The sequence below is a fragment of the Balaenoptera borealis genome (assembly GCF_965194805.1).
Source record: "Balaenoptera borealis genome assembly, chromosome: 5".
In the NCBI taxonomy this organism is placed as follows: Eukaryota; Metazoa; Chordata; class Mammalia; order Artiodactyla; family Balaenopteridae; genus Balaenoptera; species Balaenoptera borealis.
The window spans coordinates 81,701,010-81,989,367 of NC_138862.1; the positions used below are offsets into that span (position 1 = coordinate 81,701,010).

The following is a 288,358-nucleotide window of genomic DNA, read 5'->3' on the forward strand; positions in this document are numbered from 1 at the left end:
TAATGAAAACTACAAGACCTTGTTAAAAGAAACTGAAGAAGACACAAACAAGTGGAAAGATACTTGTGTTCATGGATTAGAAGAATTAATATTGTTAAAATGTCCATACTACCCAAAGCCAATTATATATTCAACACAATCTCTATCAAAATTCCAAAGGTATTTTTAACAGAAATAGAAGAAAATGATCCTAAGATTTTTATGGAATCATGAAAGACCCTGAATATAGTCAAAGCAATCATGAAAAAGAAGAACAAAGCCAGAGGCACCACAGTTCCTGATTTTAAACTACAGACCTTCCTCAACTTATGATGGGGTTACATCCTAATAAACCCACTGTAAGTTGAAAATATCAGAAGTTAAAAAGCATTTAATACATCTAACTTACTGAACATCACAGCTTAGCCTAGCCTACTTTAAACATGCTCAAAACACTAACACTAGCCTACAGTTCGGCAAAGTCATCAAACACGGGCTTCCCTGGTAGTGCAGTGGCTAAGAATCTGCCTGCCAATGCAGGGGACATGGGTTTGAACCCTGGTCTGGGAAGATCCCACATGCTGCAGAACAACTAAGCCCGTGCACCACAACTACTGAGCCTGAGCTCCAGAGCCCGCGAGCCACAACTATTGAGCCCACGTGCTGCAACTACTGAAGTCCGCATGCCTAGAGCCCGTGCTCTGCAACAAGAGAAGCCACTGCAATGAGAAGTCTGCACATCGCAACGAAGAATAGCCCCTGCCCGCTGCAACTAGAGAAAGCCCATGCACAGCAACGAAGACCCAATGCAGACATAAATAAATAAATAAATAGATAGATAAATAAATAAATTTATTTAAAAAATCATCAAACACAAAGTTTATTTTGTAATAAAGTGTTAAATATCTCATGTAATTTATTGAATACTATATTGAAAGTGAAAAAGAAAATGGTTGTATGGGTACAGAATGGTTGTAAGTGTATCATTTGTTTACCCTCATGATTGCATGGCTGACTGGGAGCTGTGGCTTACTGCTGATGCCCAGCACCATGAGAAAGTACTGAACTGCATATTGCTAGCCCCGGAAAAGATAAAAATTCAACATGTGAAGTACAGTTTGTACTGAATGAGTATCGATTTTGTACTATCATAAAGTAGAAAAATTGTAAGGCAGAGACCGTCTGTATAGTCCAAAGTTATAGTAATTAAAACAGTATGATACTGGCATAAGAATAGAAACATAGACCAATGACAGAATAGACAAACCCCTGCATACATGAACAATTAATATTTGACAAAGGAGCCAAGAATACTCAATGCGGAAAGAATAGCCTCTTCAACAAATGGTGCTGAGTAAGCTGGATTACCATATGCAGAAAAATTGGACCCCTATCTTACAACACTCACAAAAATTAACTGAAAATGAAGTAAAGACTTAAACATAAGACCTGATACCATAAAACTCCTAGAAGAAAACATAGGGAAGAAGCTCCTTGATATTGGTCTTGGCAGTGATCCTTTTGGATTTAACAACAAAAGCATAGGTAACAAAAGCAAAAGTCAACAAGTAGGACTACATCCAAGCAAAAAGCTTCTGCACAGCAAAAGAAACAATAAAAAAATGAAAAGGCAACCTACAGAATGGGAGAAAATATTTGCAAGCCATATATTCCATAGGGGTTAATATCCAAAATATATAAGGAATTCATACAAATTAATAGCAGAAAGACAAATAACCTGATTTTAAAATGGGCAAAGGACTTGAATAGACATTTCTCCAAAGAAGACCACAAATGGCAAACAGGTACATGAAAAAGTGCTCAACATCTCTAGACATCAGGAAAATGCAAATCAAAACCACAATAAGATATAATATCACATCTGTTAGGATGGCTGTTATCAAAAAATCAAGAAATAACAAGTGTTGGTGAGGATGTGGAGAACAGGGAACCCTTATGCACCGTTGGTAGTAATGTAAATTGGTGCAGCCACTATGGAAAACAGTGTAGAGGTTCCTCAAAAAAATTAAAAATAGGACTTCCCTAGTGGCGCAGTGGGTAAGAATCCGGCTGCCAATGCAGGGGACGTGGGTTTGAGCCCTGGTCCGGGAAGATCCCACATGCCATGGAGCAACTAAGCCTGTGCGCCACAACTACTGAGCCTGTGCTCTAGAGCCCATGAGCCACAACTACTGAAGCCTGCATGCCTAGAGCCCATGCTTCGCAACAAGAGAAGCCACTGCAATGAGAAGCCCGTGCACCGCAATGAAGAGTAGCCCCCACTCGCCACAGCCAGAGAAAGCCCGCGTGCAGCAACGAAGACCCAACGCAGCCAAAATTAAATAAATAAATAAATAAATTTATTTTAAAAAATTAAAAATAGAACTGCCCATATGATCCAGCAATCCTACTCCCGGGTATTTATCCAAAGGACATAAAATCACCATCTCAAAGAGATAACTTCACACCCATGTTAACTGCAGCATTATTCATAGCAGCCAAGATATGGAAACAGTCTAAGTGTCCATCAACAGAGGAATGGGTAAAGAAAATGTGGCATATATAATGGAATATTATCCAGCCATAAAAAAGAAGGAAATCCTGCCATTTGTGGCAACATTGATAAGCCCAGAGGACACTATGCTAAGAGAAATAAACTAGACATAGACAAATACTGCATGGCATCACTTACACATGAAATCTTCAAGTGTTCAACTTAGAGTAACATAGTAATAGAGAATAAAATTGTGATTATCAGTGGGTGGAGGATGGGGAGAAAGGGGGATGTTGGTCGAAGGGCACAAACTTTCAAACATAAGATGAATAAGTTCTGAAGACCTAATGAACAGCATGGTAACTATAGTTAAAGATGTACTATATACTTGAAATTTGCTAAGAGAGTAGATCTCAAGTGCTCTCACCAAAAATAAATAAATAAATAAATAAAGGTAACTGTATGAGATGATGTGTATGTTAACTAGCTTGACTGTGGTAATCATTTCAAAATGAATATGTATATCGAATCATCATGTTGTACACTTTAAATATATACAATATTTATTTGTCAATCATACCTCAGGCTGGAAAAAATCAGGACAATGAATAAACTCATTCATAATATATTATAGCACTTGGCTCAGAAGTGAACAATACTGGCATAGTAATAGTAAGACAAACACTGCATATTAATACACTGAAAATTGTGATATACCTATACTGAGAGGATGGGGAGGAGGAAAAGGGCGTGTGTATAAGAAAAGGGTGCTAAGATCTCAACTTCCATACCAAGAAATGGATAATGTCTAAAACTGAGAAAGTAAGAAATAAAAATATAAGCATAATATTTAGAATAGAGGTAGATACTAGAAGAAATACTTGAACAAAAGGCAGAAGGGGTGTTGGTGGTTGTCTCTGGGGAAAAGAACTGAGAGAGGAAGAAAGGGAGAGACTCCTGTGTTTTTAGTTATAAGTTTTTTAGTTTCATGTGATTTTTTTAAAGTTTTTTTTTTTCCCTTTCTTTTTATTTATTTAATTATTTATTTATGGCTGTGTTGGGTCTTCGTTTCTGTACAAGGGCTTTCTCTAGTTGTGGCAAGTGGGGGCCACTCTTCATCGCGGTGCGCGGGCCTCTCACTATCGCGGCCTCTCTTGTTGCGGAGCACAGGCTCCAGACGCGCAGGCTCAGTAATTGTGGCTCACGGGCCTAATTGCTCTGCAGCATGTGGGATCTTCCCAGACCAGGGCTCGAACCCATGTCCCCTGCATTGGCAGGCAGATTCTCAACCACTGTGCCACCAGGGAAGCCCCCATGTGATTTTTAAATGATTTTGACAAAAATATCTTTTATAAAATAAATTATAAACAAATTAATTCTGTTCTCCCCTTATTTACTTATTAATGGGAATTCCATACATTCCAACTGAAGGAACTGATTTCACTGAATGATACAGAAATTTATTATGCCCGGCTTGAAGTAAAAAGAAAAATAAATGTGCTAAAAAGTGTGTGTGTGTTTGGTTGTGTGCTAATGTAGACATGCTTTTCATTACTTTTTCTGATTAAATTTTTCCTTCACCTTTAAAGAAGTTAGTTAATGCTTCTGAATTTCATGTCGTCTGGGAACTTTGAAAACAGGCTCTTCTGTTTGATGCCCCTTTTGTTTCTGTTTAGAACTTCTGGCTCAGCTGTGTGGCATTTCAGGAAATTTAATCACTCTGCTAGTGATCAAAACTGACCTGTTGGGAAATCAAGAAATGGACAGAGGAGGGGCTTGTTATAGCTCAAAAGAACAATGAAAAAGAAAATGAAACTCTACTTAATAAGCAAAGGTTATGAGAAAATAAAACTCATTCTGGAGACTCCAGCTATGTTTATGAGCTGTGGTCTTGCTAGTGATTACAGGAATTGGCTTGTTCTTGGGAATTTACTTGAACCAAAAGTGTGGAATTACAGATTAAACTAGAGAATACAAATGTTATGTTGTGTACAGAGTCGTTCCATGAGCATTGTATTTCTGTTGTTTTAATGGTGTGATAAAATGAAACAAAAAATTAATTTCTCTTAAAGTCATTTATTCAATAAACAGTTGTGTTAAATATTTCACTAGGCACTGAGAGTGAAAGAGGAGAGGCAAATGGATGGATATAAAGAGAAATTGGCATATGCATGTCTCTGACTTTCATAGAGGAAACAAGACAGGTACTGAAATAAACATACCACATGTAGAAAACAATAAAAGAGGCACGGATAAATGCTGAAAGAAGCAGCCATCATTTTGAATTGGGGGAATCAGGCCTGGTATGAGGAAAGAGATGCCACTTGAGCCTGTGCCTTGGAGGATGGTTACAGTATGTGGGCTGAACCTCATAAAACGGAGTCACATAGGGAAGGAATTACAGATATTTCTGACCCTTATTAAGGAATTAATAATATTCACAGAGTTAATGGTCCAGCCTGGATCTGAGCACTAGAATCAATTTTCTTGAGACACTCATTTCCGTCCAGGAGAAAGCAGGGGGGTGTCCAGCAGCCACTCTCTAACTGGAAACTGCTAACACCAGGCACCAGTAGGCCTGCTGACTCAGGGCAATGGGAGCAGCCAAACCCTCATTACCCCTCAACATATGAGTCTTTACTACAGCTGTTGGAACAAGGCCAGCCTTACAAATTGCCTTTCATGGCACTTGCCAAGAGTGAGTGTTCACTAATTTTTTTTCCCCTGGGCAGAGGAATAAATGACAGTCATTTTCTTGGTTTTCTCTCCTGAGGGAAGGTTAGTTCAAAATGCAGAGTCTGGTAAACTTTGTGCATTTCTGTACAGGCCCAAGACTAGATGTTATATAAATATAATTATGTTTGTGGGTTTGCCTATTTATTATCACATCATTTAAAAACAGCTAGATGGATGAAATTTAGTCAAGTTGAAAAGCAGTGAAAACAATAACATATTTGCTAAGATACAAAGTTAAATATATATTTAACTTTGTATCTTTGTGTGTTTATATATATACATATATGTATATGAAGCAAAATTATAAAAACAAGCATTAGGATAATAAACACAATGTTCAAGATAGTGGTTAACTCTGCAGGGGAGAAAAGGATACACAGGGAGTTTCCGGTTATATTTGTATTGTCTTATTTCGTAATCTGAATGATAACCATAAGGGCATTCTGTATATTATTCTCTATACTTATTTTTGTGTGCCTGAAATATTTAATAATATAATTTTGGCTCAAAAGTCTCTATTTTGTCTTTTTATGAGTTTTATTGAGGTATAATTTACATACAATAAAATTTACCAATTTTTGGTACACAAATCATGACAAAACATTTCCATTACCTCTCAAAATTAAAATATAAAATCAGCTGAGAGGCAAAGACTAATGTTTCTATTTATTACATTTATTATATTTCAAGGATTTATGACAGAAACTGATATTCAACCAGTCCCCCCACTCTAAACAACTAAAAAACTGAACGAAACACATGAAATAACTGTTTTCAGATATTGCATAACAGGCAATACAGGACTGTGATATTCCTTGAGAGAAGGGAAAAAAATAAGGTGAGCCCCATATGGTCTCCCTTTCTATCTGGAGTTAAATTCTGGACTGTGGTGTAAGGAAGAGTAGTCTAAATAGAGCACAGCAGTCTCCCTGACTTAACAAGACAGAAATCAGAGTTCAGGAGCACTTAGTTATCCGGTATGTGTGGGGAAAAGTACCAAAGGTAAAGGAGTGATGCCAAAAGCTGCTCCAGAAATCCACATAGGACCCTCTTGAGTCTTTGGCCAAATACTAAACTGTACATGCGCAGGACAAGACTCCAAGAGGACAGGCAAAGAACAATTACCAGGGAAAGAACAGCTATCAGATACCTGTAAGCTAAATAATTACTGAACTGATACAGGGCTAGGAGATATTCAAATTTAAACCAGCCAGAGTTAAAACACTTTACAAAAAATGATGCTTCAATAGAGGCTTCAGAAAGATCCCATCTTAGGAAAAGGACTAATCTAGCCCTCGAGTAAAGGTTTCTCTAGACCCACCCTACCTAACAAAGCTTAAAAACAAGTCTCAAAAGGGTTAAGCTAATTCCCAAGCAAATTAACTCCATGACAAAAGAAAATCCCAAACTCTATTACAGAAGTTTAAAAAAAAACCTAGGCACTCAACAATGCATTCATAATGTCCAGCATATAATAAAAAATTACTAGATATGTGAAGGAGCAGGAAAGTATGATCTGTAACCCCAAGAAAAATTAGTCAATAGAAATACACCTCCAAATGATGGAAATGATGTTATTATCAACAAAGACTTAAAACAGTATTATAAACTGTTGTATTATATTTATTAAACTATTATAACATGTCAACTATTTTAAGAAACAGATTAACACAACAAAGGAACAATTAGGAAATCTCCAAAGTGTAAAAAAGAACCAAATAAAAATCCTGGAATCCAAAAATAAAATATATGAATTGAAAATTTCATTGGATAGGTTTAACAGCAGTGACACAGAGAAGAAGGAGCAATGAACTTGAAGATATGGCAATAGAAAGTATATAAACTGAAGCATACAGAGGGAAAAAGCCTAGAAAATTGTTAACAAATTCTCACTGATCTATTGGAGAATATCAGGCCATCTACTACATGTGAAATTCAAGCACTAGAAGGAGAGGTAAGAAATTGAGGCAAAAATATTTGAATAATGGTTGCAATATGACACTTGAATAATGATCAAAATTTTTTCAAATTTTCCAAAATATAAACTCACAGACCCAAGAAGCTCAAAGAACTCCAAGGAGTATAAAAAAGAAAAACACACAGAAGAACATCATAATAAAATTTCTGAAAACCAATGAAAAAAAATCTTAAAAGTAGCCAGAGGGAAAATATATGTGTTATACAGGGGAATAATGATAAGTATAACTTCTGGCTTTTCATCAGAAATAAGGTAAGCCAGAAAAATCATTTAATGTATTGTAAGAAAAATACACTCTGTCAAACCAGAATCTACATTAAGCAAAAATACTGTTTAAAAATGAAGGTGAAGTAAAGGCAAACAAAGCTCAGAGAATTCATTGCCAGTAGACATGCTCTTTAAGAAATTTTAGAGTCCAGGCTGAAAGAAAATGTTGCCAAGTGGAAGCATAAATGAGTAAATGAAGGAATAAAAACTGAAAAGTACTAGAAATGTAAATATGGAACTAAAATTAAAAGACTGTTTCCTTCATTTCTTAATTTCTTTAAAAGATAGTTTGAAGAAACAAAATAACAATGTATTGCAGGGTTTACGATGCATGTAGAAGTTAAATGTATGTAAACAACAGCAGAAAGGATAGAGGGGAATGAAAATATACTATTATAATTTTCTTAAATTATATGTGAATTTGTATTATTTGAAAGTAGATTATGATGAGTCAAAGATTAACACTGTAAATCCTAGAGGAACCATTAACAATATAAGACAAAGAATATGTATATAGCTAATAAGCAAATAATAAAGTTGAATACTGGAAAACACTCAAATAATCCAAAAGAAGGCAGGGAAGAAGGAGGAGAAAAACAAAGAACATAAAAAAGAAACAGAAAAAAATTAGCAAGATGGTGGAGTTAGAACTAGCCATACCTAAACTTACATTAAATGTAAATTGATTAAATATTCTAATTAAATGACAGAGGTTGTCAAACTAGATTTTTTTAAAAAGCAAGAACCAAATATACGCTGTCTAAGAGATTCACATTAAATAAATGACCCAAAGAGATTAAAAGTATAGATAGAAAGGATAGAAGAATATATACCATGCAAAGACTAATCTTATTAAAATTTATGCAAATACTAATAGTCTTATGCAAACACATATTCTTATGAAAGCTGGAATGGCTATGTTAATATCAAACAACACATTTCAGGACAGGGAGCTTACCAGAGATAAAAAGGTAAATTTTATAATGATAAAAGGATCACTTCATCAAGAAGACATATAATCATAATGTGTGTGTAATTAATAACAGCTTCAACAAATGCACAGAAAAAAACCAAAAGAAAAATAAAACCAAAAGAACCAAAAGAAAAAATAAAAATTCATAATTATATTTGGAGATTTCAACACTCCTCTCTCAAAAACAGAACAAATACATAGAAAATCAGTAAGAGTAAGAAGATTTGAACAATACTATCAACCAACTCAATCTTTTGACATTTATAGAACACTGCATTGAACAACTGCAGAATATATTCTTTCCATGTGCACGTGGAACATTCATCACGAATGAGCCATAGAATAAGGCACAATAAATTCAAAAAGTAGAAATGATATATAGACTATGTTCTCTGACTACAATTTAACTAAAATAGAATTAAACAAAAAGAAGATCTCCAAGTATTTGGAAATTAAACAACATGCTTAATTAACCATGGATCAAATAAAAAATTACAAGGAAAACTTAGAAAATGTCAAACTTAATGATGATACATTATATCAAAATTTGTGGGATTCAACTAAAGCAGTGATTAGGAGGAAATTTTAAAATTAAATGATTTTTAGTGAAAAAGAACATTTAAAATCAATAACTTAAGGGGACTTCCCTGGTGGTCCAGTGCCTAAGACTACGTGCTCCCAATGCAGGGGGCCTGGGTTCAATCCCTGGTCAGGAAACTAGATCCCACATGCCGCACTAAGAGTTCGCATGCTGCAACTAAAGATCCCACATGCAGCAACGAAGATCCCGCGTGCTGCAACTAAGACTCGATGCAGCCAAATAAATATTTTTTTAAAAAATCAGTAACTTAAGCTTCCATGGTAAGAAGTTAGAAAAAAGTGATCAAACTTAACCCAAAATAAGTAGAAGGAAGGAAAAAATAAAGAGCTAAAATAAATATAACAAAAATTAGATGATAAATAGAGAAAGTGAACTAAAAGTTTAGTATTTGTATAGAGTAATAAAATTGCTAAACCCTAGCTATACTGACCAAGAGAAAAAAAGAGAGAATAGATATTATTAATATCAGAAATGAATGAGGAAACATCACTACATAGCCCAGGTTAATGAAAGAATGTTTTCAACAATTTTATGCCAAGAAATTTAACTACCTGGATCACTAACTCTTTAAAAGACACTACTTTTTAAAATGAAATTTTAATTTAAAATTGTTCCATTAAAAAAAACTTCTCCAGACCTTGTTAGTGTTAGCATCACTAGTGAATTCTGTCAAACATTTGGGAAGACATTGTACCAATTTTATACAAACATTTTTTTTGAAAATACAGAAGGGAACACTTTTCAAATCATATTATGATAACAATACTCTGATATCAAAACCAGAAAAAGACATTACAAGAAAACTGCAGAGTAAATATTCCTCATGAACATAAGTATAAGTTCTATACCAAAATAGTAACAGATTTAATTCACCAATATATAAAAAGTATGCTGCACCACAACTAAACGAAGTTTTCAGAGCCATGCAAGTTTGGATTAACATAAAAAAATCAGTTGATGTTATTCACTACGTGAGCAGGGGAAAAAAGGAGAAAAACTTAATGATCATCTTGATAGATGCAGAAAAGCCATATGACAAAATTCAATACCCATCCATGATAAAAGTTCTCAGCAAATTAGAAATAAAGAAAAAAACATCTGCAACCAGATAAAAGACAACTATAACCATACTCAATGGTAAAAGACTAAATGCTTTTCCCCTAATATCAAGATCAAGGCAAGGTTCTCCATTCACATCATTTCTATTCAACATTTTATTGGAGGTTCTAGCCAATGCAATGAGGTGGAAAAAAGAAATGAAAACATATATACTGGGGACTTCCCTAGTGGCCCAGTGGTTAAGAGTCCACCTGTCAACACAGGGGACACAGGTTCGAGTCCTGGTCCGGGAAGATCCCACATGCTGCGGAGCAACGAAGTCCATGCACCATAACTACTGAAGCCCGTGCACCACAACTACTGAAACCTGCACACCTAGAGCCTGTGCTTTGCAGCAAGAGAAGCCACCGCAATGAGAAGCCCGCGCACCGCAACGAAGAGTAACCCCTGCTCGCGGCAACTAGAGAAAGCCCCGCGCAGCAACGAAGACCCAATGCAGCCAAAGATAAATAAATAAATAAATAATAAATTTATTTAAAAAAACAAAAACAAAAACAAACATATATACTGCAAAGAAAGAAGTAAAACTGTCTTTATTCACAGGTCACATGATTGTATTAATAAAAAATCTTAGGAATCTACAAAAAAAATCATATTTAATATGTGAATTTAGCAAGTTTTAGGAAACAAGGTCAGTATATGAAAATCAGTTGTATTTCTACATAACAGCAATGAAAAATCAGAAATTTAAAAAATACCATTTACAACAGCATCCAAGCCATAAAAAATATTTATGAATAAGTTTAACAAAATATGTGCAAGACTTTTACACTAATATCTACAAAACACTGCTGAGAGAAGTCAAAGAGGGCCTTAAATAAATGTAGATAGGCCATGTTTGTGGATTGGAAGAAAAAATGTTGCTAAGATGTCAACCCCTAAGAAACAGGTTTTTTTTTTGGTAGTAATTGAACACTTGATTCTAAAATTTATATGGAAATATAAACGACCTAGAATAGCCAATGTAATCTTGATAAAGAACAAAGCTGGAGGACTGACACTTTCCAGTTTCAAGATATACTATAAGACTGTGGTAATCATTGATTATGTGATATTGGCATTAAAAAAAAAGGTCAGTAGGAAAGGACACAATCTAGAAATAGACCCACTCTTACATGGTCAATTGACCTTTTACTAAGGCATCAAAGGAATTTAATGGGGAAACAAAGTCTTTTCAACTAATAGTGCTGGCACAACTGGTTACCTACATGGAAAAAGTGAACTTTAACTTCTATCTTATTCAGTACAAAAAATGATTCAAGATGAATCATAGACAAATGTAAAAGGTAAAGTTATAAAGCTTTCAGAATAAACCATAAAATTATGGGTTCTTGTTAAGATAGAGTAAGCACACTCTCCCACTGAATACACCTCAATCCTCACAGAGAATGCATGGAGTAACTGTCTGAGGGCTCTGAAAACTGAATGATAGCAGACAAATTGGGGAAGGAAACCAGGACTCAAAGTATTGTGAATCTAGCAATAAGTTTCCTGGCTTTTCTCCCCCTGTATCTACCAACCTGAATTCAAAGGCAGCCCAAATCCCTGATCTGTGTACCAGGTGTAGACAAAGAGCTCCAAGAGAACCTCTCTCTTTCACAGCCTCTACAGGTCAGAGAGAGTGGAGGAAATATTCTTCTTTTTCTTTTCTTTCACTCCTGTCCAAGCCCTCAGGAAAGCCCCCGTTCTGAGTTGCAATCTTCTGATGGTGGTAGTAAAGGCAGTTGAAGGCAGGTGGACACCTAAAATCTGAGACAAGGGAATACCTCTCTCTGATTGGAGGAACTGGGGTCTGAAGAGACAGAGTGTGCAGGAATCCCTGTTGCTTTTTTCTCTATATATCCTACCTACCATTCCTTAGCCCCAGAGGCAAACCCAGTCATGAGAAGTGCGTGGCAGACAAGGAGAACAAAGTATCAACTTTATAGCCAGGGTAACAGAAAGAGGGGTCTCTGAGAGTGGGAGAATATAAAGAGATTGTGAGAGGAGGGAGCTCAGCAAAAGTTCTTCATAAACTCCTTGGCTTATACCCAAGCTGTGGATCAATGGATCTGAACTTAAATAGAATAGGAATACTAATTATTAGAGAAATGCAAATCAAAACTAAAATGAGGTATCACCTCACACCAGTCAGAATGGCCATCATTAAAAAGTCTACAAGTAACAAATGCTGGAGAGGGTGTGGAGAAAAGGGAACCCTCCTACACTGCTGTTGGGAATGTAAATTGGTGTAGCTACTATAGAAACCAGAATGGAGGTTCCTTAAAAAACTAAAAATAGAGATGCCATATGATCCAGCCATCTCACTCCTGGGCATATATCTGGAGAAAACACTAATTCAAAAAGATACATGCCCCCCAATGTTCACAGCAGCACTATTGATGATAGCCAGGACATAGAAGCAACCTAAATGTTCATCAACAGATGAATGGATAAAGAAAATGTGGTACATATATACAATGGAATACTATTCAGCCATAAAAAAAGAATGAAATAATGCCATTTGTAGCAACATGGATGAACCTAGAAATTAACATACTAAGTGAAGTAGTCAGATGGAGAAAGACAAATACCATATGATATCACTTATATGTGGAATCTAAAATATGATACAAATGAACTTATTTACAAAACAGAAACAGATTCACAGACATAGAAAACAAACTTATGTTTACCATAGCGGAAACATGGTAGGGGAGGGATAAATTAAGAGTTTGGGATTAGCAGATACAAACTACTATGTATAAAATACATAAACAACAAGGTCCTACTGCATAGCACAGGGAACTATATTCAGTATCATGTAATAAACCATAATAAAAAAGAATAACGGAATCACTTTGCTGTACACCATAAACTAAAACAACATTGTAAATCAACTATACTTCAATTAAAAAAAATAGAATAGCAATGCTTTCAGAAGTGAACCATGAGGCAGAGCGCTGCTTAGGAATAAAAGTGGTCCCTGGTGGTGCATTTGAGGGATTGTTCCAAACAGTACTGCAAAAACTCTGAAATATAAACTTACATTGCACCATAGAAGGTAGGTTCAAACTTGTAGCCTGAAATAACCAGGTTGATTGTCTGCTAAAAAAAATAGTAATAAAACAATAAAAATATAAATAAAAAATAAAATTCTCCAGGGACTTCCCTGGCAGTCCAGTGGTTAAGACTCCGTGCTTCCACTGCAGGGGTTTGCGGGTTCCATCCCTGGTCAGGGAACTAAGATCCCGCATGCCATGTGGCGCAGCCAAAAAAATTAAAAATAAAAATAAAATAAAATAAAATTTGCCATAGGTTTTAAGTAAGTCACAGAGTCTCATAATACAGAAAATGTCTAGGATACAATCCAAGATTATTCAACATAGAAAAATCTCAACAGTTCACCTGGGCAAAGACAACCAATGGAAGCCAACTCTGACAGGACACAGATGTTACAGGTATCAGACAAACGGTTTTAAGCAACTATTTTAACCATGCTCCAAGAAGTAGGATGAACATCATTGAAAAAAAAAAAAAGAAAGGAAAGTCTCAGTAGAGAAATAGATTAAAAATGAACCCAATGGAAATTTTAGAACTGAAAAATACAATAACCAAAATTTTAAAAATTCATTAGATGGATTCAATCACAAAATGGAAATGACAGAGGAAAGAGTCAATGAACTTGAAAACTGATCAATAGTAGCTGTGCAATCTGAACCACAGAGAAACAAAACATTGCGGGGGGTTAGGGGGGAGTGTGTGGAAAGGAATAGAGCCACAGGGAACCTATGGGAAAATACAAAAACATCTAACATTTGCCTCAATGGAATCTCAGAAGGATATTTGTGTCGCAAAAGTAAATTTGAGGAAAAAATGGCTAAAAACGTCCCAAATTTGGTGAAAAGCATAAATGTACAGATCAAGAAACTCTATCAACCTCAAAGGGTAAACTCAAAGAAACCCATGCCCAGACATATTATAATCAAACTACTGAAAACGAAACACAAATTAAAAATCTTAAAAGCTATTAGAGAAAAACAATGCATTACATACAGGAGAATAATGATTGGAATAACTTCAGATTTCTTATCAGAAACCATGGAGGGGGAACTTCCCTGGTGGTGCAGTGCCTGCCAATGCAGGGGACATGGGTTCAATCCCTGGTCCGGGAAGATCCCACATGCCGCGGAGCAACTAGGCCTGTGCGCCACAACTACTAAGCCTGTGCTCTAGAGCCTGCAAGCCACAACTACTGAGCCCATGTGCCACAACTACTGAAGCCCGCGTGCCCAGAGCCTGTGCTCCACAACAAGAGAAGCCACTGCAATGAGAAGCCGGCACACTGCAACAAAGAGTAGCCCCCACTGGCTGCAACTAGAGAAATCCTGCGTGCAGCAATGAAGACCCAACGCAGCAAAAAATAAATAAATAAAATAAATTAAAAAAAAAAAAGAAACCATGGAGGTCAGAAGTCACTGAAACAAAGACTTTACTGTGCTGAAAGAAAAGAACTATCAACCTAAATTTCTATATCCAGTGGAAATACCCTTCAGGAATAAAGGTGAAATTCATTGGTGAAAGAAAAATAAAATCTGTTGCCATCAGATTTTCTCTAAAAGAAATGCTAGAGGAAGTTCTTCAGGTGTAAGGAAGATAATACTAGATGGAAATTTGAAATTTCAGGAGTGGAGAAAGAATGACAGAAATGGTAAGTCTGGATAAATATGGTAGACTATTTTCTCCCCTTAACTTTGTTAAAGTATGTATGATAGGAAGAAAAAATTATAATACTGTTGTATGGGTACATATGTACATATTAAGCAAAAAAATACAAACTAATAAAGATCACTACATATTATTACCCCTGTTTACAGTGAGGAAACTGAGATTCAAGGACACATATGCAAAACTCATAAAAGTAGATATCTGAACTGAGCTCTATCTGATACCATTATCTTTGCTCTTAAAAATCAGCTGGAGGGCTTCCCTGGTGGCGCAGTGGTTGAGAGTCTGCCTGCCAATGCAGGGGACACGGGTTCGAGCCCTGGTCTGGGAAGATCCCACATGCTGTGGAGCAACTGGGCCCGTGAGCCACAACTACTGAGCCTGCGCGTCTGGAGCCTGTGCTCTGCAACAAGAGAGGCCGCAACAGTGAGAGGCCCGCGCACCGTGATGAGGAGTGGCCCCCGCTTGCCGCAACTAGAGAAGGCCCTCGCACAGAAACGAAGACCCAACACAGCCAAAAATAAATAAATAAATAAATAAATTTATTAAAAAAAAAAAAAATCAGCTGGAAATAAGCAGGGCTTAGCAGGCTTACCTGAGGGAGAACCTGGCTTGTGCATGACTAGTCATCTGTACAAACCACTATATCCAGGAGGGTGAGCTAACTGGAACTGTAGGTCCATCAGACACAAGGGTCCTATGTTGTGTTGGGGTGTAGAAGCAGGAGTCTTGGCAATGGGACTGATGCTCAGAGTAGGGGCTAGCAGCACCATGGTTATGGGAAGTTCACTGAGTTGGAACCAAACTCAAGACAGTAGTTAGAGGTGTGAAGAACAGAGTCAGACCTGTGGGCAGGAGCTAGTAAGAACAATGAAGAGGGCAATGGCCCAGCCATGCCCACTGGACTCCAGCCCAAGGCTTCTGCCCCAATAGGAGCACAAATAAGGACAACAATGCCCAGGATACAATTTAAGATCTGTCCCAGAGGGTAAATTGCACTTCATATTTTGATAAGCAATCTATACTAAGACATTTAAAATGCTCACACCCTTTATGTGATCATTTCCATCTTAGGAATCAATCTCCAAAACAAACTGATCTGCCTTTACCAAAACAGAAGGTTTTTATTACAAATTTATAATAGCAAAAAGTAACAACAAGGTCCTACTGTATAGCACAGGGAACTATATTCAATATCCTGTGATAAACCATAACGGAAAAGAATACAAAAAAAATGTATATATATGTATAACTGAGTCACTTTGCTGTACAGCAGTAATTAACACAACATTGTAATTCAACTATACTTCAATAAAAAATAAATTTAAAAAAACAATAGTGAAAAGTTGGAAACAATGGAAATATCCAATAACAGAGGAATGAGTTAAACAAATTCTAGGACATTCATGATGGATGATTATGCAGCCATTCAAAAGGAATTTTTTGAAGAATGTTGGAAATGTTTATAATATAATGTTAAGTGAAAAATTCAGGATATCAAGTCATAAATAGAATATGCCCGAGGTTTCTGCAGCTGACTGTGGTTTTGCCAAAATTTTACAGTCCTGACCACCTAGAACCAACTTCCAAGAGGAGAGATATCGGGACTTCCCTGGCAGTCCAGTGGTTAGGACTCCACGCTCCCACTGCAGGGGCAAGGGTTCAATCCTTGGTCTGGGAACTAAAATCCCACATGCCGTGTGGTGCAGCCAAAAAATAAAAATAAAAAATAAAAAAATAAACAAGAGGAAAGATATCTAAGATTCATTACAGTGTTTTAGGAACTAAAACAAACAAACAAAATCAATTCACTTCCACCTGGATCTTTGCCCACGGAAGCCCAAACAAGCTTCCTTAAGAGAAACTGATACTTTCAACACTGATGTTTATCCTGAATAAAAGGTCCCAACCTGGGCACCTCACTCATGTGTTTCTTCTCAGGTTTAGCTGAAGTCAACTTGCCCCAAGAGGACTTACTATCCAGGCAGCCTCACAGATGTGGAAAGACAATATTAGGGAGCCCCATACTGTCCGGCCTGGAGAGTGGATATTGTTGCCCAGAGCAGATGGGATAAACTTGGAGGTTTCGGCTTGACAGCCTAAGTGGGCCCTCTTTTTTAAGAAGTTTGCTTCCACACCCTCCACACATCAGTCAGCAAATATCATTAGTACTGCCATCCTCAGAGATCTATATATGTTAGGGTGCTGGGCAGCAAATCCTGCTCAGGAATTTTATAGCCATCCTTCTTCAGCTGTGGCCTTCAGGACAACCAAGAAAGTGCAACCAGCAGACATGTAGATGGAGGTGCATCTGCTGAAGTCCAGAGCTGCCTGGTGCCTGCTCCTAAGGTGCCAAAAGCAGGTAGCCTGTTCCAGTGGAACAGTTGGCTGTGGTCTTCTCAGGTAAGCTCACCCTTGTGCTGAGTTCTGCAATGGCATTACTCAAGTAGACACTTCAGACCATCCAAACCCTGATTGTGGACATGGTGACATACGTTGGACACACATTCAACACAACACTTTCTAAAAAAACAAGAATCGCAGCACTCGTCAGCACCTGAAAGTTCACTCACTCTACCTGCTCCAACACCACACAACTTCCTAATACAAAATCATGACAGACTCCATCAGTTCTGTCTTCTTCCCATTGTCACAGCTCAACTTAGTCTAGAATGGCAGTTCTAATAGTATTTGCTGCCTAGAATGTTTTACTGATAAAGATTTCTTTAAATTTTTTTTAAATTGGGGTATAAAATACTACCTACAGTAGTGTACAAGTACACTTATCTTCAGTGTGTACACTTCAGTGAATTTGTGCCTATCTATACACTCATGTGACTCCCACCCAGATCAATGTAGAACATTTATAGCACTCCAGAAGACTCTTCTATACTTTCTAGTCAACACAGATGTTGCCGGTCCTCTGACTCTCATCACTATAGTCTTCCTGTTTTGTATGCCAGATTTGGCTTCTTCTGCTCAATTTATTGGTGAGATTCAGCTATGTTGCTGCATGTACAGTAGTTCATTCTTTTTGTTACTGTATAGTATTCCATCTTGTGTATATACTACAATTTACTTGCCCATTCATCTTTTGATGAATATGTGGGCTGTTACCAGTTTGAAGCTACTATGAATGAGAATGCTATGAAGATTCTTGAATACGAATATACTGCTTGGTGAACATTTGTGCTTATTTCACTTGGAGCAAAATTACTCGGTTATAAGATATACATGTATTTAGCTTTAGTAGATCTTGCAAAACAGTTTTCCAAAGTAGTTGAATCAATGTAAACTCTTATTAGCAATATATAAGAGTTCCAGTTGCTCCATAGTTTCACCAATATTTGGTATTATGATGGGTGTATGGTGGTACACCATTGTGGTTTTCGTTTGTATTTTCCCTAATGCTGATTGGCCATTTGGATATCTTATGAGAGTGCTTATTTCAGTGTTTCATTCATTTTTAAACTGTGTTGTATTGCAGTTTTCTTATTGATTTTTTTGGAGTCCTTTATATATTCAGACTATGAATCTATGTTAGATTGTGATATTGTCAAATTGATTAAACTAGGAACTATGATTCTTAGAATCCTCTTCCCTGTATGGTTCCAAGTTAGAACTGTCCCAAAGAAGAAACTGCACAATAGTTGGAAGATGGAGATGAATCAGCAGCCACTTATCAGTGATGAGACACAGGGATTAGGGACAGTGAAGGACATATGCAGGGGTCCTTGAAGGTGCCTGTTTGTCCTCACTCTTCTTCGTTCCATGAACAACTCATCTTCCCAGATGCTGCCCTGCTGACCAACAATGGCCCCAGACCTATCACTGGATACTTAGCTGCAGATCCACAGATGTAGTAGCAACAATAGCTATTCACAGAACTCTCCCCTCCACAGTCCCATTTCCATGGCTGGACATGCTTGGCTTCTTGGATTTCCTGACAAGCTCCAACTTGTCCACTTGAGCAAGTGTTTCAGGAAGATCAATCAGTGACTATTTCTCTGATCTTCCAACAGAGTTAGACCTCTTCCTACAAAGGAATTCTTGTTTCAGCTACAAAGAAGATAAGTTTATCTCCACAGCATTATATTTTTTTTCCAAAACTGCATATATCTGTTAAAGAAAAAAATTTAAATTTAGAGAAGCAAAGGGAGAAAATAAAGAATCATTCTTAATCCCACCACTCAGAGTCGCCCATAGTCAATATTTTGGTATATTTTCTCCTAGTCGCTTTACTGTGTATTTTGCATGCATTTACATATACTGTGCATATTTTTTCCCTTTAAAAAATAAAACATGGGATCTACATACTTTGTAAACTCAAAGATACATTGAGTATTGATATTGCTAATTCTTTGTGCACATATATTCCCTTAGAATAAGTTTTTTGACTCAGAATTCCAGAACTAAAAGATAAGTATATTGTTAAGGCTTTTAATACTGACCTCCAAAAAAGACTATATCAATATACATGTCCACCAGTGTCTGCTTTCCTTAATCCTCACCAAAGACTTTTAAAATCTTTGCTAATTGGTTAGGGGACAAATGATAGCTCTTTTGTATTTTAAATTGCATTTTTTATTACTAGTGCTGTTAAACAGTTTTCATCTATACTTGTTAGCCACAGGACCAGCAAGTTTTGATAGGAAGAGTACAAGACAATATCCCAGCTCTAAAAAGGAGGACAGGTTTGATTGGAGGCCATGGCTACTTGACCTTGGGCATGTCATTTAAACTCTCTGAGTCTGTTAAAACACCTAAGTGTTGGGATTAAATGAGACAATGTATGTAAAGAACATGGCCTCATGCCCAGCAGATGGTAAGCCACCAAGAAGTGGGAGGATTACCTCACAGTTATATAGTGGTTGGGTCAGGATTCAAACTGAGGACTGTCCTACTTCAAAGTATGGAGTATGGGAAGTGGGACGGGTCTGAGCATGCAAGTAGGGGCTGAGTTGTTGAAAGCTGTGAGGTAGGTAAGATGGAGATGGGGAACTAGAGTAACTGTGTCCTTTATAGGAGAAAGGAAACTCTAAAAGAGGCCACAGGCTATGGGCCAAGGTCAGAAGTTGGGCAGGAAAAGATCTGTTACCAAAGCCAGGATTATGGAGTAACACAGGCAGGCAGGACTGGCAAGAACAATTTAACACTCAGCAATTCTATTCTTAGGTATATATCCAAAAGAATTAAAAATATGCATCATCATAAAATCTTATACACGAAAGTTCATAACAGCGTTATTCTTAATAGCTCCCAAAATCGAAACAATCCTGTCCATCAACTGAGGAATGGATAAATAAAATGTGATATATCCATACGATGGAATATTGTTCATCAATAAAAAGGAATGAAGTACTGACAGGTTATAATACATGGATGAGCCTTGAGAACATTATTCTAGGTGAAAGAAGTTGGACAAAAAACACCATACATTATATGGTTCCAAATGTACAAAATAGCCAAATCTGTAAAGACAGAAAGTAGATTTGCGGTTGCTTAGGGATGGAGGAGAATGGAAGACTTAGGAGTTATGGATAAAAGGTGTGGGATTCGGACTTTCCTGGTGGCACAGTGGTTAAGAATCCACCTGCCAATGCAGGGGACACGGGTTCGAGCCCTGGTCCAGGAAGATCCCACATGCCGCGGAGCAACTAAGCCTGTGGACCACAACTACTGAGCCTGCGCTCTAAAGCTTGTGAGCCACAACTACTGAGCCCATGTGCCACAACTACTGAAGCCCACGCACCTAGAGCCCGTGCTCCACAACAAGAGAAGCCCCTGCAATGAGAAGCCCGCGCACCATGTGCAGCAACGAAGCCCCAGTGCAGCCAAAAATAAATAAATTAATTTTAAAAAAATCCACTATATTAAAAAAAAAAAAAGGTGTGGGATTTCTTTCTGGGATGATGGAAATATTCTCAAATTGACTGTGATTGGTTAAGACTCTAGTTGCAACTAACCAAAACCCAACTCCAGTTAGCTTAACCAAGTGTATGGGAATTTATTATAACTCTATAGAAACATCTCACATAACCCAGGGACATTTAGAAATAAGCCACAGTTTTGATCATTTATGGAAGTCTTATTCTGAATTTTCTCTTAAATTATTCTCAAAGAGGTTATTTTTTACCTTTTTAAAGAATTTTTATTGGAGTATAGCTGATTTACAATGTTGTGTTAGTTTCAGGTGTTATTTTTCATCTTTTGAGTTAGATTTGAACTTTGGAAATGACCAAAACTTCTCAGAGTCCAGTCTGAGCCAAGGTGAATGAATGGTGTAGGAGTTAACTTTCTGTTTAAAACAAGATAAAGGAATGACACTGGAGTTGATTTCTGGAGAGGCATGAAGAAGAGAATCCTCTCAGCCATGATGTCCTGGGAGTGAAGGTGTTGTCCTAACTTGGGTCTGGCCCATTTACAGTGGAACAGGAAAGACTAGAAAAGACAGGGCACACTTGATTGCCTAAAGGATTTCTTTTCTTTCTCTTTCTTTCAGTTATATATATTCAAAGCAATATAACATGATAGTCTCTACTTCTTTAAAAGGCAAAATGGATCATCTTGTAACACCAATCCTTCACACACTTTTCCAAAAAAATTGAACTGGGGGGAACACTTCCAAACTTATCAGGCCAGAATTATCCTGATACCAAAGCCAGAGAAAGACCCTGCAAGAAAAAAAATACAGACCAAAGACCCTACGAGAAAAGAACTACAGACCTTACGAGCATTGATGCAAAAATCCTCAACAAAGTACTACCAAACTGAATCCAGCAGCATATTAAAAGGATTATACTTCACAACCAAGTGGTATTTATTCTTGGAATACAAGGATGGTTCAACATGTGAAATGGACCAATGTAATATACCACATTAACAGAGTGAAGGGAAAAACCCATATAATCATCTTAATTGATGCAGAAAAAGCATTTGAGAAAATTCAACACAATGAATACTCAATGATAAAAACACTCAATGAGCTATGACTAGAAGGAAATTACCTCAACATAATAAAAGCCATATATGAAAAATACAAAGCAGATGTCATACTCAATGGTGAAAAGCTGAAAACAAAATTATTGTTGTTGTTTTACACGACTAAGTTTTCGGTGATTTGTTATATAATAATATATAACCAAAACAGAGTGAATAAATTGAAGATTCACCCCAGGGCTTATTACAGCACATGACATGAGGTAGAAATCCAAGCTACTTGTTTCCCACAGTGACTCCAATGTCTCAATCCTTGTAAATTTCTTAAGACAGATGATGTTGTCTCATTTATATTTTGTTTCAGCATCAAATATAATGATTAATACATAAGAGGTATTAAAAATGCTTGTTGAATTGAATCTATATATTCACTTTGAAAATGTGCCACCTTCACTATATTGACCCTTCTCAAGCAAGATTTATCTCTTTCTATATTCATGCCTACCTTCATTTATCCCATTAGGGTTTTGTTGTTTTACTTGAATAAATCTCTTTGATTCCAAGTCAATAAAAATTGTATCACTAATGTAAAAAGAAGATATTTATACTGTGCTTCTAGTATATGAAAATAGACCAGAGAAATATAATGAATTTTAATCTAATACTGTAAAATTTTCCTTCAATTTAAAATTTAAATACCTCTAGTAATTTAGGTTGACTTCCATAGTATTAAAAGATATCATTAAGAAAATTAAAAAAAAACAAGCTATGGAATGGGAGAAAATATTTACACTTACCTGATAAATGACTTGTATCCAGAATATATAAAGAGCTCTTACATTTCAGTATAAAAAGACACTCAATTTGAAAAATGGGCAGAAGACTTGAATAAACATTTCAAAAAAGGCAACTAAATTCCTAATAGGCAAATGAAAATATGTTCAACACAATTAGTTATTAGGGAAATGCAAATTAAAACCACAATGAGATACCACTTCACACCCACTAGAATGGCTATAATTATGAAGACAGACAGTAACAAGTGTTAGTGAGGAAGTGGAAAAACTAGAACCCTCATACATTGCTGTCAGGAATGTAAAATGGTTACAGTCACTTTGGAAAACAGTTGAACAGTTTCTTAAAAACATAAATTTGCCATACAACTCAGCCACTCCACTCCTATGAATCTACCCAAAAGAAATGAAAACAGGGAATTCCCTGGCGGTCCAGTGGTTAGGACTTGGCGCTTTCACTGCCGTGGCCCTGGGTTCAATCCCTGGTCAGGGAACTAAGATCCCGCAAGCTGTGCAGCACGGCCAAAAAAAAAAAAAAGAAAAAAGAAAAAAGAAATTACACAGAGACAGTGTTTAAAAAAAAAGAGAGAAAGAGAAATGAAAACATACGTCCACACACAAAAAAACATGTACGCAAATGATCATAGCAGCATTCTTCATACTAGCCAATAGCTGGAAACCACCTAAATGTTCATCACCTGATGACTGAATAAGCAAAATAATATATATCCATACAATCAAATACTATTTGGTAAAAAAGGAATGTAATTCTAATACATGCTTCAACATGGATGAACCTCAAAAACATTACGCTAAGCCGGATACAAACACTATATATAATATAACCCCATTTAATGAAATGTCCAGAAAATGCACATTTATAGAAACAGATGGAAAACCAGTGGTAGCCTGAGGCTAGGGGTGGGAGGAGAGATTAACTGTAAATGAGCATGAGGTTATTTTTTGGTGTAATGAAAATATTCTAAAACTGGAGTGTGGTGATAGTTGTACAACTCTATAAATTTATTAAAAGTCATTGAATTACCCTTATAATGGTTGAAGTCTACGGTTGTAAATTGTACTTCCACAAAGCTGTTTTTTTTAAAAAAAAACAAAAACAAAACACAGATACTTAATTATATTAGGGTTTTAATCAAGAAAGGACGCTGAATTGTAATCAGTGCTAGCTAGCATGGCAGAAATCCCCATTTAGTCAGAGGATATGGCTTTTTAGAGAGAGAAGCAATTGTCCCCAGAGTAATCTATTCAGGAAATTCTGAGCCACCTTGTTAAAAAGGAATGTTCGACTATATATCTTATTGATGCCAACTGTGTCTTTGGAAGCAATTCTGGCTGTTAACTCCATTTATCCATTCAGCAAAAGTCATAGAATGCTTACTTATTTGCCAAGTATTATTTGTCAAGCTGGAGGGGGATAATAAAAAATGAAAAGGCATGGCTTGGCCTTTAACCTGCCAGCATTTCAAAACTTGCGGCTCCGTTAGGAGTTTGGCCCTTCTTCCTTTTCTAGCTACTATCCTCTCTCTGACTTCAGAGCCAAGATCCTTACTGTTTCCACTTTCTCATCTCCCTAATTCATTATTTTTTCTTTTTAGCAAAATTTCAAGCATAGAGAAAAGTATAGAGAAAAATATAATAAATATTCGTGTGCCTGGTTAGCTCTTGATCTTTCAGATTTTTAGGTTTTAATCTTAGGTTTTTAAACAAAATAAAATATTACAGATGCATTTGAAGCCCCTTGTGTTCACTTCTTTTTTCACAGAGGTAACTTGTATCCTGAAATTGGTATCCATCATTTCCACACATATCTATATACTCTTATTTGATGTGAATATGTATTCATAAACAATGCAATTTATAAACTTTAAATAAATGATGTGATACTTTATATTTTCCTTACAATTTGTGTTCTTCATGCAACATGTTTTCTGAGGTTGATTCATATTTTAACTTCAATTTAGTGTTCCATTGTATGAATAAAGCACAATTTATTTACCTATTCTCCTACTGTTGGACATTTAGGTTGTTCCCATTTTTTTTTTTTCTCTATTGCAAACAGTGTTACAAAAACACTCTTATAGGGCTTCCCTGGTGGCGCAGTGGTTAGGAATCCGCCTGCCAATGCAGGGGACACGGGTTCGTGCCCCGGTCTGGGAAGATCCCACATGCCACGGAGCAGCTACGCCCGTGAGCCACAACTACTGAGCCTGCGTGTCTGGAGCCTGTGCTCCGCAACAAGAGAGGCCGCGACAGTGAGAGGCCCGCGCGCCGCGATGAAGAGTGGCCCCCGCTCGCCGCAACTGGAGAAAGCCCTTGCACAGAAACGAAGACCCAACACAGCCAAAAATAAATAAATAAATAAATAAATAAATAAATAAATAAAAAGAAACTAAGATCCAATTTGCTTGTTAAAAAAAAAAAAAAAACCACTCTTATACATGTTTCCTTATGCAAATATCCAAGGTTTTATGGGCTCTACACCTAGAAGGGGAATTGCTAGACCTTGGGGTATGTACTCATTTTCAGCTTTGGTAGACATTTCCAAATTTCTCTTCAACAACTGTTCAATTTACATTCTCACTAGAGGTACCTAAGAATTCTCATTAGTCTACATCTTTGCCAACATATGGTTTTATCACATTCAATTTTGTCTATATGAAAGATATAGAATGGTATCTCACTGTGGTCTTAATTTGCTTGTTCTGATTACCAGGGAGGTGAACATGTTTTCATATGTTTGATGGTACTTTAAATTTCCTCCTCTGTAAGTTATCTGTTATTCTTTGACCATTTTCCTATTGGATTGTTTGCCTTTTTCTTTTTGATTAGGGGTGTGTGTGTGTGTGTTTTGTTTTTTGTTTTTGTTTTTTTGGCAGTGCCATGCAGCATGCAGGATCCTGGTTCCCCAACCAGGGATCGAACCCGTGTCCCCTGCATTGGGAGCACAGAGTCTAACCATTGGACCACCAGGGAAGTTCCACAAGTTGTGGCCCTTTAATCTTTGTCTATTACATGTGTTTATCTTTTTTCAGTCTATTTTTTCCCTTCCTTGTGATGATCTTTGTTAAGCAGAATTTTTAAATCTTAAATGTTAAGAAACATAAAAACTTGCTCTTTGTGATTTGTGCTTTTTTATATGTTGTTAAGAAATCCTTCCTTAAATTATTTTTAATTTTGTTAGGTGTGCTAATGGTTTTATGTTAATTAGAAAAAGGTCCTTACCAAGTAGAAATGAATACTGGATTATTTACAAGTGAAATTAAATTATATCTAGAATTTCCTTTAAATTGGTTCATCAAAAAATGGTGGAGAATTGCAGATGAAACAACATTGGCAAAATGTTGACAATTATTTAAGTTGTAATAGGTACATGGAGGTTCATTATTCTACCCTCACTTTACTTTATTCTTGGTTTGTAATTTTCCATAATGGTAAATGTAGAAAGAGAGAGGGAGTGAAAAATTCCCTGCTAATTCCAAGGCATAAGCGTATTCTAAACCATTCGCTTTTTAACCTGCGGCAAACTGTCTTCTGTCCTCACTATTCCATTGAAACTGTTCTGAAAAAGCCACCAATGACACCAATGACCACAATGAATGGAATCTTCTTAGTTTACATCTTGAGTTCTCTGTGGAATTTTAGAATGTTGCAATTCCTTTTTTTCTTTTAGCTTTTTATTTATGGGAAATTTTTAAAACTATATAAATGGAGACACAATAGTATGATGAACTCCCGAGAGTTCATTATTGTCTTTAACAATAATTAACTCATAGCCATGCTTATGTCATCTGTTCTTCCAGCTACTTGCTCCTTTCCCATATTATTTTAAAGAAAATCCAAAATATTTTATTTATAACTATTTAGTATGCATTACTAAATTTTGAGGACTTAAAAAATTTTTAAACAATGCTATGTTTTTTCAAGTAAAAAGCAAAATGGTTAGGAATATGAAAAATAATTCCTTAATTCTATCAAATATTCAATCAGTGTTCAGTTTGCAATCATCTCAAATGTGGTGTGTATGTGTATGCTTTACAATTTGCTTGAATCATGATCAAAAAAAGACCTCTACCTTGTGATTTGTTGATGTACTCAATTCTCTTTTACCCTAGGAGTTCTTCCTCTATCTCTCATTTCTCCATGAAATTTATTTATTTAAGAAAATGGCTGGGGAATTCCTTGGTGGTCCAGTGGTTAGGATCCCATGCTTCCACTGCAAGGGGCACAGGTTCGATCTCTGGTCGGGGAACTAAGACCCTGCATGCTGCGTGGTGCGGCCAAAAAACAAAAGGGCTCATTTGTCCACAATATGTATTTTGCTGACGATATTCCCATGGTGTCATTTAACATGTTTCTCTAACCTCTGATTTTTTTTTTTCCCCCTGTAAATTAGTAATTGGATATAGAGGCCTGATCATGTTCAAGTTAAATTTTTTTGGCAGGACAACTTCATGGGTGGTATTGTGATCTTCCATTAGGAAGCACAAGATGTCTGGGTGTCTCCATTTGTGATGTTAGCAGCTTTTGAATATCAATAACTAGATCCATTAATTCATTAGGATTTCCAATTGGTGACATTCAAAGTCTATCATGCCTTTTTCATTCATTAGCTGGACTACTTTTATAAAGAAACCCTCTTCTATATTATTTGGCTACCCAAGTATAGTTCATAAAGGAAAAACAATAATAAATAATGTCTTTCCCTTTATTTAGCAGTTCTCAAAATAATAAATTGTGCACTTAAATCTTCCTGTAGTGACCAATCAGTTTTTAGTATTATCATGAACTGGGGTTGACAAACATATTGATGTGATGTACAAATTGCCCCACCTTTGGCCAGTGGGAGGCCTGTTAAGTTGACTTCTAAGCCCTTCTGACAAGAACTTAACGGTCTTTTTTATTTTTATTTTTTAATTTTATTGGAGCATAGTTGCTTTACAATGTTGTGTTAGTTTCTACTGTACAGCAAAGTGAATCAGCTATACATATACACATATCCCCTCTTTTTTGGATTTCCTTCCCATTTAGGTCACCACAGAACATTGCGTAGAGTTCCCTGTGCTATACAGTAGGTCTTAGCAGTCTTTGCTAACTCTTTTTCTATTTGGAAATAGTATTTTAAGATCACAATCTGGGTATCAGTGTGCTCACTTTTACTTCTTGGTCATTGTTTTTAGGCCTTTAAAATGAAAAGAACTAGAAAATACTTTTTTTTTTTCGGCCGCACCCCGAGGCTTGCTGCATCCTAGTTCTGCCACAGGGATCAAACCCGCACCCTCAGCAGTGAAAGCATGGAGTCCTAACCACTGGACCACTAGGGAATTCCCCAGAAAATAGTTTTTTTCTAAGATAAATTCATCATGAGTTTATGATGATATTTCCAATTCAGATTCAGGGTTTATATCTAACTTCTATCTTAATCTGTATTTTCTTTTTCCCATGCTAAACATCCTGGTTCTCAGTAACACTGGGAATGATACTAGACTATCACATAATTACTCGTTTTCTTCACCCCATAATACACATCTAACAGTCTCAGAATAACAATACCAACACTACTACCAACAATATGACCGCCATAAACAGTTTAAAACTCTTGAAGCAGTTCTTTTTGTCCTAAGGGTATAACCCACTGGGATAAGCAGTCAAATTACTATGTTTTAAACTCACTTGAAATAGGTCCCCTGTGTGTGTCTTCCCTACTATTTGATTTACAGTTAAGTTCATTTGTTTTATTTTTCTTTCAGTTTTTAAGAGATTTTTTAAAATCTTAATTTTGTTTTATAATTATGTAAGATATTTACATAGTTGCTAAGTCAAATCTACAAACATTACCTTTCACTCCTCTCCTCTCCACTCTATTGCCCCCTCCTTCTACAGATAACCTTTCAAAACATGTTATGGCTTACCCTTCCATATTTTAAAAATATAAGCAGTTCTTTTACATAAATAGTTTTCACTCTGAGATCCATTTTATTTGCTCTCTCCCGTATTTCTCTCTCAGTATTTTTTTGGTATTCAGGAAAACCACACCCACAACCCACCTTGGATCCCCTTGCAAAGAATGAGGATCTAACTGGGAGAAAAATCAGGTGAAATTCTTGGGACCAATCAGGACCTCCTGCCAGAAAGGATGGGTTTGGGGTCAGCTGTCAGCACCTTGTGTATGGCTGGTGGAAGTGGAAAGGTAGCTAGAGATACTCTTCTTACAAATGGTCCATCTACCCTTGACAGACAATTAACCGGAGGTTCCTCTAGATGGGTTTTGTGTTTTGTTTTGTTTTCCTCTGAAGATTTGCCTATTTGTAGAAACATAAGATCAGATTTCTGGAGAAATGCAAGAAATCACGTTTTTGGTTTCTTGGCGGGTGGGCGATAAGGGACACTGGGTGTTCCCCGAACCCAACCCACTACTGCCCAGGAACTACTTTGGCTCCTACCTGTTTAATGGTTCCACCTGCCAAGTGGCAGTCTTGGGCGACCCCTGCAGCCTCCATGTGTGTGCGGGTGAGCCATGGCCCGCTACACCCTGTGTTTTTGCTTCTTGCTGGGAGCTGGAATGGAAAGAAACTTAACTGTGTGGTCTCAGTTCTTGGAGGACCTCAAGGACTACACTATAAATAGACCAGATACTCTAGACTGCCTGCAGGATTATGACCCTGGTTTCTAGCCCTTCACCCCATGATACAAAATCACATCAACTTTCAGATTCCTACTGACTCCTCCAGGCATGTCTGTTCCTACCTTGTTCCAGTTCCTGCTCTACCCGGCCCTTGAAGACAACACCTCCTCTCTATACCCAGAAACCAACTCCACTGACCCTAAACAATGGATCTAAGTATTATGTGAGTTAGACACTAGATTCCTGGTGATGCCATTTCCAGCACCTGTGTGCTTGTGAGGGGCACAGGCTGGCAGACAGCCATGGGAACTGGACTACTGCCCCAAGCCCTTTGTTATCTCTAGGAACTGGCTAACCCTGGAAGGAGCAGTCTCTCCAGGGTCAACAAGGCCCTAGATGTCAAAGCACCAGAAATGCAGCAAATAAAAAGGCATGATCAGTACACCCCACAGGCCAAGAACCAGATAGTTGGGATGCAAAGTAACAGATGGTAAAAAGAGAGAGCAATGGTGGATGCTCTATCAGGATTCCCCTTCTGCTCCCTTGTAAATGGGAGGCCCCTCAGGGTTCTATCCCAGGCCACTTTTCCCTTTTCACTGTACACTCTTTCCTGACACAAGCTTGTGTGTGACCATAGCTCCCTTTGTCATAATAAGCAGATAACTCCCTTCTCTGAATCCTTAACTCCAGGTCCATGTACCCAGGTGGCCACAGGACTTATATTCCTGGATGTCTCCCTGGCATTTAAAACTCAGTGTGCTCAAACTGAATACCAATACCAATTTCTTCCCCAAACTGGCTCCTCCTCCCACATTCTATTTCAGTTTGTGTCACCCTCATCCTCTCACATGTTTTACCTGGAAACCTGGAGGGCATCCTTCATTCCTGCTCTCCCTCACCTCCCTTTTCCTATCAATCATTTAGCTCTATGATTCCATCTTCTAAATATCCAGCGAATGGGTCTGTTTTACCATCTCCACTGCCAATCCCCTGTACAAACTGCCATCCCCTCTCACTTGGATACAAAGTAACAACCTCCTAATTGGTCTCACTGCCTTCAGCCTTCTTTGCAATACAGACATACTTTCATTTGGGTCATGGAATCTGGGCTTATTTCAACCCAGATCAATCTTTAGATTTAAAAATATTAAAAATTTTAGTAGTTTTAGAATCCTAAATTAGCTCTAAATACAGAAAAGGATATAGTTGGCTTTTTTGTTGTACACTTCCCTGTTTATTGACTTGTTTCAGTGAGCATATATTCTTATGGTAATTTGAACGGAAGCTCCAATAAGGTATATTAAATGGGGGGCACATTTGTATTTAAGCAGCATGAAAAGAAGACTGAGAAAGAATTGCCAGAGAAAAGGAGAATGTTATTATGGAAGCCAAGAGAGAGGCTCAAAGAAGAGGGGTGGTTAACAATGCCAGGAGGTGGCCAAGATGCTGGAGTGGGAAGACCCTCCTCCCATGGGCACAGCAAAATTACAACTATTTACAGAGCAGCTATTGATGAGAAAAACCAGAACACTAGCAGAAAAGGTCTACAGCTAAAGATATAAAGAAGGAACAACAATGAGATGGGTAGGAGGGGTGGAAAATTGCAAAAGGAAAACATGAAAATTGCAAAAGGAAAAATCTCATTGGTTAAGGCAAATATACAGTAAAGGAGGTAAATGAGCTAGGTATAAAGCTAGTAGGAAGGCTAAAAGACAAAAGTAGTAAAATCGGGGGGAGGGATAAATTAGGAATTTGGGAGTAATATATACACACTACTATATATAAAATAGATATAACAACAAGGACCTACTGTACAGAACAGGGAATTATACTCAATATTTTGTAATAAGCTGTATGAAAAAGAATTTGAAAAAGAATATATATATATATATATATATATGAATCACTTTGCTGGACACCTGAAACTAACAAAACATTGTAAATCAGCTATACTTCAATTTTTAAAAAAAGGTGAATAATAATCCAACAAGTAGATTGGAGGAATGGTATGAATAAAAGCATGTATCTTAAAAAAAAAAGTAGTACAATCATTTATGTCTGCAATAAGTAGTTAAGGGATACACAAAACAAAAAGATGTAAAATATGATGTCAAAAACAGTAAATGGGGCTTCCCTGGTGGCGTAGTGGTTGAGGGTCTGCCTGCCGGTGCAGGGGACGCGGGTTCGAGCCCTGGTCTGGGGGGATCCCGCATGCCGCGGAGCAAATGGGCCCATGAGCCACAACTACTGAGCCTGCATGTCTGGAGCCTGTGCTCCGCAACAGGAGAGGCCGCGATAGTGAGAGGCCTGCGCACCGTGATGAAGAGTGGCCCCCACTTGCCGCAACTAGAGAAAGCCCTCGCACAGAAACAAAGACCCAACACAGCCAAAAATAAATAAATAAATTAAATTTAAAAAAAAAACAAAAAAACAGTAAATGTGGGCAGGGAGTAATAATGCAGGGTTGTTAAAATTTGAACTTAAGAGATCAGCACCTTAAAAAAAAAAAAAAAGGAGATCAGCATCTTAAAATAATCATCCATACATATATAGCTATATATAGTATGGGGAATATAATCAATAACTATGTAATATCTTTGTATGGTGACATATCATAACTAGACTTACCAAGGTGATCATTTTGAAATGTATAGAAATACCAAATCACTGTGTTGTGTAACAGGAACTAACATAGTGGTGTAGGTCCACTATACTTCAAAAACAAACAAACTCAGAAAAAGAGATCAGATTTGTGGTTACCACAGGTGGTGAGTAGGGGAGGGGGAATTCGATGAAGGCGGTCAAAAGGTACAAACTTCCAATTATAAGTTAAATAAGTACTAGGGATGTAACGTACAGCATGAAAAATATAATTAACGCTGCTGTATGTTACGTATGAAAACTGTTAACAGAGTAAATCCTAAGTGTTCTCATTATAAGGAAAAAAAAATTTCTTTTCTTTTTCTGTGGTTTGGCTGGGAGTTGGCTGATCTAGTCTGGACTCACTTGGGTTTGGTTCCTACTTCAGGTTGAGTCCAGGTCTGCTCTACATGTCTCTCATCCTCCTTGTACCAGCAGGTAGGACCTGGAGCATGTTGTCTGAAGCAAAAAGTACTGGAGTAACACCTCTCTGTGTATTTTTAAATTTTTGTTTCTATATGAGATGATGGATGTTCACTAAACTTATTGTGATAATCATTTCTGTGATGTATGTAAGTCAAATCATTATGCTGTATTCCTTAAACAGTGCTGTATGTAAATTATATCTCAGTAAAACTGGGAGAAAAATTTTTTTAAAGATTTTAGGTAAAAATAAATAAATAAAAATTGAAAACTTAAAAATAAACAATGCCATGGACTTCCCTGGTGGCACAGTTGTTAAGAATCTGCCTGCCAATGCAGGGGACACGGGTTCAAGCCCTGGTCCAGGAAGATCCCACATGCCGCGTTGCAACTAAGCCCATGTGCCACAACTACTGAGCCTGTGCTCTAGAGCCTGCGAGCCACAACTACTGAACCCATGTGCCACAACTACTGAAGCCTGCACGCCTAGAGCCCATGCTCCACAACAAAAGAAGCCACCACAATGAGAAGCCTGCGCACTGCAACAGAGTAGCCCCTGCTCATCACAACTAGAGAAAGCCCGCATGCAGCAACAAAAACACAACGCAGCCAAAAATAAAATAAATAAAATAAAATTAAAACCCAAACCCTTTCTTTAAAAAAGTAAAAAATAATAAAAATAAAAATAAACAATGCCAAATGTTGCAGAGAGCATTCAAGTTGGATGACAACTGGAAAGCACCGTAGAATTTGCCAGCTATGAAGTCTTTGGTGACCATGGCAAGTGTTCATTCAGGTGTAACGGTAGAAGCAGAAGAAACTGCAGTGGGCTGTCAAATGCATGGGGTGTGAAGAGGTGGAGATAATAACATTTGGCCATGAAGGGCAAGAAAAAGATTCGGTGATAGCTAGTGGAGAATGTCTTTGACAGAGAACATTTTTAAGGGTAGGCCAGGTGAATGGTTTAATAAAGTGTTGTAACCAGAAACAAAGGGGTGAGACTGTGGGGTCTTACCATCCCTTCAAAAGATTTTAAACCTTGTGGGACAGGGCCTTCCTCTACTTCATCAGCTACAGAGGTGACAAGATGACATGGATGACAAGAGTAGTGATGTCAAGAGGATGCAACAGCCAGGCTGTCAGAGCCCAAGGTAGGGAGAAGTGCATGAGACTGGGAGGGCTGACATCAGCCCACCCAGCCTGGAGGCAAAGCAGAGGACAAGATCTCTTGCAGTGTGAAGGCTGGCGTCTCTAGCTTCAGAAAAGCTGGGGCTGAGGAATTTTTGAAAAACCCTCAATTATCAATACTAATGGATAATCCATCCTCTTTTGATTACGTGCCTTTTTTGCCTGTGATTCAGTAAGAAACAGTTTTACACTGATCTAATACAAATGTATATAAGAAACAAAAATTGCATATATTCGTGCTATGAATAATAAAGAAAGAGTATCAATATAACAAAGTTTATATTAATTATTATTAATATTTAAATATAATATGGAGAAGTGCCAAATAAATATAAAAACAAAAATTGGGAAAGACTGGGACTTAAAAATGTAAATCTTGTTTCTAGGTTCATACAACATGCTTAGTACTTTCCCTGATGACAACCAACAAACTTGGGTATGGGTAGTTCAAATATTTAAACAAAATACTTTTTAAGGTCAGTCATTTAATTATTTATAATAACAAAAAACTAGAAATAACCCAGATATCCATTAAGAGGGAACTGGTGGAATTAATTAGAATATATACATACAATGGAACACCATGCAAATGTAAAAAGAGATGAGGACTACATTTACATACTGCTATGCAGTAACACCCAGGACATATTAATAAACAAAAAAGCAACCAAAAAAAGTGTGCGTGGTATTCTAGAGGGAAGGAAAGGATAGAGGAAGCAGGGATAGAAGCTAAACCTTTCTGACTATATCTTGTTTGATAAATTTGACTATGAGATCATGTAAACATTTTACATAATTAGAAAATACATAATTTAAAAAAGCAAATCCTAAAAACAAAAGCAAAATGAAATAAACCTAACTGTATATTGAGTTGGTGGTACAACCACACAAATATGAATTGTTTCAAATGAGTTTAAGACGTTGTAATCTGAGTGTATATTCTTAGTGGGATATACTCTTAGGACAAAAAAGAAGAAGAAAAAAAACCCCTTAAACTGTTTTCAGTAATCATAATATTTGTGTTAGTGTCAGTACTGTTATTCTAAGACGGTTGTATGTGTGTTGTGGGATAAAGCAAAAGAGTGATTATGTTGGTTTTTCAGTGTGAGAAAAAGGAGAAATAGATTAAGGTAGACAAGGTTATATAAAAATCCTGTAGTCCTGAATCTGAATTGGAAGTATCACTATAAACTCACGATGTATTTTATCATTAAAAAAAGTATCTCCGGGACTTCCCTGGTGGTGCAGTGGTTAAGAATCTGCCTGTCCGGCTTCCCTGGTGGCGCAGTGGTTGAGAATCTGCCTGCCAATGCAGGGGACATGGGTTCGAACCCTGGTCTGGGAAGATCCCACATGCTGCAGAGCAACTGGGCCCGTGAGCCACAATTACTGAGCCTGCGCGTCTGGAGCCTGTGCTCCGCAACAAGAGAGGCCGCGATAGTGAGAGGCCCGCGCACCGCGATGAAGAGTGGCCCCCACTTGCCACAACTAGAGAAAGCCCTTGTACAGAAACGAAGACCCAACACAGCCATAAATAAATAAATAAATAAATAAAATTAAAAAAAAAAAAATCTGCCTGTCAATGCAGGGGACACAGGTTCAAGCCCTGGTCTGGGAAGATCCCACATGCCGCGGAGCAACTAAGCTCGTGCGCCACAACTACTGAGCCTGCACTCTAGAGCCCGCGAGCCACAACTACTGAAGCCCGCCCATCTAGAACCCGTGCTCCACAACAAGAAAAGCCACTGCAATGAGAAGCCCGCACACCACAACCAAGAGTAGCCCCTGCTCACCACAACTAGAGAAACCCCGCGAGCAGCAACGAAGACCCACGCAGACAAAAAAAAAAAAAAAAATTATCTCCTTGGGAATTCCCTGGCAGTGGTTAGGACTCCACGCTTTCACTGCCGAGGCCCAGGTTCAATCCCTGGTTGGGGAACGAAGATCCTGCAAACCTCGCAGCAAGGCCAAAAAAAAAAAAAAAAGTGTCTCCTAGGTATATCCATTGGAAAGGCCTACCTAAAAACAGGCCCAATCAAGCATCAGTGAACACCCTACCCAGACTGTGGTATCCAAAATCCATTTCACACTTAAAGAAACCAGAGCTCTTTGGAGAAATGATTGATTCCATATCTGGGGCAGGAAATATGTGAACTGAGCCTGAAACATGTCAGGAAATCAGAAAGCCATCAAAGGCACCACTGTCCCAAAATGGGACAGTTTCCCAATTGCCCAAATTGTCTATGAGAATAGTAAATGCGATTATTTGAAATACCCCAAATATGTTCACGAGTTCATAATAATCCTTAAAAAAACAAAACAAAACTCGTTGGTCACCTTTGGAAGATGCTAGGGAACCAATTCATTATTTTTAAATCTCGTAATTAAAAAGGGAAAAAAGAGAAAGCATTTATCCCTGCTTTTCCTACACAGATTGTACCTCAGTGTAAATAAACAGTCGATAAGTTTCTTTATAGATGTACTCCAGCTAATAAATAAAGAAGAATGATATAATATTGCCATTTTGCAAACAACGATATAATGGATCTTGGTATTGATCACCAATGACTGCTAACATCACATGAAGAAAGAAAACCAGCTATTATATACCTCCTGATAGAAATATACAACTGCTATTTACATCTTGCTCCTCCCCTTAAAAAAACTGAACCTTAACCTGATCAAGCCTCCAGATCTACCAATTTACGGGAAATAAAGGGGACAGAGAAACATGGTAAACAACACTACAGGGGGCACAATCAACAAAACCCAAAATCCAGACGGAGGAAAATTCTGCAGAATAACTGAATTGCTAGGGAAAAAAAAGAAAAGAAACAGGGGAGGGATATCTGTTAGGGTTCAATCAGGAAATCAAAACTACTTTGTGTGATATAAGGGATTTATTATAGGACTTAGACTTGACATAATTGGAAGGGCTGGTTAAGCCCTCTGTGTTAAGTCAGTTGCCCCTTCATCTGGTGCTGGGCCTGACATCAGGGAGGCTGACGGTTAGGAAGAGCAAAAACAAGCTGGAACCTTTGTCTATGTCTCCAGGGAACCCGTGTTGGTCTCTCACCCACTCCAAGCCTCCAACTTTGATGATGTGGATGATCTACAGAAAAACTAGAGCAATTCTTAAGAGAGCTGCACATAATCCTGATCCACTGACCATTATGTCCATCAGTTAAACTTGAATTTGCCTCTATATTTTTCATTTCATCATTTTTTACTATTAATCAATTTTAAAGCATTTTATACAAGTTCAGTTAAAATGTTACAATTGTCACAAACTTGAAATATGTTGCATTGATAATGATGCCTTTTTCTGAAAGACACACAAAATTGCCTAGTTCACTAAAATTCACTAAAAAGTATCAACAATTTTGCCAACAGCAAATAAAATTATACTAAACTTTGCTTCAACCATACCTGCAACTATATGTTAATCCTCCCATTATGATGATCGTCAAATTGGCCATTGTATACCATGGAACAAAAGAGCAAATGACCTGGTCCTAACCGGTTCATATATTCGTCACACCCCTCTCTCTATGCCCACTCATTGCAACTGGGCAGAAGACTGGTGCAATATGCACAGTTTTTGCTAAGCGCCCATATGACGAACTCCAATGTTTTCTATTCCATTATATTCTAGTATATTCTATTTCATTTAAAAATAAAAAGCTGGTTGAGAGCCACTAACTTGATTTCATAACCTACTAATGGACTGTGGCCGGCAATTTGAAAAACACTGCCCTAGGCTGGGTTATATTTACATTATTAAAGTCCCCTCACCCTGCTTCTTAATGTTTAAATTCAGTTAACTCCTGAGTCTCTGTATCTTTGTCTTTAGTCTCCATGTCTGTGGTTTTTGATTGCCACTGCCTTACAGTGATTTTTCAGTTCAGGGATAGGATGGAAATTCTGAGTGTGGGTGATTTTGTAGATCATGACACGGTTTTCTTCTTCCTTCAAAGAGAAAAGTCAACATGACTAGGCAATAACTCAGTTCGGTTAGATTTCCTCTTATTCAGCATCTCAGGGACAGGTTTTTTTTTTTTAAAGAATCAATTTTATTTATTTATTTTTGGCTGTGTTTGGTCTTCGTTACTCCGTGCAGGCTTTCCCTAGTTGCGTTGAGTGGGGGCTACTCTTCACTGAGCTGCACGGGCTTCTCATTGCAGTAGCTTCTCTTGTTGAGGAGCATAGGCTCTAGGCATGTGAGCTTCAGTAGTTGTGGCATGCGGGCTCAGTAGTTGTTGAGCACAGGCTCTAGAGAGCAGGCTCAGTAGTTGTGATGTACAGGCTTAGTTACTCCGCGGCATGTGGGATCTTCCTGGACCAGGGATTGAACCCGTGTCCCCTGCATTGGCAGGCGGATTCTTAACCACTGCGCCACCAGGGAAGTCCTCAGGGACAGGTCTTAAAGTCATTCTTATCATTTGGTTTCTAAAAGTTATTTCTCCTTTTCTGCTTGCAACTCATAAAACCCTACCTTTTTTTTTCTTTAAACACCTGACAAAGAGATATCTTGAAAAGGTGTGGATGGATATTGTTCTGATTATTCAATTGCTGCATGAAACTGCAATCATTTTACTATGCTTATGGATTCTGTGGGTCAGTTTCAGAGAGGGCCCAGCAGAGATGGCTTGTCTGCTTCACAATGTCTGGGGCCTCAGTGAGAGGAGACTCACATGGCTGGAAGATGGATCACCTGTGGGTTTCTGCACTCGTATGTCTGGTGCCTGGCTGGGATGACTTGGGGCTGGGCTCAATGGGATCTGTCAGCTGGAGTGATTACATGTGGCCTCTCCATGTAACATGGGTTCCTCACAGCATGATGACTGGGCTCTGAGAGGGAGCACTCAGAGAGTGAGCATTCTAGGATAACCTCTGTCAGTGTCATGACCTGGCCTTAGAAGTTACACAGTGTCACTTCTGTCAGACTCTGTGACTGAAGAACTTACAAACCCTCCCCGGATTCAAGAGCATAAATGCTACCTCTTGGGGCAATATTTCAGAACCACCACAGGTGGCTGTCTCTGATGATTTTTGAATGGGATTTTTTTTTTTTTAAAGAGATTAGAGTTTATTTATTTATTTATTTTTGGCTGTGTTCGGTCTTCGTTTCTGTGCGAGGGCTTTCTCTAGTTGTGGCAAGTGGGGGCCACTCTTCATCGCGGTGCGCGGGCCTCTCACTATCGCGGCCTCTCTTGTTGTGGAGCACAGGCTCCAGATGCGCAGGCTCAGTAATTGTGGCTCACGGGCCTAGCTGCTCCGCGGAACGTGGGATCCTCCCAGACCAGGGCTCGAACCCGTGTCCCTTGCATTAGCAGGCAGATTCCCAACCACTGCGCCACCAGGGAAGCCCTTGAATGGGATTTTATGTCTTCTTATTATTCATGCTCAGCTTTCTTTTATTCATTCAACAAACTACTGACTGAGCACCAACCTTACATCAAGCACTGTTTTAAGCACTGAAGATATGAGAAACAAGAGAGATACGATTCCTACCCTCATGGAGCTGATTAAAAGGGGAGAGAGAGAGTAAACAAATAATCACGCAAAGAATGCCACAATATTCGTCTATTCAGCTACATTTTCTTACTTATTCCCTGATGACGATTTCCACATTGTTAGCCTTCTCTATTTCCTATAGACTCCATATTGTTTTTACTTAAACCTTTCTAATCTATGTTCTAGGTCTTTTAGTTTTTCTTGCATTGTTTTTTGTGTTGTTTCCTTTTTTGTTTATTTTTTTGTGTGTGTAAACACCCTGAGATAGAGGTTTCTGGGTTGGTCTTCTTTTTTTTAAATAATTAATTAATTAATTAATTAATTAATTTTTGGCTGCATTGGGTCTTCGTTGCAGCGTGTGGGCTTTCTCTAGTTGTGGCAAGTGGGGGCTACTCTTCGTTGCAGTGCATGGGCTTCTCATTGCGGAGGCTTCTCTTGTTGCAGAGCACAGGCCCTAGGCATGCGGGCTTCAGTAGTTGTGGCATGCGGGCTTCAGTAGTTGTGGCATGTGGGCTCAGTAGTTGTGGCTAGCAGGCTTAGTTGCTCCATGGCATGTGGGATCTTCCCAGACCAGGGATCGAACCTGTGTCCCCTGCATTGGCAGGCAGATTGTTTAAAAAATTAATTAATTAATTAATTTTTGGCTGCCTTGGGTCTTCGTTGCAGCACATGGGCTTTCTCTAGTAGTGGCGAGCAGGGGCTACTCTTGGTTGCAGTGCGTGAGCTTCTCATTGCGGTGGCTTGTCTTGTTGCAGAGCACAGGCTCTAGGCACGTGGGCTTCAGTAGTCGTGGCACACGGGGGCTCAGTAGTGGTGGCACGTGGGCTTAGTTGCTCTGCAGCATGTGGGATCTTCCAGGACCAGGTCTCAAACCCATGTCCCCTGCATTGGCAGGTGGATTCTTAACCACTGCACCACCAGGGAAGTCCTGGTCTTCTTTCTTGATCACTTATTTGCTCAGTGACATTCCCATTTGCATTTTTATTACTTTTCTTGATGTCTTTGGCTCATTTGTTCACCCCCTCCCCCCGCAAATATTATAGGCCTACTGGTTTCAGGCACTGTTCTGAGCACATGGACACAGAACTCAGACACAGCTTTGCCTCAGACAGGAAATGCACTTTACTGAAGGAGCACAGGCTCTGCTGTCAGGCACATCACACCTAGAATTGTAGCTTTATCACTTACTAGTTGGAACCTTACTTGATAAATTATATAGCCCCTTGTCCTCTTTTTTCCTCCTAAGGATGATAATACTACTCACATAACTAAGACAGTGCCTGGAACTTGGTAGAGCCTCAATACGTATTTACTGCCTTTAAATACAGGACTCAGTGGAAAACTAACAGTTAAATCAACACTTTCAATATAGTGTGAAAGGGTTAATACAAAGGGGGTATATATCAGATACTTTGTGAACAGAGAGGTGCCACCTAGCCTAGGCTGGCATCTTGAAAAATTTCCCATAGAATAGTAATTCCCATCTTGGGGTGGGTAGGAGGAAGGAGTACAGAAGCTGCTGAGGGGAATTTCTGAATTGAAGAGCAAAGTCTGAAAAAATACATTCAATATTATAAGGCTATTTTATATTTAGAAAAGTGAAAAAACCTATTGTTTTCATAATTCAAACTACAAGAAGTAAATATAAAATCACCACAGATGGTAGAGATATTCAGAAGATAGATTATATATTCTGCATATCAGCAACTCTCAAAGGGGAATCACCAGAGTGTCAGGGAAGGCTGGTATGGGATGTTTATAGGATGTTTATATATATCACATAGGGGTTTTTTTTTTTTTTTTTTTTTGGCTGCACTGGGTCTTTGTTGCTGAGTGCAGGCTTTCTCTGGTTACAGCAAGCAGGGGCTACTCTTTGTTGCAGTGCATGGGCTTCTCATTGCAGTGGCTTCTCTTGTTGTGGAGCATGGGCTCTAAGTGCACAGGCGTAGTTGCAGCACGCAGGCCCCTGAGCATGTGGGCTTCAGTAGTTGTGGCATGTGGGCTCAGTAGTTGTGGTGCACAGGCTCAGTAGTTATGGTGCACGGACTTAGTTGACCCACGACACGTGGGATCTTACCAGACCAGGGATTGAACCCATGTGCCCTACATAGGTAGGTGGATTCTTAACCAATGGACCACCAGGGAAGTCCAGGGTTATGTTTTTTTAAAAGACTGAGAAACTTTACTATAAGAGCTAGTGACTGAGCCTTGAATAATGAATAGGAATTAGCCAGGTGGAAAAGAGAATTCTGGGCTGTAGGAACAGCCCTCATAAATGGTCAGGGGTGTGACAGAGCTAGGCTAGTTTGAGGACTACAAGTGGTTTTACATGGCTGTGAGTGAGCGGTAGAAGTGAGCACGGAGAAGTTGGCAGGGCCAAATCTTAAAGCACTTGTATGCTCTACAAAAAAAAATAACACTGGAGAGTTTCCTGGTGGTTCAGTGGTTAGGACTCCATGCTCTTACTGCCGAGGCATGCGTGGGAGACCTAGATCCCACAAGCTGCACAGTGAGTCCAGAAAAAAAAAAAAAAGAATAATACTGAAGGCAACTGGGAATCACTGAAGGATTCTGAGGGAGGGAGTGACAAAAGCAGATTTGCTTTTCTAATAGCATCTATAAATTTCCTTCTATAGTCATGATCTTCTTTAATCTCTCAGAAAGTAGCATGTGCAGGCTTATTGACAGTGGCCTGAGTCTTAGCTAGTAACAGTGCTCCTACCATCGTAGATGCCCTCTGTCCCATGCTGACTTTCTCTTTCTCTTAGACATTTCAGTACTTACTGATTGCAGAACTGGATCCAGATATTTGTGCTGTTTTGAAGCTGATCTTAGTGAATTGTTACCTTTGAAGTGTCACTATTTTACATTTTCGGTGAGTTTATCTAGGAAGTTTCCAGTGCTGAGTTTACTAGGAGGTAGCGAGAGGATGTGAACAAAATCTTAGGCTTAGAGGTCCAGTACTTGATTCTGTACCTTGCCCTGTATGACTTTAAGCCACAACCTCTCTGAGCTTCAGTTTCTTCACCTGAAACATGGAACTAATAATAATCCCCGTGTAAAATTGTTCTGTGGATCAGAGAAAATGTTCTCTAAGTGCCTGAATCATAGTAGGTACTCAATGATAGTCAACTTTGTAAATGTTGTCGTGCCCTACCCGTGTGTCTTCAGCACTCATTGTTCCCATGCAACCAACAGCTTCTCACTGCAAGCACCTGTGACTCTCTACTTGAGGGCTTTCTCTTGCCAACTCTTGCTTGGGGCAGGCTGGAAATGCCAAGAAGTTCATGCCCCCAGAAGCAGGCCTTTCAACCAACGATCAATGGGAGTTGATATATTAAAACTTCTTTCTTGTTCCCTAGGACAAACTGAAGCCTATTTTATATATTCTCCTAGAGGTCCCCCGTGGATTGTGACTCAGTTGTTCTCAGTGGTACCTTCTTATTAAAGCACTCTGTATTGGCTTCTTTCCCTTCTCAGTCTCACTTCTCTATGCCCCTCCCAGTGATCACCTCCCATATAAACTACTTGGCACTCAAATCCTTGTCTCATGATCTGCTACTGGGGAACCAAAGTGAAGGCAATGGTAGCTATTATTCATTCATTCATTAGTTATTGAGTGCAATGTGTCAGGCACTGTTTCTTATTACTGCTCTATCTTCCTATAAACTGCTACACCTAGGATTCCTGGTTTTTTGAATTTTTAACAATTATATTATTAAAAAATTAAAGGAAAAATTTAAGGGAAATTATTTCCCATAAACTCACCAGCAGAGCACAAAAGCTCTTTTTATTTCTTCCTATTTGCTTCCATTTTTAATACATGTGTGCACATTTATTATAGTCGCAATTGTAGGTGCAATCTAGTATTCTGTGTTTTACTTTTCCATTTAGCTTCCTACCATATTCATTTTCTCTAGGCTTCAAAATTTACACTTTAATTGCTGCATTATATTCCACTACCCTATTGTAGGACATTGTGATGGTTAATTTTATGTGTCAACTTCACGGGGCCATAGAGTGCCCAGATATTTGCTCAAATATTATTTTGAGTGTTAATGTGCTTGGATGAGATTAACATTTCAATTGGTCAATGGACTAAAACAGACTGCCCTCTCTAATGTACGTGGGCCTCATCCAATCTGTTGAAGGCCTGAATAGAACAAAAACGCTGACCCTACCCTAAGTAAGAGAGTATTCCATCTGCCTGACTGCCTTCAAACTAGGACTTTGCCTTTTTCCTGCCTTCAGACTCAAACTGAAACTTCAGCTCTTCCTGGGTCTACAGCTTGCCAACTCGCTCTGCAGATTTTGGGACGTGTCAGCTTCCATAACTGCATGAGCCAATTCCTTATAATAAATCTCTTTACACACACACACACACACACACACACACACACACACACATTCTCTCTCTCTGTCTCTCCTTCTCCCTCCCCTCCCCCTTTCTCTCTCAGTTCTATTTCTCTGGAGAATTCCAATAGAGGCATGGAGATTCTTTTTTATTTTTTCCAAATGTGGCTAGTACTACACATCAAGTCTTTATGCCATAATCTATTTTTTGTTTTTGATTTTATGAGCAATACATGAACATTGTACAAACTGAAAAGATTTTCCTTCCTGCACAATGAAACTCACTGTTACAGACTTCTTGTACATCCTTTCAAGAAGTACACTATGCCTATATGACACAAATGACAGCATACTCCCCACACTGTTCTGTGCTTTTTCCATTCAATAATACACCTTGGTCTTCTTTCATGCCAGCAAACACTGCTTCAGTGCTTCTGACAGGCTTGTTCCCTCAGCTCCCCTTGCTGCAATTTTTTTGTGATAGCATCTCCCCAGCGTAGGAACTCTCTCCCTCTCAGTATCTGCCTTCTCTGCTCATTCATTTAGTCACTCTTTTAGCCACTTGTCAAATGTTTACTAAGCATTTACTCTGTGCTGGCACTGAGCCAGGCCATGGATAGAATGGTGAGCAAAACAGGCCATGTCCCTGCCCTCATGGAGCTGAGTCTAGGGAAACAGAAGTAATGGACCAAAAATTTCAGAGAAGTTAGGTGAGTGAATTAATGAAGGATGTTTGGGGTGCAAGGGACCACTACACAGGAGGGAGAACCTGGCCCAGAAAGGCTTTCTTCAGGTCTTGCTGAGACCTGAAGAATGAGAAGGAGTTAGCCTAGTGAAGGACTGTGGGAAAGGTATCCCTGGCAGATGACAAGAGAGGGAGACGGCAGGAGAGGGAGCAAGAAGGGAAGAGGAGAAAGCTAAATATAGAGAATGCTAGTGGGCTGGAGAAATAAGTCTAGCAAATTTGGCAGGTCCAGGCCACGGAGGTCTCATGGATTTTGTGCTGGGGCAAAGGGAAACCAAGGAAGGGTCTACTTTTTGTTAATTCCTGCAGTGTGATGTTTCTCTGTTCCTCCTTTTCTTTTAGATATTTGAATACTTTTAACCTATTGACTTTTTCACTATATTTTCTGCATTATTTATTAGTGCTTGTCCTGGGGATTACTGAAGGCATCCTTAAGTATTGAAGAAGACATAAATAAATGGAAAGATATTCCATTCTCATGAATTAGAGGAATTAATATTGTTAAAATGTTCACACTACCCAAAGTAATCTACAGATTTAATGCAATCCCTATCAAAATTCCTATGGCATTTTTTACAGAAATAGAAGAAATAATCCTAATATTTGTATGGAACCACAAAAGACTCTGAACAGCCAAAGCAATCTTGAGAAAGAAGATCAAAGCTGGAGGCATCACATTCCAGATTTCAAATTATATTACAAAGCTATAGTAATCAAAACAGTATGACGTTGGCATAAAAACAGATCCCACTGATCAATGGAACAGAATAGAGAGCACAGAAATACATGGTAAATTAATTTACAACAAAAGAAGTAAAAATACACATTGGAGACAGGGTAGTTCCTCAACAAATGGTGTTGGGAAAACTAGATAGTCACATGCCAAAGGATAAAACTGAACCCCTATCTTACACCACACCCAAAAATCAACTCAAAATGGATTTAAAAGGTTCTGTACAGTGAAGGAAACCATTAACAAAATGAAAAGGCAACCTATGGAATGGGAGAAAATTTTTGAAAATCATATATCTGATAAAGGGTTAATATCCAAAATACATAAAGAATTCATACAGCTCAATAGCAAAAAGAAATCTGATTTTAAGATGGGCAGAGGAGCTCAATAGACATTTTTCCAAAGAAGATATACAAATAGCCAACAGGTACATGAAAAGGTGCTCAACATCACTAATCATCAGGGAAATGCAAATCAAAACCACATAAGAGGGCTTCCCTGGTGGTGCAGTGGTTGAGAATCTGCCTGCCAATGCAGGGGACACAGGTTCGAGCCCTGGTCTGGGAAGATCCCACATGCCACAGAGCAGCTGGGCCCGTGAGCCACAATTACCGAGCCTGCGTGTCTGGAGCCTGTTCTCCGCAACAAGAGAGGCCGCGATAGTGTAAGGCCCGTGCACCGCGATGAAGAGTGGCCCCCGCTTGCCGCAACTGGAGAAAGCCCTCGCACAGAAACAAAGACCCAACATAGACAAAAATAAATAAAGTAAATAAAATTAAAAAACATAAAAGATAGCATCATGTAATGGCAATTCTAAAAAAAAAAAAAAAACCACATAAGATATCATCTCATACCTATTTAGTATAGCTATTATCAAAAAGACAAGAAATAACAAGTGTTGGCAAGGATGTGAATAAAAGGGAACCCTTGTGCACTGTTGATAAGAATGTAAATTGGTGTAGCCACTATGTAAAACAGTATGCAGGATCCTCAAAATGTTAAAAATAGAACTACCATATGATCCAATGAACTACCATATGATCCAATTCTACTTCTGGGTATTTATCCAAAGGAAACTAAATCACTATCTTGAAAAGATACCTGCACCCCATTTTCCTTGCAGCATTATTTATAATAGCCAAGACATGGAAACAACCTAAATATCCATTGATGGATGAATGGATAAAGAAAAAGTGGTGTGCATGTATATACACATACACACACACACACTCACTCACACAAAGAGGAATATTATTCAGCCATAAAAAGAATGCAATCTTGCCATTTGCAACAACATGGATAGACTTTGAGGGCATTATGCTAAATGAAATAGGTCAGACATATTTCTGTCTTTTAAAGATAAAATTTCCCCTTTATCTTTTTTCAGCAGTTTGACTACAGTGCTTCTAAGCATGGTTTTCTTTATATCTACACTATTTCATTTCACTGACTTTCTTTCATCTGTAAATGTATATCTTTCACCAAATATAGGAATATATTAATACATTAAAAGGATTATATGCAAAGACTAATATAGGAATACACTAATACATTAAAAGGATCATACACCATGATCAAGTGGGATTTATCCCAGGGATGCAAGGATTTTTCAATATCTGCAAATCAATCAATGTGATACACCAGATAAACAAATTAAAGCATAAAAACCGGGGCTTCCCTGGTGGTGCAGTGGTTGAGAATCTGCCTGCCAATGCAGGGGGACACGGGTTCGAGCCCTAGTCTGGGAAGATCCCACATGCCGCAGAGCAACGAAGCCCGTGCGCCACAACTACTGAGCCTGTGTGTCTGGAGCCTGTGTTCCGCAGCAAGAGAGGCCGCGAGAGTGAGAGGCCCGCGCACCGCGATGAAGAGTGGCCCCCACTTGCCGCAACTAGAGAAAGCCCTTGCACAGAAACGAAGACCCAACACAGCCAAAAATAAATAAATAAATAAATAAAAGAATAAAAACCGTATGATCATCTCAATAGATGCAGAAAGAGCTTCTGATAAAATTCAACATTCACTTATGATAAAAACTCTCCAGAAAGCAGGCATAGAGGGAACATACTTCAACATAAAAAAAGGCCATATATGACAAACCCACAGCTAACATCAGACTCAATGGTGAAAATCTGAAAGCATTTCTTCTAAGATCAGGTACAAGACAAGGATGCCCGCTGTCGCCACTTTTATTCAACATAGTTTTGGAAGTCCTAGCCACAGCAATCAGTGAGGAAAAAAGAAATAAAACGGATCCAAATTAGAAGGGAAGAAGTAAAACTGTCACTGATTGCAGATGACACGATACTATACATAGAAAAATTTTAAAATGCCACCAGAAAACTACTAAAGCTCATCAATGAATGTGGTAAAGTTTCAGGATACAAAATTAATATACAGAAACCTGTTGCATTTCTATACACTAACAACGAAGTATCAGAAAGAGAAATTAAGGAAACAATCCCATTTACCAACACATCAAAAAGAATAAAATACCTAGGAGTAAACTTACCTAAGGAGGCAAAAGACCTGTACTCCAAAAACTATAAGACACTGGTGAAAGAAACTGAAGATGACACAAACAGATGTAAAGATATACCATGTTCTTGGATTGGAAGAATGAATATTGTTAAGATGACCATACTACCCAAGACAATCTACAAATTCAATGTAATCCCTATCAAATTACCAATGGCATTTTTCACAGAACTAAAACAAAAAATTTTTAAATTTGTCTGGAAACACAAAAGACCCTGAATAGCCAAAACAATCTTGTACTTTTTTTTTTTTTTTGGCCACGCTGCATGGCTTGTGGGATCTTAGTTCCCTAACCAGGGATTGAACCTGGGCCCACGGCAGTGAAAGTGTCATGTCCTAACCACTGAACTACCAGGGAATTCCCAACAAAACAATCTTGAGAAAGAAGAACAGAGCTCGAGGAATCATGCTCCCTGATTTCAGACTATACTACAATGCTACAATAATCAAAAGAGTATGGCACTGGCACAAAAACAGACACATAGATCAATGGAACTGGATAAGGAGCCCAGAATTAAACTGATACATTTATGCTCAATTAATCTATGACAACGGAAGAAAGAATATACAATGGAGAAAAAACAGTCTCTTCAATAAGTGGTACTGGGAAAATCAGACAGCTACATGTAAAAGACTAAAATTAGAACATTCTCTAACACCATATACAAAAATAAACTCAAAATGGATTAAAGGCCTAAATGTGAGGCTGGATACTATAAAACTCCTGGAGAAAAACATAGGTAGAACACTCTGACATAAATCAAAGCAATTTTTTTTGGATCCATCTCCTAAAGCAAGAGAAATAAAAACAAAAAGAAACAAATGGGACCTAATTAAACTTAAAAGCTTTTGCACAGCAAAGGAAACCATCAACAAAACAAAAAGTCAACCTATTGAGTGGGAGAAAATATTTGCAAATGATATGACCAATAAGGGGTTAAAATCCAACACATATAAACAGCTCATACAACTCAAATCTAAAAAACCAAACAACCCAATTAACAAATGGGCAGAAGAACTGAATAGACATTTTTCCAAAGAGGAAATACAGATGGCCAACAGGCACATGAAAAGATGCTCAACATGGCTAATCATCAGAAAAATGCAAATCAAGACCACAATGAGGGAGGGGCAATATTGCAGTAGCAGATTAAGAGGTACAAACTATTATATATAAAATAAGCTAAAAAAAAAAAAAAGATCACAATCAGGTATCACTTCACACCTGTCAGAATGGCTATCATCAAAAAGAACACAAGTAACAAATGTTGGCAAGGATGTGGAGAAAAGGGAACCCTCATACACTGTTGGTAGGAATGTGAGTTAGTGCAGCCACTGTGGAAAACAGTATGGTGGTCTCGCAAAAAACTAAAAATAGAACTACCATATGACCCAGCAATTCCACTTCTGGGTATATATCCGAAAAAAACCAAAAACACTAATTTGAAAAGATACATGCGCCCCAATGTTAATGGCAGCATTATTCCAAGTATATTATTGCCACTATATGTAAGCAACCTGGGCCCATCCACAGATGAATGGACATAGAAGACATGATATAGGACTTCCCTGGTGGTCCAGTGGTTAAGACTCCGTGCTTCCAATGCAGGGGGCATGGGTTCAATCCCTGGTTGGGGAAGTTCTGCATGCCGCATGGCATGGCCAAAAAAATTAAAAAATTAAAAGATAAGAAGATGTTATATATATATATACACACACACACACACACACACACACACACAATGTAATACTACTCAGCCATTAAAAAAGAATGAAATTTTGCCATTTGCAGCAACATGGATGGATTTGGAGGGCATTATGCTAAGTGAAATAAGTCAGACAGAGAAAGACAAACATTGTATGATATCACTTATATGTGGAATCCAAAAAATACAACAAAGTAGTGAATAAAACAAAAAAGAAACAGACTCATACATAGACAACAAATTAGTGGTTAACAGTGGGGAGAGGGAAGGGGGAGGAGCAACATAAGCATAGGGGAGAAAAAAAGGGTTATTATGGGAATATATAAAATCATGTGTGTGAAACTTTTGAAAATGGTAAAGCACTACAGAATTTAAAGAATCTTTCATTCAATAAAAAAATTACTTTCACTGGATATGGAAAAAATACGTTGTTTACTCATTCTCTCTTCCCTCTGATAACACACACATTGGACTTTTTATATTGTCCCATAAGTCCTTGGAGCTCTTAATTATTTATTTTTCAGTATTTTTTTCTCTTTGTTCTTCAGATTGGATATTCAAGCTCACTGGGTCTTTCCTCTGTTATCCAAAATTTACTGTCAAATCCACCCAGTGAATTTTTTATTTCAGATATTGTATGTTTCAGTTCTAGAATTTCCATTTAGTTCTTTTTTATAGTCCTTATCTTTTTACTCATTGTGAGCATATTTTCTTTACTTCCTTGAACATGATTATAATAGTTTTGAATCCCTGTATGCTAATTTCAACATTTGTGTCTTCTCACCATTGGTCTCTGTTGATTGTCTTTTCCCTTGAGAATGGATCTTCAAACTGTATCCTGGACCTTGTAAATGCTATGTTGTAGAGATTCTGGATTTTGTTATATTTTGAGTGTGTGTGTTTTAACCAGCAACTAATTTGATTGAACTTGAACTGTAAACGCTATCTCTTGAATGGTTGCTCAAATGTCAATTCAATTCTTTTGTTCTTAGCTCAAGTCTGTCTGATGCATATGTATGTGGTTCAGGAGTCAACCTGAGATTTGGCCAGAGTTTATACACAGAATTAAGAGTACTCCCTCTGTGACTCTCTCCTTCCTGAGATTCCACTCTCCCCTCTACAGCACCTGGGGTTTCCTTCAACATTATCCTGTGGTGCTTTACACAAGAAAGACAGCAAACATTCTCTCTGTTTTAGTTACTCCATGCAGTGCTGACTGAGGCTTCTCTTAATTCAAAAAGCTTTGAAAATGAATAACTTACCCTGATGTCCCTTTTTTTCTTGAGTGTTGACTCCTCTCCAAAATCTCTGTGCTTTTGTATTTTGTCCAGTTTATAGTAATCTGTGGGAAGATTGAGTCTGTTAGGAGTTACTCAACCAAACACTTATGGACTATTCTTATTTTGAATCATATGCTTAGGATAATTATCAGGATTGTGACTTATGAAAAAAAAGTGTAAAATTTTCATGTTTCATATTTTTCATTTCTTATTAAATATTAATGAATATTTAGAGAGACTCCTTTAAATTTGTTTCTTTTTTCATTGCTTTGGCTGAAATAGTTGATCTAATATTTTATTTTCTTTGATTTTTCTCTCCTACAATTAATTTACTTTCTGGAAGTTTCATTTAGCATATGCTTGCTTTAAATAAAGATTCATATTTAAAAAAAGACATAGTGTTAACATTTATTTTAAATTGTGGAGGACAGAACATAGGAGAAGATATTTCTATCTGTCTGAATTCTCATCCTAGGTAAGCAGATGCCCTAGGATGCTGGGCCATAGAAAAGAACATTCTATACTTATTAAAAACTAAATTATAGAAGAATATTTAGTGATTTGTAAAACAGTTCATGGTATACTGCAAAATACAGCTGATTAAAAGAAGTATGATCTCATTTGTTAAAAAAAAAAAAAAAAAAGGTGGGGAGGGTATAAATGTGGGATCAGTGGTTGGACTCCACAGGTACAGTCCACAGACTAAGTCATAGTTCTCTAAAGCTCACACAAGGTGCCCATGGTGACTTGGTCTCAGAGCCTTCCAGCTCCATCCTCAAAGGTTGTTGAGCCTAGAACCCTCTACCCTTTACATCCACACACTTGCTGTGGCCTCATGATGGGCAGAATGTGTTTCCATGTCGCAAAAGAAAAGAACTTCCTTCTAAATTCTGGAGACCAGAATTTCTTCTCTTTTCCTCCTTGTTCATCCCTACTCTGGGGCCCACATCAATTGTTTTTCCCAACCCTAGACTTGAGAGATTTTGGGTTTGTGTTCCTTTTTTCCTCAGAATGCCATGCATTTCTATGTGAACTTCTCCCTCCCCATTTGAGACTAGCTCTCATACCAAGTGATGAGGCAGTTTGCATTAAATAAAAGGCCTTTTTATACCCTTTAACCAGGTGGTGAGAACCTGTAGACCCTACATTTGCATTACCAAATTTGGACTTACACTGACATATCAAGAGATTCAGTTTTGTTACTTAATACAAACATCTTTATGTTTCATATCAATCAGCCATAATAATTCTACATAAAATGTAACAATCCACAATCCAATAACCTAAAACCATAATCATTTATTTTTCACTATGTATTTTCAGATTGGCTGAAATTTAAGCTTTAATCAGAAGGTTGGGTCTATGTTCGTCTACTATTTCTCATTCTCCTTGGACCAGAGCTTACTCAAAATATACTATTCACATGGCAAGAGGTAGTAGTACAAACAGAAAAGGCCCAATTTTACCAGCCCATTTTAAGCCTTCCCTTTCATTATTTTCACCCTCAACCCACTGGCCAAAGCAAGTCATATGCCTAAGCCCAAAATCAAGGTGCTCGGAATACATTCTATCCATCATAAGGCCATAGCAAGGGGTGAATGTAAAATACTCCTACAGGACAGTGAATAATTGGGACCAATAATTCAATCTATCACACTTAGAGTACCATATTTGTGGGTTTTTTACACATGGTTTTCCAATTTAAGTAGGAGTCACTAGCTATTAGAGCAGACTTTATGAGCAAATAGCCTTGGGTTTGGATCTTTACTCCAACACTTTGCTGGCTATGAGAACCTGAGAAAATTACCTCATCTCTCTGAATCATGGTTCCCCATAAATCATCCACAATTCCATCACCCAGATTTAAACCCTGTAAATATTTTGGTGTGTTAATTTTTTCTAAGCATATATTAATTTTCCCCACAAATTTGGAATAATATAATGTTTAAAAAAATTCTACTTCAAAATAGTGTTTTGCCAGATCATAAAAAATTTTTGAAAGAACAAATTTTTTCTACTCCCCTCCTCAGTTCCTGTCAGAGTTCAGGTCCTGGTGGTGGTAGAGGAGGGGATGTCTCAGACTGTGCTCATGCCAGAACCACATGGAAACCTTGGTAAAAATATGGATTATAAAGTCCCCCAGGCTTGCAAAGACAGAAACCGTGGAGCTGGGCCTCTGGGGTAAGACCCTTCCCCATTCTGGGCTTATTTTCATAGGCAATGGATGGGGTTAAATTCCTAAAGGGACCCAAGCCATTCTGGCTTTCCATCTTGGAAGTCATGGACACTCAGAATGATTATCCAAATGTTTTAAACTGACTGCCAGTTCAGGAAAAAGCATACTTTTTTAAATGCTGCATAATTTTTATCATATGGATGTCACAATTTATTTTCCTTTTGCTGGGCATTCAGGTTGTTTTCAATCTGTCACTATCTCAAATAAATAATGTTGTAATAAACATGCATAAATCTTTGACCACGTTTATGATTATTTCCAGTGGAAAGATTCCTAGAAATGTGATCCCTGAAGCAAAGGGTAGAAACATTTTGAAGGCTCCTGACAAGTACTATATTGCCAAATTTCTTGACAGAAAGGTTATACTAATTTATTCTCAAACTAGCATAATCTTTAGAAGGAGTTAATGCTTTTAGATGAAACTCCAAAGTGATTGTTTTCACTTAGAGTGAGAATGTGAAACTGTCACAGAATAGAACAAATGTGGAACACTTAAATATAAATTTCTTTTAAAAAGTAAAGTTGGAGGAAGCAATAAAATTTTTGGATATGAAAGATGATCTAATTTTCTTTAAATATGCTAAAAAATGGTGTCCTATAGAATAGCGCTCACAGAAAGCAAACCGCAAGGCTAAGGAAACCTTGCAAATAATCTTCAGAGATTTCCAGGTAAAGAAAAATCTGAATGATAGATGGAAGAGAAAACAGGAAATAAACCAAAATTTCTGCCAATTCACTTCTAAGAGAGGAAAAGAAACAAAAAGACAAAATGAGTTCAAGCTAGAAAATAACATAAGAACAATATAGAGGGGTTTAAGAGACATATTGAAGGGAGAAATATTAGGGGGAAATGCCTGTGTTCTAATCAAAATACTGGAGACACACAGAGGTGATCCTACAAGACTTTGAAATCACTCCTTAAACTGACACTGATGTAGAGGGTGAAAACACTGAAGATGAAGCTAGCAGTGGTGCTCAGGGGGCAGCCTATAGACCCCCCCCAGCCCCCCCCAATCAGCTAACCCAAATGTCATCTGGGCTCTGCTAGCCCTGTCATCTCTAGATCAGATGGGCTTAAGCTCCACTGTGCCCAGCCAAGGTCCATAGCTCTACCAAGCCTTCTGCTGATTTATGAGGGTATATTGTTTGGAGGGCCTTTCTGCCTCCCAGCTCTGGCTGGCTTTCCTAAGACCATCTCTGTTGCCCAATGTGGCCATATGGTTCCTTACTCCTCTTCCAACAAACCTCCACTCACGGAGACCATTAGTGTGTTCAAGTTCTCTAAGACATGTGGGTCTTGGGGAAGGGTCACATTGCCCATTAAGCCACAAAGCACTTAAAATTACATTTTAGGCTTCCTGGTTCATAAATGTCCTTTTGATCGTTCCTTACTGGAGGTTTCTCACTGGCTTTTACCCCATGCGGGGCCTTTACTCTGGCAATCTCTTAGCCACTCCCCTCCTCTTCTCACTCCTCCACCCTATAAAGAGCACCTTCTCCCCAACCCAGCCCCCAAGAAAAATTAATTTCCTGCTTCTGCAAGTGCAGCCTTTTGGTTCTTTTTGGTTGCCTGAGCCCTAGCCAGCCCTTATGCCCTAGGGGCTTATGATGGTATTTCCTGAAACAAAGACAGCTACTTTCCCAAGAATAATTCTGCTAATAGATCCGACCACTGAAAGACACCCTTACAAGGTGATTAGAACCAGCATTCTGCCTTCAGCAGGTAATTGAGAGTCAGAGATTAAGTGAATTGCCCCAAATTCATTAAAGTGAAGTAGTAAGGAGGACTAGACTCCAGGTTTTCTATTTCTAAAGCTGTGCCTTTTCCACATCAAATTTACGTTAACCCCGTGATGGTGGCCATTCTTTTGTTTCTGATACGAGTTAATAACTTACTTCAGAAAGCCTGCTTTGGTTTCTTATCAAAAGCAGCATCTTTGTCACCGTTCTTTGTGCCTTTTGTTTTGGGCAACAGTTTTTAGGAGTAACTGAGTTGGACAATTCAAAATTCTTTACTGCTGGATTAAGAAAGTCAGAGAACCGTTAGAGTGAATAGTATCATTAACCTGTAGATACAGTAACTACCCCCTCAACCTTACCTCCTTCCTTTCTCTCAGAAAAGACAGACCAGATGAAAAATCTTAAATAGAACTGGGTATAATGCTAGTTTTAAAATTGAATCATATTTCCCACTGACTTCCATTATTAATTTGATCATGTCTTATCACAGAAAAAAGTTTTGCCTGTAAGACAAATAACATTTAAGACAGCAATAAGATTTCATAAACTAGTCTTTTAAAAAATAATTCAAGGGACTTCTCTGGTGGCACAGTGGTTAAGGATCTGCCTGCCAATGCAGGGGATACGGGTTCAAGCCCTGGTCCGGGAAGATCCCACATGCCTCAGAGCAACTAAGCCCTTGTGCCACAACTACTGAGCCTGCGCTCTAGAGCCCATGAGCCACAACTACTGAGCCCGTGTGCTGCAACTACTGAAGCCCGCGTGCCTAGAACCTGTGCTCGGCAACAAGAGAAGCCACCGCAATGAGAAGCCCACGCACCGCAACGAAGAGTAGCCCCCGCTCACTGCAACTAGAGAAAGCCTGTGTGCAGCAACGAAGACCCAACGCAGCCAAAAATAAATAAATAAATAAATTTTAAAAATAATAATTCAAACTAAGCCACAAAGTACAGTTACTTTACTGAACCAAAACCAAATTGGTACTTTATGAAGCTTCACAAACTCTCCCTCTCCAGACGGAAGCACAGTAAAAAAGATGCTACCTGTCATCCTGCCTGTTCCATTCAGTCATCTGAGTCCAGCATGAGTCCAGGATAAATTCCCTTGGAGACTGCGGCAGGAGTTAGCTATTTATTTCATTGACCTGGTGGAGGCTGCTAATAGCTGTTGTTTGTTCTTTTTAAAACAGCAACAAAGATAAAAAAATTTTTATAAGCAGCTGCATGTGTGTTATTTAAAACTGTCCATCTGAATAATGGCAAACTTCTGACAAAAACCACAAATTTTGTTTTGGCATGGTACTTATAGAGCTGTTCTTTTTGACAGTAATCAGATAATCAGATCAGCTGCTTCTGAAGACCACTTCTGGTCTTGTGAAAAATGTCTTTCATGTAAAGGAGGGTGATTTTTTTTTTAAAAAAGATGATCCAGGAGGGTATATATCCAATTTGTCTAAAACAGGGAAAAGATTACATAGGTAAATGAAAAAATTAGAGGTGCCTGGGATATAAAAATAGATATCTCCCATTAAAATCAGAATTGAATGTACCCATTATAATATCAGTGGTCACTGGTTTTTTAAGATTTAGAAAAGAAAATCTCAAAAACCAATTACCAGATGTGGTAATGATCCTAAAACAAATTACTGCGGCAAATGGCATCTTGTTCAATATGGTGGTGACTATAGGAATTTCATAAAAACATATAACTTCTCTGAGGATTATTCAGTTGCAAAATACAGTAATATTTTCAGCCATGCCTCCTTCCTCTTCTCAGAAATGTTGTAAGAACCAGAGGTAATTTCTCTGGCTTTGAACAAAAGGACTCACCAGTTTTATTTTACCTTGTACTAGGCAGTTATTTATTGTGCCTTCTCTATCAACATTACCAGAAAATACCAACAATGCTGGACTTCTAGAAATTCTGCTTAGGTTTATTTTAAAGTCATGTAATAAGTTTAATACTTTATTTGGGCAAAACTGCTAATTAACAACTCTGGTTTGGTGATAATAGGTCTATTTCTTCCTTTGACACTCTCCCCTATCTCCACTTCCCCCCTTGCTTTTTGTGTATTTGGTAGAGAAAAGGTTAAAACTAAATTTATATTGGTACAACCACTATGGAGAACAGTATGGAGGTTCCTTAAAAAACTAAAAATGAACTACCATATGATTCAGCAATCCAACTCCGGGGCATATATCCAGAGAAAACCATAATTCGAAAAGATTCATGCATCCCAATGTTCATTGCAGCACTATTTACAATAGCCAAGACATGGAAGCAACCGAAATGTCCACCAACAGAGGAATGGATAAAGAAGATGTGGTACATATATACAATGGGATACTACTCAGCCATAAAAAACACCAAAATAATGCCATTTGCAGCAACATGGATGGACCTAGAGATTATCATACTAAGTGAAGTAAGTCAAAGACAAATATCATATGATATCACTCATATGTAGAACCTAATTTTAAAATGATATAAATGAACTTATTTACAAAATAGAAACAGACTCACAGATTTCAAAAACAAACTTATGGTTACCAAAGGGGAAACGTGGTGGCGAGGGATAAATTAGGAGCTCGGGATTAACATACACACACTACTATATATAAAATAGATAACCAACAAGGACCTACTGTATAGCACAGGGAACTCTACTCAATATTCTGTAATAATCTATATGGGATAAGAATCTGAAAAAAATGAATATATGTGTATGTATAACTGAATCACTTTGCTGTACATCTGAAACACAACATTGTAAATCAACTATACTCCAATAAAATAAAAAAAAGAATATGAACTTATGTTCTTTGATATAGAAAGATGTCTACAAAATATTAAGAAAAAGGATGTTAACAAAAGAAAAAGGATGTTATAAAATAACAGGCATGTATGTTGTACAAAATTGGCTTGTATAAAATTACGTGTGTGTGTTTCCGATACATTTATGACTTAGGTATTGGGTTGGCCAAAAAGTGCCTTTGGCTTTTAAGTAAAAATAAAAGACATTTTTCATTTTCACCAAGAACTTTATTGAACGACGTATTCATCCTTTTGTTCCTTCTGCCATTTTTCAGGCAACTTCATAATTCAGTCTTCCCGAAAAATCTTATCTTTTTGAGCAAAGAACTGTTCCAGGTGCCTTTTACAGTCTTCCAGGGAATTGAAATTTTTTCCATTAAGAGAATTTTGTAAAGACCTAAATAAATGGAAATCCGAAGGTGCAACATCTGGTGAATACGGCGGATGAATCAGAACTTCCCAGCCAAGCTGTAACAGTTTTTGCCTGGTCATCAAAGAAACATGCAGTCTTGCATTATCCTGATGGAAGATTATGTGTTTTCTGTTGACTAATTCCGGATGCTTTTTGTCAAGTGCTGCTTTCAGTTGGTCTAACTGGGGGCAGTACTTGTTGGAATTAATCATTTGGTTTTCTGGAAGGAGCTCATAATAGAGGACTCCCTTCCAATCCTACCACATACACAACAACACCTTCTTTGGATAAAGACCAGCCCTTGGTGTGGTTGGTGGTCGTTAACTTCGCTTGCCCCACGATCTCTTCCATCCCACATTATTGTACAGTATCCACTTTTCATTGTCCATCACAATTTGTTTTAAACACAGAATGTTTTCGTTACATTTAAGTAGAGAATCGCATGCAGAAATATGGTCAAGAAGGTTTTTTTCACTTAATTTATGTGGAACCCAAACATCAAAGCAATGAACATAACCAAGCTAGTGCAAATGATTTTCAGCGCTTGATTTGGATATTTTGAGTATGTCAGCTATCTCTGCGTGGTATAATGTTGATTGTTCTCAGTTAATGTCTTGATTTGATCGCTATCAACTTCAACTGGTCTATCTGACTGTGGAGCATCGTCCAGCGAGGAATCTCCAGCGTGAAACTTCGCAAACCACTTTTGACATGTTCAATCAGTCACAGCACCTTCTCCATATACTGCACAAATCTTTTTTTGTGTGTTTCAGTTGCATTTTTACCTTTCTTGAAATAATAAAGCATAATATGCCAAAAATGTTGCATTTTTCTTCCACCTTCAATATTAAAATGGCTACACAAAAATTCACCCATTTTGATAATTCTTTTTTTAAATGCATGCTGATAGGACAGTTGTCACAAAGACTCTAACAAAATTGTTTCGAATGAAGTTAAAGACAACTAAGTGCTACTAGAGCCATCTCATGGAAAAAACAGAGTGAACCTTTTGGCCAACCCAATATATGTGTGTGTATGGATAAAGAGATGCCTAGAAGAATGTTAATCAAAATATTTTTCCTCTATCATAATGTTAAATAATAAAGTCATTCTCCTTTTGATAAAATAATAAATAAATAAATCTATATTAATATTCCTAAGCACCTTCTTTGGAGCTGGCACAGATGTTTCAGAAGCACACAGGCAAATTTTAAGTGTCCAGTGAAGGGGGCCTAATAGAACTGAGCAACCACAACCAACTTCATTTCTCTAAATGACCTGCTGGTTTTTTCTAAGTCAAGTTCTTGGCCTTTCTAGGTCTAATGGCCATCCCTTGCCCGGGATCTCAGATAGTCTCATTTCACTCTGCTAGGACCAGATCACACTAAGAATCAGATTTAGTTCTGGGCATCACACACTTGCATATGCAATGGTGAGTGATCAGAGCGGTAAAGGGTGGGGGCATGTTGAATGATTGGGGGAGAGCTCTGAAAGAACTGGGAGGCCTGCTGGTTGATAACACTGAAGGGCAGGGGAGGAGACGGTTCTGTGTAGCTCCACAAAGCATTACCATGAAGAATAGCGTTGCCTTGCTTCCCTGAGCCTCAGATTCTTCATTCATAATATAAGTTGGTGCGCTTGAAGATCTTGAAGATTTCTTTTAGCTCTAGATTGTTTTGAGTCTTTAGTTAGTGGGGAAAGTGATTTCAGCTCAATTCAAGGAAAAGCTTTCTTCTAATCAACCAATCTTCTGATAAAAGGCAGCTTCAGAACTCAGTGGTGTTGAGCTCTCTGTTAATGTGGGTAGAGTCAGGGTGGTCATCCACCCTGAAGCCTGTGGCAGAATCTCCTGCATTTGCTGGCAAGATGGACCAGATTACTACTAAGGTCCTTTCCAACTCTGTGCAGAAACTTGTTCCAAGTAGCTGCCAGGAGAGCAACTCCCACTGGAGTGACTCTAAAGGGCTCAAAGTCAAGAAACTAGTGGGAAAAGGGAGAACCTACAGTCTGCAGTAACATCCTAACCTGCTATCTACTGAGTGACAGGCCTCATGCCAGGTACTTGATATATAGCATCTTTAACTCTCACAGCAATTCCATGAGGTAGGTATTATTCTCGTAGGTATTATTCTTCTTTTGCAAAGTGGAATTGAGGCTCAGAGATGCTAAGTAACTTTATTAAGGTCACACAGCTAGTAAGTGAAAGTTAGGAAATTCAATTCTAGGTCTACTGACTTCAATATAGCACTTCCCACAATGCTTTCCTGTCTCAGAGGAGCAGGGTGCAATTCAAGGAGGCAAAGAGCATGGAGAAGGGGTATAACATCAAGGAAGCCAAATGCAGTATAAATTAGAAACCATGAACTAAAGACTTCCATTGCCTCTGGGCAGGAAGGGAGTGTTCACTTACAGGATGAGTTTGAGAGGCCACTGTACCAATAGTGGATATTCAACTGTAAAACAAGAGGCTCGTGGAGTTTCTGCTGACATGACTGTTTTGAACTGAATGTTTATGTCCCCCTCTAGAGAATCTTCCAGGATTTTTTTTTTTTTTAATTTTATTTATTTTTGGCTGCATTGGGTCTTTGTTGCTGTGTGCGGGCTTTCTCTAGTTGTGGTGAGCTGGGGCTACTCTTCATTGCGGTGCGTGGGCTTCTCATTGTGGTGGCTTCTCTTGTGGCGGATTACAGGCTCTAGGCGTACAGTACACAGGCTCAGTAGTTGTGGCACGCAGGCTCTAGGGCGCACAGGCTTCAGTAGCTGTGGCGCGTGGGCTCAGTAGTTATGGCTCACAGGCTCTAGAGCGCAAGCTCAGTAGTTGTGGTGCATGGGCTTAGTTGCTCTGCAGCATGTGGGATCTTCCCAGACCAGGGATCAAACCCGGGTCCCCTGCATTGGCAGGCAGATTCTTAACCACTGCACCACCAGGGAAGTTCCCTTCCAGGCTTCCCTTACTGGGAATATTCTTGATCCCTCTTCAGGCATTTATCACTTTTCAACCTTTATTATAATTATTTGAATCACGTTCCCTTAGACCATAGATTCATTGACTAAAGTTGTTTTTTATTATTATTTTATTGTTTATTATATGCCTTTGCCCTCTGCCTTCTGCTTTGGTTCAGCTATTAGAGGGCACTGGGAAGAGTGGGAGAAGAGTAAGATGATAATTATTCCCTCCCTGTCATGCTCTCAACCTGTCGTGCTGCAGTAAGCAGTAACTGTGTTCAACCCAAGTCCAAGGTTTCTATTGCGCTGTCCTCTCCTACAGTTCTCTCGGTTCCTTTAAATTGTCCCTTCCTCCTGTCACTCTTTAGGCCAAGCAGTGGTAATGGCTCCCTGTTGCTGCTAGTGGCAGGGTGCTGCACCAGGCCTTGTTTATGTCCTTTTACCCCACCCACACCTCTAAATAGCACTTTTACTAATATTCACAATCACTCTGATTGAGTGTGCCATCTGTTTCCTACCAGGACCCTGACTAATATATGTACTAAAAGCCTCCTTAAAAAAAAAAAAAAATCCTCTCACTCTTGTAGCTCTTTCCCTTGGCATTTATCTATGTATTTTTAACTAATCTGCCTGTACCATTCCTTGCCTTACCAATTTTAGCCATTATCTATTTTTTTTTTTAAGGGACTTTCTAATTAGTCTTTTTTTTTTTTTAAGATGGGATTTTATTTTTATTTATTTATTTATTTATTTATGGCTGTGTTGGGTCCCCGTTTCTGCGCGAGGGCTCTCTCCAGTTGCGACAAGTGGGGGCCACTCTTCATTGCGGTGCACGGCCCTCTCACTACGCGGCCTCTCCTGTTGCGCAGCACAGGCTCCAGACGCGCAGGCTCAGCAACTGTGGCTCATGGGCCTAGTCGCTCCACGGCATGTGGGATCTTCCCAGACCAGGGCCCGAACCCGTGTCCCCCGCATTGGCAGGCAGATTCTCAACCACTGTGCCACCAGGGAAGCCCTAGCCATTATCTATTGACTTCCCATTGAGGTCAATGACCTTTGGCTCTTCCCCATCTCCTCTCTCCAACATAGTTAGAACCCAGTGGGTTTTTTTTTTTTTTTTAAGAATTTCACTTTATTTATTTATTTATTGGCTGTGTTGGGTCTTCATTTCTGTGCGAGGGCTTTCTCTAGTTGCGGTGAGCGGGGGCCACTCTTCATCGCGATGCGCAGGCCTCTCACTATCACGGTTTCTCTTGTTGTGGAGCACAGGCTCCAGATGTGCAGACTCAGTAATTGTGGCTCACGGGCCCAGTTGCCCCGCGGCATGTGGGATCTTCCCAGACCAGGGCTCGAACCCGTGTCCCCTGCATTGGCAGGCAGATTCTCAACCACTGCGCCACCAGGGAAGCCCCCCAGTGGGTTTTTTAATTAAATTAGATTGGTGAGTGGAAAGATAGCCTTTGTTCTTAGATAGGATGATTTAACATCATAAAGATGCCTGTTATCTCTAAGTTAATTTATAATGTAATGTGATCTGAATAAAATACCAACAACTTTTTATGGAGCTTGACAAGCTGATACCAAACTTCACTTGGAAAAACAAACAAGAATAGACAGGAAAACAGAAAAATTTAAAAAAACTAAAAAAAGAAAGGAAGAAAAATGCTACAAGGGGGACTAGGCATACCGGACATGAAACATACTATAAAGCCTTTATAATTAAACAGTGGGGTATGGACACATGAATAGATAGACCAGTAAAAAAGAAAGTCCAGAAATAGAACCAAATACATATGAAACTTTAGTGTGTGATAAAGGTGGCATATCAAAATACCTGGGCTGAAGGACTTTTAAATAAATACTACTGGAAAAACTAGTTAGCTCTTTAGGGGGAAAAAAGGTAAAATTAGACCCATACCTCATACCACACACAAGAATAAATTCCAAATGGATCAGGGATCTAAATTAAAAAATGAAACCACACAAGTCCTATTTAAAAAACAAAAAAATGAGTGAATTCCTCTTTAACCTGGGTGTAGAGAAAAGCTTTCTAACTATAACTCAAAATCAAATGGAATGAAAGAAAATATTGATAAACCCGATTGCATAAAACTTTGCATGGGAGAAGTAACATCATAAACAAAGTCAAAAGACAATTAAAACCTGGGAGAAAATATTTATAACATGTATCACAGATAAAGGGCTTATATCCTTAATATTTAAGTAACTCATAAAAATTAGACAAAAAATAGATCAAAATCCAATAGAAGAATGGACAAAAGACATGAGCAGAAAATGTACCAAAAAAGGAAATAAAGATGATCCTTAAACATATGAAAAGAAGTTTCTTCTCATTCATAATAAGAGAAATACAAATTAAAACTACACTGATATATCATCTCTCACCAATCAGGTTGGAAAAAATTAAGAATATAATCACACACCTTGTTGGCAGGCTGTATACATTGCACTCTTATACACTGCTAGTGGGAATGCAAATTGGTATAATCTTTATGGAGGAGAATTTCACAAAATATATTTAAAACATACATGTGTATGCACGCATACTCTTTTAACCTAGCAATCCCATTCCTAAGAATTTACCCTGAAGATAAACCTCCAACAGTACAAAAACACACACATAAAAGTTATTCACAGCATCATCGTTTACAAAACTAAAAAATATTGGAGGCCACTGACATGCATATATATGAGATATGAGTAATATGGTGCTGTTAAAAGAAGAAAAAAAAGAATAAGATCTCTATGAACTGATATGATTTCCACGATATATTGTTAAGATATCAAAGTGTAAAAGAGTATCTGCAGTATGCTATTTTTTTTGTATGAAAAAGGGGGAATAAGAAAACATATATGTATATGTTCATTTGTGCAAAAGGAAACAAAGGAAAGATAAACTAGAGACTAAAAAGATTGGTTACCCTCAGGGGATGTGTGGGGATGGGTTGGATAGAATACAAGGAAGGGGGAGGGATGGAAATCATTTGACTATACCTTGTGTTTTGGAACCATGTTAATGTTTTATATATTCAACAACAACAAAAAGAAAAATAAAATCAACAAAGATGGAGGGAAAAACAAAAATGTACAAAAACAAACTAACCAAATTTCAAATGAATAAGAGAACCAACACTGAAGTGGGAAATAAAACTCAAGTGACTTTTTTTTTTTTTTTCAAGTGACTTTTGAACACTGTATTTGGACTGGATACTCTCAGGCTAAACAGAAAAGAACTCTAAACTAATAATAGTTAGAAGCCTAGTTAATAGCCTTCTTTTTCTCAGAAATGTGGGTTAGCAATTCTGTGTATTCTATGACTGATCAAATAAGTAAGTACATTGTGGATAATGAGAGCCAGGTTTCTCACAGTTAAAGGAGAGCTACAAATAAGAAAAGTGGGAAGGAGAAGAAAATGAACCCTGCAGTGTTTCACTGGAATCAGAGGTATCAGTGTGAACTTGTGATTTTTTAATACACATAGTAATAGATAGGTAAAGATAGACAGGTAAATATAGACTGGTATAGATCAGCTTGTGTGTGTATTTACATACATAATCTATTTCCTAGCTCTTTTGGCTGTCAGGGTCTAGAATCAACAATATTCGTGTAGCAATGAGCATATCTGGCATGTAGATCTTGGTTTCTAAATACTATTCTTTGCTAAGGGAGTACCAGGGCTCCTTGGTAAGTGGCTGATTATAGGACTGAGCAGAGAGAGTACAAACATGGAACAATGTCAGAAGTTTCCATGAGCCAGCTTGAAGAGGCTCTCACTGGTCAAATCTGGGACAGTCTGAGCATCAAAAATACTTAATGACAGTAACAGTTTATAACACTTTGAATAAAACAGGAACCCATTAGTCTACACTGATATAATATATTCGGGGGGAGAGGAAAGGAAAGCTCTTCCTTACGGAAGAAAGCCAACTAATAAATATAAAAGGAATGATGAAATTAGAATCACCATTTGGCAACCATAATAATAATCATTAATCTAGTCAAGAAACAATGATACCAAATTTTAAGTAACAGAGTATTTATATAGTTTCAAGGTATTGTCCCAAGAGATATTAGTAACTTTGCAACAGAGAAACCTGGGTGCACATACACCACCTTCAGCAAATGATCAAAGTTAACATCACCAAAATTAGTAATGGGACAAATCAGCATCGTGCGCACCTTGATACAATATACAATATCACTCCTGCTGTATTCCTGCAAGAAAACCTATAACTTGAACCTAATCAAGAGGAAACATCAGAAAAACTCAAATTGAGGGGCACCGCACAAAATAAGTAGCCTCTTTCTCTACTCTCAATGACCCTCATTGTCATTGACATGACAATGTCAATGTCATGAAAAACAAGGAACGACTGAGGAACTGTTCAGATTAAAGGAGAGTAAAGAGACAAAACAGCCAAATGCAACAAATGATTTGGATTTTCTTTTGCTATAACAAACATCATTGACACAACTGGTGAAATCGGAATCAGGTTTGTAGATAACAGTATTGTTTATTTTTGATCATTACACTGGGGTTATAAACAGACTTTTTTTTTTTTTTTTTTAAAGTAGATATAAGCTGAAGTTATTTAGACACAAAGGGACATCCCGTCTGCAGTTTACTCTCAAATGGTTCAGAGAAACAGAGAAAAAGATAAAAGAAATATGGTAGAACATCAACATTTGAGGAATCTGCATAAATGCTATATAGAACTACTTTGTACTATTCTTGCAAACTTCCTATCAGTCCAACATTTTATATATATATTATATATGTATCTATATATATTTGTATATATACAGATACATATAAGTATGTATATGTATAAACCAGAAAAACTTTTAGTTTTAAAAAATGTAGATCCCTGGGCCCCAGCTTTGAAATTTTCATTCAGGAGTTCGAGGGATGGGTCTTGGGAATCTGTATTTTAAAAGTTCTTCTGGTGATTACCATGCTTAATTTAGTTTGAGAATCATTCTGGGCCAGACACAGTGACAAAAATTTTGTTACTGAAGAGGTAGAAAAAGATACCAAACATCCATTTACCTAGCTTTAAAAACAAAAACCAGTTACAATGAAAATTCCACGTGTGCCCCTCAATCTCCTAGTCCCTTTTCTATCCTCCAAGAGGTAACTATTATTCCAAGTTTGGAGCTTCCCCAGAGATCATCATTATGCCAAATTTGAAGTCTGTCATTCCCATGCCTATTTTTATACATTTATACTATACAAATATATCCATATCAGCAATAGAATTGGTTTTGCACGTTTTCAAACTTTAGGAATGGTATCATAAGTATTCAATACTTCCTTCTGCAATACAACTTTTTATTCAGCATGATATGGTTTGGTTTTTAACTGAAACATGTAGCCTATTTCATTTATTTCATCCAGAAGAGAGGGAAAAACCAATGATTCCAGAGAAAACAAATAACATGCATACCCTCTGACCTGATGTGTAATATTCAATTTATGACTATACCGATTTATTTTTAAATCCATTTCCTTACTGGTGGACATTTGGGTTCCAGTTTTTCACTATCCCAGTGCTACTGTGAACCTTGTATGTTTCCTTGTGCACATGTAGCTCTTCAGAGGAGAAACTGCTAGGTCAGAGGATGTGCACGTTTGTTCATTTTCTCTGGAGTCATCAGTTTTTCCCTCTTCTGGATCCTGCATAGTCAGTCATCCATAGTAACAGGAGAGGAGGCAGAATCTATGGGCACAGGTGCAGGTATGTGGGCAGACAAAGTGGGGATTTGTTGGAGTGCTCTTCTGATTGCTTCTATTTTTTCAGTGAAATAGAAAGCAAGGTTACCTGCTGAGACTGAGACCTAGAGTGGATGAAGAGCAACTGGAGAGTGTGAAGAAAGATGATATAAGAGAAGGCCATCTAGGAGAATGATTGCCAGGGAGTGCTAAGAGCCTGTATTTTCAGTTTTACTAGACATTGACATATTGTTCTTCAGAGCAATTGTATCAACGTATACTCTTGCCAGCAGTGGATGGTTGTTTCTGATACTCCTAACCTTCGCCAATACCTTGCCTCATCATAATTTTACAACTTTTGTCAATTTGATATTTGTGAATAGTTCTAATTTCCCATTACTCATGAGTTGAGCTTACTGTCCATTTGAGCTTCTTCTGTGAATTAGCCCATTCATATTCTCTCCCATTTTCTTAATGGTTGTCTTTTTCTGATTGATTTGTAAGTTCTCTTTTGCAGTTTGGATAATACATCTGTGTTTAAATTATGACTGTACAAATATTTTCACTGTTGAGCCTATGACCATTGCTCCTTTCTAGTATGACCATGTGTTTTTCCTAGAGTTAATGATTTCTTTGTTTTTCCATTTGCCTATTTTCCATATACCTGTGATTTTTTCCAAATGCTCCAACATGCCTGCCATTCTATCAGAAATAATTACTATGCACTCATACATGAGTTCCATTCTTTTGTTCCTTGAAGTCCTCACTTTCCAAGCCACATATATTCTCTTGTTCCAGCCTGTGCTGATTGCTCTCTGAAAGGCTGCATTGCTGGCATTCTGAATCTTCTATTCAGTCTCTTGGGCTGGATTCATTTCCCTAATCCCATGTCTTCTTCTTTCATGGTGTTGCTGGCACTTGTCCTCCAGTAGCTTCCCCCCAAATGGAGGCATGTCTGAATCCTTGCAAGTATTTTTAAATTGATGGTCTAACTAGGTTTAGAATTCTAGACTGGAAATCATTTCCATTTGGTTGTGAAGGCATTGCTCTACTGCCTCCTAGAGTCCTTTGTTTTAGAAATACATTTCCATTCTCTTTCCAAATCCTTTTTATGTGACCTCTTTTCTCCCAGCTGCTGGGTTTGTTTGGGTTCTAAGTTTTACAGTGTGTTTTTGCTCTGGATCTTTTGTGTTGAGCCTTCAGTAAACCCCTTCAATCTGGAGATCCATGTCTTTAATTCCGGAAGGTTCTTGTTTTTGTTGTTGTTTTTCTGGCATTATTTTCTCTGTTCTCTTTTTCTCAAACTTATTCTAAATCAATATTTGGATTTAATTTTAGGTGTGGAACAGATGCTTTTTTGTGTCTCTGTGACTTTGCATATGCGATTCCTTCTACCTAGGATGCATTTCCTCTCCCATTCCTTCTCCTATCTTAGAAAATCCCTACTTATCTTTCAAAGTACATTTCCAACTTCAGTTCTTCTATGGTGATCCCCTCTGTGATCTTAGGCTGAATAAGACATCCTCTCCTCCTGTATGCTCACAAAGTCTTTTCTGGCGCCTCTAATGCCAAACTATAATCTGTTTATACATCTGCCTCCTCCATGATCATAAACTCCTTGAGCAGGATGATGTTTATCCACTTCTGGATCCTCAGTGCCTAACACTGTGTAATGCCATGAATGAATGAACAAATTCAACAAGAGGTGAAAAATGAACATTTCTTCCTGCTGTATGTCAAGCGCCATGCAAGGTAGGTACCATCTCATACATTTTCATTTAATCTTTAGAGCAAACCTCAGATAATAACTGTTTATGCAACAAATATTACCTGGGCTCCTAGTATGTGCCAGGTTTGATATTGGTGAAAGGATGAAAAACCCAAGACCTCAAAAAGACTTTTTTTCTCATACAGTTTTTAAAAATTGACATGTAATTCACATATCATAAAATCCATCTGTTCAAAATGTACACCTCAGGGGTATCACCACTAGACAACATATTTTTTTATCTGTATAAAGGAAATGCTGTGTGTATCCTGGGGTCAAGTCAGAAGAGAAAACAGTTTACCAGGGGAAGAAATGCATTCCAGGGAAAGGGAGCAGTATGTGTAAGGGAGTACAGCTCTGAGATGGCCCAGTATTTGGAAAATATGAAAAGTGGAGGGGAGCTGGAGTTTATAGTGAGGAAGTAGGTTGGGCTATTTTACAAATGAGGAATCTGAAGTTCTGAGAGGTGAATTAACTCAACTAAGGTCAATTTCTCTTCTGCCAATTTGGGAACTGTATCTAAACAGTTACCCCACCACCAATCATTCCCAACAAGCAGGCAGGTGCTGACACCACCAAATACTGTATTATCAAATACTGAATTGCCTCCAAATCCCTCAGCCTTCCAGGAAATAGGCTTCATTTTCTCTCCCAACTCCTTGTATTACCTAGAACCATTGGCCACAATGACCACCATAATTAGTTGAACAAAAACATTTCCACTGTGGTTTTTTTAGACTCCAAAGGTTAAGGCCACCACAGTGATACTATCAGATGGTGCTCCGTCCATGGACAAAATATTGGTCATGAAAGTCAAGATGAAGCCTTAATACTTCATGAGCTCTTTGTTAGGCTAACATGTGTTTGCCAATCATATTTCAAGCCCTCTGTATGACCATGAAAGAAGTCTACTTTTCTGGGCTTGTTTTCCTACCTGCAAAGTGACATTAAGAAATCTTGTCCCAGTCACCTTACCACCATCCTGCCCAAAAGAACCATTGGAAAACCATGAGGATCTGTACTGTTTTGAAATTCTTGAGGAAAAGGTCAATATATGCTTTTAAAAGTAATATGCCTAATATAAGAATTTTCCCAAATTTCTGACCTCAGTGCAACATTCATAAAATTTTTGCTTATTAACCTTAAATTCAGCCCGGATCAATCTCTATTTCATCTCTCTGGGAAGGGAGGAGTCAGGGGATCTCAGGAGAAAACACGTAGAAAATAAAGTTTTGTCAAGCAGTGGCAAAGACTTCTGGATTTCTGTTTTGCATTCGGAGGCTGTTCCATTCTCTATCATGTGAAAAAGCAACTCTGCCTTCTAAGATAATGATCTGTGGGTGCTACAAGATCAGAGGTGTGGTGGAAACACATCCCCCTTAAGTTACCTATCAAGCTCTTCTCCAGCACTATATTTACAAACCACCAGCAGGACAGAAGACACAAATTACAGCAAAGACCAGTTATTTTTCAGAAAAAAATATGAAAGTGACCTGGTGAAGCAGGGTAGAAGAGTTCACCAGAAGCCAACTCTGCCAAGAATCTTTAGATGCTTGCTACCCACTAGAGAATCCATGCTAAAGTGTTTGCAGGTTTGCAGTAGGACCAAGGAATTGACATGTCTGAAAATATTATACACAAAAGTTTTACTAACCTTTCAGAGACCAATTATCCCTGCCACTCTTGTTTCTCTTTTAGAATGTGCAGTTTTGAAATACTGGAAGTAAAATAAAGCAAATAGTATGAAGGTGATCATACCAATTATCTCTTTCCCCCCAAGGAAATATTTTAAAGCTCATGAGTTCCTGGGGGAAAGAAAAGAAACAAGCATTAAGTGTGTATCCACTGTCTCAACACACTACTCAGTTATCCTTTGTGTAGCCTTCACAACAGCCAAGAGTTGGTCACTTTATCCTCTCTTTATGGATGAAGAAACTTAGGCTCAGAGATGCTGGAACACTACATGCCACAACGCTGAGGTCTGAATCCTAATCCGAAAGACCTTCCACCGGCCAGTGTTTCCTAGACAAGAATCACCTGGGAGTACTTACAGAAAATACAAAATCCAGGCTCACAGTCAGTCTTCAAAGGAAGGGGCCAGGGAACGCGTATTTTTTTTTTTTTTTTAGGAAGCCGTGCTCCCTCCACCCACTTGGTCGACAGGAGAGCTTGAGAAAGAGAGTACTTCACGACCCAGCCAGGAGACCATCCCTACATTTGTGGCTTCTCCAGCAAGAGACCCTCAACGTCCTCAAAATACATAAATAAATAAATAAATAAATAACCAACCCACGTTCCTCCCGTCAAACTATCACCTCTCCTAAGGCCCCCAGAAGTGCAGATCTTGGAATCTTCTTCTGCCCCTTCGCCTCTGAATCCTGCCCATTTTTTTCCTTCCTGTAGAACTTCATTTCCTGGCTGGGACCAGGCTCTAACCACCAGACTTCCAGCCGAGCCCCGGAACTCGCAACCGGTCTCCAGCCTGTCTGGCTCCTTCCCTAGCCCCTCGGCTCGGGCTGCTCTCATCCCAACCCTGCCTCTTCCGTCGGTCACGTTGTTTCCTCCGCTTGGAAGGACCTCTTTCCTCTCCGGGCCCTTCCCAATGCTCGGGGAACTCCTACACCGCCTGAGCGCCTCCACTTCCAGTCACCCTCGCCTCCCACCACCCCGGCGGGGGTACTGAACCCGGCCTCGAAGCCTAGCAGCAAGCGTTGGTCCTCCCGGCCGCAGTCCTTGCCCCCTCCTCGCTCGCCTCCCCACCCGCCACCTGGCTTCGCAGCGGTGGCTCGGGAAGCCCTAGGCACTTCCCAGAATAGAGAGCAGCTGCCAACGTCAGGCTGCCGCCGGCCGCGAGGTTCCGGGCGCACGGGGTGCGGGCGGAGGGGACGTTGCTCCGCTCTGGCCTTCCTTCTCCCCTCGCGGGCCGGGAAACTGAGGCCCAGGGCCGGAGCAACTTCCCCAGGGTGCAAGGTCCGTGAGGGCCCGGCCGGTCCTGGGCCCCAAGCGTCCCGACCCCCGTCCGCGCTCCCTCGACCACACGCGCCGCCCGGTTACCCGGGAGAGTGGGGCGGGGAGCGGGTCTCCGAGCGAGCGCTCCGCCCGGGAACGCGCAGGGAGCCGGACTCGGCCAACTCGCCGCGAAAAGTTGTGGTCTCCCAGCCTGCCCTCGCTTCTCACCTCCGAGACACACCTTCCCGCCGGCCCTGCAGCCGCGCCCTCACATCCGGTCCACCTTGCGCACACCCCTTTCCACGCTCTCCCACAGCCCCTCGCCCTCCTACGCCTGCGGCTCCCAGCCGCTCCCCCTCGCGCATTCCCACCCGCGCCCGGGGCGCGCCTTCCCCTCCCCGCCGCTCGCCCGGCCTCCGCGCCGCGCCTGCCCGGGGTTCTGGCTCCCGGGAGCCCCAGCCCCAGGCCGCGACCCGCTTCCGCCCGCCCGGCGCGGGGCAGAAGTCCCGGTAGCCGCGCGGAGCGCTCGGAGCGCGGGGGGCGCGAGGCGAGGGGCGCAGCGGCGCGGGGCGGGGAGGGGGCGCTCGCTCGCTCACTCTCGGCTGCGCACACGCCCGTACAAACTCTCACACAGACACACGCGGGGTGCGCTGCCGCCGCCCGCCGCTGCTCCTCCTCCCGCCACCGCCTTGAGAGGGAGAGAGGGAGGCAGAGAGAGCGCTTTGTCCGCGCGCCGCCGCCCGGCCCGGGACTCTGCCCCGAGGAGGCAGCCGCGCCGAGTCCCCGCCTCCGCCTCTGCCCCCGGGCGGGCCGGGCCGGCCGCGGTGGGGGGAGCCAGGCTGAGGGTGGGGGTGGGTGGCGGGCGGGCGGAGGGCGGGGAGGGGGGGCGGAGGAGGAGGAGGGGAGACGAGGGCAGCGGAGGAGGCGAGGAGCGCCGGGTACCGGGCCGGGGGAGCCGCGGGCTCTCGGGGAAGAGACGGATGATGAACAAGCTTTACATCGGGAACCTGAGCCCCGCCGTCACTGCCGACGACCTCCGGCAGCTCTTCGGGGACAGGAAGCTGCCCCTGGCGGGACAGGTCCTGCTCAAGTCCGGCTACGCCTTCGTGGACTACCCCGACCAGAACTGGGCCATCCGCGCCATCGAGACCCTCTCGGGTGAGCAGTCGGCGCTGTCCCCCTCCCCCCGCCTCGCCCAGCTCAGGCCGGGACGGCGCCCGGAGGGAGGCCGAGCCCAGCGGGCGGCGCCCGGCGGGGTCTTTAGCGCCCGCACGTTCACTTCCACGCACCAGACCTTCAACTCTCACCGCCGGCCCGCTCTTGGGACGGCCCGCTCCCCTCCCCCCACGGCTCCGGACTCACCCCTTGCCCTCCCAGCCGCAGCCCTGGGGCGACCCCCGAGCCTCCCCTAGGGTTCCCGAGGCTCTCTCGCTCTCCCGGGGCACCCCTTGTTCCTCCGGCTCCCCGAGTTGCTTTCCAGAGTTCCCCACCCCCATCCTTAGAGAGCCCCCGTCTCCCCTTCTTCCCTGACCTTCCCGTCACCCCTTTTGTCAGGGACCCCCCCCAAACCCTGCATGTCCTTCTCCCTTGACCGGACCTTACCCCTTCCCGTGCCTCGTGCCCAGGACCTCTCGCCCTCTGGCGTCCCCTGAGCCGCACTCTCCTTTCGAGCCCCCTCCCCAGGTCGCCCCGCGGTCCCCCACTTTTGGCACCCCCTCGGCGCCACCCTGACGATCCCCTCCGAGGTTTCGGGGCTCCCCCCACCCCGCCTTTGCACGACGGCACATCTCTCTCGGTCCTCTCCCGAACCTCAGTCCCTTCTCGCTTGTCTCTCAAGCGCTCCTATTTTTCTCTGAATTTTTTGTCCGATTTTATTGAGAAGAACTCGGGGCTGGGGGCTTTCCGCCGCCTGTCCCCCCGCCTCCCGCTCGGCCAGAAGCATCTTTTTACGAGGTGCCCTGTCTCAACTCGGTGGGGGCCCGGACTGAGAACCGAGAAAGAGGCGACCGGGGGGCCCGCGAGAGCGCTGGAGCCCAGACGGGAGACGGAGAGCGACACACACACACAGACTCGCGCGCGCGCGCACTCACCAACTCTCCCTCCCGCACACGCACCGCTCGGAGCCGCGCTCGCCCCCAGGCCACGAGCCTGCGCCCCCCGAACCTCGGCCCGGCCGGAGCCCCTTCCCCACCGGCGCGCGGGGTGGGGGCGGGGCGGCGGCGAGGCCAAGGTGACCAGAAGCAGGCGGGGACCCGGCTCTCGCGGAAGCGGCCCCTGGGGGGCTTCGGCGTGTCTCACCAGGGCCACCGGGAGGAGAGGGCAGGGAGGGGAGCGCAGCGGAGCCTTCGGAGCCCGGATTAGCGCAATGGAGAGGTGGGGGCCCGGAGAGGAGCGGGGCCGCGCCAGCCCTGCAGCTTGAGTTTCAAATGAGCTCATCCTTTCAAATTGGCGCCGCTCTTTATTAAATTTGTTTTTCCGGTAATGCCACCCACAGCTATACCTGGGGTCGGGATCCGGGCTCGCACCCTTGCCACCTCGTCCCGGGGAACGAGGCGACTTGGGGCGCCCACCTTTTTTCCCCACTGGGAACCAAGTTTGCCCAGCTCGAGCGGGGTAGGAGACCCCTTGAGGGCGCCCGAAGGCGGAGCCGGAGCGTGGAGTTCTGTGCGTGCCCCTCCTAGCCCCCCGCCGGTTTGATCGCAGGAAGGTTCTGAGTGCTTTAATTTCTGTTTTAAAGGTAAAGTGGAATTGCATGGGAAAATCATGGAAGTTGATTACTCAGTCTCCAAAAAGCTCAGGTAAATATATTTTGCTTAGTTTTTTTGTGTGATTGGTCTTACGTCTAAATAAAAAAAAATACACTCAGTTTTTTAAAATGTGCTTGTATAGTTTTTTAAAAGGCGTTTGTTTGTTTTTGTAGTGGAGTTAAAATAGTTTAGAAAGCTACATTTTTTACTTTCATTATATAAGGTGTTTACTGTACTTGGAAAATATCTGGTGCCTTATTGGGGGTGGGTGGCGAACACTAGCTGTGTTAAATTCGCTGGGACCGTTTAACTTGTTTATGAAAACTTGCCTCCCACCCACCACTCCCACCCCTGCCCCCCAGCACAATGGCAACAAATGCTTGTCAAGACTTCCTGTGAGATGTTAAGAGTAAATATTTACTGTGTCAGCTAAATTGCTTAACTAAACTTCGCGATTATTGCGATTAATTAGTTTTCTTTTTTAGATACCTTAGTGTTGAATAATAAAATAATTCAGCAAGGGGTCGATATTTTTGCATAGTGCTTTAAACAAGTAGGTTGTTTGGATTAGGTGGCAGTTAAAAGCCAGACTTTTTTAGTCACTGAGACTACTGAATATTGCTTCTGAGCGTTTTCTTGTTGTTGCTGCTTTTAAGATATGTTTGAGGCTAAACAAATATCACTGTGAAATCTATAATTATATTTAAGTGCACTGTTGTTAATGAAGGACTAAAAAGTTTTGTGGAGGTTGGATTTCTCCACAGTGATTTGCTTATATGAGAATGTCTGTGAGTAGAGAATGAGGGAGAACATCTTTGTTTAAAGTTTATTGTGGACTTTAAATTTGGGCCCTTTATTACTCATTCTAGATTTTTTTTCTATGTGTCGTAACTTAGTTTATATCCCATTCACATACATTTCTTCACCATTAGTCATTAAGTAGCTGAATTGGAGACTCTAAGTGAAGTCTTTGACTTACCACCTTTACAGTTTGTGATTCTCAATAGTGTAACCATTTACTTGATTTTTGCCAGGATTGAATAGATTTTAAAACAAACTATCCCAATTGTTAAATACATAGATGTTTTGCTTAAAGGGTTTCTAAAAATGTGTGCACATTTCCAGATATGTTTTAACTAAGCAACAGATTATCTTTTGTTTGCCAATGATTCCAGTGGCATATCAGAAAACTACTTAATAACTTAAAAAAAAAGAGGTAAAAGTTATGATTTGCAGTTTCATGTGTAGTATTAAGCTAGTTCTTCTCTCTAGGAAGAGATGTAATGTGCAGCTGATTAATTTTTCAATTAAGTATTTTAAGTTTGTATGCTTTTCTTAAATTTTTTTTTGCTTGAAAAATCGAAGTTGAAGCTTTTTGATACATTAACTATTTACTGTAAGTTAAAATTACTCATCTTATAACACTTGAATATTGGATGAATATATTGAACAGGGTTTGAAAGAACCACCCAAAATATTTGATGGGTTATGTTTCTATAAATATCTAATTCTGTTGGCTGTATAATTGTTTTGAGGTTTTTTTTTTGGTTATAATTAGTAAAAATCGGTAGAATTTTATCTTTGGTTAGTTGGTGTCTCATTTCATGTTGCAAAGTATATTATTTAATGTTGCAATGTAAGTGAAATACTAGTTTATCCAAAGTTATTAACATCTCTTGAAACTTCTCACAAATATATTACTTTTTAACTTTTTTCTTTCAAAATACAGAGGTTATTTGCTGTTAGCTGGAGGGTCATTTAGATGATTTTGCTGTGTTTATATAAGAGTTCAGAATTAAAAGCTTGTCCCAAATTTTTAGTATTAATTAAATAAAGAGCAGTCTAGGACTTATACAGCTCTATTGGTACATGATTTCTTTGAACACTGTGGGTAATATGAAATACCTAGGAGGTAGATTGAAATGCGCTGTGTATGATTCACTACTCTGAAGATGTCTGACATGCCAAATGTATGCATAAGCTGCTGCTGTAGAGGGCTGCTTCATTTCTGATTGGATAGCTTTGATCTTTCTTCCTTTCCTTTATTAGTTTAAAATGCAGAAATTAGTTACTGGTACTGCAGGCTAAGGGAGAGAGAGCTGATGCCTGGTGTTGTGTACTGAGCTCAGACTCCTGGGAGGAGGCAGCTGTGTGTTCTCATGTACAGGGCTCCACCACGGAGGGGACTCTCAAAAACAGGGTACTGTGACATTTGAAACCAAAGCTTTTATGTTATATGGTGACTATTTTGGTGTTCTTTTATTGCACTTGCATGAAAATTAACAAGTTAAAAGTACATTTGTTGGCCTTCAGTCAGTTCTATATGTGGTTTTTGTGTTAGTAGAAGTGAAAATGTGAAGAAAACAATTCATCCTCATTGCTTGCTTACTTAAAAAACCATTCCACAAGTGAGTGCTCATTTTCTTTATATTGTTCTGATTTCTTTCTGTTCTCAAGAATCAGTTTTAATATCTATATTCCAAATAGATTTTTTTTTAACCTAATGATACTTGGGAGGAGATGTTTTTTATCTTAAGTTATGAAAATATTGGCATGCCATTTGCTTACCAATTGGATCTTTTGTTAAATATCATTCTAGCATTATTTTATATGTGCTGTTTTTGTAGACAGACTAGATAGTATTATTTTCTCAGGGTCACTTAGAAGTAGAAAACTCTTTTTTCTTTTGCCACATGTGCTTCATTCTTATTAAATGCAAATTATTGTAATGTAAACCATGTACAAACCATCTATTTTTCTTACTTTCTAAGTTGGCTTCAGGCTCTGTTGAATAAAAATCTTTGATTCTTTTTTCTCTATTCTCATTTCTTGGTAGCATATATGAATCAAAGATTTCTTAAGGAAGAAAAAACAGACAAAGGGCTGTAAAAGTTGTGGAAACTTCCTTGATAGAAATTTCATTTTTGATGTTGATGAGAGTTTAGTTTAAAAAAAATTTATATACTATATGTATCTACACACATGCACACACACACACATTGCATAAATTGTTTTGAGCTAAGACATACGCTAACCTGAATATGCTTTGTAACTAAAGTTGAATGATTCTGTGAGAAACAAAACTTTGAAAAATGCAATTTCTGCCCACTTCTAGGAAGTAACTAAGTGGTGCTAGACATGCTTTCACTAAGATGGTGAGAGTACTATGAGGTAGTGTAGGAAAAAGCTATGAATTTGTCTTTCATGAGTTAAAAATCAGTAATTGTGTTCTCTCCAATGCAAATGAATTTGGTCTCCTATAGGAATGTTAAAGAAAACAGTATCTCAATTGTGTTTTGCTTGTATGTACTACATTGTGTATAGTTGAATTAAATACCAAAAAGAAAAAAAAAAACCCAACCACCCAACCTCAAGCCCTCCCTGCAACAAAGGCTTTTGATGGATCAATTTTTAATTTTGTAGCAACAGAAAAGACTTTATTAGGTTAAAATCATATGGTACCCTATTTCAAGAATTTGTTGAATTAGAAATTAAGGCCTGGATTTAATTGTATAGATTCCATGTGTGGATATTTTATATATATATATATATGTACACACACATACACACACATATATATATTACTCTAAGGTTAGTTTTGATTTGTCTTTGAGTTGGACATTTAGTTTCCCATTTTAAAAAAAGGCTAGTAATTTTTTTATGCAGTTCTAGGGAATGCCATAGAAAATTACACATTTTGATGACCTTTAAGAGATAAGTGTTGGAATTAAAATAGAAGCAATAAAGAAAAAAATTACTTGGTAATTCAGGTTTAAAATTCTAGTTTGTGTTTTTAAAAGACTGGCCATTTGATGTTTTTTACGTTATTTGGTTAAATATTAAAAGCCATTGAAATCTACAAATCAAAATAGATGTTATATGGGGCTTGATTTTCCAATTTGCCAAATTCATATCAATTTTAAATTATATTGTAGTGATTTATAGAAGTACTAGATGGCTAAACACATAAACGTTAATTCTAAAAGGTGATTTGGTGACATGTAATACATTTGTCAAATTGTGTTTTTTTAAATAATAATGTTTCTTTGTAATTATGGCTGGGTATAAGATGACCAGTAAGGGATGGTCTCAGAGTTTGTTTTTTATTATGTTAGCCTGAGATTATCATTTATATAGAGAAGATGAGAGAAGATTAATAATATTTGTAGAACACCTTTTATACATAATGATCTAAAGTACAATATATTTTCTTTAAGAAGAAAAATTTTAAAGGACGTTAGAAGATTTAGAACTAATACATATCAAAATCAACATTTCACTATTATTTTGAGTAAATGTTTTTTATTTTACAGAGGTTGTTCCAGTTTTTTAAATGGGGGGGAATGTAAATAACATTGAAATGTGCATAAAAGGGTAGTAATTTGGGCACATTTATTAAAAGTCAAAAAGTTATGAAAATCAGATTTCTATAAGAACTATTTATACATATTTGATACTTTCAACTTTCTAAATATTTGCTGTCTCCTGCTGAATCACTCTTCCAAGTCTGCTCATGAAATCCTCAAAAATAGATGAGCAATTGGTCAGTTGTTAGAGGACATAATTTGGGCTTAAGTGTATCATCTCTGTGGTTCAGCAGGGTGTGTGCACATGGGTGTGTGTGTGTGTGCGCACACGTGCGTGTGTGTTTTATGGGAGACAGTAGTTTCAGACAGATGGTATCAAGAGGGAAGAGGAGGATATCTTTAAATTAAACAACAAATGTTCTGGATTTTAGTCCTGACAAGGCAAATGAAAATTGCTAGGTGTTTGAACCTTGTGGTAATTAAAGGGAGTCAAGTGCAGTAATATGTGCCTTGAGTGATGCATAACTCTTGCAGGTGGTTAACCTTGTGGGAGCCAGGGCACAGACACCTGTAGTGGCTTCTTCAGTGAGCATGCTCCTGGAAGGACCATTCTGTGGGAAATTTACTCTCCTTCACTTTTGCTTGGATGTCTCCTCTCACTAAGAATTGGCAAGTGATTCTGTGTAGGCTTTGATTTTCTATAGAAGATTTAAGATTTGAATATGCATTTTCATTTAGAAATTCTATACTGTGGAAGACAGTGTATTATTTTGCATAACAAAAGTACTCTGAGAGAATCAATTTCATTAGAAGAAGCATAGTATTGAGCTGGTTTCTTTGGAGGCTGTTAAAAAAGTTGAATAATAAATTTCAAAAATATATTTAAAAAAATTATATTTAAATGCCACCAAAATGTCTTCAGTGTTCTTATTGGTGTTGAAGAAGAAAGTGGTGGGGTTTGGCTAAACCAATTTTTTAAACCAGCTTTCTAAAAATTTTAGTCAAAAGCATAATTTCCAAAAGTTATGATTAACTTCTTAATTTGAAGAATGGGAGAGTTCTGTTTAACAAAACTTGCCCAAGTAATTTGTTAGTCAAGATTTGTCCTTTTTACACTCAAATTAAAGTTCAAATTAGTTTGGGTGGTCATTCAAAACACTATCACTGAAGAAAACATAATAGCAAATAAACAACGAACACCTACCAGTAAAGATAACAGTCTTTCCTTTCATTTATCACCATTAAAATATTTTTAAAAATCTTTTACTTTATAATTTGACTTCATGCTTACAAACTTGTAATTTTCATTTGGTGGCATGGACTGTATGGGTTCTATTTTGGGCAGCAAAATTGCAGAGTGCTCAGAGCATTATTTTTAAGGTTTTTCTTTTCCTGTTTTGATCATGTACTTTAGTCTGGTCTTTCCATAAAATAGTGAAGAAAAATTATTTTCTTTTACAGAAAAATTCAGATTTTGTTACTTTGGCTTCCAAAGAGGAGGGAGAATATAATTACTGTTTCTTTAATTTGGTTTAGTGTTTGATGGCATGTTGAGGTGTTGAATAAGTAGACCAGAGAAAATGGATACTTTTGCATTAATAGCAGGCAATCGAGTCCAAAATGATGTCCATCATTTAATAGATATGTTTTTTCCCCAAGCCTCTGGTTCTCACTAAATAATAAGCTTACATTTTGGAGACATGTTTTGTTTATTCTTGGATTTCCTATTTATTTATCTGTTCTATACTTTATTTCTTAAAATGTGAAGATTTAGTTAGAATTTTCCCATTCTGTTTATTATCAAGAATATTTCATAAAATAGGTATTTCAGTAAGTCCAATAAATGAAAATTAAGAGTTCTGATGCATGTTTTGGACTTTCTTCTATCTATCTATATCATAAGAAAATGTTGTACCTAATGACCAGGATAATCTGTATGGGATGATTGCAATGAGAATGATATTTTCAGTTTTTCTTATTATCATACAATTAATGTGTACCAACATGTGAGGATTTGCCTTATGGGGGAAGCTTGGACTTTTAATTTTTGTTTTAAATGTGATCAGAAAGGTAATTTCATGATTCCATGTGTTGACATGTAAATAATACTAGATAAATGTATGTTTCTGTGCCTGCATCTCATATTCACATAGTACTGATAATATCTCAGCCTCTTCAACACATTATTTCATTTATTCTAGATAATAATTATGTGAAGAAGAAAGGACATTTAATATTATTCCTTTTTTTAGATGAGAAAACTCAGTCTCAGAGAAATTTAATAATTTACCTAAGGTCACATTACTATTAAATAGTAAAGCTAGGGTTAGAACTTCTGATTCTCAGTCCAGCGTACTTCACCTACATTTACTTTGTTTAATTAAAGAAGTTATCTGAAAGTGTTGTAAGGTTCAAAGGTTGCCATTCAAGAGTGATGGAAAGATATAAATATAGATTTGTTTGTGAATCACCCTTTGCAATGATCTTATTCTTAATCAATCCAAATGATCTGTACTTTGTTATAGTTTTTAGGAAAAAAATTAGAAACAGAGGTCATTTTTAAATTACTGGCAGTATCACTATGCTTGCCCATAGACAGAAGTGGGGTATGCCTAACCAAGCAGGTTGGATCTTGATGTTGTTGTTACATTGCTTTTTTCAGTGGTTGCATTCCTCGTGTTATGACATAGGACATTGCCGAGAAAGATGTTTCAACAGCTTAGCCACACAGATTACACAGGTAGCCCTGGTCAAGACCATGTGCCACATGGTAAAGGAAAGTCAAGCTCAAGGAATCACTTGGGTGGGTTCGTCCCAGGTTTCAGCCAATCCATTGCTAGAGGGCAGGACTGTTTTGGTTTAAGTGTTTTCCTGGTAGCTGCCAAGTCTTTCCTGAGATTTGGTGTCTCTCTCTCTGATTCACTTTCTGTACAGAACATGGCCTTTGGCCTCTCCTGTGGGAGTGAAATGAATGTTAATAGGATAGCATCCCTAAAGTTCTCTGAGTTCCTCATTAATGATATAGTCACTCAAAAGCATATACTAAATAACTAAGCATGTGAAGAACAGTCCATTTCCCCTTAATTGTGAACTTTTTCTGCATTTATCCTCGTTTCCTTTAACTTTTGTGTAGTATCATATTTATGGTTGTGGTGGAAGGGAGGAAGGAATTATCAAGAAAAAGGTAAGTGAAAGAAGATTATTTCCAACTCCCTGGGCATTTCATTTCTTTAACTTAGTAGAGCCCAGAGTGGGGTATTGCATGTTCTGTGGAATTCTGACTCAGAAGATGGGGAAAAGGAAGAAAGGTAACTAATACTTGCTGAGTAGTTAATGTGCTAGGCATTGGACTAGGCCTTCTCCATATTTTTTTGTATACAGCTGAGAGAGATCTGAATTTCATCCGTTTCACAGATAGGGCTGTAAAGCTTTGGACTCCAAAGCAACTCCTTCTTCTACCCGACCAAACCTGCTTCAAAGAAGCAGTGGGCGTCTTACCCTTGCTTACCATCTAATTTGTATACAATAACAGCACCCTAGCAATAAAGTAGAAAGTTGTGATAATGTGTACATAGGTAATAGAGTAACTTTGTATGTTTTTCCTAACTCAGAATTAGAGCTAAAGTTTACATGTATACAACAGATATGCTGAGGAAAATAAAGGACTGAAGTTTAGTATATTTTTAATTTAGTGTAACTGAAAACTGAAAGTGTTAGTCATAATTTGAAGAAACTTTCTTGAAGTAGACCTATAGTAGAGGCATTAGTAATAACTTAAAGATAAAAGATTTTAAAAAAATCATTGTGGTTGAAAGTTAAGTGTAAAAAACATATGTATGCAGTGGGGTGGGGCGGGGGGTAGGGAGGGTCTGTATTTATGCCTTTGGCCCAGATACTTTTTTTAAATCCTGGAAAAAAGCACCTCAGACTTTTTTGTGTAGGACCTAGAGTGTTGCACAAAGTGTGGCATGCTTTCATTTTTATCTGTATATTTTTAAAAGTGTCTATGATTTGGAGATGGAAATACGGGATTCTTGCAAATTATCTTCTATAGAGTGGTTCATCTTACTAACATTAGAAAATTTTAAACCTTTTAATTAATTAGTTAATTAATTAATTAATGGCCGCGTTGGGTCTTCGTTGCTGTGCGTGGGCTTCTCATTGTGGTGGCTTCTCTTGTTGTGGAGCACGGGCTCTAGGCGCGTGGGCTTCAGTAGCTGTGGCTCGAAGGCTCTAGAGAACAGGCTCAGTAGTTGTGGCACACGGGCTTAGTTGCTCCGTGGCATGTGGGATCTTCCCGGACCAGGGATCGAACCCGTGTCCTCTGCACTGGCAGGAAGATTCTTAACCACTGCGCCACCAGGGAAGCCCTTAAACTTTTTTGACAATGAAAGATTCTGAAAGCACAGGGAGTAGAAAGGTTTGTATCTTCTTTTTGATACACTACTTAAGCATATTATGCATTCATGACTTTTTTTTTTTTTTTTTTAGTAAATAAGACTTGAGATACAATTATACTACCAATGCAATGAGATATACAAGAATATTGCTTCGTAGATATAGAGGTGGTGCTTTTTTGATAAGAATGTAATTTTATGAAAAAAATTTTATTATGAGATGAAAAAATAATGGCTTTTCTCAGTCAAGAATATTATCAGAAAAGATTTTTATTACCACATTTATATCTTCTCTTTTACGCTTTCTCTTTGAAAATAAAGCAAAAAAATATTTCATTGAATGGTGGTTCTGTGGACAGGTTAACCTCAAACCAACTCATGAAATAGAGGCTATTTCAAAAAAGCTCACGTGAGGACAGGCTATATAGTTTTTGTTATGTGGAGACATTTTACTTTAGTCCCTCTTGATCTTTGTGATTTTAACAATGCATATTTGAAAAATGGATGTTTTGTCTCTTCATTGTGTAGATAAGGTTTTGGAGTAAAAGTGTCTGTGCATCTTTACATGAGAGAGTCGGAGGTAGATGATGAAAGAGTTTAACACTGAAAATCTGGAGTTTAACCTCTTCAATTATTAAGAAGGAAGGGAAGGAGGAGGGAAGCAAGGAAGGAGGAAGAAAGGAGGAAAGGAAGGAAGGAGAGAAAGAGGGATGGAGGAAGGGAGAAAGGATACAGATAGCTGTAGAAGCATAGGTGACTGAACTTTGTCGTGCAGCTTGTACAGTCTGTAATTCCAGAGCATGTGGGAAAGACTGGTACTCACTGGTGGTGGGTAGGAGAAAGTAAGGGATTCCATTGGTGGTAGCAGGACCAGGAGTCTCACACAAGTTGTCCTTTGACTTTTAAAAACCCTTAGAGTATGTGGTTGGCCTGCCCCACAAACAGTCTTATATTTCTTTTTTTGAGGCCCTGCACTGGCCAGTTCCTCTCTCTTATTCTCCTTCCCCTTTGTACTTCCGCAGGGATGGCTGGGCAGGACTGGAAGGTGCCTGGTGTGTGGGGCCTGCCTCCAGCCTGGTGCCCCCTCGCTGGCGGAGTCTGGGGAAGTGGGGAGGCGTGTGTGTGCTTGCTCAGTGTGCTGGAATGTATGGGCTCTGTGGCTCACGCTTCCTCGGAATGTGCCACAGACACGCTTCTCCATGGTCTTCCACGGTCCTGGGGGTCAACCCTCATAAGCTTTTGTGAGTAGTTGAAAACTTGGGATGGAATTTCCCAGTGCTGAAAGTTTAGGCTACTCTTTTTCCCCCCTGAAGTGGATTGGTGTTTATTCTTTGTAAAGGAAAAAAAATCTACTAACAACAACAACCATTGAAGAACAGAAAAAAATTTGTGGGTGTGTAAATAACCTGGCCTTTCTCCTGGATCCAGCGGTACTCTTTTTTTCCCCTTCTCTTCAGACTGATAGTGATGTCTTCAAATCATGGACACTGAATTTGTAAACTAAGCTCTTTAAAACCCCCCGAGTTGTGTCGTAGCTAAAGATGATGAAATCAAGGATCTTTAGAAACTAGGTTTTTGTGTTTTTTTTTAAAATAAACTTTATTTATTTATTTATTTATTTATGGCTGCATTGGTTCTTCCTTGCTGCGTGCGGGCTTTCTCTAGTTGCAGTGAGCGGGGGACTACTCTTCACTGCGGTGCGTCGGCCTCTCACTGCGGTGGCTTCTCTTGTTCTCTTCTCTTCTCTTGTTGCAGTGGCTTCTCTTGGGCTCTAGGTGCGCGGGCTTCAGTAGTTGTGGTGCACGGGCTTAGTTGCTCCGCGACATGTGGGATCTTCCCGGACCAGGGCTTGAACCCGTGTCCCCTGCATTAGCAGGCGTATTCTTAACCGCTGCGCCACCAGGGAAGCCCGAGAAACTAGGTTTTAAGCTCAGATTTTTTAAAATATAGGATTTAATCTCCTTTCTAAGGAATAAAAAACAAATTGCTGGTTGGTTAATATTCTTTAAATTTTTTAGTTGCTTAATATTTTTAAAAAATTTAGATTTTATTTATTTTTTTCTTCACAAAAGATTTGAAATGACAAAGGCACTGGTGGCTCCATTATTTGAAATAAAGACAGGGATTTAGGTTTATGAAGTAGATAAGTTAAAAAAGAATTTTGTTGTAAAGGTTATAAAAGACTGAGAACAGGTGGCTGGTTCTAATGTAATTCTTTATACATCTTAAGAGGTTTGCCAGGGAAGAATTAGCTCTTTGGTTCATTGATTTTTGTATTAATGGTTTGCCATATGTGTCTATTTCGATAGTGATTTCAAAACAATAATTCTGATATTGAAAATGATTTGTGGCTTTAGTTCACCTATAAAAATCATGGTCAAGGTGTTAATACCTGCCTTAAAAATTTCCAGGCCAGAGTCACATGTTTTATTCCCCACAGCAGTGCTTTTAACAGAGTGTTCCACGGAGCCTTAGGATTCTGAGGAGATGCCAAATTTATGGGAAGAGGGAGTGGACATATGTACCTGTGGGATCCTGTCTTCTTACCAACCTTTCATTTGGAAGACAGCTGCATTCGTTGTTGTTTTATATATTGGAGTTTGGTCTAGAATTTGGATTAGAAGAGGGGTTTGCTGCTTTGAAAAAACAGTTTGGAAGTATCCATCCTATAGTATGTAATTCTGGGCCTTGAGTCCATTCCTTCCTTGATCAGGTATTCTAGCAGATGCAAAGCTCTTTCCTGAGGAAAGTTTAGACCCTGCCTCCCTTACTTCTGAATCCTGTGGAATGGCCTTCCATCTTCTGTCACTTTCGCTTTAGTAACAACTGTTTGCTTTGCCAACTGCATGCCAGACTACTAAATCTATGGATTTTTCTACAATCAACAGCACAGATTGTTTGCCCTTCAGGAACTTTCCAGGGAGCTCCTTGGGCAATAATTGTACTCTATCTCTTGGCAGAGCCATTAGAGTCCACTGACTTTGTACAGTGATGGGTCTGGTGACATGGGACCCACCCATTCATCAAGAACAAGTTTTTGCTTTAGGAGGTGCAAGCAGGATGGCCTTCCTACCCCTTGTTCAAGCAGAGCAGCCCTACTTTCATCTGTTGTGTATGTTGGGGTTCCATGAACACAGAGGTGATCTTCAAAATATTTTCACCTGGGTAGAGTGGATGCCCAACAAATCAGAAGGGACATGAGCCATTATACTCTAACATGCACTTCTTCAGTATCAGTCCTGCATGTATGATTCTTGTTTAAAAACAGGATATTACTTCAAAAAATATGTATTATTTTTTTGATGATTTCTTAACTTATGGCCAAAGACTCTTGGGGGGAGTCCTTATAGTCCTGAGGGAGAGGGAGACTGGGACACTGCCCTTTGAGCTCTCCTCCATGCCCCTATGCTTCACCACTCTAACTTCCTGCAGATTGGTCTTCAAAGATTGATGATTTCATAATATGCACTCAAGTTTTATAGTAATACTGTTCTAATAGACCACCATATATTTACAGGGGTCCACACTTAGATTCCTGCAGATGACATAAGTGGTGGCAAAGGGGGGGTGTTCTATGGAGTGTAGGAGGGGTAGCTATTAGCTCCAACCAGAAGTCAGAGTTCTTATTTTAAATATTTAAAATTTTCAACCATTGAAAAATTTTTGGAGACACTGTGAGAGTCAAAGAAGACAGCAGGTTAACCTGGCTCATGGGTTGCCAGTTTGCAGTCTCTGCCACATGAAAGTCAGCATCCTCTGCAAAATATTGTTGAAAACACTCTGTTACGTTTAGTATCTCTTACCTTTAAGGCTGTCTGTGAGTGAGAGGGGAAAGTCCTTCTCTTGATAAACTGGATAAACTAGTATGTCTCTTATCCAATGATGATAGCTGTTTGGGAGCTCAAAACTAAAATTAGGTCTCAGAGCAACCATCCTTCGTCTAGTTTTCTGGAATAATTATTTTCTCCATTAAAGAGTACCCTATTTTTAGCTTTATGATAGAGATCTTATTTTGCTTCTGTTGTATTTAACCATCTAAAATCCTTTCGTAAATATAGAATGTACATATGCTGAATATGTGACACTCTTATAAGTTTATATAGTATTTCAGAATACATGTTCATGAGAAAAAAATAAGCCTCTATTTTCATATAATTGGAGGAACATGTTTCCATATCAGTCTAAATTCTTCTCCAGTTAAACACTAGGCCAACTATAGATAATGTTTTAAACCATTTCCTAAGAAAATATGATTCTCGTATGTCCAGCAAACATTTTTAAAAATAAGAACTTGAGTTCTGCCTATAAATCAACATCTGATATAAGGCAGGTAGTTTTGAAAGCATAGAGTGTACTTGGTAGAAAAATTTGGTGGTGAAAAAAATATGCTTTTAAATATGTTTGAAAAATGTTTTGGTTACTGTTGCACTTTCTTGTATTTAAGTTGAGGAAATTGAAGGCCATATGGATTCTGCTTCTGGGCCCTGGGTAAATACTCATTAAGGCCAAACTAAATGAGAACTGCCAATTGCCTAAGGGACCTTTTTAAAAAAAAAGAAAAAAGAAAAACAAAAAACTTCTCTGACAGTTGGAATTAGCATTTTTTAAATGTATCTTTTTGTTCTATAATTTACATACATAATGAAATAGCCCATTAGTGATCACCATAATGGTGAGGTAAAGCCCTTGTCTTGGAGAAGTTAAGTTAGCAAGTCATCTATGGTAAGGCATAATAGAGTGGACAACTTGGTGATAGGTAAGTAGATTGAATTGTGAGGTGAGAGTGATGCCATGGTAAAAAGAGAATCTTGGGGAGAGAGTAGCTTTTAAGAAGGAAATCACATTTTGGGTATGTTGAGTTTGATGTCATGTGAGATATCCAAGTGGAGCTCTTCTGAAAGTGGCTACTTGATGTAAGACTGAAAGTTAAATTAGAAGTAATTATTAGAATTAAAGTGTAGTTTTAATAGAATATTTTTTTTCTGAAAGGCAATTTTGTAGAAGCTCTTGATCTTAGAATTTTAGAATAGAATATACACCATGATTTACTGGAGCTTTGAACAGAACTCATCAAGGGGTGGAAAGAACATGGACTTTGGAATCAAAATCAACTGAATTTAAACCCCAACCATGTTGCTTACTAGTGTTTCATCTTAGAGCCTAAATTTCACCTGTCAAATTGTATTCTAATACTAAATAATTAATGTTACTATGTAGTTTATACAACAATGTATTAACATGCATGACACATAGAAAAAACTTATAAATATTGATTCTCTCTCCATTTATTCACCTTAAGCTTGTACTAGAAGTAAATGCCTCACTCAAAAAAAAAAAAAAAGTTAGCAAGTCATTTATGGTAAGGCATAATAAAGTAGCATACAGGATCTGGGAATTCAGGATTTTATATGTCTCCCCTCATTTGTGATGGATCTAAATGGTCATAGGTTCCACAAAAATAGCTAACTCTATTTTGGGGGCTGGTTTTTTGAATTTTAAAAAATTTGAAGTCCCATGAGATCTGTGTCTTATTTTTTATTTCCACTGTTGCATCTTGAATGCCTGGAAATAGCTGCTCATTAAATATTTTTGAATGAATTAATTAAAATTAAAATCATAATAAGATATCATTAATAATTTACTTTTATTTCTTTCCCTCTTTTTCTCTTTCCTTCTTTATTTTCAAACAGGGCAGGGGGGATAGCAGTTCAAAGATTTTGCTTTTTTGTGAGTGGTTTTTTCAAGCTTTTGACTTAATCTTTTGGCTTAAGTAGAATGAAACCTTCACGGACATTTTAGGTATGAAGTCTCTTTAAAATATGAGGTGAGCTGCAAAAGATCAATTGCACAGGGCTGCAAAACGAGTATTAGAAAGCAAAGATTTAGATTTGTTGGAACCAGAATAGGTTTTACAAATCAGTCTTCTAAAAAAAAATAAATAAAGATAGGTTAATCTTAGTACTATTAAATTCAGTATGATTACATGAAAATACAATTTTCCCTGTAGATATTTTTCTCTGTATAACCCAAATTGCATTAAACATCTGCTGAGAATCACAGAAGAAAAACCTGTTGGAAAAAAATGAAAGCAGCTGTCCTTCTATTGCAAGATAATAGGTGGATACAAGAATCAAACTTAAGGTGTGTTTTTATATAGTAAATCAAACATGATCAGTTTAAGCGGACAGCCTCGAAAGTTATTACGGAAAAAACCGACAAGTACAAAAATGACAGTATTTACCAGTGGTTAAGATAATTCATAAGCAAGGAAGAGACTGATCTTAAATTAAATGTTAATTGCAAAGCAAGATGCTGTCAAGTGCTGTGTATTAGTAATCTGTTGCTGCATACAAATTACCCCAAAATTTAGCAATTTAAAACAACCAACATTTATTATGGCACACATTTTCTGAGGGTCAGGAACATGTAGCAGTTTAGCTGGGTTGTTCTAGCTCAGCGTCTTTCATGAAATTGCAGTCAAGTTGCCACCCGGGTCTGAAGTCATCCAAAGACTCCCCTGGGCTGGAAGATCTGCTGCGAGGCTCACTCCTGGGGTTGTTGGCAGGCCTCCGTCTCTCTCTGCCTGTGGGCTGGAGGTCTCCGTTCCCCACAGTGTGGGCTTCTCCGTGGGTCTGTGCACAGCATGACAGCAGACTTCCCTGAGTGAGTAATCCAAGAAAGAGTGACACCACACAGCCTTTTATGGCCTAGTCACTGAGTTGCACATTGTCACTTCTGCCTTATTTTGTTTGTTAGATACAAGACTCTAGTTCTGTCCACACTCGAAGGGAAGGGACTACTCAAAAGGTGAATACCAAGAGGGTAGGGATCATTGGGGACCATCTAGGGTTGAATTAAGTCAATCAGGAAAAGTCAGCAAGTCAAAGAGAGATTTGGTTGATTTGTCACTTATACTGAAAAGAATAATCCCCTTGTATTAATATTTATGATTAGCTCCTTTTGGAGTGAAACTGGAATTCCTTATAAAACAACAGTAACAACAGTTACAGTTTACTGAATCTTTTTATAATTCTTATTTAATTTTCACAGCACCTTGTAAGGTGAGGAAGACAGATACTACTATCCTCATTTCATAGATTAGAGAACTGAGGCCCAGATTGTTCAAAGTACTTAGACAGGGTCATATATTCAGTATTTAACCTGAGTTGTTTATCTTTTCTTTTTCTTTTTTGCCTCTTTCTGTTCCTTCCCCTGTAGAATGATTTCAGTTACTTCCATTTTATAAAACACAATTTAATTTTCCCCTTTCAGCCTTATCTAAAAGAGCTGATTTTTTAAAAAAATGCCTAATTGAGAAGTTTAAAACACTGTTCTTGCAGTATCGATAAAGATGTCACTTTTCTGCCAGCAGCAAGAATCCTTTTTGCTATTTTTGTAACTGGGTGAGGTCTGATTTCTCCAAAATTGTGCCACACTGTGGTTAGCCGTGGTCTACGAGAGGAAAATATATTTACCCTTCTTTAAAATCATTGGTTTTCTAAGAAATATGCTATTTACTATACCAAATCTGAGTAAATCTTTCTCAGGCAAAAAGCAGTGGTCACTTTGATATCAGACAAGCCAGTTCTCTTCCCCACTAAAAATACAAACATCAGGCCCTCAGATCTTTGGTACCTACCTTTGTTATACATTTATTTCTTGAAGATATTTGCTAGTGTTTTTGCATTGTTGTTAAAGCGAGATATATCCCTGTCAGTGTTGAATGATTCATTCTGTGTGAGGATTGTGCAAAACTCATGTAGACCTATCAACTTTGCCTATAGAATGTCCTAAATTACTTTGACTTCAGTAAAATATACTATTTTAATAGTGATATCTTTAAATTTTTATTGAATCCCAGTGCTTACTTTACTTCCATATGCTTACTTTACTTGCATATACTTCCCATTACACAGGCAATCTTTTCTCTTAAAGGTCCTGATAACATGATAGTTAATGTGAAATGAAACTTTATTTTAAGGATTTACTATATACAGGGAAAAATATTCAATATCTTATAATAACCTATAATGGAAAATAATCTGAAAAAATATATATATATATAACTGAATCACTTTGCTGTACACCTGAAACCAATACAATATTTTAAATCAACTATACTTGAATAAAAAAAATTTTTTAATTCTATTTTTAAAAAGCAAAAAAATTTATATTTAAATAACAGTGTCAAATCTCAAAACACCCAAAACTTTTTTTTCCCCCCAAATTTTAATAAAATAAATTTGGAATAAAAAAAAGTAATGTTGGTTGTTTCCTTTTGAACTTGTATAGACTGAGGCTCATAGAATGTTGGAGTCCTTTAGGAGTGTCTGCTCTTTAGAAAAGATAGGTGCTTTCTGTATTGTTTAAAAAAACCAATAGTGGTAAATATAATATTAAATTTTCTACACAGTTTATATATTCTAGTCCATCGAAGTTTTATCTTTATCCTTTGCTTACCTTGCTCCCTTTTTTATGCTCTGAGTGAATTGTTGACCTCTTCATAGTTAAGAATCTTGATGCATTTTTCTTCATAAAACAATCAAATGATTATAGTATTAAACTTTTTTTTTTCTTTAGAGAGAACATCCCAACTACCCTCAGTGGAGAGACTGAGTTTAAGATTTATTTCAGATTTTTATCACTTTCAAGTGTTAGGAGGTTAAAGGTGAGCATGAACAAGGAATTCTGTGAGCTCAGAGGACCAACTGTGATATGTAACTACACTGTTTCTTATTATTGTTGGTTTTCCTAATATTTTGACTGCCTGTGGATATGCACCTAAAGAAATGTATTTTTTCTCATTCTTCCTCAGTGACTTTTCTTCTTGTTGTAATCCCAGCGTGGGGGAGAGGGAGCAGGGAAAATCAGAAGCCATCAGCAGGCTGAACACCCTCAGGTGACTTACTCAGGTCTCAGATAATCTCGGCTTTTCCTCCTTAACTTGCCCCACCAGTTGATTTGTTTTTCAAGTCAAGAAAAGCACCATCTGGGGAAGACGAGAACGTTTCCTGTTTGGTGATCTGACAGAGCCCCTTTCCCAGGCCACCTCACAGAGCCACACAGGTGTCCCTGCCTACAGATGGCTCACCACAGGAGCTATCCACAGAGTCCAGTTAGGACGCCACTCCTCTGAGTGGCCCTGGGTGTGTGGAGAGGCTCTCGAGTATAGCTCTACGGCCTTTGGAAACACACGTTTCCTGGATTTTCAGAAATGCTCATGGACCAGTGCAATTGGTGTTTGAACCTCAGACATTCATGGTTGTGTCTAACAGCCTGGAGCCACGCAATGCAGAATGAGTGTGGTTGGGTGTTTTTCATCAACAAATGCATCAGATCCTCTTGTCTGAAAACAAAAGCAGTATCAGTTTTTCTGAATTTGGTTGATGCTGTTCAATTCTTGACCTGAGGTTATGGTTAGAATTAAATACATTGAGGCCTCATTGATTCAGACTAGTTGAGGTAAGGGAAAGATGAATGATAATTTGTAGAATGTCTGAATAGGCAGATTTTAAAAAATTATATTACTTTCAATTAAAAATTGTAACCTGAGTAAACTAACAAAATGTTGCTAAAGAACAGTCCTGCTAGACTTTCTTATTGAATAGAGAAAATGATTTATATTCATGATATCAGTTATATATAAATACTTCTGAAATGTGTTTAAACAGCTTATTCTCTTGAGTAGTTTAAATTTACCTCTTATGATTTTGTTTATAGTGATTTCTTTGTTAAGTAAGCACTCCTTCCCTCTTTTTTAAAGAAAAGGTAAATTCTGGTTCTGTCCTATTACAATTAAAATTAATGGTAGTTCACTATTCAATGAGCTGTAGTCTTGATTCATTTTACGTTTTCAATGCCCTTGAGATGCAGATAGTTAATATACAGTTACCATCCTATTCTGGAAGAATTTAGGATGATGCCTTCATAACTTTCACATAACAGAAAGTGGTTAAAAATCCATCCATTCAAAAGAAAATGTTCAATTTAAATCATGGCAAGCCAGTATTACTTAACTGATAGAAAATGAAGGCAATTTTGATCAGAATAATCACAGCTTAATAAAATGGAAGTACCTCTTTTTTTCAGTACTTTTATTTGGGAAATATTCACTGACAAGAATTTAATAACCAATAGCACTTAACTGGGGGCTATTTTAACGTTTGATCATTTGCCATTTGACTCTGTACTACCCCTTAAAGGTAAAATGTAAATATATTTTAGTTTAAAAAAAAAAAAAATATATATATATATATATATATATATATATGGTGGGTAACTTCTCAGATTGAGCCTAGCAAACTGCATTTGTCAGAAATAGAATGATAACCTCCAATACCCGGCTGTTAAGTAGAAGAGGCTGCCTGGGAGCTGTGTTCTAGTGGGAGAGACAGAGCCTAGGTCTGCTAACCCCTACTACATTGGCACTCCAAAGGGTGCTTTAAGCATTTAACTTCTACATTTATTTCAGTTCTTGTAACAACAAAACGGTATTTGTGGGTGTTTTTATCTTGAGAAAAGCTTTTATTTCTGGAGATTTTCTCCATGGGGTCTTTAGTGACCTACACGTCATTGATAGTGCTTGTGTAGTTGGTGGGTTAATAGGAGGGATTCTGTGCCTAGTTGGTGATGTTGCATTAGGGTTTTGAAATTAACTGCCTGTCAGCTCTCAATTACTTCAGCTGAATCAACTGCTGAACATCAAATAATGTCTGAATAATTTTAAAAATGTTTCTGAGACTCACTAGGAATTCAACAAGTTTTTTCATCTCGGAAGAGCTTCACTTGAACTAAATAAACTATGTGTTTAGCCAGAGTGCAGGGGATAGAGCATAGGATACAGAAGAAGCCAGCCCTCAGTCCCTGCATTAATGAGCTAGGCTCTGAGGAGTCTTCTTTTATTGTTTCCAAATCTACGGAAACAACCATGCTACTACCAGCTTAATGTGCTACCATATTTTTGGTTAGTCAGGAACACTTCTTAAATGCCTATGGTGTGTTAAGTCTGGAATGAGGGTGCTAATTAGAGGGCAAAAGACTGGTGGTCTGAACCTGACCTCCCCTCTGACCTGTATGCACCCCTGGGGGGGCATTAGGTTTACTTTCCAGATTACATTTTTTCGTCACTTACTCCCAGGTATTCAGCAACGCCTATATGTGAGGTGCTGGGCTAATTGTAAAAAAGTACAAAAAGGGAACACTCTTGCACTGTTGGTGGGAATGTAAACTGATACAGCCACTATGGAGAACAGTATGGAGGTTCCTTAAAAAACTGAAAATAGAACTACCATACGACCCAGCAATCCCACTACTGGGCATATACCCTGAGAAAACCATAATTCAAAAAGAGTCATGTACCAAAATGTTCATTGCAGCTCTATTTACAATAGCCAGGACATGGAAGCAACCTAAGTGTCCATCATCGGATGAATGGATAAAGAAGATGTGGCACATATATACAATGGAATATTACTCAGCCATAAAAAGAAACGAAATTGAGTTATTTGTAGTGAGGTGGATGGAGTTAGAGTCTGTCATACAGAGTGAAGTAAGTCAGAAAGAGAAAAACAAATACAGTATGCTAACACATATATATGGAATCTAAGGAAAAAAAAAAAAAGTCATGAAGAACCTAGTGGCAAGACGGGAATAAAGACACAGACCTGCTAGAGAATGGCCTTGAGGATATGGGGAGGGGGAAGGGTAAGCTGGGACAAAGTGAGAGAGTGGCATGGACATATATACACTACCAAATGTAAAATAGATAGCTAGTGGGAAGCAGCCGCATAGCACAGGGAGATCAGCTTGGTGCTTTGTGACCACCTAGAGGCGTGGGATAGGGAGGGTGGGAGGGCGGGAGATGCAAGAGGGAAGAGAGATGGGAACATATGTATATGTATAACTGATTCACTTTGTTATAAAGCAGAAACTAACACACCATTGTAAAGCAATTATACTCCAATAGAGATGTTAAAAAAAAAAAAGTACAAAGGTAGATAAACCACAGAACTTGCCTTCAGATTGGAAGTAAAAGTAGCCTGCAGTTCCTGATCACTCCTATAATGCCTGGGGACAAAGTCCAGATGCTTCCTCGTGGGGCAGGGAGTTCACTGCCCAGGTAATGTAAAATGTGTTGTGGGCAGTGGAAAACTGTCAGCTGGGTCGTCCCCTTGAAGATCCAGCTAAAAGGACCCTACCTGGGTAAAGCTCCCCCAAGTCCTTCTGTAACGCTCCCTGTCAGGGTCTCACTATCACCTCAGCTGTTACTGTGTGACTGTGTAGCTGTGTGCACAGCAGTCCTGTTTGATAGTTTGTTCACTGCTCTAGGAAGGACGGAATGATTTACTCATGGTGTGTGCCCAATCACCACATGGGAGGTGCTTACTCATGGTTGAATGGGATTGGGTCTGATTTTATCCTGGTTTAACTTCAGTAACTGAAATTCTCAGGGAACAGTGCATTCTGATAACCTCAGTTACCTGTTTTTGGTGGGGGGGGCGGTTTGGCCGTGCCACGTGGCATATAGGATCTTAGTTCCCCGACCAGGGATCAAACCTGCGCCCCCTGCATTGGCAGTGCAGAGTCTTAACCACTGGACTGCCAGGGAAGTCCCAGTTACCTGTTTTATTTGATGGTTAAGCAGAAAATCTTTTTCTTTATCTTACACTGTTGAAAATCTTTCTAAAGTTTTAGACCATTTCTTACTAAGGAGTGGTCTGATATCTTTATAATAAAATTAATTTAGAATAACTTAATATTGTTCAACTAGAGAAAGCATAGGGCAGTGATTCTTAGTGTGGCCCTTGGACCATCGTGTGGGGACTTGTTAGAAATGCAGATTTTCCATCCCACCCCAGACCTAGTGAATCAGAAATTCCCAGGTGGGGCCCAACAATCTGTGTTTTAATAAGGCCATTAGGTGATTCTGATGCCCTTTCAAGTTTGAGAGCCACTGGTATAGGGCAACTGTTCTGAACCCTGGATACACATAACGTTTTAAAAAATACAGTACCCTGAGCCCACCCCCAGAAATTAATTCTTTCCTCCTTCCTCCCTTCCTTCCTTCCTTCCTTTCTTTCTTTCAACATCTTTATTGGAGTATAATTGCTTTACAATGGTGTGTTAGTTTCTGCTTATAACAAAGTGAATCAGCTATACATATGCATATATCCCCATATCTCTTCCCACCCTCCCTATCCCACCCCTCTAGGTGGTCACAAAGCACCGAGCTGATCTCCCTGTGCTATGCGGCTGCTTCCCACTAGCTATCAGTTTTACATTTGGTAGTGTATATATGTCCATGCCACTCTCTCACTTCATCTCAGCTTACCCTTCCCCCTCCCCATGTCCTCAAGTCCATTCTCTATGTCTGCGTCTTTATGCCTGTCCTGCCCCTAGGTTCTTCAGAACATTTTTTAAGATTCCATATATATGTGTTAGCATATGGTATTTGTTTTTCTCTTTCTGACTTACTTCACTCTGTATGACAGACTCTAGGTCCATCCACCTCACTACAAATAACTCAATTTCATTTCTTTTTATGGCTGAGTAATATTCCATTATATATATGTGCCGTATCTTCTTTATCCATTCATCTGTCGATGGACACTTAGGTTGCTTCCATGTCCTGGCTATTGTAAATAGAGCTGCAATGAACATTGTGGTACATGACTCTTTTTGAATTATGGTTTTCTCAGGGTATATGCCCAGTAGTGGGATCGCTGGGTCGTATGGTAGTTCTATTTTTAGTTTTTTAAGGCACCTCCATATTAGTCTCCATAGTGGCTGTACCAATTTACATTCCCACCAACAGTGCAAGGGCACCCCCAGAAATTCTGATTCAGTGGGTCTGGTGTGAGGGCTAGCATAGTTATTTTTTAAGTGCCCCCATGTGATACTGATGTGCAGCCAGAATTGAGAACCATTGATGTAGGGGGTAGAACAGAAATTTGGAATTTACTCTGTATTAGCCTCTGCAGCTTGCTTAAAAAATAAAACCAAAGTAATGCTTCTTTCTCCTAAAAGTTGGACAAAGGAAAATTTACAGTTATATTTTGCTTAATCAGGGTTTTATTGAGTAGGCAGTCCCCGCTTTTCATGGCATGGCATTAATAAAAACTCTCTCATAAAAGCAGGTGTTCTAAAGCCAGTGGTGTTTTCCCATAGGAACAATGTCATATCTGGGTGTTAACTTCCTGATCAAAGCCCTGGCATAAATAAATCATAGATGGGACCAATAACGTGTCATAAAATCAATGATACAATAATTATAAACTTCTGTGGTCATTTAAAATAATAAAATTATGCTCCAAGTCCAGTAAAATCAGCATAAATGTAGTACACAAGCTAGCATCACCCCCAGAGGTCTTGGTGCTATAGAAAAATGCATGTGGTCATAAACAGTTTCCTGGATCTGTTATGTAATAAATATTATCACTATTTGTATTCACACTTAGAGTTTGGAGAGGAAGGATTTAGATAACCTGCCTCTAAAAATGTCCAAGGAAGCCTTGATGGATGCCTTTTCCCTCAGCAGCCTTACCTGGAGTCAGCAGTGTGTGCTGCTGGTGGAGGTGGTGAGAATGTGGGTGTTTCTATCCCTGAAAAGCATTTTTTCATAAAAGGACTGGTCCAAGATTTCTCCTCTTGACCTTAGTTCCCTCAAAGTTCTGCCTATTAGCAGAAATACAGGGAAAAGAATAAGTGATGTGATCAGTACACTTCACATTTGACTTAAAAGCTGCAAATTAATTGTTAAATCATTAGGGCCTGCTTTTTAAGAGAGGCACTTCAGATGTTCTCTTTGGATTGGCCGGTTGGCACAGGCTTGTGAGAATCTGGGCAAACGGTTGGTGGAAAAAAGTACTAAATTTGGTGCCAGAAGACCCAGTCCAACCTGGCTGGTTCCTTACTGCCCGTGGCTCTCAACAGGATACTTCTCTGAGCTTCCATCTCCTTTCCTGCGGTGTGAGCATGAACACACCTAACTCACAGGATTGGAAGGACTGAATAGATTATTATAGATAATTGTACCCAGCATAAGAAGCTTTCCATGAAAGTTATTTTAAGTAGCTGAAATATTGATTGGTGAAACAGACATGAGGAGTCCTATCTGTATTTTGTCTTCTTGCCCCTGGAGTAGAAAGCCTGCTTCATGGTGAATACCCAAGCAGATAGTTCTGGGAAGCTGGGGGAGGTGATGGGGAAGTATGTTTCTCACCCTGCAAATCCTTCCTGGGGAAAGAGAGAAATGTTCGCAGTCTGGGTCGTTAGGAAAGGCCCAAGAATGGATGGGGTTTGAAGTGTGTTGTTGGTGTCCTACCTGTAGCCAGGTGTGCATTTTGACTCAGAATGCATTGTCAGTTAGGGATCTCGGTAACAATAGGTTGCTCAGTAACTGAAGTGTTGTTTGGACCAAACTATTGTAGCAAACATTTCTTGGCAGGTATGCCCTGTTGATACTGAACTCCGTGTGCGTTGATAGTTTTATATCAACTACTATAAAATAACCACAGGTTCACAGTGACTCAAATTAAGCCACAGTGATGCAGGTTATACAGGTACTATATTCTAGGAATTCTAAGGCAATTATCAAATAAATGTACTACTAGAGAAAATTATTGCCTATTATATTAAATTAGTCACAATTTTTTTACTAGCTCAGGATTCTTCTTCTTACTGCCCCTGGAAGTCTTGTCTCAAGAATACACTAAGTTCTTTAACTAGAAACAGTTCTTTAAGCTCTAATATGCTTAGGAATTCAAAGCGAACTGAAGGAAAATAGAAAATGATTAAGGAACATAGTAATCCTCTAAGTAAGTTTTTCCATGGATTCATAGAACCCACAGAATCCATAGACCTTAGGGATTATCTAGACCACTCTCTCCTCCCTGTGGAAATTCATGCTCAGAGAGGTCAAAAATGTTACATTGGACTTTTATTCTCCTCACTATCATTACTGTGCTTTTTCTTCTACCTCACATAACCTCTAAAAGTTTTCTCATAAAATTTGTTTTTAAGTAAAGCTAAGTTCAGGAACAAAACATTCAGTAATTTTTCATTTTCTTAAAGAAATCCACCAACCAAGATGATTTAAACTCTTCTTGGTCTCCTTTGAGACACATTTCAAAATAGCACTGATGTACGGTATGATCCAGCATTTCACTACTGGGTATATACCTCAAATAATTGAAATCAGGGACTCGAACAGATATTTGTACACTGATGCTCATAGCAGCATTATTCACAGATGTCAAAAGCTGGAAGCAACTCAGGTGTCCATTGACAGATGAGTAGATAAAATGTGCATCTATATACACAGTGTATATCTATACAATGGAATATCATTCAGCCTTACAAAGGAAGGAAATTCTGACACACGTTGCAAAGTGGAGGAACCTGGAAGACATACAAAGTGAGGCACCTAGAGTAGTCAGATTCATAGAGACAGAAAGTAGAATGGTAGTTGCCAAAGGCTGAGGAATTATTGTTTAATAGGTATAGAGTTTCAGTTTGGGAAAATGAAAAGCTCTGGAGATGGATGGTGGTGATGGATGTACAACAGTGTGACTGTACTTAATATTACTGAACTGTATACTTAAAAATGGTTAAAATGGTAAATTTTATGTTATGTATATTTTATCACAATAAAAAAATGTGTTGGATAAAAAAGGAGGTGACTTCCAAATAAAGTCAAGCCTTTGAAAAGCTTTTTTTTAAAAAAACAAAAAACAAAAAACACTGATAAGAAGGGAACTCTGGCTGTTCACTGATACCTGAATGAGATGAGTCTGGTGGAAGGAATGCTGACCTGGGCTCTGTCTAATTCTCTGTCTGTCGTTAACCAGCTCTGTGACCTACCCATCTGGCCATTAGTTTTCTCATCAGTAAAGTGAGGCTGTAGGCTGGTCCATCCCCAGCCTTCCTGCCTGCTCTGGAATTCTGTGAGTGTTCAGGTCCTTAGCAAAGAAATACTTGTTTAGGAACAACTGCCTGTGAAGATAAGGAGCCTGGCACACCTGTGATATGAGGGCAGACCAGTTCTCTAGAACTTGTTCTGGCCAACGCTTGTCTCAGGCATGTTTGAAAATACAGTAAGCATTTTATCAGTCCATCGTGCCTCCCTGCTCTTTAGGCAGGACCAGAACTCCACAGAGTTGTCAGATTCCAGAGCTGTATCTTGGGGTCCTGTACCTGCTTTGACACCAGCCCAGAGTTTGGGGCTGTTTCTCTCAGTGCTTTTGACTGAGCCCTTTTGGCATCAAAAATCTATTTCTTTATCACTGCCTCAAAGATGGGGGCTGTTCCTCCCAATTTGTCTTTATTTTCAGTAATCCATGGGAAAGGTTCTCTCTAACCTGAGTGTTCATCAACATATGAATGGATGAACAAAATGTGGTATATCCATACAATGAAATATTATTTAGCCTTAAGAAGGAAGGAGATTGTGAAACATGCTACAACATGGATGAACCTTAAAGACATTATATGAGTGAAATAAGCCAGTCACAAAAGGACAAATACTGTATGATTCCACTTATATGAGGCACCTAGAGTAGTCAGATTGATAGATATACAAAGTAGAATGGTAGTTGCTAGAGGCTGAGTTGTTTCTTTTAGGCTTTGGAGCATATAGTTTGGTACCAAGTTAATCCTTCCCCTTAGGTTTCCCAAAGACTGGAGCTTTGCTTTTACTAAGCACACAGAGATTGATTGACAGGCTGAAACTCACCTTTAACACACTCTGAGTGCCATGTGTGCACAGCTTGTGGGTGTGTTAGCTGAGAGGAGGTATAGACAGCCTAGCATAAAAAATAGAAGCCATTGACTGGGCTAGTTGCTTATGTGGATTATTGTCCATCTCTTCACAACGCTGTGGGGCGAGTGGTGGCAACTTCATTCCTCAGAAGAGGAGACTGGGCTTCGGGAAGATTGCCACTCTCCCAAGGCCACCAGCAAGAAACTTTAGATCTGAACTTACATCTATCTGACTGCAAAGCCTGTAGTCTTTCTGCTGTACCACGCTTCTTAATATAGGAGGGCATATAACCGTGCTATTCAATAATTTAGAACTGAAAGATTATCTCCAATTCAAGAAGGCAGTAGTAGAATCACTAGCTGGCCCTTTTTGTAATTTTCCTTGCTGTAATGCTGAGATCTGAACAATTTTGTTGACTGTTGAGCCATGTTTGTGATAACCATAACAAAGAGTAGAACAATTCCTCAGTGCCTTTATGTGTTAGGACAGTAGAGTATTCTCGCTTGGGTAGAGGAGGAAGAGTGGTGGACTGCTTATGAGAGGGTCTCAGGTGGTTCAGAAACTATTGTGAGAGTCTAATGGTAGCCTAGTTCTGCTGATTTATGGTTTTTCAGGAATGCTTACGGTGTGACCAGATACTCTTCTCATTTTGTTTGCACCTGTGTGTTTTTAAATAATTGTGGCTCTTAATCTATTTTTAACTTCTACTCTAACTTATTATGGGATATGACTTGGAGTTAAGCTTCCCCTTCCCATTCCACTTATTAGTCATTCATTTAGACTTTACAAGTCAATATAAGAAATAGAAAGAATACCACTTGATATTACTAGTTGAGGGTGTGTCGCCTTTGTGTGTCCCTCCCTTCTGCCCTGGCCCCATATTTTTTCCTAAGGCTGATATGGTAAATGACACGTAATTGGTGTTCCATGGGTGAATGGATGGACAGATGGAAAGAGCTTGCAGTTTTTAGAGAATCATTGTTTATAACTTTGATAACATCTATGCTAAATGAATACAATGCAATCTTTTTTTACTTTTGGTATTGGGGAGAAAAGCAGATACTCAATTGCAAAATTAGCCAGATATTCTGTATATCTGCTGTTTTGAGGGGTGTCATAGTTTGATGGTATCTGAAAGCAATAAAGTGAGGATTGCTTTTTATCAGGATTTGTTATAATTTGATGAGTGATTTGTCTATGTGATCATGCGTTCAAGCAGAGGGCAATAACAGTAATGACTTTAGTAGGTGGAATTCAGTATGAGAAAGTACACCTGGGTGTGGTGAGGTTCAAAATTAAAGGTGCAGCCACTCCCATCTCCAGACACGAGAATGATCCATATCATATATCAATATATGTATATAGGAATATCACACCCTGCCCTATCTTTCCTTCTCATATTTTCCCATTCTAGAAGAACCCGCATTGTCAAACCTGCCCTTTATTCTTTCTCTTTCCCGGCACCTCTGCCTGAGCAATGCTCTAGTGGGAGGAGAGAAGAGGAATTAGGAATGTGGAGGCTTGTTCCTGGAACTATAGCATTCCTGTTAAAACGTATTTTTCTGTAGAAACAATGTTAGGGAATAGGTTGTATGATACTGTAAGCTTTTAGTGGCTTACATTGTAATGGCTAGTTAGGATACTTAAGTGCATTTAAAAATCTCAATGAGTTTCCCATGGTAGTCTCTCCCTTCCCACCTTGACAGTCCTACTAAAGGTGAACCTACTGATAGACTGATAGGTCCTATGAAAGTTGGGCCTCTAGGTAATGTCAGCTCACTCTGATGTGCACTGGCTCAGTCACCTTTATCTGTGTGTCAGCAGCTGCTAGTCCCGTGCCTGGTACATAGGACATGCCCCCCAGGACTTGATGAATTAGGTTGAATTTAAGAGAGAAACTTTTACACTCTCTATTTTCATCCTTGTCAGTTTCTCAAGAACTTTCTTTTTTTTTTTTAATTTATTTTAATTTGTTTATTTTTGGCTGCGTTGGGTCTTCATTGCTGCACACGGGCTTTCTCTAGTTGAAGTGAGCTGGGGCTACTCTCTGTTGTGGTGCGCGGGCTTCCCGTTGCGGTGGCTTCTCTTGTTGCAGAGCACGGGCTGTAGGCACGCGGGCTCAGTAGTTGTGGCACGCGGGCTCTAGAGCGCAGGCTCAGTAGTTGTGGCGCACGGGCTTAGTTGCTCCGTGGCATGTGGGATCTTCCCGGACCAGGGTTCGAACCCGTGTCCCCTGTATTGGCAGGTGGATTCTTAACCACTGTGCCACCAGGGAAGCCCTCAAGAACTTTCTTAGTTGAGCTCTTTATTAGTGCTGGAATTAGGATTTATTTATTGATCTCTTTATTTACTTACTCACCAAATGTTTGTTGATCACCTGCTATGTGCCAGGTGCTACCAGGCACTTAAAGCAGCGCAGTGGACCAGTGCAATTCCATGGCCTGCTCTCTTGGAGCTTATAATCTGACCATTGTCAGGAGGGCATTCACTGGGTCTGGGGTGGAACGGTTTTCTGTTAACTGCTGCTATTTTAGAAATACATAAACTGACTTTGAAATACCCTATGTGTCTGGCGGTAAAATCTCTTTTCTTACCTTGAATATCAGTGATGAAAAAGTGACTTTTACAGTTATTCAAAAGTGTCCTTAAAAATAAACTAATGAAAAACAAGATGTGGGCAGTTTGCTTTTACACAGTCTTTGATTAGAGAGTAATTCTTATTTACCTTCTTTTAAAATAAAGTCTTAAAATAGTAATCTGGGGTATTAAAAAAACCTTTCCCAAATATTCTGCTAATAAATTATTAATTTCTGAGTTTTCTGTTCAGGCACACTTTTCCTTGTGCCTGGGACTAATTTAGTTGCATATTGTTTCTATTCATAGCTCCCCAGTCTTAGGTAAATCTGAGAGTATTTACTGGTGAATAGTTTCATCTAGTTTCATATGGGAAAAAAATACAATTAAAATCATGAGAAGGAAAGGTAAGAAAATGACAATACAACAAAATCAGCAAAATAAAGGGTGATGGGGCTGGTGGCTGGGTTGGAAGAAAATGAAAAATTTTCTTGATATTCTTTGTGGTGCAAGATTTCTTTCCATAGATTATATAATTTACATGAGCTATTTGAAGGGATTACGTTCTTAACAGTTCCCTTAAAGCTCTTTATTATGTATAGCCCGAAGCCTTTCTTCACACTTGTTTGTGGATGCTCTATAAAATGTAAAGGGGCTTTCAAGATAAAAATAATTCTATTTGAGTATTTTGGGGTTATTCATCTCTGTCTAAAAACAAAAATGCTTAAACAGTACATTATGTCAGATCTGCCTGTTTAAGAGATTTGAGCACACCTGGTAGCAAAGAGGTTTAACCTAGTTTCTAAGATGAAAACTCGAGGTGGAGGAAGGATGAGGAACAGTCCAGGGTGAGTTGCAGAGCTGGTTACCTTTAGCCTACTTTCTCTGGGATGACGCACTTTATCCTTCCAGGTCAGGCAGACTCCTCGGCCCATGCATTAAGATTCCTGGTTGCAGGTAACAGAAACTCAGTTCATCCAGCTTAAGCAAAAGGGGGCTGCTGTTTTGCCTACTTAACCACACTGCAAGATAAGCTGGATGAAGTGGGTTTTAAGGACGTTGAGAACCAGGGACTTGAACACAGCTGAGTATCTCTGGCTCCTCCATGCTTTCTCTCCACTTTTTGTCTCTTTTAGTGCTGGCTTCATTTTTCTCTTACTGCAGGTGGGCTGCCTCTACCTGGAAGGTAGTACCATGGATCTGGGAGGAAACAGGATCCCTTTCCCCCAGGGAAGAATTCTGATTGGCCTGGCCTAGGTCACATGCCCAGGACAGTTCATACAGCCAAGGGGATGAGGTAGGCTTGTGTCACTTGTCCAGGGAGGTCACACAGACATTGCCTTGAGAGAATTGTTATAAACAGACAGCCACAGCAATTTTTTGCTTTTTTAGTCCATATGGGATCCTGTTCCAACAACTGGTTAAGATTCTTTCCCTAATTCATGGAACATGTTTTAAAGTTTTTCTTCTGTTGTTTTTGTCCAGTTCTGGACTTTATGCCCAACTGAACTTTAGGTTCCTCTTTCATTTTATTCTGCGTTTTCACAAGAACACAGGCTTGCACCCTGTGCTGTAGTGTGTTCTTGAGAATTATGGTTGACTGACTGAATACCACTGGAATATGTATATTGAGGCATAGAATCATAAAACGTGAGCAGTGAAAGAGATCCTTGATCCCATCTGCCTTCAGTTGTTTCACATATATCATGGGGTCTCCCAAACACAAAGGACTCAGAGGTAAAGAAGGGTGAGCATTTCTTCGAATTTCTAAATATGGGCCCTGTTCTAGGAACTGAGGATGGTGGGGTGAAACAGAGAGAAGGAAAGTCCCCTCATGGACCTTACATTTACAATCTAAGGGAAAATCTTGACAGGCTAACTAGGATGCCACATTTCTTTGAGTTTTGGATAAAATCATACCAGTTTAGAGCTTATCTTTTAAGAATGGACTGACGCATGAATGGATCTGAAGCTCTGATTGTCAGATATGTGTTTTGGGATAACTGTTTAAGAAGCAAAACAAATTATTAGTAAATGATGTTTGTTCAGCAGATAAAATCTTTTGAAATACAGCATTTGTTGGAGAAAATAAATAAAAGGAGTACTTGATGGTGCGAATGACTAAGAGCTCAGTCTTTTAAACTGACAGACTAGGCTTCAGACCTCAGCACTCCACTTGCCAGCTTAGTAACTTGGGCAAGTGGTCAGAGCTCTTTTAGCCTCACATTCTTTAGCTATAAAATGAAGATATCTACTTTATATGGTTTTGGGGTGAGTATTAAATGAAAGTTAAGCAGTTAACTTTTATAAAAATCACAATTTTTTTTATCATAAAGTATACACAATATAAAATTTACTTTTGTAACCATTTTTAAGCATACAGTTCAGTGGTATTAAATACATTCATATTATCGTGTGACCATCACCACCATCCATCTTCAGAACTCTTTTCATCTTGCAGAACTGAAACTGTATACCCATTAAACAATAACTCTCCATTTTCCTCTCCTTCTAGCCCCTGACAACCACCATACTACAGTTACTTTTTTATAAATGGTAGGATCTCAAAAAATGTTAGCTGTTATCCCTCTAGATCAGGAGTCAGCAAACTTCAGCCACAGGCCAAATTTGGCCAGTAGCCTGTTTTGGTAGGGTCCTTGAACTAAGAAAGGTTTTTATATTTCTAAAGGGTTGTAAAAACAAAACAAAAACAAAATAAAGAAAAATATACCACAGAGACAGTATGTAGCCCACAAAAGCTAAAATACATATTTACTATCTGGTCCTTTACAGAACAAGTTTTCTGACCCCTGTTTTAGATCCCATATGCATTTTTAAAAAATTAATTAATTTTTGGCTGCGTTGGGTCTTCGTTGCTGCGTGCGTGCTTTCTCTAGTTGCGGTGAGCGGGGGCTACTCTTCGTTACGGTGTGCGGACTGCTCATTGCGGTGGCTTCTTGTCGCGGAGCACGGGCTCTAGGCGCGCAAGCTTCAGTAGTTGTGTCACGCAGGGTCAGCAGTTGTGGCGCACGGGCTTAGTTGCTCCTCGGCATGTGGGATCTTCCCGGACCAGGGCTCGAACCCGTGTCCCCTGCATTGGCAGGCAGATTCTCAATCACTGCACCACCAGGGAAGTCCCCCATGTGCATTTTTTAAAATCATGGGGTCCTTTAAGAGTTTGATTTAAAAATGTGTGTGTGGGGCTTCCCTGGTGACGCAGTGGTTGAGAATCTGCCTGCCAGTGCAGGGGACATGGGTTCGAGCCCTGGTCTGGGAAGATCCCACATGCCGCGGAGCAACTAGGCCCGTGAGCCACAACTACTGAGCCTGCGCATCTGGAGCCTGTGCTCCGCAACAAGAGAGGCCGCAATAGCGAGAAGCCCGTGCACTGTGATGAAGAGTGACCCCCACTTGCCACAACTAGAGAAAGCCCTTGCACAGAAATGAAGACCCAATACAGCCAAAAATAAATAAATAAGTTAATTAATTAAAAAAAAAATATGTGTGTGTGTGTACACGTACCCTTCCACATATATATCTTATGGGGGTATATGAACATCTATCCTAGATCATGAATTGTGGATGGGGCCATGTTGCCCTTAACGTGGTGAAATTGGTTCTTGGGGGGTGAAAAATCTTAGATACTATATAATTTGCAGCCTTCCAAAGGGCCACAACGTATAAACAGATATATAGTATTATCTCTGGCATTAACATTTCTTGCGGGAGGGGAGGCGGGGAAGAGCGATTAGAGCAAATGTCTATATAATTAGGCTAATTAGGGGAACAATAATGAAAAAAGGTTTGAGAAGCACTACCCAAGACTAAATTCTGGAAGGCAGGGTATGTGTCTTATTAGCCTCTGAATATTCCAGCATTTAGCACAGGATCTAGAACATTTTCTTCAATCCGTTAAATTTGTTACAGCATAGTTGAATGAATGAAACCTCTGATCTAGTTCAGTGACCCATTCAATTCAGAAATTGCTTTCCCAGCAAACTCTACAGCACTGGAAATTAAAAAAAAAAAAAAAAATTCTTTTTAACCTTTAAGAAGTTTGTCAAATGATTAATCTCTGTGATAGCAGACAGATGCTTCTTAATAGACTAGAATTCTTCTTATTATTTTTTCTTACGTTTGTTATTGACACAATAAAGTGAGTGTAGGTGTTGAAGTGTAAAGACCGCTCACCCTACGTCTCCATGCAAGGCTCCTCACAGTCAGGTCAGCTCTAAATTGGAAAGAAAGCACAGGTGTATCATTGTTTTACCTGAAAAATAAAGTTGGATTTAGAATATATAAATTTTGAAAGCAGCCACTGAAGTGTCAATGACTTGGGTCATCCTGATCTCACCTCACAGGGAGGGACTGTGTCTTATGTATCCCTGTAGCCCCAGTGCCTAGCATGTGATGGGGTGGTTAGTGAATGTGTTTCTTTGCTGGCTGTACTGGTGCTATTTCTGCACATGCTTCATTGTACCCCAGAGTTCCTTCTATTAGCAATTTTCTTTGCTCCAACTTTTTCTCACTCACAGACTCATTCCTGTAGATACAGTTCCCCCTGTCTCACTTTGGTCCCAAGTACCAGTTGGTCTTTCTACCACTGTTGCAGGGTTTGATGATGATAAATAACAAGGGGCTATTCAGACAGCATTCAGTGTGCAGGGACAGTCTTCATGGCCTAACCAGTGCTGATGGAGTCGTGCCCAGCCTCATGGTTGACTTAGAGCATGGTGTGGTGGAGGATAATGAAAGAGGCAGTGCCAAGGATTCATGCCTCCTGCTGGGATGGGAGCTGGAAGTGGTGTCTGGGGAGAGGGACCTTCCATTCCAGCCTAGGCTCTGAGGGAACAGCGTAGAGATCCAGCAGGCCAGTGTTCCTTAAATATCTCTACCACCATTTTCCAGGGGAATCAGGAGATAGCCACCAAAGTCACCTCAGTGAACACAAAACTTGTCTCCTCTTGTACTTTTTTTAACATTTCTGTTTCTGGCACTCTGACCCCAGTATATACATGTTTGCTTTAGTATAAACATATCAAAAATATTTTAAAACTTTACATGGAATTGACATTCCACAAGAATGAACTACGTTCATCCTGTACCCTGAGCCCACCACTGTGATTTGCTGGGAAGACTTACATCATAGATAGAGAAGCATAGTTGAGCTATTGGCTGGGAACAGACAGGCATTAGCCGCTTTGGCCAATCAAATCTTGGAAACTGAGATATTTTCACATAAAGTGATGTAAACCAAGAACCAGGTGCAGAAGCAGTGGCCTGTGGTTAGAGTGACAAAGTGACAGCCCTGGTTTATGTCCCTGAGTTTGTAATCAACTGATGGCTTGGACGCTCTGATTATCCTTTGTCCTGCCCTCAAGGATGAGAAATCCATTTGCTGACTGTGGCAGTCTCAGTGGCCCTGGGGCTTCCCACCACTGTAAGCCCTTCACCTCTGCAGGGCTCCCTGCAGTCCTGGAGAGGCCCACCACGTTCTCCCTGCTGAGTGCTGGGGTGGAATTATTCCTTTCGTGGCCTTTTCAGGGCAGAAGCATCAGTCTATTTTCAGTAAGAATCCAAATGCTCAGAACCTATATATGTGAAGGACATACTTTTATTGCTCTTCATGGAGCAAGAGGGTCGACTCTTGGTTTATAAGTATCTCAGGTGTCTCAAATCTGAATCAAATGTATGATAACCTTTAACTTGGTCATTATAGTTTCACCATGACATTTTAGTGGAATTAAACTTGAACTAAAAATTATGTAATTAATTACAGCTTCTAATTGAGTCCAGTCTGCAACTTGATACCACAAGGCCCACAGCTGACAGGTGGTTAATCCCTACTGCATAACTTCTTCATATGTGTTCCTTAAGATAGGATTTAAAACAATAATCACAACAACAAGACTTTTGGTAAAAATCTCAGGTGGGTGCTATTTGGTGACCAAGCTAGAAAGCCAGTGACCTCCACCTCCCAGCGCTTAGCCTGGGGTCCTGTTCGACCTTCCTGGAGGCTCCCCTCTACTGAATTCCTGCAACCCATGAGTCTTGTACTTTGACTTATTCTAGTCACTGTGTGGACACAGTTAGTCATGTAGCTATTTTCAGACAAGACCAGTGTAGCTGTGCCCATTGATTTACATTCTGAGCTTCTGGTGATGGAATAAAATTACTAGGAATAACCATTTTTTGATGACCACCTTGTAAGTGCTGTGGTGGAGTAGAAAGCCCTTTTCAAGGGTTTTCCCTCAAAATTAGTGGGTGGTAACTATATAAATGAATGTGACCTTTAAAAACATGGCACATTAGAGAAAGACATGATCAAAAGATTAATTCCAAGCAGAGATGTGATGGTCAGTAAAAACTATTTCAAGACTTATGCAGACGTATAGTGCCACTGGCGTAGTTGAGTGTCAAGATAGTAGAGAGAAGGGGTAGTCAAACAGACCAGTGTAGGAAATTAGTTGTGATCCCAAGCAGATTTTAAATGTCTTCAACTGGGTTTTACTCATCCAGAAGAAAGGGGGAAGCGCTAATAATTCTCTACGTAATTAAAAAGTTCCTGGCACACAGACGGTGTATGTATGTATGTATTTATTTATTTATGGCTGCATTGGGTCTTCGTTGCTGTGCGCAGGCTTTCTCTAGTTGTGGCGAGCGGGGGCTACTCTTCGTTGTGGTGCGCGGGCTTCTCATTGCGGTGGCTTCTCGTTGCAGAGCACGGGCTCTAGGCATGCGGGCTTCAGTAGTTGTGGCACACGTGGCACACACGCTTAGTTGCTCCGCTGCATGTGGGATCTTCCTGGACCAGGGCTCGAACCCGTGTCCCCTGCATTTGGCAGGCGAATTCTTAACCACTGCGCCACCAGGGAAGCCCTAGAGGGTGTTTTTAAAAGTCCTCTCTGCTGGGGCAATCTCTTCCACTCTTCCCTCCCCAAAAGAAGAAGGAAGGACATGTCTTACTCTACTGAGTCAGGGTTTAAATTTAGCAAGTTCCCAGAATCAGTACATACATGTTTTAAATGGTTATGGGAAATATGCCTACTATTTGAAATGAGCTGTACGTGATTCATATTTTTTAACAATTTGTAAATTCTGCCTGATACTTAAAAAAAAAAATTTTTTTTTTTTTTAGGCATCTAATTCATTTCTTAGTCATACTGTGAGCCCCCAGGACCTAATCCCACGAATGCGGCTCAGGTTAGAGCTCTCCAAAGAGCCTTTAATGCTTCAAACCCACTAACCTCATTTTGCACGTTTCCCCAAAATAAGCACACACATGTGTGCGCAAGCACACATATACAATTTATGACCCAACTTTTGGGAACAATATTAAGACAAACAAAAAAAAATTCTTAGAAAGCTGTGAGATACTTAAAATAGTTTGATTTTTAAATGGTTTAGGAGCTTTTCCCATAAGACTTGGTGCTCACTGCTATAAATAGAGGCAGGCATGTGTGTCCAGAGTAGCTCCTCTCTAGCCACAGTGCTTAAGAGGATCAAGAAGTCAGTTGTATTATCTTGATATCTAAGGTCCAGTGTGAGCTTTTAACCTTGTTAACTTCAAACTTAAAAAAAAAAAATTTAACTTCACAAAGCCTATTAGTCAGATTGAGACTATTTCCCATGAAAAGCTTCCAGGTCTGTGGTCACTTTCCTTTATTAAGGATAGACAACTAGATTCTCACTTGCACCCCTACTCCTTAACACTATTGATATTGTCTCTAGGATTTTTCTAATGCACTATGGTAATTGTTAGAGCTGGGAGGTGGGGACATAGTATCTGTCTACTTTTATACTATTGTTTTCCCCATGTAAATTAGAACAGATGGTTTTTTAAACTCAGAGTACTAGAATCCATCCTTTTTCTACTTTTTGATGAGGATAAGATGGTAGTACTTTTTTCAGTCTTATCTCCTTGGGCATGTCAAGGCAAGGTATTGGAAAAGAAACTCTAAATAAATAATTAGATATAAGATACCCAAAGTGTACATATTATTTGAATTCTAGTATTTCCCATGAGAGTTTCCAATCTGAAGCTATGTAAAAAACTGCCTAGAAGTGTAAGTAAGTATCATATTTAAGTATGGTGGCATGATAAATGTGGTATAATTGAAAGGACAGAGGACTTGGAATCGTAGAGTGGGAGCCAAGTTCTGGCTTTGCCACCTACTAGCTAGAGGGTCCTTGGGCACATAGCCCAACCTTTCTGAGCCTATTTCTTCAGCTATAAAATCAGGACAATACGTGCTCTGCCTACTTCTTAGGGATTTTTTAAAGCTATTATTATCCATAGGCTTGTAAGTTATTCATTTAGGTAGTGTGTATTCTCATCTGTTGAACTAGGAACCTGGAATATGCAGCAATAGAAACAATCACATATATAACTTGTTCTCAAATAGATCATGGACAAATGAAGGAAATATAAAAATACGCAGAAAAATGAACATACCACTTTTTTTGTTTTTGTTTGTTTTTTTAATTTTTTAATTTAATTTAATTTATTTTTATATGCAACAGGTTCTTATTAGTCATCAATTTTATACACATCAGTGTATACAGAACATACCACTTTTGAAGATATTTTTAAATAGTGCAAAATATGCCCAGTACCAGCTGTATGCATGTATTGAGGAAAACAGAGAAAATGGTCCATGCAAACAAAACTCATTTCTAAAAATCTGCAGTTTTTCAAAGGTCTTTAGACTTTCTAATCCTTCTTTCTGTACCCTTACCCTGACCATATTTTCTCTATGTAAACTCGTTTGGTGTAAGAAATCACGTAGCCATTTATAAAATATTTGTTCCACAAGTGATATATGAATGCATTCTCCTTTTAGTAAATAAGCAAATAGGTAAAACATTATAATCGCCCTTTAACTCACCACCCCTAATCCCAGACCTCTTCATCTCTTTGCAAATGTAGGCACCGTTTCCTTTTGGTATCTGTCCTTCCAGACCTTTTCTCTTCCTTTACACATGCATATATGTATCCAGAGAAAATACATAATGAAACATTTGTTCTTCTTTTGTTTTAAACAAATGTTGTTATACTAAGTGGAACATTCTGGAACTTGCTTTTTTCACTCAGCAACATGTCCGGGAGAATTTTCCATGATCTGGTTCATACATTTTAACCTCTGCTGACTGTTCTGTACTGGCTTGTTTCACCATTCACCTATTGATGGGCATTTGGTTGTTTCCAATTCCCAAAAAGATGCTGTGATAGACATCTTTGTAATATCCTATTTAAGTACAGGGGTGAATATTTCTCTAGCATAGGTACTGAGAAGTGGAATTGCTAGGTCATAAATTATATACCTTTAAATTTGAGTAGTTAATGGCCAATTGCCCTCCCAAGTGAAATGGACGCTATTTTTCACACTTCAGTTTCTTGCCCAGCTCCTCTGAAGTCACTTAGTTAAGAAAAACTTTGCAGAGGACAGTTATGGTGGTCTAGAGTAGACGAGTGCTTCTTAAACCATAATGTACAGACTAACTGGGGATTTTGTTAAAATGCAAATTATGACTCAGTAAATTTGAAATGGGGCCTGAGATTTTGCATTTCTAACAAACTCCCAGATGATACTGATGCTGCTTATTAGGGACCACACTTTGTGGAGCAAGGATCTAGAGAACAGATCTCGCTCTAGCTTGTTTCCGCATATTGCCTGGAAGTTGTTGTTTGTAATGGGTGTGTGTGTCCATGCATTAATGCATGGACATGAGTGTGTTTCTGGAGGAAGCTGTATTTTGCTATAAGAATGTGAATTCTAGTCCCAGATGGCTTGACTTTTATAAATTTATTTGTTTATTTAATTTTGGGGGGCTGCGTTGGGCCTTCGTTGCTGTGCGCGGGCTTTTTTTTTTAGTCGTGGCGACGGGGGCTACTCTTCTTTTTTTATAAATTTATTTATTTATTTTTGGCTGTGTTGGGTCCTTGTTGCTGCACGCGGACTTTCTCTAGTCGTGGCGAGCGGGGGCTACTCTTGTGGTGCTCAGGCTTCTCATTGCGGTGGCTTCTCTTGTTGCGGAGCACGGGCTCTAGGCATGCGGGCTCAGTAGTTGTGGCTTGCGAGGTCTAGAGCACAGGCTCAGCAGTTGTGGTGCACGGGCTTAGTTGCTCCGCAGCATGTGGAATCTTACTGGACCAGGGCTCGAACCCACGTCCCCTGCATTGGCAGGCGGATTCTTAACCACTGCGCCACCAGGGAAGCCCGGGGACTACACTTTGTTGTGGTGCGCGGGCTTCTCATTGCGGCAACTTCTCTTGTTATGGAGCACGGGCTCTAGGCACGCGGGCTTCAGTAGTTGTGGCGCCCAGGCTCAGTAGTTGTGGCACGTGGGCTTAGTTGCTCTGTGGCATGTGGGATCTTCCCAGACCAGGGCTCGAACCCGTGTCCCCTGCATTGGCAGGCGGATTCTCAACCACTGCGCCACCAGGAAAGCCCTGGCCTCACTTTTAAAGTTAAATCCTGTGGCAAAATGTTGATGGTTGTAGAATCTGAATGGTGGTGCATACAGATTTGTTGTACTATTCTTTCTACTTTTGTGAAGAGGATTTTGTAGAAATGCTCACAATACAGATTCTGAAATAGAACAAAAGAAAGATTCTTTGAAATTTGAGTTGCTTCTAAAGATTTTCAGCTTGGTACATGCTGCTACGCCTTTCCTAGATTTCCTCTGGTGGATCATTTGGAAGTATTTATTTTAATCAGTGGTGTATTTTGACTCATGTGAGTTTTAATTTTAATATATCAAAGTATTTTTAGAAGTTTAAAAATAACTCTGAAAAGAGTTTTGTTCCATATCTGCCTACCTTAGCAGCTGCAGTCAAACCCCCCTCGGCCTTTCCCATTCAGAGAGGATCCCACAAATTATGATAGAGATCATGCTCATTGCATGATAGTGTGTCTGATAGCATTGGAGGCACTTTAGAGTAGCACCGGGGTCAGAATGCCCATGTTGATTCATTGGTGGTTACTCGGAACACTGTTGAGCAGGATTTTGCGGTCTTTTCAGGATTCAGCAGAAAAAAGATCTGTGATTAACTAGCGATGTCTTTCAAGGTGTGCTGGATTGGAGAATGATAGCACAAATGCTATGTATTGGTTGACCCTGGCTCAGTGAAAGCACCTATTTTATAGTTGAGAAAATGAATTTAAATGATCTGCCTTGGGTTTGCAATTAGCAGAAGAGCTAACACTATAATAACTAGGTATGCTGATTCCTAGTCTATTTCCCTTTCTATCACTCCACCCTGATAATGGGAATCTAACTATGCAGAAGAGTATTTGCATGTTGAAACAGCTTGGTAGAGTAAGAGCCATTTGCCTTTTAACTGGACAATCTTCGGCAAATCAGGTAACCCTGAGGAAGGGTATAGTTTCTTTTTATTGAGGTAACTATTTCTTTTCTTACTTTGGCCACTAGGAAGCTCAGAGCCAGACTTGCAACTTTACTGTAAAAACTCTGTAGTCCCCTTTGGCCTGCATAATTGTATTCTAATCCCATTTTCTCCCCCAACCTCCCTCTGTATGATCTTCTAATCTAATACCATATTTTCTTCATATTTCTTCTAATACCATATTTGTTTCATTTTTATTTCACTGTTTTATTGTATGTCTTTACCATAAGCTGCCTCAAATATTTGTGAAACAGATGGTATATAAATAAAGAACATTGGAATGTTTGAAAAAGTTGTTATTGACATGACTAATGAGGATGAAAATAGTGCGGCAGTTCTGAGAAAATGTTGCTGATGTGTTGTGGCACTTGATTGGACGCTTTTTGAAGGTCTGGATTGCACCTTTTGAGTCTGTATCTGCTCTTTCTTTCTCCCTGGTCCTCTCATCTCCCTGACCCATCCACCTTGGTCACCTCCACCTCTCTCTCTTTCTGTGTGGCTTTGGCGGCAGCCTGAGCAGTGATGGCTCATCTCTACGTCCAACCTCCTCACCCAGTTTCATAGACGCACACCTGTGTTTCTGACTTCCTTCTTACCACATGGCACCACCTGAAGGTCCCACAGGTACCTTAACTCAACATCTTCAAAACTTAAGCTCAGCATAGTCTCCCCAAAACCCTCTCTGCCTCGATCCCAGTTGCACTACCATCCCGTTACTCCAATCAATAACCTTGTGCTGGCTCATTTTGTACTCTTTTCATTCTCAAGTCCTCTACATCTAATCAGTAACTAAGACCAGTCACTTTAACTGCTAAATATTTGGGGAGTTTATTCTCTCTGCTCCATTCTTTCTGTAAGACGCTTTGAGGTTTTTAATCTATCCTTGCTCACTTTGGGGGTTTTATTACTGTAGTAATTGCCACTCCAGTCTCCTTCCCCTTTTGTTTCACCCATTCTAGCCGATCCTTTGTCCTAAAGTTAAGGATCTACATTTATCTTGAATCTAAGGTTCAAGTTACTTAAGCCTTTCGTACACTTGCCTTTGCTAAGCTTATTAGCCTTATGTTTTGCCATTGCCCAGAATGACCTTCCCTCTCCTCTTCCTTTGGTGCCCTCCAGTCTGCTTTTTAAGGCTTGGCTCCTCCTCCCTTTCTTGGACCTCTCCAGGCTTCTTGCTCCTGTGCAGATCCTGTACAGATCTCTGTTACAACCACTCTGTGATATATTGTTGCATTTGATTGGATGCTGTTTGAAGGGCTGGATTGCACCTTTTGAGTCTGTATCTCCAGTGTTTAGCACCATATACATGGCACACATGGTAAGTTCTCATTAAAATGTTTGCTAAATGAAAGCATTGCAATTCTTGGAATTCTTTTAGAAAACAAAGCTAGTGATAGTAATCACATCAACAGCTGTTGCTGCCATCATTTACATGAGCTCTTACGTGCCAGGTACTGTTCTAAATGCTTTACATGTTTATCTTATGTAACATCTGCATAATCCTATGCAGTCAGTACTGTTATTATCCTTATTTTACAAATGAAGAAACTGAGGCACAGAGCTTAAGTAACTTGCTAGAGTTTACTGATAAGTGGTGGAGCCAAGACTTAAACCCAGGCTCTCCCTTCATCATCACATATACTGCCTGTGAGACCTACTTGTTTATCTGTGGGAAGGCAGAGCTTTGCCCAGTAGTTATTTCTTGAAGTCACTTTTACGTTCTTAGTCTGTAATTTTACGTAAGTGAGGGAAAACAAGAGGACATTTGAAATCTGGTGAATGTCAGTGCTATCAGTAAGCTCCATATCACAGGCTCCCTGCTTCCCTCCCTTCTGCTCTGAACCCTCCACACTCTCCCAACTGTGAGAACTAGAATAAAGATGCTGCCACAGTTCTTTACTCTTCTAGAAAACACACATTCTGGAGCTCCTCCAGAAAACTGTGTTTAGCACTGTATTAAGGAGTGGTAGAGAGTGGCAGGCAGCTCTCACCCCAGCTCATCAAAAGAGATTTGTCTCTCCCCTTAATCAGCAAAGTCAGGACTTCCTGGAGGGGAGGGCCAGAGTGAGAAGAGTTCTGAGCTGGTGAATGAGAGCTGAAGAAGTGTTTGCCTTTGTCAGATCACTTACACGAGTGTGTTCAACACATTGAAAGTGTGACACAAGGGCTTTTAGGGCACTTGTTTTTAGAGTACTCAGACCGCAAGAAAGTAAGATTAAGCTAATGAGTTCCATAATATGAAAGAAAAAAAAGTTTCAGTGTTTAAGCCTAAGGAGTTACATTGAAGAATTAAAACAAGAAAGAGAAGTTGGCATGAGAAGATGAGGTGATAAAACGAATTGTAAGAAACCATAGGGATAAGGCCAGTTGCTCATTTATCTACTTGTGATGATATTTCTTTCTACCTTATAAATAAGCTTCTTCTTGGTTTTCCCTAACTTGGTTTTTATGTTGGGAATTTAAATTTATTTAATGTCTTTTTTTGTTGTTGTTTTTTTAAACTAAGTGATTTTAGACATAAACACTGAATCTTACTGCCATATATTTGGGGAAATGTTCTACTTTAAAAAAAAATCATCTATTTCTTGATTATGTCTCCATTTAAATGTATAATCTGGACTTGAATTTTATATAGGAATACTTGATATTTATTTAGCATTTCTGATTTAAAATCACTTAGAAGTCTAATAGATCATTTTATCTTAGCCAGAAACTCAAGCTCTATAGTCTAGGTGTTACAGTAGTGATTGTTCTCCCTTAAGAATATAGAGAATAGGACTGATCTATTTTACTAAAGATTTGGCCAGCTGTCTTTTTGCAGTTTTTATGCTACGCTGGTCTTTGCTTTTTAATTTCTGTAAAGGGATTTGGAGGTGTATGACATTGTTTGGCCTCCTGGGTAGCAATCACATGTTTTGCCTCTCTTGGGAACATGATTGGTCCGTAATGGAGTCATCAGGCCTCCCTGAGCACTTCTTTATTCCCTTGCTGACATCATTTAAATCCTAGAGCTGGTGAACCAGGAACGAGGTCTTCTGCCCATTCATTAATAGATGGCCTGGCCAGTGACATTATTGAGAGCAGACATTTGGAAGGAAGAAAGAGAAATAAAGGGATTATCCCGTTATGACGATAGTAATGCAGTGCACTCTATACAACACATATAGTACTGAAGTGCTAATGTATAAAGGGAAGATGAGTCTTCAGTGACAGAAGCAGGGGGAACAGATATTTGGGAAAAGGATGAATTTGGAAACCTTTCAGATACTGTGTGGAAGTGTGGTAAAGACCGAACTCTGCAGGAGTGAGTCTTCTCTCTTAAGCAAATAGAGTGTGTACACTGAATAAAACTTAGAATGGGGAAAACTAAGAAAGGCTCACAATATGCATTATTCAGCAAACATTTTGAGTATCTACTATGGGCTAAGCTTTATTTTAGGCACTTAGGATATAATAAACACAAAACACAAAAATCTCTGCCCTCGTAAAACAAACAATTCAATGTAGGGAAGCAGAAAATAAATACATGAAATGTGTGATTTAGAACCATTTGGTTCCAAGCAATAGAAGCAGAATCAAGCTAGCTTAAGCAAAAGGAATTGCTCTGAGGACCTTTCTGATTGGCTCTGTTTGGGACGGAAGTCTACTCCTAATCAGTCAGATATGGTCACAGAGACAGGGTTCCAGGGTATAAACATGGCTTCCAAGAGCCCACCCCTGGGATGAAGAAGCAGTTCCTGAGGATGTGGGGTGCAGTATGAGCTGCTGAGAGTCTCAAAAACTATTATAGGCTATTATGTGTCTATTATAGGTTCCCTACCTTTTCAGTTCCATTGTTTTCTTTAATTACCAAGAAGGAGTTTTACAATGCAAATATAAGCTCATAAGATTTGAAATGTACCATCTTAAAAACTCCAAATATAAGACTACTTCAAACTGTAAGTAAGTAGAAGGAAAAATGAGAGCACAGGAAGAAGAGAAAAAGATTGACTAACTGATTGAGATTATTGAGACGAAACTTTAGCCAGAACCTTGGTTATCCAGAAGGTTTTTGGAAAGTGGAAAGTTTGCCTCAAGGGAATGTTTTAGCAATTTTGGGTAGCAGTCTTTCTAAAATGGATTTCTCGCTTTCCTGCTTCTTGCACAGAGTATAAGGAATGTATTTTAATTGTAATATAGTGGTTAACTAAGGCTCTTTTCCAGTTGTGGAGGCCCGTTTGTCCCTATTCTAAATGGTCTCAGACTTCTTTGCTTTTTAATTTCTGTGACTGTGTCTTGGACTTAGAAAACGTTTCTACAATGTCATCTGTTACCAGTCTCTCTCTCCTGCTTGGTGACTACCTATAGGAGCTCCCCTCCTCTCACAATTTGTATTCGCTACTAATTAAGCCATCTCCCACTTGGATGTGACAGGTACTGTGGGAAACAGTAGACCTCAGGGTGAGTCTTGAGTCTGCTAACTTGCCAGCTTATACAAACAAGCCACTCAGCTCAGAATCTTCTCTTCTTAATCTCTAACCTTGGAATAAATGGGACTTTCTCTACAGGGATATAACTAAAGGAGCAAGTGAAATATTTGTGAAAATACTTCGCAATACATAAAATACTCTGTAAATGTAAACCACTACTACTGCTCACACCAGCATGATGGTCTCTGTTCCCTGGTTTTGCCTGTCTTACCACATCCCGCTTTCCCTGAGAGAACTAGAGAGTTTCCTGTAAATCACCAGATATGTCCCTGGGGTTGGCTGGCCCTACTTGACCGGTCCTGACTCCTAACTCTGTGGTTGTACTCCTGAAGAACAAAGATACAGGCTTCATTTTCTGATATCAATTATATACCCACCACCACATCCCCTCCTTTGAGACATAGATTCTCTTGGCATTTGAGCCTCAGCAGGAAACAGTCTCCCTGTTGTACTTACTGAAGGACGTGGAGAAAGGGGTCATTTTCCTTCTGGGGGTAGCTGGACCTTAGGCAGTTTGTGTAGGCCTCTAGTCCACAGGGGCTGAATTTGGAAAGAAAAATGTAGTGGCCGCCACTTATAGGTGTTGGCACTTTGTTAGAGATAAAATATGAAAAGATGGTTCATTCATCCTTTGTTTGTGGATTTTGCCTAATAGGCAGTAAGCATGGCAGAGACATAGCGCTCTTGGTTCGTGTGGTTTTGTGACTGAGAAAAAATCATTCCTGATTTTTTGAGGCCATGGTTTCTCTATCTGTAAAATGGACTTGAGAGCAAATCAAGGAATGGCCTTAAAACTGAATATACCCTTATTTGGTCATGGCATTCACCAATTAGGAGTTACTGGTTCTTAGAAATGTTTGCTGTCTCCTCATGACTTTATTTTTGTGGATTTGACCTTTTAAAGATGCTTATTGATCTGTCAAAAGCCTCGAAGTGAAAGTGTGATGCTCCACCACTAGGGGGCATTGCTGCCTTAGTCACATGATCTAAACCTACAAATTGCTGAATTTGAGGCTCCCTTCAACCCTCCACTTAAAATTTCTAGTACTGTATTTCTTTATATATGCTAAATATATACAATAATACAAAATACAGTTAATAACTATAAGTAATATTAAATAATCTTTTAAAAAGTATTTAAATTAACTTAAAAAATAAATATTTAACATACAGTTCTTCATCATCATTTTCTTGATCTTTACCAAGTTAACCTGAATCCTGGAGTAAAAAAGTCTGTCCCAGCTGCATAGCACAGGGAGATCAGCTCGGTGCTTTGTGACTGACTACCTAAAGGGGTGGGATAGGGAGGATGGGAGGGAGATGCAAGAGGGAGGGGATATGGGGATATATGTATGTGTATAGCTGATTCACTTTGTTATAAAGCAGAAACTAACACACCATTGTAAAGCAATTATACTCCAATAAAGATGTTAAAAAAAAAGAAAAAATCTGTCCCAAAGGTTTGTGGTTTGTCATCAACCTTAAGGTTAGCTCAGCATCATAGCACCTCTTAACAACATACCAGTGTCACCCAGGTTTCTTCTCCCTGCTTCATTTATGGAGATTATGTGCATCTGGCCTAGGATGTTTTAATTAACAATAGAGATATTCTTGGGAAAGTTTTAAACTTTCAACTTCTTCCTTTTTTTGCAGAAGGTTGAGAGCTAAATAAATGTTTATATAGTGTCATAATGCCACTAAGAATATAAGAGCACTTTTGTCTCTTTTTTCCTCAGTTATAAGGAGCAAGTCCTTTTTCTGTCACCTGAGTAGAAAGATGAAGCAGCCCCTCTTTGTGTTTTCCTCAAATCAGAGCATATTGTTTTTCATAAAGTATCAGAGACATACATAAGAACTGAGGAGCTGACATTCGTCCAAATTTCAGATTATTTTTTTAGGATAAATTCCTAGAAGTGGAATTACTGAGTCAAAGAGTATAAATATTGGGACCTTTGCTAGTTATTGTAAAATTGCTCTCAAAAAACGTTGTACAATATATACCACCCCCCAGCAGTATATGAAAGTATTTTTTTACTGTAACACACTCCAGAATTGGATTTCTCATTTCAACAGTCTTATTTTTTTAATATTTTAGAACTATAAAAAAAATTTTTTTCTAGATAGAGGATATCAATTGACCAGTATTTCCCAACACTTATTACTATCCAGGTGAGGTATTATATGTAAAAATGATTCAGTGGTCCAATAAATTTTCAAATGTTGCATGGAGATTTATGAGGCATACATGTGTATTAAGGCTCTGATAAGTCCTGCAGTAGAGAAATCTGCTTAACTTGGTGTTTTCCAATTTTATTTATTTAATTACAGAATCCTTTTCTAAGAGTTACATTTGGTAATATCTCATGGAAACAGGATTGTACTTTGGAAGATGGCGATGATGATGAAGATGGAAGTTGTTCCAGGAGTTTTTAGGACTCACTATAGTATTATAAGGATTTCTTCTGACTTAAGTTGTTTTGGTTCATGATTCTAGTTCTGGAAAATAGAACCCACAGGAGCTTGATTAAGCTTAAAAGAATGTACTGAGGTGTGTAAATAGACACAGAACTGTTGGGCAAGTTGAAGAAACAGACTCCAGGTTGAGCTTCCAGGAATTCCACTGAACTGGTCTGCCAAGGGGGCTGCTGCCTCTGCCAAGATGGGAAACCTCTGAGTCCACGTTCATGCATCTCTACCCTAGCAGGAAGTGGTGCTAGGAAGTGTAGTGTTTGGGATCCTATTTTAGGAAGGAAGGATTTTACACTAGGGTGAACTCTCAAATATGGACAGAATGTTTAAAAGACTTTGGTTAGCCACAGTTGGCTGACATCCAAGAGAACACAGTTGTATAATGTGAGCACCTGTGCACATGGGTCAGAAAATTGGAGTCTAGTCCTGGCCTAGCCACTTAGCAGCAACATGACCTTGGGTAAATTCACTTTCAAACTGTGTTCCCATCTCTAGAGAGGCGATAATAATTCCTGCTTATCCAACTCAAAGGCTTGGAGTAAACATAAAATAAAAGTTATGAGTGTGAATGTACCTGGAAAAACTATAAAGTATGAAATAAGTGAAAGGTATTTTCACACCCCAGATATGTCTCTAGACCAGTGGTTGGCAAACTTTTTATGGAAAGGGCAAGATAGTAAATATTTTTGGCTTGTAGGCCAAAAGTTTCTTTCATACCTGCCTAACTGCAAAAGCAGCCACAGACAGTATGCAAGTGAATGAACATGGCTGTGTTCCAATAAAACGTTATTTATGGACTGAAATTTGAATTTCGTATAATTTTCACGTCATAGAGTAGTATTCTCCTTTTGATTTTTTTCCACCATTTAAAAAATGAAAAACATTCTTAGCTTACAGGCTGTACAAAAACAGGTGGCAGGCTGGATTTGGCCTATGGACCATAATTTGCTAACTCCTGTTCTAGGACATTATACTTAAAATAAATATATATATATATATGTGTGTGTGTATATATATATATGTGTATGTATATATATACACACACACATATATATATATATATTTTTTTTCTTTTTTTTTTTTGACCACGCCATACGGCATGCAGGGTCTTAGTTCCCCGACCAGGGATCAACCCTGTGCCTCCTGCAGTGGAAGTGCGGAGTCCTAACTACTGGACTGCCAGGGAATTCCCTTAAAATATTTTAAAGTGTACAGTTGTGGGGGTTTTTTCCTTAATGTAGTAGCAAATAAATATGGGCGTTCTCTGATGATATTGTCTAAATAGAGAGTGTGCTGTCTATTGCTTTTCAGGTTGGACTTGATAGGTGAGAACGTTGTGAAGGGTGAGTTTTCTACTCAGCCATTAGGTTCTTAGAACCTCTGCATTTCTCCCCTCTTGTCCTGTGCCTTTGGTTTGGGGATAGGCAGGGGGGGCAATCAGGTACTTCTTTTATGGGAAAAGCTAAAGTTTGCATTGGGTGGCATTGCCTTTCCATGCCGCAATCCATGCTCCTCAAACCCATCCCGTTCCCTCCTACGGAGTGTTCTGCATTTAGGTTTATAGATTTGCTGCCTTGTGGATGGGAAGTTAACCCCCAAAATCTTACTGTCACTGTAGGCTCCTTATTGTCATTGTAAGCTCATTATTTGTATTGGAAAACCAGAAACAGAGTGTTTCCCTTGTTCTCAAGTCCCATAGAATTTCCTTCTGTCAACAAAAGTCTGAGATCACTTTTAAGTAAATCAACTGAGGTGACAGTGTATACTGTACAGCAGTTACAGCAGTGTGCTTCTGAACCAGCTTGGTTTAGAAGTCCTTGGTCATCCAAGTACTTCTCCATGCTTCCTTTCATTTAAATTTACCCTTCTCAACTTTTTTCCTTCTAGATGCGGGCAGAGAGTAGTGGGTTGTGTAGATATGTTGATATCTAGAAATGGAGAGCAGTGAGATGGGGGTGGCAGTGAGGTGGGGGGGGAGATGTGGGGGTAGGAAAGCAAGAGGGTGGTTGGAGGTGGTGTGTTTACCTTCCTGGGTGCACCTGCCACTTGGTGAATCGGACGAGGCTGTGGTCACCTTTGGAGGACGGTGCATGTCATGAGTATACATGTGTTCATATGAGCTTCACTTTCTTAGCTGCTGCCATATAGACTAACTCTGGGGTTTACTGATTCAAAGAAACTATATTTAATTTTGCTTTGCCTGTATCCCTTTTATTTGGGCTTTACTAAATATAGCTGGATGGGAGGGAGGGAGGGAGGGAGAAAACTGTGTGTAGAGCAGAAGTTAAAACACCCAGAGCTTTGGCAGCTTTGGGACAGAAAAATAAAACTTTAAACCTGCTTTCTATTTTGAGGCCATCACAAGATGTTTTGTGCTTACGTTCATTCCTAAGTCATAAACGGGTAGGAAGGACTGGGAATTAAATAAGTTATCGCTTGAAAAATATTAATTTGAAATTGAGTTAAAATTAGCAAAGGGAAGAAAGGGGAGGAATAAAACATTGGACTCTGCCTCTTTGGAAGCAAAATAATAAGCACCTCGTGGGGGTAGAAGAGGCATACAAATTTCCTTCCAGTTTTTGGCTTCTTCTCCTGCACAGAGCCCCGTTGTCTCCGAGTATGGGGCAAAGCTGAGAGCTGTGAGAACTGACTTGGCAAGTAAAGCCTGTCAGTGAATTTTGACGCAGGTCAACCTCTTCTTGAGGCTGTGATCTCAGAGTTGACATGAATTCTGACTAATAGGTAGTAGCTGTCATACCATGAGCTGTTTTATCATAATATGATTATCACATACTAGATGTGGTAATTGCCTATTTTTAGGCATTTCCCTATTGGGAATCGTGCACGATGAGGATGGTCTCTAGGAAAGCTTTCTCCATTCTCCCTGAGATAAGACCTCCCTTCCCTGGAAACCTGCTGGTGCTTTGCAGAACATTCTCTCCACCCACAGTGAGGTCTTTTCGGCTTGACTGAACACTGTTACGGCTGCTCACTCCTAGCCTTTCGCCTTGGGCTTCCCTCTCAGGTGCCACTTGCCCCATAGGACATGTTTGTGGGTCTGCCCTAAATAGCCAGACTGTCCTCTGACTTGTGTGGGTACAGAAATATAAGCAGGAGCAGCTGTGAATGTGTGCAAGGAAACCTCAGCTGGTCACTTGCATTCCCAGAAAGTGCACTTTGTACTTAGCCCACCTTGTAACCCAGCCTTCCTAAAGCATAGCCCTGATGATGTCACATTCATGCTCAAAAATCTTCCAGAGCTATATACATAGTGAAGAGATTGAAAGGAAATGTGCCAGAATATTCACAATGGTTTTCTCCTGGTGACGAGCTTCTTCCTGGTGCTTTTTATTTACTTTGGGGTTTTTAGTCTTTGCCAGTTATTTTTACAATAAAGGTATAATACTATTTTTTTGAGAAGATGTTGTTTTTATAATGATAAAAAGTACCATTTAAACACCTCCCAGTTGCTGATTATAAATCCCCTTACCCTGACATTCAAGGCTTTTGCAATATTGCTCCAATCTCTCCCACCTTACCTCCTCCTTTTTCTGCCCTACACTCCAAGTTATAGCAAACAGAGCCGCTCATGTTACCAAGTGCTTCTGGCACTTTGCTTTCTTATGCCCCTCTCTGCCTATCGATTTTCCATTCTTCACACTGATTTCACCTTCTTTAGAGAGTATTTTTCATCACGTGCTCTTGTAAAAGACTTGGGAAAACAGAAAAACACAAGCAACAAAATCCTTAATGCCACTTCCTAGATATAACTTGTGTTAACATTTTGATATATGTCTTTCAGAAATATTTTTGAGTTCTGCAGCTGAGAGTGATCTAGCACATATTGAATGTGCCAACCCTAACCCCTAACCCTAACCCTAACCCCTATTCAAATACTATCAAAAACATGCTTACTCTCAGATAAGGTGTTTCCCACACTCGTGTTTCTTTTTCACATGTTAAACCTAAATTCTCCACCCACCCCACCCCCCCACCCCCGCAAACACAGTAAAACAAAAGAGACACCAACAAGCAAATTTGTCTTCATGCAGGCTATTCTAAAACCACAAATCAAGGTGGAATCCCTACTGCAGTTTATCACATGGAAGAGGAAGTCCCAGTCCCTTGCTCTAGCTGTCAAGTAGCTGTGCACCCTAGAATAACACACTTTCCACTGTGTGCCCCCTTGGATTTAATACAGGAAATGTTACTTTGACAAGTTGTACTTTCATGTTCTGAAACATGCTTGCATGTTGTCCTACACCGGTGTTTAAACCAAAGTGTTTTTGTTGCAATGGAAATATTTCAATTAATGTTTATGGTTGGAACATATAAACAAAACTTGGGTCGAAATTAGTTGATTAATCATGGCATTCCTGGGTGCAGGAAGAGTTTTGTTGAACTCTATCAAGAGAAGGATTAATGTCTTCTGCCTGTGAGGTCCTTCCAGGAAACTTTTCCTTGGGAAAGCCTGGATTTTAATGTTACTTGGTACGGAAAAATATTCTGAGCAAAACAATCAATACCACCAAGTAAAATGTGCTGAATAGCCAGCACTTGGAATGGGGATGAGTACATCACATTTCTAGCAGTAAAGCTTCAGTTCTTGATCTCTTAAGTTCACACACACACACACGCATGCACACACACACACGCATGCGCACACACACACACACACACACACCCTCTTAGTAAATGCTGTAATCCCAGGATCCCAGAGTGTGATACCTGCCATGTCTCTTTTCTTCTTTCTGTTTATTTCCCCTGACCATTAACTCTGTTAGGTTTAGTTCTGTAAACCACTGAATCACCAACTTTTTCTTTACAGAATCTGCCCCCACACTTACACCTCTTTTTTGTATGTACAGGAATAAACTTTCCTCACTCATGTCACCTTTTATGCATTCGTATCCTTTATTAGGAGTCCTAGGACAGTATTTTTTTAAATACCAGCCTAAGCATCCATCATCAAAAGAAAATAACCATAGCCAAATGGGAAAGATTTTCCAAGGCTTTTAAGATATGATAGAATATTACCAGAATGTCTGAAAGGAAATGTTACACATTTAAATCTTTCCTTGTTCCAAAGAAGTATTTGAATAAAGTACAAAAATTCTTGAAATATAAGCAAAAACAAATGAACAAAAGGAAAATTCAGGTCAGAGGGAAAGTTTGGTCAGAGAAATGTATATGGTAATATGCTACACAGTTATAAAAGTTGGGCCACAAATTCAACTCTGGGCTTCCTGACAGCTGAAGCAAAAAGAAGCAGCTGATCCTCCGCTCCCAAATTAGGGAAAAGAGGGAGAAACCCCTGCTAAGGAATCTTGTTCCCATGAGTGTCAGGTACCCCTAGTACCTTCTGGGACAGTTGCTGCCTTGGTTGGGGGGCAAGTGGAGCCCCAAGCAATTTTAAAACAGCATAGTGTAGAATAAGAATGTCCAGAAAAGGCAAAATCCATAGACACAGAAAGCAGATGGGTGGTTTCCAGGGACTGGAGAAGGGGAGATGGGGAGCGACTGCTAATGGGCATGAGGCTTCTTTTCAGAGTGGTGGAAATGTTCTAAAGTTAGATAGTGGTAACGCTTGCATAACCCTGCGAATATATTAAAAACCATTGAACTGTATATTTTTTTGTTTTTTTTTAATAAATTTATTTATTTATTTATATTTATTTTTGGCTGTGTTGGGTCTTCGTTTCCGTGTGAGGGCTTTCTCCAGTTGCGGCGAGCGGGGGCCACTCTTCATCGCGGTGCTCGGGCCTCTCACTGTCGCGGCCTCTCCCGTTGCGGAGCACAGGCTCCAGATGCGCAGGCTCAGTAGTTGTGGTTCACGGGCTTAGTCGCTACGTGGCACGTGGGATCTTCCCAGACCAGGGCTCCAACCCGTGTCTCCTGCATTGGCAGGCAGATTCTTAACCACTGTGCCACCAGGGAAGCCCTGAACTGTATACTTTAAATGGGTGAATTTTATGGTATGTGAATTATATCTCAACAGAGCTATTATTCTTAAATTTTAAAAATTGCAATTATAAAAGATGGTTAAATAGCATACTGAAAAAAATCAGCTCATGAGTCTAAGATTCATGTCTTCCACGAGATGTGCACATCTCAGGGGCAGTGTCACAGCTGAGGAACTGCTTTAAGGGGGATTGGGTCATATTGGGTAGAAATTGTACTATGCAATTTCTAAGTTTCTTTCCATTGTGAACATTCAATGTTTGACCACCTGTAAAAAGATGATGAGGTTATGAGATAACTGGGATGTATTTGAACATATTTGATAGTATAAAAGAATTACTTTTCATTGTTAATGTATGATAACGGCATTGTGGTGATTTTTTTAAAAGTCTTTATCTTTAGAGATACGTACTGAAGTATTTCTAAATAAAATGCTATGATTTCTGGGTAGCCTTGAAAATAATCCAGTAGATAGGGTTTAGATGAAACAGGATTGGCCATATGTTGATAACTGTTAAAGCTGGGTTCATTACACTATCTCTTTACTTTTGTGTAAGTTTGAAAATTTTCATGATAAAATGTTAAAACATTTTTTACCATTCTCTGTTAACTACAAAAAAAAAAATCTAGCAACATAGCTAGGGTACTTGCTCATGAGAAATTATGCTATTTGCAGCACTTGTCTCATTTGCTGATTTATGGGTGACTTCTGAGAGATTGGAAGCCTGGGTACTGGCTCGAAGTCACACGTATAAGTAAGCATGAAATTCTAGTAAGGTCATCCACAGCTTTTTCAGCCTTCCCTGTACTTCTCAGATACTGCATCATGGGGTTGTGAAAGGAATAGCTGCCACTCTTCAGAAAGGCAGAGGAGAACTCTTACCTCTTCTCTCTTAAGGGTTTTTGCCCTTTACATTTCTTTGTCTCCTAATTTGGGATTTGAGTGCTAAAGTACTTAAATGTAACATCTTCTCAGGTGGGGAGCTAAATTTTTTAGCAAGATGCTAAAGAATAGCATTTATCCTTGACTTCCTTGTGAACTTGAAACCCATGGGATGAAACCATGTACACACATACCCCTAAGACTGAAAATGGGTGTGGAAAGGGGTAACGTTGACAGTGACATATGTTTGTGAATAAACACCAGCTTCTCTTTTAGTACTTTTTTTCAGGTACTATTTGTTCTCAAGGGAGATTGAAACTGGGCATTTGTATTTCCTTCTCTGATTCTCAAGATTGGAATTCTTGTTTATAGAAACATTTATTACATTGTATCTCAGGTGTTACATTACACTAGAGGTACAGGTTCATTGTAACTGAAACTCATTCTTGTGTTCAGCACACATTTGTGTGTCTACTGTATATGGTAGGTATGTCCTCTTTGCAGTGGCCTGCCGGGAAGCTGAATTCTTACGCTAGTTTTGGATTCCTGGCATTATCTTCCCTAAAGAACCAACTTTGGTTTTTGGAACAACAATGACTTTCTAGGAGTTTACAAGCCATTTAGCTCAAGGTAAAATAGGTGAAAGAACTTTAAAGTGCAGTAGATGTTCTACCACTGACCTATATCCCCCAAAACAGTTTGAATCATTGAAAGCACCTAGTGACTACCATGTGACAGTAGTTGGAGATGTGTTTCACTTCCTAAGTACTTTGGCATAATGTTGCTTGTAATATCCATGAAATTTCAATGTTACTTAAGACTTTAAAGACAGACACAGAGTTCCGAGGCCTAAGATAGCTTTATATATATATTCATCTTATTTCTGTCTTTAAGTAAGGGTCTCTCTTGAGTTTGTCTTGTTTAATATGCAGCAGTGCTAATTAAGCACAAAGCCCAGCACTTTGAATACAACTACTACTCTGTTCTTCTCCTTTGACCATAGCAACAACTTTCCACCTATGAACCTATCTGTGCCAAGTACTTTGCATGCATTATCTCATTTAATCCTCAAAGCAACCCTGTGAGGTAGGTGGCTCTACCCTTGTTTTACAGAGAAGGAAATCAAAGCTGAGCAAGGTCTGATGTCTTTCCACACGACTAGCTGTAAAGCTAGGAATCAAAACCAGGTTTTCTTAGTTCCAAAGCCCATGCTTTTTCCTGTAAAGTGTGTTGCCTCTTCTTGTTGTTTGGTAAATATTGGCTGAATTGATGCATATTTTGGATGCGTGACAGATCTTTTGCATATCTCCTAAATTTATATGAGATGAAATGGTTATGAGTTTGTAAGGACTATCAAAGGCATTATATGAATGGGAATCTTTGACTAAACCTGTGTTTTGTTATCTAGGCATACAAAGGCAGAGGCCACTTGTACCGACTCCCGCTCCATTCAGAAGTGTGCTTTTTGTTGTTGCATCAGGGTTTTACAGAGTGCACTCAGTGCCTAAGGCAAACTGCTCACGTTCTCTATGGGAAAGAAAATTATTGTTCTTGGTCAAGTGACCAGTTAGCCCTGTTGGTTTTGGAGCATAGTTGTTAATGAAGGTTAACCTCTCCAGATATGAGCCTGTTAGCTTGGATGCATAAATGGCTGCTGTCACAGGCAGGTCAGGGTGTGTGTGTGGAGATAGATTGGATCTATAAGTACTAATCAAAAATCAATCAGCAAAGATTTACTGAGCATTTGTGACATGCCTGACACTATGCTAGGAGTGCTGAAGGATTAAAAAAATAAGGACGTGTGAGATACAGCCTCTCAAAGGTTTACATCTAATTGATGCAGGTATGAGACTCACAGAGGGACAGAAAGAAGTTGAATTTGAGCTGGACGCTCAAGTATGAATAAAATTCAAGGAAAAGGAGAAGAGTGAGAAAGCGGGAAGGACATTCCAAATGCAGGAAAAAGGTGTCAAGTATAGTTTGGAAATACAAGAGTGCATATTGTAAATGTGCCCCTGGAATAGAATAGACCAGTTCTGCTAGGCCAGAGATATGGCTGGAATCATAGAGTATCTTGAGTGCTGACAAAGACATTCAGATTCTATTCTGTAGCTACCTGAGTGTCTGATCGGCAAAGAGGTATATGATCAAAACAGGTGCCTGTGGGTGGGGTGGACTGACAGGTGGGGAGGCCAGTTAAGAGGCTACAGATTTGTTTAGGTGTTTGGGTAATAAATCCTGAACTAGGGTATTGACTGAGGAAGCTGAAAGAAAGAGGCAGATGGAAGACATTGAGAAGAGAGAAGAAACAGAACTTGCTGAGTTAGTGACTGGATGTGCAAGTCTAGTGAAGGTAAGGAAGAGGAGTCCTCAAAGATGGCCCAGTGATCCTGAACTGGGGATCTTAGGAGAAGAGCAGTGCTGTTTTATTAAATGTAATATGGAAGTCAGAAGAGGGAGGTAGGTTTGAGGAGATAAAGTTTTAAATTTGAGGCACTGGTACATCAACAGGAAATGTCTGGTTAGCAATGGAAGAGGATGGCTGTGCCCTGCTGTCTCTTCTGATTGGGCAGTTGCCTTATCTACATATGATACCATGGCAGACCCTCACGTCCTCCCAGGCGTGACTTGTTATGGGAAGTGATAAGTAATTTAATTTTTATAAGGGATATATGAGTTGATTCTTTCTAGATAATGTGTGTGTGTGTATGTGTGTGTGTGTGTGTATAAGATCTTTTCTCCATCTTTCCTAGTAATATTGGTCCTCCCCAAATGGGAAGGATGACATATTCTTTGAAGGAATCAGTGAGAAATGAGAAGCAGGAGGCACAGACTTGGTGGGGCTGGTAGTGGGGCAGCAGAGTGCACCACTGCAGGTACTTGACGGTCTTCGGGAGTGACATCAGTACTGGATGTCCACGAAGGCCACGACTGTAGGTGCTTCCTGAGGTGACTGGTGCGTGAGCCCTACCCTCACAATCATCAGTTTTACAGGATCCCTTTGAGAGCACAGTGTAAACAGAGTTGAACTTTCCCTCACACAGGATCTTTGATTCTTTAACAGCGGTAACTAATTAGAATATACTGTGTAAGACTTAGATTTACCTCCCCCAACCACTCTCAGCACCCTGCATTCTCCCTGTAGTCAATACAGAATTGAATCATAGTAAATAGCTTATATGTCTTGATTTTCCCTCTTTTTTTTTTTTTTTTTTTTAAATTTATTTATTTTTGGCTGTGTTGGGTCTTCGTTTCTGTGCGAGGGCTTTCTCTAGCTGCGGTGAGCGGGGGCCACTCTTCATCGCGGTGCGCGGGCCTCTTATTATCGTGGCCTCTCTTGTTGCGGAGCACAGGCTCCAGACGCGCAGGCTCAGTAATTCTGGCTCACGGGCCTAGTTGCTCCGCGGCATGTGGGATCTTCCCAGAGCAGGGCTCGAACTCGTGTCCCCTGCATTAGCAGGCAGAGTGTCAACCACTGTGCCACCAGGGAAGCCCTTCCTTCTTTTTATTTAAAAAAAAAAAAAAAAAAAAGTTTAACTGCTCAGACCCTGGGGAATATATGCGAAGTATATTCTGATTTAATTTAATTTCATTGACAAAATTAAATTTCTCATTAAAACAAAAATGGGGGAAAATGTTTCAGCTACATTGAAGTACAAAAGGGTAGGAATTTGTGGACCACCTGCTGTCCAGTATTAGAATGTGTAGAAAATTAATAGAAGTATTTTTAATTAATTTAAATGTTTTTCTTTGATTAAGTCAGTCTGCAAGTTTATTAGCTAATAATTCCTTCAGCTTTATCAGTCCAACAGTTCTGTCCTTGCACATGGCCCAGTGGTGGGGAGCAGCAGTTGTAAATATGCATGTTCACTCTGCTGGGTCCTCAGAATACATAGCATGTGTGAGAGAAAAGGCTCCAAGGGGTTAAGTAAGTTATTGCCCAGCCGTGTCATGAATCCCTTTGCGGCTGTTAACATTAATGTTATAGAAGAATATTTAAAAACTTGTACAAAACAGAAACAGATTCACAGACATAGAAAACGAACTTATGGTTACCGAAGGGGAGAGGATGGGGGTGAAGAGGGATAAATTAGGAGTTTGGGGTTAACAAACTCCTGTATATAAAATAGATAAGCAACAGGGTCCTACTGTATAGCACAGGGAACTATACTCAATATCTTGTAATAATCTATAATGGAAAAGAATCTGAAAGAGAAAAAAATATACATTTCTGCTGTGCACCAGAAACTAACACAACATTGTAAATCAACTATACTTCAATAAAAAATGAAAAATGTATAATTTAAGAACTTGTACAATATACTGAGAAAGATTGCAGAACAATAACATAGTATGATACCATTTTCATATATACATATAGAACTGAAATAACATGCATCAGATTATTAACTGGTTATCTTGTGATAGGATCACTAGTGGTCTTAATTTTCTAATTTCTATATTTATTACTTTTATAATAAAAATGTTTAAAAAATGAAACAAATTTTTAAAAAGATCATGTGCACTGAATTACATAAATTTTAAAGGACATGCATGCATTCAGGTGCTATGGTGGTTTGCTTATCTTTGGTTGGCTGAATTAATGATGGCCCACACCTTTCCTCCCTTTATTCAAAAAGACTGTTTTTTGAAGAGTGGTGAAAGAATTTAAGGCGCCTGGAGGACTTCAGGTGAAAGTACTCCAGGTCGACTTCTTACACCGGCATTTATGGAGGGTGTGGATTGGAGCAGAGATACCAGTTTGGCAGGAGGACCAAGGGATCCAAGAGGACTGTGAATGATATTTTCTTGGGAGAAAGCTCTCTCTTCTGTCTTGGATATCTTGTTGAAAAGTCTGGGTAGGTGGGAGTTGTCAGTAGAGGAAGAGTTCCTGGATTACAAGTGAGCTGGGTAGAGAATTCTAGATATCCTCAGTAAAAACTGGGCATCATAACATTGACACTGAGTTTTCTCTGTGTTAGACTTTGGGCTAAGAGATTTAGATACCTTTTTATTTCATCGAATTCTTCCATCCACACTAAGAGTTGTAGATATTGTTGTTATGATTCCCATTTTATAGATGAGGAGCAGTGGCTCAAAGATTAAGTAACTTGCCCAAGGGCTCACACTTTAATAAGTGAAAGAGCCAAGATTTGAACCCAGGTGCATCTTATTCTGGAATTTGTACTTCTAGGGGATGGGATGCATGTCACCCCAGGTGAGATGGTTCCTAGGCTTCGGGAGTTGCTCTCCTTTGCTTTGGAAGGTCTCAAAGTCCAGAGAGGTTTGTAATACATAGATTAAAGATCAACAGATAATAAATTCCCAGTGTCAAAGGCAAAGTGTGGGCCTATGTGGGCATTTCCTGAAGGATCCTTTCACAATGCAGCTCTCCAGCACTCTTGAGGGGATGTTCCCCACAGAAAGGTAAGCATCCTCTCACCTTTGTACACCCCATGTAATATATAAGCCAGGATATGCTTCTCAAAGTATAGCCCCCTTAGCATCAACTGGGAACTTTGTTGGGAATGCAAATTCTCAGGCTCACCCCAGATCTATTGTATCAGAAACTCTGGAGGTGGCTCCTGTGTTAACAAGTCCTCCTGGGGATTCTGATGCAGGAATTGAGCTGAGAAGAGTTTAGAGTCACCACCACTTTTGAAGAGTTTAGAGTCACCTATTAAATCAGCAAGGGGGATAAAAGCCAAGTTGCCATTGTGGTTTTGGTGTACTTTTAATTTTTGTTAAAGATGTGTGCTTGCCTGATTTATCTCAGGAACAGGCTCTTTTCTCTCTGAGCCAAGCTAATTCATGTTCTTGGCTTGATGTCAGGGACCTTTTTAACACAGTGCAATTTTGCTAATTGTAATAGTGCTTTTGCCTTTCAATGAGAGATCATATCCTGGCTAATTCCACGTCCAATTTATTTTTCACTCTGGTTAGTGAAACATCTTGAAGTTTTTTCTCAAAGTTACCCAGAGGAAGAAGTGATAGTCCTAACAGATAAATCTGCATTCAGAGTGTTACTAGTTTTCAGAGCTTTTCAATATGCACCTGGGAGGAAGTGGCCCCGGAATTACCCATAGAGATTCTAGGATAGACTGTCACAGAGTCTGTGTGAGGAATAGAGGCCAGTCTCGATTCAGAAAAGCAATTAGACCGTTCATTAATTGTTTATACTTCTTATATCAACCCTAATTGCTTGTTTGAACTTTGGACTGCAGCATACATTATTGTCATTAGTGTCTAATCAGTAATTATGTGTATTAATTTCTCTGTGTTGAATCTTCAAGTGTTGACCCCAATTTCTTGGTTTTTTTCCCTCCTGACATTTATTTTTAAGGCCAAGAGTCTAATAAATAAACAAATAGGTAATTATCCTTTACAACACAGCCTTGACATGTATGTGTTTAGGTTAAATACCATTCTCAGTATAGTCAAGCAGGAAAAGGGGGAAGTTCTTGAATTTCTATACATATTTTAAAATAATTTTCATGGCTGAAGAGAGGTAAGAGGACCTTACGGAACTTCTGAGGTTGTCAGTGACATTGGAGTTCTTTGTGTCAAGAACGTGGGGGATAGGTTTCACCAGATGGGACTTAGGCTGAATTTTGAAGTGTGTGAGGACAACCAGCCCTTTTGGAACCGGGCTGTCACAGTGCAGGCGATGTGGGGAGGTTGGGGCAGGGTGACGGTTATATACTCTAAATCAAGAGTTGGGAAAAAAAAAAAAAAGAGTTGGGGAATTCAGCCTCTAATGATTGTTACATATTATGCCTTACCGGTTCCTACTGTCTGTTGGGAATTTTTAGAAATAAAACAAATTCTATAACCTGGAAGAGAGCTTCTATATAACCCATTATTGGAGCGGGGAGAAAACTGATATTTGACAAATTTGACTTCCCACAACAGTAACAGCAACAGGCTTTGTGGTAGACTTTGCTGTTTGCCAGTTGCTGCTCTGGTGTTAAAGCACAGTAGTTCTAGTTGACTGACACACTGAGACAGGCAGGTAGTACATCATATATCTAACGGTCTGTCCATTACGCCAACCCACTCTTCCTTCCTCTGCCATTTTTGCTGCTGCTGAGAGCAGTCTGAGTAGGACTCCCTAAAACAGTGACAGGAAGGGAACTTTTATGATTACATTTGGGACACTCCCAACCTGGTAAAGAAACTAAAGTCATCCATAGATTTTTTTTTTTTTTTTAATCTGAAAGAACAGAGCACCTTGACCATAAATACTAAAGATCTCCAAGCCCAAGGATGATGACTGTACCAAAACATAAATGTTAGCATCTTAAAATCTAAATTTCTTCAAAGCAGAAAAAGGGTACCTATTTATAAATTATAAGTTAGAAGCTACAAGTAAGCAGATAATTAATTCTGGAAGCATGAGAATCTTAGAAAGTTAAAACATAGTAATTCCATTGATACATAGCTGGGTAATTATCCTTAACTCCTAGCGATTTGGAAATTATTAATGTTGGCATTTTCTATGTCTCTGACTTATCTCCGTGTTTTACCTGGTTTTTGCTTTTGTTTATTTTTGATTTTGCTTTTTGCCCAATCATACTTCGAAAAGAAGGCAGGCCAGCAATGAAAAAGAGCCCACACTCAAATTTAGCATGGCCACATTTGGATACCTTGATCTTTACAGACCTAACTTTTCAACTTAAAAGCATCAAAGAGATCCTTTTCTGGTCCTGCTTCCAAACATTAGAGTATTTTCTCCTCTTCCATAAAATATTTCAGGTAATTTCTACAGGAGTCCCTAGCTTGAATGTATCATTTAAATGAAAATCTAAATAAAAGTTAATAATAAATAGCTATCTTGCTTGCATAACATGTTATATGCTTCTTGCTGGCTTTATCCTCACTTCTACTCCACTCCCATATACAGTCTTCCTCATAGAGGCCCACAAAGCTTATAAATCAAATTATGTCTCATACCCATACCCATGTTCGTGAGAGCTGGCTTTTTTGATCCAGAAGGGAGAGACATTCAGCTTGAGCTAGGGTTCCAGTGCTAAAAAGACTAATCCTTCTGAATTGTGACACGCTAGCTGGACTCCCCAGTACTCCTTAGGACAGTAATGAATCATCAATCTCTGCTGCTCCTGGGAGGACATGGAGTTGCTCATGGGAGAAGCAGCTCCACGACAGAGCAGCGCCTGCCACTGGGAGCACCTGCCTTTGAGATCACTGATGTTTGGAGCCAGCAGGTTTTATGTCCGCGGTTGCTGTGAGCAGTCAGGTGCACTTCGGCTTTGGCAGCTCTGGAAGGTGGCTTCCTATCCCTTTGAAGGCCCCCACTGACTCTGGATGTCCCCAAGCAAAATTTGGCGTGCCACATAGACTATATTTTAAGTTATATGAAAAATGGGCTTTTTTTTTTTTTTAAGAATCAGGGATTAGATTAGAATTGACTGGGGATGGGAGGTGGATTTCGTAGTAAACTGTAGCTAAACATTTTTGCATTTTCAAGTAGGTTTTGGAACTACTGTCTCTGGAGTCCCTAGATGATAGGATAGATTTGTCTTAAGTCTAGAGTGGTTCAGTTGTGGTTCTTCCTGAAGGAAGGTCATCTTACTAAAAGTAGGTTCTTGGCTACTTCAGTTAGCAAGGATTGTAAAGGAATGGACGTGGCCTTGCCAAAACGAAAACTTTCAGACCACCCACCAAACCAGAGGTAGGCTAGGACTTTTTTTCTATGTACAGCCTCCCACAGCTCATTTTTATTGCCACCCAGTGGCATTTGCAGTATTAAATGGTGCCAGTGATATTTCAACCTGTTGGGAAACAGCTAAACTGTGTACTGCGACCAGAGCTATTTGTTTGGTCAGCTCCTCCAGGCTCTCATTTTTGTGACCAGTGTTTTGTTTATGAGTGTCTTCTCCTCTATGGTTTCCGGCTTCAGTGACCAGGGGTGGGAGTTGCGGAGGCTCGGGGGAGAGGGCAGACAGAGGATGGTTGGACTCACTTCATTTCCTGAATCATGTTCAGCATTCTTCTGTGTCTTGGTTCCATCTTGGCCAGGCAGCACTTCCCACTAGTTTGTCAGACCAACTTTCCCAGCCGCCTCTGGGGGCAGGAAGGAAAACCACACCTTGCTCTGTGTCACCAGTTAACAGACAGAGTTTTGTTCAGTAAATATTTATAGAACCTCCCTACTAACCTCGAACCCTGCAACCTTGTACCTTTGAAAAGTTTATTCTCCCTGCCTGGTCTCCCAAGGAACTGTTTGGGCTTAGGCAGTACACCTCAGGGGGACAGCGATGGGGCCCTTCATCTCAGACCAGACACCGCAGAAACACATCCCTCCTGAGCTCAACCCTGAACTCGGTGGACTGTGCCCCATTTTAGGGGGCAAGAGTTCATGGGAAAGGGTCAGGGATGCGTTGTCTTTCACTATTATCACCTTTAATTTGTCAGGTTAAACCTTTGCGATCGGGCTTCCCTGGTGGCGCAGTGGTTGAGAATCTGCCTGCCAATGCAGGGGACACGGGTTCGAGCCCTGGTCTGGGAAGATCGCACATGCCGCGGAGCAACTAGGCCCGTGAGCCACAACTACTGAGCCTGCGCGTCTGGAGCCTGTGCTCCGCAACAAGAGAGGCCGCGATAGTGAGAGGCCCGCGCACCGCGATGAAGAGTGGCCCCCACTTGCCGCAACTGGAGAAAGCCCTCGCACAGAAACGAAGACCCAACACAGCCAAAAATAAATAAATAATTAAAAAAAAAAACACAAACCTTTGCGATCAGAGGAAGTGTAGAGCAGCATATGGTGAGGAACAAGCCTCCGACCCAGTGAGTATCTCCTGGCTCTGCACACAGCAGTGGTAAGGTTGTCAACCTCCATGAGCTGTTCCTTTTCCCTGCAAGAGAGATAAGTGCCCTCTGGTAATTTTGGAAATAAGTTAGTTACACCCTGAATATCCAACAATAGGGAATTGGTTAAATACACTAGGGTTTATCTTTGCTAAGAAATACTATGTTGAATTTTTAATACTGTATAAAAATATGGTATGTTGAAGAAAAAGAGACATCACGGAAAACAGGATTTCAATTTTATAACAACATAGAAGGGAAAGCATCAAGTTGTTAATAGTTTCCTTTGATGGGATTATGGGAGATTTACAGCCTTCTTTTCTAATTCCTACACTGAACATTTATTACCTTTTGTTTTTTGTTGCAGACTCTATCTGCCATACCCAAAAGTACATAAAACACATATATGAAGTTTAAAGAATGAGTCTAAAGTGAATACCCATGTCACCACTACCCAGGTTAGGAACATTAAAAGCAACATTACTTTTATCATTGGAATATTGACAATAAAAATGTTATTAAAATCTGCTTTTCCTGAGCCCCTCACATGGCTATGGTAGGAATAAAATAAGACTGTATATGAAAGTGCTTGTGCTTATTAAATCTTTTTTTAATCATTTTTTTAACATCTTTATTGTAGTATAATTGCTTTACAATGTTGTATTAGTTTCTGCTGTGTCACGAAGTGAATCAGCTATATGTATACATATATCCCCATATCCCCTCCCTCTTGCGTCTCCCTCCCACCCTCCCTATCCCACCCCTCTAGGTGGTTTATTAAATCTTAAAATGTCCATCGAGCATAAGGAGTTCTCTCTCTCCTCTAAGGTGCCAAATATGACAAGTGCACATGAGCAATAAGTCATTGCTGAAGTCTGAGGCTGCTTGTGTCATACAGAGATTTGCACTGCAAATGGATCATTTATACCACTTGTCCTATCTTCATGTTCTTCCCTCACAGGGAAGCCCTTAGGCACAGTCTTGGGCACTGGGAGAAGTATTGGTGACTGACTTGATGTGAAAACCTCTTTCCTCCATTTCAGGGTGAATACCTGGGTTGCTGCACGTGGTGGAAGGAGGTTTTGTGTATGTGTTGATGAGTTGGTTTCACCAAACTCAGAATTCCAAGCAGTAATACTTTTTTTTTTTTTTTTTGCTTTATTGTTGAATTATCTAGTCTTTCATTGCTTGATTTGAAGTTCGATTGGAAGCAGGCAGTGAATTAATCATAATTTAATTTTTTCACCTGTTTACTGTTGTCAAGGCTGCTATATAATTTGTGGGGTGAAATACAGAATGAAAATGTGGGGTCTCTTGATCAAAAAAAAAAAACAGAAAAAGTGTCATTAAAAGTACTAAAATATAAAGCTTTTTCCTTTCTTCCATGTTCTCTATCTTGACTTGTCATGATGTATTTTATTTGCTATTTAATGTCATTCTAAGTGAAGGAATATTAAAGATTTTCATTATTATTATGAATTTTACTGTTGACTTTTATATCTTGCAACGCCAGTTTAAAATGTAAATATGTGGATTTAATTCATATGTGAAATCACCAGAATTACACAATTTGTATTTTGTAGCTCATACATTGTTCTAACTAGAACAGTGGAAATACTGCACCAAGCTAACTCAGCCATTTTTATTTCACTTAATGTGTGCACATTCTACCAGTACTCTACCTGTGGCTTACTGATAGTAAGGATTAATGGAAAAGGGACTATGGATTACCCTATCTTTTCCTTTCCTTTTACCATCATCCTTTCAGTGTAAGTGCTTGGCTTGCATGAGAAAGTAATGTGTGTAAGAAGGGATACTGTAGTCCTTCACTGGTCATTCATGTTTCTTAGAATGCCTTTGCCTTCTCTCTATGTTCCAAGCAAGTTCTGGTTCCAGTGGAAAAAGTGACGTCTTGGGGCTTTACCTCCACTTACTGTGATGTGAAGACATCACATGCTTGCCTTGTACTTGCTCTGAGTCTTGCTGAACTCGCACATGTGGTGGGCCCACCAGAAATCTCTGCTTAAAGGGCATCACAAATGCTCTATGCAAAGAGGGGGACAAAGAGTGGCAACACGCACATTACATATGTCTCCTGCTCACACACGCTCCGTCATTCCTTTGGACTTTACTTACAAAACACAAATTCAGAGACAAAATATTAAGAATTTCTGCGTGGTGACAGGAGAGCATTAAACCAAGTGTTGGGGGCCCTTCTGAGCATAGGACCTGTGTGACTGCACAGGTCACATGCCCATAAAGCCAGACCTAAGTATTGTTATTTTTGTAATCCTTATGATTGGATCTTGACAACCTTCCCATGGCTTTCTATTCTGGGTTATGAGTCCTCCTTATCTGGAATCTCATGGGGCCCAGAATTCTGTCCAGCGTGAATTCCAGGTTTTCTTGACAATGACAAATAGCAGTTATTCATGGTACAAAGTACTGCTTGCTATTGATACCAATTCATTCTTTCATTATGTGTTTATCAGTCAGACACATTAGCCCATGGATCCTGAATAGGAAAGAAATGAACTTGAGTCTAAAAGTCCAGGATCTTGGAACCGAGTCATTTTGCTGTACAGCAGAGATGGGCACAACATTGTAAATCAACTCTACTTCAATTTAAAAAAAAGCGAAAAAAAAAAGTCCAGGATCCTGGGATTTAAGAAGTTTAATAAACAAAATTTATAATCAATACCTTCACAATTGTACTTCTGTTGGCATATGTTACTGTTGGGTTTATACACTCATTCATGGGCTGATAAGATGTTTGCAAACCAATAGTTTTCTTTATTTTTTTTGAATTTTTGAATTTTATTATTTTTTTATACAGCAGGTTCTTATTAGTTATCTGTTTTATACATATTAGTGTATACATGTCAATCCCAATCTCCCAATTCATCACACCACCACTACATCCCCCTCCCCACCACTTCCCCCCTTGGTGTCCATACATTTGTTCTCTACATCTGTATCTCTATTTCTGCCTTGCAAACTGGTTCATCTGTACCATTTTTCTAGATTCCACATATATGCGTTAATATACTATATTTGTTTTTCTCTTTCTGACTTACTTCACTTTGTGCGACAGTCTCTAGATCCATCCACGTCTCTACAAATGACCCAATTTCATTGCTTTTTACGGCTGAGTAATATTCCATTGTATATATGTACCACATATTCTTTTTTTTTATTGTTGTTGTTTTCTTTTTTTTTAATCAGTCATCAATTTTATACACATCAGTGTATACATGTCAATCCCAATAGCCCAATTCAGCACACCACCATCCCCACCCCACCGCGGTTTTCCCCCCTTGGTGTCCATACGTTTGTTCTCTACATCTGTGTCTCAACTTCTGCCCTGCAAACCGGTTCATCTGTACCATTTTTCTAGGTTCCACATACATGCGTTAATCTAAGATATTTGTTTTTCTCTTTCTGACTTACTTCACTCTGTATGACAGTCTCTAGATCCATCCACGTCTCAACAAATGACTCAATTTCGTTCCTTTTTATGGCTGAGTAATATTCCATTGTATATATGTACCACAACTTCTTTATCCATTTGTCTGTAGATGGGCATTTAGGTTGCTTCCGTGACCTGGATCTTGTAAATAGTGCTGCCATGAACATTGGGGTGCATGTGTCTTTTTGAATTACGGTTTTCTCTGGGTATATGCCCAGTAGTGGGATTGCTGGGTCATATGGTAATTCTATTTTTAGTTTTTTAAGGAACCTCCATATTGTTCTCCATAGTGGCTGTATCAATTTACATTCCCACCAACAGTGCAAGAGGGTTCCCTTTTCTCCACACCCTCTCCAGCATTTGTTGTTTGTAGATTTTCTGATGATGCCCATTCTAACTGGTGTGAGGTGATACCTCATTGTAGTTTTGATTTGCATTTCTCTAATAATTAGTGATGTTGAGCAACTTTGCATGTGCTTCTTGGCCATCTGTATGTCTTCTTTGGAGAGATGTCTATTTAGGTCTTCTGCCCGTTTTTGGACTGGGTTGTTTGTTTCTTTAATATTGAGCTGAATGAGCTGTTTGTATATTTTGGAGATTAATCCTTTGTCCGTTGATTCATTTGCAAATATTTTCTCCCATTCTGAAGGTTGTCTGTTCGTCTTGTTTATGGTTTCCTTTGCTGTGCAAAAGCTTTGAAGTTTCATTAGGTCCCATTTGTTTATTTTTGTTTTTATTTCCATTACTCTAGGAGGTGGATCAAAAAAGATTTTGCTGTGATTTATGTCAAAGAGTGTTCTTGCTATTTTTTCCTCTAAGAGTTTTATAGTGTCTGGTCTTACATTTAGGTCTTTAATCCATTTTGAGTTTATTTTTGTGTTTGGTGTTAGGGAGCGTTCTAATTTCATTCTTTTCCATGTAGCTGTCCAGTTTTCCGAGCACCACTTATTGAAGAGACTGTCTTTTCTCCATTGTATATCCTTGCCTCCTTTGTCATAGATTAGTTGACCATAGGTGCTTGGGTTTATCTCTGGGCTTTCTATCCTGTTCCATTGATCTATGTTTCTGTTTTTGTGCCAATACCATATTGTCTTGATTACTGTAGCTTTGTAGTATAGTCTGAAGTCAGGGAGTCTGATTCCTCCAGCTCCGTTCTTTTTCCCTCAAGACTGCTTTGGCTATTCGGGGTCTTTTGTGTCTCCATACAAATTTTATGCTTTTTTGTTCTAGTTCTGTAAAAAATGCCACTGGTAATTTGATAGGGATTGCATTGAATCTGTAGATTGCATTGGGTAATATAGTCATTTTCACAATATTGAGTCTTCCAATCCAAGAACATGGTATATCTCTCCATCTGTTTGTATCATCTTTAATTTCTTTCATCAGTGTCTTATAGTTTTCTTCATACAGGTCTTTTGTCTCCCTAGGTAGGTTTATTCCTAGGTATTTTATTCTTTTTATTGCAATGGTAAATGAGAGTGTTTCCATAATTTCTCTTTCAGATTGTTCATCATTAGTGTATAGGAATGCAAGAGATTTCTGTGCATTACTTTTGTATCCTGCAACTTTACCAAATTCATTGATTAGCTCTAGTAGTTTTCTGGTGGCATTTTTAGGATTCTCTATGTATAGTATCATGTCATCTGCAAACAGTGACAGTTTCACTTCTTCTTTTCCAATTTGTATTCCTTTTATTTCTTCTCTGATTGCCATGGCTAGGACTTCCAAAACTATGTTGAATAATAGTGGTGAGAGTGGACATCCTTGTCTCGTTCCTGATCTTAGAGGAAATGCTTTCAGTTTTTCACCGTTGAGAATGATGTTTGCTGTGGGTTTGTCATATATTGCCTTTATTATGTTGAGGTAGGTTCCCTCTTTGCCCACTTTCTGGAAAGTTTTTATCATAAATGGGTGTTGAATTTTGTCAAAAGCTTTTTCTGCATCTATTGAGATGATCATATGGTTTTTATTCTTCAGTTTGTTAACATGGTGTATCACATTGATTGATTTGTGTGTATTGAAGAATCCTTGCATCCCTGGGATAAATCCCACTTGATCGTGGTGTATGATCCTTTTAATGTGTTGTTGGATTCTGTTTGCTAGTATTTTGTTGGGGATTTTTGCATCTATATTCATGAGTGATATTGGTCTGTAATTTTCTTTTTTTGTAGTATCTTTGTCTGGTTTTGGTATCAGGGTGATGGTGGCCTCATAGAATAAGTTTGGGAGTGTTCCTTCCTCTGAAAGTTTTTGGAAGAGTTTGAGAAGAATGGGTGTTAGCACTTCTCTAAATGTTTGATAGAATTCACCTGTGAAGCCATCTGGTCCTGGACTTTTGTTTGTTGGAAGATTTTTAATCACAGTTTCGATTTCATTACTTGTGATTGGTCTGTTCATATTTTCTGTTTCTTCCTGGTTCAGTCTTGGAAGGTTATACCTTTCTAAGAATTTGTCCATTTCTTCCAGGTTGTCCATTTTATTGGCATAGAGTTGCTTGTAGTAGTCTCTTAGGATGCTCTGTATTTCTGCGGTGTCTGTTGTAACTTCTCCTTTTTCATTTCTAATTTTATTGATTTGAGTCCTCTCCCTCTTTTTCTTGATGAGTCTGGCTAATGGCTTATCAATTTTGTCTATCTTCTCAGAGAACCAGCTTTTAGTTTTATTGATCTTTGCTATTGTTTTCTTTGTTTCTATTTCATTTATTTCTGCTCTGATCTTTATGATTTCTTTCCTTCTACTCACTTGGGATTTTGTTTGTTCTTCTTTCTCTAGTTCCTTTAGGTGTAAGGTTAGATTGTTTATTTGAGATTTTTCTTGTTTCTTGAGGTAGGATTGTATTGCTATAAACTTCCCTCTTAGAACTGCTTTTGCTGCCTCCCATAGATTTTGGGTCATCATGTTTTCATTGTCATTTGTCTCTAGGTATTTTCTGATTTCCTCTTTGATTTCTTCAGTGATCTCTTGGTTATTTAGTAACATTTAGCCTCCATATGTTTGTGTTTTTTACGTTTTTTTCCCTGTAATTCATTTGTAATCTCATAGCATTGTGGTCAGAAAAGATGCTTGATATGATTTCAGTTTTCTCAGATTTACTGAGGCTTGATTTGTGACCCAAGATGTGATCTATCCTGGAGAATGTTCCGTGCACACTTGAGAAGAAAGTGTAATCTGCTGTTTTTGGATGGAATGTCCTATAAATAACAATTAAATCTATCTGGTCTGTTGTGTCATTTAAAGCTTCTGTTTCCTTATTTATTTTCATTTTGGATGATCTGTCCTTTGGTGTAAGTGAGGTGTTAAAGTCCCCCACTATTATTGTGTTACTGTCGATTTCCTCTTTTATAGCTGTTAGCAGTTGCCTTATGTATTGAGGTGCTCCTGTGTTGGGTGCATATATATTTATAATTGTTATATCTTCTTCTTGGATTGATCCCTTGATCATTATGTAGTGTCCTTCCTTGTCTCTTGTAACATTCTTTATTTTAAAGTCTATTTTATCTGATATGAGTATAGCTACTCTAGCTTTCTTTTGATTTCCATTGGCATGGAATATCTTTTTCCTTCCCCTCACTTTCAGTCTGTATGTGTCCCTAGGTCTGAAGTGGGTGTCTTGTAGACAGCATATATATGGGTCTTGTTTTTGTATCCATTCAGCAAGCCTGTGTCTTTTGGTTGGAGCATTTAATCCGTTCACGTTTAAGGTAATTATCGATATGTATGTTCCTATGACCATTTTCTTAATTGTTTTGGGTTTGTTTTTGTAAGTCCTTTTCTTCTCTTGTGTTTCCCACTTAGAGAAGTTCCTTTAGCATTTGTTGTAGAGCTGGTTTGGTGGTGCTGAATTCTCTTAGCTTTTGCTTATCTGTAAAGCTTTTGATTTCTCCGTCAAATCTAAATGAGATCCTTGCCGGGTAGAGTCATCTTGGTTGTAGGTTCTTCCCTTTCATCACTTTAAGTATATCATGCCACTCCCTTCTGGCTTGTAAAGTTTCTGCTGAGAAATCAGCTGTTAACCTTATGGGAGTTCCCTTGTATGTTATTTGTCGTTTTTCCCTTGCTGCTTTCAGTAAATTTTCTTTGTCTTTAATTTTTGCCAATTTGATTACTATGTGTCTCGGCATGTTTCTCCTTGGGTTTATCCTGTATGGGACTCTCTGCACTTCCTGGACTTGGGTGGCTATTTCCTTTCCCATGTTAGGGAAGTTTTCGACTATAATCTCTTCAAATATTTTCTCAGGTCCTTTCTCTCTCTCTTCTTCTGGGACCCCTATAATGCGAATGTTGTTGCGTTTAATGTTGTCCCAGAGGTCTCTTAAGCTGTCTTCATTTCTTTTCATTCTTTTTTCTTTAGTCTGTTCCGCAGCAGTGAATTCCACCATTCTGTCTTCCAGGTCACTTATCCGTTCCTCTGCCTCAGTTATTCTGCTATTGATCCCTTCTAGTGTAGTTTTCATTTCAGTTATTGTATTGTTCATCTCTGTTTGTTTGTTCTTTAATTCTTCTAGGTCTTTGTTAAACATTTCTTGCATCTTCTCGATCTTTGCCTCCATTCTTATTCCGAGGTCCTGGATCATCTTCACTATCATTATTCTGAATTCTTTTTCTGGAAGGTTGCCTATCTCCACTTCATTTAGTTGTTTTTCTGGGGTTTTGTCTTGTTCCTTCATCTGGTATATAGCCCTCTGCCTTTTCATCTTGTCTATCTTTCTGTGAATGTGGTTTTTGTTCCACAGGCTGCAGGATTGTAGTTTTTCTTGCTTCTGCTGTCTGCCCTCTGGTGTTTGAGGCTATCTAAGAGTCTTGATGGGAGGCTCTGGTGGTGGGTAGAGCTGACTGTTGCTGTGGTGGTCAGAGCTCCGTAAAACTTTAATCCACTTGACTGTTGATGGGTGGAGCTGGGTTCCCTCCCTGTTGGTTGTTTTGCCTGAGGCAACCCAACACTGGAGACTGCCTGGGATCTTTGGTGGGCCTAATGACAGACTCTGGGAGGGCTCACGCCAAGGAGTACTTCCCAGAATTTCTGCTGCCAGTGTCCTTGTCCCCACGGTGAAACAGAGCCACCCCCCGCCTCTGCAGGAGACCTTCCAACACTAGCAGGTAGGTCTGGTTCAGTCTTCCCCGGGGTCACTGCTCCTTCCCCTGGGTCCCGATGTGCACTCTATTTTGTGTGCGCCCTCCAAGAGTGGGGTCTCTGTTTCCCCCAGTCCTGTCGACGTCCTGCAGTCAATTCCCACTAGGCTTCAAAATCTGATTCTCTATGAATTCCTCCTGCCGTTGCCGGACCCCCAGGTTGGGAAGCCTGACGTGGGGCTCAGAACCTTCACTCCAGTGGGTGGACTTCTGTGGTATAAGTGTTCGCCAGTCTGTGAGTCACCCACCCACCAGTTATGGGATTTGATTTTACTCTGATTGCGCTCCTCTTACCATCTCATTGTGGCTTCTCCTTTGTCTTTGGATGTGGGGTATCTTTTTCGGTGAGTTCCAGTGTCTTCCTGTCGATGATTGTCCACCAGCTAGTTGTGATTCTGGTGTTCCCCACATATTCTTTATCCATTCATCTGTTGATGGACACTTAGGTTGCTTCCATGACCTGGCTATTGTACATAGTGCTGCAGTGAACACTGGGGTGCATGTGTCTTTTTGAATTATGGTTTCCTCTGGGTATATGCCCAGTAGTGGGATTGCTGGGTCATATGGTAATTCTATTTTTAGTTTTTTAAGGAACCTGCCTACTGTTCTCCATACTGGCTGTATCAATTTACATTCCCACCAACAGTGCAAGAGGGTTCCCTTTTCTCCGCACCCTCTCCAGCATTTGTTGTGTGTAGATTTTCTGATGATGCCCTTTCTAACCGGTGTGAGGTGATACCTCATTGTAGTTTTGATTTGCATTTCTCTAATAATTAGTGATGTTGAGCAGCTTTTCATGTGCTTCTTGGCCATCTGTATGTCTTCTTTGGAGAGATGTCTATTTAGGTCTTCTGCCCGTTTTTGGACTGGGTTGTTTGTTGTTTTTAATACTGAGCTACATGAGCTGTTTGTATATTTTGGAGATTAATCCTTTGTCCGTTGATTCGTTTGCAAATATTTTCTCATTGTGAGGGTTGTCTTTTCGTCTTGTTTTTAGTTTCCTTGCTTTGTAAAAGCTTTTAAGTTTCATTACGTCCCATTTGTTTATTTTTGTTTTTATTTCCATTACTCTAGGAAGTGGATCAAAAAAGATCTTGCTGTGATTTATGTCAAGAGAGTGTTCTTCCTATGTTTTCCTCTAAGAGTTTTATAGTGTCTGGTCTTACATTTAGGTCTTTAATCCATTTTGAGTTTATTTTTGTGTGTGGTGTTAGGGAGTGTTCTAATTTCATTCTTTTACATGTAGCTGTCCAGTTTTCTCAGCACCACTTATTGAAGAGACTGTCTTTTCTCCATTGTATATCCTTGCCTCCTTTGTCATAGATTAGTTGACCATAGGTGCGTGGGTTTATCTCTGGGCTTTCTGTCCTGTTCCATTGATCTGTGTTTCTGTTTTTGTGCCAGTACCATATTGTCTTGATTATTGTAGCTTTGTAGTATAGTCTGAAGTCAGGGAGGCTGGTTCCTCCAGCTCCATTTTTTTCCCCTCAAGACTGCTTTGGCTATTCGGGGTCTTTTGTGTCTCCATACAAATTTTAAGATTTTTTGTTCTAGTTCTGTAAAAAATGTCGCTGCTAATTTGATAGGGATTGCATTGAATGTGTAGATTGCTTTGGGTAGTATAGTCATTTTCACAATATTGTTTCTTCCAATCCAAGAACATGGTATATCTCTTCATCTGTTTACGTCATCTTTGATTTCTTTCATCAGTGTCTTACAGTTTTCTGAGTACAGGTCTTTTACCTCCTTAGGTAGGTTTATTCCTAGGTATTTTATTCTTTTTGTTGCAGTGGTGAGTGGGATTGTTACCTTAATTTCTCTTTCTGACCATTCGTTGTTAGTGTGTAGGAATGCAAGAGATTTCTGTGCATTAATTTTGTATCCTGCCACTTTACCAAATTCATTGATTAGCTCTAGTAGTTTTATGGTGGCATCTTTAGGAGTCTCTATGTATAGTATCATGTCATCTGCAAAGAGTGACAGTTTTACTTCTTCATTTCCTGTTTGTATTCCTTTTATTTCTTTTTCTTCTCTGATGGCCATGGCGAGGACTTCTGAAACTATGTTGAATAATAGTGGCTAGAGTGAACATCCTTTTCTTGTTCCTGATCTCAGAGGAAATGCTTTCAGCTTTTCACCATTGAGAATAATGGTTGCTGTGGGTTTGTTGTATATGGCCTTTATTGTGTTGAGGTAGGTTCCCTCTATTCCCACTTTCTGGAGAGTTTTTATCATAAATGGGTGTTGAATTTTGTCAAAAGCTTTTTCTGCATCTATTGAGATGATCATATGGTTTTTATTCTTCAGTTTGTTATTATGGTGTATCACATTGATTGATTTGCATATATTGAAGAATTCTTGCATCCCTGGGATAAATCCCACTTGATCACGGTGTATGATCCTTTTAATGTGTTGTTGGATTCTGTTTGCTAGTATTTTGTTGAGGATTTTTGCATCTATATTCATGAGTGATATTGGTCTGTAATTTTCTTTTTTTGTAGTATCTCTGTCTAGTTTTGGTATCAGGGTGATGGTGGCCTCGTGGAATGAGTTTGGGAGTGTTCCTTCCTCTGCAATTTTTTGGAAGAGTTTGAGAAGGATAGGTGTTAGCTCTTCTCTAAATGTTTGATAGAATTCACCTGTGAAACCTTCCAGTCCTGGACATTTGTTTGTTGGAAGATTTTTAATCACAGTTTCAATTTCAATTTCATTTTTAATCACAGTTTCAACTTTGATTGGTTTGTTCATATTTTCTGTTTCTTCCTGGTTCAGTTTTGGAAGGTTATAACTCTCTAAGAATTTGTCGATTTCTTCCAGGTTGTCCAGTTTATTGGCATAGAGTTGCTTGTAGTAGTCTCTTAGTATGCTTTGTATTTCTGTGGTGTCCGTTGTAACATCTCCTTTTTCATTTCTAATTTTATTGATTTGAGTCTTCTCCTTCTTTTTCTTGATGAGTCTGGCTAAAGGTTTATTAATTTTATGTATCTTCTCAGAGAACCAGCTTTTAGTTTTATTGATCTTTGCTATTGTTTTCTTTGTTTCTATTTCATTTATTTCTGCTCTGATTTTATGATTTCTTTCCTTCTACTAACTTTGCGTTTTGTTTGTTCTTTCTCTAGTTCCTTTGGATATAAGGTTAGATTGTTTATTTGAGGTTTTTCTTTTTTCTTGAGGTAGGCTTGTATTGTTATACACTCTCTTAGAACTCCTTTTGCTGTATCCCATAGGTTTTGGATCGTCGTGTTTTTGTTGTCATTTTTCTTTAGTTATTTTTTGATTTCCTCTTTGATTTCTTCTCTGATCTCTTGTTTATTTAGTAACGTATTGTTTAGCCTCCATGTGTTTGTGTTTCTTATGTTTTTTTTTCCCTTAATTTATTTCTAATCTCATAGCGTTGTGGTCAGAAAAGATGCTTGATATGATTTTAATTTTCTTAAATTTACCGAGGCTTGATTTGTGATCCAGCATGTGATCTATCCTGGAGAATGTTCCGTGCACACTTGAGAAGAAAGTGTAATCTGCTGTTTTTGGATGGAATGTCCTATAAATGTCAATTAAATCTATCTAGTCTATTGTGTCATTTAAAGCTTGTGTTTCCTTATTAATTTTCTGTCTGGATGATCTATCCATTGGTGTAAGTGAGGTGTTAAGTCCCCCACTTTTATTGTGTTACTGTTGATTTCCTGTTTTATAGCTGTTAGCAGTCGCCTTATGTATTGAGGTGTTCCTATGTTGGGGACATATATTTATAATTGTTATATATTCTTCTTGGATTGATCCCTTCATCATTATGTAGTGTCCCTCCTTGTCTCTTGTAACATTCTCTAAAGTCTATTTTATCTGATACGAGAATTGCTACTCCAGGTTTCTTTTGATTTCCATTTGCATGGACTATCTTTTCCCATCCCCTCATTTTCAGTCTGTATGTGTTCCTAGGTCTGAAGTGGGTCTCTTGTAGACAGCATATATATATATATATATATATATATATGGGTTTTTTTTTTTATCCAATCAGAAAGCCTGTGTCTTTTGATTGGAGCATTTAATCCATTCACATTTAAGGTAGTTATCAGTATGTATGTGACCATTTTCTTAATTGTTTTGGGTTTGTTTTTGTAGGTCCTTTTCTTGTCTTGTATTTCCCACTTAGAGAAGTTCCTTTAGCATTTGTTGTAGAGCTGGTTTGGTGGTGCTAAATTCTCTTAGCTTTTGCTTGTCTGTAAAGCTTTTGATTTCTCCGTCAAATCTGAATGAGATCCTTGCTCGGTAGAGTAACCTTATTTGTAGGTTCTTCCCTTTCATCACTTTAGATATATCATAGCACTCCCTTCTGGCTTGTAGAGTTTCTGCTGAGAAATCAGCTGTTACCCTTATGGGAGTTGCCTCCTATGTTATTTGTCATTTTTCCCTTGTTGCTTTCAATAATTTTTATTTGTCTTTAATTTTGTCAGTTTGATTACTGTGTGTCTCAGCATATTTCTCCTTGGGTTTATCCTGCCTGGGACTCTCTGCGCTTCCTGGACTTGGGTGGCTATTTCCTTTCCCATGTTGGGGAAGTTTTCGACTATAATCTCTTCAAATATTTTCTTGGGTCTTTTCTCTCTCTCTTCGCCTTCTGGGACCCCTAAAATGCGAATGTTGGTGCATTTAATGTTGTCCCAGAGGTCTCTTAGTCTGTCTTCATTTCTCTTCTTTCTTTTTTCTTTATTCTGTTCCTCGGCAGTGAATTCTACCATTCTGTCTTCCAGGTCACTTATCTGTTCTTCTGCCTCAGTTATTCTGCTATTGATTCCTTCTAGTGTATTTTTCATTTTTGTTATTGTATTGTTTGTCTCTGTTTGTTTGTTATTTAATACTTCTAGGTTTTTGTTAAATATTTCTTGCATCTTCTCGATCTTTGCCTCCATTCTCTTTGCGAGGTCCTGGATCATCTTCACTATCATTATTCTGAATTCTTTTTCTGGAAGGTTGCCTATCTCCACTTCATTTAGTTGTTTTTCTGGGGTTTTATCTCATTCCTTCATCTGGTACATAGTCCTCTGCCTTTTCATTTTGTCTGTCTTTCTGTGAGTGTGGTTTTCGTTCCACAGGCTGCAGGATTGTAGTTTTTCTTGCTTCTGCTGTGTGCCCTCTGGTGGATGAGGCTCACCAATAGTTTTCTGAACTTATCTCCAAGAGACTGTTGTAGTATTTTGCCCATGTGCCTATGATAGAACAATTCCTCAGAAAATATCCCAGAATTCTTTCCATTTGTAACTAATTTTGCTCGACCCTTGAGTAAGTGGAGGCCACAAAACTTGGTAGTTAAGAGCCTAAACTCTGATTGGGCAGACCTGAGTTTGTATCCTGGCTGTACCTCTTACTGGGCATAAGACTAGGCAAGTCATCTATGGCTCTGAGCTTGGTTTCCTCACCTGTAAAGAGACAATGATAAGAATAGCACAATCAAAGGATTGTGCTTGATGATATACAGAAAATGGGTTAGTTTCATGTTTGACACAGACTAGGCATTCAATTTTAGCTCTTATGCTTATTAGTATAAAACTGAAAAAAAAGTCTTCAAATGATGATGCTTGTAATTAAAACTAAATAAATTGGATAATAAATATATTATCAGATTAATATAATAAATAGCGTAGTCTAGTTCTATTGGTAACCCAACAGATAGAAATTAAATACAAAGAAGAAAATGGTGCTGGTCTGTACCAGACTGTGAGCGTTTTGAGATGGGAAACGTGACTTTCATTTCTGTATCCTTAGCTCAGCACATAGTAGGTGCTTGTTGATTAAACTGTGAACTTATAAATAGGTACTATTTTATTTTTCACCTTAAGTGACATTTATCCTTCTAAATTTACAAACAAACCAAGTGATCTGTTTTTCAAGTCAGTAGAAATTGTGTGGGCTTAATGTGGGATTTTTGTGTGTGAGGACCCCATTTGCTTTTTGACAATTGGAAAAAAGAAAAAGGTAGGAAAAAGCCAAACAGACAAATTTGAGTGATATATTTACTTTTTTTTTTTTAATTTATTTTTATTTTTGGCTACATCTGGTCTTCGTTACTGCGCACGGTCTTTCTCTAGTCGTGGCAAGCGGGAGCCACTCCTCATTGCAGTGTGCGGGCTTCACCTGTTGCAGAGCACAGGCTCCAGGCTCGTGGGCTCAGTAGTTGTGGCTCACGGGGTCTAGAGTGCAGGCTCAGTAGTTGTGGCACACGGGCCCAGCCACTCCGTGGCATGTGGGATCTTCCCAGACCAGGGCTCAAACCTGTGTCCCCTGCATTAGCAGACGGATTCTTAACCACTGTGCCACCAGGGAAACCCCAGTATCTTTACTTTTAATAAAGATTGGCCAACTGGTAATTTTCCTTACCTGAACACAGGCTTGACTTGTGAATCCTGGACTCAGTAGCAGATGGCCTGGAGCCTCAGCTGCAATTTGGGCTGCATCGTGGGGCTGGACAGAAACCGAAGCTCCGTGTGGTGGCTTACCTGGACTCAGGGGTCAGAGCCTTTCCCCTATGGCTCCCTGGCTGGAGAAGCTGTGCCCATCACAGGCGCAGCATCAGAGATAAGCCTCTGCTCCTGGCCAAGCTCAGGTGCATTCCAGCAGGTGGTGGAGAAAACCAGGCTGTCATTTAGATTCAGGGGAAGATCTGTTTGCCTTTGATAACAAAGCATTTAGGAAGATATCTGAGCCATAGGCACAATTTGAAAGGCTTAAATTTAAAAGAAAATAATAAAGTAATTCATAAGCCGTTTTCTAATAATTGATAAGGGACCAGAGGCCCCTTTGTATGTGATTTTCTGCCAATTCTATTTAAATCCTCTGTAATGCAAGCACTGGAGGATTAGTGACCTAGAGAGGTGTTTTGGGCTTTGAAAATTCTGGGATAAGTTAGAGGCTTTTAACTAGTACAGTTTCAGTTGCCCTCCCCCCCCCCCTTAAGTGTGCTGCTGAAATCCATATTCTGCAAAAGTCTGTTTTTCAGAACAGTTAAATCCCAGACGTGGGTATTTATATCTGCTACTAATGACATGTGAAAACACGTAAAAGGGCAGATTTTATGTGTGTTTTTATTATTTGAAAATTATCTGATGCTGTTAATTAATTCTTACACTTTTTTATACTATTTTTAAGTTGGATTTTATGTAGATCCAGTTGATTTATTTTTGTAGGAATGTGAAGTTATTTATCTCATTTGTATACCTTCCCATCTTACTTGAGAAACTATTTAAGGACCTTTAAAGATTAAGTATCTTCTTAAAGCTTAAATTTAATTTTTCAAATTGCAGTATAGCTGACATATAACATTATATTAGTTTCAGGTACACAACATAATGATTCGATATTTGTATATATTGTGAAATGATCACCACAATAAGTCTAGTTAACATCCAGCACCATATGTAATTACAAGATTTCTTTATCTTGTGATGAGAACTTTTAAGATTTACTTTCTTGGCAACTTTCAAATATGTAATACAATATCATGAATTATAGTCAGCATACTATATATTACATCCTCATGACTTATTTTATAAGTGGAAGTTCATACCTTTTGATCCCCTTTACCCATTTTGCTCATCCCCCCACCTTTGGCAACCACCAGTCTGTTCTCTGTATCTATGATCTTGGTTTTTTACTTATATGTTTGTCACATACATGGTTTTTCACTTATATGTTCACCACATATAATTGAAGTCATATGGTATTTGTCTTTTTTACTTAGCATGATGCCCTCAAGATCCATCCATATTGTCGCAAATGGCAAGATTTCATTCTTTTTTTTATGGCTGAGCAATATTCCATTGAGTGTGTGTGTGTGTGTAAACACACACACACACACACACACACACACACACACACACACACACACATATACACCATATTGTCTTTATCCATTCATCTGTTGGTGCACCCTTAGGTTGTTTCCATTTCTTGACTATGCTGCAGTGAACATGGGGGTGCAGATAGCTTTTCAAATTAGTGTTTTTGTTTTCTTTGGATAAATACCCAGAAATGGAATTGCCAGATCATAGGTACTTCTATTTTTAAGTTTTTGAGGAACCTCCATGCAGTTTTCTAGAGTGGCTGCACCAGTTTACATTCCCACCAACAGTGCACGAGGGTTCCCTTTTCCAACACTTATTTCTTGTCTTTTTGATAATAGCCATTCAGATAGTTATGAGGTGATATCTCATTGTGGTTTTGGTTTGTATTTCCCTAATGATAATGATGTTGAATATCTTTTTATGTACCTGTTTGTCATCTGTATGTCTTCTTTGGAAAAATGTCTGTTCGGATCCTCTGCCATTTTTTAATAGAATTGTTTGGGTTTTTTGTTATTGTTTTTATTGAGTTGCGTGAGTTCTTTATATATTTTGCACATTAACCCCTCTTCACATACATGATTTGCACATATTTTCTCCCATTCATTTGGTTTCCTTTTCCTTTTGTTGATGGATTCCTTTGCTGTGCAGAAGCTTTTTAGTTTGATATAGTCCCACTTGTAAATTTTTGCTTTTGTTCTTTTTTGCTTTTGGTGTGAGATCTAAAAATCATCAACAAGACTGATGTCAAGGAACGTACTGCCTATGTTTTCTTCTAGGAGTTTTATGGTTTCAGGTCTTACGTTCAAGTCTTTAATCTATTTTGAGTTAATTTTTGTGTATGGTGTAAGATATGTCCAGTTTCATCCTTTTGCATTTGATTGTCCAGTTTCCCCAGCACGATTTATTGAAGAGATTGTCCTTTCCCTATTGTATATTCTTGGCTCCTTTGTTGTAAATTAATTGACCATATATGTGTGGGTTTATTTCTGGGCTCTCGATTCTGTTCCATTGATCTATGTGTTTGTTTTTATGCTAACCCCATACTGGTTTTTTTTTGTTTGTTTTTTTTTTTTAATGTTGAGTTTCTTTAGGAGTTTTTGTTTAAATTCCTCTACTTTTTTAAAAAAATTTATTTATTATTTATGGGTGTGTTGGGTCTTCGTTTCTGTGCGAGGGCTTTCTCTAGTTGCGGCAAGCGGGGGCCACTCTTCATCGCGATGCGCGGGCCTCTCATTATCGCGGCCTCTCTTGTTGTGGAGCACAGGCTCCAGACGCACAGGCTCAGTAATTGTGGCTCACGGGCCTAGTTGCTCCGCGGCATATGGGATCTTCCCAGACCGGGGCTCGAACCTGTGTCCCTTGCATTGGCAGGCAGATTCTCAACCACTGCGCCACCAGGGAAGCCCCCCCCCCATACTGTTTTGATTACTATAGCTTTGTAATATAATTTGAAATCAGGAATGTGATGCCTCCAGCTTTGTTCTTCTTTCTCAAGATACCTTTGGCTATTCAGGGTCTTTTGTGGTTCCATACAAATTTCAGGGTTGTTTGTTCTATTTCTGTGAAAAGTGTCTTTGGAATTTTGATAGAGATTGCATTGAATCTGTATATTGCTTTGGGTAGTATGGACATTTTAACAATATTAAGTCTTCCAATCCAAGAACATGGAATATCTTTCCATTTATTTGTGTCATCTTCAGTTTCTTTCATTAACATCTTATAGTTGAAAATCTAATTTTTAAAGTTTGTATTCAACAAAATGGCTTCCTACCCATTTTTGTAAAAACAAAGTCTTCTGTAAAGGAAGCAGGAGTAATCATGCACCTTCTGTTGTTGGATGAAGTAGCAGGAAGATTGCTGATTGCTTTTTCCGTGGACAGAGGTACAACTGCAAATGTTAGAGATGAAAAATAATAAAACTACCCATGAGGCTTAAATCTGGATTGCTAAAACTCTATACAATAAAATATTTTCTGGGAGAAGATGATACTGGCTGCAAAGACACAACAGAATCCTCTGCCTGAGTGACTCTCCTTCATTCTCCCTTCTCTGGTCCAGACCTCCTCATCCTTCAAAACCCAACTGAGGTGTCACCACTCCTTGAAGCCTCCCTGACTCCTCTCTGCTGCTCCTGGCTTCCTCTTCTGTGTTGCTTTTGTACTTTACACATACTTCACAAGGAAGGCGCACTTCTCACAGTGTCTGTAATTGTTGGTGTTTATCTTTTTCACTGGATTATGAGCCTTTAAGGGCAGGGTCCACATCTATTTCACCTTTATCTAACCCCCAGTATATTGCCTGGAAAGTAATAAGCACTCAAAGATTCTCCTGAACACTTAACAACCATAAGGGGACACCAAAATAGGTGCAAGTGGAGATATTTTGTGTTGGTAGAAATGAATTTTAGATTTTCTCATGTTTTTGTTTATGATTTATAAAAGCAGTCCATTAGATGGGGAAAAAAGGTAACACCAATGTTGGCAATGGGGTGCTGGTGAGAGTATAAATTGACACACCTTTTCTGGCACACTGTTTGGAAATGTGAGGCTTAAATATGGGCACACGCTTTGACCTAGTAATTCTGTTTCTTATAATGTATTCTAAAGAAATAATGAAGAATTCATCCCGTTATGACATTGAGCATAATCAAAATTACAGCAATTCTATGGCAAATATACTTAAAAAAAAAAAAAAAGGGTACAGCAGCAACAGCTTTCTGATTTTATGTGATCCAAACCAAATTCCTAAGAATTTGGGATGATAATGATAACTTCTTAAAGTCCTTGTCCTTGTTTTATGTTCTCCCATATCATCCAGGCCGTTGTCTTGCATATAGTAGATGTTCAGTAAATACTGAGTGAATAAATGAGTTCCTTAAATTGAAACAAAAAACACCAAATACATTGAATAATGTAACCTTACTCTTTGCCACCACCAGATTTAACAACTCTTATTTGACACACTTGTCTCCAAGCTTATTTTTCTTTGTTTGTGATTTTTAAATTATGCAAGTAATATGTGCACAGATCGTTCGTGCACAGTACTTTAAAATCTGCAAAGCGATTTTAATATTTTGTGTTCTCTTGATCTAATCAGAAGAGGTCTCACTCTCTTTTATTTGATGGAAGGGACAACTGAGCCTGGGAGAAGAGCCAGGATTAGAACTACCACTACTTACTCCTGCTCCAATATTCTTTGTATTATAGGAGGTTTTGGAGAACTCTTAGGAAACAAGGAGTACCTAGAATGTTTATTTAGGGAGAGTGTGCATCAGTTCCAGAAAGATGTTGACAGATGAGAAAGAATTTAAAGAGGAGCCAACACTGCGGAAGGAAGGACATAGGAGAGATGAAAGGAGCTAAATATGTATAGCTTGGCCAAAGGATGATTAAAGGGGATATGATAACAGTCCCTAAGAATGTGAAGGAAGTAAACATCATGGAAAGAGAAAATGTATTTAGAACTGATCAAAGCAGTATATAAAAAGAAATAAAAATTAATGCTAAACATCACGAAAAGCTGTTTTCATGGAGAGACTTGTTAGCTTCTAAATTAGAATCCCAAGAGAAGTATCCACAGCCCTACATAGGAGGCATTTATGACTGAGCTATCCTGCCTACGTTTGGGGAGGGCTTTTCCAGTTCTAATTTTGATGGCTGAGATCATGGCCCTTCCTCATATGGATTTGTCTCCCAGTTCTGATTGCACAGTTTTGCACATCAGGGTCAAAAGAAAGAGTTACAATCTCGTAGAAGCCAAACTCAGGCACGTCCCCAACGTCATGCAGTCCAAGCTTGCAGAGACTGTCCCTGCAGCCTAAATTAAAACCCTAAGAGTTTAGCTGATTAACTCCGCTCCCAGAAGGTGACAGATTCCTCCTTTCATGGTGCCCCCTGCTGGAAATTTCAGGTTGTGAGCAAGATACAGAGGTGCCTGCTTACTGTAAAAATTTAACAGCCACATTGGGTAAGCAAGTGAGAACATTCCTGAGGGAGCCTAGGAGGCAATGTAGTCTTTTGTCCTTCAGATGCAGTAAGACAGTGCCATTACACAGGTGGGGAATGATCTTGCATGTACTGTGTGTGTGTGAAGTTGTGTTCCCAGAAGGGGCGCCAGAGCCCATGGGATGTCAAATAAAATCTCAGGTCAAAGCTGTAAAAGGTATTCACCTTTCATTGGGATGTAGCCACGGAATTATCTCTGCCCACAGGAGCCAGGCAAGAGAGGTGTCCAAACTAAACAGGAACTTAGAGGTCAGTCTTAAAAGGAGTGTGATGTTTGGAATGGGAGGGGATCAGAGGTCTGTGGGGGCCCTTGAAAGGAGCTGGAAAGAGTGGGCTACCCCACCTCCAAGCCCACATGATCTCTAGCGAAGCTGGGCCCAATGCCTTCTTAGGCCTAGAAGTGCCAAAGTGACTTCAACCAGGTATAGGAGCAGCCAGCCTTACTGCTCTGGTGAATTTGATCTGGCAAACTGAACAGGACTGGAAAAGGTGGTCTGGGGTCCCTGAGCGTCCTGTGACACTACCACGAAGAAAAACCTTCTGAGAGGGAGGAAAGATTCTAATAGACCACCCTTGCTGGAGTAGCCCAGCGTCCTACCATGTCAGCTGAGCTAGGACTTGCGTTAACAAAGTGGAGGTATGTAGTCTGTAAACTTATCTCCCCCCTCCCCGCCCCCGCTTTTGCAGTCTTTTCCTTTGGTGTCACTCTTCCCAACCCCGTTTATTCACTCAGTTAACTAACTTGTTGAGCCCTTCCTATGGCCAGTTAGAAGCCCATGATGGTAAGGGGTGAATTATCATTTTGGTAGTAGGAACGAAGAGGAAATGGTGGATTTTTAGAGATATTTAGGAGCTATGTATGTGGGATTAGGGGGATGCTGGTTAGTAGCAGAGCTGTGACTGCAACCTGGGTCTTCAGGTTTCTAGGGCAGAAATCTTTCCCCTCTGCTGTGTAAAGATTTTCATCGCCTCCCAAAGGAACTCTGTAATTTACCTTTTCTTTCCTGTCCATGGACTTGGCATTGAATTAACCATAGATACACAATGTCATAAAAGCAGAGGTAGGAGAACTATATACTCCTTAGCAACTTATATTTATGCTCTAAATTCTTTTAGATATAGTTCGCTGTGCATATAGATTATTAAGGGATTTAAATGTATTTTCAAGTGTACATATTGTCATAAAATGCAATGTGACATAAAGCACATAAAATTAATGTTTTCTTTTAATAACTACTGTAATTAATAATTTTATCTGTGCTTTTGAAACAAGGACTGCCTTTTGTAGCTTGAGAGCTTACTACATTATGTGTTCTTCTGTGTGGTGACTGCACCTTCATTATTACACCGTGAAATGGGTGCTGCTCTCCGCAGAACAGAGAGGAGACTGACACACACCGGGTTTGAATAATTGGCCAAGGTCACAGGGTTAGTGGCAGGACTTGGATTTGAACTCACCCAGTCTGGCTGCCAAGCCCAAATCCTTGACCATTGTGCTACACTGTTTCTTATGAGAGAGGGCCTTTGGAATTATTTAGCCTGAATCTCATAAGATATGGCCAAAGACATTTGAGATTATAGTTAATTTCCCTGTTGTAAGCAACACTTAAAATTATTATAGTCCGTGTTAATGCTGGCTGGAATACTGTGGACAAGTGTCAGTGCACTTCTCACCTCATTGGAAACCCATAAAAGTAATTGCCAGGTGTTAACATACACTTTTAAAAAAAGAGCTTTAATACTGCAGAGGTGAGCAAGACCTCCTGATCTGCCCAGTGTATGATTCTTTGCTCAGAAAAAGTAGAGTGGATTGATAGAGGCACTGTATGATTGAGGTATGGGTTTTGATTATGCTCTTATAGGGAAATAAGGGAAATGTATATAGGATTTGGGAATCAGAGGATATTAATTTGAGTTTGGGCTCTGACATTTTTATCCCTCTGCCCTTGGCGAAGTCCCTTTGCCTCTGAGTGTGTTTCCTCATCTTTAAAATGGGGTTGGTACTTTTCACCTTTCCCACCCTGACAGAGACAGTGTTAGAATTATATGAGATAATGTGGGTGAAAACGGTTTAACCTACATCAGTCTGTGCAGATGCTCGTTACCCCTGAGGGTCAGGAGTGGGGAAGAGATACCCGAGCAGAGGTGGGCAGCTGCCTGGAGGAACTTGAGGGTTTCCTTTGATTAATGTATTAATAAGGAATTGTGCACCCTCTTGTGGTGAAGTGAGGGGGTTAAGGGAGTTTTCTGAAAAGTACTTGAATATTGTTATTGTGGGGTTTTTAAAATTGTCACCAGAAATTCTTTCCCAGTAGTGAATGTACACAGTCTTTCTCAACAAATCCTTAAATTGCAGTGTGAATAAATTGCTTAGTCTTTACTGTTTTCCTTGCAGTGAAAGATGATACATTTTTATCTACGATCTAAATATATATGTTATGTTTTCCTCCATTTCTTTCTTGTTCCATTCATAGAGAGCCTTGCTAGGTTTTCTATTTTCCTAGATTACTGTATTTATTTTGTTTTCCTTTGTGCTGTTTGCATTTACTTTTTGCCCTCTGATTTAATATCTGTTAAATTTTTCATACACAGTTAGGGCTTTCTCTGTTGCCTGTGCTAAGGGGCCTCTGGCACCCAGCACAGAGTAAATGCTCAATAAATGGTGTTGAATGGATGCTGACAGTCTTCTTAACCATGCCTCAGTTTCTTTCCTCCTTTTACCCATGGGCACCCCCTTTTCCTTGAGATCAGTTTTCCTGAAAGACATAGAAATAAATTGAGGAAGTATGGCATTTCAGTCCTTTAACATTATTTTTCTGTTTCCTCTCAAGTAAAATGAGGGGGTGAGAACAGGTGATTTCCAGGGTTCTGACTCTGTAGGGATAAGGAAATAAGGAGATCATCTAATTTGGCAGAGCTTAAGAAGGCTGTGAAATGTCTTGTCTCTGTCAGCTATATTATATCCTCAGTTCCTAGGTGAATAGAGGGAGAAGCAGCAGAACTAGGTAGAGCAAAAGGAAAGGCAGAAGGAAGGGAAGAGGCAGGGTGAACAACAGGATAAGAGAACATTGTGTGTTGACAGGGGGAGGTGAGGGGGGTTAACAGGACAGTAGCAGCATTCCAGAAAGAAGCTGTAACATCCTGAGCTATGTGAAAATTTTTCATAACTTATACACATTGTGTTGTGTGTAATGCTCACAGGGGATTATCTGATTCAACATCCTTTATTCCCACACATTGCTTACATTAAATTTTGGGGGAAAATCTTTTTCTCTAATTGAGTTATGAAGTCCCTGATCGTATAGCAGTTCAGGCTACAGCAATGATTTTCTAACTGGCTTTGTGTGTTCTTCATTTTACTAAAAATTTCTTCAAACCTGGCTGCTTAAAAACATTTTGTTCGTTTTAGAGAGCTTGTGTCACTTGTATCACAGAGGGAGGTCAGTGTCCGCAAAGAAAGGGCCCTTCGGTATGGGGAGGATGCAGGAGAGCTTGCCTTGGATTTCGTCTTAGTTTACAGTTCACACTGATGTAACTAACAGGAGATGTGATAGTGAGTCAGAATGTCAGTTGAATAACATACTGAGAAGCACTCAAAAAACCTGCACTGTTCCTCTTGGCTAGCCAGCAGCAGCCTTCCCCTGGGGAAGTCAGGTTGCCTTTGGAATATTGCTTGGTGCATGGTGGGGAGTTCGTTGGTTTCATTAATTGAACAGACATTTTTTGAGTTTCACTCTGTGTGCCAAGTACTGAGCAAAGTGCTGGAATTAAGTCAAAAGTCTAGCTTTCAAGGCCTCAGACTCCCAACCTAGAGTCACATAAGCAAATATCTGAACGACGAGCCTGGTGCTTTAGAAGAGGGCATATAGGGTACTTGGAGGCAGAGAGCAGAGGGCAGTACCTCCTGCAGTATGGCTCCTTCAAGGGGAGTAGGCGTTCCCAGGGCAGGAGAGAGAGCAAGTATTCGCTGGGAATTGCGAGGAATTGAGAATGATCTTTAATGCTCATTAAGCCATAAAGCCTGATGAGAAATTGGATCCTTGAAACTTGCTTGCTGAGAAGTCCATGAAATTCATGGTGGCTAGTCATGACGCCCTCTCACCTGGAAAGTGATGCAGCTGCACGGTCTATTCTTTTGGCTTCTCTTCTTCTAGATCTTGTGCTGTACAACAGTGATTTTCAAACTTTTGGTCTCTGGACCCCCTTATGCTCTTACAAATTATTGAGGACTCTGAAGAGCTTTTGATATTTACCATATCTGAAGTTAAAACTAAGAAAGTTTGAAAGTATTTATTAGTTCACTTTAAAATAACAATAATAAAATAATCGCATGTTAACATAAATAACATTTAAAATAACCATACAGTTGACCCTCGATAACGCAGGTCTTAGGGGCACTGAGTCCCTGCACAGTTGAAAATCCGCATATAACTTATAGTCAGCCCTCCATATATGCCTTTCGGTTCCTCCATAACTGCAGTTCTGCATTTGCAGATTCAACCAACTGCGGATCGTTTAGTACTGTAGTATTCACCACTGAAAAAAATTCACATATAAGTGGACCCACGCAGTTCAAACCCGTGTTGTTCAAGGGTCAACTGTAAAGCCAAAAAATTTAGTGAGAGTAGTGGTGTTTTTTACCTTTATGTTTTTGCACATCTCTTTAATACCTTGTTTAAGAGAAGGCATTTAGATTTGCATATCTGCTTCTGCATTCAATATGATGTAATATATTATTTTGTTGAAGTATATGAAGAAAATCTGGGCTCACCCAGATACATAGTTGGAAAAAAGAGGAATATTTCAATAGGCCTTTCAGATAATTATGGATATTCTTTTTTGATACTGCACCAAAACTTGACACGTAGTCGTTTCTTAAAGGTTAGTTGCCGTATGGTACCTGAAACCATATGGATGAAATTTAATATTCTGTTACATGAGAATCTCTTACTAATGCAGGGTTTTGTAACATTATACATTAGTTATTTGGAAAATATTGGTTCACTGGATTATTCAGATTTTCCAAATGTTGACATGTTGTATTATACAGTATCAAAAAATCACAATCATTACTACCATGTCCAGTCTTATCTCTAAAAATCTTTAAGTATTGGGAAGCTGAAAACTAATAATGGTAAATACAAGTTTCCCAAAATTCTTATTTTTGCTTGAGAGGTCACATTTCATCATTAGCCAACAAATACTGTCAGTTGTTTTCCTTGAAGTGACAGGCTCACCTCATTCATTTTCAAGAATATGTCAGATACCCAGTTCTGAATAGCCATAGCTGTCAGTGGTTCTTTCAAGTAAAAATGGTGTTCTATGAAGAAGGCCACTGTTTCAACTCAAAACTCAAACAACGACACAAATGCCTCGCCTTGAGACAACATCTTACTTCAGTATGCAGAAGTGCTTTATGTGTACTTTCCATTTTGTCATACAGAATATTCAGTACTCCAGGGTCAAGATTATTAAAAGCTAATAATTTTTACTGCTTATCAAGGACCCCTTTACTGAGAGTACATAGCAATGAGAATACAATGATTATTAGTACAGTTTGGTGCCATTACCTTGATTCTTGTTAAGGTTCCAGCAGTTTTACCCACCATTGCTTTTGCGCCATCTGTGCAAATATTAACACAGTGAAAAGGCAAATGACTTCTTGGTATTATTAGGAAAATAGTTTTAGCCTTGTGGAACCCCTGAAAGAGTGTTGGGGATCCTAAGGATCTGCAGATCACACTTTGAGAACTATGTGGGTTAGTGGTGAAGAGCATGACGCAGGGTGTAGATTGCCTTTGTTCGAATCCTCCTTCTGTTGCTGATGAGCTGTGTGACTTTGGGAGGATATTGAGCCTCTCTGTGACTGTTTCCTCTCTGTAAAATGGGTGTAATAATAGTACCTGCCTGATTAAATGAGTTAATCTGCCTAATAGTTAACCCATTGATGGGTATTAGTGAAATTAATACCTAGTTGATTGGTTGATTGATTATCTGAAGAAATAAAGGCAAGGTTTGCCCAGAAGCTGTCTCCTCTGTCTGTATTCTAGGATGCCTGAGATGGCCACCATTATCATTCCTTCTTTATACCCTTACGGTGATAAAGTACGTATTAACTGAATGAAAACCTGTATGGTAAAAGGGGTAATGTATTAGCTAACAATTTAGCAGAGATTGGCACCTCTTGCCAACTGAGTCAAGGCTGTGGTGGAATGGAGAAGGATAGTTAGTGCTTGATGAAGTGACAGTGGTGGGGGAGGTCCAAGAGCAGTGAGGGGTCCCTCAGACAGCTGGAATGTAGCCAGAGAGTGCTGAGCAAGGGCTCTTTGGGGAGGGGAGGAATGACACAAACTCTCTTACACTGGAATTGGTCCTGGTCTCTTCTTTCTTCTGTGAATTGCAAGCGTAGTTCAGGCATATGTTAATGTAAGTGCCCCTCCCTACACATTCTCCAGTTCTGAGGTGCAGCCATCTCTGGGGCAGTACAATAAATCTCATTAGTTCAGACCTGACTAATGTTGAACTTGTAACTGTTGCGAGGTAGACAGTGCAATGCACAGAAAAGAGCATGAGCTCTGTAAGGAGGCATGTCAGGGCTCAAATCCTGGCTCTGTCATAGCCCAGCTCTATGGCCTTGGGCAAAGGATTGAACATTTCTAAGCCTCTGTTTCGTCTCTGTAAAATGGAGCTGCCAGTACCTCTCTTGTGGAGGCATGAATATTAAATGAGATAGCTGATGGTAGGCACTCAATAAATATCTGTTACTTTCCCCATGCTGGCTTCAGTTATCTTAAACTCCCATCACTGTTAATTTATAGTAAGGGCCTAACTGCTATTCAAACCATGTTATCATTGCTTTTTTACTTTTATTAAGAAACTTTTGAGTTTTTAGAAAAAGTTGGAAGTGGTATTTGAAGAGCTGTGATGCTACTTCTTCTCCAGGGATTTCAGGTAACAATTCACAAAACCGTAACCCCTCCTCTGCTGTTTCTGTGGACCTCTGAGGTGCTCTGATCCAGAACCCCTCTGCTCCGTAGTACTGCCCGTTTGTTCAGCAACTCAGCCTGGGAGTCACCCAGTTGCTCTGTCTTTGAGGCCAAGAGCCTCAGTCCAACCCAGCCACTTTCATGCTACGTCTGCCCAAGTGAGGAGGCAGAAGGAAGACGTGTGAGGAACAGCTGGCACACGGCCACCGCTCCAAGGTCCTTCCCCGAACGCCTGTTTCCTCCTGGTTTCTACCCAGACTGACTCTCCCTCAGGGCCCTGATCGCCCTCAGTGTTCTTAGAACCCCCATTGTCCTTGGAATTTCTTTTATTGTTTCTAGAATCTGGGTGGCTGCACCTCCCCCCCCCACCCCCGTATCCCCCTCTGGAGTTTTAGAGAACCTTATGGTTGTTAATGAATCTATTTTCACAGCCTCTCCAGAGACAAGCCTCTTCTGTGTTACAGATCAAAGAACCTATTACTGACACAAAAGGAATCCAGCCAACTGGCCTTCCCTGCACCGAAGGCAGGTCCTGTTGTAATCTTGCCTCGGCTTTTGACTTGCTGTGTGGCCTTTGTTTCCTCATCCAATGATAATATCTACCTCGCAGGAATGTTGTGGAGTTCAACAAATGCTAAGAACGGTTCCTCTGAAAGGCTGAAAGATAGGTGTCAGATCTACTGCAACGCCAGGGAACTCAAAGCGTGTTATGATAATTTACTCTGTGCTTTATCTTTGTGAGGTTGGTAAGTGGAGATGCTCCAGTACCCACCTTATACCCTTAAAATGTGCATTTCACCATCTCATTTTAACAGTTCCCATCCCCTTCCCTTCCAGGCTCGTAGGAAATTGTCTCTCTGGTGTGCTAAGAGTCATTTCACTCTTCACGCTTGTGTGCGTCTAATTCCACTTTTGGTTGGGGCAGAGATTCCCTCCTCTGACCCTGGGTCCCTTCCTAATCTCCTTTTTGGTTCCGGCTTTTTTTTCCTCAATATTTTGTCCCTTTGACCTCTCTGCATTTGGCATTACTCATGATCACACCTTTCCAAAACTTAATTGTGATGTTCTACTCCCAGGACCCTGCCTCTGTGACTGACCAGACCTGGTCCCACTCATCTCTTACACCCCTAAATAGAGGCTGTTGTTAAGACCTTTTCTCAGCATAATCTCAGAAGTAATCTCATCCATTGTCAAGGTTTTAACCAAAACCAGTGTTCAACTTCTGGTTCTAAATTTCTAACTTCATGCTTGATACTTCCTCTTAGATTATCCTAACATTATGCAGATTCAGTATATTTTAAATGGAATTTATTTTCTCTCCTCTTTCCCTACTGCCCACCAGGAAAAAAATTAGTCCCCTTTCTGGATGAACCTAATTATGTTAGGGGTTCCACCATTAGTTCAAACCTTGGAGTCATTTGAACTCTCTTTTCTTGAATCCCCACATTTAATCTGTTCCCAGTAAACACTCCCCCTGCCCCAGTATTCAGGTTTGCATCATATAGAGCCTGCTATATGGTATCAGTGGTTTCTTACAAGAGCTCCCTGCCACCAGTCTCAACCCACTACGGTCAGGTTAATCTTCTTGAAACCTTCGTCTTGCCTTTTCACCACTCTCAAATTTTTCCATGGCCCTCTATTGCCTTCAAACAATCATAGTGATTATCTGTTGCTGCTGTGTAACAAGCCCAAACTAAGTGGCATAAAAAAACCACCACTGTTGTAGGTTCATAGATTCTCCGGGTCAGAAGTTTGGAAAGGGCACAATGGGTTGGCTTTGCCTCTGCTGTGTGATGTCTGGGGCCTCTGCTGGGAAGATTCAAAGGCTGGAGTGACTTGACATCAGAGGGCTCACTTGCTCACATCTTCAGTGATTTGATGCTGGCTGTCGGCTGGGACCTCAACTGGAGCTGTCAGCTGGAACAATGGTCTCTCCATGTGGTTGCTTGTGCGTCCTCCCAGTATGGTGGCTGGTTCCAAGAGCAGGCGTTCCTAAGAGGGGCAGGCTGTGATCTAGCTTCAGGAACCACACAGTATCACTTTCGCTGTGGCCACGAGTCTGTTTGGATTCAAGGGAAGGGAACGTAGAACCCCATCTCTTGTGGGAGGAATATCAAAGTCACATCATAAGAAGAGCATGTGGGTGATTTTGTTGCTGTCGTCTTTGGAAAATAAAATCCATCACAAAGTCTAGCCTGATGTGGGAGTTCCTTTAAAATATGGCCCAGCTTTTTTTTTTTAATTGAGGTATACTTGATGTACAATATTGTGTTAATTTCAGGTGTACAGCAAAGTGATTCAGTTAATTTTTTCAGATTATATTCTGTTATAGGTTATTACAAGATGTTGAATATAATTCCCTGTACTATACAGTAAATCCCTGTTTCTTACCTTTTTTATGTATAGTAACCAGCTGACCTTTTAAATAGAATATGAGAGCACCTACCATTCACAGAACACTTCCTATGTGGCAGGCACTGTGTCAAAAGACTTCCTATGCATTCTCATCTAATCTAACAATTCTGAGAGTTTAGATGAGGGAACTGAATCAGGAAGCTTAACACAGCTTTGTCAGGGGTCACCCAGTTAGTAAATAGCTAAGTGGGGTTTGACTGCAGAACCTTTGACTCCAATCTTAACCTCCAGGCTGTCCTGTCTCCACTTCTGTCAGGGCGCGCAGATGCAGGGGGAGAGAGAAAAGAGGATAGCAGTTATAAAAACTTACCAGGAATCAGGTTTAGTTTAGGCTCTGACCTCCCCACTTGGCCAGTTGCAGTCCTGGAGAGCTCACAACTCAAGGAAGCAAGACCCTCGTTGGCTGATGGCTCAGGCCAGCTTGGTGCTCAGACCACACGTGGTCCCAGTGGACAGGAAGGGCTAAGGGGTGATCTCGTGACTGTCTCTATGTCCCCCTCCGCAGACCTGGGCTGGGCTCTCTGGGAGGCTCTCTTCCTCTTCTGTTCTCTCCTGTGGGTTCCTATCTGGTCCTAGTGCCCACTTAGGACTCCTCGGCTCCAGCACGTGTTTGCTTTGACCTCATGCTCACTGCAGCCCCATTTAGAGTTACAGATATTTGTCTGTGCGTAGTTTGTCTTCTCTCTGGATTTGGCTCAACTGGATTCCCTGGGGTTGCCTAGCCTGAACCTGCTTACCTGGGCTGCCTCCCATCCTCACTCATGCTGTTTTCTCTGCAGGATGAATGTCCTTCGTCCCCCTTCTCTACCTGATGGTGCTGACTCTCTTTTCAAAACTCAGCTCAGGTTCCTACCCACCTTCCTCAAGGCTGGTTATGGTCCCTCCTCTGAGCTCCCACAGTTTCTTGTACATTCTTCTAGAATGGTTTTTGTCCCCTTCTGTACTTGTCTGCTGTTTAGTTCCATGTGACCCTCACTGGTCTGGGAGCTCCAGCAGGGAAGCAACTGTGCGTCATTCATCTTGGAGCCCTCGGTGCCTGTTAAGAGCTGGGCATATCAAAGACCCTCAGATCCTCCTGAGGAGGCTGGTGTGGTGCCTGGAACACCAGTGCTTTTTATGTCTGTTAATGGTTTGCCGAGGGTGGATGCTGCCAACAGAGACATGGGGGTGGGAAGAAGATTCAGGGATCTGGAGACTCAGAAGATATGGCTTCTCATCCAAAAAACTTTGGACAAATCACTTCTCTGGAATGCAGTGTCGTTTATTTATGAGATGAAAGGATTTCCTTAAGGACCTTCCCAGTCCTAATACCCTGTGAAGATAATTTTAAATGATAAGCTTTTGACTGTAGACTGCCATGGAGCTAAGCAGTGAGTTCTATCTATTGAAAATATGACCCAATGTCATCATTTCCAAAGGATAGAAGTTTGGTTATTTGTGCAGTTTTGACTGTGCCCTGGTGGTGGGCTGTGGCTGACTAGATTTGATGGAATCATAAACATGGCCACAGTCCATGAAGCCTTTCTCCTTCCCACATAAACCTCAGTGGTTCCTAATTCTCAGTCTCCACTGGATTTTATTGTCTTCTCTCCAGTTTAACCAACAAGAAACATTTCAACAATTTTCAACTCTTAATTAGCAAAAGCAAGACAGAATGACATATCCCTTTGGGGACAAGACAAAACTATTTTTATGGCTAACAGTTTTCCCTTGTAATGAAGTCTGGTCTTGAAAACACCCTAACATAGTAGGTTCTTGTAACTCGATTATAATTACATAATTATGTATAATAATGTGTATATGTTTTATGTATATGTATTATGTATACATGTGTATATGTGTTTATATATCTGTGGGTGTATTTACATAATTATACAGCATCAGGCCTGAGTTCTCTACCCGCCAGACCCGATGTAAAGAGGCCATTCCTGTAGTTTTCCAGTGAGCTGTGAGCACAGCTGAGGGTCATTTCCTGGAGTCTCTCTGCAGCCTCCACCAGACTGATTATTCTTAGTTTGATTATTTTAGCCTGGATCATACAAGCCTCTCCCTTTACTTCCCTGTCTCCACCCTCCCGCCATATCACCTATATCCAAGCTCACTATACCTCCTCCAGTAAGCACAAAATGACACAAATTTGAAAACTTAAACCTGCCGGCGTTGCCCCTCAGTAGAGGTTCACTTCACAGCTGGCTGGTGAAGGAGGTGTGAAGAAAGTGGTGAAGAAAGGCAGTGCTGTCTTAAGGTGTGATTCAGTTCTTGTTGCAATCACTTTAGTTTTTAAAACTAATCCACGAAGCTCTTATCTTGTATCTTGCTCCTGTAGTGTATCCTAACAGTGTCTTCTTGTGCCTCAATTTCATCCCCTACAAAAAGGGGGTAAACAAACACTGCCACCCGGAGGTTTCCAAGGGCTGCCAAGGAGGCAGCATGAACGGTTGGTGAATAGAAGGCATTATCTGCCACCCAGAAGAAAAGCACCTCCCAGACAGACCACAGGGCTGTCCTGCCTTGCCAGAGGAGGCTTCTCTGTAAGCAGGAGGAGTAACATGGGCAAATTTCCCCAGGCTCTGTTGGTCCTGATGACAGAGGGAACTTCCTAGGTGGGTGTTCATGTCTTTTCAGATGAAGGTGAGGAGGTGGGGGACAGAAAGGAGGAAGACAGGTGCATGAGAGACTTGCTTGAGGTTTCAGTTGATAAACAGTGTTTTATAAGTCTGGAGGAAGCCAGCACGAAAGTACAGTTTTTAGAGAAGGAATTGATTTCCAGTAAAATTTGCTAGGGTGAGCATGTAGCAAAATTTAAAGTTTTAACGATAAAAATAAAATTCAGGGGAATTCCCTGACGGTTCAGTGGTTAAAACTCCACACTTTCACTGCTGAGGGCGCTGGTTCAATCCCTGGTCGGGGAACTAAGATCCCACAAGCCGCGTGGTGCGGCCAAAAAGATATATCTATCTATCTATCTATCTATCTATCTATCTATCTATCTATCTATCTATCTATAATTTGTGTGTGTGTGTATAAAATTCAGGGAGAGGAAAAAACCTCAGTTGGAAGGAGAAAAGAGTATGAACGTTCCCTTTCATATGTGACATTAACTGGCTAAAATTCACACATTAATTTTTGGTAATTTCAAGATGCCTAGGGCATCTCGTTCTATTGACAGTACACAGGAAGTGGCAATTGGTAGTACTTTGTGACATCTACTTGTTCACGTTCACGTGTGTGCATGGTCGTGTACACACACACACACACACACACACACACAGCTTCGAGGCTTTCCTGGTGATCTTTCTTCTCTCTTCTTTGCCCAGAGTACCCTTGGAGTAATTTGCCAGCCCTGTACCAGCTGCACTTTGGTGTGGCTTGACCGTTTGTGGACTACCTCTTCACCTCTTCACTCTACAGTTACACCCTGTTTGGTTTCAGAATTTGTTTCTGTTCGTACAAAGCATAATCCCAGCCCTGCAATGTAGCCCAAGGTGAGCAATTCTAAAGCTCTGAGCCTCAGTTTCCTTATCTGCAGAATGAAGTTGTTCTGAAATCTGAAACTGAGGTCCTTCCACAACCTTTTGAGGATGTCAGCTGTAAGGTCTCATTCCCTCCATAACTGGGTGGGAGGAGTAGCTTCAGCAGCATGACATCTGAGTGACCTGTCAGCGTCCTCTCACATCATCCAGGTAAGAGCTGCTGGGAGCAACATGCTTAGATTCCCAGTGGTTTGCTGGAGGAGCCAACTGTGTGCATCTCTTTGCAACTTTTGTTTGGTGACATCACGTTAGTGGCTTTAAATTAGCTATGGTGAGAGTATTTACATTATGGAAATTAACAAAAGCTACACATTGCCTCCCCCTCGCCACTTAGTTTAAGTATATACCAGTGGCCCTGGGATCCAGTACGACTTAACTTCTCTCATTTGAGTTTCTCTCTATCAAAGCTCACTTCTTTGTACTCTAGCCTTCACCCCCCCAGTCAGCACTCTTGGTTGCTTCAAGGTCATCGCTGCCTTCTTTCTGCTTAACCTGTAGAAGCGTCCATGCAGATGAGGCGAAGCACATGAAAGGAGAGCTGTCATAGGTAGTGTTGAGACTGTGGCTGCCGCAAATTTTCACACCACTAGTGATAGCCACTTTTTAAAAATAATTAATTAGTTTATTTATTTTTGGCTGCGTTGGGTCTTTGTTGCTGCACACGGGCTTTCTCTAGTTGCGGTGAGCGGGGGCTACTCTTCGCTGTGGTGCACGGGCTTCTCGTGGTGGCTTCTCTTGTTGCAGAGCAAGGGCTCTAGGCACACGGGCTTCAGTAGTGGTGGCGCGCAGGCTCAGTAGTTGTGGCTCGTGGGCTCTAGAGCGCAGGCTCAGTAGTTGTGGCGCACGGGCTTAGTTGCTCCGCGGCATGTGGGATCTTCCTGGACCAGGGCTCGAACCCATGTCCCCTGCATTGGCAGGCAGATTCTTAACCACTACACCACCAAGGAAGTCCCTAGCCACTTTTTTAATACCTCTATTCTAGTAAACCCAATCTACTTTGTCTTTTATACTATTGCTAGTCAAAGATAGGTAGTATCTTATAGTTTTGTAGAGCTTTGTCACACCCCACTGTCTCTGCCTCATGAATAAGTGGAATTATGAATGACTGCCCTGCTCAAATGCTGGCAGTGATCTCCCTTAGCCTACTATATTAGCAGAAACTCCTCACCCTATTAAATAAGACCTCTACAGTTGTCCCGACTTAGTAGCCATCTGTCTCCCCAGTAGACGTACCCTGTTTTCCCTTGTCCAAACACAGTCCGTTATTTCCTCTCCCCACCCAAGCTCATCTCTGACCATCACAATCCTATCATGGTCCACGTTGATACCACCTGCAAGGCATGACTGGGGCCCCTGGTTTCCCAGGGACATGGCTCCCTTAAGTTGCGAAAGCCAGCAACTTTCAAAGGACTGGGAAGCCCAGAATAGCACCCTATAGGGGTGGTTCTTGACTTCAAAAGATGCAAGACCGTTATCTCTGGTGTTACCCTGCCCCTTGTTCATCTCTGCTTCTCCAGTTTTGATCGTGGCTTTGCTCTTCCCTTCTTCCTGCTTCAGTTTTCCACTCAGATTTCTTCCTACCCATCTGCCAGTTCCAGGAGGGAGTTTCTGACTTAATTTCTGGCACAGTTATTGCTCTGGCCCTTGAACTATGCTCACACCCTCTCTTGGCCCTGATCTTCTCAATTTCAATGTCTGGCCTCCCGAGTCCAGGGCCTTTTTTCAGGGCCTTTTTTTTTTTTTTTTTTTTGGTAAAGAGCAAGATAGTAAATATATTAGGTTTCTTGGCCCATATGGTCCCTGTCACACCTTCTCAACTCTGCCATTCTAGTGGAAAAGTAGCTATAGACAATATATAACCAAACAGGAGGTTCAATAAAACGTTACTTACAAAAACAGGCTTTGGACTGGATGTAGCCCACCAGCCATAGTTTGCTGACCCCTGCCCTAGTCAAACACCTGTTAATATCTACTGCTGACACTTGTTCATAAAACTGTGCCAGCCTGAATACGTGATGTTCATTAGCGTAGCTCATGCAAGAGATCCTGTCTGGGACGTGCCCAGCTGGGAATCCTGCAGCCTCAGAGTTAAGGGTTCCAGAGAACATACTTGTCCTGTTTGCTCGACCCACAAAGGAGCACTGATTCAAAATGGGCAGAAGCACTTGTGTTCTGAGGGCCAGTATGACATAGAGCAACATTTCCCAAATTTCAGCCATCTGTGTACTGCTTTCATGTTTTCTGCCGTTATCTCTACACCTGCCCTGTTAACTACTTAATGTTGTCTTTTAAAGTGGTCCCCCTTTAAAAAACAACCTAAGTTTACTTTTAAAAGAAACTTTATATTATTTATATAATTGAAAAACCAGTACCATTTGCAATAAATAGAAAGTAACCATAAAAATGAAATATACTGACAACAATGTGTTGTTATTAAATTCTAGCTACCGTTGCTTGTTAAGGTTCTGAGCCTACATTTTTAACTTTTTTAGAGGGAGGAAGATTAGTATTGGAGAGGTGTTAAAGACTTCCAGCCTCAGACTGAGAGTTTTTCCTTGATATAAAAAGAAATATTAGAAAATAAATGCAATGTGATGCATTGTTTTTATTGCTGTATTTGCTCACCTCCTGCAGACATTACATGGAACTCTGTGTCTCATGTGACACCTAGAAACCCCTAGAATGACAGGATTAGTGACTTGGGCATCAAACAGACCTGTGTTCACATTCCTGGCTTCACCTTAGATTCCCCAGCTGCAAAGTAGGAACAGTACTTATCCCAGCTTCATTCATAGAGCAAGTAGGAGTCAGGTATTGGCTTTCTGGGCCCTGCTGGGCACCAGTGTGGGGCTTTTTTTAGGCACTGGAGTTGGTGTTGGTAAAGCACCCAACACAGTGCCTGTCCCTTGCATGGACACTATTGTCCCTGGAACCCCTGTGAATTCAGAATCTCTCTTACAGTTCTTATAATAGTATCTGTGAGATTTCTGTAATTGGTCCTATTGCATCACAGCTGAGAGACCTCGGGCAAGTTACTTAAATTCCGTTCTGGTCCACTGACCAGTGTGAGAATTAGGTGAGATGACGTGTGTAAAAATGCTTTGTAATGGTGAAGTCTGCACCAGTTTTGTCATTGGCAGTACCTTGGGTGGTGGGTTTTGTTGACCTGTCTTCCTCGCCTTTCGGACTGAGTTCCCTGGAGGGCAGAGACCGTGGTGGTGGGCCTCTGTCTACATCTCCCCCCTTTGCATTTGCAGCTTGTGCAAAACTGTCCATGAAGGGAATGGAAAATGTCATTCCTGTTCATGCTCATTTCCTTCTCTCCTCTCCCTCCCAAGAATGGAATTTTTGGCTTTATAAGCTAAGGAATCTCAGTGGTACCTACTTCCCATCCGGAAAATACTAGTATGGTAGGGTAGGCTGTCCCCACCAGCACAGGCCTGGGATGAAAATGTGTCTACTTGTCCTCTGTTGACTCCAGGTGCTGCTTGGATTCCTGTGTGTCACCTCCTGCAGTGGCATTCTGCACCATTTGCCCTTTAGCTGGTTAGTTCTCTGCCGTTTCAAAGCTCACTCTCCACCTCCTGTGATCCTGCTGATTCATAGTCTTTCCCTTAGAACTTTTGTTTGTTATAGATGTTTTTACAAGTTCTTAGCCATGGGGTTCTTTTCTTCTAGCCTTTACAAACCATTTTTCTTGGCTCACAGATTAAAGTCTGTCTATCCATCTGTGTCATTGAGTGAAGATTTCTAAGACTTCTCTGAGTCCTATTCTCACAGTAAACCACTCACAGCACAGAAATTCTTCCTTTAAAGGTTTTTTTGCCTGGACAGCTTAGTTCTTGTACACATTTCTATGGGAGGAAGAGGCATCTTTACTGTCCTTGAGGGAAGAGAGCAGGCAGGGCTGGAGAACTCTCGACACTAAGGAGGATTGTAGAAAGAGACCATCTGGCCCCAGAGAAATGAAATAACCTGCCACAAATAGCCCAGTCACATATCTGGGTGGTGGCCCCACGCCCAGCAGTCCTGATGCCTAGTCTGACTTTCTGCCCACGACCTCCCAGTAGACTGGGGTCTCAAGCACTCAGGGAATGAGCTCCCTCTTAGAGCTCCATGGCCATCAAAGGGCTGCAAGGATCTCGGTCAGAGACAGAGGGGCCCTTTTACATTCAGATGACCTGGGCTGACCAAAGTGAATTGAAATGAGAGGCCCGATTACATGAGCTTAAAGGGCAACCACGCCTGCTGTCTGTTCACTTGTGTATAATCATCCCTTGAAAAGAAAAGTGCTGGATGGTGGGATGAACAAATCACAGTGGTGGGGCAGAGTCTGGCTGGGCTGCAGAAATGTAAACAGTGGTTTGTAATAAATGCTATGAAGAAGACACTAGCTAAGGGCCGCAGGGGCACTGACCTTGCCCGCCTGGGCAGCTGCCCCTCAGTTAAGGTGAAATATTGATCCTGGCACCTGATCTTAACCAGACATGACCTAGAAATGAAGAATGTCCCCTTGTCCGCATTCTGATGATCAGCCAACACTGATGGGGTTGGCTTCCTCATGCACCACCATGACCCTGAGTAAATACCCTCTCCTTAACCAGATCAGGGAGCTTGAGCAGCCAAGGGCGATATTCTCCCTGCACTTCTCCTCTCCACCACCACCCCAAAAGGAACGTGGGAGGTGAACCCCTTATGAGGATGGGTTGGTAACGTAGGTATGGTGGCCAACCCAGCAGTCCTGGCATTCAAACTAAGGCAGCCTACTCACCAGAGAGCTGCACTCTTTGCTGTTAGAAGAGGCAGAGGAGAGGCCTCTGAGTTTTGTTTCCTGTTAAATATAGAAAGAGGAAAAGGAAGAAGAAGAGGGAGATTCTTACTCAACACAGCATATTTGTAAGATTGCACTACAGACCAAAGGCAAATCAGTTAAATCAATGTTTCTTGGATAGATGCTATAGAAAATAATAAAAGAATTCAAAAAATATATTGGGCAGAGGAATCATTATTAGAATAAGTAAGTACTCTTCTAAGGGCATAACTTTGATGGAGGCATTATTCATGTGGATTAAAAAGATAAAAGTTCTAGTGCATTCATTTAAAAAAATCAGTGGTGGTATTTAATCATACCTTCCACTAACCTAAAGCATGCTTAATTTTTTTTTTGTAATACGTTTATTTATTTTGGGCTGCATTGGGTCTTTGTTGCTGCGCGCGGGCTTTCTCTAGTTGCGGCGAGCGGGGCTACTCTTTGTTGCGGTGCGTGGGCTTCTCATTGTAGTGGCTTCTCTTGTTGCGGAGCACGGGCTCTAGGCACGCGGGTTTCAGTAGTTGTGGCTCGCGAGCTCTAGAGCGCAGGCTCAGTAGTTGTGGCGCACGGGCTTAGTTGCTCCACGGTATGTGGGATCTTGCCGGACGAGGGCTCGAACCCTTGTCGCCTGCCAAGGACCAGGGCTCGAACCCGTGTCGCCTGCATTGGCAGATGGATTCTTAACCACTGCGCCACCAGGGAATTCCCTTAATATTTTTAATGGATCTGTTTGTTACACTCTCAAGAGGTGTGGTAAGTACCTGCTGGGAACAGAAGAGTATTATAATGGTAGTTGGCAAGATGCTTTTATTTTCATCTAGAGGCACTTAATTTGTTGGTGAAGTGTACCTGGCAGCCCCATGTCAAAGGGAAGTGAGGAATTATCAGTAGACTGCCCCAGTAGTGAGATGCACACAGCTACAGGAAAGGATAGAGTTATACTTGCACCCAAATTCTCAGGGCCACAAGGCTGTCTTCTCTGAGGAAGGGAGTCAGTTAAGAAGAAAACAGCTTCTGAAAAGAAAGTTAATGCTGACGGCTGTGTTTACGTTGTCTCCCAGTTTGAGTCTTGGTGAAAGGTTTATCACCTTCATGGTCCCTGGAAGCGTGCTCTGCTCCTCTCAAACCAAGTACCCTTGCTGCCCTGCCTTTGTACACCTCATTCCCTTGATTTGAAAGGCCCTCTGGACCCCTCTGCACTCTCTACCTCACCTTTGCTCTCCTGGCTCACTGTGCCTTGTACTGCTCAGACTCAGCTGAGGCATCACCTTCCCTGGGGGCCTTGCCAGCTTCTCCTCCTGTCTGCTCAGCCACTCGGCACCCTCCAGGCACCCTCCAGCGTGGTGCAGGCCTGTCTCATAGCAACACTGCATACAGGGTGCACTGGCTATCTTCCTGCCAGACTGTGAGCTCCTCATGGTGGGGAACAGGCTTTTCACCTGTCTCTCTGGTGTCCAACAATACTCAGTGAGGGTTTGTTGAATAAATGAAGTGAATGAAGTTAATCAGATCAGGAGTCACCTGCCAGAATACCAAAGAAGAGCAGGGAGGAATTCTGTGGAGTTTCCCAGAGTGGGTAAGGTGGGTAGGTTCTTTAGCATATGAAAAACAATCAGCTTCATTCATAGTTAAAATGCAAAAAAAGATAGTATTTTTCACCTATGAATGGGCAGAAATCAAAAATTGGATAGCTGCATTTTCATGTGTGGAGAAACAGTGTTGCATTTGTATGTTGACATTACAAATGCACAGCCCTCTGACTCAGTGATTCCCCTTCTAGGAGCTTGTCTTCCAAGATACACTCACATGTGTAAAATTAGGTAGATAGACAGACAAGTTATTTGCTACAACATTTTTGGTTTTTTGGAAATAGCAAAAGGTTAGAAACGTATGTCCATCAATAGGAGACCAGTTAAATAAATTATGGTATATTCATAAAGTTGAATGTTATACAGCTGTCAAAAAGAATAATACAGCTCTGTGTATGGATATGACACAATCTCCAAGTGAAAAAAGCATATACAGAGCACTAACATTTGTTTTTGAGGGGGGAAAAAGAATACACAGTTGACTCTTGAACAGGATGGGTTTGAACTGCATGGGTCCACCTGTACATGGATTTTTTTCAATAAATATATTGGAAATTTTTTGGAGATTTAGGACAATTTGAAAAGAAAACCTCACAGATGAACCGTGTAGCCTAGAAATACCAAAAAGATTAAGAAAAAGGTATGTCATGAATGTATAAAATATATGTAGATATACATATAACATACAAAATATGTGTTTATGTTATTAGTAAGGCTTCTGGTCAACGGTAGGCTATAGTAGTTAAGTTCGGGAGGGAATCAAGTTATAAGCAGATTTTCAGCTGCACGGGGGGCGTGGGTAAGTACCCTTGACCCCACGCTGTTCAAGGGTCAACTATATACATATATGCTTTTGTACAGAATACTCTGGAATGATTTTTAAAAACTGGTATCAGGACTGGAGTCCTGAAGGATAGATATAGAGGACAAATTTTTCTACTATGTTTTTTCTGCTTTGGTACCTTTTGAACTTTGTGCAAAGAATATGTAGTACTTATTTCTAAAAAGTTTGTTTCAAAGAAACCAGTTGAGTGATAGATACGTGTCCAATTTTGCTGAGATCTGCAGAATCACTATATAAAATTCACTAGGAAGAGCTCCATGTAATATAAACACTTTTCATCCTGATGTCTCACCACAGTCCCACCCCACCTGTCCCCCTTGCCTTTGAAGTCTCTCTTACTCACCTGTTGCCTAGACCACTGGAGTTGGAAAGGGCCTTGGACAGTTATCTAGTGGTGTATGCATTTAATCAAGCTAACACTGCTGCTTTTCCAATAAATATATCATGTTTTTTTATATATATATAAATTTATTTATTTTATTTATTTTTGGCTGCATTGGGTCTTCGTTGCTGCACGCGGCTTTCTCTAGTTGCGGTGATCGGGGGCTACTCTTCGTTGCAGTGCGCGGGCTTCTCATTGCGGTGGCTTCTCTTGTTGCGGAGCATGGGCTCTAGGTGCACGGGCTTCAGTAGTTGTGGCTCACGGGCTCTAGAGCGCAGGCTCAGTAGTTGTGGCGCACGGGCTTTGTTACTCTGCGACATGTGGGATCTTCCCAGACCAGGGCTCAAACTGTATTCCCTGCATTGGCAGGCGGATTCTTAACCACTGCGCCACCAGGGAAGCCCTGTATCACGTCTTAAGTTTCTCTCACCTGCTGCTAAAGCATGTTACTTTAAAAATATGAATGTAGGCTTTACAGAGTTGTATAGATCAAAGTTGCAATAACAAGTAGAGTATCAGTACAATACTAATTAACCAGCATCTGAATTATGGGCCAGAGCTCTGTTTCTATGTAGTGGAAACCTAAGCTTTGATACAGTGGTTTATGACATCAGTGGAATTCCTTGGAGGCAGTTATAGTCTCCTTATTCACAGCCCCATGCCAAGACCTATATACACCTGTAGGAAATGGACAAGCTCCTACTTAGCTGTGCCGTATACTCCATTCATAGTAAATTTCAGGAAATAACATTATACCTTCAAAATCCAGACACCAGAGATTGTACAAGAGTAACCCTGGCACTAGTGAAAATGTAAACATAAGGCTTTCTGCAATAAGGTAGAAAAGGGAAGAAATGGGATAAATTGTGGCTGTAGGGATGGGTTGTGATACAGGTAGAGTCACAAATCCACTTTTTTTGGATTGTAAGCCATTCAATTATAAAATAGTATGGACTCTGTCGGCTAACTTATCTAGTGGGTTGTTAAAAACTGTGACCCAAACAAAATGCAAGATTTGTTGGGATGATTTTTTTTTTTTTTTTAATTCAGTCTCTGTAGCCTGAGGTCCATGGAGACACCTGTTTTTTCTGCTCCTTACCTTTTCTTTGTGACAGTTTTGTTTTGCTGCCAAAATGGAGTGATTCTTGGGTTTGGAAAGAAGCTTGTCTAACTGGCTGTCATCTTATCTCAAGTGCCTCATGTTTGAGGCATTAAGCAGGGAGGTTAAGTGACTGGCCCAGTATCTCTATCCGACAGCTTTGCCTGAAGTGGAGCCAGCATTCAAACCATGGTCTCTGGCTCCCTGCTCAGCACATCTCCCACTCTGCGTCTTGTGGTGCTGAAATAATGGTGGCCTTTGGTAACGATAAAATGTTTTATTAGGGGTGGGAGAATTATTAGGTTAGAAAATCCAGGGACTATATTTAAATTTATATTTTTTCTTAAATCATTGTTCTCTTCTAAGAAATCAAGGCCTTATGGACATTAGTAAATGAAAGTGTTTGCATTTCCACAGGTATCTATGCTTGACTATTACAAATTTTGTATTTCCCACCAAGGAACAAAAGTACTCTCACTTGAGCACAATAATCAAAGTGCTCTTAAATGCAGGAGAAGAATAATCCATCAGTTTGCCAATTGTACATTTTAGCTTGTGAAATTATCCTGAAATGGGTCCTTTTAAGCCTGAATCCACAGGTGATTCTTTATCACTTCAGTAGCTTCTTTTCTAGTTCAATGCTGCCTCCATGCAGTGCCTTCTAATTGATTATCTGATTGTGACTCATCAGGGGAAGTCAGATCCATTCACATTTCATAGGAAAACCAGGCACCAGCTCTCCTGGGCATATCAGGACGAACGCTGGGAAAAGGAGTTTGAGGGTGCTTCTGTCAGAATAACCCTAATGCCTACCTGTGTAGGGTGCACTACAGTTTACGGAGCGCTTTCTCATAATCCCCTGGGGTTTGGTGAGGGACAAGTGAGAGGAGAGTGCAGGAGCTTATCACAATGCTAAGGAGACTGGGACTCTGAACAGCTAAGGGGAGGCCACCGGCTGAACTCTCTTCCCCTCCTTCATTCATGCTGCTGAGGATCTGGCTCCCAACAAAGAAAGGAAAGAGGGTCCTGGTAGTAGAGGGCAACCGTGCACTGCTTCCAGGGAAGGGAGAAGAGAGGAAAAGGAATTTGAAGCTGTGGTAGCAGGACCTCCCTTGGCCACCTGCTGAGCCAGGTAGGTTGTTCACCTTTATTCATGTCAGGTGTTGACCCCTATATAGGATACTTCCCAGTGTTGGGTCCTGCTGGGGCCCACCCAGCTAATGGTGCTGGTTTGAGAGGAAGTGATGAAAAGTCAGGAACCAACTGAGACAGATGCTCTGTTTACTGTCTTTGTAAGACAGGGAACTCAAAAGAGAGTGTGAATCAGCAGCTGGGAGGAATTCTCCTTTTAAGTGCCAGAGATCTTAACCCTATCATGTACATTCATTCATTCCTCAGATTTCTTGAGTGACTGCTGTGTCCACATCACCAGGTTAGAGCTGTTGAGCTGCAGGGGTAGGGATAGGATGTGCATAGTTCGAGAAGGATACAACTCAAGAATCTTGCATTTCTATCAGCACCACTGGAAAAATTTCTCTGGGCAAAAGTCTAGTCTCTCAAAATTGGTTATAAATCAAATTTGTGTATTTGCAGTTATCTCCCTACTAATTTGTCTTATTTCAGAATTGATGTAAAAATATGTTAAGATGAATCCTCATTAGGATGATGAATCCTTTTAAATATAAGAATAATTTATATGCCATCTTTCCCCAGTTTGTTTTAAAAGTTGGCTATTTGGTAATAAAATAAAATAAATTTAAAAAGGGGAATTCCATTGCCGTCCAGTGGTTAGGACTCTGCACTTTCACTGCTGAGGGCCTAGGTTCAATCCCTGGTCTGGGAACTAAGATCCCACAAGCTGCGTGGCATGGCTCAAAAAAAAAAAAAGGTGGCAATTCTAGGTTTTAAAAAGTCTCATTGTATTCAAATCATGTAACATTAGCTCTAAGAGCTAATGATTTTCCTTTCTTTTTACATCAGCACTTTATGAGATATCGAAGACATTCACTGATTTGTTTTTCTTTGCATGCTGTGATTTTATTTTTTTTATTGGTGTTGTGTGAGAAGTTTTTTCTGACTCCTCTTCCAATTTTGAGAAATAACTTTTCCTCTGGTCCTCTTATTTTCTCCAGAGCTCCCCTTTGTGTAGCAGAGGAAATCTCAGGGGGTTAGGTGCTAAGGGGCAGAGCCGGGTGGGAAGGAAAGCTTCCCCTTTGTGGCAGTGCAGGTGTTCCACTGCTCTTATACACAGAAATGCCTCCCTCAGCTTTAACTTCCCCACGGTGGTTGGAAACAAGGACTTGTGTGATGCTCTTTTCTACCTGCAATTACAGTTTAAGGATACTGTGCAGAAACAGGTGTTAAAGGACATTGGGTTCATGTCTAGCTAAAACCTAAAAATATGACTAAGAAAATGCAGGAATAGCCTTTTTCCTTGAGGATATAATTGAGTCAAGGGACCAGCTCTAAAGTACATTCTTTATTGAAATGTACATGTTGCATTAAACATGTAAAGTACGTTTTATTGAAATTAATTAGAGAGTTCTAGGGTTGCTGAGGTCAGTGTTGTCTTTTCTGTTCGTTTACTCCCTAGAATATAAGCAGCATGAGGACATTTTTGTTTTGTTCACTACTATACCCTGGAACCTAAAACAAGTGCGTGGCTAGTAACAGGTGCTTAGTGAACATCTGTTAAATGAATTTGGAAAAGCTTTTGGTTTAATCTTAGAAATCATCTTATTTCCCCAAATGAGATAAAATGTCCAGTATTTAACCTGCAGTCAGAACATTTGGGTACGGGTAGTTGGGATTGTTCAGAGCACCTAACTTTCAGTGTGGGTGAGATGTTCCTTTTGTGTGAGATGGTGAATGCTATTTGATTTACACGGCATGGGGAAGGAGTTCCTTTACAAGGGAGGACCCTCTCCTCCCTTTCTCTGCTTACTTGGGATTTAGAGCTATATTAGAGATGAACTTAATTTTTCTTAATCATCCTGACTACAATGAATAAGATCAAAGACTTTTATAACTGCTGGGAGTAGTTCCTTCTTTTCAGAAGTAAAATGGCTGTTGGTTTATCACTCATTCCCAGACATTGAGGACTCACAGCTTCTGGCTTGAATTTTTGTTAATTGTGAAACTGTTTCTTCAGTATGTCAAGGCATGCCATTGTACTTGTTGTCTTCAGGGAAGAAACATCACCTCCACATGAGTCATTACATCCAATCACAGGAAGGGTTTGCAGTGGCTACTGTGTCGGGAAACGTCTTCCCCTGCGTTTTCCAGTCAAAAGCCTGTTGCCTTGAGCTGATAAGCATAGACTGGAGTGAAAGAAATTGGCTTGGTTGAAGACCAGTCAGTGTCTTCACTAATCACGTGTTCTTCTTATAGTTGGAACACAGAATATGGGGTGGAGTGTGCCAGGAAAAAGAAGCCAGCTGTCAGCAACACATGCTCCTGGTGAATTTGCTGATTGCTGAGCACCTGCTCTGTTCCAGATGCTACTTGAGCTGAGGAGGGAAAAAATGAAAAAGGCACAAGTGAAAAAAAAAAAAGGAAAAGGACAGAGTTGAGTGCTGTTTGGAGAACTCAAGAAAACAATTATTTGAAAATGAATTGGAGAGATGCTGAAAGGATGGCACAGTTGTTGGTGACTAGGCACGTGGCTTCATTTTCCTTTATAAAGATGGTTTTGTATTTACCCTGCACCACACAAGTAAAACACTTATATACTCAAATTGTAACTTGTGTTGCATCAAGTTTATATATGTTTTTATCAGAGCTCAAAATATGATGTGTAAATATTTGTTTTTACCCTGGTTAGTCTTAATTACAGATAATGAATTGAGGGCCTTATAAGGGTAACTAATCACTTCATTAGAAACACAGTTTGCGGCTTCCCTGGTGGCGCAGTGGTTAAGGATCCGCCTGCCGATGCAGGGGACACGTGTTTGAGCCCTGGTCTGGGAAGATCCCACATGCTGCGGAGCAACTAGGCCCGAGTGCCACAACTACTGAAGCCCGTGCGCCTAGAGCCCATGCTCTGCAACAAGAGAAGCCACTGCAATGAGAAGCCCACGCACCACAATGAAGAGTAGCCCCCACTCGCTGCAACTAGAGAAAGCCTGCGCGCAGCAACGAAGACCCAATGCAGCAAAAAATAAATTAATTAATTTAAAAAAAAAGAAGAGAAACACAGTTTGGTTTTGTTAACTGGCATCTTCATCACAGCACAATAAAATGCTTTCAGTTCTTACATGGTTCAGATCTCGAAAAGCTGGAAGCTGGCTTTGAGATCTTTCACTCACAAAGACTCAGCCTTACCTCTCAAGATCTCACCCTCCTGAATCCAAATGCCTGTTTGTACTCAGGCACACTTGAATGTCCTTTCCTTCTGAGAACTTTGTCTCCTGTCTGGGATTCACCCCACCCTTCTCCATTCAGCAATCCGTATTTCGGGGAGGGTTCTCAAACTCTATCCTGCCCCATGAGATTCAGCACAGTGCTGACCAGTGATGATGAGTAAAGCCTTATTAGGCTTGAAGGCAGGCACAGCTCCCAGTCCTGGGCCAGGAGAGCTGTCAACCAGGAGTCAGCTGACCCTGTGAAGGAGTTCACTAATTAATACCTTTATCGCCCTCTCTGAAGGGCATTTATATTAAATAAATCTTCTGAGGAGCAAAGGGTGAACCACTATAGTGAAATTTCCAAAATAACCCTTCCTGGGAGAGATGTTTTTGGTCAGAGTCTACAATGAGGTTGACAGTGAGAGGGAAAGCCTGGAAATCTATTCCTAAGACTCATTTTCCTAGCATTTGCCTGAGGTGGTACATCTTGTCCAAAATTCATTGAACTGAAGTATATACATGAAATGTAAATTTTGTCATTGGTGACTTGACAATTCGAGTGACATTTTAAGAGCAAAGATTTAAACTTGTAGACCGCGGTCAAAAATATTGCTCCCAGCTGTGAGACTGGACAGGGGATTCATCAATACCTCAGTTTACTTATCTGAAAGTGAGGATAACAATCCCTACTTCATAGGGGAGTGGTAAGGCTTAAATGGGATGCTTAGCACCCATTAATGTAAGTAATAGTAGTGGTTTGGGGAAAGCTTCCTGCTAAAAACAATGTGACGAACATGTTGGGTGTCTCTCTGAAACATTAATAAACTCATCAAATAAAATAACTTGAAGGATGAGAAAGAAATAGTGTTCAATGAAGCCCATGGAGAAATTCTGGTAAAGCTAGAGCTAAAACTGTATTTCATTCTCTACTGTCACAAAATGAGTTAACGAGTAGTATGGTAGATGGGAAAGATGGTGTTATCTGTAGGAAATTGTACACAAACCTTGGTAAGACTGGTCACGGTTTTCCTATGTCAGGTTTTTTTTTTGCTTTATTTTAAAATACTGAAGATGTATTCGACAAAGAAAAATATTTTCCCTGAATAATTATTTAGATTTTTTAGTGTTCCTTCAGTTCAAATATTTCTATTTACCACTACTTCAGTAAAAGGAGCCCCCTTCACTAAAAACCGAATACAAATCAAAAAAGAGAAATTTTAGATATTGACTTCCTTTTTAAAGAGCTAAAATATTGAATATCTGAGGAATGTGATTATCTACTTCACTAGAACAGTGTATGGTGGTTTCAACCTACAGTCAAGCATACTGATTCCTTTTAACAGGAGATGATTTTAACCTTTCTAAAGGGTTTGTAGAATCTTGCAGTTGGATTGAAACTCAATGGTCATTTAATGCAAATTGTACTCATTGTACCTGACCCACTAGGGAGACTCCTTCACCGTCTTGCCCAGGTGGAGCAGCCTGACCTGTCTTCTCATGAGCATCTCATCATTATCTAATTACTTTTCTCCTTCTACCTCTTTCAAGAACAATTAAGAATTCCTGATGTTTTCCTCAAGAGGGAAGTCTGGAATTGTGTTGGCAACCTCTTAAAAAGTCAAGGCCTCTTTGAGAGGGGCTCGGAGGTAAATGAGTAAGTTACAAAGTCTCAGACTATTGCTTTATCATATTCACTGATTTCTTTTCTGTGATATTCAAGCAGTAGACTTTCAAGAGGTCCTGTCTCTGAATTCTCATGAAGCATAAGTGTGTTCAGGCCACTTGGGGGTTTATGGTTTTGTGGACCTGAGTTTATAGAGCAAGGGAATTTACTGGGTTCATAACTGCAGTTCTCCTGGCTCAAACCCTTTGCAACAGGGCACCACAATAATATCTGATATAATCCTTATATGATTTGGCCCATAACACTACTAATATTCACAAGGACTTTACTCTGATCACACGTTTTTTCTCCCTAAAAAAACCCCAAAACCTCTTTTTCACTTTTTAACGGTTTTTATGTGGAAAGCATTTGGTTTTCTAATAACTGTTATAATACATTTATTTTAGATTCCATAGCGGCAGATGCAGTTGTTCTTAATAATTTTGTAACAAAGTGACAACAGTTAGTTTCATTGATTTTTTTTTTAAGTCATTCCCTGTGCCCTCTGTGTGTATGTGTGTGAGAGAAAGGAGAGAAAAATGAGAGGTGGGTGGGGGAGGGGATTTACTGTAAAAGGCAGCTGAGTGCTGGGTAGAAGATTGGCCGCGGCTATCACCGGTGATTCATTTGCTTCCCTGATTCATTGCTAGCCCTAGGTCCTAGTTCAATTTAGCACAGGATGTCCTTTGTACAGAATGTCCAGAAGTTTTAAGGGGAACTTTTAGAACTGATGAGGAATGGGAAGGAGAGAAAGTGCCTCAAACACTTACTAATGAGGACATGAGATGCAGGGGAATCTGATTATAGCACTAGAGGAGGGGGTGTGGCCAAGAGTTCTGGTGGTTTCAGCCTTGGCTCTGCCACTGCCCTTGGAGTCGGTTAGCACACCTGCCTCTAGATAATGCACGTTCCATGGTGCTTTGATTTCCTTGCAAGATTAAAACCACAGTGTCATCTGATGGAGCTCAAAATTGCTATGGAAACAGATGGGACCTAGTTGGGTAGGATCTCTCATTGAACCCCAGAGGACTCTCTTATACGATCCTTTTGCTTCCTCTGTTGCTTCTCTTGCCCACAGTTTTCCCAGAGATCTTCTGATTCTTAGCTTGCCTAATTTTCAAATGGAATCTGAGATCCTATGAGCTGGGTGTCCACAATATATGTTAAGTCTTCCCTACTCAGACCCCCAGCATGGTCAGTGCCTGGGCTAGAGTTCCCAAGGTGGTTGATCAGACTTGTGGTTAATTGACCGTATGCCTAAAAACTATGGCATTATCCACCTCACAAGCAAACAGGCGTTTCACACACACACACACACACACACACACACACAGAGATATGGGGTGGTTCTTCAAAATCACAGAGATTCCTTGACAATTAAATATGATTTTACTTCCCCAGCTGATTGCCCAGATATTTTAAGCAACAGATGCTACCATACAAAATAACTTCTGCCAGGTCCTTGAAATTCCTAACAGTGGACATCTAGTTTTATCTGAAATTCACTCAGAGCTTTCCACTTCCTCTGGGCATCTACAGTACAAAGATAATAACATATTCATGAAAAGTACCCTGAGGCACTTACATGTTGAAGAGCCTTAGATGAGCTGTGGTTAAGTTTTTTTTGTTTGTAGTTAAGATTTGATAGTCTACATGTGTATACTGTTGTCACCAATTAACCAGAATATAGAATCCATCAAAGTGGCCAGTTCCTCAGCCAAGCAGAATAGCTGTTGGGCTATATTATTATTTTCCTGGATGTGTAGAGACTGAGCTACTTGCTCTTTTCCACTGAACACACTTACTTGAATATGAAAGTGGGAAATTCTGAGTTCCTGAATCCCAGAGCCTTAGGGAGAGAGCCTGTGTGTCTATATTAATAGCTTGACTGCAGGTCTTATTCTGTTTTCAGTTAAAATTTTTTTTAAAAAAATCAAAATCATGTTCCTTACTGCCTTTGTTTACTCTTGTTTTTAAGGTGGACTGAGCATGTTGAAAGCTCAGACCTGGCACGCATATAAACTACAGGTGTGACAAATTATTTTGGATGGAAGGGTAAGAGCCCAAAGTTTAGAGCAGTTGCTGGGGCAAGAGGGTTTAAAGATAAAGAGATGGGGAATGGGACAGTAACAGGGTCATGAATGGGAATTTGGATGTGGTGACAGGGAGTCATTCAAAGAAGGCAGAAGCAACCAGTCATATTTGTGTTTTAGAAAGTCACTAAGTGTGGGATGAATGGGAGAGGAGGGAAAAGTAAGACAGACGGCAGGCCAGCTAGAAGCTGGCTGTAATGGTTTTGGGTGGTGAGGATGAGAAATGTCAATTATGTATTTTTAGAGAAGCTTGATTTCCTTTCTAAACTAAAGGAACTGTGAGGTTATTCTTTTTTTTTTTTTAAGGAACAAAGAACTATTTTCTTAAAACCAATCACTTTCCTAAGTTATTGTGTAAATTGGGCTTGTTTGCAAGCAGGGCACACTTTTATGGATTTCAAAGGGAGAAAGATCCACATTTGTTGTTCGAGACTGAGCTGAACACTGGGTTTCTTCTCTAAAGGAAAGAAGGGAGAGAAGTCTTCCCTCTCCCCTTTACTACCTGGCAAAGGAGAAAAGGACAGCCTGTGCCCTCCCAGGTAGGGTCCAGAAGGTCCGCATCATAAACAGACAACAGCCAGCAATAGCAGCGCTTTTCCCAGACCCCAGAGTTCCATGTTCTCCTTTTCTGCTATGCGCTTGGCCTCTTGCTGGACAGGAGACTAGTAAACAAGAAGCCTGTCCTTGAGGAAATTTCCAATCCAGTGAGGAGAGGACCAGTGCCAGCAGATAAGTAATTATAGCAAAGAGGGAGCTGTTATAAAAACTTAAGAGTGCATAGAAACAACTCTTTTTTGGAGAAGCCCTGGAATTGTCTGCAGGTGTGAGCTGGGTTTTGAAGAGCACACAGACATCCCTCCCAGGGAAAAAGGGGTTGGGCATCCTGGGTGCCCTAACAAGCAGGCACAATGTCCAGATGATGCCATGGAAGTTAGTAGATCCCAAAGATCCTGGTCACTCCTGATCCTGAAAGACAGTCTCTCAGGATGTTCTCCCAGGTGACCTGACTGAACTCCAATTGAATGGGTTCTGCTGAAGTGATCTCCATTTCCCCTTTTCGTTTCTGGGTTCTTTTTCTTCCTTTCCATCCTGGTCTAAAATTAGAGATGCGACACACTAGCTTTTTAGAGAACCCTGCTTAACGAACGTTCCAGTTACTCAACTGATTGCCTGATGTGCAGTCCTCACACCAGATATTACAAGGAAGCATCATTGTTTTAGACCCGTTCAGTTAGGATTTGGGATCATCTGGACTGGGCAGAGTTTGATTATTTACACACTGTGAACAAAGGGGTTTGCCAGATAAATTAATACTTTGTTAAATAAGATTTCAAGAAGGATACCTAACTGGTTGATAATTATGGAGAAAATAAGAGGGTTTTTCTCTTTTTTTTTTTTTTAAACCATCTTAATTTTTTTTTTTTAAAGGCACAGGCTTTTTTTTTTTTTTTTTTTTAAGATTTATTGATTGATTACTATGTTGGGTCTTCATTTCTGTGCTAGGGCTTTCTCTAGTTGCGGCAAGCGGGGGCCACTCTTCATCGCGGTGCGCGGGCCTCTCACTACCGTGGCCTCTCTTGTTGCGGAGCACAGGCTCCAGACGCGCAGGCTCAGTAATTGTGGCTCACGGGCCTAGTTGCTCCGTGGCATGTGGGATCTTCCCAGACCAGGGCTCGAACCCGTGTCCCCTGCATTAGCAGGCAGATTCTCAACCACTGCGCCACCAGGGAAGCCCTCTCTTTTTTTTTTTTTTTTTAATTAATTAATTAATTAATTTATTTTTGGCTGTGCTGGGTCTTCGTTTCTGTGCGAGGGCCTTCTCCAGTTGCGGCAAGCGGGGGCCACTCTTCATTGCGGTGCGCGGGCCTCTCACTATCGCGGCCTCTCCTGTTGCGGAGCACAGGCTCCAGACACGCAGGCTCAGTAGTTGTGGCTCACGGGCCCAGTTGCTCCGCGGCATGTGGGATCTTCCCGGACCGGGGCACGAACCCGTGTCCCCTGCATTGGCAGGCGGATTCTTAACCACTGCGCCACCAGGGAAGCCCCCTCTCTTTTTTTTTAAAAGCAGGTTCCAGGATACTTTAAAGAAATGAATCTTTTCGATTCATGAAAGAAGCCCTAGTGGGAGTTTTAAGTGTTAATTTTTTAAAGTAAGTAAGACATGAACATGTCATTTTTTAAAAAAGCAAGCAAGACAGAAGCAGCTAAAATAAAAAGTACATGTCCCATTTTACCAACCAAATGTTTGTAGCTACCTTTGTGCATTTACATATATACACACTTAATGACATATAGTTTTGTTTTGTGCTCTTAAAAAACAGATCAAACCTAATCTGTAATTAGTGCTCATCTTATAACATTATGCCTTGAAGAGTGTCCTATGACCGTGGATACATGTCTACTTCATTCTTTTTAACAGCTGTATAATGTTCAGTATTATGGCTCTACTATGATTTACTTATTCATCTCCCTGCTGGTGGATATTTAGATTATTTGCATTCTTTGTCATAACAATGCAACAGTATCTTTCTTTATTCAAATCTTAGTGTCTATGCAGAAGTTTCTTCCCATAGGATTTCTATCAATAAATTCTGGCTTAGCAGTTGTAGTCAATGTTTATTTATACTTGGAGATAACAAAAATATTTTTCTTCAGAATATTCAATTTTCTTGTAAATTATGATGCCTTTTCTATGAATAGTTAGGCTTGTGACATCCTTTGTGGAACATTCCATGCAGCCACTGTATGGGATGGTGTCAGCAGTTTTATTATGAACTCTTGCCAAAGGCAGTGTCAGGAATGAGCCTTCATAGCACAGAAGCAGAAATTAGTTCCTGGTTCTTTTTTCTCCTTCCTATCCTGACACAAGATGAGAGGTTCTACAGAATGGCTTGTATAGTCATTTAGGCAGCTCTGGTAAAGCATGAATGCATTCTCATTTTTAAAAAATAAAACAAGACAGAAGTAGTATATGGGATCTAGAACAGAGGGATGGTCCCCCTTAATTAAAAAAAAAAAAAAGATCAGAGGAAACAGGAGCCCCTCAGTTCCTTTATCATTTGTTTGTTGTTTCCCCTGTCTGTGTACTTCTCTCTCTGTCTCTCTCCTTTTTCCTCTCTGCATGAATTGTAACATTTCTTTCTGTGGCTATTGCCCAGATTAAAGCCGTGGAGAAATGTGTGGCTGCGTATAGCAACTATTTGGTACCTCTTACACGAGAAGGAAAGGAAAAGTAATGGGGCTACACTTTGGCCACCACGTCTCTTCTCTTGCAACCCCCAAAGGCGATATTTATGGGATTTCAGTGCCAAGCCCTTCCATTGAAATGACCTCTTCTAATATTTAAATGCTGATTTGTGTTTTCTTTCTGGGATCTAACATGTTCTCCAAAGATAGAAAAATTCTTATCTTCCTATTTCTATTCTTTTTTCTATCTAATTTTAACGCTTAAGTAAAAACAAATGATCTAAATCACTCAAAGTTATCAGATGTCTTGGAAAAAGAGAAAAATCTTCTGAATAAAAATGCAGGAGAAGGCCCAAATATCCATCAATAGGGGATGGATATTTGGTACATCCAAGTAGTGTAAAATAGAATGAGGATATTCTCTATCTAGCAATGTAGAAAGATCTTCAGGACATTACTGTTAGGTGAAAAAAACAAGATTCAGTGAGTGTGTAGAATATGCAAATATTTCTGTAAGAAAAGGTGAAAATAGGATTGTATATATGTATTTACTAGTATTTTCATAAAGGAACTGAAGGTTACATGAGCAACGAGTAAGACTTTTCATGGAATACCTCTTTAAAGTGTCCTGATTTTTGAATTAGGACTGTATTACCTATTAGAAATAAAAATAATTTTTTAAAAGGAAGTTCTGCATTGTTAGGTAAGATCCTCTTTAAGCCTGCTATATATGTATTCCACCTCTCATGTTTGAGCCTAGGTACCTTTTGGGGTAGGGTCACTTGCAGGACTGTGTATTTTGAGGAGGAAGGGAATAATTCTATAATTAGAACATGTGTGGCAATTTAAATTCTGACTATTTTGGCTGGAAATTGAAAAGGCAGATTTGCATCTAAGCTGTTTCTTTAGCTTGTTCAGACTTCTTGGGTTTTTTCTTTATTTTTTTCCTCAAAGTAGTTGAAAGTTTTATTTATTTATTTTTTTAAAACAGCTGTGTTTTATTTTATTTATTTATTTATTATTATTATTTGGCTGCATTGGGTCTTCATTGCTACGGTGGGCTTTCTCTAGTTGCGGCGAGCGGGGGCTACCCTTCATTGTGGCGCGCAGGCTTCTCATTGCAGTGGCTTCTCTTGTTGCGGAGCACAGGCTCTAGGCCGAGCACGAGCTTCAGTAGTAGCAGCACACAGGCTCAGTATTTGCAGCACGTGGGCTCGGTAGTCGTGGCACACAGGCTCAGTAGTTGTGGTGCATGGACTTAGTTGCTCCGCAGCATGTGGGATCTTCCCGGACCAGGGATTGAACCCGTGTCCCCTACATTGGCAGGTGGATTCTTAACCACTGTGCCACCAGGGAAGTCCCTAATTGAAAGTTTTAAAACAAGCTGCTCTTTTTTTTCTTCTTTTAATTTTTTAATTGAAGTATAATTGATTTACAATATTACGTTAGCTTCAGGTGTACAGCATAGTCATTCAGTTCTTTTGTGTGTGTGGTTTTTTTTTTTTGCAGATTGTATTCCATTATAGCTTATTACAAGATGTTGGGTGTAATTCTCTGTGCTATACAGTAGGGCATTATATAATGATAAAGGAATCAATACAGGAAGAGGATATTGCACTCATTAACATATAGGCTCCCAATATAGAAGCACCTAAATATATAAAGCAAATACTAACAGACATAAAGGGAGAAACTGACGAATGGTTTAAAACAAGATGTTCTTGATTCACAATCAAAATCCCTTGCTGATGTCTTGGTGAACATAGTGAGAAAGTAAACTCAAACTGTGGTCTTAAGCCTGTTTGTTGTGTCTGTGCTTTTATCTTTTACAGGAGCAGGAAAATTCAGATTCGAAACATCCCTCCTCACCTGCAATGGGAGGTAGGCCAATGTCATTTCTATATTTATTATCTTCCTGCTCTCTTTCCTCATTTTATTTTTTAATGGGTTAATAAGGGATTTTCTCCCCTTTTTATAGTTCCCTTTCACATTTAGGAATTAGAGGTCCTCAGACTTTCCCTTCTTCAGTGCCCCTAATGTGCATGATCTGCCCTGAGTTTGGGGTCAGATTTGTCCCTTTCGTCGTGCAGGATGTGCACTTTGATCCCTTATGTTCTGTCTTCTCAGAAACCAAGCACCAACAGACGAACTGTGAAACAAAATACATACCTTGCTTGTGATTTTTATTCTATGATTTTATAAAAGATTTTTACCTTTCTAAATTACGATTTGGGGAAAAATAAAATAAATGGAAAACCCATAAGAATAGAAGGTTCTTTGTTAGTTTGAGCAAGTTTTTTGTTTATTTTGAATTAGTTGCTATGAATAACAGTTAAGACATATTTTCGGAGTTGTAAAACTTCTTACAAGATTGTTACCTTGAAATAAAATAAGATAGAATATGAGGAGTGGCTTTACTGCATTATTGAAAAACATACTGCCCCATGTTCCCCAACCCAAACAAAATCAAAATAGCCTTAAAGGAAGCAGAATATTTTGTCTAATGTTTTTATTCGTTTAAGAAAAAAAATTTTCATTGTGGAAAATTTTGAACGTATACATATCTCATTACTTTGTAAAATAAGGAGATCCCTAAAGGAAAACTGAAGGAAGAAGGTTAAATCTTCCAGGAAGGAGAAGTAATCTTTGTACATTATTCTGCTTCTGATTTCAAAAGCAGCAAGTGGGTTCCAACCATCATGATGAATGTGATTGTTAACAATTACTAAGACTCCGAAGCTCTGCTGTGTTTCCTCAGTGAACAGATTACTCGAGAGCCAATAAGCAAATGAAAGTCCTGTACATTTATTCAGTTCTAGCTGCTTTTATGGAAGACCTGAAATTCTGACAGCAAAGCTTCTTTTTCAGGTGTTGGATGGACTTTTGGCTCAGTATGGGACAGTGGAGAATGTCGAACAAGGTAATAAGTGACGAAATTAGCCTATTGAATTTTGAGAGGGATATTACCTGTTATTTCTTATAGGTCGGGTCAAATCCAAGGACAAATAATAAGTTCAAATTCCTTTGAAGCAAGCTTCCTAGAGTGTATGTTTGTATATCTGTATGTGAGAGATGTCTATATCCATCTGTCTATATCGATTTTTTCAAAGAATGGTTTTCAGGCTATTTTTCTTATACTCCGTAATGTACTCAAGCACTGGACAAATGCTGTCAGGGTGGGGGATGCTTAATTCACTTGGAAGTAACTGGATTTACACTATTACAGCTTTCCTCTTCCTGGTTAAGAACAACATATCCCTAATATCTTGGACTGAGTGTTTCTCAAGGTGTAGGACTCCTACCCCAGAATCGCCTGGAGTGCTTGGGAAAATGCAGATTCCTAGGGCTCACCATAGACAGACCTACAAAGTAAGACTCTTTGGGGGAAGAAGTCATGAATCTGTATGTTCAACAAGCACCCCCAAGTGATTTTTGTGTGTACTCATTTGAGAGCCTCTGTCTTAGGAACAATGCTGTAAATCCCCAGAAAACACATTTTCTTTTTCCTGCTGCCCTTATTTTTGTCTTCTAAAACATGAAGTGCTATGATTTTTAAAGAAAAAAAAAAAGGGTTCCTGAGCTGATATCTTATGTAGCTATTTAAGAGTCCCTGAAAAGTAGATTCCAAGCTCCTGATAGGATAGGCAGTAACATGTGATAAAGATTATTTTTGCATTGACCTAGAAAGCAGACTATGAATTCAGTTACTTACTGACTGTGAGCCCTTGTAAAAGTCACTTGACCTTCCTGGCTCAGTTTCCACATGTGTATAATGGGGAGAATAAATTTACCCTTCCTATATCACTGAATAGTTGGGGCACCCAGAGAGAAGCTGAATAAATATTTACAGACCATGGAGTCATACATAATCGTTAAAGTTCACTTAGGAAAAATCACAGAGAATCCATTTTCTCATATGCAGTCTGTTCTGTCTGCCAGTATAATTAATATAATAGTTTTAAAGCAGTAGTTATTCAGATGCTCTCCACTCCTGAATATTAAAAATACTATTAGTCAATTTCATACTGCTGACTGCCCATACCCAAAGGTGAAGGGAAAGAGCTCAGAAGGAAGACATGATTTACAAGGATTCTGTTTTCTCAGTTCTTGTTATTTCCCTCAAATGGAAAAGAAGACATTCTAATAAGGAGTGGATTTAGTAGGCAGGATGACCTTCCAGACATGAACCTGTAAAAGTTACTAACTAAGACCATGTTATAAACTTAGGACAATGCCATGCAAGGAAGAAATACTCCAGGTCCCTGGGGGCAGTTCACAGCTCCAGTGGCACCTGTGCCCTGAGGGCACCCAGTTTCTAGCTGCCTCACAACTACGGGATAGAAGTGCTGGGCTGTTGTTTTGTTCTGTTTCATAGGTGATTCCTGATTCAGCAGGAAAACTTTTTCAGTAGGATTTTAAGGAGAGCTTTCATGTCCAAAGAAATAAAGTATTTGAATGGAGCTCAGTTTTTCCCAGAATCACAGGTCTGACTTCCTGAAGACAGATGTTGTTCAAGAACAAAGAATATGACTAAGGAGTAGAACAAAATCTGAGAATCTGAGACTTCTAGTGGATAGCTTTATTCAGGAGGTTCAAAGCCAGCCTTTCTCCCGTTTTGGGAGTCTTCAACCTCATCTGTAGCACTACAAAGTGTAGATATGAGGCCTCGTAGCATTCAGTGTGTCAGCACTGAAAGAGGATGGTTGTGGGCCGCACATTCCCTATTTTGCACTATGAGGACCTCTCTGTGTATTAGCAAAACGAACACTCCCAGGCCAAGGCAAGGGCTGGGCTCAGCACTGGTGACACGTAAATCGCAGTGGCAGTTCCTTCCTGAGGATTATGCCTCCCTTCCCCGTAAGGGCTGCAGCTACTTTGAAGTTATTGGATAACAGTGATCTTTAACCTTTTTGAGAATCGTATGGAAATTATAAGCCAGAAAAATCCACGTACCCACAAATTTGAATATTTGCAGGGAAGTGGGGAGGGTGAGTAAAGAATTCCTGAAGCTCTAACATGGATTCAAGATTAAGAATCCCAGGACTTCCCTGGTGGTCCAGTGAATAAGACTCCAGGCTCCCAATGCAGGGGGCCCGAGTTCAATCCGTGGTCAGGGAACTAGATCCCCCATGCCTCAACGGAGAGCCTGCATGCAACAACGAAGATCCCGCATGCCGCAACTAAGACCTAGCACAGCCAAATAAATAAATAAATAAATAAATAATTTTTTAAAAAAAAGATTAAGGATCCCTGCACTATAGGGTTTTATTATTATTTTGAAAAACACCTCTATTGTGGTTCTCTTGAATTATCCTCACCTTAATATTGTTAATTCCAAGTCTCCCAATAGCTTAAATGTTTTAGTGGGGGAGGATTTGATTTAGTTATGTTTACTGGTTTTGGGGAAACCAGTATTTTTGGTTTAAGTTTACTGACTTAGATTGAGAAAGTTTTGTCTTGCTTTTTGAATTCATTTTTAATGTCTGACTTTGGAAGAAGAGGCAAGCAATTATGAATCAAGATAAACCAACGCACAATAGTGATCCCTTGTTAACCACTCTTAGAGTTTATGTGTTCTCTTTAGTCAAGTAGGTTGGAATTGTCAACTTTCTATATTCATTGTACACAGTTACTAGATTTAACTCACACAGACAGTCAAGGAGGTCTATCAAAGGGGAACAAAAATAGTAATAGTTCAACCTTATCCATGAATGAAGAATTAAAATTAAAATACTTTTATTATTTTATACATATATCCAGTTATTTTAAAATAAATGCAAATTATAACAATTAAAACTCATAGTGGTACAATAAATTGATACAAACTTTTAGGAGAATAATCTGAAAACAATCATTAAAAAGCATTATGTTCTTTTACCCAATTATTTTCCTTCTAATTACCCTAAAAAAAATAATTCAGAAGAACACAAATCAAGTGATATTTGCAACAATGGTGATTTTTATCAACACTATTCAGAATAGCAAATACTGAGAATAACTCATTTGTCAACAATTAAGGAATGGCTAGGCAAAAATCATGGCACATTTACTTGCTGCAATTTTATATAGGCATTAAAAATGAAAAATCCTAAGAAAATGTGCATATACTATACACATGCAAAAGTGTTGATAAAATAAGTGAAAGTGTAGTTTTGAGTTGTATATACAATTGATTACAAATGTGTATATACAGTTGATTACAAATTACTATGAATGCGCATGAATAAAGATAGATTCAAGTAACTCTAAGAGATAGGGCAGTGAGGTGTTTTGTGCATTTTTCTCTAAATAAGTTTATTTACATTAGCCAGAGGGTGGCAGCTTTTTTTTTTCTATGACAATGTAGTTTTTGCTTCTTTCCTAGTCAACACAGACACAGAAACTGCCGTTGTCAACGTCACATATGCAACAAGAGAAGAAGCAAAAACGTAAGTGGATTTGGGCTTATTTCTCTTCAAATTTGGGCGTGGGGGGGAGTGGAGCTTGTCTTTGAATTCCATTGAGTCCTGTGTTTTATAAACCTTTTCTGAAAAGATGCAGATCTTTGACACATCAGTGGAGCCCCAGGGCATTTATACCAGAGTGTCTGTCTGTTGATTGTACAGAGATTTTTATCTTGAAAAATGTTGGGCCTTGGCATCAAAACCGAGGTGGGAGCTGTATCTTGATATAGTCAGGAATAGAGGGCACCACGTCTGTGACATTGTGTCCACTAGAGTCTGCTTTGACAACCACTAGGAGCCACTTTCACCTGGAGCTTCCTCCATGCACCATGAGGAAGAAGCCCAAGCCTGTTTCTGTCCAAACTCATTGAATGGATGCTGAAACCTCATTTTCCCTCTATGAATATTAAAAGAGGGATCCGCCTTAGTGACATCAGCCCAAGGGAACATTGTCATCTAGGAGTGGTTCATCAAAGAGCACCTGGCTCAGGTTCTTTTTCCTACTCACATTCACCTCCTAATCCCACTCATGGCTACATTGCTTCAGTGATGGTTAATTGTGAGCTTGGCTATTAACACACACGGGACTGAATTTTTTTAAAAAACGACAACAACAAAAACAAGTTCCTTTTTTTTTTTTTTTTTAACAAGTTCCTTTTTGTAGAGGGTCCATGAAGTGCCTGTCAGGTCATCGTAACTAGAATTATGGTCACATGTGGCATAACATCTGTATTGGTTATATGTCCCAGGATTATACTTTTATTTCTTTTTCAAGGTTTCCACACCCATGAATACATGGTTAACCCATTCTCATACCACTAGTTTTCAAAATGTTAATGTTGCATTGAAAAAGGCAGTAGTCATTTGCTGTTGACTTTTGCACACGTATGTAAGCAGGATACATATACCAACAACTCAGCCTTTACAGTACTTGTCCATCTGCTACTTAGGTAGGCCCTCTGTACATGATATTACTTTGTTGCTTTTACTGAATTCAAAAAGTGCTGCTTTGTAATAAATTTGTAAACCCTAAACGGTAACCTTGTAGAAGAGGGTTAATTTTTTCACATGCTGCCAAAAACATGTGAAAAAATGGTTGCACTTCATGTATAGTTTTTAAGATGCAATAGTGGGATTTATCAAATTGATAAGTCTTTTAAAATCATAGTACTTTGTACTTCTGAGGATTCAAGGAAACAAATGCTCTCTTAACTGTTATGGGATAGTACATGTTGAAACCTTTCCAGAAGGACACTGAGCAATAATGGCTTAAGATGTTAGAATTCTGCCTACTGTCTGACCCAGCAATTCCATTAGGAATTTGTCCTGTTTGCAAAGTTGTAGTTGCAAAGATGCCCGTGACAACACTGTATGCAGTAGTAAAAGATTAGAAACATATATATATATATAAAACAATAGAGAATCAGTTGCAAAAATGATGGCAAATCAATAGAATGTTAAACAGCCAGTAAAAACTAAATTGCAGGATATTTAATCACTTGGAAAACTGTTTAGAGTATTAACTATTTTTAAAGGTTATAAAGTAGTATGTATGGTATTAATCCATTTGTATACATAATATTATATTTATATTTAAGAAAGATATAGGATGGGCTAGGATGTTTTTCTTATTTGTGCTTATCTATTTCTGAATTTTCAGTAATAACTGTATTACAATTAGAATTTTTAAAAAGAGACAATTTTATGCCAATATTTACAAAGAGTTTTTGATGATGGGGATACAGCCTTGAGTGGTGAAAAAAAGCAGACTGGCACATTGTATATCAAGTCTGACCAGGCCTACACATTGTAATTACTTGTTTAATTTGTTAACCACAAGCTCTGAGGGAGCAGAGATGGCATGTGTCTTGCTCAATGCTGCATCCTTAGTGCCGAGGACGGCACTCACGTAGGCAACTAGTAAAGGAGAGTGAATGAACCGGTCCATTGACCCTGGGGGGTTTTCTCCAACACTGTTCTCTAACAAAGCTCACTTGTCCCTGCTGCATTTCAGAGCCATCGAGAAGCTAAGCGGGCATCAGTTTGAGAACTACTCCTTCAAGATTTCCTACATCCCGGATGAAGAGGTGAGCTCCCCTTCGCCCCCTCAGCGAGCCCAGCGTGGGGACCACTCTTCCCGGGAGCAAGGCCATGCCCCTGGGGGCTCTTCTCAGGCCAGACAGATTGATTTCCCGCTGCGGATCCTGGTCCCCACCCAGTTTGTTGGTGCCATCATCGGAAAGGAGGGCTTGACCATAAAGAACATCACTAAGCAGACCCAGTCCCGGTACGTGCCTCCGGGGCTTCCTTTGCTTCCTTCTGAGGGGTCCCCTGAGTGCTGGTGGGTCCCGGCCATTCCCAGGTTGCTATTGCTTGCATCAGCAGCGGGGGGCTGTGCTGTATGGGACTATGGCTTCTTTAAACGGAACTACTAACAGACTAACACAAAGCCCAGGGGCTTTAATGAGCTTTCATGCCAATGACCTAAAGGTCATACCCTGAAACACTAATAGTTCATAAACAAGGTACTAATGACCTCACAGTCAAGAATTGTTCTCATAAGCTATCTGATACCTGTGAATACATCTACATGTTTTTAAAACAACAGAGGTATGGGCTGAACTTTACGGGACCCTAGAACCCACGTATCTTAGCTCTTGCCTCCTCTCCTGCGTCAGAGCCCTGGGTGGTAGTCATTCTTTGAGACCAGCTAGGGAGCCTCACAAATAGCTACATAAAGGAAACGGGTGAGTCACTGTTACATTGAGCAATAAATAAAGTACATTAGTCTTATGTTTAGTTTTCTGTTTAAGGAGACTGAATTGGTAGTAGGAGTTGTAGTGGATAAAGTGACTTGTGAGGTTGTTGAGTTTTGTGTGTTCATAAGACCACAGCATGATGTAATGAACAAAGCACAGGTCTTGAAAACAAAGACCCTTGTTCAAGTTTTACCACTTAATAGCTATATGATCTTAGGAAAAAATGTTAAGGTCTCTGAGCACCAATTGCTTCTTCTGTAAGCCAGGAGTATTGTGAGAATTAGGACAGTCAGGCAGATTGAATGAAATAATTACTGTGAAAGCACTTAAATTACAAAGCACCAAATTACTGACAAATATTTGTTATTTACATGCCTAGTGCATTTTATTCAAGATATTGAGTGTCTTGTAAACTGAAAGAGAAAACACTGTTTTCTGCAAAGTGACTGAGTTACTTCCAAATGATGGACACTTATATGAGTCCCAGAGTTTAAAATCATAGGAGTAAAATGATGAGACAGTACAGGGGGCAAGTACTATGTGATGTTTCCTTTATTTTAAAATCAGTCCCCTTTTTTCCCCTCTAAGTTTTCTTCACTGAGAAAGTGATTTTTATTTGTATGTCTTTTTGTTCCAAAGATTATTTAAAGTGGCTTTAAAAATGCAGCAAGGTTAGGGACTTCCCTGGCGGTCCAGTGGTTAAGACTCCACGCTTCCATTGCAGGGGGCGCTGGGTTCAATCCTTGGTAGGGGAACTAAGATCCCGCATGCCGCACAGTGTGTCCAAAAAATAAAATAAAATAAAGTAACTTAAAAAAAATCATTTAAAAAAATGCAGCAAGTTTAAATACAAGTGAGTTAGTTCTCAAAGTGTGTGCCCATTTTTTTAGAAATAGACCAGAGACTTGGATTTGGGCTTTCTGACAGCCAAAGTAAAAAAGGATACAATCAATTATGTGATTTTGAAAGTTAAAAACAAATAGAGCCACAACTACCCAAAGAAGTCTGATAAAGTCATCAAGCTTTTGAGCCATTAGTTTTTAAGAGCCTGGAAGAAGGCAGGCTGCTGGCGGCAAGGAAACCAAAAACTTAGGCAGAGAAAGGACATGCCTCTGTTTTCTGTCCATACTCAGATACATAAAGCTTGCTTGAATTTGGTGTTTAGAGTTGGATTAACATACGGCTTTCAAAAGCTGCAATCAGTTCAGAGACCGGCACTGTGCCAACGTGCAGTATTATCCCGCTCACTTTACTCTTCGCTTCTAAGATCATTGGAAAGACTACACAAAATACTTCATTTACCAAACTGGCTTCATTACCACGTCGCCTTGGTGCCTTTGCCCAATGGCACTCCTGTGAGAAATATTCCCTCCTCAGTGGAGCTGCCGAGAATTTGGGTTTGGCACAAGACCCCCCTGCACTGCTTGCCGCCTTCTTGGAGAATGGCATTGGTTGCAAACGTGCTCATGACACTTCCTGGTCTGTCTGTGTCCTTGCTGTACATTGGCCGGTGCGACGCATTCTTGGGACTAGGATCCAGTCCTAGATGACTCTGTGCTATGGCTCCTGATTCTTTTCCCGCAGGGTAGACATCCATAGAAAGGAGAACTCCGGGGCTGCAGAGAAGCCTGTCACCATCCATGCCACCCCAGAGGGAACCTCTGAAGCGTGCCGCATGATTCTCGAAATCATGCAGAAAGAGGCTGACGAGACCAAACTGTAAGTTTGCGTGCAATGCACAGACCACTCAGCAGAAAAAAAGATTCGGTTCTCATTCATTTAACCGAGGAAAGGTTTAAAAAGCTGTAAATCTATTTCTCAGTAAAGAGAACAGGGGAAAGATTATTTTTCAAAAATTTGTTCCTAAAGAGAATACGGGGGGAAATAGATCTTTTATGTTTATAACATGGCTGTTTCTCTACTTGTATGTTTCTCTTGGTAATCCTAATGCTTCCATCACTCACTGGTAATAATTATTGGTAGGAACATATAGACCCGTGCTGTCCAGGGCCATGCAGTGATGGAAATATTCTGTATCTGCACTGTTCAATACGATAGCCACTAGCCACGTGTTCCTGTTGAGTGCTTGAAATGTGACTAGTGCAATGGAGGAACTGAATATTTTATTTTAATCCATTCAGACTTAAATAATCGCATGTATGGCTAATGGCTATCATATTGGACTGGGCAGGTATAAAAAGTACGTTGTCGTCAAAACCATCATTTACTATGCTGGAAAAGGGTTTTGTCACCATGCTCCTAAGCCACTTGCACTCTTAAAATTGGCTTATGTTTCCTTAAATAGTAGAAACTGGTATCTGAGTGGCTACTTCATTCATCTTTGTTTTTCTCTCTCCCCCTGTCCATTTCTTTTATAAAATATTTCTTAGGATTCCTGAGTGTTGTACCAGTTTGAATGACAAATACAGTTCTTAGTACCTTGTATAATTTAGTAATACAAATTTATTAATTTGTATTATAAACAAATTAATGGTAACGGAATAGGCAATATAATAAAAAAGGCTCTATGTTTGTTTGGCAAAATCCGCTTACAGGCATGTGTGGCAGTTTTATAAAGAAGCAGTGAGGGATGAATTGAATATAAAACTAATTTAGCAAACAATATCAATAATAGTGTTCCAAAACCAAGAAGATGAAAGTAGTTCCTAAAAGAAAAACATTGCAAATCTATTCTTAGATTTCATAAGGGACGCTAACCTTTCACTTAACTAATTATTTACTATTTGGGGCTTTTGAAACCCCCCAAATGCTGTGGCTTAATTTGAAGAAGCCCCTCCCTCATCTAAGTTATTGAGAATTTTATAAATGTTACCCTCCTTGGTCCTTTGACCTAGGTGTAAGCATCTTACAATATTCTACAGAACCGAAAAGACTGATGTATAAATTGGATTCTTAAAGTATTCGTGTGGAGCCAAGATAGAATTTGACTGTCTTTGAAATAACTTTTTTTTTGAGTGCGGCACCTTGCTGAGCACTGTGCGGGGTTGAGGCTACAGCCCTGAACAAGATCCAGTTCCTTTTTTTATCCAGTGGGAGAGACATCTGCTAAACAAATAATTACACCAGTAAGTAATTAAGCACAGCTATGAGAGGTGCTACAGTGGAAAACAACTGCAGGTAACTGGAGGCCCTAATCAAGGTTTTAGGGGGGCAAGAAGAGATTAGAGGATTTCAGAGAAGGCCTCCCTGTGTAAGTGACATTTAAGCTGAGCCCTGAGGAAGATGAACAGGAGGTGGAGGATGGAGGAGAAGAGGGATTCTAAACTTTCTTTCTATTCATTTACCAAATATTTATTGAGTACATACTATCTGTCAGGCACTGTTCTATGTGCCAGTGGACAAAGCTGACAAAAAAACCCTGCCCTCTGTAAGTCACATTCTACTGGAGCTTTTTCAAACATCCATGTATTTTGAGGCAGTAGTAATGCATCTGTTCGATGCTTTTGGTCTCAAGTAACAGAAAACATAACAAGTGGCTTAAGCAATAAGAAACAATTATGATGTCACATAATTAGAAGTCCTTATTATGTGAGAGTGACTGAAAGGTTAGTTGAATCATAGACTAAAAGGCCCATGACTTTTCTTTCTGCTTTACCTTCTTCAGGGTGTCTGATACTCCCCTGATGATGACAAGATGACTGAAGTGATTTCAGACATTGGATCCCCACAAAAAACTATTTAAAAGTTGAAAGAGAAGGCATCCTCTCCTTGTTCCCCTCCCCCCCTTTTTTGAACTTTTTTTATTGTAAAAAAAACAAAAAACACCTATCATAAAATTTATCATCTTAACCATTTTCAAGGGTACAGTTCAGTAGTGTTAAGTGTATTCACATTATTGTGAAACAGATCTCCAGAACTTTTTCATCTTACAAAACTGAAACTCTGTGCCTGTTAAACAACAACTCCCCTTTTCCCTCTCCCTCCAGCCTCTGGTAGCTACCATTCTACTTTCTGGTTCTGCGAATTTGACTGTTTTAGAGAACTCAGATAAGTGAAATCATATAGTATTTGTCTTTTTGTGACTGGCTTATTTCACTTAACATGATGACCTCAAAATGTATCCATGTTGTAGGATTTCCTTCTTTTTAAAGGCTGAATAATATTCCATCATGTGTGTATACCACATTTTGTTTATTCATTTATCCATTGATGGAGACTTGGGTTGCTTCTACCTCTTAGCTATATGAATAGTGCTGTTTTGAATATGGGTGTGCAAATATCTCTTTGAGACCCTGCTTTCAATTCTTTTGGATATATACCAAGAAGTGAGATTGCTGGATCATACAGTAGATCTATTTCCAATTTCTTGAGGAAATAGCAGTTGCATAGCAGTTGCACCATTTTACAATCCCACCAGCCTTTCACAAGAGTTCAAATTTCTCCACATCCTTATCAGATATATGGTTTGCAGATACTTACTTCCATTTCATAGGTTGTCTTTTCATTTTGTTGAGTGTGTCCTTTGATGCACAAAAGTTTTTAGGTTTTGTGTAGTCCCATTTGTTAATTTTGCTTTTGTCAACTGTGCTTTGGTGTCATATCCAAGAAACAGTAGCCAAGTTCACTGTTGTGAAGCTTTGCTCCTTTGTTTTCTTCTAGGAAAATTGTACTTTCAGGTTTTACATTTAGGTCTTTAATCTCTTTTGAGTTAATTTTTGTATATGAAATAAGGGTCCAGCTGCATTCTTTTGCAAGTTTTCCTAAGACCATTTTCGAAGACACTGTCCTTTTCCCATGATGTAGCCTTGGCACCTTTGTCGAAGATTATTTGACCATATATGCAAGGATTTATTTCTGGGATCTCTATTCTTTCCTGTTGGTTTATTTTTCTATCTTGACACCAGTACCACACTGTTTTGATTACCATAGCTATGCAATATGTTTTGAAATCAGGAAATGTGAGTTCTTTTTCAAACTTGTTTTGATTATTCAGGGTCCCTTGAGATTCCACATGAATTTTTTTTTAAATAAATTTATTTATTTTGTTTATTTATTTTTGGCTGCATTGGGTCTTCATTGCTGCACGTGGGCTTTCTCTAGTTGCAGTGAGCGGGGGCTACTCTTCATCGCGGTGCGTGGGCTTCTCATTGCAGTGGCTTCTCTTGTTGCAGAGCACAGGCTCTAGGCATGCGGGCTTCAGTAGTTGTGGCACATGGGCTCCAGAGCGCAGGCTCAGTAGTTGTGGTACATGGGCTTAGTCGCTCCACCACATGTGGGATCTTCCCGGACCAGGGCTCGAACCTGTGTCCCCTACATTGGCAGGCGATTCTTAACCACTGCACCACCAGGGAAGCCCCTCCATATGAATTTTACAATGAATTTTTCTGTTTCTGCAAAAGTTGACATTGGGATTTTGATAGGGATTACATCAAATCTGTAGATTGTTTTGGGTGGTGTGGACATCTAAACAACTTTAGGTCTTCCAGTCCATGCATCTGGGATGTCTTTCCATTGATTTCTGTCTTTACTTTCTTTCAGCATTGTTTTATAGTTTTCAGTGTGTAAGTCTTTTACTTCTTTAATTAGGCTTATTCCTCAATACTTCATTCTTTATGATGCTATTATAAATGGAATTATTTTCTTAATTTCCTTTTCATATTGTTCATTGTTAGTGTATAGAAACACAACTGTTCTTTGTGTGTTGATTTTATATCCTACAGTGTTGCTGAATTAGTTTATTAGTTCTAACAGTATTTTTGTGGAATCTTTGTTTTCTACATATAAGATCATATCATCTGTGAACAGAGATAATTTTACCTCTTCCTCTCCAACTTAGATGTCTTTTATTTTTTTTCCTTAGCTAATTGCTCTGGATAGGACTTCTAATAGTATGTTAAATAGAAATACTGAGGACATCTTTGTTCTGTTCCTGATCTTAGAGGAAAACCTTTCAGTTTTTCACCATTAAATATGATGTTCACTGTGGGCTTTTCACAAGTGGCCTTTACTATGTTGAGGTAGTTTCCTTCTGTTCCTAAATCGTTGGGTGTTATTAATCATGAAAAGTTGTTAAATTTTATCAAATGCTTTTTCTGTATCAGTTGAGATGATCATGTGAGTTTTGTCCTTCATTCAGTTAATGTGGTGTATTATATTGATTAATTTTCATATGTTGAACCATCTTTTCATTTCAACTTAAAGGACTCCCTTTAGCATTTCTTGTAGAGCTGATCTGATAGTAATGAACTCCTTCAGCTTTTGTTTATCTGGAAAAGTCTTAATTTCCCCATCATTTTCAAAGACAGTTTGCTAGATACAGTATTCTTGGTTGATAGTTTTTTCTTTCAGTGCTTTGAATATGTCATCACAGTCACTTCTGGACTGCAAAATTTCTGCTGAGAAATCCATCCATAATCTTATGGAGACTTCCTCATATGTTACTAATCACTTTTCTCTTGCTGCTTTCAAGATTTTCTCTTTGACTTTAGACACTTGGGTTATAATGTATCTCAATGGCATTCTCTTTCAGTTGATCCCAGTTGGATGTTCTTGGAGCTTCTTGAATCTGTATGTCATTTCTTTTCTCAGATTTAGAAAGTTTACTGCCTTTTTTCTTTGAATAAGCTCTCTGCACCATCTCTCTCTTCTCCTTCTGGGATTCCAATGACATGTATTTTGATCCACTTGATAATGTTCCATAAGTCCCTTAGCCTTTCACTTTTTTTTTTTTTTTTTTGGCTGCGTTGGGTCTTCCTTGCAGCGTGCAGGCTTTCTCTAGTTGTGGTGAGTGGGGGCTATTCTTCGTTGTGGTGCACAGGCTTCTCTTGTTGTGGAGCATGGGCTCTAGGCACATGGGCTTCAGTAGTTGTGGCACACAGGCTCTAGAGCGCAGGCTCAGTAGTTGTGGTGCACAGGCTTAGTTGCTCCGCACCATGTGGGATCTTCCCGGACCAGGGATCGAACCTGTGTCCCCTGCATTGGCAGGCAGATTCTTAACCACTGTGCCACCAGGGAAGTCCCTTTCTCCACTTTTTAAAAATTCTCTTTTCTTTTTTCTCCTCTCATTTGATGATTTCACATGACTGATCTTCAAGTTTGCTGATTCTGTCTTCTGCCTGATCATGTGTGCTGTTGAACCTTTTTAATGCATATTTCAGTTCAGTTATTGTATTTTTCAGTTCTGTTATTTCTGTTAGGTTGTTTTTTAATAGTTTCTTTTTCTTTGTTGATATTCTCACTTCGTTCATGCATCATCTTCCTGATTTCATTTAGTTGTCTGTGTTCTCTTTTAGGTTATTGAGTATCTTTATGATCATTATTTTAAAGTCTTTGTCATAGATCTGCATTTCTTTAGGGTCAGTTTCTGGAGTTTTATTTTGATCCTTTGATTAGGCCAGAAATGTTTCCATTTCTTTATATGCCTTATAACTTTTTGCTGCGATTTGGACATTTGAAAAAAAACACCTCTCACAGTCTTTGCATACTGGCTTTGTTCAGGAGAAGATCATCACTAATCAGTCTGGCTGGAGGTTCTAGGACCTCTCAAACCATTTCTGATCTCTTTCACCCTCTGGCTTCTGACTATGGAACTGCGGCTCTAACAGTTCACCTCTGTTTTGAGCAGCTTCCAGACTCTGGCACCAGGCTTGTCAACTCTAAGTCAGGCGAGACAGAAACCAATCACTCGGGCAGCCCCCAGGCAAGCCAGAACGTGGGAATCATGGTCCAGTCTTTTGTTTCTGTCCCAGGGGAGGATCCCTGGTATGGAGGATTTCCTCCTAGTTTCCCCTTGCTATACTGTGTAGGGGAAGGAGCATGAAAAGCATGCCAAATGCCACAAAATTTCCTACCCCTTTTACTTGAATCCCTTTTTGGTTTTATAAAAGCCTGGATGCTATAGCTTCTCACCTGATCTCTAGAGTTCTCAGATAGATAGTCTAGCCTATCTTTTGTTGTCAACTTGGTGTCTCTGTGGGAGTAGGAGGGCCTGTAGCTTCCTAGTCTACCATCTGACTGATGTCATTATCCATTGTGCCTTTTTTAAGAGCAAGGAAAACCTTCCTGAAATCACCCAACAGACTTATTCTCATACCTAGTTGGCCAGATCTCTCTCATGGACCCATTTCCAACCAGTCACAACAAGGGAGTATAATTTCCATGGTTTGGCTTGTGTTAATCAGAATTCACACACCAGAGTTAGTGAAGGACCCAGCATCTCGTAAAGCCCATGGCCACTTGGTACCTGAACAAAAATGGCTTCTATTTGTAAGAAAAAAGGGAGGCTCTTGGGAGGCAACCGTTGTGTTCACCTTAAATGTTAAAATGTTGCTTATGTCTTTTAGAGCTGAAGAGATTCCTCTGAAGATCTTGGCCCACAATGGCTTGGTTGGAAGACTGATTGGAAAAGAAGGCAGAAATTTGAAGAAAATTGAGCACGAGACAGGGACCAAGATAACAATCTCATCGTAAGCCACTTGTTCAGATTAATTGTGCCCAATAATGGAGAATTTGAGCATTTTGATATATCCAACTCATTCATCTGCTTTTCCTTAAAGTGGGAATGTAATCATAAGTGATATGATTATGTTCAACACCATCAAAACAAATACATAAATAGTTACCAGTCAAACATTTTCTACTATGGATTTGATCTAAATCACTACAAAGATTTGAGATAAGATGGCAGATATTCTGTGCCACAGCGTGTGGTGTCTTCTCCCTGTCTCCTCCACCAAGACTTGTTTGTGATCCTTCTGGGATTTTATTTTTCCTTTTGAAAAAAGGAAATTTTTCTCTTTTTCCTGGTGGCCAGCTTGCAGGATTTGAGCATATACAACCCTGAAAGAACCATCACTGTGAAGGGCACAGTTGAGGCCTGTGCCAATGCTGAAATAGAGATTATGAAGAAGCTGCGTGAGGCCTTTGAAAATGATATGCTGGCTGTTAATGTAAGTGCCTACTGCTTTCTTCTCCACTGGTTTTCACATGTATTTTCAGGCAGGACCCAAGCCTCTCTAAGAATAATTGCCATTCAGAAAGTGAAGAAGCACTTTAGAATAGGTATGCAGAGTTATTCATGTCTTCTTGGGACAAGGACATTAGAATAATCAGGAAACGAACTAGTAAGTTATGATAAGTGCACTGGACAAAATAGTGTGAAGTCAATAAAATCACAACTTGGAAGATTTTAAAATGAGGAATTGCTTATGATGTATTGTTAATTAAGAAAAGAATATATAAAAGTATATATAACTAGGGTTATAATTATGTAAAATAATATGGGTCAAAATGCCTGGAAGGCTATATATAAAAATCAAAATAGCTGGTATGTTAGAAAAGTGGGATTTTTTTCCCTCCTTTCCAATTTTAAAAATACATACTTTAAAAATAACTTCTGATTTTCATCTCTCACTGATCTATTCTTTTTTTTTTTTAATTAATTTATTTATTTTTAAATTTTATTTATTTTTGGCTGCATTGGGTCTTCGTTGCTGCGCGCGGGCTTTCTCTAGTTGTGGGGAGCGGGGGCTACTCTTCGTTGTGGTGCGCGGGCTTCTCATTGTGGTGGCTTCTCTTGTTGCAGAGCACGGGCTCTAGGCACGCAGGCCTCAGTAGTTGAGGCATGCAGGCCTTAGGGCGCGCGGGCTTCCGTAGTTGCGGCACGCGGGCTCAGTAGTTGTGGCTCACAGGCTCTAGAGCTCAGGCTCATTAATTGTGGCGCACGGGCTTAGTTGCTCTGTGGCATGTGGGATCTTCCCGGACCAGGGATCGAACCTGTGTCCCCTGCATTGGCAGGCGGATTCTTAACCACTGCGCCACCAAGGCAGTCCCTGATGTATTGCCCAGTAAATGTTGTCATCCACCTCAGCTCTAATACTTCTAGCAGACTGATTTGGATTTGTTCTTCCTGTTATTACTACTAGTTCCAACTTTTTAATGGGGAGACACCATTCTAAAGTTCATTCAGAAATCTTAAAAATATTTGTCCATCAATCAAAGCACAAACTCAGCTCAGAGGAGTAAATTTTTTCATTTTTTATGATAATGATTTTTTTAACATATACAAAACAGGAAAGGATACTATGATAAGCTCTCATATGCCCATAATCCAGCTTCAACAGTTATCAACTCATGGCCTGTTTTGTTTCATCTGAACCTTTATCCATATCCCCACCCACCTTGGATGACTTTGAAGAAAATCCCAGACTTTGTATATAACATTTCACAGAAGAATAAATGTTGACGAAGTACTAGGTAGGTTAATAGGTTAAACGCAGCCCCAGTTTCCTCACCTGCAGCACTTTCCACGAGACCTTCTTACTCAGGTCAGTATTCTCTCTCCCACCTCACCCCAAATCCCACCTTAGTAGCCCACATCACATCATAATTACGAGGCACAACGAGGAGAAGACTTCAGTGGAAACTTCTCCCCCATTTGTGTGTATTTGTCTTTGAAAGTATCATCCACTGATCTCATTTTCTTCTTTTGGGATCTTCATATCTTATGATAAACAGCTCTTTCCGTGAACACCTGGAAATGCTACAAAGGGTCTGGGTGCTCCAGACATCTTCCCCTGAGCATATATATCACTTAGGTTCATTCATGTCTGTGCTAAAGTCATGCATTGATAGGTGAATAACAAAACTACTAAATCTTATACGTGAATGGGATCAAGGTTAAGGATCCTAGCTCTCCTATTCCAGACATTCTAAAAGAAGGCAACTTACTGGGTGACCCTAGAGCCACAGATAAGAAAAGAGAAAATGTTAGAGGTTTGCTTAGCGTTCGGGGGGCAGTGGTGGGACAGGCTGGATACAGTCCAGGGTGGGCGCTGCATCATCCCTCTGCCTCTGAAGGGGCAGCCTGTGTGAGCATCCCCATGTTTAAATGTGAAATAAGCAAGTGAGATGATCATGAAGCTGGCAACTAAATGGTGAAGAAGCCAAGGTTGTGAACCATTCTGAATATGGATAATGGAGTTTACATAAGTGGTATCTTAGTGAAGGGTCTGATCTTTTCCTGGATAGAGTTAGGAAAAACTATTAACCTAATATGTTTTAAACATATTCATTCAGCAAATATTTATTGAGCACTTACTATGTACCAGGCACTGAGCTCACAGCACTAAATAGGACAGTCTCTGTCTATAAGGAAATCGTGGTCTAAAAAGGGGAGGGGCAGCTACGCAGGCCACTCAGATACCATGTGACGCGTGCTGTTGTAAGGAAACGCGGGCATGTTAGGAGAGCACAGAAAGGGCAGTTGAGCTGAGGCCTTTGGGGTGAAAGAAGACTTCCTCGAAGAGGGGACACCTAAGCTCAGGTGAAACCCACATGACGAGTAGGATGTAGCCAGGTGAGGAGGGAGAGAAGCACATTTCTTGCAAGGTAGACAGTGTGTGCGGGGATCCAGAGGAGAGAGAGGAGCAGGACTGGGCAGAGTGGAGGTAAAGGGTTAGCAGGAGAGATGCTGGTGAGGTGGCCTGGGTCCCCAGGAAGAGCCTTGCTTGCTGTGTTAAGATGTGTAGACACTCTCAAGGCAGCAGAGAAGCTTTGAAGGAATGCCACAGTCAGGTTGAGGTTTGGAGAGCTCGACCCTGCAGCAGGGTGAGGAAGAGGTCCACGGGGCCTGGGCGGAGCTGATGAGGAGACACCGGTGCCATCCAGACAAGAGATGGAGGTTGACCCAGGCAAGCTGGACCTCTCAGGTCTCCTCCCCTCAACTTTTTCTCCATTTTTATTCCCAGCAACAAGCCAATCTGATCCCGGGGTTGAACCTCAGCGCACTTGGCATCTTTTCAACAGGACTGTCCATGCTGCCTCCGCCAGCAGGGCCCCGAGGAGCTCCCCCCGCTCCCCCCTACCACCCTTTCGCTGTAAGTAGCTCAGCTTTCAGGGGTCTGCTCGTGCTCCCCCAGGCAGCAGCATTTCTCTGCCATGTTGAATCAGAGCCAAAGCCTTCATTTGGAGGCTGTGCTCATAAGGGATTGTAGAATGAATTGAACAGTTCTTAGGACTTCTTCCTAATGGACAGATTAATGTTACTAAACCATCTTCTAAGTATGTGCTGCTCTTAAACATATAGTATATGTCATATCTGGGAAAGAAAGAGACTATTAGTAAATTCATTAGCTAGAAGCCTATTCATTGTAAAAAAGGATTTGTTAGCTCAAATAAGAACCTTCATGAGTGTTGTTCACCTACTAAAATATTAGGGTACCTGGATGACTCATGTATAAAATTCCCACCTGTGTCTATGACTCAAATTCATTATATTCTATTAATAGGCAGTTTTTAAAAGAAAATAACACACAGTGTTTAGATTTCTAAACGCTTAGCACAATGCCTGGCATTTAGTAGATTCTCAGTAAGTATTTATTGTTTGAATCATAATTAATAGTGGCAGAAGAAATGTGAACTTTATGTGTTTTCTGCTGGTTCCCATTCTCAAGCATCATTCAGGATCAACAAATTACCAAATTAGGACTCAGGATACTTGACAGCTTTTTTTTTTTTTTCATTCCTAATTCTTCTCCAGACATACTACTTATTTTTTAAGCAAACTAATTTTCTCCCAATGTTTATACTGTTTAAATGGGAAGAATCAGGTTGGAGAACATTAGCTTAACCACTTCTTTCTTTTGAGAGGTGGTCTCTGGTGTAGTAGGCATTGCAATGTCCGAATTCCTAGTAACTCTTTGGGTCTCTGTAGAGAGGTAGGATGAACTCACTGTGCTGTTTTGTCAACAAAATACAGACATGAACTTGCACCCACGTCCTTAGTCACAAAAACATACACGTTCTGTCATCTTGTTTATATACAGCTCTTCTGAGTCATTTTAAAATCTCCATACCATTTCTTTAGAGTTATATACATTTTCCCTTAAACTAAAGGATAAGGCCCAATATTGAGCCGTGTGTGTGTGTGTGTGTGTTTGTGTGTGTGTGTGTGTGTTAGAGGGAGCTGGGAATATGGCAGGAGGGAAATGGCAGCTGTTATAGTCATGTAGCTGCTCTAAGGAGGGAGAACAGCTATGAGAGGTGCATGACCCCGTATCTTTGCTGAGATTTGAGAATGACCAAGCCCAGTACAATGAACTGGCATTTAGATACATCTCATTTCTTGGGAGAAATACTGCTCCACAGAAGATAACTTCAAAAGCCTCTCAACCTAAGTAACGTAAATGGTGGGAGAAAAAAGGTATAATACAATAGACCACTTCTAAAATTGATAATCTAAAAGAGAGGTCAGCAAACGACAGCCTGAGGCAGCCCACTACTTATTTTTGTAAATAAATACATCTGTGAATGTTTATTTACGTACTGTCTGTTTGCTTTCCTGCTGTGATGGCAGAGTTGAGTAGATGCAGTAGAGACCCTGAGGTATGCAAAGCCTAAAATATTTATTTGGCTCTTTACAGAAAATTTTGCAGACCCCTGAACTAAACAAAAAGAGAACTTTTCATATGATAGCAGAATATTTTCTAAACTTGAAAATAGGTTTTGCCATTTATATATAAAAGTAATATGTGCAAAGTATTTAAGAAGCAAATAATACAAGTGCAAGTTTTTTCTTAATCTAGAAATAATCAATGTTTCTATGTATATGTGTGTGGGTATATATGCAATTTATATATACATGTATAATGTATTATATAGGTGATATGTGTGTGTGTGTGTGTGTGTGTGTGTGTGTTCCAAATGTTCACTCTACAATGGAAATCCTTGTATATATATCTTGGTTCTTTTATCCAGCTATTTTCTCAATAAATTCCTGGAAATAGAATTGCGGAGCCAAAGAATGTATAAATTTTATATATAACTATAAAAAACATAAATATTGATACATGATAAATTTTGATACATAAAGAATGTACTACTTTTCCTTCCTATCTGGTATATGACAGGTGTTTTTTTTCTCCTATACTCACTACCGATGTAATTATTCCTTGCAATCTGATACTTTAAAGGGTGCTATTATGAGATTTAACACTTTGGGGCTTATTGGCCATTTTTTTCCCTCTCTAATGAATTGTCTTTTTGTATCCCTTGCCCATCAGTCTATTAAGAGGCAGTATAGATTCTGGAGTCAGGCTGCCTGTGTTTGAATCTCTGCACTATATCACTTGTTATTTTTAACAAACTTGGGCAAGTGACTTTTAACCTCTTTGTGTCTCCATGTCCCTGTCTATAAGTTGGGGGTAATAATAGTACACATATCATGGGGTTGTTAAATAAGTAAAAACCTGCACACAGTAATTGCTATGTAAATCTTAGCTGCTATTGTCATTTACCGCCATCTTTTTCTTAATGATTTGTAACAGCTGATTACATGTTAAAGCTGTTAACCATTTGTCATGTTGTAAATATCTTCCACCAGCTTGTCATTTCTCTTTGCTTTATTTGTGGTGTCTTGTGCCATAGTAAATTCTTTTTTTTGGCTTATTTAATTTATTTTTTTTACCTTTTTTTTTCTTTTTTCTTTAGAGTATAGTTGCTTTACAATGTTATGTGAGTTTCTGCCATGCAGCAAAGTGAATCAGTTATACATATACATATATCCACTCTTTTTTAGATGTCCTTCCCATTTAGGTCAACACAGAGCATTGAGTAGAGTTCCTTGTGCTATACACTAGGTTCTCATTAGTTATCTATTTTATGCATAGTAGTGTTTATGTCAGTCCCAATCTCCCTATTCCTCCCACTTCCCCTTCCCCCCTTGGTAACCATAAGTTTGTTCTCTACATCTGTGACTCTATTTCTGCTTTGCAATTAAGTTCACCTGTACCATTTTTCTATATTCCACATATAAGTGATAATTTGATTTTCTCTTTCTTACTTACTTCACTCTGTATGACAATCTCTAGGTCCATCCACATCTCTGCAAATTGTGCCATAGTAATTTAAAATAGATATTTTTTGAACAATCGAACTATGCTGTGTGAAGTAAATAGTAAACGTTTCCCTTCAGCCTGCCTTCTCTTACCCACATTTCACCCAGCAACCACTCCCCAGAAGTATAGCACTATTATGTTTTAAAATATGTTTTATGAGCATATATAATCCTATAATCATATTATTCCAAAACATAAATGGAATCATGCCATACACAATGAATTACTGTGTTTTTATTTGTTTGTTTCCATTTTTTACTTACTATGGGCATCTTTCCATATTTAGAACTAATTCTCTTTGATGACTACATAGTATTCCATTGTATGAAATTTACTATAATTTTTCTACTGAGCATACTATTTTTCTACATTTGGGTTATCTCTAGGCTTTCTCTGCTACAAATAGTGTCAAAATGAATATCCTTATACATAAGTGTGTGAGTATATCTAGAAGTAAATTCTAAGACTGCAATTATTGCATCAAAGGGGAATGTATTTTAAATTTTCACATTTCCCTTCAGCAGAATTTATGCAGAAATTTTAAGAATTAAGATAATTCAATCAGTGATGCTCTCCTTTATGGACTTCTGGCCTTTGTTGTTGTGCTAAGAAAAAGCCTTCTGCCATCTAAGACTATAAAATATTCTCCCAAGTTTTCTTACAGTAATTTTTAGTTGTTGCTTTTGGGGGATCATAGTTTATAATTCACAGGGAATTTATCTTAACTTGTACTTTGAGATAGGGATCTAACGTTATTTTTTTTCCAAATAGATAGCCAGTTTTCCGAAAGTCACTTATTGAGAAATGCACCATTTCATCACTCAATTTGAAATGGCAGCTTTGTTGTTCACTTAATTCGCACTGAGTCATATTCCTGGGCTCTATTCTGTTCCATTCATCTTTTTGTCTACACTATAGTTTTATAGCGTCTTTGACAGTTTCAACAATCTTTTTTTTCCTCAAAGGTTGAATTGGAAAGATGGTCAACTTATACTATACTTGGGAAAATTAATATGTAGGAATTTTCTGTTCCTTGAAGATTTGATACAATCCATCCATAAAAATTCTGGGCCTAGTACCTTTTGTTTGGAGAAAGATCGATCATTTATAACCTTTTCAATTTCTTATAAGTTTTTGACTTGGTTTTGTTGATTTATATTTTCCTATGAAAGTATTCATCTCTCTTTTCATACTTAGTGACACAAAGCTGTGCAAAGCAAACTTGCCTTTTAAAGCAGCGAACTTGTGAATATCTCTCTCTTTTAATTCCTAATATCGTATATTTCCATTCTCTTCTTTTTCTTAATCAAATTTACTAGGGATTTTTCTTTTAATTTTTAAGTAGTTAAGGGTTTCTTTTTTGTTATCGTATAATTGTTTCCTGTACATTTTGTACTCAAAGACTGTTATTGGAACATCTCTGATTTTTGTGGTCTTGCTCATGCATGATCAAATTTTGGAAATCATGGGCACTTGGAAAGATGTACCTTCTCTGATGGACTCAAAGTTGTGTTTATGGCTGTAAAATCAAGCTTTTAATTGGTGGCTTGTATCCTCTATATAACTATTTTTATCTCTATGACTTACTACATTTTGATAGCAGTTTACTGTTCTCCCACTATGATTATGATTTTTCAAATTCTTTATTTCTAACAGTTTTTTGTTTAATGTATTTTTATTATATTACTCTATAAATAACCTGGAATTTTAGTACAAATTATTAAATTTTCTTTCGTAGTCAATACACAATCTCATATTTCACAGTTATTTAGAATTAACTAAACTTTTCTTACTGGTTTCTTTGCTCACTACAGATGGTTTCTTGTATTCCATATCCTCTTATTTTTTGAGTTGTTTTCATTTCTTTGTTTTTCTGGAGTAGTTCCTCAAACAACTTTTTTTACAGGAATAATTATGTAAGTAGTATAATTTCTAAGCTTTTCTATACCTGAAAATGCCTCCCCCCCACCCACCACTTCACATGTGAATGAAAGTTCAACTAGGTATCTAAAAATTCTAGGGTCTTAGTTCCCTTAGAACTCTGAAAACATTGTTGCTACCAGTCTGATTCTCTTTCTTTAGTAGGTAACTTTTTTTTTTTCTTTTGTCTGTAAGTTTTTTGCCTTTTGTAGTATTTTACTGACACCCTTGGAAATCAGAAATCTGACTCTGAGCCCTTTAATCTGAACATTCAAGTTTTTCATTGGTTCAGGAAAACCTTCTGCGTCTGTAATTAATTTTAACATTGCTTCTCTTCCCTCCACTCCATTTCCTCCTGGAGTTTCCACTTTATGGAGAGAGAGTAGATCTTCCCACTCTACTCATCATGTCTGAGTCCTTCCTTTTGTTTTGCGTGAGTTAATCTTCTTGTGCACTGATTGGCTTTTCAAGAGTGTCCATGCTGCTATTTGTATGACTTCTATTGAGTTTTTACTCCACAAGTCATGTTTTTAATTTCTAAGATCGATCTAGTTCTCTGATTGGCTTCCCTCATAGCAGTCTACTCACATATTAAAGCACTGCCCTCTTGAATCTCAACTGAGAAATCAAAGCAGACTTTTTAAAAAAGCTCTCCCTCTTTCCTGAATTAATTCACTGAGGTCATTTTCTTGCCTTGCTCAGCTTTGCTCCCCTCTTTCATGCTGCTGATTCTCTGTATATGTCCAATGAGTTTTAATTGTCCATTCATGTACTTAAACTCAGCAGAGGGCATATTAGAATCCTTAGGGGAGCCTTATCATAACTGCACCATGGGCCCCATCTGAACTAATAAATTTGGAATGTTCCAGGGGAGGGCAGTGTTGGGTTAAGATCTTGGGACGCAGAGTCAGACACAGAGATCTCTGCTCAAATCTTGGCTCCACCTCTTGCTAGCTTACCAATTTCTGGTCCCCCTCAGCTTCTGAGGTGGTCCTCTGAGAGCTCACAAGGGTGATAGGCAGGGGCTGGAAGGAGGCACTGGACAAGCTGGGATAGATTGGTGCACCTTCTGAATCTTGAATAGCTCTGCCCATGACTCTGACCAAGTCCACTCCCTTCCTCCCATGTACATATCCCTGGTTCCCAGGGAGAGCACCTGCCATCTTTATAACATCACTCTGTCATCACACTAAAGCTATTTATATTTTTGAACATAATTTGTATGCCTGACCTTTGCCCTCTTTACTACCCCTTCAACACCCCTCTCTCTTCCTGCTCCCTGATTTCTTCATGATTCAGAATATCACCTAAATGATATATCAAATGGTCATACACAACAGCTAGGAACTGAGGACCCTGCAGTTCTTCCAGGAAAAGCAGGCCCAACTTAAAATTTAATTCCATTCTAAATGTTCATGAGTATGTTTGATATATACGCCTCTACTACCCCCAGGTAGTCAAGCACAGAGGAAAAGCAGACACTAGTTGCCCTCAAACAGAATCTGAAATGAACCAGTGGATAATAGTGACCCCCTGCACCCTTGCTGCCTCTCTTTTTGGGGGAGCACACCTGGCAGGGGCACCTTCACCATAACCTCTTCTCCCCCCCCGTACCCCAAATCATAATTCTTTTGAAACACTCAAAAGTAAAGTAGCTTCTCCCTCATAAAATAGCTGGGGACCCTCAAACTGGGACAGTAAAAGCCCAATTGCCATTTTAGGGTTGTGGTTCCATACCGCCCACCCCACTCTGGGGCCCGTTTGTCAGATGGGTACACCCTGCTTTCCCGTTAAAGAGAACATTTATTTAAGTCATCAGCACGTTACTTTTTGATCATCATGACTAAGCTCCTCTTCCAGTTGAGGTTGTGGACTCCATGTAAGCATGGGGGTAGGGAGAATGGAAAGTGTGCTCTGATAAGTGATAAATAAGTACTCATTTAACACTCAGTAGTTCAAGCCATACATTGCCTGATGATGGATTCTCCATTCCTGTGACCTCATTGAATGCCACGTAACGTCCTTCAGGGGCATCCATTGTACTTTGGGTCAAATCCACATCCAAATCGAGGCCCACAGGGCCCTCCCTGCGTGATCTCACACTACCTGCCTCCCCATCCCATCAGGCTGTTCTCTCAGTTGCTTTCACCATACTGGCCTCTTTTCTGTTTTCCAAACAGACCAACCCCTTTCCTAGCTCTGCACCTCTCAGAACCCTGCTTAGAATGTCTCTTCCCTAGTGCCTTGCATGGGGCTCCGTCTCCTCTGTGGGTCCCAACTCAGAGGTCACCTCCTCCAAGAGGCTTCCCAGACCCCTCCAGCTGAAGTTGCCATCCCACTCCTCATCTCGGCAGCTACCCTTCCTCATATCCTCCTGTTCGTTTCTTTCACATGCTTGTCTGCCTCTCCAGTAGAACCTAAGTTCTGTGATGGCAGTGACCTTTTCTGTCTCAATAGCTGTGTCCCCAGCACCTAGAACAGTGCTTTGCTCAAATATCTTTTGGATGAATGAGTAAACAATTGAATGAACTCCCACAACAGTATTGTAAGCTCTGGATATTATTTTAATCCATTTGTGGATGAGGTTCAGAAAAGCTGAATAAATTATTCCAAGTTGTATAGAACTAGTGATTCAGACTCAAGTCTTCTGGGTCTTCTGACTCCAAAAACCAACTTATATACACAAAGGCTAATGACAGAGCCTCAGCTAGAAACACGTTCCTGATTGCCGAGTTTGGGGTTCTTTCTCCACAGCGGTTTTCCAGCTGTAACTCATGAATAAAAAGAGGACTGGGGAATTATTTCTTTTTATCCTTTTATAGTTCATCCCCTCCCCTCACCCAAGTGGTAGATCTGAATTTGATACAGTGTTTATATTGGGAGTATTTGAACCCAGAATGGAGCTACACTTGTGGTTTGTCTATTTTGAGGCCAAATCACAATTCAAAAGAATTATTTCTGCTGAGAGCTGAAGGAAAAGCTCTCCAGGTGAGAGGAGGGCAGAAGCATCCTCTCCCCAAGGTAGAGCTTTGTCTGAGCAGAAAAGCTGCAGGAATTCTCCCCGACCCGCCGTGGCCCAGGAAAGGGGCCTGCACTGAGAAGGGTCTGGAGCTGATGCTCTTCAAGAAGGAAGCAGGCCCAAGTGAGCCAAACGTCTTCACTCAGCTTCCTTTCAAAAGTGGACGTCGGGCAGAAGAACACTGATCTCATAGCCCCCTCTTGTGGCCCTGAGGTGTCACTGCAGCCTCTTTCCAAGTCGTGAGAGCAGAGGCTTGCATTACAGGATCGTTCCCTTCCTTTGGCAAAGCTCTGTCCCCTGCAGGTGCTGTGGACACTCAGAGCACCCTTGGAGGAAGTTCCCCACCGTGTTCACATCTCTTTTCCCCTGAAGTCCACTATCCAAACTCAAAAAGAGGAATCGTTTCATTTTTGTCCCTAATGAGTCCGAAGGCAAAGTTGTGCTCTGGAACTCAGAATCCAACTGGTTATTCAGTAGACAGAGGATACCAGGAGATTTGCTCAAGGACCCTCAAATGAAAGCTAGGTCCCCTAACTCCAAGCCTCCAGCTGGTCAGTGTCTGACCACTGCTAGACGGCCCCTCAGGGATTGGTTCCATGGTGCCCAGAGCTGTCCACCTCCCTTCCTGTAATAGGCATGTCAGCATTTACTTGGCCTTATGTGTAAAGCACAGTGAACTAGACATTGCTGACTCTGCTTAATGTCCTGCCCGTAAAATATATAAATGCAGATGTATTCCTGTCTTGCAGGACTGTTGTGAGGATTAAGAGAGTTTATGGGGAATTCCCTGGTGGTCCAGTGGTTAGGACTCCACGCTTTCACTATAGGGGGCATGGGTTCGATCCCTGGTTGGGGAACTAAGGATCCCACACGCTGCGTGGCACAGCCAAAAATAAAATATTTTTTTTTAAAAAGAGTTTATGGATAAAGTATCTACCACAATGCTTAGGACACAGTAGGTATTCAATAAAAAGCAGCTACTTTAAAAATTAACGCTACTTTCCTAATAGCTCTGTTTTCTTCTACCACATCTGCCTTCCTGTCCCCTGCTTCCCCCTCCCCCTCCACAATATGTATTTATTCATTCATTTTCTCTCCTCAGTTTCGTTTTCAATTTCTCTATTCTCAGTCTCTCCATTCCTTCTGAGATTCTATGGGCACTCACTGATCTGACTTCCCAGGAACACTTTGCTTGTTTAGAATAACTCTTGGATTTGTCCTGGCTCTCTCTGTTCCTTTAACCTGTGGTTCATAATTCCTCAGAAAATAGAAACCACTGGCGCTTCCTCTCTGCCTGAGGGCAGGTTAAAAAGTGCGTGTGCATGTTCCCTCCTCTGGTGGGTTCCTGGGAAGCCTGGACCATGACTCAGCTTGGAAATGATGAATATCCAGCCCAGCCAGTGCTCCGTGAGGGAAGGGAGCAGAGATCTGAGCTGCAGAGGCACAGGTGTGCCTTTAGGACAGCGCGGCCCGGTGGTGGTGCCGGGAGCCTTTGTTGTGTGTGGGAATCTTGCCTCCCTGAGTTTGGTGAGCGGCCCTGTGGGCCCTGCTGACTGCCCATTTCTCTCCTGCTGCAGACCCACTCCGGATACTTCTCCAGCTTGTACCCCCCTCACCAGTTCGGCCCGTTCCCGCATCATCACTCAGTAAGTGCCCACAGTTCAGCCCCATCTGCCACTTGTCCCTCTCCTGTGGCCGGTGCCACTCAGTCCTTAGCAGACTGACCAGTGCATGCTCATGGTGTGTGTGCCGGGTCCCCTGGTTCCAGGCTGTCCTGGGAGTGACACATTGCAGGGCATCAGCACACCAGACCACCCGGCACTCAAGTGCACTAAGAGGCCCTTCAGCATCCTGCTGGTGCTCACAGATCCCACAGGTGGCTGGAAACTGGTGCAGAGGAGCAATCAGCAGGTCAAATTAGGAGGTGGTGTTGGGCTAAAGAACAGAGTCTCCAAAGTTCCTTAACAAAGTCTAGCAAGTGGGCCGTGTCATTCCCACAGACCTCTACAGACAAGAACAGCAAGGGCTCCTGGCGGGCTTGCCTGTGTCTCTCTGGGCCGTCCCCTCGCAGCCTGTTCAGGGCAGGTTTAATTACAGTCTCGTTTTGAACCCAGTTCCCCTCCAGTGAAAATGCCGCTCCTGCCCGCTAGGTGGGAGGGCAGCTCTCTGTTCCTGCTAACAAAGTGCCTCAGGCCAGGTGTGCTTAATAGCTACTGATTCCTTGGATGAAGACACAGGAGAAATACACATCACATTTGAACTTGACAGAGGGCCCGTGGACAGACAGCTTGCTGTGTCTAGCAAATTCAGAGCTGCTCAGGAGGAGTTTGCACTCTAGTGGTTGTGTAGTTAGTGTGGACCCTGTTCAAGTTCATCCCTCCAGCTTCCCCACTGCAGCACCCCAGGCCCCAGAAGAATCCCATGCGGCATCTGGCCATTGCTCCGTTACTGTTGAGTGCCTGAAGGAGCAGCCCCAGTAGGAATGATGTCGTCTGTCTTGTCTTGTCCTGTCCTTCCAGTATCCAGAGCAGGAGATTGTGAATCTCTTCATCCCAACCCAGGCTGTGGGTGCCATCATCGGGAAGAAAGGGGCGCACATTAAACAGCTGGCCAGATTCGCCGGGGCCTCCATCAAGGTAAAGCCGCTCTTGACAGCTGCCCCTATACCACCCTCTTCCACCCCCATCTCCACTCCATGTCCCTTGTTCCTTCTGTCCGTCCTGGGCAATTCTTACACCATCCATAAAATCCTACAGGACCTGGAAAGCCTGCCTTCAGGACTATTCCCATGTACACTCATCTTTACCTCTTTCACTCCTTTTTTGTTCAACTAACAAATGAATTAGGAAAAAATACTAGTAATACATAAGCCAACCTGGTCCTCTTTGGGCTACCATTGTCCTCAAGAGAAAACAAAGGCTGAGGATTCTCCCAAGTGAAGGGGGTGAGCCTAAGGAGAGCGATAATTTATACTCAGCAGTTGTCAGTGCTTTGATGCTTTAGTTAGTCTCCATTTCAGAAACCTTTGAACTTTGACAAATAGTTTGAATGGAAAACTCTTTGAAAGGCAGTGATGAAACCGCAGATAAACAAAAGCCGGTGATATAACCTGAGCCGCGGCCTCGGGGTTGAGGAGAGTCTGGGGTTGAGGAGAGAGGTCAGGAAGGAGGGCCCCTGATTCATGCACTGGCCGAGTGCAGACACAGCTGCAGTTACATTCCCACCGCCTGTCTCCTGGAGCATAATGGGAAGAGTCGGCAGAGAAGCTGAAAGGGGAGGATTATTCGACCCTGGTCCTGCTCCAAGCCCAGCTATCAGCGCTGACTCACGGGCAGGATGCTGAGCACGTCCCAAGCCTCGTGAAACGCTGTCGGAAACAAGAGTTTCCGTTGTTACGTAAAATAATTTGCTGCCATGGGACAACCCGGAATTCCGAACAAGAAGTCTCATGACTTGGAGAGAAAGAATGCTTACACTTTCTCCCTAAGAAGAGCTGGAATTTCTCCCACAGCAAGTGTGCTGGAGAAAAAACAAAAACAAAACATTCTGAGTAGTGCAGAACAAGGATTGCAGTGAGACCATGAAAGAATTTTACGTATGTAAATCATTTCCCCTCTCGGTGCTCGTTTATCTCACCTGCAAAGCACGCAGATTGGAGAGCCCGAGGTGGGGGCAGATGGTGGTGGAGCACCCGGGGCCTTTGCACCCGGCAGGCTTGTTGCAGGTGAGACCCCAGCCCAGGTACTGACGGGCTGTGCTGGGCCCGCCCTCTGTGTGGGACAGGTAAGGTATGGACGACCACTGGGCTGGCTGCACCCTGAGGGCCATTCTCAGTGTCCGGTCCTGTGGTCTGAGGTGCGATGCAACGCAAGGGACAGAATGAGACAATTTCAACTAGAAGGGACTTGAGGGATCGTCTCATCAAATCCTCTCTTTTTCCCCTGAGAAAAGGGAGACTGAGAGAGGGAACGGGAGATGGCCAAGGCACACAGGTGGCAGGACTGGCTCTTAGATAGCAGTTCTGCCGACTTGTAGGCTACAGGGCACTTCCCAGGACTAATCGCAGCAATAACTCTCCACTTACCATTGCCCATAAGGAACTAAGGCCCAGTGTTTCATTGACATGTCAATGGCCACAAAGCTAAAGAATGTGAGAGCTGAGGTTGGACCAGGCTATCCTATTTTTGGTCCAATGTTTTTTCAACCTGAGCAACCCGAGTGCTATACCAGAGTCATTCCAGCAAGACTTTGGGAAAGTAGAGAAGGATCAACCCCTTGGGCTTCCCCCACAGCATCCCTGTAGTCCCTCTATGTCCCAGCAGAGTTGAGTGGTGGCGTGACTTCTGTGGTGGGCAAAGACAGCAGGGGACAGAATGGGCTCTGGCTCTCTCCAGAGCACTAAAGAAGAGAGGAAGCCAGGGAAGCCAAACATTTGCAAGAGACATTTTCTACTTTTTAAAATCAGTCTGGTTTTTGCTAGATTTCCTTTATCTTGACAGGTCTCTGACAGCATCTGTCTCTAAAGATGATGATCTCACTAATTCCAGAGAACCACACCCCAATCCTGCTCTGCCAGTCTTCAGGGGCCACAACTAGAGGCACATTTGATGCTGCTGGGGCAGGGGGAGAGCTTTACACTAACACGTGGGAGCAGAGTGCTGGAAGGGGGTGGGCCGAGTTGGGATCGGGCAGTGCAGGCAAGAGATGCTTCAGTTACAGGCGAGAGCTAAGCCCCCGTCGCCTGCCTTTCCTGCACATCATCTGGCCGACAGGCTTCAGAATGCCACACAAAATTCCTGATCCTTGTTTCAGCCCTGCTCACCCGTGATCTTGGTGGTCACCTCATCTTTCTGCATCCCATTTGCTTCAGTCATAAAGTGGAGTCCTCGTTCCAGGTCCTCTCAGGGAGTTTGCCTGGGGAGTGCCATTCCAGAACTGCAGGAGCACACGTGCGGCTCTCAGAGTTCTGGGCTGGGCTGTGAATACCAGGTAGTGGAGAGATGGGGGGCTTTCTTTCAGGATCGGAGCAAGGCAACTGTGAGAGCTGATTGGGTCAACGTGAATTATGAATTAGCCTTTCAGCCCTTCTTGATTTGGGTGGATAAGAGCTGGGAACCACCGTGTCCGTGCTCCTGTCACTCTCATTTACTCTTGGAAATAAGGAGCAGATTTAATGCCACCTATGGATGTAGAAGTAGAGATGAGGGTTCCCGCCAGTGATCTTAAGGGCCAGTCTGTATGCGGGCTGCTGGAGGGTCTCAGTCCCCTGGACACATCTGTTTTTTGGCTGAGGCTGCTGCCCTGCAGTTGAAGGCTGGCAGGTGGTCTGCCCGCAGCAAAGGGAAGACCCCCAAGAAGCTCAGTGGTCGGTGACCTGTGTCTCAACGTTCATCTTCGTGCCACTAAGTAGTCAGCGCCAGATCTTCTTTGAAGGTCTCATAGAAGAGTCTCTCCTTTCAGAGTGGGCAAGGTCAGCACAGGCCTTGGGTCTGTCTTCACGGTAAAGCTGGGACAGCGACACAGGACCCTGAGGCCTGCAGGTGCAGCCTGGCTTAGGACATGTACTGAGAGAAAACTAAAACCCTGTGGAGGTGGAGGTCTTCTTGCGGGAGCCAAGGCTGAGACACAGTGGTTCAGAAGTGATAACATCAGACATGCCCCGTCAGTGGTGACTCATGTTCACGCTGAACAGCTCAGTCTCGGGGATGGGGTCTCTGGGTGGTGTGTAGGACTTTATGAGGTGCATTTGTGTACTAACCTCACCCTTGGCTTATCCCTAAGTGCCTGGTGTACTTTTAGGTCATTTAAAAGTAACTTTATGGGAATTCCCTGGTGGTCCAGTGGTTAGGACTCCATGCTTCCATTGCAGGGGGCACAAGTTCCCTGATTAGGGAACTAAGATCCCACAAGCCACGTGGTGTGGCCCCCCCCCCAAAAAAAAATAAATAGATAAATTTAACTTTAATTATGCTACATTGTATTTATTTTTAAAGCTACCTTAAAGGTTTTTGAAATAAGGCAGGGTATGCGGGGAAAAAATATGTAAAGAGGATCTAACAAAAAAATGTTCGGTTGTTCCACCTTGAGTTCTGTTACAAAAGATGTCAGAGTCACAGAGTGAGAGCTAGGAGGTTTTGAGCTTGCCAGGTTCAACTGCCACGTTTCATCTGTGGGGGGAGGAGGGGTTTGTAGAGCACGCAGTGGAACCGAGGTGTCCTCATTCTTGCTCTGGTGCCATCAGTTGATTCGTGTGCTACAGAGGAGCTGGTCCTCGTCACACCTGTCACTAACAGCCCTCTCTGCAGGCTGACTCCAACTTAACTCCTCTGTGGACCAGCCCTTCCTCGCCTCTGGGCCCTGGGTGGGCTAGTGGAGCTCCTTGGTGAAAGGAGGCTGGTCACACTGCTGGTGGGGGCCGGGACAGGCAGTAAGTACTAACTTGTTTCCAACTATTCCTGGGTGGCCAGAGACCCAAATGTGATACTGGGCACTACGGCCATAATCTCCTAAGACCCAGAGTGGAAGCAGCAGGGTCAGACAAAGCACCAGGTACAAAGGCGTGAGTCTTATAATCTCTTGCTAGTGGGTGTGCCATCCTCTTAGACAAGACGGAGGAGCTCGGGGAACAGAGCCAAGCAGTAGCATTTCCCTCTTGCTTTGTGAACTGCAGATTGCCCCAGCAGAAGGCCCAGATGTCAGTGAAAGGATGGTCATCATCACCGGCCCACCTGAAGCCCAGTTCAAGGTCAGTGCCAAGAACCCCTTCAGCCCTGCAGCCCTGGATACAGGGCCGCCTGTTAGGGAAGGCTGAGGGCCTTTAGCAGGCGCACCTGCCCCAGAGCCAGGTTCAGGCTCTTCTTTGGAGGCCCCACCTCCATTTCCCTTCCTTCTATAGTCCCCACCCACCCTGTCTTCCCCACCTCCAGGCTGCTCCCTCTGTGTGGAACCCTCCTTCCCTTCTTTCCCGTGGAAAAGGACTCTCTGTCAATGCCCTGTTCAGATGGCATCTCTGATCCCCTTAGTCGTGGTTTTGAAGATGGGGCATAAACATGGATGTGAGGGGAAATAGCACAGTTTGTTGGAAGTGTTTGGGGGGGGTGTGTGCATTGTTTTAATTTTTTATATTGGAGTATAGTTCACTTACAATGTTGTGTCAGTTTTAGGTGTACAGCAAAGTGATTCAGTTATACATATACATATATCCATTCTTTTTCAGATCCTTTTCCCATATAGGTTAGTACACAATATTGAGTACAGTTCCTTGTGCTATACAGTAGGTCCTTGTTGACTATTTTATATATAGTAATGTGTATATGTTAATCCCAAATTCCTAATTTATCCCTCCCCCCCCCGTTTCCCCTTTGGTAACCGTAAGTTTGTTTTCAAAGTCTGTGTCTGTTTCTGTTTTGTAAATAAGTTCATTTGTATCATTGTTTTAGATTCCACATATAAGTGATATCATATGATATTCATCTTTCTCTGTCTGATTGACTTCAGTTAGTATGATAATCTCTAGGTCCATCCATGTTGCTGCAGTGGTATTATTTCATTCTTTTATACGGATGAGTAATATTCCATTGTGTGTGTGTGTGTGTGTGTGTGTGTGTGTGTATATATATATATATATATATATCTTTTGGTTGGAGCATTTAATCCATTTACATTTAAGGTAATTATCAATATGTATGTTCTTATTGCCATTTTGTTAATTGTTTTGTATTTGTTTTTGTAGGTCTTTTTTCTTCCCTTCCTCTTTTTTTTCTTCTCTTGTGATTTGATGACTATCTTTAGTGTTGTGTTTGGATTGCTCTTTCTTTTTTGTGTGTATGTTCCTGTTGTAGATTTTTGGTTTGTGGTTACCACAAGGTTTTGATATAGCAGTCTATATGTGTGTGTGTGTGTGTGTGTGTGTGTGTATGATTGTTTAAAGTTGCTGGTCTCTTCATTTCAAATGCATTTCCAATATCCTGCATTTGTACTCTCCTCATGATTGCTGGTTTTGATATCATATTTGTGTGTGGATGATTTCCTACCTTTACTGTATGTTTGCCTTTACCAGTGAGCTTTCCCATTCGTAATTTCCCTGTTTCTAGTTGTGGGCTTTTCTTTTCCACCTAGAGAAGTTTCTTTAGCATTTGTTGTAAAGCTGGTTTGGTGGTGCTGAATTCTCTTAGCTTGTGCTTGTCTGTAAAGCTTTTGATTTCTCCATTGAATCTGAATAAGAGCCTTGGTGGGTAGAGTATTCTTGGTTGTAGTTTTTTCCCCTTTTATCACTTTAAATATATGGTGCCACTCCCTTCTGGCCTGCAGAGTTTCTGCTGAAAAATCAGCTGATAACCTTATGGGGATTCCCTTGTATGTTATTCGTTGCTTTTCTCTTGTTGCTTTTAATATTTTCCCTTTGTCTTTAATTTTTGTCAGTTTGATTACTATGTGTCTCAGCATGTTCCTCCTTGGGTTTATCCTGTATGGGATTCTCTGTGCTTCCTGGACTTGAGTGAGTGTTTCGTTTCCCATGTTAGGGAAGTTTTTGGCTATTATCTTTTCAAATATTTTCTAGGGCCATTTCTCTCTTCTCCTTCTGGAAACCCTGTAATGCAAATCTTGGTGCATTTAATGTTGCCCCAGAGGTCTCTTATATTGTCCTCATTTCTTTTCATTCTTTTTTCTTTATTCTGTTCTGTGGCAGTGATTTCCACCAGTCTGTCTCCCAGCTCACTTATTTATTCTTCTGCCTCATCTCTTCTGCCTTTGATTCCTTCTAGTTTATTTTTCATTTCAGTTATTGTATTGTTCATCTGTTTGTTCTTTAAATCTTCTAGCTCTTTGTTAAATATTTCTTGTATCTTCTTGGTCTGTGCCTCCATTCTTTTTCCAAGATCTTGGATTATCTTTACTATCATTATTCTGAATTCTTTTTTCAGGGAGATTGCCTATCTCTATTTCACTTAGTTGTTCTTCTGGGGTTTTATCTTGTTCCTTCGTCTGGAACATATTTCTCTGCTGTCTCATTTTGTCTGACTTGCTGTGTTTGTGGTCTCCGCAGGCTGTGGTCTCCGCAGGCTGTGGTCTCTGCAGGCTGCCAGATTGTAGTTCTTGCTTCTGGTGTCTGCCTCAACCCCTGGCTGAGGTTGGTCCAGGGGCTTGTGCAGGCTTCCTGGTGGGACGGACTTGTGCCTGCCCATGGGAGGGTGGAGCTGGGTCTTGTCCCTCTGGTGGGCAGGGCCGTGTCAAGGGGTGTGTCTGGAGGTGGCTGTGGGCTCAGGATGACTTTAGGCAGCTGTCAATGGGTGGGGCTGTATTCCCACCTTGTTGGTTGTTTGGTCCGAGGTGTCCAAGCGCTGGAGCCTGCAGGCTGTTGGGTGGGGCCAGGTCTCAGTACCAATATGGCGACCTCAGGGAGGAGGCATACTCACGCTGAGACGTATTCCCTGGGGCCTCCGCTACCAGTGTCCTTGCCACTGCAGTGGGCCACAGCCAACCCCTGCCTCCCCAGGAGACCCTCCAAGACCCACAGGTAGGTCTGGCCCAGGCTCCTGTGGAGTCACTGCTTTGCCCTGGGTTGCAGTTCACATGAAACCTTGTGTGCGCCCTCCAAGAATGGAGTCTCTGTTTCCTCTAGTCTTGCGGAGCTCTTGCACTCAAGCCCCACTGGCCTTCAAAGCCACATGCTCTGGAGGCTCCTCCTCCAGATGCCAGACCACCAGGCTGAGGACCCTAGCATGGGGTTCAGAACTCTCACTCCTATGGGAGAACCTCTACGATATAATTAGTTTCCAGTTTGTGGGTCACCCATCTGGTGGGTGTGGAATTTGATTATATCGTGAAAGCACGCCTCCTGCCATCTCGTTGTGGCTTCTTCTTTGTCTTTGGATGTAGAATATCTTTTTTGATAGGTTCCAGGGGTTTTTTTGTCAATGGTTGTTCAGCAGTTAGTTGTGATTTTGGTGTTTTTGTGAGAGGTGGTGAGCTCAAGTCCTTCTATTCCACCATCTTGTCTCCCTTCCCCTGCATTGTTTTGTTATTGCCTTTTCACCCCTAGGAAAATTATAACTTGAGTTTTCTGAAAGTCAGAAACATTTATTTGTAAAAGTATAATTTGTATTAAAAATATTTGAAATGTGTCTGAAAAAAAATTAACACATGTGAATGTTCAAGAACAATAATCCTTCAACTCATGAATGGATAAACAAAATGTGGTATATCCACATAATAGGATATCATTCAGCCATGGAAAGAGTGAAATTCTGATGCATGCTATATCATGGATGAACCTAGAAAACATTACACCAAGTGAAAGAAGGCAGACACAGTAGACCACGTATTATATATTCTATTTATGTGAAACATCCAGAAAAGGCAAATCCAGAGACAGAAGGGTAGTTTAATGGTTGCCAGGGACATGGGGAAGGGAGGAATTGGGACTATCTGCTAATAGGTATGGGTTTTTATTTGGGGGAATGGGATGGAAATGTTCTGGATAGCAGTGGTGGTTGCACAACCTAGTGAATATACTAAAAACCACTGGAGTGTACACTTTAAAATGCTGAATTTTAGGTTATGTAAGTTATATCTCAGTTTTTTTTAAGGTTCTTTTAGGGACTTCCCTGGCGGTCCAGTTGTTAAGACTCTGCACTTCCACTGCAGGGGGCACATGTTTGATCCCCGGTTGGGGAACTAAGATCCCACATGCCACGTGGTGCAGCCAAAAAATAAATAAATAATTTTTTTAAAAAAAAAGGTTCTTTTAAAAAGAACAAAAAGCTTTTGGCTACACTGGTCCTGGAGTTAGACATCAAAGAGCAAATCCCATCACCACCACCCTTGCCTCCATCCTTTAATAACCAGAGGCCTGAACATATCATGGTGGGAGGAAGTTAAGAATTCCCTGAACAAATTCATTCAACCAAACATTTATTGGTGCTCAGGAATACGGAAGTAAGACATGTAGTTCCACCCTGACCCTATACACAGAAAGCTTCCTGTGCGATCCATGTGCAAACCTGAAGACACGGGAGTGTCTGTGCATGTCTGCAAGGTGCACTCCTCTCCTTGGGTGTGGCAGGCATGCACCCACCGGGTCTGAGCGAGCTGAGCAGACCCCGGGGAGCATGGGGCTGGGGCTGTCCCATTGCCTGGACTCACTGGTTCCTGTAGCAGTGCTGCTAAAGCAGGTTGACGTGTCTTGCTCTGTCAGGCTCAGGGGCGGATCTTTGGGAAACTGAAAGAAGAAAACTTCTTTAACCCCAAAGAGGAGGTGAAGCTGGAAGCCCACATCCGAGTGCCCTCCTCTACAGCCGGCCGTGTGATCGGCAAGGGTGGCAAAACCGTAAGTGTGCTCTGAGCTGGCTTCGTCTCCTGGCCTGACTTCCCTCAGACCCCCACTGACTCTTCAAGGACAAAAATGTAATTAGCATCATCCAGAGCTGAGGGCCCCAAATCCACCGTGCTGAGCCAGACACCGAAACAGCAGGGTCCCGGGTCCAGGAACACTGCATCTAGGCTACGTGCTGGGAAATGAAGACAGGGAGCCTGCCTCCTGCCCCTGTAAACCCACACACACAGCAGCAGGAAAATGATAAGGAGCAGAGTCCCGCCCAGAGTATACAAACATACCTTGCAGATATGCTGGGTTCCGGTTCCCGACCACTGCAGTGAAGCAAGTCACAGGAATTTTTTTGGTTTCTCCCTTCACAGGTGAATGAACTGCAGAACTTAACCAGTGCAGAAGTCATTGTGCCTCGTGACCAAACGCCAGATGAAAATGAGGAAGTGATTGTCCGAATTATCGGGCATTTCTTTGCCAGCCAGGTACCTGTGCTGTGAGGGTCCAGTCTCTCCTGCTAATCTCTTTGCAAGTCTCTAAGTTCTTGGTGACCTGTGCAGTGGCCCCCAGGCCGTGCACACCCCCCGACCCTGACCCCCATGCACAGATGGAACAGGGCAGGGGCGGCTGTTCTTGGCTCACCACTGCTCTCCCAGGCCTGCTAGAGGAGCCTGAGGAAGGGTATAGAGCTTTGGAGTCGAGCCAGCACAGTTGAAGCCTCTGAAATGCTGAACTGCGGGCTCTCCTGTTCCCTCGTCCTCCTGCTCAGGCCTCAGGCAAGGGCCACCCTTGGGCCCTGAGGACCAGCCTAGGTGCCACAATTCCACTATTATGGGTTAAACGCTCATGTCAGGAGACCCTTGTTTCTCTTTTCTCTCCTCTACCTCACTGTGACAATCCCCATTAGGACTCAGGGCTCCACACAGCTGCTTCTCCTCCAGTCAGAAGGGCTAGTGACTCAGGATCACGTGACCTGGTTCTTTTTGATGCTTGTTGTTGTTGTTGGGGGAGGGGGTTGGGTTTGGGGATAGAGCAGTCCAGCCCCTGTCCCAAAGGAGCAGAGGCAGTCTAAGCCAACACTGCAGGTTTGTCTGAGCGTCAGCCTGCGCGCTCAGTGCCGTGCCTTTGCCAGGACTTGCCACGCTGCTGCGCCCTGCACCCCACCAGCACCCTTTGAGACTCGTAGAGTCAGAGCCCGACCACACCACCCCCTGGGGCTCTCCCATCCCAGCTCTTCCAGTGTCCCCGGCGTGGGTCTCAGTGGCTGGGCTCCTGTAGGAGTTCAGTCTGCAGGGTTCTCCCTGCAGTGGGAGCAGCAGGGTGGGTGAGGGGACAGGTTTGGGTTCATGTGTTTTCTCCACTTGTTCAGGGTAGAGTGTCTGGGCCAGTTTCTCACTTTATCCCCATCCCATTGACTCCATCTTCCCTTGCCATACACCACTGTCTTTGCAGTAACTCTAGGAAGGCGGGGAGGAGGCAAAGCGTTGGACGTTGGAGCGTGTGTTAGCTGGGAGGGAGGATGCCGTCTGACCTCTGCAGGTTCCCTAGTCACTAATGCCCTGGTTCTGCTTCCTGGGGTCCCACCCTCTTACCCTCCACCCAGCAGCCTCAGCGGGGTGGGGGTGGGGAACTCTGCCACTTTACTTCCAGGCAGAAAAGGCCTGGAGTCAGGGCCTCAGTAGGTAGATGACACTTTTCTGAGTTTACCGCCTCCTTCCCCCAAGTCCCAGCCCCGCTTCCCCACACCCCACTGCTTGTCCTCAGAACTGGGTTCCTTTTCTCCCCTGTCCCCCTCCTCTCCCTTGCTGCAGACTGCACAGCGCAAGATCAGGGAAATTGTACAACAGGTGAAGCAGCAGGAGCAGAAATATCCTCAGGGAGTTGCCTCACAGCGCAGCAAGTGAGGCTCCCACAGGCACCAGCAAACAACGGATGAATGTAGCCCTTCCAACACCTGACAGAATGAGACCAAACACAGCCAGCCAGATCGGGAGCAAACCAAAGACCATCCTGAGGAATGAGAAGTCTGCGGAGGCGCCAGGGGCTCTGCAGAGGCCCTGAGAATCCGGGGGGCCAGGGAGGAGGCGGGAGGGCAGCCGTGCCGGGGGCCCGGCCTCCCAGCTCCCCCAGGGCCTCTGCAGGCTTCCCAGCCATCCACTTCACCATCCACTCGGGTCTCTCCTAACCCCACCACGCTATCCCTTCTAGTTGAACTAACATAGGTGAACGCGTTCAAATCAAAGCAAAATTCACACCCTTTTCTTTTTGCGGAAAATTGTCTCTGTACATGTATGTACATATTAGAAGGGAAAGATGTTAAGATATGTGGCCTGTGGGTTACACAGGGTGCCTGCGGCGTTAATATATTTTAGAAATAATATATCAAATAACTCAACTAACTCCAATTTTTAATCAGTTATTCTTTTTTCTTTTTAAAGAGAAAGCAGGCTTTTCTAGACTTTAAAGAATAAAGTCGTGCTTTGGGAGGTCTAACGGTTTAGTAAGGAGCTTCAAGGCCACCCACACAAAATTCACCCGGAGGGAAATCTCGTCGAAAGGACACTCACAGCAGTTCTGGATCACCTGTGTATGTCAACAGAAGGGATACCGTCTCTCTGAAGAGGAAACTCTGTCTCTCTTCATCCCTGTCTAGCTCACACACCCATTTCTCTTTGCTTCACAGGTTTTAAACTGGTTTTTGCATACTGCTATATAATTCTCTGTCTCTCTCTGTTTATCTCTCCCCTACCCCCTCTCCCTCCCCATCCTCTCCATCCCCATTCTTGTTAATTCCCTCATCCCTCTGTCTCAATTCCCATATCTACGCACCCCCCAGGCAAAGCAGTGCTCTGAGTATCACATCACACAAAGGAACAAAAGCGAAACACACAAACCAGCCTCAACTTACACTTGGTTACTCAAAAGAACAAGAGTCAATGGTACTTGTCCTAGCATTTTGGAAGAGGAAAAACAGTAACCCATCATCAAACCAAACAAACAAAGAAAAATTCCACAAAGAAAGAATGTATTTTGTCTTTTTACATTTTGGTGTATAAGCCATCAATATTCAGCAAAATGATTTCTTTCTTTAAAAAAAAAATATGGAGGAAAATAGCAATTTACACGAGGTCGTTGGCCCAGGGCGTTAAATTTACAGATTTTTTTAACGAGAAAAACACACAAAAAAAAGCTACCTCAGGTGTTTTTTACCTCAGCACCTTGCTCTTGTGTTTCCCTTAGAGATTTTGTAAAACTGATAGTTGGAGCATTTTTTTATTTTTTTAATAAAAATGAGTTGGAAAAAAGATATCAACTGCCAGCCTGGAGAAGGTAACAGTCCAAGTGTGCAACAACTGTTCTGAATTGTCTTCCGCTAGCCAAGAACCTATATGGCCTTCTTTTGGACAAACCTTGAAAATGTTTATTTAAAAAAAAAAGTGACAAAGAAAAACAGAGAGAGAGAATATTGGAGATGTCCTGAATTTCAATAGGGTACGCGCCATTAGGGCTTTTTGCGCTAAAGGATGAACATGTACTGGTTTATGTGAACAAGCCATTTTACCACCAGACTGCAATGCCAGTTTCCTCTACTGCAAACAGTGTTCTGTGACAAAAACAAAAACAAACAAACAAAAAGAAATATATCCAGCTAACAAGATCCTGGTGTCTTGGTCTCTTATTTTACTAAGTAAGTATCGCCCATCCCAAAGTGTCAGCTGAATTCCACCTCTGAGGGGACTTCAGGGAAATGGGTGGCATATACCGTCAGGACTGGGAAGCTACACTGAGGAGGCTGGCTTCTCCAGGCAGGTCTTTGGGAGAAGCTAAACTAGGTCAGTGGTGCTCAGACTGTGCTCCTCAGACCAGCAGCAGCAGTATCACCTGGGAACGTGTTAGAAATGCAGGTTCTCAGGGTCCACCACCTTGGGACAGAAATTCTAAGGGTGGAGGGTGGGCTCGAGCAGTCTCCGTCAGTGAGCCCTCGGGGTGATTCCGATGTATGCTGAGGTTTGAGAACCACAGAACTACAGGGCTGGATACTGACTGCACAGTAACTAGGTAAGGTCATCCCCTATCTTAAGAAACTTTAAGCCTGGCCAGGGAAAGAGCTTATTTTTATGTGGGGGGAAGGAAGAGGCTAATATGCCTGACAATTTAAGGGAAGAGGTACTTCCTTCACCCCTCCCCAGAAGCCAAATTTTAAGTATGTCAGGAGATGTGGTGAGTAGGCCTGGACATCCCTTCTATCCTGGTTAGTTGCCCTCCAACTTTGCCTCAAGACAATCTCGTTTTCTCCAACATGGAGCTATGGAAAGGAAGAGGTTGTTTGCAAATTGGAAGAGGATTCCTGCATAGAGGGAGAACTTAAAAACATGAGAAAAAGGATGGATAGAATAGAAATTTGGAGAAAAGAGGAAATGACTTCTAAGGGAAGCAGGGGAAAATTGGTAACCTGGCATCAGCTAGGATGTGAATGACTCGGTGACTGAGTAGACAGAGATGGGATAAGGACTTATGGAGTATGAAAGCATTTGGCCTAGTCTTATTCCTGCATCCCTGGGGAAGGACATGGGCAACAGAGGCATCCCCATGTGAACGATGATGAGAGAAGCCCGCAACTGTAGAAATTCAGAGACCAGCCTAAATTGTACATGCATCCAAATCTTTCACTGTCTTAAAGCCTAATGGAGATATCTTTGACCTGCTACTGCTAATGTCTAATGCCACTCTGCTAGCAAACCCCCTGATGTTTACTGTCAATTGTTGCCGCCTTTTATTTCCTCTCCACATTCCCCTTAAGGTGCTGGTGAATTAAAATTTGAGACTTACCCCATATGCATGTTAATCTTCTATTCTAGCTCACATCAGCCACGTAAGTCACTGTCTCTCTAGAAGCCATGAGTGCTCTTAATAGCTCTTGCTCTCACAGAAACAGCCAACATGAGGGGAAACCTCATGGAGCAACTATATTCTAACTTGACCTCGATCCTCCTGTGTTCTCTTGTAAAAGCAGGGATCCAAGGTACTTGGTTTGTTCCCATTTTAAGATCTAACCTAATATCAGATGTGGCTGACAATATAAACAGTGAAGAATATTCCCATTTGCCTCCAGTAACCTCTAGTGATCAGGGCAAACTCTGAATGAAAAACCAAACTCAGAGCAGTTTATCTGTAATTGCAACAATTCCTAACACGAAAGATTCCCCTGACCTCTGTGACTCCTGAATGTCCCTGATTCTCAATAGCTACAAAACTGCTTCCAGTCACCCTTACTGAACCTGGCAGAACCTTTTCTCAACTCTAAATTCACAGAACAGCAGTATTGGGAAAGGAATTTCGAGGTCATTTGGTCCACTTTCCTAATATGGAATAATGTCCTCTATACTCTCTCCAAAGTCTGGCCACCCCCCGGCCAGGGGAAACGCGGCTCCTAAGGCAGACAGTTCTGTCGTCGCACAGTCCAGCCTCGTAGGTCTTCCTTCCAGTGATCTGAAATCTGCTTACCCCACAACCGCCACACACTGAATCTGCTACATGTTACTTAGGACAACTCCCCTAATGTTTGAAGACAGTTGTCTAGTTCTCCCTTTACTCAGTTCCTCCAGTCATCATCCCTCATCGCTGGGACTTGCTTTCCCTCGGCTCTGAAAAATCATTGTGAAGGAATACAGCCCCACCTCCTGCATCCTGCACCTTCGAAAGCCCCAGTAACTGGCGGTCAGCATGGGAGGCCTCGCTCAGCAAACAGAGCAAGGGGCTGTGAAGGGAACTTAACCAGGGTGTAGCTCAGCTTTGCCCTAGGGCAGGCCTGAAGGCAGGGATGGGTGCCTCTTTCCCTGTACCAGATCTCTACCAGTCTCACTTTCTCATCAGGAGAATAAGAAAGCCCAGGCCCAGACGTTTTCTCCCTGGTTGCCTGTACACTAGCTAAATAACCTTGTGCACATCACAGCCTCTTGGAGGCCTGTCTCCTCATCTGTAAAATAAAAGTTTGAACACAACAAAGTCTTTGATTCTAACTGATGTATAAGAAGGGACTTTCAAGTCAAAAATGGCTTCTGGTTACCAGCCTTCAATGTTCCTTCTTACAATTTCTCATTAAACATCAAGAAAGAGGACTTCCTGGTGGCACAGTGGTTAAGAATCCGCCTGCCAATGCAGGGGACACGGGTTTGAGCCCTGGTCCGGGAAGATCCCACATGCCACAGAGTAACTAAGCCCATGCGCCACAACTACTGAGCCTGTGCTCTAGAGCCCGCGAGCCACAACTGCTGAGCCCGTGAACCACAACTACTGAATCCCATGCTCCACAACAAGAGAAGCCACGGCAATGAGAAGCCTGCGCACCACAACGAAGAGTAGCCCCCGGCTCACTGCAACTAGAGAAAGCCCACACAGCAATGAAGACCCAATGCAGCCAAAAACAAATTTATATATTAAAGAAAAAAGAAAAATCATAGGGCTGGGCCAAGGAGTAGGAACACCGTGAGCTCACCTCCTCTCATGGGCACAGCAAAATTACAACTATTTACAGAGCAACTATCAATGAGAAAACCCAGAAGACTAGCAGAAAAGATCTACAACTAAAGATATAAGAAACCACAACAAGATAGGTAGGAAGGGTGGAGTTGCAATATTGTCAAAACCCACACCCCTGGGGGGGGTAACCCACAAATGGGAAGATAATTACAATTGCAGAGGTTTTCCCCAAGGAGCAAGTGGTCTGAGCCCCACATCAGGCTCCCCAACACAGGGGTGCACTACGAAGATGAGCCCCCAGAACATTTGGCTTTGAAGGCTAGTGGGGCTTACTTCTGGGAGATCCAGAGAGACGCTACTCTTAAAGGGTGCACACAAAATCTCACATGCTCCGGGACCCCGTGCAGAAGCAGTAATTTGAAAGGAGCCTGGGTCAGACCTACCTGCTGAACTTGGAAAGTCTCCTGGAGAGACAGGGAGCAAGCAGAGCTCACCCTGGGGACAAAGACACTGACAGCAGCCATTTTTGAGAGTTCCTTCTACCATGGGGACACTGGTGCTGGCAAGTGCCATTTTGGAATCCTCCCTCTAGCTTGTTAGCCTCAGGACCCAGCCCTACCCCCTCCCACCAGCCTGTAGGCCCAAGTACTGGGTCCCCTCAGGCCAAGTAACTAGCCATGTGGGGACACAGTCCCACCCATGAGCAGCCAGGCTGCCTTAAGACCTCCATAGCCCAGAGCCATCCCTGAACACAGCTCTGTCCACCAGAGGACCCAGGACCTGGACCCAGACACTTAGTACACAGGCATTGGACTCAGGACTTCCAAGACCCTGCAGCCAGAGACCCTGGGAGCCAGCTCTGCCCACCAGTGGGCCAACACCCCAGGACCTCCTGGGCACTGACCCCACCCACCAGTGGGTAGACAGCAGGAACAGAACCACCATGCCCCACAGCCTGCCTTGTCAGGACTCAGACAGTACACCAGTAGGACAGCAACACCCTCAGGAGCCCCAAGCTCCAGCCCTTTCCATCAGCAGGCCAACATCTCCTTTGGGACACCTTGGGCACCTCAGCCAGAGGCCTTTGGATCCAGCCCCACCCACCAGTGAGCTGGCAATAGCTCTGGGAGCCCCTGGGCTCTGGCCCCACGCATCAGCAGGCCAATACCACCTCTGAGATACCATGCACTATTCAACCAGCCACCGCGGGATCCAGCCCCACACACCCGTGGGCCAGCACCAGCTCTGAGACACCCTGGAACCTAGTGAGCCATTTCAGGAACTGGCCCCACCCACCAGCAGGCCAACACCATATCCAGGAATGCTGGCTCTGCAACCACCCACTCCAGAACCCAGTTCTGCCCAAGAGTGAGCCACCACTAGCCCCAGAGCCCTCCAGGCTTCTGCAGCCAGCCACATGACCTGGCCCTGCCAAACAGTGGCTGGCAGCCTCCACACAAGGCAGACCCTGGCAACCAACCAGACCAGGGGTCAGCCAGTCCTACCAGACAGCCCACAATAACCAGCTCTCTATAATAAAAGGACCCACACAGCCCACATAGGTTAGGAGCACATCTAGAGCATATAGTACTGGTGACCAGAGGAGAGTACACTTCTGGGATGCATAGGATGTCTTCTACAAAAGGCCACTTCTCCAAGGTCAGGAAATGTAACCAACCTACCAGACACATAGAAATAAAAACAACAAATTCAGAAAAGTTAGGTGACAGAGGAACATGTTATAAAAGAACAGGATAAAACCCCAAGAAGAACTAAATGAAGTGGAGGTAGGCAATCTATCAGATAAAGAGTTAAGTTTTTACAATAATAAAGATGATCAAAGAACTCAGGAGAAGAATAGATGAACAGAGTGAGAAGTTAGAAATTGCTAGGAATTCCCTGGCAGTCCAGTAGTTAGGCCCTGGTTCAATCCCTGGTCAGGGAACTAAGATCCTGCAAGCTAAGTGGCATGGCCGAAAAAAAAAAATTAGAAGTTTTAAACAAAGACTTAGAAAATATAAAGAACCACCAATCAGAGATGGAGACTACAATAACTGAAATGACTGAAATGAAAAATACACTAGAAGGAATCAACAGTAGATTAAATGATACAGAGAAATGGATCAGTAAGCTGGAAGGCAGAGTAGTGGAAATCACTGATGCTGAACAGAAAATAGAGAAAAGAATAAAAGGAAATGAAGTCAGCTTACAAGACCTCTGAGACAATATCAAAACGTTACAGGTGGGACCTCCCTGGTGGCACAGTGGTTAAGATTCCACCTGCCAATGCAAGGGATACGGGTTCGAGCCCTGGTCCAGGAAGATCCCACATGCCACGGAGCAACTAAGCCCATGTGCTACAACTACTGAGCCTGCGCTCTAGGGCCCATAAGCCACAACTACTGAGCCCGCGTGCGACAACTACCGAGCCCATGTGCGACAACTACCGAAGCCCGCACGCCTAGAGCCCGTGCTCCGCAACAAGAGAAGCCACTGCAATGAGAAGAAGCCCGTGCACCGCAACGAAGAGTAGCCCCTGCTTGCTGCAACTAGAGAAAGCCCACGCGCAACAACAAAGACCCAACACAGCCAAAATTTTTTTAATAAATAAATTTAATAAATTTAATTAAAAAAAAAAAAAGTTATAGGTGCCCCAAAAGGAGAAGAGAGAAAGGGGCAGAAAACATATTTGATGACGTAATAGCTGAAAACTCCCCAAACCTGGGAAAGGAAACAGACATCCATGTCCAGGAAGTACAGAGAGTCCCAAATAGGATCAACCCAAAGAGGACTACACCAAGACACACTGTAATTAAAATGCCAAAAATTAAAGATAAAGAGAATATTAAAAGCAGCAAGTGAAAAGCAATGAGTTACATGCAAGGGAACTCCCATATGGCTGACTTTTCAGCAGAAATTCTGCAGGCCAGAAGGGAGTGTCATGATATATTTAAAGTAATGAAGGAGAAAAACCTACAACCAGAAATACCCAGCAAGGCTTTCATTCAGATTTGATGGAGAGATCAAAAGTTTTACAGACAAGCAAAAGCTAAAAGAGTTCAGCACCACCAGATCAACTTTACAAGAAATGTGAAAGGGACTCTCTACATGAAAAAGAAAAGACCACAACTAGAAACATGAAAATTATGAAAGGAAGAAAAGCACACTGGTAAAGACAAATATACAGTAATGGTAGTAAACCAACCATGTAAAAAGCTAGTAGGAAAAAAAAAAAAAAAGAAAAAAAAAAAAAGCTAGTAGGAAGGTTAAAAGACAAAAGTAATAAAATCATCTGTATCCACAATAAGAAAGTAAGGGATACACAAACAAAAAAATGTAAAATATGATGCCAAAAACAGTAATCACTAGGTGAGGGGAGTAAACATGCAGGGTTGTTAAAATGCATTTGAAGTTAAGAGATCAGCAACTTAAAATAATCACACATATATAGACGGTTATATATAAATCTCACGGTAACTACAAATGAAAAATCTGTAATAGGTACACAAACACAAAAGAGAAAGGAATCCAAATATAATACTAAAGATAGGGGTTTCCCTGGCAAGGTTAAGGCTCCATGCTTCCACTGCAGGGGACGCAGGTTCGATCCCTGGTCGGGGAACTAAGATCCCACATGCCATATGGTGTGGCAAAAACAAACAAAAAAACCTCCCAAAAAACTAAAGATAGTCATCACATCACAAGGGAAGAGAACAAAAGAAGAAGAAAGGAACAAAAATGAACTACAAAAACAACCCCAAAACAATTAACAAAATGGCAATAAGTATATACCTATCAATAATAACCTTAAATGTAAATGGACTAAATGCTCCAACCAAAAGACACAGTGTGGCTGAAGAGATACAAAAATAAGACCCATATATACGCTGCCTATAAGAGACTCACTTCAGATCTAGAGGCACATACAGACTGAAAGTAAGGGGATTAAAAAAAAAGGTATTCCATGCAAATGGAAATCAAAAGAAAGCCAGGGTAGCAATACTTATACCAGACAAAACAGACTTTAAAACAAAGACTGTAACAATAGACAAAGAATGACACTACATAATGATCAAGGGATCAATCTAAGAAGAAGATATAACAATTGTAAATATATGCACCCAACACAGGAGGAGTTAAATATGTAAAGCAAATATTAACAGGTACAAAGGGAGAAACTGACAGTAACATAACAGTAGGAGACTTTAACACCCCATTTACATCAATGGACAGATCATCCAAACAGAAAATCTGGTCTTAAATGACATGTTAGACCAAATGGACTTAATAGATATATATAGAACATTCTATCCAAAAGCAGCAGAATACACATTCTTTTCAAGTGCAACATGGAACATTCCCCAGGACAGATCACATGCTAGGCCACAAAACAAGCCTCAGTAATCATATCAGGCATCTTTTCCAATACAACATTAAGAAACTAGAAATTAAATACAAGGAAAAAACTGCAAAAAACACACAACACATGGAGACTAAACAATACACTACTAAACAACCAACAGATCACTGAAGAAATCTAAGAAATCAAAAAATACCTGAAGACAAATTAAAACGAAAACACAACGCTCCAAAATCGATAGGACACAGCAAGAGCAGTTCTAAGAAAGAAGTTTATAGTGATACAAACCTACCTCAGGAAACAAGAAAACTCTCAAATAAACAACCTAACCTTATACCTAAAGGAACCAGAAAAAGAACAAAGAAAACACAAAGTTAACAGAAGGAAAGAAATCATAAAGGTCAGAGCAGAAATAAATGAAAGAGACCAGGGCTTCCCTGGTGGTGCAGTGGTTGAGAATCTGCCTGCCAATGCAGGGGACACGGGTTCGAGCCCTGGTCTGGGAAGATCCCACATGCCGCAGAGCAACTGGGCCTGTGAGCCAGAACTACTGAGCCTGCACGTCTGGAGCCTGTGCTCCGCAACAAGAGAGGCCCTGATAGTGAGAGGCCTGTGCACCGCAATGAAGAGTGGCCCCCGCTCGCCGCAACTAGAGAAAGCCCTCGCACAGAAACAAAGACCCAACACAGCTAAAAATAAATAAATAAATAAATTTATAAAAAAAAAAAAAAAGAAAGAGACCAAAAAAAAAACACCAACAACAAAACAAACAAACAAGAACAATTTTAAAAAATCAATGAAACTAAGAGCTGGTTCTCTGAAAAGGTAAAATTGACAAGCCTTAGCCAGACACATCAAGAAAAAAGAGGGCCCAAATCAATAAAGTCAGAAATGAAAAAGAAGTTACAACTAACACCACAGAAATACAAAGTACTGCAAACAACTATATGCCAATAAAACAGAAAACCTAGAAGAAATGGATAAATTCCTAGAAATGTACACGCTCCCAAGACTGAACCAGGAAGAAGTAGAAAATATGAACAAACCAATTACCGGTACTGAAGTTGAATCAGTAATTTTAAAATCCCCAACAAACAAAACTGCAGGACCAGAGGGCTTCACAGGTGAGTTCTACCAAACACTTAGAGAAGCATTAACACCTATCCTTCTGAAACTATTCCAAAAAACTGCACAGGAAAGAACGCTTCCAAATTCATTCTACAAGCCCAGCATCACCATGATACCAAAACCAGACAAAGATATCACAAAAAAGAGAAAATTACAGGCAGATATCACTGATGAACATAGACGCAATAATCCTCAACAAAATATTAGCAAACTAATCCAAAAATTCATTAAAAGGATCATATAACATGATTAAGTGGGATTTATCCCAGGGATGCAGGAATAGTTCAATATCTGCAAATCAATCAAAATGTGATACACTATATTAACAAACTGAAGAATAAAAGTCATATGATCATCTCAATAGATGCAGGAAAAGCTTCTGACAAAATTCAACACCCATTTACAATAAGAAAAACTCTCCAGTAGGTGGGTATAGAGGGAACATACCTCAACATAATAAAGGCCATATATGACAAACCTACAGCTAACATCATACTCAACAGTGAAAAGCTGAAAGCATTTCCTCTAAGATCAAGAACAAGACAGGGATGTCTACTCTCATCACTTTTATTCAATATAATATTGGAAGTTTTAGCCACAGCAATCAGACAAGAAAAATAAATAAAGGAATCCAAACTGGAAAGGAAGAAATAAAACTGTCACTGTTTGCAAGATGACATGCCACTATACATGGTAAATCCTAAAGACGCCACTAAAAAACTACTAGAGCTCATCAACGAATTCAGTAAAGTTGCAGGATACAAAATTAATATACAGAAATCTGATGCATTTGTATACACTAACAATGAACTATCAGAAACAAATTAAGAAAACAATTCCATTTACAATCACATTTTATTCCTAGAATAAAATAGCTAGGAATAAACCTACCTAAGGAGGTAAAAGACCTGTACTCAGAGAACTTAAGACACTGATTAAAGAAATCAAAGATGACACAAACAGATGGAGAGATATACCATGTTCTTGGATTGGAAGAATCAATATTGTCAAAATGACTATACTACCCAAGGCAATCTTCAGAATCAATGCAGTCCCTATCAAAATACCCACAGCACTGTTCACAGAACAAGAACAAATAATTTTAAATTTATATGGAAACCCAAAAAACCCCAAATAGGCAAAACAATCTTGAGAAAGAAGAACAGAGCTGGAGGTAACTTGCTCCCTGACTTCAGACTATACACAAAGCTACGGTAATCAAAGCAGTATGGTACTGGCACAAAACCAGACACAGACCAGTGGAACAGAAAAGAGAGCCCAGAAATAAACCCATACACCTATGGTCAATTAATCTACAACAAAGGAGGCAAGAATATACAATGGAGAAAAGACAATCTCTTCAATAAGTGGTGCTGGGAAAACTGGACAGCTAAATGTAAAAGAACGAAATTAGAACATTTTCTCACACCATATATAAAAATAAACTCAAAATTGATTAAAGACCTAAATGTAAGACTGGAAACCATAAAACTCCCAAAAGAAAACATAGGCAGAACACTCTTTGACATAAATCTGAGCAGTGTTATTTTGGATCTGCCTCCTAAGGCAAAGGAAACAAAAGCAAAAATAAACAAATAGGACCTAATTAAACTTAAAAGCTTTTGCACAGCACAGGAAACCATCAACAAAACAAAAAAGACAACCGACATAATGGGAGAAAATATTTGCTAATGATATGACTGATAAGGGGCTAATATCCAAAATATCCAAAATACATAAACAGCTCAAACAACTCACATCAAAAAAAGATAAGCTGATTTAAAAATGGGCAGAAGACCTGAATAGACACGACATACAGATGGCCAATGGGCACATGAAAAGCTCAACATCAGATAAATGTGAATCAGAACCATAATGAGATATCACCTCACACCTGTCAGAACGGCTATCATCAAAAAGAACACAAATAACAAATGTTGGTGAGGATGTGGAGAAAAGGGAACCCTCATACTCTGTTGCCAGGAATGTAAATTGGTGCAACCACTGTGGAAAACAGTATGGAGGTTCCTAAAAGAACTAAAAATAGAACTGCCATATGACCCAGGAACTCCACTCTGGAATAAATCAGAACACTAATTCAAAAAGATACATACACCCCAATGTTCATGGCATTATTTACAATAGCCAAGACATGGAAGCAACCTAAGTCCATCAGCAGATAAAGCGATAAAGAAGATGTGACACACACACACACACACACAGAGGAATATTACTCAGCCATTTAAAAACAAGAATGAAATTTTGCCGTTTGCAACAACATGAATGGACCTGGAGGGTATTATGCTTAGTGAAATAAGTCAGAGAAAGACAAATACTCCATGTTATCACTCATATGTGGAATCTAAAAAATAAAACAAATGAATGTAACAGATACAGACTGAGATATAGAGAACAAACCAGTGGGGAGAGGGAAGGGGAGAGGGACAAGATAGGGGTAGGGGATTAAGACTTACAAATTACTATGTATAAAATAAATAAGCTACAAGGATATATTGTACAGCACAGGGAATATAGCCAGTATTTTATATAATAATTTTAAATGGAGTATAATCTATAAAAATTTTAAATCACTATGTTATACAGTTGAAACTAATATAATATTGTAAATCAACTATTTCAATAAAATAAAGAAATTTTTAAAAGTCGTATTTTTTCCTAGTTGCAGTGCATTTCAGGGTAACCAAATCAGTTGATAAGAAGTTTTTCTTTTATAGAAGAATTCAAGGTAATTAACATAGAGAAATGATAGAATTCGAAAATCACCATTTTGTACCTCTTAATAATGGATCATCAATTAAATTTAAAACCAAGAGGAGAAAGATGAATAGGAACTCTGACAGCCTGAATTACAGATCAATCGTAGCACCAGTAAGTGGAACAAGTAGACATTATGCATCATGTGATACAGTACAGTATGACCACTAATGAAGTATCCTTGCCTAATAAATTCAACCTGAATCTGATCAAGCCTCTAGATCAAGCTTACCAGTTTACATGAAATACAAGGGATAGAGGAAGTAGTTAAAAACCACCAAGGAGTTATAAGCCAAATTTAGAAGTGGGATTTTCCGCAGGAACACCCGGTTTCTCTAATAAATAATAGTACAAGGAAGGAGACTATTGTTGAATAAAAGAGACTCAAGAGATATAATAACCAACGGCAACGTGTACATTTTACTGGATCCCATAATACTGTTCTGAGACTGCTGTAACTACCACAGATTTGATGGACTTAAACAGCAGAAATTTATTCTCTCACAGTTTTGGAGCCAGAAGCCTGAAATCAAGGTGTCATCAGGGCCAGGTTCCCTCTGAAGGCTCTTCCAGCTCTGGTGGCTCCAGGCTTCCTTGGCTTGTGGTAGCATCACTCCAGTCTTGCTTCTGTAGTAGTCTCATTGCCTCTTCCTTTTTTTAATTTTTAACTCCAAACACAAGTTTATAAATTAGAAAGCAACAGAGCCTGTCCAGCCAATCATTAACACTTGGGTGTCTTTTTCCAGATTTTGTTTATACCTAAAAATGGGTATAAAAATAAACACTGCCTAGGCCCATTTCAACGCCTCTGCCTTATCCATCTCAAAACTGTCTGCTTCTTTCTTATATGGCATGTGATTGCACTTACGGCACACCCAGACAATCCAGGATAAATTCCTTTTCTCCAGATCTTAATCACATCTTTTGCCAAAGAAAGTAATACAGGTTCCAAGGATAAGGATGTGGACATATGTTTTTTGGGGCCACCATTCAACCCACTATATATCCTGATTAGAAGAATGTAATAAAACGTTTTAATCATCAGGGAAACTTGAATATGAACTATTAGATGGTACTGGCAAATTCTTACCAATTTTGTTACGTGTAAAAATGACAAAGGCTTTTTTTTTAAGTTATTATATGTTAGGGAGACATTCTTAAGTGTTTAGGTAGAAAGACATGTCTGGGTTTTGCTTTAATATACTCCAGACTCTCCCCCTCCCATGAAAAAAAGGTGAATCAAGATTAGCCACATTTTAGTAACTGCTGAAAGGTGGTGATGATTGTTTATGTCTTAAAATTTCCATAATAAAAAGTTTTTTGTAAAGTAGTTGAATAAAGATAAAATTGTCCACTAAAATGAGACATTAAATCCTTCAGAATGAACTTATCCAGAAGACCTACACATGAAAAATATTATAAAACTTAAATCAATGGAGGTACAGGTCATCAGCCTGTGCCAGAAGAAAAGTCAAAATACTAATGGGTGATTTTTACCTCTGATTTTAAAAAAAATACATGTAACTTTAATTTAGAAATTTTAATTCTAAGAACTTCTCCTAAGAGAATAACTGAAAACACTGCAAGACAGTATGTCTAACAATACTGATTAAATAAATTATGTTATAACCATATGCTGGAACACTAAACGACAATTAAGATGTCAATATTTATTGACATGAAAATATGCTCAACATAAATTAAGTGGAAAGGGGGTTATATAGGCCACATAGTGTGATTCCATATTTGTTAATAACAAAAAATATATATATATACTTGCACAAGCGTGCACAACACACACACTTATTAATACACACGTGACAGAGTATATACCAAAGGCCAGGATATATACCAGAATGTTAATGTTAAGAGTTATTAACTCTGCGTGGTGAGTTTACAGAACTCTTATTCTTTAACTTTTTTTTTTTTAATAAGGTCTTTTTTTTTTTTAATTATTTATTTATTTATTTATGGCTGTGTTGGGTCTTCGTTTCTGTGCGAGGGCTTTCTCTAGTTGCGGCAAGTGGGGGCCACTCTTCATCGCGGTGCGGGGGCCTCTCACTATCGCAGCCTCTCTTGTTGCAGAGCACAGGCTCCAGACGCGCAGGCTCGGTAATTGTGGCTCACGGGCTTAGTTGCTCCGCGGCATGTGGGATCTTCCCAGACCAGGGCTCGAACCCGTGTCCCCTGCATTGGCAGGCAGATTCTCAACCACTGCGCCACCAGGGAAGCCCTTATTCTTTAACTTTTATCAGTATTTTATTTTTCTACTATGAACACCTATTACTGATACAATTAAAGAAAAATATAAGTGGCACCACAGACTATGATCACCACATGCCCTTAAGGAGGCAGTGTGTGTGCTTGGCGGGGGGGGCCTGAGATGGGGAGAGGGGATACTTCCCCAATGTATATTTGAAGCATATGCTTCCAAGAAAACTCTATGTTGCTTCTCCTGGCGCGTGCCAAACTGTATTTCACAAAACAGTTCCACAGGTGTCAACACAGAGGGCTCAACGTCCAAGTCTGTAGACACACTAGGTTAAGACATTAATTTATTACGTTTGCCATGCATCCCCAGGAGGAAAAGACATGGTACACACATCCACTGGGCCACAGAACCCTTTGTTTTATATCCTACATAGAAGTAATAAGACTTCTACTGAACATATTTCACGAAGTTCCAATGTAAAAACCTGAAGAACAAGGATTGTTTAACCACGTATTTCCATTGAGGGTCTGAAAACTTCTGGCCCGTTTTCCTAGATTTAGATTGATTCATCTCAAAACAACCCCACATTTGTTGTATTTTTGTGGTCTCAAGCATTATAGTTTTGAACATAATTTGCCTTTTGCTGTCAGTTCATTTAGAGCAGTGTTTTTCAAGCTGGATTTCTATCCATTAGTGGGTTGAGAAATCAATGTGGTGGTCACACTGATTTTTAAAAATTTTTTTTAAAAAATTTGCGGCACAGCCAAAAAATACATTTATTACTATGAGTTGCAATCAAAAATATTTGAGGGCTTCCCTGGTGGCGCAGTGGTTGAGAATCTGCCTGCCAATGCAGGGGACACGAGTTCGTGCCCTGGTCTGGGAAGATCCCACATGCCACGGAGCAACTAGGCCCGTGAGCCACAACTACTGAGCCTGCGCGTCTGGAGCCTGTGCTCCGCAACAAGAAAGGCCGCGACAGTGCGAGGCCCGCGTACCACGATGAAGAGTGGCCCCCACTCGCTGCAACTAGAGAAAGCCCTCGCACAGAAACGAAGACCCAACACACCCAAAAATAAATAAAAATAAATAAATTAAAAAAAAAAATATTTGAAAGCCACTGAATTAAAGAGATGAATTTATTGATAGATAAAATCAACACCTATTTCAAACACCCAAACCCTTCCTTGTATATATTAGATAAATTTAAAAAAAAAAAAATCACCAAAGCAATACAGACACCTAGATCCCCAACTTACAAACAATTACCAAAAATTTGTTTGAATATTGGGTACCTAGAGCTTTTCTTAAAGAAACTATCATAAAGAGATTAGGTTCCCAATTAGTTCACGAAAGCCAATTTTTTAAAAAAATTTTTATTTATTTTTTTGGCTGTGCCGCTTGGCTTGTGGAATCTTAGTTCCCCAGCCAGGGATTGAACCCGCGCCCTCGGCAGTGAAAGCGCAGAGTCCTAACCACGGGACCACCAGGGAATTCCCTCACAAAAGCCAATTTAAACTGTGTAGCTTAACTATGGTACTAAGGTTGTTACAAACTTAAATTTCTCCACCATATTTATTTATTCATATCTGAAGTTCAATATATCTTCAGGGACACATTCTCCCTGCACCCACACCTTGGTCCCAGCACCAAGCAACTCCTCTCAGTGCAGGCAAACATCCACCATTCAACATGGCATTCCCCAAGCTGCGCTTAGGAGGAAAAGATCAGAAGTTCTAATAGCCTTAGGTAACTGAGGTAGAATAAGGGGCTCTCCAGACATCTTCCATAGGCCCCAAGTCTGTTTCCCTCCCACCCTCCTCCTGGCTCAAAGGTCAAAAATGAGAAAGACATTTGCTCACCAACAGTTGTGGGGGTTTTTTTTCTTCTTCATCATCAATCTTTAGGAGAGACTGCCTACTAAAAAAAGAACAATGGTTCACTCCAACTTTTTTTCAGACCCCCAAACTACTGCAATAAAATATAGAGAGAGATACAGATATCTTTCTCACTGGCTTTAATGTTAATAATTTGCTACTGATAATTAGCAAATTATCAGTAGCTGGCTGCTTTTCTCATAAACTGTTTAGGTATTAAAATTCTATTACCAACAAGTATCTGTACAGAGAAATGTCAGTGCCTAGAGAAGCATGGCTGTGTTATCTCCTATTAAATTCAGAAACTCAGGGTTAAGTAGAATGGCATTCTCCAACTTGACTCTCTGTTCTCATCAATTCATTATGTCCTAGAAGATTATTAAGAGCTATCCAGAAGAATCACATTAGTGGAAAGCTCAGTGACTGCTGCTCTAAGAAGCCCCTCCAAATACTTGTAATACAAATACATTAACCCCCACCATCACTCATTTGGGCTGCCATTCCTAAAAGGATTTACCCCACATGGAACAAATCTTAACCAAGGTTCTAAATTCTCAGGTGAAACCTACTAGTGCCAAGTGGGAACCAGGCGTTCAGTGCACTGCTGACCCAGTAAATCTCTGGCCTTTCTTGGCTGTGCCCACTGCCTGATCCCAATACATACTGGCACAGCTCCAGAAGCCTCAAGAAAAGAACGGAGGCTGCAGGCAGGGTTCTCTGTACAGCCTAAGCTTGAGGGAGACTCAGCCCAGCTGGCTCACTATTTAATCATCACCTAAGCACACGTCCTCTGGTTTGACCATCAAGTAGGCACAGCGGTTTCAATCCTCACCACAGGCCCCAGGTCCTATACCAAGACTTTTACACATCTCAGGGAAAACTGCCTGCAAGAGTATGCCTCTGTAGGGCTTCCCTGGTGGCGCAGTGGTTAAGAATCCGCCTGCCAACGCAGGGGACACGGGTTCGAGCCCTGGTCCGGGAAGATCCCACATGCCGTGGAGCAACTAAGCCCGTGCACCACAACTACTGAGCCTGCGCTCTAGAGCCTGCGAGCCACAACTACCGAGCCCATGTGCCACAGTTACTGAAGCCTGCGCGCCTAGAGTCCACACACTGCAACGAAGAACAGCCCCCGCTCGCCGCAACAAAGCCCACACACAGCAACGAAGACCCAATGCAGCCAAAATTAAATAAATAAATTAAAAAAAAAAAAAAAAGAGTATGCCTCTGCAACCAGAAGCCAGGGCCTCCAGGTGGCAGACATGTTGATTCATAGCTAACAGATGGCCAGTTTTTCTGGTTTGACCTCTTACTTTTGTGAACAAGGAGAAGTGTGGGAGGTTTAAGTAGGGAAAGGGTTAGAAATCAGCATATACTTTTCAGGTTCTGCCAGACAACCTTTTATTACATCAGAAAAGCAACACTAGGCACTAGATCTTGCAAAATATGTTCTGACCAACTCTAAACTTTCTGAAATTAAATATGCGTAACCACTGTAAGGTTTTTAATGAACAAAACAGTTAAATACAAATTTCATAGGCAAAATAGACTACTGTATAACTGGCAACCTCAGAGCCAAGTACTAAATTTTCTTGCACAGATTTCAGTGGCGGTGGAATGGGGAAATGTAAATACTAATGAGTACAAAACTTAATTTTGGCTTTATATATAGAAAAAAAACTTTGAGGAAAATAGCTTTAAACTGAATAGTATCTTCTGAAATAAACAGCTCAGGCCAGCCCTTACATATCTGAGGCTTATACTCAACCAGATCTGGGATGAAAATGAAGATTTAGGGTTTACAGTGACTTCAAATCCAGTTTCAAGAGTAGCCAAGTCACCTCATTTCCAGAAAGGGAAGTCTCTTTAGGATGACACTCTTCTGAAGACACTTGGATAGCCAGAGTTCCTTGGCCACAGTTCCACTTTTCCACGACACCATGCCAATGCTGTAGTGTGGAACTTCCTCTGAAAGGCAACCAGAGCCCTACACCACAGTGCTTCTCCTGGCATTTTCAAGCCTCAAAAGAAAGAAGACCTCCTGCTTCAAGTCAGCAGTTACTGCTCCAGCTAGAGAAGTTAATTAACCCTTCCTTCCCCCACTGCTTTCCCTCCTGATCTTCAGCAAGGAGTGGCAGCTTAACATTCCTTTCAGAAATAAATAGTTCAAATGAGAAATTTAGAGTTAACTTTAAAAGAGCAGCAGAAAACAGCCACTGCCCATTATGTTTGCAAATGAGTGAGTGAATGAATGCACGTGAACAAACACACAGAAAAAACAAATCATAGAATAAATTCTGCATTTTCCACATTCATAGGGAAAAAAAAAAATCTTAAAAAAAGTATTAATTAGCGTTTGTTCTTGTGTGGGTTGACAGTCCAGGGCTCTGAGCAGGCATGGCCTTATAAACAGGGTTGCAAGCAGCCCTCCACACACCAAGTCAGGACTAGGGTGCAGAGAGAGGCCTTCATGCACTTCTAACAGCTCAGTACCTGTGAGAGAACAGAGGTGATGCAAGGACTTTTTAACCCACAATGCATGAGGTATATGGAAACGTCCATCCGTGAAAGAACCACCAGCAGCGGGAGGGACTGCGGCAGGGCGTTCTCACAGCAACTGCTGATGAAGGATTTCCCACACCATCTTCTTCCGGAACAGAGGCATCTGGTGCTGCAGAGAATCCACAAGTAACACATACATCACACATGAAAGTGCCCAGCGTCAACAACCTTTAGTTGTAGCATGTAAATAAAGTAGGATGTCAACGTCCTTTGTGTAAGCCTTGACTTTTCTGCATCATGGTACAGACTTACAAAGCCATAAAAAAAGGAGGTTATTTGTATTATTTATTATATGTATCATAAGCATTTTTATGTGTTAAGGAAAATCAAAGCAGGATGCAGAATTATACAATAGAGTCCAACAACAACTTCATAACAAAAACGTGTACCAAAAAGGGAAATAGCTAAGTGGTGGCACAAAAAGTAACTTTTCTACTCATCTGTATTTCAAAACATTCTAAAATGAACATATTCTGCTTTCTTATGAGAAAAACATGAAGTCTATTTAAAAAAAGAAAAAAACAAACCTGCAAATTACTCTGTGCTATACCAAATGTTGTCCACGGCCAATTCTGTTCAAATAGCAACTTCCCCCCTTCAAATCTCATGTCATTAGGTTCAGAGAATAACTCCTTCTTTAGAAGCATCAAAGAATTAGATGCTTTTCTTTTTTTTTTTTTTTAGATGCTTTTCTTAATATATTATTCTGCTTTAACTGATAATCACTACATGGTCCAATTTTCAAAGCAACAACATGCAAGACAAATCCAAAACCACCTGTAACTCTTTTTGATGAAATCAGATACCCTTGAGGTACTCCTGGAGTTTCCTTATAAATAGTTGGATATACCATTTTACTATAAACTAGTGTGAAGAGGCCTAAAAAGTCTTAACACATGGATTCATAAATTATTTTAAATAGCTCAAAACATGTAGTAAAAAATTACATATTTATTCTTAGTAAAACTGCTGAAGCTAACCAATTGTATTAATTCAGCACGGGAGCCCTAGTTAGTTCATGTTGTTCAAAAGCTTAGAATGGGGTTATTATTAGTCCTACTATTCAATATGTACAATTTGGTAGCTATCAAAATGAGGTCTGTTAAAGCAAACTATTTTTTAAAGGAGGTTGTCCTTGGTTGTAAAAAGACTGAGAATCCACTATTACAAACATAAATACTCAAGAGTTCCCAACATATTTGAATTTCCACTCAAATGCAGAGCCAAAAATGGAGAACCAAAAATAATCAGAACAGAAAGGAAAATCAGGATTCATAGTTACATCTCAGACCTGCAGCTTAAGTTCTCACAAGGCCTGATTTCCCCATGCTGTTACATATTCTGCTGTGCCTCCTTCTTTGGCTAAAAGTATTAGTAATACTCAAGAACCAGTGAACACTGGAGTTCGGAGATATGCAAATTGCCCCACTGGTCACCAAAGACTAGGATAAACGTGAGAGCAGATACAGTGACAAACCCTGATACTAGCAAGAGTAGGGCTATGGCCAAGGTTTACAGCAATAATAGTAGCACAGCTACCATTATTAAGAGCTTAATGTGTGCCAGGCACTGGTAACATGCTCTGAGTTTATCTTGTTTAGTAACAAGTAAATGGATGAGGAGGGGTCTCCACTCACCTGAGTAAATGTGATAGGTTTGTCCCTAGAGATATAATCTGCATATTTACAAGTAAACATTCCACAATCACTCCCATTCAACTGTTGAGGAATCTCCTAAAATTACAAAAAAAAAAGAAAGGAAGGGGTGAAATTTCATCAAGTACAAACTCCTTTGACTTTTTCTAAATATTACTGTGGATAAACAATATTATAAAGGTAAATGTTAAATCTGGTATTACACAAACACACACACACAAACACAATTAGTCTTTATGTGGCATAAAAACCCAACCCATGACATGGGAGTATGTGAGCCTCATGGAAAATGTTTTTTAGAAGGAAAGAGAAAAGCAAAGTGAGAGTTCCATCTCTCATATAAACCAAATTGAAAGAAGGTTTATTACCAGGAACAGGAATTCTAGTCAGAATTGTTTCAGAGGCATTCATAAATTTTGAAAAGGGCTAAGTGTGGTTCAATCAGAAATATGCTTACAGTACAACTAACCTATTTCCATACTGCAGAGTCTGACTTGTCTTCCCTAGCCAGAAAACTAAGACTACTGCCTTGGACCCCCACAACTGCAAGCAGGAGAAAGAAAAAAGCCTCTTTATAGGGTTTAACCAGTTAGGAAATCTTGCCATGATGTTTAGTTCTGTCCTGAAAAAAAAAAAACACTACTGCTTGCAAGCAGCACTTAAAGGCACCATAAACCAAAGGCGGTGGATTCAAAGCCCAGGTGAAGTAAACTCACACATTCCCCAAGCCCGTGTCGCACTAATCTTGGCCAGCCCCTTACACACTTTGGCTGTCAGTTATAAGGGCAATAAGAGTATAAGAGAGTCTAATTCCACTGCTGGAAAACACACTAGATGACAACTCAATTTTTATTCAAAAAAATACACATGATTATTGTAAAAAGGAAAAGATTGAAAATGCACACCACCCATACATATGGTAGGTACCTCGAACTTCTCTCCTGAGCCCAGCATCTCTCACAGAGTGGAGAGAACTATGGACTCCACCACACAAATGAAGAGAATTTGTCTTCTTTATTACATTTCCCATTCCCGACACAGTTACTCATCCTAACAAACTCTTCTTTTATCTGTGCTTTCCTCAGGAAATTTCAACACTTACTCTTCTAATTATTCAACTTAGAAATGAAAATGCTTTTGGATAAAGATAGTCAGCCATTATATAGAGGTTAGGGCTAAAATTGAACTCATGTAGCTTACTTTAAAAAGGAGCCACGAGGGGACTTCCCTAGCAGTCCAGTGGCAAAGACTCCACGCTCCCAATGCAGGGGGCATGGGTTCAAACCCTGGTCCGGGAACTAGATCCCACATGCTGCAACTAAGAGTTCACATGCTACAACGAAAGATCCCACTTGCCGCAACTAAAGATCCAGCACGCGGCAATAAAGATCCCACGTGCCGCAACTAAGACCCGACACTGCCCAATAAATAAATAAATAAATATTTTTTAAAAAAAGAAAAGGAGCCATTAGGACTAAAAGACGTATGCATTTTTAAATTAATTAATTAATTTTTGGCTGCGTTGGGTCTTTGTTTCTGCAAGCAGGCTTTCTCTAGCTGCAACGAGCTGGGCTACTCTTCGTTGCAGTGCGCAGCCTTCTCATTGTGGTGGCTTCTCTTGTTGTGGAGCACAGGCTCCAGGCACCCGGGCTTCGGTAATTGTGGCGCACGAGCTCAGTAGTTGTGGCTCACAGGTTCTAGAGCACAGGCTCAGTAGTTGTGGTGCACAGGCTTAGTTGCTCCGCGGCATGTGGGATCTTCCCAGACCAGGGCTCGAACCCGTGTTCCCTGCACTGGCAGGATTCTTAACCACTGCGCCACTAAGGAAGTCCCAGATGTATGCATTTTTAAACCCTGAATGAGATTCAAATCTGGCACGATCCAAAGCACATTCACAAATAGCACACCTGACTGTTGAGGACTCACAGCATCGAACCCTTAAGATATAAATATACAAATTTCTCAGATAAGTTTTGAACAGGAGCTTTAAAATTTCCATTAATGCCAACCAAGAAAAGTAGCTGGCTTGAATTTACTGTGTTGTGTTTTTTTCTCAATTTTTTGAGACATGCAGATATTTAACATTTATAGTTTAAGAAACAAGATAAAGGCTTAAAAGCAAACAACTTGGTTAAATGAACTTCTGAAGACTTAGAAGTGATCATTCTAAAGATGTACACTTCAGGAGAATGCATGCCTAAGGATGAGTGAGTAAGGGGAGGAAGGAAGCCAAGTCTAAATAATATGCTACTGACAGGAAATGCAACAAAGTATTTGAAATACAGATGATCACCACTTACATGTGGCTTCATGCTGTAGTGGGTCCACTCTAAAACATTCAGGTCAATATTTCTTTTGGTCTTACTTTCATCCTGTAAATACTGACTGAAAAAACAGCAAAGAAGGAATATATTGATGAATCCCTGTGGAGACTTAGCATTATGACTACAAAGACATTGTGATGTTTAATAGACCTGCCATTCTCAAATCCATCTCTGTTAGATTTTTAAAAATATGATTGTTTTTGGCTTTTTACATTTTATTTTGTGTTTTTTCTGATTACAAAAATTATATATGGTTATATTTTAAAAATTAAAACATGATATGTAAAATGCAAAAGACCCCATAATAACCACTCTGGAAATATTTACTATTAACAGTTTGCTGTTTGCTATTCTAGTTCTCTACTCCACCCCATTTTAAAACACACATTTTATTCTATTTAAAAAAAGTACTTCATTCTATAACTTGCTTTTTCTCACTTAAAAATAGATATAAAACAAGACATCTGGCCTGGAGTCTTAAAAAGAAAAAGGCACTGCCATGGAAAACAAAAAAAAATGTAGGAGACTATTCTAAACTAAAGGAGACTAAAGAGACATTACTTACATGCATGAACCCTGACTGACTTCCTAGATTAGGAAAAAAAGCTATAAAAGATACCTGATGATATCAGAACATGAATCATATATTACACATTAGTGGTTGTCAATTTTCTTAAGTGTGATAATGGCATTGTGGTTATGTAAGAGAATTTCCTCATTCCTAAGTGATATATACTTAAGTATTGAGAGTGATTTAATTGTATCCAAATCTCCAGAGGGTTATCAAATTTAACGCAGGCATCTCAGTTCTCACCCTAACCTGCATAAAAGGTAAACCAGTGCTATGCTAGGGCATGCGCTCTCAACGGGAGCAGCAATGTTACCACCAGAGAGGTGAAAACTGGTTCTTAGAAGGCAAAAGTCTTAGATATTTCAATGGTTTGTAGCCCTCTAAAGCTCAACCCAACAAACAAAAAAAGTCTCTTCCCTAATACTATTTTCTCTTGTCATGGAGAAATTAAATTAAAAAAAAATTTGGAGTGGGGAGGTGATAATAAAAAAAATTGAGAAAAGTTGGACTAGGGGCATCAGGAAAGGGAGGGGGCCTCAGATACCCAAAGAAGCTGAACTCTTCATATATTAAAAAAGAGAGAGAGGGAAAAAAAAGTATGAATGTTATATATAAAAGTATGGTTTTTTGGTATCCTATTATAAGCAACAGACAAAATTTTGCTATATGATTCCAATGAAAACATTCATAAGTATGTGATTATATGTATGTGTATGTGCACACGTATGTATGTATGCACATTTTACATACATCTTAAGCAGAAAAGACTAGAAGGAAATAACTGCTTTATAAACAATTTGGTGTATCTTATGATTTTTAAAAATTTCTCCTCTATATTTTTTATTCAAGATAAACACCCATAAATAAAAAGGATCTTTTACACTAAAACATCAGAGAAGAACTGAATTATTGTTAACTTTTCTTCACATCATTCAACGAGAGTTCCCTACTAAAGTATCCTTATTAAAATTATCCAAGTATCCTTACTAAAATTAAAAACTGGAACCTGCATTTGCTTCCAGTGAGCATAAGGGTTTCAAAATAGACTTGTTTCACTGATTTGCTTCCTCTCTGTGAAATTCTTGTCATCACTTTACATAGCTAATAGATGGCTATGCTTTAAAGGCAGGTTTCTAGCAATTACTATTAAAACAGTTGCCTACAAACCATGTTTTAACTTAAAAATTACCTCCAGGTTCTATGAGATAAACCGAACCATCATGGAAAGCACAGAGACATCAGTGAGTGGGTTTAAGAATTGAGAGAACTAATGTATCAATCCCAGAGAAATCTAATTCATATCACGGGATTCTGATCAAATATATTTTACATTATGACATATGACAGACTTCTTTTCAATGATGCTATTAAATAAGATTTCTCAGTTAAGATCAGATTTTGGGGTTATTTTTAGACAAAAAGATGGATTCAGGTCAAGTTGTGAACAACTAGGAAGATAGCTCTCACTACACATTAGACTACCATCCACCAGAGGATGGAAAGAAGAAAGACCACTTAACAAAGGGCACACTGAGGCAACACTGAAGTTTTTAAGCCTTTACTTACAGGAGAATCTCACAGATCCTGTGGCCCTTTTGTCCCATAGAATCCAGATATTTAAGACACTTTTTTCTTAGGTCTATCACCTATAATAGAAAAATGCAACATCCAGAAACAACCATCACAAAAATGAGAATTTTATTTCTAAAAAGATAAGCATTTAAAAAAATATCAATATATGTACCAACATGAATGGATTTCTAAGAAACATTTTTCATAAAACATCACAGATGATATGAGCTCCATGTCTTTAAAATTATATTTTTCTATTCCTAGAGAAAGGCATAGAAACTTATTCCTTAAAACATTAGTGGTCCTCTCAGAGTGATGAGATTTTTTTTTTTGCCTTTTTCTTTATACCTTTACTTTACTACAATAAACCTGTTATCTTATAAACAAAAGTAATAAAATAACCCACGTGTATTAAAATTCTTTCCTACTAAAAATCAAAGCTCCTCCACTACACAGACTGTCTTGTAGCTTTCTAAGTTGTTCAACTCAAGAACTAAGAAGGGACTCTGCAGAGTATGCCTTTAACATATACTACGGGACTCTCACTAGACAGAAGAGTCACCTTCATTTCCAGCACACTTCATTTTATTGTGCTTTGCAGACACTGCATTTTTCACAAATTGAAGGTCTGTGGCAACCCTGCATTAAGCAAGTCTATCAGCGTCATTTTTCTAACAGTGTTTGCTCACTTCATGTCTGTGTGTCATATCTTGGTAATTCTTCACATTTCAAACTTTTTCATTATTACTATACTTGTTATGGTGCTCTGTGATCAGTGACCGTTGATGCTACTATTGCGAAAAGATTACAGCTCACTGAAGGCTCAGATGATGGTGAGCATAAAAAGTAGTTAGCAATAAAGTATTTTTAAATTAAGGTACGTAGATTGTTTTTTAGATAGTGTTACTGCAGACTTAATAGACTACAGTGTAGTGTAAACATAACTTTTATATGCACTGGGAAACCAAGAAATTGATGTCACTCTCTTTATTGTGATATTTGCTTTACAGCGGTGGTCTGTAACTGAACCTGCAATATCTCTGAGGTATGCCTGCATTTAACAAAACAGTCATTATCCAAACTCCAACAATTAAACCTCTCGACTTACCACCAGGCTCCAATGTACCTTACGATGAATAGGCACCAGAATCAGTTCCTGTTCAAAGAGATTGACCCCTTTGGTCCATCTTTTCACTGCTTGGTAACCCCCAGACTTTAATTTCGGATAGAAGAAAGTACTGAATGCATAAAGTGCTGGATACCCTTGTTTTTTATTTCTTTCCATCAGGAGATTCATGTAAAAATTAATGACCTGTAATACCAAGAGAGTAAATGTTGGAATATGGCAAGTATATTATCAATACTAGATTTCTACCTAACTGAATTAGGATGAATTAGAAAATAAGCTGAGGGAAGGGAAGGTACTAAGGAAGGGGATAAAAGGGCTGTCTATGACAGAAGATGGAAAACAAAAAATGATCAGTGCAGGGACTTCCCTGGTGGCACAGTGGTTAAGAATCCCCCTGCCAATGCAGGGGACACAGTTCGATCCCTGGTCCGGGAAGATCCCATATACCGCAGAGCAAATTAGCCTGTGTGCCACAACTACTGAGCCTGCATGCCACAACTACTGAAGCCCACGCACCTAGAGCCCATGCTCCGCAACAAGAGAAGCCACCGCAGTGAGAAGCCTGCGCACTGCAACAAAGAGTGGCCCCCGCTCACCGCAACTAGAGAAAGCCCGCTCGCAGCAACGAAGACCCAAAGCAGCCAAAAATAAAATAAATAAAATAAAATAAATTTATTTAAAAAAAATGATCAGTGCAAAATGGGAGGGATTAAGAAGGAATGAGACTGTACTTTTGAGGCATATGAGTAAGAGAGACAAGAAAGAACTCAAGGAGAAAGTCTGCAACAATGAAAATGTATATGTAATTATATCACACACAAAATATGCAAAAATATTAACTGGAAGTGAATTTTACTATATATAAATTACACCTCAATTAAAAAAAATTAAATGGAAGGAAATACACCAAAACATTAGTATTTTGTTTATTTTTGAGTTGTGCCACTTTCGAACGATGTTTTTCCTTCACTTCTCCTGTGTTTTCTAAATTTTCTATAATAAACGTATTACATTTATAATGTGAAACAGAAACATTCTAATTTTACAAGAATGTGTTTATATGTCACTAGTTATAGTGGGGAGGAAGGAAGGCAAAAGGAGAAAATGCAGGGGCTGAGCAGCTGGATAAAGAACCAACTGGGAAATTGGCAAGAACCAAGAGCTAGCTTTAGCTAAATACATAAGGATACAAGATGACAATTAGACAAATTTTACAGTTATCACTCAAAATGAAATAAAAAAAAAATCACATAGTGTACATACAGTGATCAATATATTCCTTTATTATTGAAATAATAAAATGGCTCCTATAAGAATTCATCGAAAATAAAGTATCACTTGCTTGCTTCCTTCCATTTATCACTTGCACCCAGGATTTATAAAAATCTCATTGAAGACTAGTAAATGCAGTGGTGGATGAAATAAAGCACAAATGGAGAAGAGGGAAACACTGCTAGTTAAAGGCAGCAAACAATCAGAATTAATCATCTTTTTAAGGTTTAAGATGTTTTTGTTTTAGATAAACTAAAGTTGCTTTACCAGCCCCTTTTAATTGTGTAGAAACCACTATGGTTACAGACAGAAAATGGTTAAGCATAATGAGAGTCAAAGGGGGAAAAAAAGACAACTTACTTCATCATTGAGCCAGTGATAGTTCTTCAAGGTCTGGATATCTCCTCGAGTGATTCTTAATTTGAAAGCACTACTTAGGATCTCATCCTGTGGGCCATGGCCTAGAGCATTACTGATTTCCTTTTCCATGTCCTGAATTACAAAGTCCAGAGGTTGCTACTTTAATATGGAACCACTATCAGATACTGAAAGTCTGAGATGGAAAAAAGCTTTTCATCTCTGTAATACCTGACCCTTAAAAAAAATATACCATCAAAGACCTACTAAATTGAAGTAGGAAAAGATTTCAATTTAGGAGCACAAAGCAATCTTACTACTAATGGTTATAAAAAATGCTAGTTCAATTATTAGCTTCTGAAAACAATAATTTGGTAATAATATTTAAAGTATACTCTCAATTATCCCACTACTATGTGGGATACATGAGCCAAACATGTACCAGATGCTTGAAGCACACAATTAATCCCTGCTTGTGGGGAAAGTATTATCACCATTTTATAGAAGAAGTAAAGCTCAGAGAATTTTGGTTACATGCTCAAAGTCATATAATGATTAAAAGGCAGAGCCAAGATTTGAACCCAGGAGTGTCTAACTCCTTAGCCTTTGCTCCTTTCACAATACTATAAAAGCATTTTCATACTTTCCTTATCTACCTCCTGAACTTTTATTTTAAAACATCAAAGTAATAAAATTAGGACATCAAAGAGATCATTCTATCCACTTTTGACATGAAGAGAGTAAGCAGAAACTAGAAAACTAGGCAGCAGTCTAGCAACTGAGTCCTTATTGAATAGATGGCATCATTCTAAAGAATTACGAAGAGAAATGCATATTTAAGCTATAAGCCTGAATCTATAAACCAATAGAAATTATTTCATCCAAATATTTTCAATACTGCTCCCCCCCACTATACACAATTTTGCAATTTTATGGATCTCTCTCTCTCCACCTGTATGCCCAACATACAGTAAGTGCTCAATAAATATTCACTGAATAGTACTGACTACCACAACAATGGAGAAGGAGTCAAGATGTGGGCTCACCTTTAAAATGAGAATTTTTAACTACCTTCATTTCCTTGTTTTCTGTAAGTCTTTACTTATAGAAATGTTTCAAATACAATAATCATTGAAAGGGACATTTTAGTGAACCATAATCGCTTAACAAAAACCTCAATGAAGAGGAGTTCCCTGGCAGTCCAGTGGTTGGGACTTGGCGCTTTCACTGCCAGGGCCTGGGTTCGATCCCTGGTTGGGGAACTGGGATCCCACAGGCCGTGCATCTCGGCCAAAAATAAACAAATAAAATAAAATGTTTAAAAAAAAAAAAAACGAACAACTGCAACGAACTCCTTCCTAATGTCAAACCCATACAGTGTAACTCAAAATATTTTAAGTTTAGAAAAAGAATCTACAAAGAACCCATTATATTCCAAGATATGTGACAATTCTGTCTACTCACATTTGCTGAAATTAATCTAATCCCTTAGGCCACTTTCACAGATCACTAATGATCAGTGTAGCCAGTGACTGAACAGCCCTTGGGCCTGATTTCCTTCATATATACATTCCCCAGCCTGGAGAAACTCTTCAAAACAAAACATTCACTCAAGTCTTAAATAACTGAGGTTATTTAAAAACATGCCCCTTATTCTGATCAACACAAGAAACAATACCTCTGTAAGTTCAAGAAGATCATCTGTCCTTTTAACCCTCTCTTTGCTTGAGCAAGTTTTTTCTTTTGTCTCAAGTATTGACATCTTCCTCCTGAGTAAGCCATTGCTTCCACTGCCCAGGCGGAGTCGGGCTGACACTTCTTCAGATAAGTCAGGTTCCAGCTGGAGTCCCCTCCTCTGATCAAAAAAGTTCCCATATTCTACTGACATGTTTGATACTTGCACATATAAACATATGTAACACATGAAATATAAAACAGCACCATTATCTTGAAAGAAAAGAGAATTAGTAAATCCCCAAATGAGTAAAGTAGATTAAGCATATCTGCCTGTCCCTGGAAGAGGGAACAAAAATTGTTCAAGACCTAAGGCTCACAACAGGACACCTCAATTATAAACCATGAAACAGAACATTCGTTTTCCCTGGAGGTAGCAAGAAAAGTATTTTCAGTTCTCTTATTTCAATTAAAAATAATACAGTTAAAAGACATTTTGAAAAGCTTTAAAAAAGCAAAAAATATGACCCATAATCCCACCACTCAAAATAAACCACTTCTATCCTTATACCAAGTAAACTTGTTCTACTTCATCCTTTTAAAAAAGTAATTATGTATTATAGAAAAATGCACAAAACATTAATGTGCCATTTAATTTTTGTAATATTAACACCTATGTAACCACCATTCAGGTCAATAAACAGAATTTTGCCAGCATCCCAGAAACTCTGATAAGAATCTTTCCTTACCATGACCCTACGGAACTGTTAATACTGAACTTAAGTCATCTGCTAGGCAAACTTATCTAAAATTAGGAAATTTATTTAGAAATAGAGCATTGGACTAGAACGACACTCTCAACACACGTAGCCAGTGCTCTTTACTCTAGCTAACTGCCAGGTATACTGGTCCTAGGAAACCAGTAGCTGCTGGCCCTTCCACATGGTCCCAGATTGCAATGCCTTCAGGTTCAGCCAGGATAGAAGCAGGATGTAGTCTTTAGCCAGGTAACAAATACATTAGAGAAGGGAACAATCTAAGACTTAGGACTTAAGATCATGACTTAAGACTATGACTTAGCCTTAAGATTAGTTCTTATGAAGATATCAAATGGGAAAAGAGAATCTTGATCAGACTGATACTTAACACAAAGCAGTTCCCTAAACTTTGGTTATTTCTATTACCTAAAATATGAAATAATCTAAAACTTCAAGTTTGCATTTAATTTAGGAATATAATTCTTTTGGATATGGAGTGCTTAGTAAAACACTTTGCCACTATTACTTAAAATGTTGGTATTGCTACGGAGATCACTGGGACACTTCTTATTCTGATACTTACATAGAAAATGTAAAATCCAATTATGCAGAAGATTGGTAATATTTTCAAGTAAATATGAAATCTTGAATCTGAAAAGAAAGTCCTGAACAACTATTTTCCCTAAAGATGTATGGTTTTAAAAAATTCTCCAAAAGAAGCCAGGCAACAGAGATAAGGGTTGGGATGGAGGCAAGTTAGTCTCTCTTACAAAGGTGGCTACAGCACAGAGATAAAAATCTGGCAACTCAGAAGAAAGCCAAAGGTGTGTATCCTCAATGCCTGCTGCTTCTTCAAAGAAAACAACGGAATTAGAAATCAAAGTAACATGTATCATCTTTCTTATTTTTCATGGGCACCAAAATTTTAACATAAGTCAGGTGAAAGAATAAAAGACATAAAATTTAACTGGGGTTTCTACTTACACCTTCATTTTCTAGTCTGATTCCAACTGTCTTCTCTGTATCAGAAAGTTTCCCCTTTGAACACCTGAGGAAAAAAAGTGAGAGATTACAGACTGGATGATTGTAAGCTGATACATATTAAACTAGTTTCAGAAAGAAGATTTAATAATTGTAAACAAATATTGCCTTGAGTTTATATAGTCCTCTAAACCAAAGGTTAGCAAAATTTTTCTAAAAAGGATTAGACAGTAAATATCTTAGCTTTGCAGGTCTTATGGTTTTTGTCACATCTTCTCAACTTTCATTGTAGTTTAAAAGTGGCCATAAGTAGTATGTAAATGAATGAGCATGACTGTGTCCAACAAAACTTTACTTACAAAAACAGGCAGGTGGACCAGATTTGGTCCATGGGCCATAGTTTACCAAACTCTACTATAAATGAACCAGCATCCAAAATCCTAAGGCACACAGAACTGCCTTCACTGTTCATCTACTAGAGATGCTGATCACCAGAGATGCCCACCACACCCACGCTCTTGTCTAAGCAGTACCTATGCCTCCCAACCTCTAATGCCTAGGGGAGAAGGGTACCCTCCCAAGCTAGGGTGGACATCTGACACAAGAGCTACCTATGTACCCACATATGCTGACCAGCTACCAGAGCTGAGGAGAGTTCACAATTCCTCAGACATGGTTACTCATAAATATAGTTTATAAAGTAAGAAAATAATATGTCAAAGAAAACTTAGAATAAACTGAACCATGTACCTCTTTTCACTTCTCACTGAACATAGAGGTCCCCTTGTTTCAACAACTCTATCTGTGAGGATGATAAAAAAAAAAGAAAAAAAAAAGAAAAAAAAAGTGTTTCCTTTATTAATCAATCATATAGCTGGAATTTCAATTTACGGTTTCCAAAGTATCAAGATATTAATTTACATTGAAATGCTAAAATGGGTTCCAAAGACATTAGCCTCCATACAAATTAAGTTGCTTAAAAACGCATAAATCTCTTTCTGCTTTAAATATAATCTTTAGTGTAAACTGACTAATATCTGCTCATCTGGTAAGCTATCATTTAGTGTCATTTAGTGAACAGCAGCTGGAGAAATACAAGGAAATTAACATACGGAATACAAAGAAATTAATTTTAGGCTCACAAAATATACACTATGATATAGAAGCTAGGAATAATAATCAAGAGGTATTTTATAAATTGGCTTTATTTTGAAATAGCTTTTTTACTAAACTTCTGGTACTGGTAGGCCCCCATCAATGCCCTGGGGTCTGATAATGTTTTAAAGTTTGGTACACCATCTTTTACTAGTACGTCATTTTTCAATTTTATATGCACTTGAACTAAGTTCAATATATTAAGACTATTAAGATACAGCTAAATCTGGGAACTCACATTGTTTTGGAACAAACTGAGTTGTTTTGACTCCATGACTTTGCTCTTGCCCCCAGCCTTTGGTCTTTAATGTGTCCATCTGACTTCTTTGAGAACTTAGAAACACAAAAAGTAAAGAAGATCAGATACAAAAGGAAAATCTATTTTAAGTATTCATTATCTCTTTCTGGGAAGCTTCTCCAAACAGGAGTTATTGATAACCCAGAAATGTCAAATTACAAGAGAAAGGACGCAACACAGCATCATCTGGGACTAGGATAAAAGGAGTCTGATCCTGATTCTAATATTACAGCCAAGTTACCTAACCTCCAGTTTCTCCATTATAAAAGTGGATGTTCTCAATCCCCAGCACCACCTTGACTGAAAAATCTCAGCATGGTAACACCCAACTTAAAAGATGAAAAATTTTAAACAATATACTGAAATGGATCCCAAAACAACACATTAAAAGAACATAAGAAGAAAAAGAACAACAACAAAAAAACCATAATAAGCAAAATAGTTTGAGGATTTTGCTGACATGACAAAACCAACAGTTCATGAAGCATACTGTTGCTCCCAACAGTGGCTAGTCAAAATGGAAAAAAATATGAACATTCTGATTGACTAAACTGAATTTCTTTTTAAATAAATTTCTTTATTTTTTGGCTGTGTTTGGTTTTCATTGCTGGGCGTGGGCTTTCTCCAGTGCAGTGAGCAGGGGCTACTCTTCGATGCGGTGCGTGGGTTTTCCATTGTGGTGGCTTCTCTTGTTGCTGAGCACGGGCTCTAGGTGCGCGGGCTTCAGTAGTTGTGGCACATGGGCTCAGCAGTTGTGGCTCACGGGCTCTAGAGTGCAGGCTCAGTAGTTGCGGCGCACGGGCTTAGTTGCTCCGCAGCATGTGGGACATTCCCGGATCAGGGCTTGAACCCATGTCCCCTGCATTGGCAGGTGGATTCTTAACCACTATGCCACCAGGGAAGTTCCTGAATTTCTTTTTAAAGTTCACAACCAAAGTTAAAATTCCCAAAGTTAAAATTCTTGTTATTTCTGCATTCAACAAGCTAGACAGTCTTGTGACTTCTTCACCTTCAACTTACTGTTACATAATTTCTGGGACTCCCCTCTGTGTATTCTCACACCGCTTGTCAGAATTATCAAGTAGATCTCAAACCTGAGCTCGCATATTTTTTGTCCCCTTGTTTACAGGGAAATAAAAGGCCAGATATCAGTTCCTTCTGCCATTCTCATCTATTTGGTCAACTCAGCACAGTTAATTAACAAACTGTCTGTAAGGAAAACATCTTATGACCTGGGATGATTTTAATCTTGTCTCTAGAGTGGAAGATTTCCGACTGTGCTAAGATGCATCCACTAGGATGCCTCAGAGACTATGTGTACATGGCGGGGGGGCGGGGTGGGGTGCGGGTGGGAGGAGATGAAGGGAGGGAAGAGCTGGGGAGAAGAGGGGGAAAAAGAGAGGAAGACAGAGGTCATGAGAAACGTGTGTTGGGGAGGTTGAAAAAACTCTCTGCTCCCTGGGAACCTGACTTCAACCAGTGATTCCACTTTTCTGTATCAGAGTTTTATGTAAGAGTTCACTTGAACAAAGGACTCTTAAAGCTAATAGAAAATTCTATTTTGTAAAACCACTGTTCAATATAATCCATCAGTACAGACAAATTACAGGGCTCGCTCTCTCAATATTAATCTCTTTTTTCAACAAAGCCCTTCCCACCAATCCCTTCTCCAAAAAAAAGGAAAAAGATGTCTGGCAAAGCATTTATCTTGTTAACGCATCTTTACCTATGATGAGTTGAAGTTACAGGAGGAACAGAGTTTCCATGACCACCTTCTTTAAGTCGCTCCAATAACCTTCGGTATTTCTCTCTTTCCTCTTTTTGAACACCCTAAATAAAAGAAAGCATTTAGATAACTACCAGCACATCAAACCTATAATTAAATCATAAACAAAGACTAAGAGGTCAAACGCAGCTCATAGATGTGTTTCATTCGCCAGCACAGTGTTTTTGTAATTTTAGTGTTCTTTTAATTCCTTTAATTTTAATTAACAACTTTATAAATTAAAAAGAAAAATCCAATAACATCTGGTCTCTTTTGAAATGCTGTATCAACAATCCAGAGCTATGTAAGACTATTTATTCCCTTGGTCACCTATTCACTCCAGCCCATTTCACTCATTTACATTATCTGCTAGACCTTGATAGCATCTGAGTTTTTGACAGTGAAACTGGGTTAACCACAAAAAACTCAGCAGAAATAATCCACTTGCATATTCAGAACATTCAGCTTCCAAAACAGAACTGGTCTCACCAAAGTCACTAATGACCCTCTATGGCCAAATCCAATGGACACATTTTCAGCTCTTCTGTCACTTGACCGCTCTCCAGCATCTCACCCTGCTAACCTCACCTTGCCTTGCTGGACAATACACTCTCCTGATTTCTTTTTTTTTTTTAATATTTATTTATTTTCTTTATTTTTTTGGGTCTGCGTCGGGTCTTAGTTGTGGCACGCAGGATCTTCGATGAGGCACGTGGGATCTTTTGTTGTGGCGCGCAGGCTTCTCTCCAGCTGTGGCGTGCAGGCTCCAGGGCGCGTGGGCTCTGTAGCTTGCAGCACACAGGCGCTCCCATTGAGGTGCACAAGCTCAGTAGTTGTGGTGCGTGGGCTTAGTTGCCCCGCAGGATGTGGGTTCTTAGTTCCCAACCAGGGATCAAACCTGCATCCCCTGCATTGGAAGGCGGATTCTTTGCTACTGGACCACCAGGGAAGCCCCTAATTTCTTATCTTCTCAGTCTCCACTGAATATTATTTCTTCTGACTGCCTGTAAGTGTCGATGGTTCTGCCCATTATCTCTTCTCACACTACATACTCTCCCTGAATAATCTCTTCAGCTCCCTTGATTTATCTAACACCAATATGCAGAAGATTCAGAAATGTGTCCCTAACCCTGCCTTCTTCTCAAAACTCCCATATATCCAAAAGTCTACAGGACAGGTCTTCTTGCGTGTTTCACAGGCACTTTAAACAATGTCCATAACTGAAGTCATCACCTTCCCCTAAACACGTAGGGTATCCTGGTCAGTGGCACATATTTATCCAAGATTGAAATCTGGGACTCAGGCTCTTCCATCTAACCTTATATCATACTTAACCAGTAAGTATGTCCTTGCTAATACTACCTTCTAATATTTCTAGAATATGGCCTGTGTATACCCCATACTTATCTGCTCAGTCCCATCCCTTATTTCTCATCTAGGAGGTACTGAAGCCTACTTTGACACCTCTCCTTAAAATCCCCTCCAGGGCTGCAGTCCATTCCTTTCTCTGCCTACTTGCTTGCTGATTACAACAATTAATGTATAAGCTCCTAGAAAACAGGGACCATATTTTATTCAATTCTGAATTGCTGAAAACTGGCACAGCACCTGGGACCCAAATAAACATTTCTTTGATGAACTAAGCTAAGTGGCTCAGAAAACCATCTAGCAAATTGCAATAGGTGATGGTCTGGGGGAAATGCCAGAGACAGGAATAGTTCTAAATTCTCCTGGAATAAGTGAAGACTTCAAGAGGGAAGGGAAGATTGTTGATGAAGACATCATGCTAGGTGCCCTAAAAATGGAAGGAAAAAGCAGACATGTACACCATTTACTTCCCTTACTTCGTCACAGTTATTATAGCTTATACAAGAAACAAGTTAGAATAATTCAGGCACCCAAAAAGAAAGAATCTATAATCGTACCTTTTCCTAATATGATTCCTTTTTCTTTCTTTTACCTGAAAATTGACTACATATATACAGAAGAATACATATAAGCATTGGAGTCAAATAGGGGCCAGATATAGAAGGGAGACTGGGAAATTTACAGTCCCTGTACACCCATTTATACCTTTTGAATTTTGTACCACAGAACATATACTATTTATCTGCCCCCCCACCCAAATTCCTAAAATTGCTTTTAAAAGAGATCAGGCTAAAAGGGCTTACCTCCTCCACAGTACAATGGGGACGCCTCAGACCCTTGCCACCCTCTTCAGAAATCATCTCTGTTACAACTTGTTCCTGAGGCTTCCACGTTAAGGAACTCTCCAGATTGCCTTTGCTATGGCGACGGCCACCTGGTCTTCTATTACAGGCTTCTGAATTCAAAGTAAAACTGAGAGGAAAAAAAAAAGAAAAAGTTATTCCCAAATGGCTTAAATTGCTGGAATTTAAGCTCCAGACAATCCTGTGATTAAGCTGTCTCAGGTTAAGCTTGCTCCTGGCAAATCAGACAACCACCATTCACAAAAATTAGATCTCTAGAGCAGAGGGCACCCCAGAATTCTGCTATAGAATGTCTATTCCCAGTCACCAGGGCTTCCACATGAAAGCTTTTGCCTTTTTCCTCATGCCCAATTTTCCAACTCCAACTCTGGCTTAGCTCGCTATTACACAACATACCCTCCTCTGGTACTACACTTTTCCTTTAGTCATTTGGCACCACTGAAATTAATTATTGGTGTGACTGATTATTTATTGGTGTCACTGTGGGACTGCATCCCACACTAAACTTTAAAGTCCATGAAGACAGAGATTTCATCCTTCCACCACCGTATCCTGGTACATGATCTAAGCCAAAAGGCACTCAATCAGTATCTGCTGAATACTAAATTAATGAATACTAAATTAATAAATGCTAAAGAATGGGAAGCCATGAAGCCCTCACCTAGTCATTGTTGCTGGTTGATAGAGCCTGCCTCTCTTGCCATTACCGATAATGGAACAAACTGACATCTTACCTCTCTTGATGTGAGGTTTAAGAAAGGACACATCACATATGCAGTATTTTTACCAAAAAATTTGCATAATCTAAAATAAATCATGAGTAAACATCAGACAAAATTAAGGGATTCTACAAAAGCAATGCTTTGTACTCTTTAAAAATATTCATGCTATTACAGACAAAGAGAGGCTGAGGCGTTGTTCCAGATTAAAGGAGATCAAAGAGACATGAAAATTAAATGTAATACATGATCCTGCCCTGAACTGTGGGCCAGAAAAAAATAATCTCTATAATAGAGAAATTTAAATAAGATTATATAATAGTACTATATCAATGTTAAATTTTCTGATTTTGGTAATCTGTGATTATGTAAGTGAATGTCCTCATTCTGAGAAATAAACACACTCAAGTACTTATGATTAAAGGGGCATGAGTCTAAGACTTACTCTCAAATGATTCAGAAAAAAATATTATGTACATATAACAGAGAATGATAAAGCAAACTGGAAAAATGGTAACAACTGGTGAATCTAGGTCAAATGTATTCACCTACAGAGTTTCAAAATACTGTACATGAAGCAGAAACTGACATAACTGGATGAGAGAAATAGTCAAGTCCACAATTACAGTAGGAAACATCAACACTCGATACTCATCAATCAATAAAAAAGTAGACAGAAAATCAGTAAGACCTGTAAAACATTATCAGCAAACAATAACTGACATTTACAGAACACTCCACCCAACAATAGCAGAAGACACATTCTTTTCAGTGAACATGGAACATCCAGACTGAATATATTCTAGGACATAAACAAATGTTAACAAATTTAAAAGGAATGAAATCGTACTAAGTATATTCTCTGACCATAATGAAATTAAACTAGAAATCAGTAACAGAAAGATATCTGGAAAGCCCCAAGTATCTGGAAATTAAACAATATAATTCTACCCTTCTAAATAATCACAGGTTAAAGAGGAGGAGTATGAATGAAGAGTAAAATGAAGAGTATAAGCCTGATGTTTTGTAGAATTAACCTTAGTTTCAGCTTAACCAGTTTTCTCATAATTATATTCAGATTATTGATCTTTTCAGGAATACTGCATTAGGTGATGATGTCCTGCTCAGTGCAATGTATCTGGAGGCCAGGATGTGAGTTTGCCCACTGTGGGTGATTTAAACTTTGATTCTTTGGTTAAGGTGGCATCAGGCAGGTTTCTTCACTCTGAAGTTACTATTTTTCCCTTTATAATTAGTAAGTAATTTGTGGGGAAAAATTCTGAGTTTATATAAATATTCCATACTTCATAAAACTTTTACTTACTAGTTTTAGCTCAACTGACAATTCCTGTATATATCAGTTATTACTGTGATAGTTAAAAGATGGTGATTTTCTAATTCCATCATTCCTTCTACACTTACTAGTTGGCATTCTACTATAAAGACCTTTTCCTCCCACACTATGTATTTATTAACATGTGTATTCTTGTCTTTATTCATTTGATGCTTAAATTGTCCCCAGCTGGCCAGTGAAAGCCCCTTCAAGTTTCCTCCTGTGTCATGTTGATAATGTCCCCAGGTTTTTAGGGCTCCTTTAATTGCTGGCACAGGATGTTCCACAATCATTTTTTACTTTATCTCTCCTAATCCTACAATCAGCCATTTATCCGCCTCCAGGGAACCTTACTTTTTATAGTTAGTGTCTCATTTTCAAACATGAGTGGATAGCCAAGGATTACCAGGTATTTGAATAAGAACTCGTAAGAAAGATAAAACCAAAATAAACCAAAGGGGGAGAAGTAACTCAAAGGAAGCAGACAAAGCAAGGAGGAGAAGAAATTTTAAAATAATTAACAGCTTTAGAGAGATAAGAAAAGATATTGCACCTCTATAATAAGAATTCGATGGTTGGAGAAAGAAAAAGCCATGGGGAATAGGGAGTGGGAGGATGCTTACAACTTAAAAACTATGAAGCCAAAAAAAAAAAAAAGTATACATATATGTTATCTCGGTGGTAGAAGATTTTTTTAAAAAAAGGGTAAGGACAAAAACAAAAGAGAATTATATATGAAAATTAAATTAGATCAATCCATAAGGTCCGATATCCAAGCAACAGAAGTTTTAGAAAGTGAGAACACAGAGAGAAGAAAATTACTAATAAAATAATAACAATTCATTGTATACATGATTTCTGCACTGTTCTGAATGCATATTATACTTCAAAAAAAAGTTTAGAAGTGAGTGACAATTCTTTTTTAAAAGGTTTTAAAGGGCATTCCCTGGCAGTCCAGTGCTTTCACTGTCGAGGGCCTGGGTTCAACCCCTGGTTGGGGAACTAAGATCCAACAAGCAACATGGTGAGGCCAAAAAATAAAAATTAAAAATAATTTTAAAAATTAAAGGTTTTCAAAATCACATTATATAGGCATATGATATGGTAGAAAAAGTAACACACACTTGAGTACGTCTCTCACCAGCTGTATGATATTTGGCAAGTTACTAACCTCAGAGTACTTACTTAACAAGATTACATAATAGAAGCGAGAATGCCTAGCAAGAGTGACCACCTAAAAATTACTAAGTTTCCATTTACAGAAAGGCAGAATTTAACACTTACCCAAAGGAAGGCAGGACTCTGCGTGGCTGATCTCGAGTTACTGTCACTCTGATCTTTGGATAGTCACTTATTCCATTAGGAGATTTATTACCTATTTTTAAAAACCATTTGTAATTGTAAAATAAAAACAGAAAACACACACAAAAATACCTGTGAACAGTCTGCATTAGAAAAGAAAATCTGGACTTCCCTGGTGGCACAGTGGTTAAGAATCCGCCTGCCAATGCAGGGGACACAGGTTGGGGCCCTGGTCTGGGAAGATCCCACATGCTGTGGAGCAGCTAAGCCCGTGTGCCACAACTACAGAGCCTACGCTCTAGAGCCCGTGAGCCACAACTACTGAAGCCCACGCACCTAGAGCCCATGCTCTGCAACAAGAGCAGCCACCGAAATGAGAAGCCCGCACAGCACAACAAAGAATAGCCCCCACTCGCCGCAACTAGAGAAAGCCTGCTTGCAGCAACAAAGACCCAACACAGCCAAAAATAAATTAATTAATTAAAAAAAAAAAAGAAAATCTGTGAGCAGTCTTTACTGTAGAACTAAATATCTTATTTTTTCAAATTCTATTACTTTCTAGCACACATTTTGTAAAAGTTAAAGGAAAAGCAATAGTGCTTAGTCTGTCTTTGCTCTCAGGTAGGTAGTAACAATTCATAGGAAAGCTTTACTAGTTTTGCTTGCTGGGGCCAACAAAAGGCATGAAGAACTCAATGATTATAAACTCTGTAATCTAATCAAATTGAGTAAATTTTTCAAATTGTTTCTTCTTCTCAAGAAAACAGAAGTATTTTTAAATGAAAATCTGCTTTGTTACTACATTTCCCTGGAAGCTTCTAATACCTGTGAGACGGTTACTATACCTCAAAAAAGGGTAACAAAATTTTCATCAGCCACGTTATCTGCTGGAGCTACTACAGGGGTTTGGAGTCCCTGAGGACTCCAAAATGCAAAGAGGTCTAAAGCTCAAAGTTTTTTCTTAAGTCAGTAGCAGCAAAACGTGAACTGACCTGCACTCATTTGTTTGTAAAACCTGACTTGAATCAATGTTCAATCCTGTTGGGGTTTTTTAAATAATATTCAATAAACAACTGAAAAATGTGGAATTCCGAAACATATCTCCAAGCATTTCCGATTTGAGATTGTGGATTTCTTTATATAAGAAATCTGCCCTAGGAATACCCATGCTTCTCTGACTAGGCTACACAAACCCACAGAAATATAGTGCTGGTACTTCAGGCACAAGATAAATCTACCATCCTCTCTATATGTCAATTTTCTGAACCCACAACTTCTCTAAAAGCTCTTTTTCCCCCTTCCTCTCAAACTTTACAAGCCTATCTGTGTGGCAGAGATCACAATCATTTTCAGGACTCTGGCTTCTTCCTATTTTTCCCCACCAGAGCATTTTATATAGTATATATAATAATTACAATTCAATTTCGGGATCTAAGGATGATATGGAGGTTCCTAATCCACAAAACCATGAGAACTGGGAACCTAAGGTTGCTCCCCCATCAGATGATGTCCCTCAAAGGCAGGGTTTTATTATTTTGTTATTTTATTATGTTGTTATTTGTTTTGCTATTTTGTTATTAAAGGTTTTATTATTCTATTATTTTGTTTTGTTATTTTGCTACTAAAGGTTTTATTATTTTGTTATTCCTGATAACTTAGCACAGTGTCTGACAGAGTAAGCTCTCAGGTAACACTTTTTTTTTTCTTTTTAATAAATAAGCCCTGATCTAAGTCACATTAAAGACGCTGATAAAGCAAATAGGAAACATAACAGTAAATTCAAAGACAATACTAAAGGAAAGCGATTTGCTTTTTAGAATGGTAGGGAGAATATATCTGTGTTCTCATCTGAAGCCAAATCAGTGTTTTCCTTTCACATTCCCAAAACTCAGAGAACAGAGGCAGAAGGAGGTAGGGGAAGCAGAAATGTTTTTGACCACCTCACCCAGTTTCAGCATGTTGTTCCAGGATCCGGAATCTGTCAGTTCAGAAGATGAAGAGTTCGAAAATACCTTAAAATCAAAAAGAATCATCTCTGTATTAACTCTTAGAATTTAAATAAGTCTTAATATGAAAAAAAAAAATCACTCTATCGGTGATGATTTAGTTACCTCACAGAAGAAACCTCATCAGTAAGACCAAGACTCACAAAATGATGTAAAAAGTAACAATCCCAGATTCTTCACACATATTTAAACAAGAAAACCAGATGTAGAGTTGACTCTTGAACAAGGGTCTGAACTCCGTGGATCCAATTAAATGTGGATTTTTTTCAATAGTAAATACTAGTGTATTACATGATTACTGATTGGGAATCCACGGATGCAGAACCTCAGATACGGCAGAACCAAGGATCTGGAAGGCCAACTATGTGAGTTTTTGACTGTGTGGAGAGTTGGGGCCCATAACCCAAGCATTGTTCAGAGGTCAACTGTATTAGTAATTAGGCTCCTTATAAATATTTTTTAAATGTGCAATTCCTTAATCTTTCATTTTTTGGTCTCTGTATCAAGGCTAATTAAGACATGAACATTTCAGAAAGAAGTCATTCTACATATTAATTCCTAAAAAGAGAATATTTCTAAAATTTAACTTTAATGATTAAGTACAAAGACCAGTAGCCCCAGTGAAGCCTATCCCCACTGACCTCTCCTGAAGGGACCACATTCCGTGTTCCATTACAAGCAGAAGTCACCATGGGCTTTGTGGTCAGCTGGAATGGGAATCCAAATAAGCTGGCAGCATTGTAGAGACTGTTTTTCACTTGGTGAATAAAGCAACCTAGAAAGTGTAATATAGATTACATATACATATATAGAGTACTTAAACTTTTAGCAAGAAGAAAAAAAAGATTATATCTTAGAAAAGGCCTCTGTCAATTTTTATTAGAAGTCCTATCTTCAACCATTGAGAGAAAAAGGTACCTGTAAAAATAATTTTTCTCGTATCTGAATAACTGCAATTCCAGCATTAGCATTTTGGGGTTTTTTTAGTAAAATATCTAGGAGGTTACAAAAGCATGAAACCATCATTTTAGCAAATCACATACTGATTCACAAAAAAAAGTCCTGAAATGACAGCTTTTAAGCAATGAGTTCCCCAGAATATATACTGTAAAATAAATCTTTTCCAGAGACATAAGGGCATAACTTAGACAACCTGGAGCATATAGTTACTAGGTATGGCAGAATTCTAGGAAGCATTACCATTTACTCACTGGTTTGTCCTTACTTCTCAGGCAGGTTAACAATATAGTTGTCCTAAACAACTACTTACTACCTTGGCTATATCCAGGATGGAAATTAGTGAAGTATAAGATATGTGGCTCCTAAACGTCTAGGATGAAACAAAGCTATGCCTCTACTGGAGAAGATGTGTTGGAAGATCTCAGACTCACCCCTCCCTGCCACCAAAAATAAAGATTACAAAATAAGTAAGTAAATAAATAAGGGTGAGGGGTAGATTTCAATGCTTTCCCCACTTCCTCCTTTTATCACACTACCCCCTTCTCACTTCTACACTGCTGATTTGTTTTCTACAATTTCCTTTCTATTTCCTAATTAAGGTTTTCTAAAGCACTACTTTGAGATAAAGGGGTCATCATCTTTTTTTTTTTTTTTTAAAAGATCGTTTTGTGATCTCAGATTAACATCTTTATTCTTAAATTTACTTATTTATTTATTTTATTTTTGGCTGTGTTGGGTCTTCATTTCTGGGCGAGGGCTTTCTCTAGTTGCGGCGAGCGGGGGCCACTCTTCATTGCGGTGCGCGGGCCTCTCACTGTCGCGGCCTCTCTTGTTGCGGAGCACAGGCTCCAGACGCGCAGGCTCAGTAGTTGTGGCTCACGGGCCTAGTTGCTCCGCGGCATGTGGGATCTTCCCAGACCAGGGCTCGAACCCGTGTCCCCTGCATTGGCAGGCAGACTCTCAACCACTGCGCCACTAGGGAAGCCCAAGGGGTCATCATCTTAACGATATTCTGCTTTAGAGAAAAATACCCTGAAAGTGAAATGGTTGGCTTTTAAACATCAAGCACTCCAGAACATATAAGATATAAAATACTTTCCAGGAAGATAGGGGAATAACTTAAACAACAAGAAAGATGTGCTAGATGGGTAAAGCAGAATCCAATTTGAAGTAATCTGTCACTATAGAATAGTTAGAAGTACCAAAATTTGCAAATGCCTTATTTCTCATTTTAGGAACTGGAGAGAATTCCAGGTTATCCCTCTAATAACGTTGAGGGATATCACTTACATTCTACTGTGCTGTAAGTGGGAGAAAAAGAACTTTAGGGATTGGTGCTTATCATCCAGACTGTCATCCAGACTCCAAACGGCAGGAAGTACTCGTAATAACATAAATGTGTAATAACATAAGTGCGCACAAAAAGTACTGTGATATTTATTTTCCCATAAGTTTTGTCAAAATCTGAGTATGCCCCAAAATTATGTCAAAAGATCTCATTGATTAAAAAACAAAAAGCAGGGCTTCCCTGGTGGCGCAGTGGTTGGGAGTCTGCCTGCTAGTGCAGGGGACACGGGTTCGAGCCCTGGTCTGGGAAGATCCCACATGCCGCGGAGCAACTAGGCCCGTGAGCCACAACTACTGAGCCTGCGCGTCTGGAGCCTGTGCTCCGCAACAAGAGAGGCCGCGATAGTGAGAGGCCCGCGCACCGCGATGAAGAGTGGCCCGCGCTTGCCACAACTAGAGAAAGCCCTCGCACAGAAACGAAGACCCAACACAGACATAAATAAATAAATTAATTAATTAATTAAAAAAAAAAAAAAAAGCAGGCAGGAAGGCCCACCTCATCTGTAAAATGAAGATAAGACCATCTTATTTTGCTGAGACTAGACTAAGTAGATCGCTTCAGATCCCTTTCATCTGTAAGATCATGAGTCTGCAATTCTAAGCTGCTTCTTCTTTTCACTCTTCCTTTTTTTCTCTCCAAAGCAGCCAACAGACTCATACGGTCCAATATAGTAGCCAGTATCAACAGGTAGTTACCCAAGTTTAAATTTAATTAAAATTAAATTCAGTTCCTCAGTTGCATAGCCCCACTTCAGGTACTCAATAGCCATCATCTCAGAGAGTTCTACTGGCCAGCACTGCTAGAGACCTTTACAAACTCTACCAGGAAGTATTATCTCTGCTACCCATTGCTTCCCCCTTGGCTTAGGCTCCCTTCTATAGTTTCTAGTCAGAAAATCTTAATATATATTTCGTGGAAATCATGGACGGTGAGAACCTTAACATACCAGAATTATTTCAGGAACCTTCTCTAATACCACCATCAAAGATTTTTGTTTTTTAACCACATACAGCTGTTTATTTATATTTTTCTATAAAATTGACTCACTTTTTTTTGCTAAACAAATGTATTTGTGAAAGGTAACTTTATATTACTACTGTTGATGTAAAGCAACCTCATTTGCCTTATGAGGAAATGAAAACAACAATATTAAGTTCTAGCTGGGCCTGTTAAAAAAGGGAAGATTAGCATGTATTAGACAAGTTTTAAATACATGCTAGCATTAAATCAACATGTTTTCTGCTTAAAATAATCATAAATTAAAAATAACTGAAAAGGATACAACATTTTTAGTTTATAACATAATTCAGATGATACTTAATGCTATGAATGTTGTATCTCCTAAAATCATTTCTTGAATTGGTATCTATCCTGTGCTTTGGGAAATACTGTCCTAATGAATTTAGTATAAATTCCTGGCATTCAAAGTCCCTCTATATTTTGAACTCTCTGTTTGGTCAACTTTTTCCCTAAGTTCTATTTGCTATTTCCTGAATTACATAATTTCCCATACTGTTCCCTCTGCCTAGAATGCTTTTCCTCCCTATTGCTCTCTGTTGATACCCTATCTATGCTTCAAGACTCATTTCACATATTAGATCCTTCATCAAATATTTACTGAGACTCTTAACCAGCAGAAAATTGGACAGTATTTTGTTACTACCTTTCTTATATCACTTATCATATCCTCATAGACATTAGTATTATTTACGTACTTGTCTTAAAACCCCCCACTATATAATCATACACCCCCTACAATTTTAAGGTCCTTAAAAAGAGACCCTGTCATACTTATTTTTGTACTTCCTGTGGAACCTAACACATTGCTTAACAGTAAGACAGGCTCCATAAGCACTCATTGGATTTAAATGAAATATTAACACAGACATGTCCACTCTTTACCTCATCCGGAGGTAGATTCAAATTCACGTGCATTTTTGAGAAAGAGGAAAGTATTACTATAGTATTCCACTGTGCCTTTTCTCTTTACTCTAATCTAGTTTTATTTTCTTCTACCAAGCAATGTCTAGCCCTTCAGATATAGGGAAGTAAACAATTTGAGGCAACAGATTACACTGGTTCACTCAGCTATCTGAACTAGATGACTCAGTTTGAAGTAGCTTTTACAGTGTTTTCTCCCCAAATTTAAAAAGCACCTTTTCTGTATAGGAAGATGTGGAATTTTGAAATGCACTTTCAACATACAGGCTTATTTATCTGGAAAGATACTTACGTCTCTGCTAACACTGGTTACCTCTAGAGAAGATAACTGAGTAGAAGAGGGACAGGAAAGAGACTTACTTTTCACTGTATGTACTTTTTATCTTTTGAATTTTGTCCATACATAAACTTTTCTTATATAAAAAACTAACTTTTAAAATTAATATTTAATACCTAATCTCGGTCTTTTGGCTGGTATTTCATCAGTGTCCACTGTAGAAAGCAGAGTGCTGAAAAAAAAGAAAAGAGATATATATGCATATATTCATATACACACATACGCACTCCTATAAGTAAGCTTACTATTCATGCAACACACCCTCTTCCATTCACTTTGTCATAAAATGAGATCCAACTAACGTTTATGCTATAGTAGGCCTTTAGCATTTGAGGACATAACACTATGGTTTCAACTATATGAGATCCAAAACTCCCTATTACATAATAATCTGTAGTCTGGCTAAAGTACAAACATGAAACTGGTCAGAAATCATTTAACTAGTAAATGAATATAGGTAAAAGCTTAGGACTATGCTATTCCTTTTCTCTCCAGAAATGATTTAAGAACAAATAATTTCCTTTTGAAAGATGACACCCTCCCCAAAGAAAGTCACTTTCTACTTCAGATAGAAGTAGACAATACAAGAAGCCTCAAAAGATAGTTCTCAGCCAGAAAAAGGTGTTATATTTAACTGCATTTTTATCATGGAAACTATGTTACAGTGATAACAAAGAATTTGGAAATTCAGGAAACTTTTTGGACCTATACCTCAAGAATGTTAAAGGTTCATGGTATAATCATCCTTCTAAAGATGATTATGAATGATCATATTTACGAAAAAAATGAACAGAATAAATCCCAGGAGAATACCATTCAGTTCATAACTTTAAACATCCCAACAAGACTTACTATCTTCATCTGGACTGAAAAATGGCTTACATTTAAAAGAGTTGTTTTAGATAAAGGATGTGGTAAAGAACAGGAGTTTGACCTACAAGCCACTATTTCCCTGACCAGCAGAGATTCGCAGTAAAAATAAAGGACAGGGGAGAGGAAATTAACATTTCCTTATTCAATAAATATGTACCAAGTGCCTGTCAGGCACCAGCCTCTGCACAAGGCCCTTGGGGCAGAATATACAAACACTACCCTTATATACCCTAAGCATCATTTTAGGTACTTTACAACTTGTTGTCAAATGATCCTTATATCAATCCTATAGAAAGGTAGAAAGAATACGTTAAAACCTTGCCCTCTCTGGAACACATGATGGAATTTAGCTCACAGCCAATTCATCAATGATCTGAATTCTTAGACTCATACATTAAGTAATCATCTTGTTTTCTCAAGCTCCAAGAAACCATCCTCCAATGATCTTGAGGCTTAATTTTAAAAATGAAATTAACACTTGATCATTAAAAGTTGGGAGGTTATGTATAGAACTGGTATGGTACTTTATTCTCTAGATTAATTCTTAGGGAAGGGGATAGACACTATGAAATAGGACAAACCAACAGGTAAATGCTGAGAACAACTTTTAGTTTCCCAAAAATTTTAACTGAATTTTAGAGTACAGACTAGTGATCTTTTTTAAAGGAATGAAGTACCTACTTTTTTTTTTCTCATATGCTAATTCTAAAGCACAGAATCACTCTCCCTCCCCAGCAAAACACACACACACACACACACACACACACACACACACAGTTTGACAGCTGTTTCAGAACAAGACAGCTGCTGTCTCTCGGTGCTAAGAGAACAGTAAGTGTAATCGAAAGGGCTTTGGGCAAGCTGTGAGTCTCACTTCCCTTAACTGCACTTATTGCGCACAGATAACACTTGGGAGTGTGCTTTGTAAACAGGAGCCACACAAAGACAGTACTCCTTCAATTTTCAGTTTTCAACCTAAGAGCAGCAAAATATGATACAGCCCCATTTGTTGACAGCAACCAGCTTGAACTCTGACAAGAAAGATCCTAACCGTCACCGACCACTAGCTCCTTCCATCATCAGGATTCGCATCTGCACAGCGCGGAGGAGCGACTACGTCACTAGGGCATCCGCGACACGCACCTCTAACCGCCTCCGCCCCAGCTACCTGTTTCTGCCGAGCGGGGCCTGCCTGGCTGGATCAGCGCTATGCCGGCCGAGCCCGGGGTGGGGGAGGGGAACAGCCAGGCCAGCGCTCGGCCCCCTCTCCTCTCACCTGTTCGAGCGCCGCCTCTTCAGGAAGGCCCGGGCAGGGGGCACCGGCCGATCACAGAAACGGAAAATGGTGCCGAGAATCCTAACCAGCCATTTGTACATACCAGGCCCAAGCAGCAGCGGCGGCCGACACACCCCGAGACGCAAACCCCAGAGCTGTCGCCGCCGCTGCCGCCTTCGCTGCCTCGACCACCAACGCCAAAGCTCAGTCGCCGACTTGTGACGCGGTCCTAGGGCCCACAGATACAACGTCACCTGAGCTACAGGACGCCCCCGCTTGCCACCGCTTCTGACGTCACCTCCTCCCGCCCGACCGGAAAGCATCTTCGCCCTCAACCTGCGCAGGCGCAACCTAGGTCCCCACCTCCCGAGCCTAGCAACCAGAATGCCTGAGGGATGGTCCCAGCCCAATCGCTAACGAGATCGCAAGGGCTGTGGGCGGGGTTTTCTCTTCGGCGGAGCCAGTCCTGAGGCTGCCCGCGGGACAAGGCCCACGGGCCGCACGTGAGGTTTCTCCACCCGGGAGGGAGCGCTCCCAGCCCTGAAACACAGTAGGTGATCAGTAAATGTTTGAGTGCACCAAATAAAGGTTAGGTTAATTAACAAACGTTTACGCTGCTAGGCGCCCCTTACTTTTCACATACTTTATGTCTGGTATTTTACACGCAGTCACCTTCATTTCTCCCAGCAGCCGCAGGCGATGCGGAGCCTTGTGCCCATTTTTAATAAGGAAATCCAGGCATAGAGCGATTAAGTAATTGCCTAAAGTCAAAAAGCTAGCTAGTGGCACAGCTGGAATTTGAACCGCAGTCTGTGTACCAGCGCCACAGTCCCTCGCCCTTGAAGTCCGTCTACTGGCAGGAACATGATTACAAATTACAATACAAGATAATTGGCTGTAAGTAAACTATACTTCAATTAAATTTTTAAAAAGATAATTGGCTGCTCTGATAAAGGCGGGTAGAAAGTGCAGTAGGAGCCAGAGAATGGAAAACCGTCGGCTAGGGAAGTTAAGGAAAGGGCACAAGTCAAGGAAGGCTTCACAGAAACTTAAGGATGAAAAGCTACCTGTGGCCTACTAGTACCTACTAGTCCCCCCCTGAGCTGGCAGGGAGTGCTGCTAATTACTCTCCCTCTCTTATCTAGAGGTCCTACTTCAGGTTAATTATCAACAACAGAAAAGGACCCACCCTCTTACTAAAGGAAAATCCAGTCCCCTGGCCCAACACTCTTGGGAAGCCTCAAATGTTTTCATGCCCCACGAATCCATCCCTGAATGCACTTGATCCTTAGTCTGTGATTCAGTTAAGGTCAGACTTCCAGATTTGCTTGAACTTCAACACAGGCACTCCCCAGTAAGCCTCATCGTTTGCTCGATAGACATTCTTCCTAGATTCTTTCTGCAGCAAGCCACCCACTAGAGCCCCAGAAGCAACAGCAACCCACCTGTGGCTACCACCACACTGGCCTGGGGGGATGAGGGCAGGTCCTAGAGGGTAGAAGCAAATCCTAAGTGTGAACATGGGATCCTCCCTCAATTCCCTAAAATATAGCTAACACCTGTCTGTTACAGATAGTTTGGGAATAATAGGAGAATTATTAATATAAAGCTGAGAAGATTCAGAAGTGGCTATTACAAGTACAGCATCTATAGCCCATTGCCCCCCAAAAGGATTCTGGGCCCCTCAAGGTCATCTCTCCACTCTTCTCAACAACTTCTACGTGTCACCAACAGAAGATAATTTCCCTTCCACATTTGCGTCTACCCATTTCAGGCTGGTCTCGCAAGTTAACTTAAAAGGAGATTACCATTGGCATTATTATGCAGGGCAGTTCAGCTGTGTCCCAACTGTCCATTCCACTATAGAAGTAAGTCTTTGCTTTTGCCAAACCAAGAAGACCACTCAAGTATTGGAAAGGAATTCTCCAAAACAAAAGAGTGGTCTTCATTAAAACATAAATCAGAAAACTGCAAGCTGCTTTAGTTAGAAGAGCAGCTTCTCCCAGGTTCTGGCCACCAAGATTTAAGAAACATTGGCATCAAGTCTCAGAGCAGACTACTACGACACCACACACAATTTTTTTTTCTTTTCCGGCCTCATTAAGAGCACCCTCACATACCCAATACTGAAACATAGGTCACCCGCCATGAAAAGTGGGAGGGCTTTGGGATTACAAACCTCAGTCCGAATCTCTGGACCTCATCAGCAAACAATAACTCTGCCAGCCCCTCTGCACACATACATCACCTTTGTGTCCTCCTAGTTCTCTAGTCACCCTCTGAAATGGAGAAGGAAAGGGGATTCAGCCTTACAGTCGCTTCTGCCTGGGTCTCGTCTGCCAGTTGGTGCCTTCGATGTCCTGTCGTCCACAGTAGAGGCGTGGACCACTGCCCATCCACTGACCAAGGAGTGGGATTATCCTTAACCCCAAATCCACTACTGCCGGAGCCATTCCCAGACTCAGGAACTCTTCACTGGAGGCCCAGAGGAGAATCCCAAAATCACATGGAGTAACAAGGATACTGAGATTTCTGCCCTTGGTTTGGATAACTTGCACCCATGTACCGCCAGAGGAGCACAACCTCATTGCTTCAGTTTTCACAGGATATCCTAACCGGTTACCCTAATTTTCCAAAAAGAGCTCCTCCTCCTCCTCCTGCGGAGATCCTCTCCTTCAAGCCTTTCCATGGCCCCTCCCCCATCTTCCTCAAAACCTACCTCCCCTCCACAGAACAATGAAGACCCAGCCCTCCAAGCCATTCTTTAGTCTTGCAAATTTTCCCTTGGCCAGCATTCTCGAAGTGTTAAAAGATTTCCTCCCAACTTCGTTTTTGCTGACCCCTGTCAGAAGAGAGATCTGGGCCCTTTGACTGAAGCGGGGTATAAACCCATAGGTGAGGTGTTGTTGGTTTGGGCCTAACGTGCCTAAAATCTAACATAATTCACCACCATGAAAATTAATTTCCTTCTGGGGACCAACTCCTCTGGTACTCAAGAAAAGCGAGCCCTTCTAATAATGTGACTTTGACCTTATTCAGTCTGTCCAACAACTTTGGCCACATTATGCCAAAAGCAAGTACAGCTTTCCGTGTCCTAGATTTTATTACAAAATTTGCTCACATCAACTACAAATGGCTTGGCCTGCCTCAAGTGGAGAAATAATAGCATCAGGCCCTACCTAAGCCTATTTCCTCATCTGCAAAACAGAGTTCACCAAACCCGTCTCTCAGATCTGTGGGCACATCAAATGTGTTGATGTATATGAAAGGGCTACTTCAATGCCCAGCATAGCTAAGTGCTTAATGTTTCTCTTCCCTCTCTTTCCTTCTCACATCTAATAAGTCATTTAACTTGCCAGTTCTGCATCCTATGTTTTCTACAGATCTGCCCGTTCCCCTCTCCAAATGTTACCAAGACTGTTAGCCTTGAGCTCTAATCCTCGCCCTTCAGCTGCAGGGAGGTGTTATCCTAGTCTTACAGGAAACCACCAGAAGAGAAAAACAAGAGCCCACCAAACCAGTTAGAACCAACTATGTCCAAGGTGGTAGAAAACCTGACCTTCAGTAGACCCTCATTATATGCTCACTGTAATACATTTGCATGGTAAATAACACACCTGATAGTTGACAACTGCCACGGAAAGAGCCAGAAGAGCCAATAGAAGGACTGAAAATGGGTGTTGTAAAACGGGTGTTGTCCCAGTTCCTAGCATACCACACCTCTGTTCTCAGATAAGTCATAAATATTCCTCACTCTCTTTTTTTTTTTTTTGCTGCGCTACTTGGCATGCGGGATCTTAGTTCCCTGAACAGGGATTGAACCCATGCCCCCCTGCAGTGGAAGCCTGGAGTCTTAAGCACTGGACCTCCAGGGAAGTCCTCCTCCCTCACTTTACTCAGTTCCCTCCTTTTACCTCGACCCTCCTGTATATGTAGTGTCTCAAGCACGTTGAGAAGTTGATTTTCTTTCTTTTTTTTTTTTAAATAAACATTTTATTTTAGAGTAATTTTAGATTTACAGAAAAGTTACAGAGAATACAGACTTCCCTTATACTCTTCACCCATTTGCTCCTAATACATAACTGTGGTACATTTATAAAAGTAAGACAGTAACACTGGCACATTACTATTTTTTTTTTTGAATTTTATTTTATTTATTCTTTTATAGAGCAGGTTCTCATTAGTCATCCATTTTATACACATCAGTGTATACATGTCAATCCCAATCTCCCAATTCATCACACCACCAACCCCATCCCCTGCTGCTTTTCCCCCTTGGTGTCCATACATTTGTTCTCTACATCTGTGTCTCAATTTCTGCCCTGCAAACCAGTTCATCTGTACCATTTTTCTAGGTTCCACATATATGTGTTAATATACAATATTTGTTTTTCTATTTCTGACATACTTCACTCTGCATGACAGTCTCTAGATCCATCCACGTCTCTACAAATGACCCAATTTTATTCCTTTTTATGGCTGAGTAATATTCCATTGTATATATGTACCACTTCTTCTTTATCCATTTGTCTGTCGATGGGCATGGAGGTTACTTCCATGACCTGGCTATTGTAAATAGTGCTGCAATGAACACTGGGGTGCATGTGTCTTTTTGAATTATGGTTTTCTCTGGGTATATGCCCAGTAGTGGGATTGCTGGGTCATATGGTAATTCTATTTTTAGTTTTTTAAGGAACCTCCATACTGTTCTTCATAGTGGCTGTATCAATTTACATTCTCACCAACAGTACAAGAGGGTTCCCTTTTCTCCACACCCTCTCCAGCATTCTTGTTTGTAGATTTTCTGATGATGCCCATTCTAACTGGTGTGAGGTGATACCTCATTGTAGTTTTGATTTGCTTTTCTCTAATAATTAGTGATGTTGGGCAGCTTTCATGTGCTTCTTGGCCATTTGTATGTCTGCTTTGGAGAAATGTCTATTTAGGTCTTCTGCCCATTTTTGGATTGGGTTGTTTGTTTTTTTAATATTGAGCTGCATGAGCTGTTATATATTTTGGAGATTAATCCCTTGTCCATTGATTCGTTTGCAAATATTTTCTCCCATTCAGAGGGTTGTCTTTTCATCTTGTTTATGGTTTCCTTTGCTGTGCAAAAGCTTTTAAGTTTCATTAGGTTCCATTTCTTTATTTTTGTTTTTATTTCCATTACTCTAGCAGGCAGATCAAAAAAGATCTTACTGTGATTTATGTCAAAGAGTGTTCTTCCTATGTTTTCCTCTAAGAGTTTTATAGTGTCCAGTCTTACATTTAGGTCTCTAATCCATTTTGAGTTTATTTTTGTGTATGGTGTTAGGGAGTGTTCTAATTTCATTCTTTTACATGTAGCTGTCCAGTTTTCCCAGCACCACTTATTGAAGAGACTGTCTTTTCTCCATTGTATATCCTTGCCTACTTTGTCATAGATTAGTTGACCATAGATGAGTGGGTTTATCTCTGGGCTTTCTACCTTGTTCCATTGATATATATTTCTGTTTTTGTGCCATTACTATATTGTCTTGATTACTGTAGCTTTGTAGTATAGTCTGAAGTCAGGGAGTCTGATTCCTCCAGCTCCGTTTTTTTCCCTCAAGACTGTTTTGGCTATTCGGGATCTTTTGTGTCTCCATACAAATTTTAAGATTTTTTGTTCTAGTTCCGTAAAAAAT

At 40.1% G+C, this 288,358-nt stretch overlaps 2 protein-coding genes, 2 long non-coding RNA genes and 1 pseudogene across 15 annotated transcripts in view; 2 read left to right on the forward strand and 3 right to left on the reverse strand.

The window, feature by feature from the left end:
* Positions 1 to 2,946: 2,946 nt before the first annotated feature.
* Positions 2,947 to 73,602, reverse strand: LOC309629224. Of its 2 annotated transcripts, XR_014244931.1 has the most exons (4): positions 73,043 to 73,108; positions 50,336 to 50,415; positions 29,049 to 29,162; positions 2,947 to 4,214 (listed from the first exon to the last, which is right to left on the reverse strand). It is a non-coding gene; the product is annotated as an uncharacterized lncRNA (long non-coding RNA). The 2 variants fall into 2 exon arrangements; XR_014244932.1 differs by lacking the exons at positions 2,947 to 4,214; positions 29,049 to 29,162; positions 73,043 to 73,108 and adding an exon at positions 73,251 to 73,602 and having other exon boundaries at positions 39,307 to 50,415.
* IGF2BP2 (insulin like growth factor 2 mRNA binding protein 2) lies at positions 71,839 to 235,119 on the forward strand. 6 transcript variants are annotated; one of them, XM_082392975.1, is made up of 17 exons: positions 71,982 to 72,110; positions 73,690 to 73,750; positions 185,746 to 185,851; positions 192,972 to 193,020; positions 194,008 to 194,059; positions 197,504 to 197,567; positions 199,597 to 199,869; positions 201,926 to 202,060; positions 208,645 to 208,767; positions 209,115 to 209,250; positions 212,050 to 212,178; positions 221,713 to 221,781; positions 222,655 to 222,771; positions 226,806 to 226,880; positions 231,333 to 231,464; positions 231,833 to 231,946; positions 233,273 to 235,119. In XM_082392975.1, exons 2-17 carry the CDS (start codon positions 73,705 to 73,707, stop codon positions 233,363 to 233,365), a joined length of 1,713 nt encoding a protein of 570 aa, XP_082249101.1. In that variant the 5' UTR covers positions 71,982 to 72,110; positions 73,690 to 73,704; the 3' UTR covers positions 233,366 to 235,119. The 6 variants fall into 6 exon arrangements, with proteins under 6 accessions (XP_082249103.1, XP_082249100.1, XP_082249101.1 ...); XM_082392976.1 differs by lacking the exon at positions 71,982 to 72,110 and adding an exon at positions 73,172 to 73,182; XM_082392974.1 differs by lacking the exon at positions 185,746 to 185,851 and having other exon boundaries at positions 71,847 to 72,110.
* A 16,558-nt stretch (positions 235,120 to 251,677) lies between these two features.
* On the reverse strand, positions 251,678 to 282,993 carry SENP2 (SUMO specific peptidase 2). 5 transcript variants are annotated; one of them, XR_014244917.1, is made up of 18 exons: positions 282,693 to 282,993; positions 280,660 to 280,715; positions 276,599 to 276,732; positions 275,897 to 275,963; positions 273,934 to 274,024; positions 270,538 to 270,706; positions 268,328 to 268,431; positions 266,542 to 266,636; positions 265,899 to 265,950; positions 265,152 to 265,215; positions 263,414 to 263,590; positions 261,739 to 261,870; positions 260,086 to 260,289; positions 258,972 to 259,051; positions 256,811 to 256,895; positions 254,980 to 255,053; positions 254,493 to 254,588; positions 251,678 to 252,964 (listed from the first exon to the last, which is right to left on the reverse strand). XR_014244917.1 is itself a non-coding variant. In XM_082392971.1 (17 exons), exons 1-17 carry the CDS (start codon positions 282,791 to 282,793, stop codon positions 252,902 to 252,904), a joined length of 1,770 nt encoding a protein of 589 aa, XP_082249097.1. In that variant the 5' UTR covers positions 282,794 to 282,990; the 3' UTR covers positions 251,678 to 252,901. The 5 variants fall into 5 exon arrangements, 3 of the variants coding, with proteins under 3 accessions (XP_082249097.1, XP_082249099.1, XP_082249098.1); XM_082392971.1 differs by lacking the exon at positions 254,980 to 255,053 and having other exon boundaries at positions 282,693 to 282,990; XM_082392973.1 differs by lacking the exon at positions 254,980 to 255,053 and having other exon boundaries at positions 282,796 to 282,910.
* Positions 268,955 to 270,531, reverse strand: LOC309629226. The gene is made up of 2 exons (XR_014244934.1): positions 270,292 to 270,531; positions 268,955 to 270,161 (listed from the first exon to the last, which is right to left on the reverse strand). It is a non-coding gene; the product is annotated as an uncharacterized lncRNA (long non-coding RNA).
* A 28-nt stretch (positions 282,994 to 283,021) lies between the features above and the next one.
* The window catches only part of LOC309629218 (DNA-directed RNA polymerases I, II, and III subunit RPABC4 pseudogene), a 22,612-nt pseudogene continuing 17,275 nt past the window's right edge, over positions 283,022 to 288,358 (forward strand). Inside the window, exon 1 of the transcript in view lies at positions 283,022 to 288,358. This exon is cut by the window's right edge and continues 17,275 nt beyond it. The product of the transcript in view is annotated as a DNA-directed RNA polymerases I, II, and III subunit RPABC4 pseudogene (transcript).

Excerpts from the sequence above, each read along its gene's own strand:
- SENP2 (XM_082392971.1), bottom strand. The coding sequence starts at position 282,793 with ATGTACAAATGGCTGGTTAGGATTCTCGGCACCATTTTCCGTTTCTGT. Across the intron at positions 265,216-265,898 it reads TCAGTGAGAAGTGAAAAGAG|GTGTTCAAAGGGGAAACTTT; the intron begins GTACATGGTTCA and ends TTTTTTCCTCAG. Across the intron at positions 260,290-261,738 it reads ATCACTGGCTCAATGATGAA|GTCATTAATTTTTACATGAA; the intron begins GTAAGTTGTCTT and ends TTGGTATTACAG.
- IGF2BP2 (XM_082392974.1), top strand. The coding sequence starts at position 71,933 with ATGATGAACAAGCTTTACATCGGGAACCTGAGCCCCGCCGTCACTGCC. Across the intron at positions 193,021-194,007 it reads CTCCTCACCTGCAATGGGAG|GTGTTGGATGGACTTTTGGC; the intron begins GTAGGCCAATGT and ends CTTCTTTTTCAG. Across the intron at positions 231,947-233,272 it reads GGCATTTCTTTGCCAGCCAG|ACTGCACAGCGCAAGATCAG; the intron begins GTACCTGTGCTG and ends CCCTTGCTGCAG.